Source organism: Rhinolophus ferrumequinum, chromosome 13 (assembly GCF_004115265.2).
Source record: "Rhinolophus ferrumequinum isolate MPI-CBG mRhiFer1 chromosome 13, mRhiFer1_v1.p, whole genome shotgun sequence".
In the NCBI taxonomy this organism is placed as follows: domain Eukaryota; kingdom Metazoa; phylum Chordata; class Mammalia; order Chiroptera; family Rhinolophidae; genus Rhinolophus; species Rhinolophus ferrumequinum.
In genome coordinates, this window is record NC_046296.1 from 18,089,712 (window position 1) to 18,358,811 (window position 269,100).

The following is a 269,100-nucleotide window of genomic DNA, read 5'->3' on the forward strand; positions in this document are numbered from 1 at the left end:
ACATGGGATGGTGGGCTGTGCCCCCTGCAACTAAAGATTGAAAACTGGACTTGGAGCTGAGCTGCGCCCTCCACAGCTGGATTGAAGGACAACGACTTGGAGCTGATGGGTCCTGGGAAAACACACTGTTACCCAATATTCCCCAATTAAAAAAAAAAAAAGCTTGACTCTGTAGGGATACTTTACCCCCCACCTCCCTGTAAATTTGTTAGTGATGTTAGTGATGACATGACCTATCTTTCAAAGCCTAGCTTAAAGTTCTCACCCAGGTGTTACCTCCTCCACCAGGCCATCATCCATATCTCTAAAATCTCCCCCTCCCTTTTGTGTATATTCCTCTTGGATTTCCTTGAAGTGATTCTGTGTGGTCATTGGCTTTTCAGACTTATGACTGAAAGCACTTAGCAGATTCTCCCCAAGCATAAATATGTATGTCAGAGCTAAAATCCATTGTTGATTCTCCTGGATCCCCTACGTGATCCAGGGCACTCTAATAGGTCTTCAAAACTCTCCTTTCTCTACTGTCTCTTTCCCTTCAGAATGTAAACATACTGGATTGAGCCTAAAGAAACTGATGTACTGGGGGGGGGGGCTGGTAATAGGGAGGGCATACAGTGCAGATGGGGTCCTGGCAGGAGCCAACACAGGACAAAAATGAACCCATTTAATCTCTTACTCAGTAAATATTTCTTGAGCATCTACTAGTATGTGCCAGCTTCTATTCTAGCTGATAGGAATACAGCAGTGAACGAATCCAGCAGGTGGATACTATTTTTCTGGTAGTACAGACAGAAGCAGAGCTGGTGGGGTATGGAGCAGAGGGATCTGCTTCCATTGAGCACAGTCTCCAAAAAAGTATCTCTTTTTTGTAATGTTCAACTTCACAAGAGAGTTTACAAATGTGCTGGATGTTAAGGCTGTGATGATAAGGCTTTAAGAAGCTGTGACTTGCGAGCACATAAAAGAGGGACGTGCATGGGCGGCTGGATGGCTCAACTGGTTGGAGCCTGAGCTCTGAGCAGTGGGGTTGCCAGTTGGATTCCCACATGGGCCAGTGGGCTGTGCCCTCTGCAACTAGATTGAAGACAATAACTTGAGCTGGGCTGCCTCTGAGCTCCCAGTGGGCGGCCAGATGGCTCAGTTGGTTAGAGCACATGCTCTTAACAACAAGGTTGCTGGTTCAATTCCCACATGGGATGGTGGGCTGTGACCCTGCAACTAGACTGAAAATGGTGACTGGACTTGGAGCTGAGCTGTGCCCTCCATAACTAAGATTGAAGGACAACAACTTAACTTGGAACTGATGGGTCCTGGGAAAAACAAACTGTTCCCCTCATAAAGTCCTGGAAATACACACTTTTCCCCTTCCCTAATAAAATCTTAAAAAAAAAAAAAAAAAAAAGAGGGATGTGCTTAATCACAAATACAGCAACCACCACACACAGGCTGTCCCTGACTTCAGAAAGTAAATATGCCCAGGTGCTGGCACTTCTTAAATTAATGGGTAAAAGGATATAGGAAGTAGGATCTGGTCCTTTTAGGGAAAAAAAAATTTGTAAATGTTGACCAGAGTTTTTGGCATCTGGGGCAAGTGGTCAGCACTCCTGGCTTTATAGGGACCAGAAACAATAAGCAAGAAAACCCTGGCCAAGGTGAACATCTAACATTCCTCATTACCTGATTAACTAAGAAGGTTGAAAAGTGGATAATTTTGTACATGCAACCAGGAAATTAAGGCTACAAAAATTCTGTTTGTTCTTGGCATAACTGAGAATATTCTACTTACTCCTGCCCCAAAGGTTGGAGGCTAAGCATGGAAGGTATTCTGTCAGCAAATGGTTTCAGCAGTTCACCTGGTGGGCCAAGGCCAGGCTAGGAAGTGAGGTGCTCTTTCCTTCCGGTGCCCACACCTGGCCATGGACACTTTCCCTGAACAGTCGCCACACGATCTCTTGCACACTTCAGTGTCACTGACGCCTGCACTCTTGCATGCTTATTCCTACCTGCCCCTTCCTGGGAAGCAGCAAGAGACTCCTAGAAGATAAAATTTTCGATAGACAGCATCATGGTATACAAAACAGGCCCAGATGAGCTTTCTGGGGGAGCTAAATGTTTCTCTGGTGTGAGTCCAATGAGCCTCTCCAACTGCAGGAAAGGCATATTGAGCTGTCCAAGTGATGAAGGCCTGTCCAGGTCTGGAGTCAAGCACTTGCATTGTGATTCCTTTCTGAAATGGCGCTGGCCCTATGGTGAGTAAATTATCACAGATTAACCCAGTCTTTCCTTCTGCAGAGCCTGGAGGGAAAGGCAGAGGGGAAAGAGCCAGGTCCATACTCCTCCTGCTGGACTTTCGAGGGAAAAGGTGGCAGCCTATGAACTTGACTCGAGTTTGGAATTCTGGGTAATTCCAGTAGGCCTGCCAGATACAGCAAATAAAATACAGGACTCTGAGTTAAATTGAAATATTAGATGAACAAATGTTTTAGTGTAAGTCTTTCCCATGCTATATGAGACATACTTATACTAAAAAACAACAACAACCCCTATTGTTTATGTGAAATTCCAATTTATTGGGGCATCCTTTATTTTGTCTGAGAAACTTAGTCCACAGATACTAGAGGGCAGCCTTTAAGTGGAAGCTGGCAATAACAGGACACATGAAGGGGTGATAGCGGGACAAAACTTTCCAATTGCTGTGTGGGTTAGAGAAATACTGCCAGTGAAAGAGGAGAGACCAGACTGAGAGAATCTCTGCTGATGTCAGGCAGTGACCTCAGGGCAACACAAGGGTGCTAAATGCCTGGGAAGGATTTTGAATCTGTCTCAAGTTATACAGGAGACTTCTTTGGAAAGTCAACCTTAAAGAAGATAGATCTATTAAAGGGCACCAAGGAGATGACTTCAAAGAGAACTGGATGGCAGGAGAAGGTCAGCCTTCACTATGACGTGTCCCTGTCAGCACGACAAAGCAAAAAGCACTATCGTAGAAACAATTTTAAATTAAAGATGCAAATAGACAAAAATCCATGTGATAGTCATTTAGAGTGAAAGGCAATAAGAAATAAGACAAATATTGTATGATTCCATTTATATGAGGTACCTAGAGTAGGCAAATTCATAGACACAGAAAGTAGAATAGAAATTAGGGGCTGGGGGGAGGGGGAACAGGGAGTTATTGTTTAGTGAATACAGAGTTTCTGTTTGGGATGATGGAAATGTTCCAGAAATGAATGGTGATGATGGTCATACAATAATGTGAATATATTGCTATTGAATTGTACAATTAAAAATGATTAAGATGCGAAATTTTATACATGTATATTTTCCACAGTTAAAATATAAATGAAATATAATGAAAGGACTTATCGTGTATAAGAAATAAAAATCACAAATATCATGAAATTTGTAGAATATATAGCTTGGAATTGAAAAGCCTAAATAAAAATATTTAAATCAGGGCCGGCCAGTGGCTCAGGCTGTTGGAGCTCCGTGCTCCTATCTCCAAAGGCTGCGGGTTCGATTCTCACATGGGCCAGCGGGCTCTCAACTACGAGGTTGCCTGTTTGATTCCTTGACTCCCACAAGGGATGGTGGGCGGCGCCCCCTGCAACTAACAACTGGACCTGGAGCTGAGCTGCGCCCTCCACAACTAAGACTGAAAGGACAACAACTTGACTTGGAAAAAGTCCTGGAAGTACACACTGTTCCCCAATAAAGTCCTGTTCCCCTTCCCCAATAAAATCTTAAAAAAAAAAAAAATTTAAATCAAATATATGGTGCTGGAAGGAGAACTGACTCCGGGTGGTGAACACACAATGGGATTTATAGATGATGTAATACAGAATTGTACACCTGAAATCTATGCAATTTTACTAACAATTGTCACCCCAATAAATTTTTAAAAAATTTAAAAAAAATAGAGCAAAAAAAAGTCCCCCCCAAAAAAATATTTAAAATGTCAACAGAAGAGAGATTTTAAAACTTCAAAGGCATGACTTTTCAAAAGTAATAAAAAAAATAATTTTTAAATACATGATTAAACCAGTTTATAAATTAAGGTAGGATAGGTATAAATTAAGGTAGTTTCCTTCTTAAAAGGAAGCTAAAAATGCCAAGTCAGGAAGTCTAAGTGAAGACAGGTTAAGCTAAAACAATTCAAAAGACAAACTACAATCTGTCAACAGTGAGGACAAAATAAACTAAGTCTTCAAAAGGAAAACAGGGTAGCAGTTTGAAAAGTGCGATGAAAAAGAAAATGAAGGTCATGCCGTGTAGAAGAGAGAAGGGGTGGCTTGTGTGATCTCCCCAGACAGACAAGAGTGTGCGTGGCAAGCAGGTTTGTCTTGCTCACCCTTCTGTCTCTCTCCAGGCAGTTCAAGTTCAGAGATCCCCATGTTACCAGCATCATCAAGGCTCCAGCTGCTACTTGGTGCTTCGAAAGAGAAGCTGCTCCCTTATCTCTGGCACCATATGGGAATTCCTCCTGCAGGGTCACCTGATTGGGCCCAGGAGAGCTGGTAGGAGCAGCCGCAGAGGCTAGTCCCCACCTCTTCCCGCCCCCTTCAGGTAGGACAGACTCAAAGCCCCACCATTAAATATGGAAGCCAGAACACAACTTGGGTGGCACAGAAGTTTGATTTAGAACTTGGAAGTGAGAGCACAGTTTCATGAGTGCTTTGGATGGTGGAATGTTCTGCCAAGCTCGAGGGGAAGGCAGCAGACCTGGAGGAGGAAGATGGCCTGGCAGAAGGGACTGCCAGGGGCCCCAAAGCCAGGGAAAAAAGACGGAAATAGAGGAACAGAGTCGAGGCCCAAGTCTTGGGCAAGAAAACATGAATGTTTGGAGCTGTACTATGCACTTGGTGAAAGGTCTCCATTTAGGTGAATTGTGCCTGTTACAATGCCAGGTGGCAGGTGTCATGTGGGGCAGCCTGCGGGGTCCTCCGCTCCCTCTCCCACATAAGAACGCAGGATACGGTGAGGCCAAAAAGGAACCCCCACGGAGCCATAGGTGGGGGAGTCATACCACTATAGTCTCACTGGAGGCTGGATTCACACGACGTGTGACCTGCTGTCCGCTTTTCGGCCAACCAACCAACTCTCCTCGACTCCCCTCGACTCCACTCCTCAGCACAGCCGGGGCAGTTATATTAGTGGCCAATGACTCAAGGGTTACAGCTGACGACCAACTAGCCACAGCTGACGGCCATCTACTACCCGAGCCAGCACCTTTCCACGTGAAGCTGAGAGCCTGGAAAGTGCTCTCTGGGGCTCTGTCCCACAGCAGGATTGGGCCTTGTTTGTGGCCTGCTGACACAAGTTCCTGCAACTTGGCCTCTGGGTTGGGGATACCTGGTGAGAGGCTCCAGACATTGTGGGGACACCCATGCTGGTGATGAGCTAGCTGGCAAGGGTGCATGGGGCTGCATACACCGCAGGGCCTGAGCCCCACCTTCGCCATTGATCAGGGCCTTATACGACGAAGAGGTCAGCCCTGAGGGACCTGTGAGTGTCTGGAGTCTCTGGGATTTGGGGGCAGAGGCCAGGGTCCCCGGAGTGGCAGATCTAGGAAATCTGCCGATCCCATTTCCTCTTCCTGGACATGCATTCCCAGCCTTCATTTAGGCAAGCTGGGATCATGTTTCTGGGTCCTGCCAGTGGGATGTGGGTTTGCATGACCTCTAGGTCCAGGCCCATGTCCCTGGCTGCCTTCTTTCTCTTCAGCGGAGCAACTGGGGGCAGAACAGATTGGATGGCATCAGTGGCTCCAGTCCTAATTACCTGGATTCATCCCACACTTTTCCAAGTCCCTTTGCTATGTGAATGCATCTCCTCTCACTGAAGAGACAGGTCACTTTCTCCTACTGAGTCTGGGATGTTAGCAGACGTGAGATCTGTAGAGGCTTGAAAAAGCATTTACTTGTTTGTTTTACTTTGGCTCATCTGCAGTCACCTTGAAACCATGCCTGAGCAAGCCTGTTGGAACATAAACAGTCACCCTGTCACTTTAGCCATTGCCACACATGTGAACAAGGCCAAGACCAAAAGAGCTGCCCAGTTAAGCCCAGCCCAAACTACTGATCCACAGACTCATGAATAAGTAAATGTTTATTATTTTTTTTGCACTCTTGTGGCACTGTTACCAGACAGTGGGCCCTCCTCGGCGCAGTGTCCAGGTTCTTGGCGTCTCGAGCAAAGAATTGAACGAGATACCGAGGTAAAGTAGTGAAAAAGCAGTTTATTAGAAGAAAAGGTAACGCTTCAAAGAAATAGAAGCAGGCCTGAGCAGAACGCAGTGGCTCAAGGGCCATTATTAAAAGGGACAGTACACTCCAAAGAGTTTGGAGTCGGCTGAGCAAAAGAAGAGGCTCAAAAAAGGCTCAAAGGCCCAAGGGGCTCAAGGTGGCATGATTAGGAGAAAAGGTACACTCCAAAAGGTTTGGATTGGGCCCCGAGCAAAGGCAAGGCTCAGGAGGCTCTAAGGGGCTCAAAAAAGGGAAGGGGTGACTGGCGAGGACTTGGAGTTTTTATCCTTTTTTCTTCAGAATGGGCTGTTCCTTTGCAGGCATGTGACTACTTGATTGACACCTGTGATTGACAAGAGGCTATTACCTCATCTTTTTAGATTGTGCATGTTCTTTCCCAGAATTCAGTCTGTTATAATGAACTTCTGGGCATATGTATGATATTATAATGATGGTATAATAAGGCCCGGGTGAAATGAAGGTCGTTGTGGCCTTTACTGCGCAGGTGTGATTGGTCTAATCTAGTTGGGTATTTTGTACCCATTTGTTCCTCATAGGGATAGATAATTACAATGAAAAGGGTAAGTTTTGGGTGGAAAGGGGAGTCTTTTGGGTGGTAATGCAGAGACCCGATGTCTATCTCTAACTGCCTGCCTTGTTTTTCCCTTGAGAGGCATGATCCCCATAAAATCTCTATGGGAAGTTGAGGGACAGGAGGTTTTTTCTTCTGTATCTGCTTCCTGCTGGGCAGGGGCGTAGAGCTGTCCCTACCTATTGGGGGATTCACGGAACTCTCGCCCTATCTAATCTCAGATGAGAGGAAGGGGTCTCGAGATCCGCCTGGAAGACCACGTTGGACTGGCAATCTTGCCGGGATATCCTCTGTATCCCCAAGGTCTCTAATTGAGGAAAAGTAGATTTTAATTAATAAATCCATTAGCTCTATGGAGCCTGTGGTCATTCAACCAGTCATTTAGGTGGCTTCAATTGTCCAGGAACTGGGCGCAGAATGGGTTGGGAAGAACATTAGGCTTCAATGATTATAATCAACAAGTATACTGGCCTGGGGGGTCTGGAATGGCTTGGGGGATGCTGGGAAGTCACAGGCTTTTAAGTAGTTATCTGAAGCAAGGGTGGGAGACTTTTGGTGATTCAGGCTAGGAGCAATCTTTAGGATTCAGAAACTGATTAGAAGAGTAATCAAAGCCAGGGGGGCTAAGGAGCTAAGAAACTAGGGAAAGGGAGACTTAAAATTTCTTTAGTGAAGGAGGCTTAAAACTTTTGTAGCGAGGGAGGTTTCCCATATCATTTCCCCCCAATCAGTAACAGGGTCTCATATCTTTGAGACCGTTGGGGAATTACGGCCCATTTGGTCTCCATGTGAGAGCTGGAGTACTGAATTAGCTCCAACCACTGAAACTGGCCCAGAGCCCTGTTGAAGTGTCATTTGGAAGTTGAGGAAGAAATAAATTTTGTTAAAAGGTTTAGGATACAAAGCCCAAAAACAAGGGTTAAAATGATCATTAGCAATGGTCTGGCAAGGGGAAGAGAAGCCAGGATGCCAGCTCCAGATCTTGGACCAGGATCCCCAAGATTCACTAAATTGTTGGCGGATCCTGGAGGCTCTATCTTTGAACTCTTGGGACTATGTCAGGCTGATTAACATAGAAACAACAGTCTTCTTCTAAAAATAAGCATAGCCCCCCTTTTCAGCAGTTTTTCAAAGGGAATGGTTAGGGACTGATTACTGGGGGCTATTTTGATCTTTGGAGCCAAGTAGACGAAAGTATAGGTTGCTATCCAATTAGCTGGAAGGCACAGATAAGACCTCGTGAAGCAATAATGAGCAGCTCCAGCAGTTCTGTTTGAAGACAGCTTCAGGTTTTCAATCGGCTTACAGGAACAGGAGTGACAATCTTCTTTTTGGGGGAGTCCTGTGGAGACTTAAATGAAATAAGTTTAATTTGAGGGAAGTGGACTCAGCCACTGACTCTCTGAGGTCCAATAGCCAATGGAGTGCTTGGGAAAATTGCAAAGGGTTCCTTCCATATACTAGGAGCTAAACCGGTCTTCTGTTAGAGACTTCTCCCTTTAAGTTTTTAATAGTACTTGGTTCCCTTTATTTCTTAAGTGACTGTTGAGCCTTTCCCAAGACATTTCAGGTTATTTGAAAATTTCTATAGTGAGGGAGCTTTAAAACTTTTGCAGTGAGCGGGCTCTCCCCTATCAGCACTAGATAAATGAAACAGGAACAACCCCACAAGGCTGACGAGAGCAGAGCCCCCAGCCACCCCATTGAGTTGCGATGTGAAGGAGCAACGCGCTTTTCCCATGCGGTCACAGCGAGAGTTCAGGGTTTGCTTGTTACTGCCACAGCGCTCAACCTCTCCTTTCTAATCAACAAGGAAACAGATCGCAGGCTCCCTCTTTGCCGTGATGCCTAAGAGACCTGAGTGGAGGGGAGCCGGTAGCTGAATTGTACCACAGCGACAGCCATGAGTGCCCAGGTCTTCTTATGGAAGTACTGGCCTATCTTCTGGAAGCCCATGTGCTGGTAGAGGGCCAGGGCGGAGTGCTGCATCATGCTGGTGCTGAGGACAACTTCGCTGTAGCCTTGGTCCCGCGCAAACTGGAGGACAGTCCTGACCAGGGCTTTCGCTATCCCCTCACCCCGGCGCTCCAACGCCACACTTAGGTGAAACAGCTCCAGCCGCTCCTTCCGTAGGCTGGGCTCCTCCACCGGCAGAGCTCCCACTGTGCCCACCACCCGCCCCTCAGACTCGGCCACCCAGAAGCAGGAGCCACGCTCACTCAAGTAGGATTTGGTGATGTCAGACATGTCTGTGTTTAAAGAGGTGACCACGTACTCGGTAAAGCAGTGTTTGACTAAGAACCTCAAGGCAGCAAGGAGGGTGAGGTCGGCTCCAAGGGCCAGGAGCCAGGAGCCGGAGACCAGGAATAGGGCAAGGGGCCCCCCAAGCAAAAGCACGAGGGTTCTCGGCAGTTTCAGGACGTAGCGGAAGGTGGTAGGGATGTGCTCAATTATGCCTTGGGAGAACAAGGCCACAACCTGTTGGTGGTCACTCTCCTGGTATTTGCGGATGTGATAAGGAGCCATGGAAAAGTTCTGTGTCTGAATGTCAAAGTCCACGGGAGAAAGCTGGGCGTCCCTGCACTCTGCTCTGGCAGCCCTGGGGAAGAGAAAGGAAGCCATGTGAGTAACACCGGCTCTTCCACCCCCCAGGAACCCGACAGACCTGCTTAAGGGCGTGTCTTTCTGCTTTTGCCTGAGAAAGCAGACCACAGCCACTGGGAGAAGGTATAGGGTCAGAAAGACCCGCATTTGACCCTGATTCCATTCCTTTCTAGCTGTGTTACCTTGGGCATGTCAGTTAACCTCTTTGAGCCTGTGTTTCTTCATCTATAGAACAAGGTAAAATCAAAACCCGCCTTCTGAGGTTGTTTTGAGGATTTAATAAAATAACATATACAAAGCTCTGGTGTGTAAAGTATCGTCCCCTATACCCTCTTTCCCTCTTTTTCTGGTTCTTCGCTTCTTGGTACCTTGAGGTGACAATGAATCGGGAAGCCAAATGAGTCCAGGGCTCCTGCTGCCTGCGCCGCTCAACCAATAGACCGACACAGGAGTTGGGTCATAGAATAAGCGTTTATTATCAGAGAACCGGTGGTCTGAGACGGCAGCGGGTTAACACCTCCAAAAACTGCCTTAATATTTTCAGACCAGCTTGGGGTATTTAAGGGAAAATCTGGGCATTCCTGCAGAGGTCTATTGTGGAGTCAGCAACCCAAGGACAATGATGGGATTAGCCTGGTAGACCACTGAGATTGCATTCAATAAGCCAAAGGGTATTAATCATAAGTTTCAGGGTAATTTTCTAAAACTGGGAACTGGGTGGGACAGGGGACATTCCGAGCTCGAGCTCAAACCACAGGGGATGACCTATTTTTAAAGTATAGGTAGGTCAAGGAAAGGTGAGGCCAGGGACGTGGAGAGGCCTCTATTATGGGGGTGCCAACCAAGCCCTGTTTCAACAGCACCAGCCAGAGCACATGTCCCATCCTTTGGTCCCTCTCCTGGGGACCATACGTGGCAGGAATCCTGTTTCCAAGAACAGGTTTCAGCAAAGGGTTCTTCCCCCTTGATTGCAAAGTTTTAGGCTGCTGAGGTGGCAGAAGAGCCAAACACAAAAAATGGCCCAGCCTTGAGACCCAGAGGAGGGCGTGGGGCTCTAGGCCACACTCAGAGCGCTGTCCTTCCACCCATGTCCTCTCACCTGCTACCACAAAAGCCTTGAGTGTCCAGTGGCTTCAGCGTGGCCTCTTCCCTCAGCCTCTGAATGGCAACCAGGAAACTGTTCAGGGCGTGCTCCACCTCTGGGGCACCAAACACTGGAGGCATCCTCTTTAGCTGGCTCCTGGACGTGTATTTGTTAATCATAAACCCTGTTGTGGCTGGCTGCTTGCCCACGGGTTGTGAAGGAATTCATGAATCAGGTAGAAATACAGAAGGAAGATTTATTAAAGTAGGAGAAGTGTCAGCAGGGTACACTGCTGGAAACTACTGCCCTGAGTCTGTTTCATCTGAAGCTTTATGTTTTCTAACCAGATGTAAATTGCTTTGGCCTGTAGTGGAATTTTCTGTCAAGTTTGGCTTTGTCCTTTGGGGTGGAGGAAGGTGCAGTTAAACGTTATTGCAACCTTTTCATGTGTTATGTAGATTCAAGTGGGAGCCAGGAGTGGATCCGATACAGATGTCACAGGGCCAGCACGGGCAAAGTTAACAGAAACATTGAAAGTGGTTTGCATAGCAAATGTACATCAAGCAGAGCCAAAGAAAGCTTTCAAAGAGCCCCAAGCCAATTTATACTATTAAATCGAACTATACCAGAGGTCCAAATCTCAAAATAGAAGACTTAATGCCACTGAAGCAGGGCCCAACTGGGCCCCCTGTACTCAGAATGCCTCCGGGATGCCCTGCCCCGCATCCGGGCTCGTTTCATTCTATTTGGTCCTTAAACAGTAAATCTCACCCCTACGCCTCGAGATCAGAATGCTCCTGGGAGGCCTTGCCCTGGTTTGGCTTCTGGCCCCAGAGCCTGTGATGCTTGTTAATTACAAACTTTAACGCTTAGCATTTTCCCAGGTTACTCCCCCACCGTTTCCAGACCAGGGACGCCACAAGAGATACGATGACAGAGGGGGGCATCACGGAAGGAAAACAGACCTCTGAGACGTCTGTCATGCATCCTCTGGGATAATGCCCAGATTTTCCCTTAAATACCCCAAGCTGGTCTGTGAATGTAAGGCAGTTTTTGGAGGTGTTAACCCGCTGCCTTCTCAGACCACCGGTTCTCTGATAATAAATGCTTATTGTATGACCCAACTCCTGTGTTAGACTATTGGCTGAGCGGCGCAGGCAGCATGAGCCCTGGACTCCTTTGGCCTCCGGTTACACTGATGTATGAATATGTGTCTGGGAGTCCCCAAATGATGTAGGGGACTTTGGAGTGAGTGCGGGGATCGTGTCTCGTGAGACCAAAGAATGGAAACATGGACTCAGGAGAGGCAAAGAGTTTTAGAAAGAGGACAGTTTATTGAAAGCAAAGGGTCAGAGCTCCCGAGACATTGTGTCCTGTGACACATTGTGTACTTTTTATTTTTTTCTCTAAATTTCACTATTGATACATTAGCACCAAGGCAATTTATTTAGCCCTATGATGAAACATGATATATGAACGCTGGATAAAAATGTGCAAGGCCTTTAATTATGTTATTTACAAAGGAAAGGAGTGCGCCAATAGCTTTTGTTGCTTGACCTCTGAGGAGCTATTGTAATTGAGGTCAATCATAGTTTCTGAAGGTCTGATGTCTTTCTAGGATACCACCTCGTCTTCTTGGACCCAATACCAGAAGTAAAACCCCTTCCCGCCCCCCCCCCACCCGAGAGGGAAGGGGTCCCAAATGGGGGTGCCCAGTGATGGAGGCAAAAGCTCTTACTTTTATACCTTCCTTTGCCTGCTTGGAGAAGGGGGCTGGAGCCTTCTCATTGGATTCATCTATCAGGTTTGTCCTGTTTGCCCATCCTGACGGGATTAACGAACCAACCCATTCCTATCTATCAGGTCTGCTCCTTTGCCCGGCTAGAGGGGATGTGAGATCATTTATTAACCTTAAGGCGCATTCTCATGTCTCTGTCCTGGAGTGAAGGACATTCCAGGGCCTGGAGTTTCAGGATAGGGCTGCTTTTTGTTTATTCCACCAGAGACGCCCCTGTCCACCTAGCAACATGCTAACTAACCTGTCTCAACACCCCGATTACAATCCCATCTTAATTAACCCTAGTATCAAGAAGCTGGGCTGTGACGAGGTAGGGAGCCTGTTTTTCATTCACCTCTGGGATCACCAGAAATTAGTGGGGAGGTGTGGGGGAGTTGGTAAGCAGGGTCTGGAACAGCTGAAAAAGAAGGCACAGGGTTTATGACCAGTCCCTGTAGTTTTGAATGTGGGAGGTGGATAGTGGATAGGTGATTAAAAAAACCTTCCCATGAGGTGACTCAGCCTCTGCTGCTCTCAAAACTGGGGAGATGACCCAACTCCTGTGTTGGACTATTGGCTGAGTGGCGCAGGCAGCATGATAACACATGATAGTACCCGGGGCAACAGTACCCGGTTGACAGAGCCCCCTTCCCTCACGCTATCCCAGGGCACAGAGGACACAGTCAGCTTTTTGCTTTAATATATAATCCTTGACTAAGGAACCAAGCCCACGTGGCCTACCCAACTGCATCTTTTTCCTTCTAGCACCAAAGACCCTCTAGTAACTTGTTGCGTTTGCTGGTAGAGGATTTAGACTCTGGAGCTACCTGGTTAATGCAAAGGACACTGTTCCTAAATTGGCTCAAAATGACTTTCCCTGAAAGACTTGTGGAGCTTATGTTAAATTCTTCTTTCCCAGGAAATGACATTGCTTTTTCCCCCTTCTTGTCACAAAGAGTTGAAACATTATAGTTACAGAGTTCAACCTTACCAGTAGTCGGACATCTCAAAATGGCAAAAACTGCTTACAAGTTAAGAGGCTGGAGAGCTTGCTGACATCAGCATGCGTGTCCTCTGCTATTGGGAGTGCAAAATGGTACCTTTCTAGGATTAAAAACCTCTTCCCCAATAATCCCACTTCTGGGAAGCTATCCTAAAGAGAAACATGTACCAATATTTACTTGTAAAAGTGAAGCGAAAATTTGAAAGCAACACAAATGTGTAAAAATAAAATTCCATATGTTACATGTTACACGCTGATAAAAAGAATGTGTTTGAGGTGATGGTGCAGGAAGAGGTGCTGTGATGGAATCATCAGCACAGCGTCAGGGGTCACACACAGATGTGAGATTTAACCCTGACTACAGCATTTTGAGTTTTGGGGGAGCTTCAAATCTCTAAGCTTCAAGGGAAAAGCTGCCTTTATAATGGACAGGTCTGGGGGTACCACCTGAACCAAGTGGTTAGGTAGAAGTTAGAAAATGTAGGAGGAGGAGCAGGGGAAGGAAGGGGTCCATAGTGCGTACAGAAAGAGCTCATAACTTGCTTTGATTAACTGCCTCCAGCCACGTATCAGTTTCTACAACAGATGACAAGAGGTGGTCTGGGGCAAGATAAGGATCTGAGTCAACAGACCTCCACCCATCTTAGGATGTCATACCCTCCAGTGGAAGAGCATGCACCACTTTTTCCTGCCAAATCTGTATGTAACTCCCTCCTCCCACCCAGCAAACTACAAGTCCCAGGGACAAGGGCTCTCTCTCCCTCTGGGGTCTAAGCTCCCTTGCCCTTGCTCTCTACCTCTCCCCTTCCCCCCCACCTCAGCTAGGTCCTTCTCTTCCCTGAGAATGTATCACTAATAAACCCTGCTTGCACATTAATCAGCTTGCTGACCTTTGATTCTTCACTGTGTTGGCAAGAAGAACCCAGACTCCTGCAACAAAGTAATCAAACTTTGTATACCAAGGTGTTAAGCCATATTTAGGCCTGGAGCAGAAACCTTATCTTAAAAGCCATTTTGTCTTGATCCTATCTTGCTCAATCTTCTAGGGGCCTGGGCAGTCTGGAGGGAGACGGGGGCCAGGGTGTGGAGCTGGAGGGCTTGGTCCTGCCGGAAACCCTTTGTCATTGAAGGGGAAACAAACTTGTTTACCCCCTCCTATAAAAGTCCATACCCCTTTTGCTCAGAGAGGTTATGATCTTTTCCCTCTGCTCTAGCCTGACTTCCCGCAGCTCAAACACGCCAACTAAATTCTAATAGACCAATCTTGGTCTCCTGCTCCTCTGGCTGTGCCTAACACAATGTGGGTGCCAAATGACATTATGGGCCTCTTGATGACACCCAATGGGGAGGACACAAAAATCTATTATCATTCCCTGAAATATTTAAACTGACTCAAATTGTGAACAAATCCAGATTGTGGAATTCTGAAAGACATCTAGGGTACTCTTTAAAAAAATGTCAACATCATGTATTTTATTTTATTGGGGTGGGGGTAATGACTTAAGGTGTGATTTTTATTTCATATTACAGAAATATGAATCAAACACCCAGTAGTCAGGCCAATGCCAAGCAGTATGACAAACTCTCTAAAGAGGTTAAGAACTGAGTTTCCCAGATTTTTAGTATATTAACTGGGGCCAGCCCTGTGGTTCAGGTGGTTGGAGCGCCGTGCTCCTAATGCCAAGGTCACCAGTTCGATTCCCACCTGGGCCAGTGAGCTGCACCCTCTACAGCTAAGATTGTGAATCATGGCTCTCCCTGGAGCTGGGCTGCCACGGGCAGCCAGTCAGCACGAGCTGCCGTGCTGCCATGGGCTACCATGTGCTGCCATGAGCAGCTGGTGGTCAGTGTTGAGTGGCCGGCAGCCTGTGAGTGGCTGGCAGCTGGTGAGAGCTGCCGTGAGCTGCCCCGAGCCACCGACCGCCAACCGACTGCCTCAGCCAGGGGAAGCGCAAGGCTCATAACACCAGCATGGGCCAGGGAGCTGGGTCCTACACAACTAGACTGAGAACGGCTTGAACTGGAGTGGGGGGTGGAGGCAGAAGGGGAGGAAAAAAAAGAATGAACTGTAGTTTGTTTAAAATGCAGATTTTCAGGCCAAACCCCGGATTTTAATTGAGTAGGCCTGGGACAGAGTCTAGCAATGTGCCAATTGTTGACCACCTCAGGGACTCGAATATGAAATAAAGAGATTACTGTGAAGCACGCCGTTTCTTACTTGACCTGGATAAATGGATGATGGGTGGGACAGAGTGAACAGTATTAGGAGAATCAAGGTAGAGGGAAGAACAAGCCATGGTGTTTTATCCTAGCTTAAGGGGTTCCGATTAGAAAAGCCTTCCACTATCAACCTACAAAACCTGGGGATTAAATCTTGAACCATCTAAGGTTTCAGAATAGGGGAATATGAGTGTGATTTTTACAAGAATGTGATTTGATGGGATGAGTTGTAAAGCTAGAAAGCCAGGAAGGTTTAGAATGAGGTGATAAAAGTAAGCATCAAGGAGGAGGTACTGACAACAGAAAATAAAATGTCAGGAAACATATTGGTAACAATGGTGAACTTCCTTTCAGATGCCTAATGATAGGAAGTTAATATTAAATACATTTAAAATATCCATTATGAACATAACATCAGCAAAAATAAAATAGAATAAATAACAGATTTTTCAGACGTTTATTTGCCTGGTGCTTAAAACTCCATAGGAGCTCAACAGCAGTTTGTATTGCCTTCTTTTAAGAGTTTTGAGGGCAAAATTTTCTTCACTTTCATGAAGAAAAGCCTTTGAAGGATCAAAGTGTTTGATATCCAGAACTGTGTTCTCATGAAACAAGTAGAGTTAACAGGAGCGAGCTTGTGAGCTAGCAGGAACGAGCTTAAAACTGAACTGCTTGGCTCTGTATCCCCTGGCTAGCACTGCCCCTGCAAGCTTTAAAGCACCTTACATCCATCACAGGCAGGACCAGAACAGTTCCCAATCACAATGGCAAGCCCCTGCAAGCTAACAAACACCCATCATAGATGGGAATAGAAGAATTCCCAGAAGCCAGTTGTAACAGCAACCCCCTGCAAGCTGACATCCGTCATAGATGGGAACAAGACAAAATAATTGCAACGGCAGGCCCCTTGCAAGCTGACAAGTACCCTACAACATGCATAGAAAAATATGAAACGGGGTGGCCTGTTGGCTCAGGTGGTTGGAGTGCCATGCTCCTAACGCCGAGGTCGCCGGTTCAATTCCCACATGGGCCAGTGAGCTGCGCCCTCTATAAGTAGATTGAAAACAATGACTTGACATGGAGCTAATGGGTCCTGGAAAAACACAGTTCCCCAATATCCCCACCACCACCCCAAAATGAAACCCCAGCACTCCTCATCGTTGCAGCCATCTTCTCTAGATACTGCCACGGGCATCCTTGCTGCTCGACTTTCAATAAACCTTTTCTTGCTTTCCTACTTTTTCTGAGTCTCGTGAATTCTTTCATGTTCTGCAAATGACCGGGGATACTTATAAACCAATACATGCTCAATTTCTCCTGAAGTTTTCTCTCACTTTGTTTCTTTTTTAGCAAGCTGAGAGTAGAGTTTTGACACTGTAAGGGTGAAATTCAGTAAATCAATAACGTAATTAGATTAGCTAGTTTGCAGTTTGACTTACTGCATAGCTTGCTATCTAGTCACCTGTACTAATAGTTAATACTTAGTGTGCAGTTTGATCCACCCTGATATTCAGGTATTTCCTCTTTGCTTCTCCCCTCACTGATTAACTGAGGAATTGCTTTATTCCCTTTCTCAATGCTACCCATACCTTGTTAACCCATTTAATCAACAGAACCCTAACCTGAAAAGAACAATTTCTTAGTCCTCAGGCACCCAGACACCGGAATACACACAAAGCCCCAGCCCTCAGTGGTCCTGACCGAGTCCAGATAACATTATTGTAAAACAGACCCACCCCAGGAAGGATGTCAGCCCTCGGACCTGCCTGACAGATGCCCCCTATCCTTTGTTCTTCTTGTGTACCTATACAACCTTCTTGTGTACCTATACAACCCGGTCTAAGGACGGGGAGATGGCCTTTGGACAGGAGTTCGCCATCCTCCCAGAATGCCGGCATTCTGAATAAATCCGGCTTTTCTTTCCATCAACCATGTATCTTGATTATTAACTTTTTTAAGCCGCAGGCAGCCGGACCTTAGCACGGTATCAACACCTCCAATTTGAGTTGGTTATTTGCACTTTTCATTTCACATCATGCTTGATTTTTTGCTGTAGATTCTGATAACCCAATAATTTAGCATATGAATCTCTAGTTCATTTAGCTGTTCCTAAGCTGTACCAGCCTGTTTCTCTGCTTCAAATGTAGCTGAAAAAGTTTTATTACATAGTTCTTCATAAAGGACATGCCGCTTATTCATTTCCTCAGTTAATTCTGCCATTGAACTTTCTTCTCTAGTTTTTCTTGTAAATGTTTGCAATTGCTATCCCAATTACATAAAAATAAAATATATTTGAACAGAAATAAAAAACTAGAAGACAGTAACAAATAATAGTAACAGGGATTATCTTTTAAACTATTAAGAGGTAGGAGTAAAAGGTTTTATTCCCCCCTTTGCTGTACCATTCTGTGTTTTAAAATTTTCTATGATGAACAAATATAAATTTTGTAATCAGGAAAAGAAAACCAATGTTTTTTATAAATGCTGAAAATTATTAATATTTCTGTCATTTCACAAAACATCTTTTGTTGACATTCTACAAATGACACCATCCAATAGTGTTCCAATACTTTCTTCTTGTGAAGATAGTTTATATATCTGTAAAAATAAGACAAAGTATGACATGCTGTTATATTCACATACTACTAATTTTCACCATACAAACATGTATAAGTGAAGTTATCATTCAATTATTGGGATAATGGTATGAAATTACAAATGTGATTAAAATATACAAAGTAGATGGCAAGTCATCACTTATGTCAAATTGCAGGTATGGTGGTAACTCTCTAAACATAGAAACCAAAGTTGTACCAGTTTTAAAAGCATACATCTAGACATTGACTTCATACTAAATTAATTTTTTATGTGGGCTTGATATTTAAAGTTATTTATTCTTTCTTAATTAGAGAATCAACTAAGTTTCTAATTTTATTTTACATAAACCTACATCTCCAATCTTTGTATCTATAATTATTTTTCAAGTAATTTTTAGTAATAGTAACCTTTCTTAAAAGTTAAAAAAAAAAATAGAAGCATTGGTGATCAATAGTAAACAGCATCATTATTATTATTCCTCATCGATCACACTCTTTCTACAAATGCAGATTTACGAACCTTTTTGACTTCTGGAATATTTGTTATTTCAGAAAGATTTTCCAGAGAAACTTGATGACCTTCTACCTGAGATATTAGGTTTTCTTGATCTATTTGTTTTTCTCCATCTTCAATGTAAACAATTAGAACTGAAGTGTCATTTACTGACATACCAAATTTTTTCAAAGCCTCTGAAATCTAAGGAAAAATAAAGACAATAAACTAGTAGTTTCTATATCTGAAGCATCTCCCCCTTCACCTTCTTCTCTGCTCGGGTTCTTATTTTCACATCCTAAGGGTTCCGTCTGCCACAGCTTTTCTCTTTAATAATCCCTTCCTAACATTGACAAGTTCTGTCTCTAGAGTGCACCCTGCTCCAAGTTGCACCTCATTCCTGTGGAAGCAAGCCCAGAATTCTTGGCATAGCACAGAAACATCCCTCCCTCTGGCCTCATGTGACCCTAAGCCATGTATTCCTGTCTTCCAGCCAGTCTGGACTTCATGTTTCTTTGCCTGTGCTCATACTTTGTCCTCTGCTGGAAGTGTCCTCATCTTTCAAGGTCCAATTCATATGTCATGCCCCACTGTACCCTCCTCCTTACAGTAAGTTCTTTGCTGCTCCCACAGCTTTGAATTATTATTCCCACTATATCATTTATCTTAGGGCACTTGAACTTCTGTCTTGTTCAAATGCCTTCCTCAGGAACATATTTGTTTCTTCTGCCTCTAGAACTGTAACTGGAACAGGGACAAGCTCAAAGGATGTTTACTGAATTAAATAGTTTCTGGAATTATTTCAAGTGATCTCAAAGAAACAATAATTATCTGGTAATTTTTTCCTCCCGGTACTGGGGAATTCTATTACCATGCATTTTATAAAGTTTTCAAATATCTGTATTTCAAACCATGCCACAGGTTTCCTAATTTTTCTCTTGATGATATTAGTACCTGGTTGTATGATTAATAGTAATACTAATGCTAAAACTTCACCAGCAAAATTTCAGTTTGTTTTTTTTGTATGCCACATGTGGAATGTTGTTAGCTCAGTAACTTTGATCACTATCACCATCTCAAACCACAAACTCCTCTATGCACTGGGTGTGTGAATGAGAATGTGCTAAGGGCTGATCCAGGTACCAGAGAGGCTTTTGGTATATGGAAAAGGACACAAATTCTTCCTCAAGGAGTTTACAGAGAGAATAAAAGATGCTTATAACTCACAAATATCTATGCCTAATGTTTTACCATTTAGTTATCATTTAGAGGGATCTTTATATGATAAAGAGGACAGATAAAACTATCCTCAGTTAGCTAAACTTTTGCTTACTCACATGTGAAGTGACTCCAAAGCTTATTTATCTAGTAAGAGGTAGTGCTAAACCTCCACCCTCTGTCCAAAGCTCTCTTCATTTATTATTTTGGTTTGTTACTAACATTAGGCTTGCAGGAATTTAGCCTCCAACCCAACACTAGGAAACACACAGGTTATCATGACAAGGTCAACAGAAATAAAGTAAAATCCATATTAATTACATTGTTATTTGGAGAAAGGTTGAAAATAATTTCAGTAGATAGAGTTCTCGTTTTCATTTTTCCCAGTTTGCAGAGGTGAACTGCTTTGTTTGCTGCCACAAGTATCTGAAATGGATCAATGATCTACCAAAGAGAACAAAAAGAATTACACACAGAGAATCTGGAGCACTCTGAAGATGCATGCCCTCTCATGGTAACTCCAACGTCAGGCTGTTTTACTTCATCACAATTTCTATGGACTATATTTTCAAATTTCTATCTCAAGGGCCTGCGTGTTCAGAAAATCAGACTTTTAAAGCTTCAAAAACAAACAGTAAAAATTAAAAAAAAACACATTAAGAGCTAATGTTATGGGAAAGGCCATATTCTGAACATTTTATACCTGTATTATTTTCTTTAATTCTTAAAACTATACTATGAAATTGGTATTATTCACATGCAGTAGATGAGGAAACCAAGGCAAAGAATGTGTGGGTTTGAATCTCAGCTCTGTCACTTACTACCCAGGGAACGTGTGCAAATTCCTTAGATTATCTGTTAGATGCAAGTAATCTTACTTCATAGAGTTGTTGTGAAGTGAGTTAGTATATGTAAAGCACTTAGAAGAATGCAAGTATGTGTAAAGCCAGATACAGAGTAAGCACTCTATAAAGGTTGGCTTCTACTTGCTCAAAGTCGTAATAAATGGCAGAGCTTGGATTAAGTCCTGGAAATGTAATTTCACACGTGTGCTCTTCATCACTATGCAATGCTTCCTTTGCAGAGATTCTGTAGTTCAGATGAGATGGAGATCTACTTATCTGCCACTATGTCAGTGCCAGACTACAACCTTTCCTATCTCCTAGAGCAGGGCCTAGCACTTCATCTTCCATTCACTGTTAAATTCAAGGTTGGCCGAATGTGATTCAACTCGACAGCTTAGACAAGAACTTTTTACCTGAAGATGACAATTTTAGGCTAACCTGTAACATCATGGAAAATGAACACATTCTTAAATGCCCTGCAGACCTCACTCATTCTCACTTGTACTTACCACCGCAGGGTTTATTAATGAACCATCAATGGCACCTTCCATGGCCTTTTTTCTCAAGTCTCCAGCATTTTTTACATCTTTAAATAACAGAAGGGTCACCCTGCATTCGGGAAATAAGTCCAGCTGATGTGTTAACTGCATTTCGTAGATAAGCAGGATTCTATTATATAAAACCAAAAAGACCAGAGTCTTTTGTTGAAAAGTGAACATTATAATTCCTTAACAAATATCTTTGCTAACAAATAAATTTTCAAAAATAATAAGATGATAGAACTGATAAACTAGGAAAATCCATCCCCAAAGCACTTTTGGCATCCTCATGAGATGTCTTCTTCCTCACACTGCTGAGCTGTTTCTAGCTTCCTTTATCATTCCTGGGAAAGGATCAAGGTTGTTGCCTGCTCTTCTGGTTGTACAGATGAGGTAAGCTCAGCTGCATGGCTGAGGGGCAGCTTCCCCAATAGACAACTAGGTGCAGAATACCAGGAATTTTTTTTTATTTAATTTTTATTGGGGAATATTGGGGAACAGTGTTTTTTTCCAGGACCCACCAGCTCCATGTCAAGTCATTGTTTTTTCAATCTAGTTGTGGGGTGCACAGCTCAGCTGCAGGGTCAAGTTATTGCTTTCAATCTAGTTGTAGAGGGCATAGCTCATAGTGGCCGATGTGGGTATCGAACCAGCATCCTTGGTGTTATGAGCACCACACTCCAACCACTGAGCCAACTGGCCACCCACTGGCGGCTCAGCTCCAAGCTCAAGCTGTTGCTTCTCACTGGTCCATGTGGGAATCGAATCAGCGACGCTGGGGTTATGAGCACCTCGCTCCAACCACTGAGCCAACCAGCCGTCCATCAGGAATTTTTTAGACCACAGGTTACCTATGGTATTAATGAAACCTCACTAGAACTTAGCCTTTTTAGCTTTCTGATCTCACTGTTTTATTTAAATTTTAGCAGAACCTAGACACACATATTAAGGAAAAAAATAATTCTAGAGAAAAGAAGTATTACACTTGACTCAAAGATATTCAGTTCACACATGCAATTTAACCAGAGGGTACAACTATTAAATAATTAATAAGATTGGCCCTTTCTTAGACATAAGTTTAAGAAGGAAAAGACAGGGTAAGTATAAAGATATAAAAGATGCATGAGACACAACTTAAATAACTAGAAAGACGTAACCATATTTGTTAGGTCCCTGAATGTTAGAGACCTTGACTTAATGCTAGGTCTATGAATGTCAGGTCTCAGAGACCTTGACTTATGGACAAAGCCATGTCTGCAAGAAAACAACAAAATGTCTGTTGACCTGTACCTACAGACAGAGCCGAACTTGTGATACAAGAAAACAAAACAGTATAGCTACTGGCTTACAGGCAGTCAACATTTTCTGTTCAAGCAATGCCACCCTTTCATCAGAGCCCCTATAAAACACTCCTCACCCCCTCTTTCGGGGCTGCAAGTCTCCTTTAGGGGTGTAGTCCAGACTGTAGTGGTCTTTGCTCAGTCTGATATATACTTTTCTCTCTTACCATAAAAACTTCCTTAACTTGCCTGACAATGCACGTTCCTTTACTGGCTGACCTGTCAATATTCTTGAATGGGAAAACAAAGTTTTACAAAAATGTGATCTTTAAAACATTTTAATCAACATCTTAATGAGATATTTGGGTGAGGCAATTTGATAAGCTCATTTTACCCTTTTATCTGGTAGGTTCATATCTAGGACTCTTTCTCCAGAAATAAATTGGAAATCTGAGAATTTAGGTAATAAAAAGTTCCTCTCATCATCCTAATAGTAAAAAGTTGAAAACTTATTTAGCTAACAACGGGACTGGTTGTGACTAAACAACCATTAAAAACTGAAATCTTAAAGACTAGTTAAAGATATGTGAAAATAGCAATAAATAACATGAAGTAAAAATATCTGACAGGAAAACAAAACATAAAATGTGGCATAAATCATGGGGTTTTTAAAAGGTAAAAAAGAAAAAACACTGGAAGGAAAATTCATCAATAAAGTTCTCTCTGACTTGGTGGAATTATATCTGTTTTTTTCTGTTACAATAAGGAGTAAAATATCTGTGAATAATGTCCCGGCACATAGCAGCTCAATCTTTATTGTCATGATAGTGTCCAACGGAAAAACTACAGAAATGTGTAACAAATATATTCCCAATTATACAAAAAGATGAATACAGAAAACAAAAACATGAAGGAAACACACCAAAAGATGGCCATCTTGGTAACTGGATTATAGGTAATTTATATGGTCCTCTATAAAAAATATTTTTGTATGCATGTTCTGAATTTTTTATAGGGAGCACACAAAATATAATGAGCACATATAATCATGGAGGAAAAAAAACCTTTTGTGGTTTTTGTTTTTACACTAGTAAAACGGACCCCTAGCACATGTCAAAATAGTTTGTTTTATATAATTCACTCACCTAGGCCAGAAATTTAGATTAATCTCTAGTCCCATTTCTAATCAATAAAATCGTGCCGATTTTACCTCTTAAATAACATTTTAACCAGTCCACTTCTCTCCCATACCCACCGCCACCACACGAGGCCACCATCTCTCATCCACACCTATGGCCTCTTAGGAGCGGTCGCCTCAAAATTCCCGCTCTCCTATCATCCAACCTCCACCTGGCAAAGTGACCCTTTCAAACTGTAAACCAAACCTTGTCCTTCCGCTACTCTTGTGATAAGGCCACAACTTTATGTCAAAGCGTTCCGGATTCTATGACCTGGGCCCTTCCTCCCTCTTCTGCTTCCAAGCGCATCTCCTCCCTGACTGCGCTCTTGCCGCTACCGCCGCAATGGCCTTCTTAGCTTCAAGTCACCAAGCTTTCTCCCCACCTCTGCCCTCACCGGTAGGGAGTTCCCGACTCAATTCCTCCCTCCCATCAACTCGCCGTTAAAGAGTCTATATACTAGCGAGCCCAGAGCCCCGGAGCTGGGTCCCTATTATACGAGCTCCTTCTTATCCCTCGTCACAACTTCAATGAGTCGGGACCTGATTGGTTTTCTGTACCCTCACTAAGGTGTATAAACCTTGAAGGTAAAGACTGAGTCTATCACTTTGGTGTTAAATTTCCAGGGCCTGGTCTCGGCAGGCGCTTGTTAAACAAGGGCCGAAGGAGCTCCAGGCGTGGACTCAAAATAACTGGGTTACAGCTGCCCGGGATCGGCCCTCCGCTCTCCCACCTCCAACCTTCTCCTCCCAGCCCCGCCCGGAGGACTCACCGCCGCCTGCCCCGTCCGTGTTGGAGTGTCTTCCCCGCGGAAACAAAGCCCACCACTTCCGGAAGCTTGGCCGCAGCATCTGTCTTTCCGGATCCCGGAGGGAGGGAGTTTCCGGTGGGCCGTCCCGCCCACTCTTCCGCGGGTCCTTCTTCCCCGCGTGAGTCCCCTTAGCGGACGCGAAGGAGAGCTCCGTCCGTCACTTCCCGTGAGAGAGGGCTGGAAAGGATGCGTGGGCCGGGGCCGAGGTCTGGGTGCGAGCCTCAACTTTGTCCCTAACTTGTATTGGGCCTTGAACGAGTCGTCTTCACCTTCTTCCTGTGCAAAGCATTGGCCGAGAAGAGCTCTCTACATGTCTCCGATGGTCGAGATTCAAGTTTTTTTCTTGGCACGCGGGACTCGGTTGCCTTTTTGCTCTCGGTGCGGTCATTTAGGGAGGATCTGTTAGAGCGGATGGAGCTAGGCTATTTGCCTTGGATACTTATGAAGAGATTGGTGACTACATTAATGAAACCAACCTTTCCTTCATCTACCAGGCACAGGAATTTGGTTTGTCATCCCTGAATGTACCAGCCTCTAAGAGAGGAGGGAATCCCCTAAACAGGTTGTAGAGTTATTTTCCATGTTCTTTATGGTTGGGGTTCATTCTGGTCAATACTTTACACAGGACAGGTAAACAACAAACACAGCTGTCAGTGAATATGTGCCATGGAGAAAAAAAATGGAGAAAAGGGGGAATGCCAGGTCGTGAGTATTACTATTTTAAATAGGACGGTTAAGAAATATCTCACCAAAAAGGACCATTTGAATAGTGACTGGAGGCGGTCTGGAAGCAAGCTGTGTGTGTATCTGGGAGAGCAGCATTCAAGGCAACAAAGAGACTTCAAAGGCTCTGATCCTGTTTAAGGAATAGCAGGGAGAACTGTGGCTTGAACCAATGGGAATACATATATATTAGTAAAAATTTATTCTGACAAAAGACTTGTATCCAGATTCTATAAAGAAGTACAACTCAAAAATAAAAGAAACAACCTAAGTAACTAAGAATGGGCAACATTTGAACAGACACTCCACAAAAGATACCTGAAAGGTCAACAAACACATAAAAAGATGCTAAACATCATTAGTTATCAGGGAAATGCAAATTAAAAACATAAATACTACTATGCACCCATATGATGGCTAAAATTTAAAAGACTAATAGTATCAAGTGTTGTCCAATATGCAGAATAACTAAAACCCTCATGTATTGCTGGTCTAAATATAACAGTATAACTACTTTAGAAAAGACTGGCAGTTTCTTTAAAAAATATATAATTTAATAAAAAATTACTTATAAAATATACTTATCATACCCAGAAATTTCATTCCTTGGTATTTACCCAGGAAAAATGAAAATGTGTGCACACAAAGGCTCATACATGAATGTTTATAGCAAATTGACTCATAATAGCCATAAACTGTAAACAACCCAATGCCCAACAACACGTCAATGGTTAAGCAAATTGTGGTAAATCTATACAATGAAACACTACTCAGTAATAGAAAGGAATGAATTACTGATACTTGCAACAATACTTGCAACAAGAACAAGGATGAATCTAAAAACGTGATCAGCAATAAAAAAAAGAAACTGAAATTATGTTACTGCATGATCCCATTTCTACAAAATTCTAGAAATTACAAACTTATTCTACAGTGACTAATAGCAAATTAGTGGTTGCTAGGATTGGGAGAATGGGAGACCTTGTCTGGAAAGGACCCCAAAAGAACCTCTGCAATGAAGCCAATGTTCTGTATCTTGATGTGTTAGTTACAAGGAAATATGAATTTGTCAAAATTCATCATATTACACACTTTAAAAGGGTACATTTTATAGACTATAAATTATGCCTAAAGTTGTTTAGAAAATAGGCATTAAAAAAAGTTGTCACCATTCATAGTAGCTTGAAGTTGTCTGTGTTCAGAGCAGCTTGTCTGTAACCACCAAAAGGTAGAAACAACCCAAATGTTCATCAAGTGAGTGAGTGGATAAACAAATTGTATATCCATGCAATGGACTGCAACTTGGGAATAAAAAGAATCAACTATTGCTACATACTATAACAGGGATGAATCTCAAAATAGTTATGCTAAATTTAAAAAGCCAGACATAAAAATACGACATGCTGTATGATTCCATTTATATAAAACTAGTCTAGAGTGACAGAAAGCAGATCAGCAGTTGCTTGGGTAGGGGGCATGGGGTGGCAAAGGGGAATTACAAAGGGGCACGAGCAAATGGGGTAATAGGTATGTTTGATCTTAACTGTGATAATGGTTTCATGAATGTATACATGTCAAACGTATCAAATGGTATACTTTAAAAATGTACAGTATATTGTACATCAATTATATTTCTAAAGCTCATTTTAAAATCACAAGACAACACTATATCTGTATTAGAATAGCTAGAATAAAAGAAAAAAACAGACAATACTGTGCTGGTGAGGATGTAAATAACCAAAACTCTTATACCTTATTGCCAGGATTATAAAACAGTACAGCCATTTTGGAAATGTTTGGTAGTTTCTTATAAAATTAAACTTATAGCTACTTACTCCATAGCAGCAATTCCACTCCAGAGGAAAACATATGTGCTCATAAAAACCTGTACACAAATGTTTACAGCATCTTTGTTCAAAAGTCAAAAATTGGAAACCCAATCCTTCAACTGGCAGATGGGTAAACAAATTAGGGTATATCCGTACAACAGAGTACTAACTCAGCAATAAAAAGGAATGAACTATGGGTCCACTCAGTGACATGGATGAATCTCAAAAGCATGCTAAATGAAAGAAGTCACATTCAAAAGGTTATATACTGTATGATTCCGCTTACACGACATTCTATAAAAGGCAAAACTACAGGGAACTGAAAACAAATCAATGGTTGCCAGGTCTGGGGTTGGTAGGAGCAGTTGGGTTACAAAGTGACATGAGTGAATTTCCAGGGGTGATGAAACTGTTCTTAATTATAGTTACAAAACGGAATGCGTTTGTCAAAACTCATAGAATTGTACACTTAAAAAAGGATGCATTTTACTGTTTTTCAAAAAGGCACCTCAGAGGTAAAGATGATCCTTTTACCTACAGCTGCACAGGAAGAGAGATCATTATGTATCATAAAATTAGTTCAAAAGATCTGATTTGATGAAGTGTTAACTGAGAACTTTCCTAAGTTCTTTCCTAAGAATATCAACCTTGTTCTCGCCTGCAATAATATAGACTTGTATAAATATACGTAAGTGTTATCATCTGTTAAAGTAAATCTAACCTTGGTAGTGTTATCTGAACAAGTGGGTCATAGAAGACACCCAGACTCCAAAAACTATTCCCATGTCCTGAGAAAATAACCCACAAAATGAAAACTGTACTTCTTGAAAAACTGTTATGTTGGATGTAATTGACATTTCTGTATTCCTAAAAGATGAATATGTGTGGGATCTCAATGTCCAATCAGTGGAAGAGCTCTGGTACTTCCTGCTCTCATATGCATAGTTGAACATTAAAAAGTATGACTTTGCCAGATTTATTAACAAATACTAGTGTCTTACCTAGGTCCTACAAAGCAGAGCCTGAGGCAAGGATTAAAGTGCTGCTGTTTTATTTGGGTGGTGAGAGTGAGGATAAAAGGGAAATGAAGCAAGGAGAGATGGAAAGCAATGTGAGGAAATGTATCACCTTCCTGGTAGACTTCACAAGGAACCAGAAGGAAACACAGGTTGTTTGGTATGTGTGTTTGCTCAGCAGGCTGAACTTTCCCTGGGAGACTTGAAAGGAAAAACCATGCCTGAGAGTAGTCCACAGAAGAGAGACAGGAGGGGGAATTTGCCTGTCAGGCTCCTCCTTGTCTCATGTTTCATTATTCAAAGATCTCTACTGTGGGAGCTGTTGTCATTCAGCAGCCTACCTGTCTGTCCCCTCGTACCTACCCCTAAAGAAAGGAGAGTCCGTGAAACTGATCCTTTCAGGGACTTTATCTCACCTTTGTGCTTACACCTTATATCTCCCATTTTGGCCCCAAAGGATGGCTGGTTAGTCAATGATGGGTAAGATTCCTTGAGGGAGGAACACCTAAGAGAGGCACAATCGCATAGGAGCCATCTGGAGAACTTATGGGGTTGATAGAGGTGGGTACAGCCACCCACCTAAGGAGAGCTTCTGCCTCTGTGGCTATATTCCTTCCCACAACCTGCTTGGGAAGAGATTCAATGATGTGATAACATCAGTTCTCCATCTATTCATATGCATAAAGGTTTTGTCCCTTGGGGAGGTACATACATCCTGAGACTTACAGTTCTGACTGCCTGCAGGCAAGGGTGATTGGTTTGAATCAGTTTCCTAGTATAATGTGTGAAATTCACAGATCTTGAGATTAACAAGCTTTACTTTCTCATTTGTTAACCAATAAAAGCTATGCGTTGGCCTGATTCGGGGCTCAGTTCTTGAGGCTGGAGTCCCTTGGCCCCGCTTGGACTCTATTTTTGGCTACAGTCTTTCTTAACCCTGCGCCGCCCTTCTCGCTTCCCACAGTTCTTGTCGTGCAGGATGCGACAGGAGCTGACTCCTCCACACTTCTGATCATCTCACCCTTCAGTGGCAGCTCAGAAAACCAGATCCTGTGGCCCATAGTGTGGCATTTCCTCCGACTCTAAAGTGGAGGGATGTGGTGTGGGGGTTGGAAGGGCCATGCAGGCCCAGTATAACCTGGGCTCTAGTCATCTCAGGGAGCACAATACTGGCAAGGCAATGAAGAAATGTGGTGCAGGTGGCAGATGGCACCTTCATGGAGGAGGAGGGGATTGAAGGAATCTGAGGCCATGCTTAGAGCCTGTGTTTCACAGAACAGGAGATATGAATGAAATAAATGCTAAACAATGACACAAGGTACCATGTAGAAAAAGAAATAAATCAGTAGAGGAGTAGAGTTGTTGGGAGAAGGCTTTAAGAGATGGGGCTTCAAAAATGAGAATGGTTTGCTCACAGAAACCACAAGAGAACCATTATAGCCAAGCAAACAACTTGAAAGACAAAGACACAGTGGTATAAACATGCACAACACAGCGTTCTCAGGAAATGGCCGGCACACTGACAAATGGGAGAGGAGTATCGCAGTGAAACGTCGGCTGGAAGTCAGATCACAGAAGGCCTTGTCAAGGACTTAGAAGTGGCTCCTGAAGGCCATTAGTCATGCAAGATTTCCAAGAGGGGAATAACATGAATGAATTTGTTTCCAGGACATAATTCTGGGCCAGTTATTAAAAGTATGCTAGAAAGGTGGTTCAGACAGGACCCTGGATGGGATCCCCTCCACGGTAGGAATGTTTGTGGTTGACAGTGTAGGACCAGATCATGACTTAGGGTACTCAATGGCCTACACTCCTGGAACATGATGCATCAAAATCAACTTACCAGACTGAGGAGAAACCCAAAACCCACTTTTATTGGCTCATTTATAGTCTCATTACACTGGCCAGACTGAACGCACGCCTATGTCTGTACTCCCTAGCCAAAATGACAATAAGGGAATTTTTACAGATTGAAAACTCACAAGAGAATGGGAGAGATGACAAAATGGTAGATGAGAGAGAGCAATAAAGTTATCAAAGACGGTAGTGGTCAGAAAGGAGAAAAATAAAACCTAAATGTATATAGCATGGGGAAAGGAAACAAAAGGCAAGCTGACCACCTTATTACAAATCTACCACAACACAACCAGGGTGTCCATCAGCTTAAAGTGCCACAATTCTTAGTACAAAGAAATGGGCAAAAGTCACCGGATATTTCAAGAATACCTCCAACATGAGAGGCAGGTATCAATAAACAGGAAAAAAAAAAAAAAAAAAGAAGAACGAAAACAGTAGATGCAGGAAACAGAAGAAACCTAAAAATAACTGATAACTCGAGAGCAAAGATAATACATCCATTAAAAAAAGAATCAATTCACAAATATGTGTTCCTCTAATCTGTACATCATCGGCCTTGTGTATTTGTATGTCTTTCCTCAAGAAAAAGAATTAGTTGAACTTCAAAGAATTTTCAGAATATGCTAAAATTTTGGTAAGGACTTTGATAGAAAATAGAGGTTTTAATGGGTACTTATTATAGTTAGTGGTGATAATCACTTGTCAGAACATATTTTTCTTGCAAAATTAATAAAATTATCTAAGCGTTATTTAAAATGAAGTGCCTGGGGAAAACGTCATTTGGAAAATAAGAGCTAGTTCTTGGAAATTAAAAATGTATATAAAAAAACATAAATAGCAGAAAATGTAAACTATCAATAGAAGAATAGAAAATAAAGCTGAGGAAATTCTCTTGGTTTAAAAAAAGCAAAAAGGTTAAAAATAGAAAATAAGAGAAACAATATATTATTAACCTAGAGGTACATTTCAGAAAATCCAATATTCAACTAACAGAAGTTCCTGGAAAAGAAAATTGGATAAAGTAAAAAAATTTCTCAGATGCACATAAGTTGCCAGACTGAAAAAGCTCACTAAGTATCTAGCATTATGGATAATAGTAATAAAAAAAATACCCACACTAAGGCATATCATGAAATTTCAGGAAATCTGAGATAAAGAAGATCCTAAAGCTTTCAGAAAGAAAAATTGTAGGTCACAGATAAAAGCTCTGGAATCAGAATAGCACAGGGTTTCAACAGCAATAAACATGAAAAACAATGAATAAATGCATTTGAAAGTGTCTACCTGTAATTCTGTAATTTATCAAATTATCAATGCAGTTTAAGAATAAAATAAACCCATTGCAGAAAAGCAAATCTCAAAAAATTTACATCCCATTAACCCTCTTTGGGAAGCTACAGGAGGATATACTCCACCAAACAGGGAAGTAAATCATGAAAGCAGCGGCTATGGGGTCCAGGAAACAGAAGAGGGTATAAGAAATGACCAGGGCAAAGGTGAGGAGAAATCCTAGGGAAAGAGCTATGCCCCAGGTGTAGAGAACCACCAATGTGCCTGTCATGGGCTGAGCTGTGCCTTCCCAAAATTCGTACGTTGAAGCCATCTTAACCCCCAGGACCTTAGAATGTGACTATTATTTGGAGATAGTCTTTAAAGAGGTAAATAAGTTTGTATGAGGTTGTAAAGGTGGGCACTAATCCAATATAGCTGGTGTCCTTATAAGATGGGGAAATCTCGACACAGACACAGAAGGAAGACCATGGAAAGACACAGAGAGAAGATGGCCATCTATAAACAAAGAAGAAAGGCCTCAGAAATCAACCCTGCTGACACCTTGATCTCAGACTTCCAGCCTCTGGAACTGTGAGAAAATAAATTTCTACTGTTTAAGCTACCCAGTCTGTGGTACTTTGTTATGGTAGCCCTAGCAAACTAATACAGCACCCAACCTGGAACAGGTCAAGAAGGTTCCAGGAAAGATTTTAAACAAAAAAGAATCTGATGTGTTCATCTTATCCATAAGAGAAATGTTATAATGATGTTAGAGATTTGAGGATGAATTAGTGATAGGTCCATAGGAAAAGAGGCAAACAAATTAGGCAAAAATGAAGGGGACAAAAGTGGTACAAAAAAGGAAACATAATCATGGTACACTATGGCTCAGAGGTGAATGATATTTACCTAGTAAATAACTTGAACTTAGAATATTGATTTAACCAAAAGCTGGTAAATAACTATACTGAAAAGATGAGGCAACAGAAGTGTGCGTGTGGCTAGACGATGTTTTTAAAAAGCTAAAGCCTCATCTTCCACAGTAGGAAGTCAATAGATAATACCACAAACTGAAAAATCAAGAAGTGGCAATACAAGCATAGTATTTAAATATGGAAGCAAATGCAGAAAATAATACAAAAATCCTTAGTGACTGCCTTTGGGGTTGTGGGTGGTGGTGGCTGGGGACTATTCTTTTTCATGGTAACCTTGGTAGAACTATTTGAACTTTAAACTACTCATATATGCTTTTTTTAAAAAATAAAAATAAAATAAAATTTAAAAGCTTAAACAGAACACTAAAGACCTTTTGAAAAGGAGTTGCTGGTTCTTTCAGCCAGAAAACTTTAAATGGTCCGGTGTGAGCAGAAGCCAGAACTACGCTCTATTGAATAATAAATGAGATACAAGACAGGAAAAGGAGACTAGTTTTTAACACGCCTGTTGATAACTGAAACAAGAGGAAGGGGACAATACTGTCATGAAAGGTTTTTTGAAGGTGGCAGTGCTTATGTGACGACACTTCTGCTGGCAAGGTCCTCCTTAGAAACTGCCTGCCAAGGAACCATTAGAACTAACAGACTAGCAGATTGCCATACCTGCCCTTACTTGTTCTTTTTACCTCATCAGTTGTCTTCCTCCCATTTCTTTTCCAGTGAGCCTTCAGGATGTATCCTGGGGAACAATTTCACAAGAGCAGCCTTTTAGCAAGAACTCTTGTATCTCTGTTAAATGTGGCAGGCAGAGAAAAACTTGATAAGCCATCACTTAGATGAAGGGTAGCAACTTGACTGAGCTACCTAATTAGACACAGACCAGTGCAGTAGTTGAATTACAGGACTTCCTTAGGGTCAGGTTCTATATGTCGTACATATATAGAAGAGCAGAGAGACAATAACTATCACATGAAGAATCAGACATTCTGATACAAATGTTGAAAATCAGAGGCTTTAAAAAAATCAAGCCAAGTTGCTGAAATATTCATCAAATAGCTACCAAAGCTTATGATGTCATGATGGTGAGACACTCCCGCCCCTTTTTCCGCCTCCCCCCCCCCGCCCTGCCGACTCCAGTTCAAGCCGTTGTTTCTCAGTCTAGCTGTGTAGGACACAGCTCCGTAGCCCATGCTGGTATTATGAGGCTTGCACTGAATCGAACCGCTGACCTCGGCATTCGGAGCATGGTGCTCCAACCACCTGAGCCACCGGCCGGCCCAGTGAGACATTTTCTTAAGCAAACAAAGGTTTCTGGCTTCCTTTGCAACTAAAAATAATGAACAACTCTCAAGTGATCCATCTGTGTGTTCTAGAGGTATACAATTAAAACAGACAAGTTAGAAAAAGACAAGGTCAAGGCACCACTCCACTGTGAGAGGCAAGTGGAGAAAGATCCCAGCAAATTATGTTTAATAGAGAAGCAAAAACACAAGGAGCCATGCAAGTCTTCCAGACATCCCAGGCTTTATATATCGTATCCTATTCTGTTCATTAAGAAACCTTTACTGTCTATAAAAGTTTTCAAGTTTTCTGAATTGTTCTACCCAGTTGATCCCAATTGCCCTGTCAGGTAAATTACCCAGCATTCCAGTTTATCAATCAGTCTCTCCCATCCAATTGACAATCAATCCCTAAAAGTTTATCCATTTCTGTGTTAAATGGCACATCTGACAATTCAGTGAAAGGAATTCGGTCAAATCCCACAATAGAATGTCAAAGAAAGAAATGGATAACCACAAAAATACCACAACTGATTACAAATAATGATTAGATTCCAAAGAGATTGTCTCCTAGGTAGATTTTAATAGAAATCTTGAACAGTTAGGGGTTGAAAAAAAGACACCCTTAATGATTGGGTTAAAATTAGAACATGGCAAAATAGAACATGACTAAAAACTTCCGTATACACACATTCGTATCACAAGTCTAGTCAAAAGGAAATACATAGAAAAGATAGAATTTTAAAAAATTATGTAAAAGGGATGATCTTTATTACTTTATCAGTTCTAGAATAACATCTTTTAAAAAAATTTACGACTGGAACAAGATTACTTCTTTCACTGTTGCAAACACTGCAAATTTATCAGCAGAGTTAAGTATCAATATAATTTTTCCATAAGTTTGAACATATAAGGGAGAAGTAAAATAGTTTTTATAAACCTCATTTGACCTGATCTTATAAAAAGTCACTCCAGCTGTCTTCTTCCTGTCTCCAGATAGATTTCCAGGACAGGTCTGTGTCACTCGGTCCACCCACAATAGCTTCGATAGGATAGTCCATAGTAACTGCCAGGATACCATCTTTTATTCTGGACTACATGACTGGCATTTGGCTTTACACTCCATGAATACCTTCTTTGTGAATAGTCCTCCCTGGGAGGACCATGAGGACGGTTATGGCCTCTGTGGTAAACGTTCTGATTCTGTGAAAATTTTCTTAAAACAAAACAAAAAATTATAAACTATTATTAATTTTAATAAAATACATAATAAACTTATAAAATAATACATAGATACTCTGGTTCTACTGTTTTCTACCTGTGTGACCTTAGCAGAAAAATTGCTTAATCTTTGGATTTCTTAGTTCTTCATTTATCTGTTCAAATCCTTGGCAAATTTCTCTACTAGAATTTTACTATTTTCCCTGTAATTTGTATTTACTCTTTAAATAACAACCTTCCTTATTCTGAAAACTATACCACTATTAACGTAGCCAAAGAATGCAAGATGCTTTTTGGAAGTCACATCAAATTATTATTGGCTTAAACTAAATTTATAGTCAATGAAAATTTCTAAGTCCCTTTCCCAATTGTCTCTGAAAAGTAACATATTCCTCATCCTATATATGATTTTCCAGCCCTAAATTCAATCAGTAAGAAAACGTCAATTCTTCACCATTATCCTAACGTGTTTGCACTAATTTATACTACTACTGATTTCTAATGTCAATTTTAGAAAAAGGGAAAGCAGGGATACCTCACTGACTGCTGCCAATCTTGGGTCTGGGTATGGAAATGCCGAGAAGGTGTTGAGTAACGTTGGGTCCAACGTATGTTATTGCTAGGTCCTTGGTTATTAGTGGTGTGGACTGGTTCCATCATATATGTTGAGTAATCACAAGCACTTGGTCTGGATACACTGGAATCCCGATCCCTCAAAAAGAATGTTTTTATACACAGTGTGACTGGTTTCCAAATTTGGTAGCCAATATAGTGTCTACATTTCAGCCCTTGAAACTAACAATCCCATCCTCCCCACCCATTCCTATTTGTTTAGGTTTCCCTGGGCAAATAAACAAGAAGAATGGGTATATGCAACTTAAATGATATAAAAACAGATCACCTTAACCACAAATTTCACATATAAAATGCAACTTACTTTCTGATGGGACCATTCTGAAGGTCTTCAATGTAGTTTTGTCTTTCTAAGCAATGTCCCCGGCACCTATTGAATACTGAGGAATTGAAAAACTGTTAAAAATAACTGTATGAAAAGCAAACAAACCTTTTCCAGAGACAGCAGTTCAAAGGTGAAATCCACTGACTAATTATCCAGGCTGTTAAATCTCACTATTTCCAGATACATCAGTTTATAAACTTTTCGTAAAAGATTATGTCAGAACAATGAACTACAAACTTTTCTTTTCTTTTTCTAAAATGTGACATTCATCTACACTTCCACCTTCAACTTTTATCAAAAGGGAAAAATGGTGACAAGCCTTGTACTTACATTCAATTGCATCATCTGGCCTCATGCCTTCTACATCAATCAAATATCTAACAAAACAACATAATTCGAGTCATTTATATATAAAAAGAAAAAAATCAAGTTTTTTCAGAAAAGGTCCAATTTCATTTATAAATATAAAAATCCTAAGAAAATATCAGTTCATCTAATCCTATAATTATTAAATAACAAAATAACATGACCACAAAAAGTCTTTATGCCAAGAATACAAGAATGACCTAACTTTAGAAAATCTATTAATAAAATTATTTAAATTAACACAACAATTTAATAAAATGAAAGAGAAGAAGAACAGAACCAAATCATCAGGTGTTAAAAAATGTATCTGGGGTGGGTCGGTTGGTTCAGTTGGTTAGAGCAAGGTGCTCATAACACCAACATTGCCAGTTCGATTCCCCAATAAAAATTTTAAAAAATGTATCTGATAAAATACAAGTCATTTTTTTTTAATTGGGTAATATTGGGGAACAGTGAGTTTTTCCAGGACTTATCAGCTCCAAGTCAAGTCGTTGTTTTCAATCTAGTTGTGGAGGACGCAGCTCTCTGGTCCATGTGGGAACTGAACTGGCAATCCTGGTGTTATGAGTACTGTGCTCTAATCAACTGAGTCAACCAGCTGTCCAAAAGTCATGTTTTATTTTTATTGGGGAAGGGGAACAGGATTTTATTGGGGAACAGTGTGTACTTCCAGGACTTTTTTCCAAGTCAAGTTGTTGTCCTTTCAAATTAGTTGTGGAGGGTGCTGCTCAGCTTCAAGTTGTTGTCCTTTCAGTTTTAGTTGTGGAGGGCGCAGCTCAGCTCCAGGTCCAGTTGCCGTTGCTAGTTGCAGGAGGCAGAGCCCACCATCCCTTGCAGGAGTTGAACCAGCAACCTTGTGGTTGAGAGCCCACTGGCCCATGTGGGAATTGAACCGGCAGCCTTTGGAGTTAAGAGCATGGAGCTCCAACCACCGGAGCCACCAGGCCGGCCCCTAAAAGTCATTTTTGACCAAACTGCTTGGTTCACTAAAAACAGGAGACTTACTTACTATGACAAAGTGTTTACCAGTAATCAACAAATAGCAAAGACAAATTGGGAAAAATATTAGTATCATATCTAAAAAATATTATCTAACCTACTGCATGAGCCAGAGACTTGAGTCACCATCACTGTCAGCCATTTCTTCCTTGTCTTCATCTTCAACCCCACCACCGACCTAACAAATTACTTAAATATCTCTAGAATACGTCCACATCTTTCTACCAAAATGACCATCACACCCCGATCCAAGCCACCATTATGCCTCAATTTCTACAAGAGCCTCCTAACTTGTCTAGTTGCTTCCACTCGTTGCCCGAGTGTATTCCCCACTCAGTACCAAAATGATAGGCTGAAACCGCAAACTTCATTATGTTCCACACGCTCACCCTCAGGAGTACTACAGAAACTGTTCTGTAACACAGGAAAAGTTCTATGGCTTTCTATTACTCTTAAAATAAAGTCTAAAACCTTAAACATAGGCCTGCATGATCTAACTCCTACAGATACTTCCAGCTCCACTAAAAAAAAAAAAAATTATTAGTTTCAGGTGTACAAAGCAATGTAATAGTTAGACATTTAAAATTCCTCATAAAAGTTATAACCCACCCTCCAACCAACTACCTCTCTGACATCTTACATAGCTGTTACAATACCATCAACTATCTTCCCTATGTTGTACTCCACATCCCGTGACTATATAAATACTTATATATTTAGTTATAGTTGACATTCACTATTATTCTACTTCAGCTCTTCAGGTGTATAGTGCAGTGGGTCAGGCATCTACCCAGTCTATGACATGATACCCCTGATAAGTCCAGTGCCCATCTGGCACCTTACATGATCTTTACAACATTGTTGATTATATTCCCCATACTGTATTAACTATCAATTTGTATTTCTTAATGCCTTCACCTTTTCCACCCTGACCGCAACCCCATTCACAACTATAACACTGATAAATCTAGTACCTATCCGACACCATACCTAGTTATTACAATATTGCTGACTATATTACTTATGCTATACCCCACATTCCCATGACTACTGTATATAACAACCAACTTGTACTTGTCTTATGGGCGTTCCCTTGTAGGTAACTAACTGCTTTTCTCTTGCTGCTGTTTCGATTCTCTCTTTGTATTTAACCTTTGGCATTTTAATTATGATGTGTCTTGGTGTTGACCTCTTTGGGTTTATCTTGTTTAGGACTCTGTGGTTCCTGGGCTTGTATGTCCATTTCCTTCCCCAGGTTAGGGAAGTTTTCTGTCATTGTTTCTTCAAATAGGTTTTCAATTCCTTGCTTTCTCTTTTCTCCTTCTGGCACCCTTATAATGCGAATGTTGGTATGCTTGATATTGTCCTGGAGGCCCCTTAAACTCTCCTCAATTTTTTGGATTCTTTTTGTTGTTCTGGTTGGCTGCTTTCTGCTACCTTAACTTCTACATTGCTGGTTGGATCCTCTGCTTCATCTAATCTACTCTTGATTCATTGTAATATATTCTTCATTTCCATTATTGTGTCCTTTATTTCTGACTGGTTCTTTTTTTATGGTTTCCATCTCCATTATTATGCTTCCTATCTCTCTGCTGAAGTTCTCCCTGAGATCATTGAGCATTCTTATAACCAGTGTTTGGAACTCTGTGTCTGATAGATTGCTTATCTCCGTTTCACTTAGCTCTTTTTCTGGAGCTTTGTTCTGTTATTTGGGACATGTTTCTTTGTCTCCCCATTTTGGCTGCCTCCGTGTGTTTGTTTCTATGTATTAGGTAGGGCTGCTATGTCTTCCAGTCTTAGTAGTGTGGCCTTATGTGGGGTTCAGTGGTGCAGTCTTTCTGGTCTTGTGCTCCCGGTGTATCCTTTGTGTGGGTTGTGTGTGCCCTCCTCTTATAGTTGAGCCTTGGTTGATAATTGCCCATCAATGTGAGGGACTGACCCTTGGGTTTACTGGTTGTGAGGACTGGCCTTGATTACAGTGGAAGAGTTGTTGTGCAGGGGCTGACCCTACGGAGCAGGACCTGTCTCAGCAGGATTCTGGTGCCTGCCCAATCTGCCCCATGGATGTGTTGTACTTAGAGGTAGCTGAGTGATGCTCCAGCTTGTTTTAAAGCTGGCCATTGGAGGCGCCAGCCCCAGGACCATCTTGGAGGGGATTCGCTGGAGGTTTACTTCAGCCACCGCCCGTGCCCCACCCAGGACTACCCAGTGGGAGCCAGAAAGAAATCCATAGATGGCTGCCGCTGGTGCTGTGCTTGGAAGTGCCTTGAGAGGCCAAGCCACGAACCAAGGCTGGCTGCCACTAGTGCCAGCTTAGGGCTGCTTAGCCAGAGGCACAGGACATACTCAAGCCAAATACTGCTTATCTGGGTTCTGCAAACCTTTGAGAGACCCTAGGAAAGTCTGAAGCTTGAGCCAAGGCAGGTGGTCTGCACGAAAAAGCCACTGAAAGCAGCCTAGGTGTGCCTGAAAGTTGGGCGGGGCTAGATCTCAAAACGCCAGGGCTTGGCGAACTAACAACGGAGACTCAGAAATGGTGGCTGCCTGTGTTCGCATGCAGGGAAAGGGGAGGACTCAACAAAGAAACAATGGCCTCCACCAGCTACCCAGTCCAGGAGAAAGCCACCTCTCCAGCGCGTCCCAAGCCAGACAACTAAATTCCCCACCATTTGTCCCTGTTGCCTCTCCAGCTGCTGCCCCAGCACAAGAGCTCAGAGCGTGTGATTCCATTGGTGGGCAAGTCTGCACACCCTATCCCTTTAAGAGAAGCACCTGTGAGTGCAGCTGCACTCAGTCTCAGTCAGTCACAATCTCCACTGGTTTTCACAGCCAGAAATCATGGGGATTTCTCTCCCTGGCACTGCAATCCTGGGCTGGAATCTCCTGTTCCTCTAGGCGATAGGGAGGGGATCCCCACAGCTAAAATAGCCCTCCCAATCTTTAATAGTCACATGCAGGTGTGGGACCAACCCGTTCTGCATCTCTGACCTTACTATCAGTCTGGAGGTGGCTTCTTCTGCAAGTCCTTAGTTGAAAGGCTTCAGTTCAGCTTGATTTTAGGTGATTCTCAATAATGGTTGTTTTGTAGATTAGTGGTAATTTTGATGTGGTTGTGAGAGAAGGTAAACACAGTGTTTAACTACTGTGCAATCTTGGTTATTCTCCCCCCAGCTCCATTTTGATATCATACTTCCCCCATGGCACAGTCTCCCTGGTCAGTTCCTCCAACACAGTATATGCTTTCCTGTTATGGGGTCTTCACCATTCCTTATGTATAATATATTCCAGAATTGTCTCTCCAATGTCCCTATCTTGTTGATAACCTACTCATCCTTTAGATATCAGCTCAAACATCCCCATGGAAACCTTCTCTAATCTCCATGATGAGGTCAAATCATATTAATATGCTCTCATAGTACCGTGTCCCTCTCTTTCTTGGCACTTGTCAGAGTTGTAATTCTATATGCATTTGTGTGATTCTTGAATAGCTATTACCTCTCTAGACTAGTAGGGTCCAAAAGGACTTGCCAAGTCTCTTTGGGCCCAAAGTCTCACAAGTCTTTTTGCTAGCATCCCGCATAGTGCTTACACATATCAGATGCTAAACAAATATTTTTGGAATGAACAAACATAAATATCCACAAAAAGCATAATGGCATAAACTCTTTGATTGAGAAATTCCATTCTGAATGAAATTATTTTTGAGACAATGGCATATATAGTCAAAGATGTTCACGGAGGAATATTCAATATTTCAATGTTTTATAATATCAAAATCTTCTGATTTTTAAGTTCATCAGTTAGCAAAGGAATAATGCAGCCTTTAAAAAGAATGAGGTCTCCAAATACTTTCATAGGAAGACGTCTACCATATATTGAATTGTAAAACAGAATGTCTAAATATTATACCAATATACAGAGGGTGCCAAAAAAATACATAAACATTTTAAGAAAGGGAAAAAACTGTATTAAAATTGTAATAATCAATATATACCGATAACAAAAGATGAGTACAAGTCATGTGTATGTATTTTTTTGGCACCCCCGGTATACCATATGCTTATATCTGCATTTTTAATGTGTGAAAAAATAGGTACCAAATCATTACTGGTGGTAATCAAGGTGAAAGACTGTTTTCTACTTCACACATTTCTGTACCGATTGCATTTTTTACAACTAGTCGCATTACTGTTTACAAAAAAACCACTTAAACATGGTCTGCCTCTTGGGGTTGGCAACTCACCTGCAGATGAGGTAGCCAGTCCTGTTTAAACCATGGGTACAGTGGACGCCAATAAGTTTATCTACAAAGTAGGGAATACAGAGTTAAATAAATGAAGTAGAAACCCTAAAAGCAAATTACACAATTTTATTTTCTGAAGAGTAACATTTATTAGTTACAACACTAGCGCTGCCCTGAAAATAAATAATTCTAAAGAGAAATGTGTTTTTTTTTTTTTTTTTAGGAACATACTATAAACAATCATGTAATATAAAGTCAAAATTCATTGTCTCTGGGAAATTTTGCATAGTCCCCAATTAGGCACAATAGTGTAAACTGGGAAATGCTTGGTCAGATACTAACAATAAAACTGCATTGAGACAAACCCATTTGTCTTAATATAGAATGCTCATCAATAATTGACTTAATTATAGAAAAAGAGAGTTAAAGAAAAACAGGCTATACGAAAAATGAAATTTGTTTGAGTGAAACAAATGGAATGCCTTAATTTTTAATACTGAATGCTAAAGAGAACATTTTCTATAGTACTCCTGAGTTCCCGAGGCACTTCCAGGCCTCCTCTCATTTGCTGCTTCTTACCCGCTACAGGTCTATGTGCCTGGTGAATGAAGTACTCATACGCACTTGGATAAACATTTTGTAGTTTACAATGAAAAAAGCAAGACTTGGAGATGTAAGACCAGGCTACACAGCAGGCATCAGAACAAAGATGAGAATCAAGTTTAAGATTTTCCCAACTATGCAATAGGATTTCTAAGTCCATCATTTAAAAAAATTATATGAGAAACTAAATGAAAAAACATGTAATAATTCTCTGCAAAATTTATGCCTTTGAGTAGGTGGTGTCTGGTAGGAAGGCACTCGCCATCTCCTGCCTAGATTACTACCTAGTTCTACTCTCTAGTATTTCAACTGATCGTCCATATGGAAGATGTCCTTCCTAAAATATATACTTGGCTGGGTTGCTCCCTTGCTTAAAAATCTTCATTTTGCAAGGAATAAAGCCCAAATGTTTAGCATAGCATTTAAAACTCTTTATAAATGTGTATCAATCTGTCTCACTGAACTGTAAATCCACAATGATCTGAACTGACTTACAAGGACCTACATGATCCACGCCCTCCTGCTCCTTGCCAACCTCTCTGATTCCACTTTCTACTGCTTTAACTTTCCTCACTCTCCCTGCTCCAGCCACACTGCCTCCTCAATATTCCTCAAACATTCTGAGGAATGTTCCTGAGGATAGTCATGCCTCAGGAACTTTGCACCTACCCACTTGCCTCCCCCAGATATCCAATGGCTTGGTTCCTCCTTTCCATGAAGACTCTGCTAAAATGGTATCTTAATAAACAGGACTTCCCTGTCACCCATATTCCCTCATCCCTTTATTCTGTTTTGTTATTCTCCAAAGCACTTACCGCCATCTGACATTCCATATATTCACTTGTTTCTCTCTCTCCCCCACTAGAATGTGAAGTGTACAAGGACAAGAACTTTCTTCTGTTCCTACTTCCTACAACAGTGTCTTCAACTTCGAAGGTGTTATATAAGTATTTGCTGAAAATGAACATATGAATTCTATGCCCTTTCACACTACTGTCTAATGGCACCAGAGACCACCTCTCCATGTCACAAGTTTAAGCCCTGTGCCTTTTTCTACCTGTTCCCAATACCTGAGCTGTCCTTTCCTCATTCTGGAAAAATTTTCTTTCCCCCCCAGCCTGGCTCAAACACTGACTCCTCAGTAAGGCCTTCCGAAATCTCTATATTCCCAATGCACTTAACTTATTCTTTTATTATAATTAACCCACTGTCTTACAGTTACATGTTTATCTTCCTAGATAACTGTAATGTTCTAATGAGCAAAGACTGCTATTCACCTCTGAGTCCCCGTACCCTAACAATAAACCAAAAAGGCTCTCAAGTGTTTACTGAGTAATTTATTTTCCGTGTCTCTACCAGTTCTAGGGAGGGGATTATGTAGGCTCCTCCTCTTCTTCAGTGAGCCTGGTATCTGTGGGAGGGGCTTATAGCAGAGGTAGCCCAGTGGATCATAAGCCAGGTCCCGAGCCCGCTACAGCAGGGAGCACTGAAAGACACAGTGATGTCAGCACAAGGCAAGCAGAAGACGAGTATGGAGGTCAGCCTGTGCAACAGACTACACTCAGTGTAACGTGAACATCAAGGTCACACACATGTTCTCATGCACTCTTTCAGCCCTCACAGAAATAGATGGAACGCTTTATAGTAATTCCACACAAAGGAACCTGGAAGCAGTGAGCAGGCTGGCAGCTGCACCCTAGTATCTTAAAGAGGTAATATTTCTGTGACTACAGTTAATACAAATAAGATAATTTACCTCTGTAGACGTTGTGGTTATCACAGGCAAAGCCCAACCTCTCAAGTTTTAAAGTACAGGGGAGATCTATGATCAGGGCTTAAGATATTTAAGAGCTAGTGCCTACATTAAGAGACCAGGTTATAGTTGGGAAATTTATCTTAAAACCTACTGACCCCCTCTCTCTCACCTCGCACGCCCTATCTTCCCAACTCCATTCTAGTCTTTCTCCCCTACTCTGTTTATATGCATATGCATACACAGATATATGGCATATTTACTACATTAGATTTACTTAATAAAGAATACACCCCTTAAGCTAAATTTAGGAAGAGGGCAAAATGAACACTTTGTCCTGTGGGTGAGTGGCTTCCCAAAGAAAAAAGATGCCTGTCTAAAAATATGGCAAATGCCATGTTCCTTCTGATAGTCAGATGTCAGAAAAAGGCAACTGAATGCTTAAAATTTAGAAGCTATTAAGATCTATTTTCAACAGAGTAAGGTAGATTTTAAAGCAGGAACAAGAAAACACCACCCTCTTTAAGTTCTTCCTGTCTGAAGACTAAGAATAAGAGGTGGCAGTGCCCTTCCTCACTTGCACCTGAAGTGGAAAAACAGCAGAATTATCTTAAATTAAGTACAGATGATGAGGGTGCAGCTCCACTAGTCCACTCCATTTTGTTCTGCTTCTAGGCGTCTGTCTCACTCCAAACCTTTGCCTTTTGTTTACTCCAAGAAGCTGAGATTCTAATCTTTTCTTCCACTCACCTCTTATCCGATAAATAAGACAAATGAACATATTTATTTTAATATATATATTTCCCATTCAATTTTTTTAAAAAAGAGATGAGTTAGCTAGTGCTGTTCACATGTCTCACTAAATCCACTTTCCAAACTAAATTATTTATTTGTAACCATAAAAAGAAAAAATGACTTACTCTATCAGTACCACTTGGTATGTCCACATTATCAAACATAAGGCCTAATTTCAGAACTATTAAAAATATTAAAAATCCCCAATCCCATTCAAAATGCATACCAAAGTTCAGGTAAGAAAAAAATAAACTCACCGTTATCTTTATTTTCTTTCAAAAACCCATTAACAGCACACTTGAATTTAAAAATAGTGTCATCGTCAGGTACCTGATGCCCAACTGTATAAATCTTTAAGTAAGGAACAGTTTCTGGTAAGTCCTATAAGGCAAAACCATGAGAATATATATTACTTCTTTTGTAGGGAAATAATTAAAAATTAATTAGAAGAGCCAGAATATAAACCAAGAGATTATAATAAACTTAGTATGTCAGTAATTCTGATGAGACATTTTTTCCAAAGCTGCTTTAACCAGGAAGTATCACTTGATTTTCATTAAAACTACAGAATCGATAGTCAATAGGTATACAAAACTGAAAGCAAAATTCATGTGAATGAATGCATACATAACTAAAAATTGTATAAATTGTTCTACCTAATATTTTATATTTCAAGGGTCATAAAGCAGCTGTGATTTAAATAGTCAGAAAAACTTGGATTTGAATTGTGAGACAGAGTAAATTCCAGGCACTATTGAGAACTACTATTCTTGGGGTGGGAGAAAGTAGATACTGATAAAAGCCAGAAGTTAAAAAAAATCCTATAGCTCTGAATTTAATCCTGTAGTTCTGAAGTATGAGCCTATGGTGTATTTTATGTTAAAAACAAACATACAAACACATTTCCTAACTGTGATCACTGAAAAAGTGTAGCTACAACTGATGTCATGTTATGTCTAAAGGACTCAGGAATTAAACAGAAGCTCCAACTGGCCAAAGATAGGTCCTCAATTTGTGCCTTAATAAGAATACCTGCAATGAAATCCATAACGATATAAAAAAATAAAAGCTAACTGGTCACTACTGGAGGATGTTAGTGAATCAACTCATTATTTTGAAAACTGATAAAAGGAAAGAATCACACCTCTACAACTGGGCAACCAAATAGTTGATGAGGGAAAGCTTCTCTTGATAGAAATATACCCAGATTATAAAAGAAAAGAACAACAGAAATCATCACTTTTGAAGCCCCAACTGAATTAATGGATGTAGGCATCAATCATTAGTGACTTAGTTACTATTATAGAAAGAGGCCATCACTTGCATGTCTGCATAGAAAAACATGTTATCTATCACCTATAAAAATGTCTTGCAAAAAAAAAAAAATCAAGCCTGAATCTGATCAAGCTTCTAGATCCAACTATCAATTTACAATAAAAGGACTGAAGAATATGTTAACAACTCATGGGGATGCAATCACCAAAATCTACATGGGACAAACTACCTGGTTTCTTCAGAAAATAAAATTCAAGAGAGGAAATAAAAGAAAGTGAGAGAGAGACATGGAGGGAGAACCTATAGATTAAATAAAACTTCAGAGACCTAACAATCAAATGCAAAATGTGGAACTTATTTGGATCTAATTCAAATTCTCAAAAACAAGTTTTTAATGACATTTAGAAGACAACTGTAAATTTGTGTGCTGACTGGATATTTAATATTAAAGAATGATAGTAAGGAATAAAAGTCCTTTATTTTAAACATATATATAAAAAATGTGCAATTGAAATGATAGATCTGGAATCTGCTTCAAAGTAACACGAAATGTGGTGAAACAGGAGTGTAGATGAAACACGGTATCAGTTGATAAATATTAAAGCTGGATGAGTTCATGGGAGTACAACAAGCACTCCACAGTATTATGTCTACTCCTATACATGTTTAAAATTTATATAACTGTTTAAAAACAAGATGACACTGTGGAAAACAGTCTAGCGGTTTTTCAAAGGTTAAACAGAACTGTCATATGATCCAACAACTCCATTCCTACCTATACATCTAAAATAACCGAAAGCAGGGATTTGAACAAGTTATTTGCAAAACCCATGTTCACAGCAGCATGATTCACAATAGCCAAAAAATGGAAACAACCCAAGTGGCCATCAACAGATGAATGGATAAAGAAAATATGGTACATATACATATGGAATATTATTCAGTTATGAAAAGGAGTGTCATTTTATTACATGCTATAACATGGATGAACCTCGAAAACATGTTTAGTGAAATAATCCAGACAAAGGAGAAATAATGTATGATTCTGCTTCTACGAGTACCTAGCATAGGCCAATTCACAGAGACAGAAAATAAGAGTCGAGGGGAGGGGAAATGAGGTTGTTATCGCTTAATGGTTACAGCGCTTTTGTTGAGGAGGATGAAAAAGTTTTGCTTATAAACAGTGGTGGTGGTTACACTGTGAAGTATTTAATGCCACTGAATTGTACACTTGTGGTTCAAATGATAAATGTCATTTATTTTACCACAATAAAAAAAAAAAACTGAGTTCAAGCTTTAATTCTTCCTTTTCTAAGCCTCAGCTTCATCATTTGTAAAATTAATAATTGTGATCATTTATCCTTTGAGCTTAGTGCAGAGCGAGCACTCAGTAGGATATATCAGGACTACTACTACTTCATCAGCAAAGGACTGTTGTGTGGATTAACTAAGTCAAGGTATGTGAAATTACTTTTTAAACGGCAAACTACTACATAAATATTAACAAACATTGGGTGTTATTGTTTTCCAAGGCCATGGAACTGCTCAGGAGAATTCTTCCTCACAGATATGCCATAAAGGCTAACAGAATATATGGGGTTTGTATTACACCAAAAGGTGTTAGGAAAAGCAAGTATACAACTTTGAGAACAACTTGTCTTTTACCGTGATGTTTATACAGGCTCAGACAACTGCTTAAAATAAGTGCTAAAGACATAATGAATAGTCCTTTCTTTCCTTTTAGGCTACTACTATGCTTTCTAAAAGTCTACTTCATTTTCACAATACAAAACACAGAAGCTTATAGAATCTAAGCACATACAGTGCTTACTGCCAAATATCGAGTTCAATTCATGTCTTTAATCTCATTTCGACACAGCAATTAGTTATGTGTAATTAAGGAAACTATTTGGTTCCCTTTTTGAACCCATGAAAGAAGGCCTGGAATCATCTTAGCATAAGGTGATAACTACTGATTACTATGAATTATTATAGAATCAATTTTCAATTGAGGTTTCCATTTACCTCTGGTTTATAATAGCGGTGAGTATACGTTAAATCAATAATCAGTCCAAGTTCTTCATTCTGTTCTTGTATTTTGTTAAAAAGATCCAAGGGAGAAAAACGTTCTTCTGGAACAAGATTCCCTTCAAAACTCTGTCAGAGACAATGAAATAATAAGAAACAGCAAAGGTATACTTAGAATCCTTTATTACATTATCCATTTATTCAAGCCCTGTGATGCTAACATACAATGAGACTCAAAGGCAAGTTCACGTTTCTGAAATTTACAAGCTATGTTACAGTCCTTTCTTCCAGAGAGATTGAAGAAAATAAATTTATATCTATATATTTATTTCTGTGTTTCATGTTGGTCTCCTATCAGACTGTAAACTCCCAGAAGACAGGGACCACATCAATTTTGTACACCACTGCACCTCTAGCTCCAAGGGGAGTGCCTACACATAAGCACTTAAAAATACTTCTTGAATGTCTCTATATATGAAGAATGGCTTTCCCTGCTAAGTATTCTTTATGTACTTGGCTTATTTATGTACTCTGTTTCATTGATCTTATTGGTTATTCAAGTGCCAGCAACACCATGTTTTTTTTTTTTAAATTATAGTTTTTAGAGCACTTTTAGGTTCCCAGTAAAACAGAGCAGAATACTCAGAATTCCCACTTATACCCTCTCTCCTTTACCCCACACAGCCTTCCCCACCATCAACATTCCACACTAGTGTACATTTGTTAAAATCAATGAACCAACACTGACACGTCATTATCAATAGAAGTTCATAGTTTACATTATGAATCATTCTTTGTTTTGTAATTCCATGGGTTTTGACCAATTTATAATGATATGTATTTACCGTTATAGCATTATACAGAATAGTTTCACTGCCCTAAAATTCCTGTGTTCCAGCAACTTTTAATATGGTTTAATATCTGGTAGGGCTACATGACCTCCTTCCACCATTCTTCTTTTTCCGAATTTTCCTGGTTATTTATGTTTATTTTTCTATGTGAGTTTTAGAATCAGCCTATTGGAGATGTTAAACTTACAAATTAACTTAGGAAGATTTAACAGATTCATGATGTTGAGTCTTCCACATACTATTGTAAAAGTTTTGAAGAGTAAATGAATTACAAGGCAGACAAAATAATTTCCAGTTTCTTGAAGACTTGGAGCTGATGGGATCAATGATCATCTCGAGCTATCTGAAAAAATAACTAACTTTAGAAAATGAAATAAGTCAGTCACACCCTTTAGGAAGCCTCCTTGATTAACGCTTATTATTTTCCCCTCCTTTGAATTCCTAGGTGTTTCTTGCCATCATATTTATCTGACACGTAACATATTCTATTTTATATTCCAGTGTGCTTGAGAAGTGACTGTCAAGGATTGAGGCTGCTTTTTCCATGGGTGATTTCCCTAAAACACATGGGAAACCAATGTCACATTTCACTGCCACACGGGTAATTACTTCATCTCCCTCACTCTACTGCATGAATAGGGACTCCACTGGGAGTGGTTACACAGCTTTGTAATCCCCTTTATGGTGCTTTAACCAATCCCAGCACTGAATAAAATCACTTGAGTACACAGAGCTAGAAGAGGCTTTTAATAATGACATCACATAGGGAAGATTTGTGGCTGTGTGGAGGAAAGGCAACTGAAGAGACTGCCTGTTTTCTCTCTTGCTGATATACTTTCAGGCAAGGGACTAAGCAGGGACCCTTATGAAATCTCAGGAATACACATTCAGAGGCTGTGGAGTAGGGACTTGAGGAGTCAGGACAATTGCATAGAGAGGAGGAGGACCATACGAGACAATTCACAGCAACTGCAAATGTGGGTGGGGAGTCCATTCATTGAACAACAGGTTATTAAATATTTCTTATATGTCAAACACCATGCTTTGGTGTTGGTGGACGTGAATGAGAACCACGTTCATCTTTATGAAATGACTAATTTTTAAGCCCAGAAACGCAGAAGAACTGACATAGTAGGTGAAGAAGAAACTATGACCTGAGTCACAAATTAAATTCCCAATACATTCAAAGTGCGCTTTTCCTGATCCTAACCCATGCTATGCTGGGCAGTTTAATGAGACATGGTATCTCTTCTCACCTTTTGTACAATTGGTGAAATGCTTTCCCCACCTATCTCTTTCTTAGTTCAAACGAAAAACACAATTTTCAGAATTTCCATGCCGAAATCCTAACCTTGCTGATCTAGGGCATTTTTTTGGTGGTAATGATGGAAGTGAAGGGATCTCACTGGCATTTACCTGGGTGGGGTCAAGGATGCTAGACACCTTGCCAAATCAGAACAGTTCTACAAATGTGTCGCATACCTGAATGACTCCTGAATGTCCTCAACTGTTCATAATTACCTAAGCCTTAGATACTAACGCTGTTTCACAAATAAACACAATGGGTTTTTGCACAGTTTTAACGTACATTGAATTTTCCTGGATAGTAATCACCTTACTTACCAAGTGAAGACTACACTTTGTTTTATTTGGAAAACTACTAAGAGCTGTTCACTGTCATGGAAACTCCTACCACTAAGGCCATATAACCCATCTAGATCAGTCTGCATTTGCAGTTTCTGCATTCACGGTGCAAGTAACTACTTCTTTATATCTAGTACAGTCATCCTTAAACATTTACATAATGAAATATAAATACATTACTTTATTATAAATTCTTTTACTTATTCCTTATATTAAAGCATTACCCCGATTTTTTTCTTTAAAATTAAGTATGGAAGTAGGTTGTATTTATCTACGACGGGAGCGAAGGGGTCTTACTGGCATTTAGTGGGTGGGGTCAAATTTCATTTCAGGAGAGTAAAGGGTGGATTACGAAGTATTTGCTATAAAAAGAGAAAATGGGAGTATGACAGGTCTGAGAATCAGTGTGCTGCATGGTGAATTCAGATTTCTGAAAGAATATTGAAATAACTTTTGCTTACCTTCTTCAAAGGAACTTTGAAAGCAATGAAACGAGTCCCAGGCATCCGCTGTCCAACTGGGAGATAGTCTTTCCACCTATTGATATATGTTTTGTTAGCCAGATTGTATGTTAGCCTGTCTCCCTGCAGACGGGACGCCTTGAAAATGGAAATCATATCCCACACAGTAAGTCCCCTCTTCTCTCTGCTCTACTGATTCAACCCCGCCTAGTAACAACCTATACTTCCTTCCTTCCTGTTTCCCCATCTTGAAAACAGATACAAGGCAACGAAACCGTGCCAAGTTTTCAACAAAGTAAGGCATACCTAAAAACCACAGATGGGCAGAACTTCTGAAACCCTAATAAAACCGAGCCTAGTCTCAAATACTAACTAAGGTGTCACTAATACATATAGGTAGACTGAAAATAATTTAAATTCAATTCTTTCCCTTCAAAGTTTATTTTTAGTTTTCATATAACTCGTGCCATCAAATTCAATCAGTAGGGAACTTCAAGTTCGTATTTTAAAAGAAAATGAAAAGGGACTGTGAACTTTATTCTTAATAATGCTAGGAGTCACAGTGAAAATATGTGAGCTGACTTCTGTCAGATGCCTTAGAATTCAGTCAAGTTAATTCAGTATAACTGAAGCATAGAAAATGAGGGCAAAAGTGGCACAAGTTGGGGCAGGAGAAGCAGACAAGATTCTAGACCATACAGTCTTAAAGGCCATGGTAGAGTTTGTTTTCATTGTTGAAACAATGCTTTTGAGCGATGTTTAGGAGCTATGTTCCAACTTACCTATTAAAAAGACTTCTTATGTGAAGAATAGATTGGAAGGAAACAAGAGTAAATATATATACACCAGTTAGGACCCAATTGCAATAGATAGGGCAAGTTCTGTATTCGAATGCTGACAAGAGAAGCTGAAGATTCAAAATATTTTCAGGACTTATTGTGGTATGAGATGGAAGAAAAGAAGGTCTCAAGAAATAAAAAAGAGTTCACTGCACATATGACCAAAGTCTCAAAATTAATCATCTGAACCTACAGAAAAAGATATTTCATATGAGACCTGTTAGGAAGCAACAGTATGCCCTCTGTGACTCCGGTAAACAACATAAAGTTCGGCGGCAAAGGTGGGTTTTTTCACTCAGACTTAGTTCTTATTACTCACATTTTCTGTGCCAAAACAACACAGTTCCAGGAACTCAGGGAGATTCCATTTTGGTAACTAATGGGTGTCCCCAACGCGGATGGTTCCAGGTTGAAGAAACAGTCCCTCTGCATTTTACCCGAAGGGCAATGGCCAGAGCCTCCCTTTTAAAAGGGTGGGAGAAATCACAACATCACAGACGGTCCCTTTTAGCTACTGGGGGCGGATCGGCGAAAGGGTCAATGCCTCCTAGAAGTGACGGACGGGCCAAGCGCGCAGCAGCAGTGACAGGCATACACCCTAAAAGACTGGAGCCCAGGCCCAAGAGCAGAGCTGAAAGGGCTACGCCTAGGCGTGGGGGCAAATTACCTTTCGGGGATATGGTTTCCGCCCTTCTTCTTCTTGACTGAGGAACGTCCAGAAAAGACGCGTCCCTGGTCCCAGCTGCCGCGGGCATGACGCCACTGGCTCATGTGGGCCCCCAAATGCCGCCCACCAAACACCAAAAGCGCCAGTCCAACTCCCTCCGTTCCAAAACAAGACGCCGGACCGGAAGAGTCTAGGCAGCTCCCAGGCTCCTTTGCTACTGCAAATACGCCGCCGCCCGTCGTGATGACGTCACTCCGCTGGCTGACTGAGAAACTTGCTTAATAAACAGGGCTCTGGTGGCTGCAGTGCCCTTCTTAGCCGGCGGCCGGTAGCAGAGGTGCACGAGTTCATGTGTGCACCCTTCAGAATTCAAATACTGCAGCATACGGAATGAAAAATCCTACTCCCCTACTTCCTAGTGTGGCTCTTTTAGATATTTCCAAGTGCTTACATTCACCCTCGTTGTATAGTTTATACAAATATTTATTTGTACATATATGGACATCCTCTATTTCATATAAAAGCAGCAGACTATACATATTCTACAATATATCTCGGATTCGGATTTTTCCCAGTCAATTTATGTGTACATTCTATTATTTTTAATGGCTGCATAGTATCCCACTGATCATAAATACCACCATAATTTACATAACCAGTTCAATATCGGTGGACTTTTAGGTGTTTTCAGTTTTTTTGTTCTCCATTACAGAAAGTAAACATCCTTAAACATATATACAACTATATCTAAATTCCAGAAGTAGAATTGCTGGAATGAAGGATATGCAAAACAAATTTTTGAAAGATATTGCCTAATTACGCTCCAAAAATATTGTATCAATCTACACCCCTACTCACAGTGAAATTTTTATTGGGTTCCTATCATATGCCAGGTATCATGCTAGAGGATAACAGCATGTATTTACATTTAGAAAATACAAAAAATAACTGGGAGACAAGAATGGAACTCAAGTCTAAAATGTCCACACAATATCAGGCATGGAGATCTGTACCTGTTAGAAAAAATCTCTGATTTCTGTTACAAGTGAAACAGCAAAGACCTACTATATGTCCTACAGTAGGTCCAAAGGCAGAATAAAATACTAAATTCCAGATTAAACTGTATATAATTATAATAGCAAATGTTTTTTGTGTTTTTGCACTTTTTAGTTTCTAATTTCTGAAAGTATCTTACATACAAAGTTAGTAACATTTACAACCTTTTGAGAGCTAGGTAAATGGAAGGTCAGAAAGGTCAGAGTTATTGAATGAATGAATGGGTAAAAAGGTCACTAGCTTTAACATTTCTGGGACAGTCATATTCTAACCAAGTATAGATCCACAAACATTTACAATTCTGAAGATTTCCACATAATTAAAAATGAATCAGTATTAAAAAATTGCTATTTGGAGGGGCAGTCAGATGGCTCAATTGGTTAGAGCATGAGCTCCTAACAACAAGGTTGCCAGTTCAATTCCTGCATGGGACGGTGGGCTGCGCCCCCCCTGCAACTAAGATTGAAAACGGTGACTGGACTTGGAGCTGAGCTGCTCCCTCCACAACTAGACTGAAGGACAATGACTTGACTTGGAGCTGATGGGCCCTGGAAAAACACTGTTCTCCTATATTCCCCAATAAAAACAAAAATAAATTGCTATCTAGAAAAAGAAAAGACATCAGTTAGCACAGCACATTTTATACACTTACAATTAGGCACATTCAAATTTGGTGCTAAATCATAAAATATTCTTTTGCAATTTATGAAAAAATATCCAATAGGTGTGTAGTCGCCAAAAAGTATGAATAGTACAATAATCATAAAAATTACAAGTTCTGACAATTAAGTTCGCAGACTCATCCTAGAAAAAGTGCTACGTACCTCACTGCTGAATATCACTATGGTCACCTTCGAAGTACTCCCCTTGGGAAGGTATGCACTGAGCGCCAGTGCCTAGTCCACCCTTCAAAGCAATTTTGGAATGCTTTTATGGAATGGCCATCAGAGCTGTCATTGTATTACCCTTGATGTCCTGAATGTCATCAAAATGTCTTCCTTTCAATATTTCCTTTATCTCCAGGGAAAGAAAGAAGTCATTGGGAGCCAGATCAGGTGAGTAGGGAGGGTATTCCAATACAGTTATTCGTTTACTGGCTAAAAACTCCCTCACAGACAGTGCCGTGTGAGCTGGTACATTGTCGTGATGCAAGAGCCATGAATTGTTGGCAAAAAGTTCAGGTCATTTTCGTCTAACCTTTTCATGCAGCCTTTTCAGTACTTCCAAATAGTAAACTTGGTTGACTGTTTGTCCAGTTGGTACAAATTCACAATGAATAATCCCTCTGATAACAAAAAAGGTTAGCAACATCATTTTGACTCTTGATTTGGATTGACAGAACTTTTTTGGTCGTGGAGAATTAGCTGACTTCCATTGTGCACTTTGACGCTTGTGCACAGGGTCATATTGGTCATATTGGTACACCCATGTTTCATCACCAGTGATAACACGGCCCAAAACGTCGTCTTGCCTCTCCAAAAGGTCTTGGCCAATTTCTGCTCTCCTTTGGTTTTGTTCATTGGTTTTGTTTCTCCTTTGGTTTTGTTCATTGAGCTCCTTCGGGACCATTTTGCACACACCTTTCTCATGTCAAGATTCTCAGTTAAGATTTTCCTAACCGCTTGTGTCTTGATGTTTACTTGGTCTGCTATGCTACTCACAGTCAGCTAATGATTTTGATGCACAATTCGATGAATTTTTGTAATGTTTTTGTCAGTTCTGCTTGTTACTGGCCGCCCTGACCTCTCCTCATCAGTGAGGTGTTCTCTCCCCTCAGAAAATTGTTTAATCCATTTGCACACTGTCGTTTTCTTCATGGCATTATCCCCGTAAACTTGGACTAACATGTCCCTGATTTCACTTCCACTCTTGCCAAGTTTAACAAGAAACTTAATGTTTGTTCGTTGTTCTAATTCAAGCTCAGACATTCCTGCGACGGCACACAGAAACACGCAACAACAATAATGAACGCCACTCAGCAAGACACTGCCACATGTTGACATGAACACAGCTGTGAGACACGGATATACCAGGGTTATGAAACCTTACGGAGCTGTTTGTACAGTGCTGCCAATGTAAGTGAATGGGGGCAAGTTCTCGAACGTAATTGTCAGAATTCGTATACAAAATGGGACATAAATCTATCAGAAATTTAAAAAGTTATACTGGTTTTGCATTTCCAATTTGCTAAAAGACACAAGCTTGGGGTGGGAACAAACTCAGTTATAGATGATACAAGAAAAATCCAGACCTATGCATAATAGGATTTCTAGTAAGTATGGGAACTAGCAAAGCCAGACCTAGACATAACAGGGTTTTCAGAAAGTATGGAATGGGAATGGGTCCAACGTGAGGTAAAATAATGTTTTAATAGGTATGTAATAGACTGAAATGGAAAATATAGAAGCAAGGGATATTTGGAGCACCAAACAGCTAAGTAGTTGACATTACAAAATCTACCAGTATCTGGAAGGGCCCCCGGTACCATGTGGGTGTTTGAAGGATTCCAGTCTTTAATTAAATCAAATAGTGACAATGGGGAGAATAAGGAAAAGCCTACAGGTAGATGGACTTGGTATGTTTCACTAAAACAAGTCCCAGTTATCTTGATGGGTACACAATGCAGGAAGTGGTTTTATGGGACAGGACAATACCCTGACTATAAAGATAAGGCTGTAGGTCAGGGTAGGGCTTGATGCTAAGCTTCAGAGTGTTGGACTAAAGTTCTTTAGATTCTTCCTCCTACATTTGAGGTTCTTTTAGAGGTTAAGACGATGCTGAGCCTGCAAGCTAAAGCTAAATGGCTGGAACTATGGAACAAAAATAGTCATAGAGCCTGGGGACCAGGAAAGGCCTAACTAAGGGTTTGCCTAAATAGAATTAAATGTTGGAACTGAGTATTTTAACATGTAAACATTTTACTGTTACCAGAATTTGTCTCACCACACTTCCCCCAGTCTTATACTACCCAGCCTAACCTGCAGTAGCTATGAATTCCCTTTATTTCCATGGGAACATAGAAAAAGGAGAGACTAGTCTGGCTTGCAGATATTTAGCATATGTCGTTAGCCTCACGTTGCATACTATATCATGGAAGTTGGTTATCTGAGGTATGAAGCTTAAGGAAAAAACCTTGAAAAAATTTGTAAGTTTAAGCCATAACTCTACATTGTAACACCCTTCACAGTTTCTTTTCAGATAAGCATCATTCCTCATCATTGAAAAAACTCATATTTCATAATAGGAAACATAGACCTATAAATAAAATATGTCTCTTTGGAGAGCTATCTTCTTCTGGGCTCTTGGTATCTTGTATCACACTTCCTACTCATTGGTACTAGAAAAATCCCCAGACAGGTCGATCTAAGGACCCCTAAATGCTTACCACCAAGGAAAATGACTAGATTAATAGATTTCCTCCCCCAAACCAGCTTACTCCATATAGGAATCATTAGCAACTCAGCCCTAACTGACAGTCACAAGAGTGGTTAGTGAGAAAGGCACTAACCAGGGGCAGAAAACAGAGGCAATCCCGGCCTAGTCCGGCTGACTGCAGACTTCTGTTTCTTGTGCTTCGGTGTACAGTGTAACTCACCACATGCGTTTTTTCATAGACCCCTTTTGAAGTTTCTCCACAAAATCCATAGATCAACTTAGTTCATGATTCTTCAAAATAAAGTCATTGAGAGAAAACCATGTTTTACAATGTTAGAGTTTTAAAAAATACAAGAGGAAAAGAACATGTAGACAAAACCAGAGCATTGATACAGAGCACAGAAACAATCTCTCTCTCTCTCTCTCTCTCTCTCTCTCTCTCTCTCTCTCTATCTATCTATATATATATATATACGTATATATATCAGGGATACACTTGTCAGATGAGCTTTCCACCATGTAAGTTCATGGTGGAAAGTTCGTGAACTTAATTGTCCAAACTTTTCTCGTGTGTAAATAAAACAGGGGTGCCAAAAACATGTATAAAGTGGACACATTGCTCAAGCAATAGTTTGCTGAATCAGAAGTGTCTGGACGCTGACGGTAACCACTTTGAGCACCTTTTGTAATTGTAGAAATCAAACGTGACTTGTATTCATCTTTTGTTATCGGTATATGTTATCACAATTTTAATACAGTTTTCCTGTCTTAAAATGTATATACAGTTTTTGGCACCATATATAAGAATCTGTCTATCTATATATCTATCTACATCTATCTATATATGTCTATATCTATGTATGTATGTATGTATGTATGTATCTATCTATCTATCTACCTGTATGTATTCTGTTAATACAAAAAGAGGCCAAAATATGTCAACTTGTTTCTCACAGAAACCAAAACGTCCACATGAATCTCTGTTTTACTGTACCCTTTCACCTTGCCTGTTCCCTATTTTCCATGAATGTCCTCTTCTTTGTCTAACAATTCTTCTCTTCATTTTGCCTGGCCTTGCACCCAAGCATGAAGAGAGAGAGAATCCTAAACGCCCAAGATTCCATAGTGGCTGTTTGTAAGGGGGGAGGAGACTACAATAACTGACACACTGGATACATTTATGTGAGAAGGAAAAAGGAAAGTATCACAAATGCCTCTAATGTACAAAAGAGAGGGATGGCAGGATGCCTGCATGGCCCAAGGAATCAAAGGTAGTAAAGTATGGGCAAAAGAATCGCACCCAAAGGCTGAAAGAGGAAATGTTTGCAATCAGCTGTATCTCTTAGCTCTCTGGTGTTTGTTTCTAATGAGCAGAGTCCATTTGGGGACGTATCAGGCACTGAAGAGAAGATCCCTGCTGCTGGAAGTTGACAGGAAGTAACATCCATGGGTGTAAGAATGCAAAAACCAAAGCTTGTGTCAGAAACAATGAAGATGGAAAAAAAAAGGAGCGCAGAAGAGAGATGCAAGAACAACCTGGCCCAGTCCAGTCCAGCCCAAGGAAGGTAGGAGTCAAGAAGAAACTGAAAGAGAAGAGCTTTGGCCCACCATCATTCTCCGCAAGGTGCACTCAACAAACTTCACCCTACTCTTTAACCAAGTTACAGAAGGAGCGCCTTAACCCCTTCTTTGTTCCTTAAAAGCTGCAGTATGGGCAGCATATCAGATGGGCTGATATGATTTCAGAACAACTGTAATTGTGCAACCTAAATGTCCCCTTCCTTCCTCTCTAAGGATATTAATTAACAGTATATATAATTATAAATATATGTAATAAAATATAATATGGAGAATATAAGTAACTCCTAGTGAATTATATTAATGAATGTATTTTAAAAACATTGAGATTATTTCCCTATCATAAGAGCCTCGGGAAAGCGAGACTACCACACGTGTCTTGTAGACTATCACATCTGTCCCCAGAGCTCAGCCACTAGGAGTTGGTTTAACTCCCCTACACCTCCCCTCACCCAATCTTATCTTCTTGTTGGGAATCTGACCCCCCTATTGGCTCTCTCATACCTTTAAACTGCCTGCTTTATGACATCATTCTCCCACCAAACCTACCATCACCTGGTGAAATCTTGGTGTTTCCATGGAGTTGTCTGTAAATACATTTGAATCATCACAAGTGACCAGTGACCAGTGTGACTAGTGATCGTCTTACTGGACACATGCGCTCTTTGGCTTCAGCCACTCAGACAACCTCCAGTGTCGTCTCCTCATCCACTGTATCTGCATTGGATGTTTCTTCTCCTCTGACCATGTCAGGTAAGGAAGGAAACTTTCTAAAGTTTTTCATTAGATTTTGTTGGTCCCTAAATTTAGCAGGAGAGTCAAAATCACATAGAATAATGGGGGAAAGTATTGAACTAGAAACTTGGAGACCTAATTTCAGTTTTGATTTTGACATTTACTAGCTGTGTGTCTTTGGACAAGTCATTGACTCACAAAATCTGTTTTTTCCTCATCTGTTACATTAGGATATTAGATTGGTTGTTCTCTCTAATCCCTTTCTTTTGTAATATTGAGTCTTAAAGGAAACCCATATAGAAAATGAAATCAAAGACTTCTTGAGACTGTTTCACCAGAAACAGAGAGGGAACCTAGGTGATGTAGAAAACTAGCAATATATACACGACGTCTCATATGTAATGGTCTCCCACCACTAATATTTCAACTTTAGTATTTTAAATGTAATGCTGTTTAAAAAGTAATATTCACCTGTTTTGAAGTTTTCTATCTAAACTAGGTGAAAAGAGAAACTAGGGAGAGAGGATGGAGAGTACTGGGCTATAGGAAGGCAAGTATTTAAAGATGAGTCGGATTGTCTCCATCAGCACAGGCCAACAGGAACCAAGAGGGAGGAGAAAATATAAGATTGAGGGAGGTATAAACAAAAGAATGAAGAGGGAGAGCGTGGAGGAGCTCTCAAGAATAAAAGAGGTAGTTTGGGATGGAATGTTGAAGGGAACCAAAGATTTCAAATTAAAGCAGAAAGAGCGTAGTGTGAAATCTGCTCACAGCAAGACAAAAGAAAGTAGATTTTACCAAATGCTTACATTAACAGACTACTAGGAAGGAAAGTAAGGCCAGAAATGGGTATCTCTAGGCAATGCAGCTGATCAGAAAAGTTATATTCAGTTGCTTTCCTATTGCCCTTCTGAACACAGATGGCACTTGACTGTTTCGAATATAAACATTTTAGGACTGAAGCTTCCTATAAATAAGAAACTAAGAGAGGTGGTTATCTAGGAGGCTGGAGGAAATAGAATGTTCAGTGTTTAATTTCATTCTGATTTTTAAACTATGTAGATGGTTTGCCTATGAAAAATAAAATTATTATTCTTTAAAAATGATACCTCCTAACTTGAATAAGAAAGATTAATTCCTTTGTGTGTGATAATAGCTTCCAAGTCAAAGATGCTTTTTCATCTTTACAGTTATATTCTCTGTAACACAGAGAGCACACTGATAAACAGCCATCATCTCTTTTTAGATCTTAGCCACCTAAGAAGAAAATAAGTCCCACATCTCTAATATCACATTTATCCAAAAGCAAGTTTTTTCGAATCCTTGGGTTTTCCTACATGAAAATTTTTTAAAAATTGGATTCTAGTGATGATGGTTTTTAAGGGTTTGGGGATGACACTTTCCTGGATGTTGAAGATGATTGTGATTTAGGTTTTAGGATAATATAAAAACTTTCATGATAAATTTAAAGTGTTCTTTTCTGTTTGGTTTGTGGCTATATTAATTGAAATATATATATTTTTACTAGGCTGTTAAGCCTATTACTTGCTGGGTAGTATTCAGAAAAACACTAATGAGCACAATAATGGATTTCTTCACTTTATTTTGCTCTCTGCTTTGCACCAGTTTTTACTGAAATGTTTGTCTACATATATTGTGGCTACCTATGCATTCACCTTTATTACATCTTGCTGCTTGTTATACAATTTTCCTGATATATCTTTTCTGTCTGTATGTATTGGCTAGGAATACATTCAAAATCACCTTCTCTTGTGGGCTGTTTTTTGGTTAATAGGATTCACTAAAATAGAGTAGGCAATATTCGCTTTCATAACATTGCATGTATGATACAGAACTTTATTTATTAGTAAATGTATTATGCTTTGATGCTTGCTACATAACCCAGTTTTCATTACCTATATATTTCTTTTTAGTTCTGTGATATGCTTTCCATGATTTTTCTCTGTCTTTCCAAAACTTATTGTACCTTCTTCCATATAAATCATGTGTAATATATCACTAATTCATGTAGGAATTATTGCTGTTATTATTATAACCACTTTATAGATGAGTAATCTACAGTTCAGAGAGCTTCTCGAAAAGTGGTTTTTGAAATAACATTTTTCTTTCACAAAGCACTTCTTGAGAAACTCACTCTTAGTCATTTTGAGGTAGGATCAGAAACTAGGCTTGAAGAGGGTAAGAATGATCCTTGAAATTTACCACCTGTACTGAACTACATGTGAATTCTAGGGAATAGCATGTGAATTGTACAGGCAAATGAGACACTGAAAATTACAGTGATAATAGCCATACTGTTTTCTAATGGACCCAAAACCACCTATGTTAGAAGTTCTATTGCTTCCAGCTTGGGGCAGTGTAATGCTCAGAGCAGAGTCCTAGCAAGGAAGTCAGGATGCTTAGGTTATATAACCTGGCAACGATACTCACATAATGGGAGAACTTGAACAAGTCTATCTGACCTCTCTGAGCCTCAGTTTCCTCACTTATAAAATGAGAATGTTAGAACAGAGCTTCTCTAAAGACTCCTGGGTCTAAAATGCTTCAATATTAGGAAACAGCATATGAGTCAATACTAGTTGAGGCTGAAGGGAAAGATAAGGCAGGAGTGGTTGCTTCCAGCCTAAAGAACAGTGTCTAAGCAACACCACTTGGGTCTTCTGCACCTTTGTGCCCAAGTTGGGAGCAGAGGCAGTTAATACAGAAGAGCGGGAAACTGCTCCAGCACTTGCAACCATCATAAAGTGGCTTGATTTTTATTATCTCTGTGAATATTGGTATTAGAGGTTTCCGGACAGCAACAACCTTCAGATAATGCTATTTCTCAAATACAGTGAGAGTTTATCAATCTCATTGATTTTTTTCCCATCACCCTCTTGTTCCCTGCAGAGAATTTCCAAAATCCACCTTTACTTGGAACTCCAAATTCTGTGCAGCTCTCTCTTCCTGTAGTGAGCAATGCAGCCTCCCTAACAGGAAGTGCCTGCAATTTCTCCAGTCTCTCTGCTCCAGCCATCAGTTCAGCATGGCTACTACCAACAGCCTCTGGAACATCTTTCCAGCCACTCATGGGTAGTGCCTATCTTTACCAACACTCTAGCACAACTATGCTGTCTGGAGTTACTGGCCAGAGCCAGCTCTCCACTTCTGCTGCTTCCTACCCAGGTGTTTTTGAGTGGGATATGACAAGAGGCACTGAAAAGCAGTCATCGTCACTCAGTGACTGCACTGTGACTGTCATTGACCAGAACACAGCTGGGCCTTCCATGTCTATGGCACCCCAATATGATAAAACTTCAGATGGCTATAACGTGGTCCCTCTGTACCCATCATTTTCTGCCAGCCTTGTTCAGAGGACACCATCTCAGATTCTAAATCCTGGACATAGCCTGTCACTTCCCTACCAGGAAGGAAGTCAGGTATATTACTATAATCAAAGCACACTGGGGCATCTGCTCTCTGGAGAACTTGGCCCCTGCCTGCAATCCTATGGCTCTGTGTCGTACACAGGGAGTGGGGTCTCTGCCTCTCAACCAGAAATGGTCATGGTACTGAAAGAGGTTCAGCCCACAAACGTCCTACCACCGGCCTCCACCTCTGGAATCTACTACCCTGTGTCTGCTCAACCCATCGCAGAGACAGGTTTTCAAGGTGAGTACCAACAACCGTGAGAAGGGAGAGGAAGAAAGTAAGCATTCAAAACTAGGGTCTGTCTGCATCTGGGAAGTGGTGAGTCTACAGATAAGTGGAATTTAAGTCTTGAGACTTTAATAACCACTGCCCTCACTCAGCGCTCTCCATTTTCAGCCTCTGTATCACCTAATAGAGGTGGGACACTGTAATGGCCATGCGCGCTATCTGTATGAGAACCCCAAGGGCATACCAAGGGATACCACACTTTTCACTGCCCTACCGATCAGTCCTCATGTACTACCACACTGTAATGAACCCCCTTCCCTGATCTATCGCTTTAGTCTCTTTGGAAGGTGTTTCAGAACTCTTACTGTCATAGTGCCAGTTTAACTTCCCCTCACTTCTTTATGACCAGGATTTAAGCCCTTGTGTTCCAAGATCTTGCCCAAAGCAAGCAGGCTAAGAATCTCTCCTTGCTTATGTGTTTCATCAGGAAGCGCTCCATTCCCTCTCCTAGTGCATGGTGTGAAGTGTTCTTATTCTCTCAGGAAAGTGAAGAGAATTGAAAGGATTCCATACAAGAATGCCAGGCTTGTAAAACATAAAAAAAAAAAATCACTTTTACTTTTTATTTGACTTATAACAACCCTGTGAAATACAAAGAAAACCAAGAAATGATAACATGAAATGATCACCATAAGAACTAGAACAGTTGCCTCCTATCTCCTAGCACAGGGTGCTGTCCATGATCCTTAGGAAGAACTGGTAGAAATGACTTTTCTATTGTTGGAAGGTGCATAATTGCTGTATTGGTGATAGGAGGAGCTTACTTACTAGGAACTGACTTCTTCCTTGATTCCTTTGTAGTGATGGAGACTTCCCTGGGATTGCAACCTTCAAGCCAAACATTTCGTCTACCACAAACTTCTACCCCCAAGTCCTACAAAAACAGAAATATCCAGATACTTGAGAGTAACCCACCACCTGAGTTTGGGGAAATTTCAATGATCGCTCCGGTCCAGAGTTCTAATAATCTCCTGGCACTGCCTTCAGCTCCAAGCCAGGAACAAAAAGAGAATAATACTTTTGATATTAAAATTAAGCTTTCAAAGTCTCTGGATGCCTACCAGATCCCAATAGAAAACCAAGATCCTCCACTGCTCCCTTTAGAAATCCCTGATATTCACCAGCTCCTGGCCTGCATTGATCCCCTTGGCCAAGGGGAACAACCTGGTTTTGAAAACACTGATCTGGGAAAGAATAGCCTGAGTCTTCAGGACCAAGGGACACTTGAAAAAAATGGGATTGAATCTAGTGGTGGTTTGGCTGACATCTCAATGGTGGAGGACTTTCACCTTCCCCAGCTCTTCAATTCCTTGAGTGACCTTGATCAATCCAAAGGTCCCGAGGTGATCAAAGCCAAAGAGACCACAACCATTAAGGTGAACCAAGTACTGGAAAAGCCAAATGTCATAAAGACTCCCTCTGATCAAGTCAGGAAGCACAAACGTAAAGCCTCTGAGCCTGTCAGTAGCGCTCCGAAAGCCAAAATCCAGTCCAAGAACCCAGGGTGCCCGTTAGAGGAAGAAGTTGTCATTTGCAATACTACAACCAGTGACAGGGCTCCTGTGAACACAGCCAAGCATTCTTCTAACAGCAAACCTAAGAAAGTTGCATCCAGCAGGATTGGCAAAACTAAGAGCCATGGGCAGGAAAAGAGCAGAAAGACCAGAGAAAACAACTCCAAGAAAACTGAAGAGAGTAAGCAGTCAGGAAACAGAGTCAAAGCAGAAGAGAAGCCAATCATTCCCAAGATGAAGCGAAAGAAAAATCAACCTGAGCTGAGCCAAGAGACTTTCATAAAGCCTCGAAGCTGCCTGGGCATGCATATGCTGGAGTCTGTGCAGGTTTTTCACGCACTAGGAAAGAAGAGTGATAAGAAAACTGGACTCTCTTCCTCCCGGGCCCTGGGAAACTCAAGCAACCCCAAAGGCCCCCGGCCATCTCCAGCTCTCAAACGATGGCTGGATACTTCACATGAGGAAAAAGGTCCTGAGAAAACTCAAGTCAAACCCCAGAAACCAGAGGGCAGTGCTGACAAAGAATGTTCATCTCCATCCCAGTATGAGCTGCCACCTCCTGGGAAGGTCAAATTGGTACCTTTGCCTTTTCCAACCTTGGACAAGCCTCAGGCTCGACCTGTCCACCGCAGGCCACAGTCTGTGGCACCACATCGGCGTGCTGTGACCTGCCCTGCCCAGCCTGGTTCTGCTAACTCAGCTCAGCCTATTGCAGTCAATTCAGTTCGGCCAGCTCCTGTGTCTTTGACAGGTCCTGCCAGACCACCTCGGCCAATTTTGACCAACCCAACCCAACCAGGTTTGGCAAACCCTACCCGACCTAGTGGCCCTCAATCTGCTGCTCCGAGGCCTGCACCCTACAAAACATCATCTTGCACTTCTGCCCAGCGGGAGCCCATTCCTACTGCTGTGACCAAGGTTCGGTCCCCACCCAAGCCTCGAAACCAATATCTACTCGAAGACTTCAGCTTCCAACCAATTCCATGGAGAAAACCCAATGTTCCTGAACCTGTAATGTCAAAGCCCATCACAAAAGAGCAAAGGCCAGAGCGGGAGGCAATGAAGAAGAAAGCTCAACAAGAGCGCGAGAATGCTGCCAAATACACCTCTTTGGGGAAACTGCAGTTTTTCATTGAGAGGGAAAAAGATATGGAAATTGCTCGATACTATGGCTATGCAATATAAGAGATGCTAGAATTGTTGTTGCCACTTTGGATACCAGTTGTTTTTCCATAGATAGATATGTTTCTCTATTCTGATATATTAAAAACAATAAAAATGAATAAATAAATGTAATAGAATTAATAGATGAGTAATAAAGAAACCTTTGGAGTTTTGAGATGCTGTTAAGAGTGGTTTTTCTTTGGTGAGTGTGGGGATCAAAGGCTGCCTGAGAAAGAATTCGAAGTTAAGATGGGAGAATGAAGGAAAAAAGATAAAAATTGAGGAAAGAGGAAGAAACTCATTCCAGGACCAGAAAAGCCAAAATGGGGAGAGATTTTTAGGGTTTATAAAAAGAAGCGGGAGTGGGGAAAATGGCAGAAGTAAGAAGCAGGGTCTGAGGTTAGGGTTAAAAGAATAAAATTGGAATAGAGTTCAAGAGGGCAGAGGATGAGTCTAGGTTGACCAGGAGAATTGTAAAAAGTCTCTTGTGGAGGCTGGCCTTGCTCATGACCACCAGATAGGTATTTTAGAAAACAGATTCAGGACACATTTCCAACAGGTTTGGATTGCCTTAGCCATGTATGATCACAGTTGGGGTAGGTGAGTACAAATCAGGGGAACCTACCCAACGAGTGGCAGGGGCTCAGAGTCATCCTGGGGGAGCTGATAACAGGGGCTCAGCTAAGTGAAATGCTGCAGCAGGAGGCCCACCCAGGACAGGGCATGGGATATACATCGCCATTTACTCAACACCGACGCACCAGGCCCACTGATACACTATTTCAGTTGGCCTCCACACCACCACCTAAGGCCAGTATCACTGTGCCACTTTACTAGTGAAGTTCAGCAATGGGCTGAGATCACATTGCACGTGGTGGAGCAAAGCCCCTTCCCGAGGCCTATCTGCCACTGAAGTCCTCAGTATTTGCGGGTGTCCATAGGTGGCCAACCTGGCTTCAGAGCACCGCATCCAGAGGTTACTGGTAAACAAGGTCAAACTTTGGGAGGGGCCTAAATATTAACTTGAGGGGCTGGCCAAGTCCTCCATCAAACCGGTTTCCCGCGAGCCGCCTTGTTTAAACACCGCCATCAACAGAAGCCCACGAGAGCAATCCGCTGGAAGCGTCCATTCCCACCCGTGAGAGCACTGGGCAGGCGTGCACACTGGGTCACCACTTGAACAGCCCGCGGGACGCAGGAGCAAGTTCAAAGATGCTCCTTGGTAGGCCTGTGGGGCAGCTGGAGGAAGTGAGGGTGGGGGAGAGTGGGCGGGTGATCAAAGGGAACAGAATAGGGGAAGGGGAGATACGGGGATCTTCACCACGGGAAAATCAGTAATTTACATAGTTAAAATTACTTTTAAAATATAATTTACAAACCATAAAATTCACCTTTTGAAACTAAATTCAGTAGCATTTAATACATTCACAAGCTTGTGCAACCATCACCATTATCTAACTTGTAACATTTTCATCAGTCCCCAAAGAAACCCCCTTACCCATTTGCAGCGGTTCCTTTGTCGCTCCTCCCTCCAGCTCCTGGCAACCACTAATCTGCTTTCTGTCTGTATGGATGTGCCTTTTCTGGACATTTCACATATGTAATACAATATGTGACCTTTGTGTCTGGCTTATTTCACTTAGCATGTTTTCAGAGTTCATCATGTTGTCACATGTGTCAGTGCTTCATTCTTTTTTATTTTATCATATGGATCTACCACATTTGTTTATCCATTCATCAGTTGATGGACATTGAGTTTTTTTCCACTAGTAATTTATGTTTATTGAGAGTTTATTCTGTGGCAGGCAGCACACGCTAACTTATTCACCCCATTTCACAGATAAGTAGATAGGTTTGGAGTGTGTCAAGTATTTGCTCAAGATTAAGAGCTAGCAATTGGGGGAGCTAGGGTTTGAACTAAAGCAGTCAGACTTCAGAGGTAATACATTCACATAACAAAACATTAGGTACAAAGGGTATTCACCCTCTTGCCCAAGTTCCCCAGCCATTCATTTCCCTCCTCTCTTAGACCCAATACTGTGATCCATCCAATGAAATTATACTCCAACATATACAGAGGGTGCCAAAACAATGTATATACATTTTAAGAAAGGAAAAAAACTATTGAAATTGTAATACTCAATATATACCAATAACAAAAGATGAATATAAGTCATGTGTATACATTTTTTTGGCACGCTGGTATGCATCACCATTAATTGATGAATCTGTCCCACTAATTTGAAATGTCACTTTTACAGTATCCTAAATTCTTAACGTATTTGTATTAATCTGTTCAGAATTATCCTGGATTTTTGGCCTATCTTTTACATTTGCCATTTCTCTAGGTTCTTTTTATCTTGTTTTTGATTTTTAAAAATGTTCTTGTTTGTTTCTCTCAAGGCATTATCCATTTGATTCATTCAGTCTTGTATTATATTTAAGTTAGTTTTCATTTCGGAAAATTTAAAAAAATTTTAATTCTCTGCTGAGTTCTATCATCTCACCTAATTCTGATTTATGTTGTTCTTTTACATTTTTCTATTACAGCAAAATATACATAACACAAAATTTACCATTTTAACCATTTTTAAGTGTACAATTCAATGGCATTAAGCATATTCATGACATTGTGCAACCATTACCACTAACCAAATTTAAAATAATTATGTCAAAAGATTGAGGACTTCAGAAAGATGGAGGCAGCAGGATAGTTTTTAAATCTCCCCACACCCTCTCATGGAAATGGATCAACTCAAACCAAACACCCATGGGTACCATTTACCATTTCCAGAACTTTTTCATCATTCCAAACAGAAATTCTGTCCCCTTTAAATAATAGCTTCCCATTCCCTTCTCCCCCATGTTTTTTCATCTTTTGCATTGTTTTTCCTAATGTCCTTTAGCTCATTTTGAAATAGCAGGTTATGGTTTTGATCTGTTTTGTGGGCCTGTCTTTTCTGACTTGTTTTTATTGTCTGAGGACATGCTATTCTGCTTATTTTCCTTTTTCTTATACTACCTTTGTATGGGATTTGATCTCAAGCCTTTCTGTTATTTATTTTCAGGTGAAATCAGTTTTAATGCACTTAGAAAAGGAGGTGAGGTTAATGATCCCTTTTCTAACTTCACAGAATTTGTGTGCGTGTTTTAATGGAGTATTCAGAAACATGGGGTTTGCTTTCTGATGTTTCCTGGCTCTGTTCCCCTCCCCAACTTTATCAAGACTTTTCCTTTTGTGTCTGTGGTTCTTCCCAGAAGTGTCCCCTCTATGTGGCCTACATCCTGCAAAGGAGCTCTGGTGCTCAAAGTGTAGAGGGGCTAAACTGCTCCAATCCTTCACACTGTGTCCCAGGCCCCTTGTATTAGGTTGGTGCAAAAGTAATTGCAGTTTAAAGGTTAAAAAATTGTAAAAACCATAATTACTTTTGCACCAACCTAATACTTATTTACTTTGTTGTTGGGCAAAATCCCTGCCAGTCTCAGCTGCTGCTCCCCAGTTGGCCCACATTGCTTTCTACCTGCTGCCATTTTAAAGGCCTCATGCCCTCATGCCCTCATGTCGGCCAGATGCTTCCCCCTGTCTGCCATTTACTTGGGTGTAGATGCTGAGACCAGGCAGGTACGTGCCTGGTGGTGGTGGTCTGCTCCACCTTCTTGTTTGGGGGTTTCTAGTTCACGGTAAATGTTACCCAGAAGCATTTGGTTTGGGTTGATCTATTTCCTTCCATGAGTGATTTTGGGGGAAATTCAAAAACCATGCCACTGCCTCTATCTGTCTGAAATTCTGCTCCATCATTGGACATAATTTTTTTGAATTTACGGGCCCTATAAGTTTTAATTCCCCAAAGCAGAGTCCCATTTGCCCTACCCTCATTAGGACTCTGGGTCAGACGGGTCTTTCTGGGTCTCCTCTATCTAACATGGCTCCTCATGTCTGTATTTGCTCAGTACATGTATTGAATAAGAAGTCAAAACCACAACAACCTAAAGGGCTCATGGGTAGAGGTACATTTGGCCACCATGAAAGGTGGAATAAGCCTGTGGTCAGGTGGAGTCTGGAGGCAGGCTCTGGTCAGGAATGTGCAACTTTTCCTTCCCTTTTTATATACTTTTCTAAACATGTACAAAATGAAATCTCCAATCTGCCCTCCTCCCCAGCAAAAAATACTAGTCCATGCAGTTTCTTCATCTCAGTTCATGGTAACACCTTTTCTCCAGTTGCTCTGGCCAGAAACCTTTGAAACCATTTGACTCCTCTCTCTCTCTCCCAACTGCACGTCCAAGACATCCGCAAGTCCCTCTGCCATACCCACAACTTGTATCTAGAACTTGTCCACTTCTGACCACTTTCCTCCATTTCCACTCTAGTCCCAAGTATCCATAATTTCCTGCCTGGATTATTGAAAGCGCCTTCTAACTCAGAGGTTCCCAAACATTCTAGATTCAGAGTTCTTGGTGTGTTATGTCTAGGCTAAAAAAATGACAACGGTCACATTTATTAAGTAGTTAGGTGCCAACAGTGAATCAGTATTTATGCCTGTAGCAGGCTGGATAATGACCACCCAAAGAGATCAGGTCCAAATCCCTGAAACCTGTAAATATTACTATCTTATTCAGGAAAAGGATCTTTGCATAAGTGATGAAGGATCTTGAGATGGGGAGGGTATCCTGGATTATCAGGGGGAGCCATAAATGCAATCATATGTGTCCTTGTAAAATGGAGGAAGGAGATTTGACAGATAGAGAAGTTCATGTGACCGTGGAGGCAAAGACTGACGTGTTGGCAGCCACCAGCCAAGCAATGCCAGCAGCCAGCAGAAGCTGGGAGAGGCAAGGAATGAAATCTCCCCCAACGGCCTCCGGAGGGAGTGTAGCCCTGAGGACACCATTTGTCCCAGTGATACTAATTTCAGACTTCTCGCTTCCAGAACTGTGAAAAAAGAAATTTCTGCTTTTTTTAAGCCATCACCTTGTGGTGATTTGTTAGAGTAGTATCAGGAAAAATCCTCCAATAAAGCAATACATTATACAATAATACAATATTCTGACAACTAAGTAGACATTTGAAGATAATACATGTGAATTAAAAGAATATTTTCATTTCACTCTTAAATAACCATAGTTACTTGCTAAGGGAATGTGTGTGTCTATTGAGCACTGTACAATGTCTCGAACCTTGGAATTAAAATGAACACTGCCAGCCCCATTTTCTGCTCCACGTTGATTTTCAAATATTACTTGCTTTTTATTACAGCTACTGTTAAAAAATCAGCTTAAAAAAAAACAACAACAGAAAAAACCCAAACAACTCAGCTTCACAAAGATATGACAGTATTGAAAAGAATACAGCACGACCTAAGGTTGAACCTGTGGAATACCTGCTAGGTGGAGGCTCAATGGTATCTGGCAGATGCCAAGTATTGCTGTGCATCCTTCAAAAATTTAAAATATCCTGCTACACCCGGTGAATCTGCTGCGGTGTCCTTGGGACACTTGTGTACCACGTGAATCATAGTGCTGACTGGTTTACCTGCTCCCATCCTTGCCGCTCTAAAATTTGTCAGTACAGCCACCATAATGATCCTTTCAAAACGTGAGCCAGATCCTGTCCTTGTGCTCTAACCCTCTCAGGACTCTCCATTTCTCTCAGGTCAAAGCCTGTTGTAGATGGCTTAGAAGACCCCATCTACAACAGGGGTCAGAAAATATTTTCTCTAGAGTCAGATAATATTACTATCTTATTCAGGAAAAGGGTCTTTGCATAAGTGATGAAGGATCTTGAGATGGAGAAGGTATCAATATGTCTTTGTAGGCCAGGTTTTCTCTCTCTACTCCACTCTGCAGATGTAGCATGAAAGCAGCCAGAGAAAATACTATGTAAATGAATGGGCAGTAAAACTTCATTTACAAAGACAGGTCACACTAGTTTGCTGACCCCTACCCTACTTGATCTACCGTGTATGCTCTCGTTCTCTCACTCCACTCACTTCATGCTGAGCCCTTGCTGTTCCTTAAATACACTTGCTGTTCCCTGCCTGGAATGCTCTTCTTACCTCCAAGTCTTGACTCAAATCTTTTCAATGAAGGTGTACCTGGCTGCACTATTTGAAATTGTAGCTGCCTCCCTGCGCTTATCCTTTCCTTCAATCTGATTCCCTTCACCGAGAGCCACTTCTCCCACAGTACATAGAATCTTCTAATATACTATGTAAGTTACTTGTTTATCACAATAATTATTTATAATCCATCACTCCTTTACCCATCACTAGAATGTAAGATCCTTGGGGTAACAGGTTGTTTTGGTCTGCTTTGTTCACTAATATATGTTCAACGTCTTGAACAGTGTTTAGCATATAGTAGGTGCTCAATAAATATTAGTTGATTGACTGAATGAATGTTTTTCAAAGATTAGAAATATACTGGCATGCAATTCTACTTCACATTCAAATTTATAGTGCCTGCTCATATGCCAATATTTTTGCAAAGAAAATACATAAGCCAAATATAAAATGACAATTTCCCTCTACCCAAAGTGTCCAATTCGAATAGCCCTAAAGTTCTTTGTCTCATTTAACTCTTGTTGATAATTGCCAATTTAGAAAATGGCATTTTTACTTAAAACAAAAGGCTTTGAGTTATTAGGACATAGATTATATAACTTGCAGCTAACTGGTAGGTAACAAAGGAAGAAAATATGTCTAAAATAAAATTGACACCCTATGTACACATTTAAGCATTAATTGTAATAATACACACACATTGAAAACCTTTCCAACCATGCATAAGAACTCATTTTCCCAACTAGATTTTTTTTCTTGGTGACAGGACATACCAGTCTTCGAATGAACTACGGATGAAGCCCCAAACCTCAGAGTAATCTTAATGTTACTGGATTTACTGTAGCCTTCTTCTCAAGCAACAGCTTCTTCATCAGGTCATTCCAAATCCAAAACAGGAACATAATTTGCATGCATTTGTAATACACAAGTGTAAAAGAACCCAGTACACTTGCCGTATTTCTTTTTTGTGAATAGCTCATCCCATATATTTTTCTTCCCAAGTACTTACTTTTCAAATCGTATGTGTCATTTTATATTCCCAATGGATTCACAGCAAAAAGTTCAACAATGTGAACAATTTGTCTTTAGTACACATTCCATTTCTGCTTTCAGAATGTTCAAAGTAGGCTGTTTTAGTGTCTCAATGCTTGGAACTCACCTAGCATCCTCTTGAGAAACTTAATCGTCTTTAATAGATTTTTTTTTTCCCTCCTGGTGGCTCTAAGCCCTCTCCAAGAGGGCCTTAAAAAATAGGAACCGAGTTTTTCTTTTTCATTATTGTAGACCCATTGGTTAACATAGGTCCAGGAACATGACAGGTGCTCAATAAATGTTTGCTCAATTAACAAAGGCCTTTAGCCTTGGAGGCTTTCTGTTCCTAGTTCTAACTGCTTTGTAGAAAAGACTGGGTCCCAAGAGCATAAAGGCCACTGGTTTTCATCGTTCATCTCAGTTATCACCATAATTCATTTTGGGACAGTGAAACAACATTTAGTTCAACAACATTTGAACATCCAACAACCTTTATTGTCACCTGAGGTTAGAAGCTATTGTAGGCACTGGAAATAGAGCTGTGAGCAAGTCAGAAAAAGCTCCTGTCTTCCTGTAGATTATATTCTAGAGGGGAATGAAAAACAATTAACAATCCGGACCATAGTGTAAGGAAAGGAATCCTCCCAAACAGGCTTACAAAGGACACTCAGAGCTGACGTTGGGTCCTGATGTTTATGGCAACATTGTTTACAACAGCTAGACATTATGTTTAACTATGTTTGTTCAAACTGCTTATTCTAAGATTAGAAAATATTTGATACATAAAAATAATCTTACATAAATTATAATGCATAACACGAAGACCCATGAACCCAACTAAAGAACTAGAAAGGTGACACAATTTTTTATAAGAAACTATGTCTCTTCCCTGATCCCATCATACTCAAGAGGTATTCACTATTGAGTTTTCCTTAAAAAAAAAAAAAAAATCCATCTTTCTATCCATCTATCTCTCATCTTAAAACATGTCAAAATAGTCATGGGGATATAAAGCATGACATAGAGAATATAGTCAATAATATTGGAATAACTGTATAATGCCAGGGGGGTACTAGACTAGGGTGGGAGGAGAGATCACTTCGTAAATTACATAAATGTCTAAACACTGTGTTGTACATCTGAAATTAATATAAAATATTAAATGTCAACTGTAATTGGACATGTGAAAAAACCGACGTGTCCCTAAACAATGTCAATCTGGATTGTTTTTGAATTTTGTAATGATGATGATGTCATACAATTGTTTTCTGCAGTTTGCCTTTTCTGACTCAACACTATTTCTAAGATTCATCATGGCTGATGTGTGTGGCTGTTGTTCATTAATTTTCTTATCTGTCCAGCATTCTACTGTGTGACCACTTCTTATTTATCCATTCTCTTGTCAAAGAACATTGGACTTGTTTACAGTTCTCTGCTATTATGAAGAATGTTGTTGGGAGCCTTTCTGGGGCTGACAGCTGGTGTGCCTTTTTCCCCAGAACAGACTTAGAATTAATTGCAGGTTGCAGAGTGAATGCAAACCTCCTCAAGCGGCACGTGAATTTCATTTGATCCACATCCAGTGTCAACCCTTCAGTGTCAGACTTGAAAATTTTTGCCAACCCAGTCAGTGTAAAGAGCTATTTTTATTCTAATAATGTGCACTTCCCTAAAGTTGAGCAAATTTTCATGTTTTTACAGGCCAGTTGTGTTTGTTGTCCTGCGCAACTGCCTGCTTGTTTTATTTAGCTTATCTTCCTATAGATTGACTTTTAAAAAATTGACTAATAGGAGTTCTTTATATATTTTGGCTACAACCCTTTGTTGGTTATATATGCTGCAATTATCTTCTCCCATTTGTGCCTTGCAGTTTCACTGACTTTCATGTGTTCTTCGATGAACAAAATTGTTACATTTTATCAATTGAATTTATCAGTATTTTTCTTTATGGTTTAAATTTTTTTGTGTGCCTTGGCATTTTTAAGTTCTTAGAGACACTCTCCTATATTTACTTTTAGTGTTTTAATGTTTTGCCTTTCACATTCAAGTCTTTAATTTTTCAGTATTTTTTTTTCTTTTCAATCTCTGAGTTATATATGTACCTGAGTTATGTATGTACCTATTTTAAAGAGAGTGCTATGGATTTGTGATGTGCAAGAGCAGCCCGACACTTCCCCCTGCGAACATACTGCCACTTCTTAATCGAGCTTGTGTGGCTCCTTCCTGACTGATCAGTCTTGGCCTGTTGCCTAGCCCCCAGGAGGCTGAGGCCATGTCTCCACCGTGCACATGCAACCTTCCTGTTCCACGGCTTCCCAAAGAGGATATGTCCCTGTTTGGGGTCCATCAATATTCTGTGCTTAGGCTAAGCTACATAGTAGTAAAACTACGATTATTTCTCCTCTCGTGCAGGTTTTTGTTTTGTTATTTTTTCCCTTGGAACAGGTAATTATCTTTTATTGGTTATTGTTTAGTTTTCTATGTATTTACCATTTATTCAATCGCCAACTCCATCAGATGTTTCCATGTCTTCATGACATTCAGGGGCCTTCCGTAACCTACCCGTTAGAGCTTCCTAAAGTCTTTCCCAGAGCCTCTCAAATCTGGACTGATCACCTTCTGCACGCCCTTCAACCAATCCTTAATGAGTCACAGTGTTCTAGGCCCTGGCAAAACAAAGGGAACGAGGCAGTTATGACTCCTGCCTTCACGGCGCTTACTATCTAACCGGAGATTCAGGAAATAATGGGTTCTTTCCTAGTATTTGCTGGGGTCTGGAGTTGACGCCTGCCTGTCCTAAGATGGCACTAGGGGTGTGTCTCCTGAGTATGAAGGCTGCTCCCTGGTTTCCTCCCTGGCCAAAGCTCCCAGCCTGTAAGTCGGGGACTGACAGTGGGTCCCTACGAGCACTTTCCCACTTTTTCTCAATGGAACTCTGTGTCATGAAGTTAGAGTAGGAGTATTTTCAGTCCAGCACCATCTGCCCCATAGATTCTGATGGTGCACTGCCTCACGGGGCAGCAATGGTAAGGCTGGGTGGATGCTGCCATGAGGGTGGGTCAGGGATCCGAGGCACATGTGACTCTGGCCACGTCTCCAGGGACATGCTGGGCCTCAAACCCCAGGCAGAAGTCTAGAAAGTGGGGCTCTATTTCCTCTAAGTCCAGAGAACAGCCTCAGATTTCACCTGTGCAACAAGACCTTCCAGAGTAAAGGTACCAGCAGCAGAGGAAAGAGCAAGGAGGACGAGGAAAAGAAGAAACAAAGGGAGAACTTACCCTAGTGTCTAAGGAGGAGTTGCTTTGCACTCTGGGTTTTTTCTGGCCAACTATGGAAAGACACGTAGGACAGGAGCAGACAGGACTAGGGCTGCAGACCAAGAAAACGAAGAACCCGTATCTCTGTGCCTTGTGACTGTAACCCCCTTAAAATGCAGCCCAGTCAGATTTGGAAAATGACCCAGCCTTGGGGGAGGTGCTGGAGTTTCCTTAGATCAGGATCTTTACCTTGGAAAGTTGTGGGTTTGGATTCTAAACAACTCTCACTTTCTGTTTGTATTCTGAGTAATAACTTCCCACAACCTTTCACAACTTTCTGGTCAAGTTAAACTTCATCTTCAATTTTCCTTCCCTGCCCACATCGTTTGGTAGAGCTCTGAGAAAGAATATAGTTTGGTAAAGTGTGTTTTTTGGTTTGCTCCAGTGAAATCCTGTGGTTGTTGGTTTTTTGTCAAGTCACAGCCCTTGAGAGCTGAAAGGGGGCTTACACGTATTAACCCTCTCATTGTACAGGTAAACTGGCCCGCAGTGGTTAATTACCTTGTCCAGTACGACAGGGAAGAACTAGGAGTTCTCATGCACGCACACATGCACCATCAGATCTTTTCTCTGAGCCTTCTTCACCGTCTTCTTCTGAGTTAGGGAGTCTAGGTGGCATCATTTGAAAGCTCTGAGTTGTGCTTGGTGGCAGGGCCTGCTCTTTGATATGTCCTCTCAGGAAGCTTTCTGGGGAGGCAACTGGCCCCTACTGCCCTGCTGGAGCTTCGCTGAACTTAGAATAAGTCTGCTTAGCACCCTGCCCTGCTCGACTTTGGGCCTCAGCTGTAATTCCAGGTGCTTTCTGTGCATTATCACATATATTAACTTCTGCTTTTCAGAAGTGGTTTTCCATGAGCTATGATAAATGGTCTGAGGCTTCAGTCCTGAAAACAAGAGAGTGGGTGGAGGAAAGTTCACCAAAGGCCTTTTGTCCCGACATACAAAGCAGCTGGGATGAGGCTAAGGGGAGGTTCAGGGTCCACGGTGCTGGGAGGCTCTGGGCATGCCCAGCGGGTACCCTAACCAGACACCCACCCCATAAAGCCTACGATAGCGCTCTTGCCACGGTGAGCTGTGTTTCTAGAGAAACGCTGCATTTCATTCTCACGGCCCATTTCCCTTGATTGATGCTTTTAAATGGAGGCTCCCGGGGTGGGTGGAACAATTGCTCCCTGCACATCTCCAGATGCGAAAGAAATGATCCTTTGTTGCTTGGTTTACGATGAGTCAATAAGAAGTCATTTATTTTCTAAAAGTATAAAAACACATACAAAAAAGGGTCTAATTCTTGGCTAGAATTAAGAGATAATATAGTTGTAACAAACATCCCTGTGGGCAAGGCCATTGCAGAAAGTATTGCTCCTAAACCATGAATTCTCTTAATCACCCCTCTGTTCCAGACTCTTTAGAAGGTTACCACTTCTAAATTACACGTGGAAAAAGAGTTAGTTTTATTAAACCATACTCATGAAAGTAAGGATTGTGCTTCTTCAGGTTGATAAAATAAAATTTGAAGGCTCTGAGGAAAATAATCTTGTCAGTCCCAGGGAACTTTTCTCCCCAAGAGTTGATTGGTCACTTTCTGTGGAAGAAAAGAAAGGCAGGAAAGAAGTCAGAAACTATTGCTATGAGAGGCAGACAGGCACTCTTTACCCCAGACATATTGCTGAGGAGACCAGTGTGGCTCTCCCCAAATCTTGTTTATCTTCCCCAGCTACAGAAACTGTGGTAATTATTCAAAAAATGCTTCCTGAAGTGTTTAAGGGAAGACGATCTATACTCAGTATCGATTATTTCTATACAGACACAGATAAATCTGTAATCCTGGTGGACTAATCCATCAGTCAGTTCACAAACACACCAGCACAAGGAGAGGCCTGATGCTTATACACCACACAGGCCATGCAGTGCCTGGGCCTCTCCACTAGAGGGAGCCCGGCCCGAGCTCTGGGGTGCACTCCAGAAACAGTTTCCAATCCCACGTCGGTCTGGTAGGAACTCGCCTTTTGGTTTCTGACTTCAGAGTCTTCTGGAGGGGAAGTGAGGGGGTTGGGAAGGAAACGAGGGCAGTGAAGGATACGGACCTTCAGGCACAGTGGCCTGTCTGGTTTCTCACGGAACTGACTGCTAGCAAGTCCCCTGCCTGTGAGGTTCTGGGCCCCGCACCCCGATCTCCCTGGGGCTGTGGACAGGAAAGGGTAGTGGCAGCTCTGACTTCGTAAGCCGCCAACTCTTAAGCTATCCCCGGATGTTTTCCAGTGTATTTTAAAAGTTCTAGAGGCACCTGATTTACTATCAGGGGCAGAAAGCTACCACCTGGGACTCTGGAATGGAAACCCAAGGATTCTCATAGGTTTGAATGTTACCTCCATGACATACGTCTAAACTGATGCCTAAGGATGAAATTTGGCTTCATTCCAAATGTATGCCTGGAAGGTGCCTGTTTTATATTTGCCTTTTTATTTTTAGATCTGAAATCTATTTTTAGACTTATTTTTAGATTTGAAAACTGCTAGTCACAGGTGCGTTTATCGTCTAAATTTCAGCAGTGGTACAATGCATCAGGAGCTTAAGTTCACGCCCCAAATGTCATTAATCCAAACAGGTCAGATGTGCTTCTCTCAGTTTCTCTTTCCCCTGATAAACTTAATCAATCCGCTCTAAGGCTGACTGACCTTTTTATAGAGCTGGGCTCGCAGCCAGTACGACTTATATTCCAATCTCCTCTTCTCTTCTTCTCTCTTTTTCTGTATTTCTGGAAGCTGCTCATAAATCCTTAGAAATGGCACCAGTGGAAAGACAGAAAGCAATGAGGTTACCAAACTCCAGAGACACACGAGCTCTTCTCACCATATCTCCCTAAGTTCTACTCCTCTTAAGGCCTTCGGGCCTTCACAGACAGGCTCTGGGCCCCTGTTGTGCGCCCATCTGCCTGTTAGACACTGGCCCAGGGAGCTTATGATCAGGAAGGAAGACAGATAAATAAAAACACAATAAAACCCTGCTAATAGTGGTTACTGCTGGGATAGGAGTGGGAGAAAGGGGTGGAGATAAACAGCTTTTCACTCTATATGCAAAAATGTATACTTTCAATAGGAGATAATGAACGTGTATTACTATTCTATTTTTAAACATAAGGGAAATAACGGGACAGAAAAGTACTATAAGGGTCATATCTCCAAAATGCTACACAGAGTTATAGGAAAAGAAGAAACTTATTCTGACTGAAGGAGGTCAGGGAAGACCAGAGAAGAGATTAAGCTTGAGATGGGTCTGGAAAAATAGGAGCAGAAAGGAATAGGAGGCGAAAGGGAGGCCCTGAGAGGAATGAGTGGAGCAGGTGGGAAGCAGATAGGTGAAGGTGAGGTGGGCTGTGGAGGGCCGTTAGCCATGTGAAAACCTTGGGCTCTGTCCTATCTGAGATGGTGCCACTGATTCTACGTAGGGAGGAACATGATTAAACATGCATTTGATAAATATACCCTAAATGGAAATAATCTAAATTTCAAAAAAAAAAAAAACCAGTTAAACAGATTATGGAATCATTACAAAACATTAAAAAAGATGTTTCAAAGAATTTTTAATGATATGGGGACATGTTCACAATATAATGTTGAGCAAAAAAACCAGGCTACAAACCGGGGGCACCAAAAAAATGTATGCAAGTGGACACTTTGGTCAACATTGCTCAAGCAGTACCGTATTTCCCTGAAAATAAGACCTAACCGGAAAATAAGCCCTAGCATAATTTTTCAGGATGCTCGTAATATAAGCCCTACCACCAAAATAAGCCCCAGTTAAGATCGTCAGCCAGATGGATGCATTTAGTACGTCCATTGCAACACATGACGGACATACTGAATTATAAAATAATAATATGAATATATAATTAAATAAATAATATTGACTTAATATTTAAAATAAATGATAATATAAATTATAATTAAGTATTTGTAAATACCCAAGTGGGAGACTTTGGACAAGAGGTAAATGCCTATGTAAACAGATGAACTCGAGACCACTCGGAGTACAGACACAACACATGAGTAACATGCGCACTTGGTAACAACGGCCGTGGTTGTGTCTAACATGAATCTTCATAATTCAATATGTCATGTGTTGCAAGGGGCGTATTTAATGCACTCGTGTGAAATAAACGTTTTCTGAATTTTGGTTGCCTGCAATTTTTCGTTGCTTTTGTGTGGCCCACCATTCTTAACTGTCATCATTTTTTTTGCCACTCCTGTCTCATAAGTCTTCAATTAACAATTGATTTAATGGTAGATTTAAAGGGAATAATATTTTGACCCCCACATGAGTGCAAAAAGAGCTATTCCGTGAGTACAAGAAAGGAATTAAGGAGGACTCCCGGGGCAAGAATCTTACAGCTTTCTGCAAAGAGAAGTTGGATCTCTGAATGGTCCGAAAATGGCGAGCAGAGTACGATAACCTCAGTCAACAGGTGGATGAGGGAAATGCTAAGAAGCGCAAGTGTGGATCAGGTCGGCAACCATTATTTCCTGAGCTGGAAGACATCATCTGTGAATGGATTGCTGACAGGAGAGCAAAGGCTTTGGTTTTGCGCAGCGCTGACAGTCAAGCATTTGCCCTTGCAATGGCACCACAGTTACAAATATCTCCAGAAGAATTCAAAGCATCACAACACTGGCTGGATGGCTTCCTTCAGCCACATGAACTGTCTCTAAAATTGACAACACTGTTCATGCTGGCAGATACTGAAGTTATTAAACGTGCACTTGCATTCAAGTCCTTTGTTGATGGCATCGACTTTTCTAAATACCAACTCTCCAACATGATTGCTATGGATGAAACTGCAGCGTTTATGGGCCATGGATCTCAAACGCCAATTGATCAGAGGGGTGCCTCGTCAATCTACATTCCCTCCACTGGCTATGAAAGTGCATGTGTTACCTGTATTTTGGCAATTCGTCTGGATGGAAAGAAAGCCCCACCTCTAATCATCACTAAGGACAAGAAAGATAAGGTTGAACGTGTTTCAGGCATTTATGTTCTTGAAACCGAAAATGCCTGGTGCACACAAGCAGTTTTAAGGAAGTGGGTCGATTTAATGCTGCCACTTGTTTTGCGAGGTGGCCAAAGAGGTCTGCTGGTCTGGGATTCCACCAGCACTCACCGCACTAAAGACATGAAGAACTTCCCTGCAGAGAGAAGAATAGATCAAATAATGATTCCGGCAGGAATGACTGCCTATCTCCAGACTACTGATATTGCAATAAACAAGCCATTCAAGGACCATTTGTGCATGGAAATCAATGACTACACTGAAAATAGAATGGAGACAAATCAGTGTGGAAACATTGTGAGGCCTAGCCTGCAAGAGGTCGTGACTTGGGTGAAGAATTCATGGGATATAATCACTGGGTGTCCCAAGCAAGCACGGGAGTGGAGAATGGGGTGTCCCATTTTGGCATAGTGAAGATGATCACTAACTGTAACCAAAAAAGTGGAGATCAGGAAAGAGACCAAAGAGGAAAAATGCACATTTTTAAAAGTCACTGTTTGTGAACACTACAATATCACCTCACATCTGTTAGAATGGCTATTATAAAAAAAATAAATAAATGATAGATACTGCTAGTGAGGATGTAGAGAAAAGGGAACCTTGTGCACTATTGGTGATAATGTAAATTGGTGCCGCTATGAAAAACAGTATGGAGGTTCCTCAAAAAACTAAACATAGGACTACCATATGATCCAGCAAGCCTACATCCAGGTGTGTATCTGAAGGAGATGAAATCACCGTCTTAAAGACATATCTGCACCTCCATGTTCATTGCTGCATTATTCACAATAGTGAAAACATTGAAACAATGTAAGTGTCCATCGATGGATGAATGACACACAATGAAATACTGAATTATTCAGCCACAAAAAAGAAGGAAATCCTGCCATTTGCAAAAAACCTAGATGGACCTTGAGGGCAATATGCTAAGTGAAATATGTCAGACAGAGAAATAAGTCAGACAGTGATATCACACTGTTTTTAGAAGTAGAATCTAAAAACATCAAACTCATAGAAACAGAATAGAATGATGCTTGTCAGGGGCTGAGGGATGGGAGAAAGAGGAGATGTTGGTTAAAAAGTACCAACTTTTATAGTAGGAATAAGTTCTAGGAAGCTAATGGACAGCGTCGTGACTCTAGTTAACAATACTCTATTGTATACTTGGAAAGTTGCTATGAGGGTAGAGCTTCAATGTTCTCACCATAATGACAAGAACGCCAAACGGTAATTATGTGAGGTGAACGATTTTTTAATTGACCATACTGTGGTAAACATTTTGCAATATATACTACATGTATCAAATCATCACATTTTATACCTTCAACTTACATAATGTTATATGTCAATTATATCTCAGTAAAGCTGAAAAGAAAAGTCACTGTTAGAGAAGGGATAACAAAAGAAAAGAAGAGTTAAAGAAGAGTTATCACGAGAACGTGTGGTGTGAAGGGAAAATCTGCATGGACCAGGAAAGATTGTATTCCAGGAATGCTGGGAGCCAGAAGAATCAGAGTAACCAGAAACTATGTTTTGGAAATGGCTCCTTGAAAGCACTTATTAAATATTATTGAAACTGTCCATCTGCTCGTGGTCTGGAGTCAGTTATCGTTCACCTCTGGCACCTAGTCCAGTGCCTGGCACATACATTAAGAAATGAATGAAATAATTTCTCTTGAAGGACACACTGGAAGAAATGTGTCCAGTTAAAAGAGTCAAGTTCTCTCTTCTCCAAATCCTTTCTTCTCACCGGAAACCTTTAAACATCTTTGGCAGAGGTAGGCAATGAGTGAAGATGATGAGTAACACAGAGATCCAGAGGTACTGGATGGGGAACTCTCTCCCCTGCTCTGGCTCTGACTTGCTGGGCTATTTCCTCTCTCTGGGTTGCAGTTTCCTAACAATTAAGGGTGGACGAGATGATCTCTAAGATCCCATTCAACTCCATGATTCTCAGATGGAAGTGGATGGCTTCCTTGAAAAGGGGTCATACCACATCAGATGGGTCCTAGACTTATCAGGGTGATCAGTTCATAAGTTAAGTAATTGTCTAATCACTATGTTGTACATCTGAAACTAATATAATATTGTATGTCAACTGTAATTGAAAAAGAAAAAAAAGGGGGGCCATACCAGAAATAAAATTGAATAGAAGCAATCTAATGAAATGGTGTCAATTTAAAACCTGAGTCTCTTCCCAGAGATGGGTACATATCCATTTCTACAACTATGTTTATGTTTTAAAGCACTGACACCTTACAGAAGGTACCTGTCACTCTTCCTGCAGGCAGCCCTCATGGTCCCTCACGGCCAGAGCTCCTTACTGAGGTGAGAGTGTAATCAGCTGCCACAGAGTGAACACTGTAATTTCCCCTAATTCAATTTTGCGACAGAATGAAGAAATGGTTTTCATACTTTTTTGGACTTAGGACCCCTTTATACACCTGAAAACTGAGGCCCATTTTGGTCAATGTGAATTTTATATATCCATACTTACTGTATTAGAAATTAAAACTAAATATTTTAAAAGTCTAAGTATTGGGAGATACTCAAGCTCATAATGGTAAATACGAGTTTCCTAGTGTTCTATTCTTTGCTTGAAAGCTCAAATTTTCTCTTTGGCAACAAATACCCTCAGCTGTTTTCCCTGAAGTGACAGAGTCACTTCTTCATTTTTCAAGAAAATGCCTGTCATATACCCATGTCAGAATAATCAGTTTTATCTGTCATTCTTTCAAGTAAAAGCTATGTACTATGAAAAAGGCCGCTAGTTCAGCTTGCCCCACAAACCCTTGCGGAAGTGCTCTTCCTGGAGCCAAACATCGATTTTGGCACGCAGCAGGAGTGCTGTGTGTACTTCCGGTACAGCATTAGAAGGGGCTCTGAAGAATCCATGGCCTACCAGGCCGCACAGATTGGTGCCACTGTCTCAAACAGTGTTAAGGCACCAGCAGTTTTACCTCTCCCCCCATTACTTCCACACCAGTGCAAATGTCAATACAGTGAAAAAGGCACAGAATACCCTGGTATTATTTTGAGATTCGTTTTGACCTGGCAAATCCCTTGAAAGGGCCCCAGCAACTTCTAGAGGTCCGCGTCCACCCTTGGAGGACCACTTGATTAAAGCATCCCTCTGAATTACATCTAAGGAAAGGGTTTACTAAATGGCAAGTAAAAACAAAATTTCAAGAGGAATTCTTTAATTACCTAAGAGAAACTCTTTTCAAGCCTATGGCTGACTATAAAACTGTTCTTATTTAAGGAGGTAGCTAATGAACCCCTAAAAGGTAACTCTTAACTTAGTTATTCCATGGCATTCTCATGATCAATATATGCATATCTCTAATTAATTAACAGCTAATGGATGCAATGGCATAAAATTCAAAAAGTATAAAAAGGCAAAAAATTAGTCTTTTCTCCTACCTCTGAACCTTAGTCACTCAGTTCTTTTCCCTAAAGGCAACCACTATTTCCAGTTTTTTGTGCTTCCTTCCAGAGATAGTCTATGCATATAAAGTACTGTATTTTGCCATGTATAATGTGCTCCTGTGTATAATGCGCACCCATGTTTTTGGCCCAAACTTTCAAGGAAATGGAATTAATATTACTCATGTATAATGAGCAACCTTATTTTTCCCTCACAAATTTGGGCAAAAAAGTATGCATTATACACGGCAAAATACGGTATTTGCATCTATATAAGCATAAGTACTTCTTTTTAAAGACTATAAATAGTAGCAGTATACACATGCTTCTGAAACCTGATTTTATTTTAAGCTTAACTTAATGTGTCTTAGAGAGTATTCCATTATTTCTCACTGTATTGGATAAATGCCTAGAAATGGGATTGCCTAGAGAAAGGGTAAGGCCCCACATAAATATTTAATTCTAAATATTCTTTGTTTACATTTAGGTTTCTAATAAAGACGAGTCTGACTAAAGCATGAAAATTAGTGGGGATTCTTTTATCTTTTGTACACAAGTCATCCATACCATAACCTGCTGCTTAGTTTTCTTTTCTTTTTTAGAGCCATACGTGAGAAACTACTTTCCCAACTAATTTTCTTATAATGTTTTAACTTGAGCAGAATGCCTTTATTCTGGGGGCAAGCCAGAGCTCTTGGCCACTTGGTGGCCTGTTTTGTGCTTTTGTAATTACTCTTATTCTTTTGGCCTTACCGTTTGGACCTCTGAATCATTTCCTTCTTGCCAATAGGCCTGTCCTTCTGGGCAGCCAGGAAGCCTAAGCAAGAGAAGAGGGGGATTTCAGTGGCTAGTGAGTTAACAAGGAAGGCTGTGGTGTGCAGGCGCTGTGAGCGGGAGTGGCCAGGACTTTGTGCAGCTCCTGGGAGCTGACAGTGATGGGTGGTCAGCGATGGCCAAGGCCAGGGTTAGACCATGGTGACTGTGACAGCAGCCTGCCTCCTGAAGACACAACACTCCATGGCACAGACTCGAGAGTGTAAACTGAAACACCACCAGTTTATAGGTAAGGCAGTGATGGAAGCATTATGTAATACTTTCTAGTTTTCACAGCTTTCATATATTATTTTATTGAGATTTTACACCTAGCATAATTGTTAAGAGCACAGACGCTGGAATCAGCCCACTTGGGTTAAAAATCCCAGTTTATTAGGTGTGTAATCTTGGGCATGGTACTTAATCTCTCTTTGCCTCAGTTTCCTCACCTGTAAAATAGAGATATTAATAGTATCTACCTCAGAGAGGTGTTGTAAGCATTAAACGAGAACAGTACCTGGGTAAAACATAAGGGCTACATAACTATTATTATTATTATTACTACTATTACCACAACTATTAATATTATTATTACTAATATTATTGCTACCCTATGAGGTAGGTAAGCCTGGAATCAGCCCTATCTTTAAAGAAGAAAACATTATACTATTTTTGGAACTAACTTGCTCAGACACAGAGCTGGTTTACAAAAACACCCTTCTCACCGCACATTCTCATATTTAAGATTCGGTGACAGAGCGAGAGTAACTGGGCGTACTTGGATCACAAAAGTGCTGATTGCTAGCTAAGGAGATGTGAATCTCAGCAAGCAAAAAGTCACTTTCTGTCCACATAATGCCCGGCATTGAGCAGTGCTCCCAACCAAGCAGCAGATCTTGCCTTCTCTAACCGGTGAGAAGAAAGTGAACAGTGTACCTGTCTTAGGCAGCGGGCGTATGGGGTGCCGGTAGCCCTGCCATTCTCTCACAGTGTTGAACAGTGCCTCCCGCTCACTCTGTAACATGTTCTGCAGCTTCCTCTCCTGGACTATTAACTTGAGGCGTTTTATCCGCTCCCCAGAGCGGGAGATGAAGTCAGGTCTGTGAAGCTGCAGTGACTCCTGAGAAGGAGAAAAAGTGTACATCCTCACATTGACGATGCTACCTGCTGTCCAAGGGCCTAGAGAAACAGTACTTGACTGACAGATTTGGCGAGTGTGTTTCTAGAGATATTTTCTACTCTCTAGAAAATATCTTGAGTTGAAGAATAATCTAACAACTCTCTGTGGGGAAAAGCGCCATAATGGAAATCACAGGGATCAAAGACACGCCTTTGGAGTAAGCCAAGAACTAAGACTGTGGCAATTACAACTCTCCCAAATGTCAATGGGATTGAGCTTGGTCCATTGTGCCCCTTTAAATATCCCTTCAAACAAATACATTGCTAAATAACATTTCCTTTCCTTTAGCTCCAAGGGACACATAAAGAGACTTGGACCTTTAAACCCTGTGTTAAACAGAAATAGGAGGTACATAAATGAGTAACAATAGAAGGCTGAGGCAAACATGAGGCCTCCAGAGCTCTCCACATGCAGGTGTCTACGAACGCAGGCAGCAGCATCACAACATCCTCCCTCTGTGACCTTGTCCCCAGACACTGAGGGTGCTGCATGATTTAAAATGGTTAACAGAGTACGGCAGCCTTCGGTTAATGACGAGACTGAGGATAGATGAACTACAGAGGTGCTAGAAACGAGGGTCACAGGACAGTACTTCAGAAGACCGTGTCACAGACTTAACTTCTTTCTATCTTGCCCTTTCTTCCCCCTTAAACAGAGGGATAAAAATGAACTCAATGTAACTGTACCTGTAGGGTCACTCTGACAAATGGCTTCAGCGGGCCCTTGCCTGGGCCTGCAGGTGACCCGTGGCTCTCCACGTGCTGGCCCTGCCAGTTCTGTTCCCGTAGTGGCTCCCTCCAGGGCTTCGTGTTGGTTACTGGTGCAAACCAGGAGATACCAGGGCCATAAAGCTTGGGCAGGTTTTCCTTCTTAGGACCAAACTTCACATTTTCCACGGGAACAAACCATGAAACTCCTATAGGAAATATTTTTAAATAAGAAAAAAGAGCTTTCATTTTTCTTATCAGAGACATGTGCATAATATAGGCTCTCAGCAGACTCAGCTGTCAGAGGTCACCATGATGCCCAGGAGTCTGCTTAACTGCAGGTATGACTGTAATCGTAGTGCTAAATACTCTGAAAAAATACACTATATTATATATATATATATATATATATATATATACACACACACACTATAGTATATAATATATATATTGTGTATATATATATAATATATATATTGGCATGATGGTGTTGGGGGAAGGTGGGGGGTGACAACAGAGTCACTTAGAAACAAAGAATCTTAGCATTGCAAGAGGCTTGAAATTCACTATTTTTTCTGCTACAAAACCAAGCATTAGAAACTGACCTTCACAACAACTCTGCTTATTCTTCTTTAACTTTTTGTCCTTAAGGTAACTGGTAAGAAGTCTTTTCTCTTCTATTTTTTCTTCTGACCAAGATGTCACATCACTGTCCTCTTCCACTCTAGTCTCGCTAGAACTTGGAGTTGGGAAAGTCATCCCAACATCTCGAGTGTGTTTTTTAACACCATTTACAATCTCCAAGTTCCCTGAGGGGAAAGATCACAGATGTCTCTGAGAGCAGCCTTGAAAGAAATTTAGTTGGCAGATGTATTCAAGTCAGTACATGAAAATTTTTTAAGTCTTCAAAAACGCAGGTTTCTGCCTTTGCTGGGTGGGTTGGGGGTATGCAAGGGAGAGAGAAGAAGACAGGAAAGGTTGGGGGAGGAAGAGGGTATTTCTAAGTCAGTTTAGATACTAGAGGGAAAGACCTACCAACATAGATTTCAATCGGTAAACGATTTCAGTTCTGATCCCAAGAAAAACAGTAAGTGTTTGTGGTCCTACTGGCAGTTGCCCAGGTATGGAAGAAGTTGACAGATATAAAGACAAGACTTGAGGGGGAAAAAAAATCAAGGGGGAAGTTTATTTTTGTTTTATAAAATCAAAAGCTATAGAAAGGCATAAAATGGAAAGCTTCCCACTCTTGTTCTCCATTCACTCAATTTATAACCCCATGATTCCAGAGAATTTTTTTGCACACATTCAAGCAATGTCTTTCCTTCCTTTATTTTTTAAATACATGTTGCACAGTGTTTTGGACCTTGCTTTTTCTTTCTAATTATATATCTTGGAGATCTTGCCATATCAATAGAGAGACAGAGCTTCATCATTCTATGTAGGATTTCATTATATGGATATACAATAATTTATTTAACCTAAATAAATTCCAAAAGTAAAAGTGCTGGGTGAAAGTAATTTTGATAGAAACTGTTAAATTGCCAGTCCTCTGGGTTGTACTTCCAATTTACACTCATACTAGATAGGTACTTATAGTCCTACTAGATGGTATACTCCCAATAGGTAATCTTATATATATGTAGTACCTATTTTCTTACATTCTTGCCCACAAACTTGCTATTAAACTTAGATTTTTTTTGCCAATCTGATAGGTGAAAAATGGCATTTGAGTATACTTTTAATCTTTGTTTATTATGAGTGAGGTTGAGTATCTTATCATGCTTAAGAGCTACTTCTATTTCAATGGAAAGGTTTAAATTCAAGTAATTTACCTGCTTGCACGCCCTTGTTTAACATATGTACATTCTGGTTGTTGTAAAGGGTAGAGCTCGAGCTCCAGAAACTACTGGTAGAAGATGAAATAGAGTCAGAGGAAATCACATGGTTTGCCACCTAGAAAACACAAGAGACCCTGTTATCATTACCTGCAGTCAATGCACAATTATACACAGGATAAGGAAACATATGAAGTGACCAAGAAGAGCCCTTTCTAATCCACTTCAAATTATTGAGATACAGTTTCCAGGAAGCTTGTGACAAGGTGAACATGGTGCCACATAATTTGTGATAGGAAGGAGAACGCTGCTGTAGTCGGTTAAGGGCCTGAACTATCTCCAGAAGGTAAGACCAAAAACAAACAAACAAATAAAAAGCAACCAAACAAACAAAAACAACCTGGGTATATTCCTAGGACTTGAAAAAGCTCTGAAGAGGATGCTAACCAAAAATTAGCCTGGTGGGTTTTCAGAATGAAATTCTGACGACACCCGCATAAAATTTTGATGAGAGCGAGAGGGCTGGGGCTAATTAAAGAGAGGGACGAGCTGCAGAGTGGTTCCTGATAAGATCAGACTCTGGTACTTACACAGGATAAATGCCAAAGCGCTGAAAGGCCCATGAGAAGTCCTGAATGAGTGGAGTATTGCAAAACCCATTAAAGAGCCTAAAAGGCCTTTTTAGGGAAGTTCAGAGTAAGTAGAGTAATGAATGGGAAGTTCATGAATTGAACTTGATGCTGGAATATTAGTGGAGGACAAAAATATTAACAAAATCTAGTTGAACAAATCCAGTATAAAACAGAATTTCTTAAACTTGTGCATCTTGACAGTCTTCTAGGGGAGGGGCCTGACCTGGAATGGAACCTCCTGGGGCATCTGCATTTTGAATAAATGCCAGGCGCTCACCTCCTTAAGCAAGTTTGGTTGAGGTGAATGGAAGCCCTAGTCAGGAAAGGGAACTGAGAGTATCCGCCCCCCTGAACTAGGCAAACTATATTCTGGGGCCTCTGGGAAACTGCAACAGAATCCTCGAAGAGAGGAGCTATGTTAGATGTCTGGGGACAGGAAATGTTTTAATTTTCAAAAAGATAAACATTGCAAACTGGCGGGTTTCACTTTGATAACCTGAAAATTTCTAGAATGGGTCACCAATCTGATCATTTGAAACACTTGGGGGTCAAATAACAGACTAGCAAATTTCAGCCAGGACTCAGTGAGGAGGTAGAACAAGCCCTGGCAGGCTAGCTTGTTTTTCCTAATAGATATGGTCACTAACCAGCAAACCAAATGTGGAGTAGAGTACTAGATTTTAATAAAATGACCAACTTCTCATGACATCTTTGAGGGCAACATGGAGTTAGATGGGTTGATTGTTAACGTAAGTTGGTAGAACCGTAACTGGCTGAAACACTCTTACCTAAATTTACTGTCAACACAGTGAGAGGCCTTTACTGTGCGTGGCAGCTCGCATTCAACAACCAATATTTACTAAGCGCCTACTGCGTGCCAATCACTTGGTTTGCTCTGGCTATTCCTTCTTAACATACATCTGGGAGGGCCTAAATGGCTGTCAGAGTCCCCAATAATAACAGAAATGATGGGCCAGGTCAAACAAAGGGTAATTGTAAAGTCCCACACATTAGGTGGCAGGAATGGCAGCAACTTTGATGCAGTAGAAAAAGCTCTGGGTCTGGAGTCTGAGACCTAAGCCAGTCTCGGAGCTTCCTCAGATCTTTACTTTCTCTCTCTACTTGAGCAAGCCATAACCTCTCTATGCTACTTTCCCCATCTAGAAAAGGGAATACCAACATTTCTGAAATTACAGAAGTGTTAGAAAGAACAAATGATTTAGACTATGAACAGTAAAAAAGTTAATATGAAACTATGAGTTTAATATTGTTGAAAAAAATAAAAATGTATGAGTACAGAAAGGGTGGTGAAGAAGATGTGACTGACCAGCAATACACTACACTTCTGCAGCTGTTAAAAAAGAAAACAGGGGCGAGGAGGAAGGGAAAAGCACTACAGGTACTGAAATGGGCTGATTTTCAAGATAGGTTGTGAAGTACAAAAAGCAAATATGCTGCCATTTTTGTGAAATGGGGTAGAAAACATATGCAGGTATTTGCTTCTTAACATATAAAATACCTGTGAAAGAAAAGAACTCAGATTGGAAAGGGAGAAGTAAAACTTTTTATTTGCAGATGACATGATCCTACCTGTAGAAAATATGAAGGCATCCATAAAGAGGTACTAGAACTAATAAGTTTAGTCAGCTTGCAGAATATAAGATCAATAAGATAAAAAATCGATTGTGTTTCTACATTGTAGCAATGAGCAATCTGAAATAAAATTCAGGAAACAAGTCCATTCATAATATCATCAAATAAAATATTTAAGAATAAATTTAATAGAAGTGCAAGGCTTGCACTCTGAAAACTACAAAACATTGATGGGAGAAATTAAAGATCTAAATAAATAGTGAGCTATTCCACATATGTAATTTAAAAATGGGTAAGATTTGAATAGACATTTCACCAAAGAGATATGAGTGGCCAATAAGCACATGAAAAGATGTTCAACATCATCAGTCATTAGGCAAATGCAAATTAAAATCTCAATGAGATATTACTTCGTACCTACTAGGGTATCTATCATAAAAAAGATGGAGAATACTAATGTTGACAAGGACGCGGAGAAATTGGACCTTCACATATTGTTAGTGGGAATGGAAAATGGGACAGGCACTTTGGAAAACATTTCGGAATTTCCTTAAAAAGTTAAATATAAACTTAACATATTACCCAGCAATTCCAGTGGTAGGTATAGACTCCAAATAAATGAAAACATGTCCACAGAAAAATATTTACACAAGTGTTCATAGCACATTATATTATCCAAAAGATTAAACAATCCAAATGTCAACTGGTAATTGGATAAAGAAAACGTGGTATAGCCATACAATGGAATACTAATCGCTCATCAAAAGGAACTACTGATGCATGCTACAACATGGAGGAACCTTGAAAATATCACGCTAAGCCAGAGAAGACAGATACCAGAGACTACCTATTATGATTATATTTATATGAAATGTCCAGAAAAGGCAGAAGGCAGGTTAGAGGTTATCTGAGGCTGTCATGCAGATTGATTGTAAATAGGTACAAGGGACTTTTTTGGGATGACAGAAATGTTCTAAAACTGGATTACGGTAATGATTGCACAACTCTGTAAATTTACTAAAAATAATTGTACACTTGAAATGGATGAATTTTAAGTTATGTAATTTAAACTTCAATAAAGCTGTTAAATCTCTGTAAAGTTATACATGAGTGACTCTGGAAAGGAGATCTGGGTACCTGGGGGAACAGGAGTGGGAAGAACACTCTTTATCAAATGCTTTTATACATTTTTAATTTTGTGCCATGTGATACCAAGTGTTTAAGAAGTGAGAATAAACAAAACGAAACTTAAGAGTGTGGCAATAAAGGTCTAATGGCTCTGGTGAGTTACACAGGAATAAGACATGTCAGGCCATGGAAACATGTTCTAGCCACAGGAAGGAACATGATACATCTGCTGTCAACATGCTCTCACCATTTGAAGTACAGCAGGCTGAGTTTAGAGAGACAGGTTTAAAAACAGGATGTTGACAAACTTAAAGGACCCAAGAAAGAGAGGGGAGTAGAAAGCATGACCCGAGAGGAATGGTTCAAAGAGTGAAGACCTGAAAGAAAAAAACACTTAAGGGAAGGAAGTGGAGATCCAAATTGTAGAAGATCAGACCTATTTTCTGGGCCTTCAGAGAGCAGAACTGGGACACAGAGCCAGGAAATCAAATGCTGGCAGATTTTGGATCTTTGTAAGACACAATCTTTGGTAACTGATGTCTTAGACAAATGGCATGGGCTGCCATGAGCAGGGAGTGGTGGAACTGTTGAAGCAAAGGCTGGAACACCCTCTGGTATAGGAGCAGCGCAAGTGTTGATGGTCCTTTCCAAGGCCGAGTCTGCGAAGGTCCTGCACTTCCAGAGTACACACCCAGTAAGGGAGTGCCCCACTGGTGTGAACACACACTATATATCTGATTAAGGGAGGAGCCTTGGTGTGTGCGTTTTCATTTCTAGTTCTAGTCTCTCTCTCTGATTAATTCCTACCTAGAAAAAGGTAAATATTTAAAAATAGAAAATAGTCTAAAAATAAATTCCCTCTCAACAAAATATATTTAGTGAGCCATTTAGAATGGTGAAAATAAAAAGGACATACAAGTGTTTTCAAGTATGTGGAGAGACTGGAACCCTCATACATTGCTGTGGGAATACAAAATGGTGACAATACTTTGGATAACGGTCTAGTAATTTCTCAAATGGTTAAACATAGTTATATATGATCCAGCATATATCCACTTCTAGGTATATGCACAAAAGAAATGAAAACATATGTCCACACAAAAACTTGTACATGAATATTCACAGCAGCTTTGTTAATAATAGCCAAAAAGTGGAAGAAATCCAATTTCCATGAACTAGTGGTTGAATAAATAAAATATGATATATTTATACAATGGAAAAATATTATTTGGTCATAAAAAAGAATGAATACGTTACAATGAACCTTGAAAACATTATGTGAAAGAAGCCAGTCATAAAGGATCACATAATGTATGATTCCATTTCCATGAAATACCCAGAATTAAAAAATCTATAGACAGAAAGCAGATTAGTAACCACGGGCGGGGACAGGGGCAGGGGCAGGAGGTTGGGGGAAATGAGGATTGACTGCTAATGTGTATAGGGTGCTTTTTGGGGGTGTTGAAAGTTTTAAAATTAGTTAGGGATGATGGTTGCACAACTCAGTGCCTATACTAGAACTCACTAAACTATATAAATAGGTGAATTTTATGGTACGTGAAAGATCTTAAGAAAGCTGTAAAAATGTATCTATTCATGTATGCAAACTGAAACATATGTAGATTACGAAGCCTTATTTGGAGGAAAAAGCTTCTCATGCTCTGTGGTCCTGCATCTCCTGGCGTCAGGGATACCAGCACTATGGAGGGTGATCAACAATGTCACTTTCACATAATAAAGAATAAACAGTCCTAACAAAACTGTGGGTACTGGATGTTGTAGGTATGATAAAACACTAAACACACTCTATGGCTAGAGCCAAGTGCACCGTCAGCATCATGCAATCCTGCCATGTTGACCTCCCCAGATTCCCAATAATCACAATGCACAGGCCTGCACTGTGTCTGACCATTTGTGCTGAGAACCGAGCACGGGACAGGACCTCATGTTTGCTGAACTCATTTAGATGCTGTTGGTAAACCACAAAGTCCACTGCCCTTGGTCCATGGGAGAGACTCAGGCATCTCTTCTAACGATCTCATCATCCTTCAGGGCCTTGGTGTGTATCAGCCCACTCAGTTCTCTGCAATGGGGCTTACACATAAAGATTTAAGGGACTACACGTCAACTGACATTATCAGTTACCATGGTTTAAGCTTTCTGTTGTAGAGTGTCTTGGAAGGAGGTGCATGCTGGCTGGCTGCTTCTGCTTTAATTTCTATATTTATGAGAGCAAACTCACCTGCTGATGCCTTATTCCACACTGGGAAAAGATAGTAACTACCACAATCTCAGAGACGCTTCTGGCTTTTTTTACCACTTTTTTAGTTTAACTAAAATCTAGGTGAGACTTATTCCCATATTTATTGATTAGAGACACCATCAGATAGACCCAGAAAAAAAAAGCTTTTCAATTGAAAATTTACTTTTAGGTGGGAATAGGAAAACATATCCAATACAGGAGAAAGGGCACGTTTTCTTAAGTGACCCTATATGGCTATTCTTCACGTCGAGATTGCTATTGCTGACCTGGCAGCCAGGTGCCTGCGGGGAGATGCTTTTCAGTTTTCCCAGAGGAATGGGTTTATGCTAACTCATTTATAGTCACTCAAGTTTAGGACCAGAGACACACATTGATAGGACAGTCAAAATTAGAAAGACAGACTGTGGCATCAAAGACATTCTTTTCTTGTGAAAAGTTTTTAGTTATGTGTAGATCAAACTGGCAACTGTAGTTTCAGTAATAAAACTTACTAACCAGGAAAGGGTGACACAATCACCTGTCTGTCCAATAAATAATATTTTAACTCCTAAAGACAAAAGCAAAGCTTACAAAAACAGGAACTCAGGTGATAACTGTCTTATTACTCACCTTTAGACAATCTGAACTGGTCACTTATTTCTGCAAGTATGGTAGATAATAACAATGAAGAATCCTCCCAGAAAATTAAAAGTGCATTGTGCCTGCATAATAATAGCAGCTCAGAAAATTTCTTTTGTTATGAATTAGTAAAGATTACAGAGATGGAATGATTCTAGATGATTCCAAAATTCAAAGTATGGTCAAAAGACTGGATGTTAAAATGGGAACTGAGGTCAAGAAACTCTAACAAGATAGTCAAGTGTCCCAGATAATGGCAGGACTTGGTTAGAAAGAAAATGAAGAGCCAACGTCCTCAATTAATAGATGGGAAAAACCAGAGGTTAACAAATGATTATGAAAATCCTGTAGAGGGTGGGAGATGACATGGGTTCCAAAGGATTTTCTATCACGTTTGAAAACATCATGGTCTGGAAGCGGGCCCCCCTCTCTTTTTTCTTTCTCTGCATTCTCAAATATCTTTCCTCTTGGCTTTAGTATTTATAAGGATTATGATCACCTTTACATGATGACTCTAAAATCTTTATTTCTCACTCATGAAGTCAGACCTATCTATGTTTGTTAGATATTTTCACTTGGATGTTCTGATCCAACTTCAAGTTTAATATACGAAACTCCTTCATATTTTGGTCAGAATTAGTTTCCTCTTCAGATCTTTCCATTCTGATAAGGTGTTCACATATTATTTCAGTTTTTTTGGTTAGAAATCTCAAAAGAACCATGACTGTTAATTACCAAGTTCAACTGATTAAAGTCCAGCTTAACAAATATTAGATTTTTCTAATGATTTAGGAATATCACTTTATCACCTCTACTGACAATTAGCTAAACATCTGAAAATAAAATCACAGCTACATACACAAAATTCCATGTGGATTAAGGGTTTAAGTGCATTGCACCTACCCTAAAAAACGTATTAAAAGAAAACTAGGAGGAAAAAAAATGTAATCTTGAGGTTGAGAAGATCCTTAGCATGGAATAGAGAAACAAAGGAGTTGAGTAGTAAGAGTACTACAGGCATACCTTGTTTTATTGTGCTTTGCTTTCTTGAACTTTGCAGATATTGCATTTTTTACAAATTGAAGGTTTGTGGCAACCCTGAGTCAAGGAAGTCTATCAGCGCCATTTTTCCAGCAGCATTTGTTCACTTTGTGTCTGTGTAACATTTTGGTTATTCTTGCACTATGTCAAACTTTTCCATTATTATTATGCTTGTTATGGTGCTCTTTTATGAGTTATCTCTGATGTTACTGTTGTTTTGGGGGTGTCACAAACCTCACTCATAAAAGATGACAAGCAATACGTTTTGTGTATATTCTGACCGCGTCACTGACGAGCAGTTCCCCCCAGCTCTCGCCCTGTCCTTGGGCCTCCCTAGTCCTAATACACAACAACATTGAAATTAGGCCGAATAACAACCCTACAATTGCTTCTTAGTATTCAAGTGAAAGAGTTGCAGGTCTCTTACTTTAAACCAAAAGCTAGAAATGATTAAGCTTAGTGAGGAAGCCATGTCAAAAGATGAGATAGGCTGAAAGCTAGGTCTCTTGAGCCAGTCAAATTGTGAATGCAAAGGAAAAGTTCTTGAAGGAAATTATAAGCACTACTTTTGTGAATACACGAATGATAAGAAAGCGATATAACCTTACTGCTGATACGGAAAAGGTTTTCGTGGTCTGGACAGAAGATCAAACCAGCTACGACATTCCCTTAAGCCAAAAACCTAATCCAGAGCAAGGCCCTAACTCTATTATATTCTACGAAGGCAGAGAGAGGTGAGGAAGTTGAAGAAAAGTTTGGAATTAGCAGAGGTTGGTTCATGAGGTTTCATGAAAGAAGCCACCTCCATAAGGTAAAAGTGCAGGGGAGCAGCAAGTGCTGCTGTGGAAGCTGCAGCAAGTCATCCTGAAGATCTCGCTATAATGAATGGTGGTTATGCTGAACAACAGATTTTCAATATAGACCAGAGCATTATATTGGAAGACTATACCACCTAGATCTTCCACAGCTAGAGAGGTCAATACCTGGTTTCAAAGCTTCCAAGGGCGGGCTGACTCTTGTTAGGAGCTAGTGCAGCTGGTGATTTTTAGTTGAAGTCAGCGCTCATTTACCGCTCTGAAAATCCTAGGGCCCTTAAGAATTATGCTAAATCTACTGTGCCTGTGCTCTATAAATGGAACAAAGTCTGGATGACAGCACATCTGTTTACAACATGGTTTACTAAATATTTTTTAAGCCCACTGTTGAAACGTACTGCTCAGAAAATAAGATTCCTTTTAAAATATTATTGCTCACTGACAATGCACCTGGTCATCTAGGAGCTCTGATGGAGATGCACAAGATTAATGTTTTCATGCCTGCTATCACAACATCCACTCTGCAGCCCATGGATCAGGAGGGATTTCGACTTTCACGTCTTATTATTTAAGAAATAACATTTTGTAAGGCTATAGCTACCACACATACTGATTCATCTGATGGATCCGGGCAAAGCAAAACCTTCTGGAAAGAATTCATCATTCTAGATGCCATCAAAAGAATATTTGTGATTCATGGGAAGAAGTCAAAATATCAACATTAATAGTTTGGAAGAAGTTGATTCTAACTCTCATGAATGACTTCGGGGTTCAAGACTTCAATGGAGGAAGTAACTGCAGATGTGGTGGAAATAGCAAGAGAACTAGAATTAGAGCTAGAGCCTGAAGATATAAATGAATTGCTGCAATCTATGATAAAACTTTAATAAATGAAGAGTTGCTTCTTATGGATGAGCAATGAAAGTGGTTTTTTGAGGTGGAATCTGCTACTGGTGAAGACTGTTGAAATGACAACAAAGGATTTAAAATATTACATAAACTTCATTGATAAAGCAGAAGCAGGGTTTATGAGGACTGACTCCAAATCTGAAAAAAGTTCTACTGTGCGTAACATGCTATCAAACAGTAACGCACACTACAGAGAAATCATTTGTGAAAGGAAGAGTCAATAGATGTGGCAAACTTAACTGTTGTCTTATTTTAAGAAATTGCAGGGGTGACCGGTTAGCTCAGTTGGTTAGAGCGCGGTGCTCTTAACAACAAGGCTGCCGGTTTGATCCCCACATGGGCCACTGTGAGCTGTGCCCTCCACAACTAGATTGAGACAACCACTTGACTTGGTGCTGATGGGTCCTGGAAAAACACACATAAATAAGTTTAAAAAAAAAAAAAGAGAAAGAAATTGCCACAGCCACCCCAACTGCCAGCAACCATTACCCTATCAGTCAACAGCCAGCACCATCGAGGCAAGACGCTCCACCAGCAAAAAGATAACTCACTGAGGCTCAGGTGATGGTTAGCATTTTTTAGCAATAAAGTATTTTTAAATTAAGGTATGTACATTGTCTTCATAGACATAATGCCATGGCACACTTAGTAGACTACAGTATAAACATAACTTTTATATTCACTGAGAAACCAAAAAATTCATGTGACTTGCTTTATTAGGATATTTGCTTTATTGCGGTGGTCTGGAACCAAACCTGCAATCTCCCTGAGATATGCCTGTATTACATTATTAATACAATATAATCGTCTTAAGAATAGGGAAAAAAATCTTCAGAGAAAAATGGACAAAGGGTAAAAATGATAATTCTCAAAGTAAGAAATGTAAATGGCAATCTCTGAGAACTAATATTAAAAAAAATACAATTTAAAGCAATGAGTTTTTTCACACATCAGATTAGCAAATATGAAAAAGACTGATACTACCCATAGCTGGCAAGGGAATGAAGAAATACTCTTATACTTTTTGGTGTGAACATATATTTGTAAAAAATTTCTGGAGGACACATTGTCAGGGGTAGGGAGCTACAGATTATTGACGGTTTTTCAATTTCTATTGTTGTGATCTACTTAGGCTTTAAAACTTCTTGCTCAATTTTCCTAATTTATATTTTCCTGGAAAATCATCCATCTAATTTAGATTTTAAGATATCTCAGTCTAAAGCTGCACACAGAAAATTACCTCTTTGTCTGTGGTTATACCCTTCCATATCACTAATGTTGATATCCTTTTTACCATGGTCAGAATAACCAGAGTTTTGGTCTATTATTTTCTTTCAAAGAATCGAATATTGATTATATTGATCAATTTTGGAGACTGATTTATTAATATATATATTTTCCATTTTATTAATTACTTCTTGTTTTCTTTGCTTATTTTGTTAGTCTTTTTCCAGACTAGTATGCTTATTTCAATTATTTCCTAATTGAGCTTGTACAACTAAAATGTCATTTAAGATTATACGTTTCCCTTTAAATATAGATTTAATCACATCTCATAAGTTTTGGATATGTGGTTTTATGTCTTTAATGAAAAAAGTCTATAATTTCAATTTTCAGTTCTTCTATAACCCAGAAGTTTAAATGATGCTTTTAAATTTTTACCTGTTTAATGACAAGAAAATATATAGTTCAATTTCAACTTTACTGTATTGTGGTTAGAGAATAAGAGCTTAGTTATAAATCTTCTACTTTTAGGATTATCAACATTTTGCCTAAATGTACAATTAATTTTTGTAAATATTCTGTGGGCATTTAGAACAACTGTGTATACTATTTTGGGAATGAAATTTTATACAGATATGTCAAATCAAGCTTATTAATATTGCTAGAAAAATAAATCTTCCATCTTTTATCTGTTATATGTCAAAATCTGAGAAAAGCAATTAAAGTATCCCACTCTGATACTGTTGTCACATTCTATATTATAATTACGTCTGGATGAATGAACAAATAAATGAATGTATTCTGGTTGAAAGCACAGCAGTCATTTTGGAAGTCTCTAAAAGACTCTTTCCTCTCTTGAAAATTACAGAGTAGGAGTAGGGTAGATTCTCAAGACAAGTAACATTAAATAAAAAAACAAACAAACCCACAAAAAACCCTACCTTTCCATGGTATAGAAAGTTGTATTTCTAATCTCCCAACAAAAGTAGAAATTATTGGCAGAGATATGGCAATATAGGAATTTTCACACACTGTATGTAGGAATATAGACTGGAAAGCAATTTGGTACTAATGTAGGAAATTAAGCACACATATGGCTTGTGATCCAAGAACTCCACTTCTGGATACATATGCCAAAGATCGTCTCACACAGGTCCATTAGTGTGGTGTTTTGTGGTGCTGGGAGTTGACAGCAACCTGGCTGTCCATTACAGGGAAAGTGGACGGTAAACTGGCAGATACACTCATACACTCAATGGAGTATTATGCCATTAGAAACCTGGATTAGATGTACTTATAGCAATGTAGATGGATCTTAAAAATACAATGATTAGTGAAAATAAGAAAAAGCATGATATACCTTTTTATATAAATTGAAAATACATGCACACATACAAAATGCACATTTTTGTAAGAACTCTTGAAAGCCAAAATATATTTATAGAACAAGACTAGTTGCCTATGGGAGGACAGGAATGAATCTGGGGTATGGGATAAAATTTTGAAAAGAAAGACTATGAACTTAGGAGCACATTTAACTCAACCTTTGGCACCTGCAGTTAAAATTTTTCTTTATCTTTGCATAGAAACTGTATAATACTTCTCTGATCCTATTCTTTTACTCTGCTTCTAAAAGGTTCAAACAGGTATTTATGAGGTTCAAATAGGCCTTTTAGGCAGAAACTAAAAAGCAATGAAAAAGCTTGAGAATTTTCTTTCCAGCTTATAACTAACATTTTGTGTTTGTTTGATCAGTCTGGCTTACCTCACATTTTTATTAATGTTAAACAAAAATAACTTCTATGATTTCTTACTAGAAAACACATGCTTCTTGTTAAAAAAAAAACATAGAAAATTATAAAGAAAAAATTATAATCCCATAATTTTAAGTAATCTGTGAATATTTCATTTTGTTTCAGTCATACATAAATACATGTATATATTATACTTGGGATGATAATATAAATATAGCTTTATACCTTGCTCTTTATCTCTTAATAGATCATAAAATTCATTCCAAGGTACTGCTTCTGACTATTGTTTCTCTTCATATGTGATCATGACTATGAAGTCTGATAGGAAACCAGCCTGTTTTATAAAAATGTAGGAAACACTAGCAAACGTTTGATTTGATATTACTAAAGATCTCATTTTATTCTCTCATGGAGGTCTCTTTGTTTGGTAGTTTGTATTATTCATTTGCCAAACTGCTGGAAACGAAGGTAACTGGCAATAATGAGAGGCCAAAAATACAGAGAAATAATTAATCTCCAGCTTTTTCTCCATTAAAAGAAACTGAAAAACTATAATTTTCTTTCTTTGATACCGAGAGTAGCAAACTATCCCCCTTCTTTAACCCAAATACAGAACCAGACACTGAGAAAAAGAGATGGGGGAGGGAAGGAGAATACACACACACACACACCAGAGACAAACACAGCAAGAACATGAAAGAAAGGGCGGAGGAGAACCAGAACAACAAAGAGACACACGGCAGAGACAGTGAGACAAGAGACAGCACGGTGGTGAGGGGGAGTGCAGTGCAGAGTGTGGGTGCACAGAGGCAGAGAGAAGGAATGGAGAAGCAGACAGAATGAAAAGATACAATATTGAGAGAGAAGCATGAACTGTAGAGGCTGAGGAGAGAGACTGTATAGATACAGCGAGGGAGGCACAGAAAGAGGGAGTCAATGCAAGAGAAGGTGTCATCAAAGGAAGGAAAGAGGCATGAGGCGGCTGCAGTTATTCCCTTATACTGACTCGTATAACCCTCAAATGTACAAAGACTTAAAAGAAAAATGTCCTGGGGACACATGTCAGGACAAAAAAGCATTAGCATATCTAAGGAAATCTTAGATGTTAAAGACAAGACAGGCATTTCAAAAAAGAAGAAACAGAAATGGTCAATAAACACACTGAAGAGAATAAAAATTCAGTGGGTGTGATTTTAAAAATGTGAAATCAGAATAGATACCATATTTATTTCTGGCCCATCTGATTAGCAAATATTAATAAGAATGCTGTTGCCAGAAATTGACCAAAATATTATTATATATTACTGGTAAAAACATAATTGATTCAACATTTCAGGAGGACACTTTAAGAGCGTGGATTAAACATTTTCAATGTGCATACACAGTATCCCAGAAATTCCATGTTTAGAAATGTACCTCAAGGAAATAGAAAAATTCATAAAGATGTAACAAGGTTACTCATCAAAGTGCAGATTATAATAAAAAAATTCAAAACAGTTTAAATTATCTGTATTAGGGAACTAATTAGATAAATACTATATTTATATGGTGATACCCATAAAGGCATTAAAAATGACTACATAAATCTGCATTTGAATAGAAAAATGTCTATGATATATTAAGTGTAGAGCTTCAAAGAAATATACATAGTATGATTTCATTCTTTCCATTGTTTCTTTCCATATATGAATGTGATTGTAAAGACTGATGTGAAACCAGCCTGTTTTATAAAAATGTAAGAAACACTGGTAAACATTTAATTGAACATTAATAAAGCTCTCATTTTATTCTATCATTAAGGTCTCTTCATCTGGTATTTAGCTACATTAGAACATGGACATGATGAAATAGATCCAGCATGAGCAGCAAGTGTGTGAATCATAAAACATAAACCTGGAACCTTATTTATGAAGATGTTAATCATGACTATTTTAGGATGGTGAGAATTATGGGTGACTTCCAAGGTCTTTATATCATCTGAACTCTTTATATTTATTTAACTTTTTACCTTAATACTCAAAAGAAATAGATATCTTTTTTGACAAAATATCTGGTGATAAAGAGAGAAAGATACAAAGTGGTAGAAGCATCAACAGAGTTATCCTGACAGGTAAGTCCCCCCAAGTCTGTGATGAGAAAACACATAAACAGGGTTCTAGTTGAGAGTAAGAAGCCTATAGAAAAGGAAGAAATCCAATATAAAAGAGAAACGCGAAGAAAATAGATGAATGGATTTTAGAAAATAGCAAAAAGACAGGCTTACTGAATCTCTTCTATAATTGAAAGACACAAACAAAAAGCAACAAAAAGTGAAAAGAATAATCAGAATCTAGGGAAAGGTCTCAACTCATACCACAAAATTCCAGAAACATTATCTAGAGAAACAACTGGGACCAAACTTACGAAGCTATCACAGACTTCTGCCTACACAAAGGATTATACCGAAGGGTTAAAGGCTAGTTAATGGAATTCAAAATACCCACCAGTATCTCAGAAAAGGGGCTGAGGTAATAAGTGGCCCAGGAGAAAGGTAAATGTTCCAATTGGACACATATTCCCTGTGGAAAAATACAATGATTTATCATATACTCCCTTTCTGGCCAGGAAGAAGGCAGAAAAAGGTCTAGAAAATAATCTCTTAAGTCTAAATATCTTAGTGGCATTACTAAGATTTGCTAGAAAAAAAGACCTCAGCCATATCACTGCTCACATGACAATGTCATGAAAGCTTCCATCAGCTGACCCTAAAGCAGTACAATAACAAAACCCCCAGGGCGTGTCCCACAGAACCACAAGCTTTCCTTATCTCCACAGTAGGGGATGGTGGCTATCAGTTTATGAATTTTAAAACAATGGCAGAGAAAACTGGCACCGACTGTAGCTGTTCAAAGTCCTAGAATCACCTAGTATCTCCCTGCCTTTCCCAACTCTGAGGGGAAATAAAATACAAGCCATAACATACACAATTAGCCTTTAAGTTCTTGTCCTGGGAAGGGGATTCAAGCAATATCTTGTAAACAGGTAATAAAACAGTCACAGAGAATTCCCCTACATTACTTGTGGGCAAATAGTTTCCACAGAACTGTTCAGAGAAAAAGAGTACTCTGAAAACAAAAGAGAAAAATTTATGTAAATATTTTATAACATTAAAATGGAAGAAAGGGAGGAAAAAAAGAAGGGAACGAGAATTTATTTTGCAAGAAGGTTTACCCATTTTAGTCAATGAATAATTTGTATTCTCACTCTAGTAAAAACATAGATCTAATGAAATAGATCCAAGATAAGTTAAGACAATAGAGGGAGATTAAAAGACAGTTGACAAAATTAACAATTCACCAAAAAATTAATGAATACCTATTATATGTTGGAGACCAAGGCCAGGCACTAAAGAAGAAAACTAAGGAAAAAAATGATAGCATTATATCACTGCAGAACTAATTTATGCAATAGAAAATAAAAAAATTTGATTAAGAAAACAAAGAAAACTTAGCCAGTGGAGATTACAGATCGAGTATCTCCTGAAATGCAGAAAAAAGATACAGAAAATCAAAACAATTAGAATGCTAGGAGAGGAAGACATACAACAGACATCTAATACTTGAATAAGTGGCATTGACCCCATCCCTCACTCCGAAGATAGAAAACAGCTTGAGATGAGAGGAAAAAACATTCGAGGAGGCAGTTAAAGAAAACTTCTGCTGAAATGAAACTAAATCTGAATATACAAGGGATACAGTTACTTGGTACCAGAAAAAAATACCCAAAATACATAAAGCAAAACTGACAGAAATGAAGGGGAAAACAGACAATTCAATAGCAATAATAAGAAACTGCAATATGACATTTTCCAAATGGATAGATCAACTAGACAGACCGATAAGGAAATAGAAGGCTTGAACAACACTATAAATCAACTAAACTTAACACAGATAGAAACTTCAACCAACAAAAGCACAATACAGAGTCTTCTCAAGGGGACATAGAATACACTTCAGGAGAGATAGGCCATAAAAGAAGTCACATTTCATTTGTGAGGACTGAAATCATACCAACTATGTTCTCTGACCACAATGAAATGAAACTGGAAATAAAAAACATAGAGAAATTTGGGAAATTCAAACATACGGGGAAATTAAATGACACACTCTTAACAACCAATGGTCAAAGAAAAAAAATCACAAGGAAAATTAGAAAATATTTTGCGATGAATGAAAATGAAGACAAAACACACCAAAACATATGGGATGCAGTGAAGGCAGAGCTTAAAAGGAAATTTAGGTGTAAATGTCTATATTAAAAAATTTCAAATCTATAACCTCATCTTCTACCTGACAAAACTAGAAAAAGAAAACACAAAGCAAGCAAAAGGAAGGAAAATAAAGAGATTAGAATGAAAATAAATAGGTCAGAGAATAAGAAAAGAGAAAATTTTTTAAAAAATCAAAAGTTGGTTGTTTGAAAAGAACAGTCAAAACTGACAAATCTTTAGTTAGGACCACCACCCCTCCCCTGCTACCTGCATACAAAGAGATAAAACTCAAATCACTGAAATTAAGAATGAATGAGGGGACCTTATTACCAACTAGACATTAATTTTAAACGATTTTAAGGGAATACTACGAACAATCAAATGTCAACAAATTAGATAATCTAGATAAAACTGACAAATTCCAAGAAAAACAAACTATCAAAATTGACATAAGCAAAAATAGAATGCTGTACAAACTTATAACAGAAAAAGAGACTAAGTTAGTAATCAGAAAATTTCACAAAAAGAAAAGCCCAGGACCAGGCTTCACTGGTGAATTCTATAAAACATTTAAAGAAGAATTAACACCAATCATTCAAAAACAAGAAAAAGGATCATTTCCAAATTCATTCTATGCGGCCAGTATTAGCCTGCTATAAAATGGATGAACCTTGAAAATATTGTTAAGTGAAAGAAGCCAGACACAAAAGGGCACATATTGCCTGATTCATTTATAAGAAATGTCCCGAATATGTAAATCCATAGAGATAGAAAGTAGAATAATAGCTGCAGGGGACGACGAGGGAGGCTGGGAAATGACAGTTAATGGGCACAGGGTTTCTTCTTGGTGTGACAAAAATGTTCTGGAATTAGGGGTGATGGTCATGGTGAAGGACTGATACAGGGGCCTGCCCATGTTTTACCTTCTCTGACTATACTGAAAGCCACCAAACTGTATACTTAAAAGAGTAAACTGTATGGCATGTGAATTTTATTTCAATAGTAAAAAATCAATAGATATTGACCAACACTGAGACATACCCTGAGACGTAATCAAATTTAAATTTTGAAAAACAGACAATAATTTGGGAATAAAATACCAGGCACCCATAGGGGGGAAAAAAAAACAGGGTTGCCTCTGACACAGGAACATTAAATGTCGATGCCCAGAAAAAGGGAGCAAAATTAACAGTTTTGAATTAAGGATTATTATCCAAAAATTTTATACCCAACCAAGTTGTTGTTCTTACATAAAGGTAATAGATAGTCTCAAAAATGTTAAGAACTGAAAAGATGTTCATGTCTGAACAATTGTTTTAAAATCTAGCCAAACAATAGAATTATTTAAATTAACAAACTCATAAACAGTTATGTGAGAAGACTCATGGTAAATACTGACCCTATGTTTAAAAACATTAACTAATATAAAATGGAGATTTTGCTTATAACATAGAAAATGTTATAATTCTTGAAAACAAAGCTAGTCAACATAGAAAATGTTATAATTCTTGAAAACAAAGCTAGTCAATGCAATAGTAATACTACCATAACTAAATGAGATGAACTTCACAAAATACAATGAATATTGGTAGGCTGGGAGAAGTATGTGTGTGGGGGCGTGAGTGGGGAGAAGTACGATTAAGTGGAACCAGTTTCTTTATTTTTCATATGACGGAGTCAATAGATACTGTTTCATATCTGAGGGTGGACAGTGAATAGTGGCTTAAACACCTTATTAGATTACATGGATGCTAAGTTATCAGAAAAAACAACTCAAAGAAAATCATACAGCAATGAACAAAAAAGATTGGAAACAGTAAGAAATCATTGAAAATGATAAGAAACCCTGAAGAACCAAGACAATTTTGAAAGGAAGAACAAAGCTGAAGGACTCACATTTCCTGTTTTCAAAACATATTACAATGGTACAGTAATATAACACTGTGGTTCTGGCATAAAGACAGACAAATAGACCAATGGACTAGAATAGAGAGCCCAGAAATAAACCCTTGTGCATATGGTTGGATGATTTATGGTGAAAGAATTTTGACCCGCTGACAAGGTGCAAGACCACTCAGTGAGAAAAGGGCAGTCTCTTCAACAAATGGTGCTGGGAATACTGGATATCCACATGCAGAAGAATGAAGTTGGAGCCTTACCTTAGGCCATATACAAAAATTAACTCGAAATGGAATAAAGACCTAACCTTAACACCTAAAACCATAAAATTTCTTAGAACACAAAACTTCATGGCATTGAACTTGGTAATGATTTCTTGGATATGACACCAAAGCACAGGCAATAAAAGCAAAAGCAGACAATTGGGACATCATTATTAAAAACATCTGTGCAGCAAAGGATAAAATCAACACAACAGAGTGACAAGGCAACACACTAATTGGGGGAAAAAATTTACAAATTATGTATCTGATAAGGGGTTAATATCTAGAACATATAAAGAACTCCTACAACTCAATGACTAAAAATAAATAACCCAATTCAAGAATGAGCAAAGAACTTGAATAGATATTTCTCCAAAGATGATATAATGTATATTAATAAATGGCCACTCTATACTAACAATGAACAATGCAAAAATGAAGAAAACAATTACACTTAAAATGCATCAAAAGGAAAAACAAACTTACTAAAAATCATATGGTATCCCAAGGGAACCCAAATAGCTAAAGTAGTCTTGAAAAAGAAAAAAGTTGGAGGTATTATACTTCCTGATTTCAAACTTTATTTCAAAAGATAAAGTAAACCAAAACAGTATGGCCCTGGCACAAAGACATACATATAGACAATGGAACAGAACAGAGAGCGTACAAATAAACCCTTACATATATGGTCAATGATTTTTGACAAGGGTGCCAAGACTATTTCATGGGGAAAAGACAGTCTTTTTTCAACAAATGATGCTGAGACAACTAGATATCCACATGCAAAAGAATAAAGCTAAAGGCTTACCTTACACCATATACAAAAATTACCTCAAAATGGATTAAAGACCATTTTAAAACTTACTACAAAGCTATAGTAATCAAATTAATGCAGTAATGGTGTACAGATATGAATGCAGATCAAAGGAATAGAGTTGAGAGCCCAGAAATAAACCCTCACATTTACGGTCAACTGATTTTTGACAATGGTGCCAAGACCACTCAAGGAAGAAAGAACAGTCTGTCTTTTCAATAACCAGTGCTGGGACAGTTGGATACCCATGTGGAAAAGAATGATGTCTGACCCTTATCTCATACCATATACAAAAAGTAACTCAATATAAAGATGCAAATGAAAGAGCTATAAGTATAAAATTCTTAAAATAAAATATAGGGACAAAACTTTATGACTTTGGATTTGGCAATGGTTTCTTAGATAAGGCACCAAAAGCAACAACAACAAAAAAAATAGGTATACTGGGACTTCATCAAAAGTAAACTGTTGTGCATCAAACGACAGTAGTTATCAAGTGCAAAGCAACCCAGAGTGGGAGAAAATATTTGCAAATTATACATCTGATAATAGTCTACAATCCAGAATATATAAAGAAATCTTACAACTCAAAAACAAAAAGACAACTTAATTAAAAAGTAGGCGAAGACTTGAACAGACATTTCTCCAAAGAAGATACACAAATATCCAACAAGCACATGAAAAGATGCTTCACACATTATTAGTCATTAGGGAAAGAAAAAGGCAAATCAAAACCACAATGAGTATGGATACCACATCACTCATACTCACTAGAATGGCCAAAAAAAAAAAAGTAAATAAGTCTTGGTGAATGTGGAGACACTGGAACCCTCAAATATTGCTGGTGGAATGTAAAATGGTGCAGCCACTGTGGAAAACAGTCTGGCAGTTCCTCAATAAACTAAACATAGAATTACCACATGACTCAGTTTTTCCACTCCTGGGTATATAACCAAAAGAACTGTTTATAGGTGTTCAAATAAAAACTTGTACACAAATTGTTCATATCAGCTCTATTCACAATAGCCAAAAGTTGGAAGGAACCCAGATGTCCATGAATGGATGAATGGATAAATAAAACATAGTATATACATGCAATGGAATATTATTCACCATCAAAAGCAATGAGGTACTGATACAAGCTAGGACATGGATGAACCCCCAAAACATTAAGCTAAAGCGATAAGAAGCCTGACACAAAGGTCACATATTGTATGATTCCATTTATATGAAATAACCAGAATAGGCAAGTTCATATAAACAGCAAGTTAGGTAAGTGCTTGTCAGGGGCTAGTGGCAACGGGGAATAGAGAGCGCTTAATGGGTATGAGGTTTCCAATGGGGCGATGAAAAAGTTCTCGAACTAAATACTGGTGGTTGTACTGTGCTCAGTGCCACTAAATTGTACACCTTAAAATGGTTAAAATTATTATATAATCTTTATGTTATGTGTACGTATTTTACTACACACACACAAAAACCCTCTACCTGGATCTTTTTCCTCTATCTCCTCTACAGAACAAAAAGCCTTAATCTGTGTCATTCCCAATTCTTTTTTACTTAAAAAAAAGTCATATTGTACTATTTATATATGTAATCACTGTCATTTAATACCTACCAAAACCTCAATTATGAGAAATAATACTTAACATAAACTGTCAAAACGTCTTGTGCCTTCTTTCCTCTAGACTAGTGTTCTCTCAGTTATTTGATCATGTGGTCCTACTGATAAAATATTTTTGAGCATAAATTATCAAAGTAGATATTTATAAGTTATATTTACTATTGCACTCATATACAAAATTATAAATTTTAAAAGGTTGAGAAAAATGAATATAAATCTAAAATTTTTCTTTCTATACGCCACTGAACCATTTTGGATGCATCACTTTTGGAGAGCACTTCTCTAGATACCCTACATTTTATTTTTGGGTTAAAGTAACGGTCTGATTTGCTGACCCCTTGAGATCTGTCTTTCCTGAACTCCCGACTAAGGCTGTATTAGCCTTATAGGATGTTACCGAACCTACTGTAAGGACGCTGCTGAGGCCTCGGACAGATGAGTAAAATTTCTCTTAGGTCTCAGTACTGCAAATATCAGTAATGCTTTTGAAAATTCAGTTTGTTTTTATATTACAGACTAATGTAATTGATCGCAAAATTCTAGCAATACTAACTGGTAGAAAACATAAAGTGAAATTTGTGGCTCTCATCTAGCAACCATATCTACCAGGTATATTTATCTCCCCTTTGGCTTTAACGTATCTTCCTATCACTCACAATTCTTATTTATTAAAAAAAAATTATGTTGTAGCTCACCCCTCTCTGGTTTCCATTGAATTTCCTTTTATTCCAATTTATTTACTGTTAAAAAATCATATTGTGTTACTTGTGTGTGAGTGTGTGTTTAAAAGCAACTCAAAATTTCTTGAAAGACCGAGAGGAATAAATGAAAAAACAAAACAACCCAGGCAACATAGTTCTAAACTCAAAGCTCCCCTGTGCCAGGGGTATACTTTGCAGATTCTGAAGCATTTAGTAGCAAAGCCCTTTATCCAAATGGTAATTTATAAATGATGTAATTTATAAGTGTTGGTAATAAATGGTAATTTATAAGTGTTGATGAAAAGAATGACAACTCACAATAGCACTGTGCTACACTTTCTAACTCTTTTCCAGTTGGTAAGAAATGTTATAGTGAAGAAAGGCAAATGGCTTTTTTTTTTCCACCTGTATGCAAAGCTTAACTAGAAAGTCCATGAAAAAGGCAGTCACAGTGCCAGAGGAAATTTGTAGCCATGTACCTGGATGTGCTTCCTTCTGGTGTGCTCACAAGTCATTTGGGGATAACCTGTGTTCAGTGCTCTCTTCATGTTCTTGCTCCGCTTCTCAATGAATCTCCTCTGATGGTCAGTGATGCTGCTGTATAAGTTAATTCGCCGGGGTGACAGACAAACTCTTTCATGGCCAAAGGCCCGGATCAATCGGGCGGTGTCAATGGTGGAAATAGAGCTGCTCCTCTCATGCAGAGTCACTTCTCTATCTGTTTGGGTCAATATATCTGATTCCACAGCAGAAGTGGTGCTGGAAAGGATGTTGGTGGCCGTATCTGTGAGCAGCTCACTGTCCTCTGAGGGTCTAGAATCTGAAGAAGTGTTGTTTATATAATGAAAACCGGGTTGTTTTCTCAAAATATATTTATCAAATTTAACCTGTTCAATTTTAATATGATTGGACCTCCCAGCCTGATGAGTAGAAAGCACCTTGCTTTTTTTGAGATCTCCTATGTTTTTATGGCATTTCTCTAAACTCTTATACCGCTTCTTTTTATGAAGCTTGTTTTTCTGCTGTTGCTGTCTACCACTCCATTCCTTAGCGTCTCGTTCCCCTCTGCTATCATCATGTGTACTTTCTGAGGGCTGAAGAGAATGTGTGATGGGATTCTGAAGAAGTTTAGCCAAACGATCAAGTCGTTCCACCAAGGACAGTTCTTTCCTGTCACTGAACCCTGGGGGTTTCTGTTGTTTCTGTCGCTCCCGATACTTGTTCCAGAGTTCATTCAAACTTGCAGTGTGCTGAGTTGTTGGCTCTGGAGGGACCTTATCATTCTTTTTTGGTTCATTCATTGGTTTGTCACATTTTGCATTATCTCTAGCCTGAGTTTTAGTAGGATGTATTGTTTCTTTGTTTTCCAAGTTTACGTTGATACTGAGACTCCCTATTCTGGTAAAATCTGTCTTCGTCTTTTCCTCATTTTGATGAGGGGAGGGAAGACAAGTGTATTCTCTCTGTTTGTCTGGATGATGCTGAAATAAATCTTTCCAAGAATGTCTCACGAAAACACTCCTCCCTGAGGATTCATGGCAAATATCTTGATCAGTTGGTAGGTGCACTGGATGATGAAAGTAAAACTTGGCTGACCTGAACACAGAATGAGTAGTATTTTCAAATTGTGAATGACCTCTGGACTCTGAAAAGGAGAAAAGAAAAGATTTTGAAAGACTTTCAAAATATTTTCATTGTCTTTAGTAAAAGTATTCACACTTAATTCTTTAGATATAGAACAAAAAACTGAAGGAAAGAACAGCATATATAGTTTCAGAAAATTCACTGCCTGTGCAAATGATTTATGCCTTGTATCTGGTGGCCTTTCTCAAGGGTACACAGCCAGTCTGTGGCAGAGTTCAGCCTAGAATCCAGGTATTCTGACCCTAAGTCTCAAACATTTACTGTACCAGCTGGCCACCAGTGTTGATAAAACTGAGAGCCAGGTATTGTTAACCCTCTTTCCAGCTAAGAAACATGAGACTTCATTTTCATCATCAGTAATTAAATGAGTGGGATAGAAAGGAATAACTTTTTTTTAAAATTAAAGTTTATTGGGGTGACAATTGTTAGTAAAGTTACATAGACTTCAGGTGTACAATTCTGTATTACATCATCTATAAATCCCATTGTGTGTTCACTACCCAGAGTCAGTTCTCCTTCCATCACCATATACTTGATCTCAGTTACCCTCATCTCCCACCCCCGCCCTTACCCTCTGGTAACACTAAACTATTGTCTGTGTCTATGAGTTTTTATTGTTCATTTGTTTGTCTTGTTCTTTTGTTGTTTTTGGTTTATATACCACATATCAGTGAAATCATGGTTCTCTGCTTTTTCTGTCTGACTTATTTCGCTTAGCATTATAATCTCAAGATCCATCCATGTTGTCACAAATGGTCCTATTTCATCTTTTCTTACCGCCGAATAGTATTCTATAGTGTATAGAAAACTCTTTATATGTCTTAGAGCCTCTGAAAATTCCTTTCTGTCAACCACCTTTACATTTTTCCTCCATTTTTTCTTTACTGTGGTAAAATATACTTAACATAAAATTTACCTTCTTCCACCTTCACTTTTTGACAGTCATTATTCATTGTCAAAACAGGCATTTTTAGATGTAATAACACCTTACAATCATAAACCCTAATTGTAAACACTAATATAGGATCCATACACATTTTTTGTAATTCCAAGGCATAGGTAGAAACAAAGACCTATATATGCAACAAAGTAAAACTTGTAACTATGGGAACCTTTTCACCTATACTTAGATTATTGGCAACGAGGGTTTTCACTAAATCCTCTTGGAATCACTAAAGCAAGTTCTCCAGAATACAGTAAGACACATGGAATCTGCTTTAATGTCTAAAGTTTAAAAAGACTCTCAAACATCCCAATGAACAAAACATCCAGGACCAGATGGCTTTATTGGTGAATTCTACCAAATATTTAAAGAAGAATTAATACAAAACTTTCTCAAATTCTTCCAAAAAACAAGAGGATGGAACTCTTCTTCCAAACTCATTTTTTCAAGGCCAGCACGACCCTGATATGCAGACAAGGACACTACAAGAAGAGAAAATTACAAGCCAAAATTCCTGATGAAGAGAGATGCAAAAATCCTCAATAAACTATTAGCAAACCAATATCAACAATATATTAAAAAGATCATACACCACGATCAAGTAGAATTTATTCCAGAGATACAAGGATGGTTCAACATTTGCAAACCAATGTGATGCACCTCATTAACAAAATGACAGACAAAAATCATGTGATCATCTCAACAGATGCAGAAAAAGCATTTGATAAAACTCAACCTTCATTCATAATAAAAACTCTTAATAAAGTAAGTATAGAGGGAATGTACTTCAACATAATAAAGGCTATAGATGACAACAGCTAACATCATACTCAATGGTAAAAAACTGAAATGTTTCCTCTAAGATCAGGAACAAGATAAGGATACCCATTCTTGCTACTTCTATTCAACATAGTACTGCAAGTCCCAGCCAGAGCAATTAGGAATAAAAAAAGAAACAAAAGGCATCTAAATCAAAACAGAAGAAGCAAACTGTCATTATTCGCAGATGACACATTACATATAGAAAACCCTCAAGACTATCAAAAAACTGTTAGAACTATGAATTAATTCAGTAAAGTTGCAGAATATAAAATCAATATACAAAAATCTGTTGTGTTTCTATACACTAACAACAAACTATCAGAAAGAGAAATTAAGAAAACAATCCCATTTACAACTGCATCAAAAATTATAAATTTAACCAAGGAAAGGAGTAAAAGACCTATATACTGAAAACTGTAAGACACTGATGAAAAAAGTTGAAGAAGACACAAAGAAATGGAAAGATATTTTGTGCTTATAGATTGGAAGAATTAATATTGTTAAAATGTCCGTACTACTCAAAGCAATCTACAGAGTTAATGCAATCCCAATGGCATTTTTCACAGAAATAGCACAATCCTAAAATTTGTATGGAACCACAAAAGACTACAAATAACAAAAGCAAGGTTGAGAATGAAGAACAAAATTGGAGGGATCCTGCTTCCTGATATCAAACTATATTACAAAGCTATCATAATCAAAACAGTAATAGTATTTGAATACAGACAGACATATAGACCAGTGGAAGAGAATAGAGAGCCCAGAAATAAACCCGCGTATATAGATAGAGTCAATTAATTTATGACAAAGGAGCCAAGATTGCACAATGGGGAAAGGACAGTCTCTTCAATAAGTGATGCTGGGAAAACTGGACAGCCACATGCAGAAGAATGAAACTGGGCCACTATCTTACACCAAACACAAAAATCAACTCAAAATGGATTAAAGACTTAAATTTAAGACCTGAAACCATAAAACTCCTAGAAGAAAACAGGGGTGAGCTCCTGTACATTGGTCTTGCCAATGATTTTTTGAATTTGATACCAAAAGCAAAGGCAACAAAAGCAAAATTGAAAAGTAGGACTTGAAACCAAAAAGTTCTGTACAGCAAAGGAAACCATCATCAAAATGAAAAGGCAACCTACTGAATGGGGGGAAGCATTTGGAAATCATGTATCTGATAAGAGGTTAATATCTAAACTAAAGAACTCAGACAGCTCAACAAATAATCCAATTCAAAAATGAGCCGAATATCTGTAGGTAAGCCCTGACAGCTGGCATTTCTTTTTGTAATGCAAGCACTTGACTTAAGCTTTGATTGCCCAGGCATCCTCTTCAAAGAGATATCCACTTTAAGGAAGCCTGTCTCGAATAAACACATTGTCAGCATACAAGTAGATAAAAAAGCCAGGATGTGTCCCCCACCCCACCCATAACATGAGGCAGCTTTATTTCAGATACTGGTTGATTTAGATAACTTGCCTTTTGGGTTGTTGGTTGTTGTTTTCTTTTTTCTCTCTTTCGGTGCTTTAAATTCCTGCTCTTGTGTTTTAAATTTGCCAACAAAGAGTTAGCTCCTGAAACCCTAGATGGCACTCTTTATCCCAATAAAAGCAGAACCTCAGGTCCTTGCTTGTTCTTTCTTTCTCTATCCCCGATCTTGCTGGGTGTTCCTGGCGTGTCTTATACTATGTTCCAGGGCCTGAAGTAATAAACTTTTTTTCTTCAGAGTTTCCTGATGGTTATTGCTGAAGGGTGTCTTGCAACCATAAGAACCACAAGGGTCGGTCCAGTCATAGCATTGGTTTGGAAAGGGGAGATGTCTGCAGATTACTCACAGGCATTTCTAACTGACAACATTACTATCAGTAGGCTGAGACCAGCACAAAACAGGATCTAAATAGACATTTTTCCAAAGAAGGCATTCTATGGTCAACAGATACATGAAAAGGTGTTCAACATTACTAATCATAAGGGAAATGCAAATCAAAACCATAATGAGTTATCAACTCACACCTGTTAGAATGGCTATTATCAAGAAGACAAGAGATAACAAGTGTTGGTCAGGATGTGAAGAAAAGGGTTCGCTTTTCTGTGTAGTGAGGGTGGGAATGTAAATTGGTGCTGCTACTATGAAAAACAGTAAGGATTGTTCCTCAAAAAATTAAAAATGGTGCAGCAATTGCATGTCTGGTATTTATTGAAAGAAGATGAAGTTACTATTTTAAAAAGATATCTGCACCCTCATGTTTTCTGTAGCATTATTTACAATAGCCGATACATGGAAACAACCTAAGTGTCCTCTGCTGGATGAACAAAGAAAATATGGTATACAAACACAATGGATATTTTTCAGCCATAAAAAAAGAAGGAAATTCTGCCATTTGCAACAACATAGATGAAACTTGAGGGCATTATGCTAAGCGAAATAAGTCAGAGAGAGAAAGATGAATACTGTATGATATCACTTATATGTGGAATCTCAAAAACAAAAACAAAGCCAAATTTATAGATAAAGAGAACAGACTGGTAGATACCAGAGGCAAGGAGGGGAAGTGGGAGGTGGGCAAAATGGGTGAAGGCAGTCAAAAGTCACAAACTTCCAGTTACAAGATGAGTAAGTCCTGGGGCTGTAACATACAGCATGGTGACTATAGTTAACAGCACTGTGTTGTATATTTGAAAGTTGCTAACAGAGTGGATCTTAAAAGTTCTCATCACAAGAACAAAAACGTAACTGTGTGGTGATGGATGTTAACTAATTGTGGTAGTCATTTCACAATGCATACATATATCAAATCATGTTGTGGTACACCTAAAACTAATACAATGTTATATGTCAATTATATCTCAATTTTAAAAAAGACTCTACAATTTTAGAATTAGCTAGCAACATTTAAAAACTGAGAGGTTTTGCTTAGTTTCTACAGATATTTGCGACTGCAGCTATATAATTATAAATTGTATTAAGGCTATGAATGATAAAAAAAAAAAGTGATGTAAGAAGGTGAGGAAGGTGAAATGCAAAGTGAAAATGAGAGGAAAACCAAAAACACAGCAGTTGAAGAATATTCTGGGCAGAGAGATCATCATGTAGGCAACACTAATGCCACCACCCTCTGCCAATCCACCTACACCTACAACCTTTCCAGATGCAACAGCAGAACCCATCCTCCTTCTTTACAAGGTGCTCCGGAGCCCAACTCATCTTCCTTTCAAAATCTTGGATCCTATTACTTTAATATCTCTTTCATATCTTCAAGCTTTCTCTATTTATTGGATCATTTCCGACATCTTGAAAGCATCAGTTAGGATGTCATGTTTTTAGAAAACCCTGATATCCTCCCTCAGGGTCTGGCCCATTTCTTTGCTTCTCGTTACAGCCAAGCCTCTAAAGTGGAATATATAATTTTTCCTTTTTTTTTTTTTTTTTTTTTTTTTAGTTTTTTACAAAATCCAATCCCTTTTTTGATGCAAACACACAGCAAACTAGGAATAAAGGAAACTCCCACAATCTGATAAAGGGTATCTATGAAAAACACACAGCTAAAATCATACTCAATGAAAGACAATGTCTGCCCCCTAGACAGGAACATACAAGGATGTCTGCTCTTCTCACTTCCATGCAACACTGTACTTACGGTGTTAGGCAGGGTAATTGGGGAAAAATAAAAAGGTGTGAAGTCTGCAAAGGACGAAGTAAAGCTATATTTACAGATATCAAGATCTTGTAACTAGAAAATCCTAAGAATACATTAAAAATCTATCAGAATTAATAAATGATCCAGCATGGTTGAAAGGTAAAAGATAAATATTAAAAAATCAATTGTATTATACACTTGGAATTAAACTGAAAACAAAATTAAGAAAATCATTCTATTCAGAATAATATCAAAAAATTAAAATATTTAGGAAGAAATTTAACAAAAGACTTCTACTCTGAAAACTACAAAACACTGGAAATAAATTAAAGGTCTAAATAAATGGCAAAAATCCCATGTATTCTGAATTGTCCATTTCTCCTTGAAGGTCCTCTAGGGTTTTCTGATAGTTTGTGGTCTGTTTTGTAATTTTTGCCCCCTCTAGCAAATTTCCCTTCCCACCCAAACATCTTTTGCCTAACAATATATCATGAGTCGTTTTCATATTATTCTATATCTTCATTCTAAGGCAACATAAACTTCCTTACTGATGGTGCTCCCGGTTTTTGTTTTATATATTTTTATGCGATTTCATGTTTAAAGATTTGTGTTACAGCCTCATTGTGAATTGCAAATCTGTAAAAAATATTCCTCCTTAATTCCTGAATTTAATCTCATCTATATTAACATCATGTCTCCAAATTTCTTTTTCATGTCTTGTTTTACTTTTATTTTTAAACTTCCTGAGTCACTTTATTTTCAGTGTGCCTGCTATATAGCATGAGACTGAATTTGTTTTTTAACCTAACCCGAGTTTTTTATATTTTGAGAGTTTTTTTAAATAGGTGAATTTATCCTATATTTACTTATATAGTCTTATTATATACTACCCATTCTCTCATTTTTTATTTTTTTAGACATTATGTTTTATTTTTATTTTTTTAAGGAGGGCGCAGTTCACAGTGGCCCATGTGGGGATCGAACCGGCAACCTTGGTGTTATCAGCACCATGCTCTAACCAACTGAGCTAATCCCATTCTCTCATTTTATGGTCTTTTTTGTTACAAATTTACTTTCTGATTTCTTTTTTCCTTCCTCTATACTCCTGCTGCTCCTACCATTTTTCTAAATATTTTGGATGTTTCATAATTGGATTTTAACACTTTTAGAGGTAACCTTTATAATTTTAAATACTATGCTTACATATATATTTCTTGACTTACCGACTTTAAAGATGAAGTTAGCTCACTTATACTTTAACTTCTCTTTATTCTGTTTGTCTCCTGGCTGCCTTTTCTCCTTGCTTTTTCTGCAATGTCTGTATGATTTTTTTTCTTTTTCTTTGAAGTTCCGTACTATCACCAACAACCATCTGGGTGTTATTATCTATACATTTTTCCTAGGACTTGGTATGTCCTTGTAAATTGCAGGGTTTTACTTACACATTTTATTCTTTTTTTGTTATGTTCTTTAGAGATACCAACAGACATCATTATGGTGGATTTTCACTGTCAGTTCTCAAATAATAATTTTTTTTTCTAATCGCTTTCATCTCCTTTTTCTCTTAATTGGTACATTTTTTTTCCTTCAATTTGTTCTCTGATACCCTAAGTCTTTCTTTACATCTCATTATTATCTTAACTTTTATTTAACACATTTCATGCTTTCTGTAATTATTCAGAGTACGAAAAATTTAGGAAAAATTTTCTTCTCTTCTAGATTAGAGCACGCTTTTACAGATTAGATTTCCATCTTTCTTTTCGAAGCTGTATCTCCTATGCTACCCATTGCAGAGTTGCAGTGTTCTGTTTTCTCATCATATGCAGTCTTATTTTTTTTTTATTGTGGTAAAAAAACACGTAACATTAAACATCGTAACCATTTTAAAAGTGTGCAGTTCAATAGCACTAATGATATTCACATTGTTGTGGAACCGATCTCTACAACATTTTTATTTTGCAATACTGAAACTCTATACCCACTAAACACTAATTCTCCCTCCTCCTCTCTTGGCAGCCACTTTTCTATTTTATGCTTCAATGATTTTGACTACTTTTGATACTGCATATAAGTGGAATATACAGTATTTTTCCTTTTGTGACTGGTTTATTTCACTTAGCACAATATCCCTGAGGTTCACTTATGTTGTGGCATGTGACAGGATTTCTTCTTTTTTAAGGCTGCATAATATTCAATTGTATATATACACTACATTTTCTTTATCCATTTATCTGTTGATGGACATTTGGGCTGTTTTCACATATTGATCAATTTGCAAAATGTTGCAATGGACATGAGTGTGCATATATCTCTGAGTTCCTGCTTTGAATTTTTTTTGATGTATACCCAGAAGTGGAATTGCTGGATAATATGGCAATTCATTTTTAGTTTCTTGAGGAAACTCCATACTATTTTTCATAATAGCTGCACCATTTTATATTTCCACCAACAGTGTACAATGGTTCCAATTTCTCTGCATCCTTGTCATCAATGGTTATTTTCTGTTCTTTTGACAGTGGTCATCCTAATGGGTGTGAAGCAACATGTCACTGTGCTTTTGATTGGCTTGTCTCTGATCATTAGTGATACCGAACATCTTTTCATATGCTTATTGGCCATTCATATGTCTTCTTTGGAGAATTGTTTATTCAAGTCCTTTGCCCATTTTTAAATTGGGTTTTTGTGTTGCTGCTGAGTAATAGAAGTTCCGCATATAACCTTGATATTAATCACTTAAAATGATTTGCAAATACTTTCTCCCATTTCACAGGTTGCCTTTCACTCTATTGATTGTACCTTTTGATACAGTTTTTAATTTTGATGTAGTATAATTATTATTTTTTGCTTTTGTTGCCTGTGCTTTTGGTGTCAGATTCAAGAAATCACTGCCAAATCCAACGTCATGATTTCCCCCTATGTTTTCTTTGAATAGTTTTGTAATTTTGGCTCTTGTGTTTAGATCTTTGATCCATTTTGAGTTAATTTTCATATATGGTAACAAGTAAGGGTCCAAGTTCATTTTTTGCATGTAGATATCCAGTTTTCCAACCCCATTTGTTGAAGAGACTGTTCTTTCCCCACTATGTAGTCTTGGCACCCTTGTGGAAAATCATTTTTCTTATACATTCCTTAATTTTTTTTTTTTTTTTTTGAATTGGGAAATATTGGGGAACAGTGTATTTCTCCAGGGCCCATCAGCTCCTAGTTGTTGTCCTTCAGTCTAGTTCTGGAGGGCACAGCTCAGCTCCAAGTCCAGTCACCGTTTCCAATCTTTAGTTGCAGGGGGTGCAGCCCACCATCCCATGCGGGAATTGAACTGGCGACCTTGTTATTGAGGGCTCGCGCTTTAAACAACTGAGCCATCCAGCCGCCCCTTTCTTATACATTACTGATGTGAGCAGCTTCACCTGTACTATTTCAAAATACAATATGGGTAGATTATAGCTCCTTGACTATTTTCTTTCCTTATTTGGGTACTGTTCTATCTTCCTCAAAGACATAAAGTTTGACAGGTAGGTAGTAATGGCTTGTGTCCTCTGTGCTTTTCTTTTATGTTAGAAAAAGAGCGCCTGAATAAACATAAATAGATATGATCTTGGCTCTTTTTTACTGGAATTATCAAAAAGTTTGTATTGAGGATCTTTCTGTCTTTGTTAGAGTCTTCTGGAATACCTTTAGGTTTTTCTCTCTTTCAGTACTGAGACATGATACCTCACTTCTAATACTATCAGCCTTAGGTATTTATTTATAATCCTGTTTCTAAGTTGCCAGATCTTTTCCCACATGTAACAATTACTTTACAAATTAATATGTACATCTACACAAAGTAGCACTGAAGTCATTTACATAAGAAAAAAAAGAAGAAAAGATAAAATGGAACTCTGCTTAAATCGTGATGCTATATTCTCATCAGAATGAAATGGAAATACACAGACAGAGCCCCGCCTTCTGTTTCTTTCTTTCTTACACACACATACCCCAATCCCATTACCTTCCATATCTATCTGCAAGGATTCTTTATCTTCTGACCAGGCTTCCTTAGGAACTGTACTCTTCCTATGGATCTCCTCTTTCTGTTTAATGGCTTTAGTGTCTGATGGGCTTTCGATCTTTGTGTCTTGTGGCTGAGCCGAGTGCTCTGCAGCGGCAGCATCACTGGAACCTAAGAGAAGGCAATTAACACCCTATCCAGGCAGGAAGTTGAGAAAAAAATATTTTAAAATACCTCTCTGGCATCTACTATGTGAAAGGCACTGTTACTGGTGTTGAAGAAAAAATAAAAAGAGCAATCAGAAATGTGTTTAGAAACTGTTGAACTGTTGATCTAAATTAGAGTTAAAAATATATATATATATACACAGAAATCATACAAAGCAAAAAAAATTATACCAGAAGAGAAAGGCAGATAAGGAATTGTAAGTACTCAAAGTAGGAGAAAGTAATTGCTGCTAGGAGGATCATGCTAGAACTCTGGAGTAAAGTGAACAACTAATTTTGGTGTTAGAAGATAGTTGAGCTGAGATACACACTGGGATGGAAAGAGAAAGGCATTCTAGGCAAACGTGACTACCCAAGAAAAGAATGGAGTCAGAAACTTAACATCTAAGAAACAGAGCAACGATATAGTTGATTTGATTATAGGAATTAAAAAGAAAAGAGGTGAAAATTAGAGTTTTAAAAGTTGTTTTGGAGCTGATTCTACTGTTCTGAAAGACTATGCTAAAAAAGTTAAGATTTTATTCTTAAGGACAAGGAGAACTTTTTGATTAGGAGGTTAACATGATTGAAACTGTTTCTGGAACATTCATTTCCAGCAACAGCAAAAGGTGGGTAAAATTTTGAAGTGTTGCCCAGAATATAACTTTTGGAAAAAAAGTAATATACAAAACAGGAGATGTGGTTAATTATGCTCCAAAATATTTCATTGTGGCAGACGACCAGCTGTCCTCTGAAGTCCATTTTCCTGTTCCTCTAAAATAGAACCCTGATTTAGCTGGGCATATACCGTGTTTCCCTGAAAATAAGACCTAGCCGGACAATCAGCTCTAATGCGTCTTTTGGAGCAATAATTAATATAAGACCCAGTGTTATTTTACTATAAGACCGGGTCTTATATTAATTTTTGCTCTAAAAGACTCATTAGAGCTGATTGTCCGGCTAGGTCTCATTTTTGGGGAAACAAAGTAGTCTCCAGAATGAAGATTATCTTTCCCAGCTTCTGTGGCAACAGCTTAGTGTGACCATGTGACGAAGTCTGTCCAATAGGATGGTACATGTATTTTGAGAAGTATTTTCAAGAAAGAATATGTTTTTTTCTTTCCTTTTCTTTCTTTTTGCTGGCTGGAATATGGACCAGATGGCTACAGCATGAGAATGGAGCCTAAAAATATTGGAGCAAGAGGAGAGAGAGCTTTGTTCCCTGACACTCTGGAGTACCATGTCAATCCTGGATGCCTATTTCTGGATTTTTATGAGAAAGAGAAATAATTTCCTTCCTTCTTTAAGCCAATGTTATTTTGTTTTTGTTTTCATCTCTCAGAGCCAAAACTATTCCTAATTTAAACTCATTTTTACAGGCATTTTTCATCAGCATTGTCCCATTGAAGCAAAATTAACTGGATAAGTAGTTAAGGCACTAAACAAGCTGAATTCCTAAAGCACAAAGGCTTATGTCCAACAATATTAGGAAGTCGGCATCTCATGGCACTGGATTTCTATAATCAGTAGTTTTTAAATGTCCATTATGTGAATTTCTGGAAATGAAATTAATTTGTGCACTATATTCACAGTTCTCCAGAAATGTCTCAAAGACACTTTAAAAATGTTTTATAAAATATTTATACCAGCCAATGTAGACTAAAAATTACAGCTAATATCCTACTTCAGATATTGAGTAAATTAGAGGAGGTTTGAAGAGAGCTAGAAGAGAACAGAGAATACTGTTCTGTTACACTCATTTTAGAAGGCCAGGAGAAAATAACATGCAGATAATCCAGTTAACTACCTGCAGTATCTTTCTGAAAGGATTCTTTTTCTTCAGTTTGGGCAGTGTTAGTCACTGCGTTTTTACTGTAGAGCTCCTTTTTCTGGTTTTTGTCTGAGAGGTTCTCATCTCCAGTGATAAGAACTTGAACTTGGGAACCTGAAATAATGGCATCACCCGATGCCACAGAGAAGGAAAAGATAATAAACACAAAAGGCAAGTAACCCAACCCCAAAAACACACAAAAACAAAACCTAAAACTTCTTTATATATATATTTGGAAAAAAGCACCTCTCAGGCACCCCCACGTAAAAGTTGTGACAGTTATGGTGGATTTATAACATGAATTGGAAAGCTCTCTGTACTTTTCTGCGTACAATGGTTTAAATAAAGTATCACTTTATATAAAATCTGTTCTTTGCTGGTTTGACACAACAGTAAATAAAAACGTCTAGATCAGGTATCTTTTTCCAAGTAGAAAAGTAGATATGAACAACCCTTTCAAGCTCTTTGGCCTACTCAAAGTTTTTGTTACTTTATGGAGCCAATTTTCATATTTCGTATACTCCTAGAAAAGCACTTATGTCATGTACATTATATATATAGTACTCATACAATACAAAATGGAATACTATTCTGCCATAAGAAAAGATGAAATAGTACCATTTGCGACAACATGGATGGATCTTGAGATTATTATGCTTAGCGAAATAAGTCAGACAGAAAAAGTCGAGAACCACATGATTTCACTGACATGTGGTATATAAAATTGAAAACAACCAAAAAACAAGACAAACAAATGAACAAACAAAAACTCATAGACACAGACAATAGTTTAGTGTTTATTGGAGTGTAACGGGGGAGGGGGGTGGTTGATGAGGGTAAAGGGGATCAAATATATGGTGATGGAAGGAGAACTGACTGGGTGTTGAACACACAATGTGATATATAGATCATGTATTACAGAACTATACACCTGAAATCTATGTAACTTTACTAACAATTTCACCCCAATAAGCTTTAATTAAAAAAGAAAACTTAAGTTATATCCTTTTAAACTTATCTAATACTTTCTATTTTCTTTCTGTTTTTCTTGGTCATACTTGCTAGAGATTTATCTATCTTATTGGTCTTTTTAAATCAGCTCTTTTCTTTTTTAATCATATGAGAAAACTCAAGTGTAAAATAATGTTGGCAAATACATTTAAAAAATCACCAATACAATAAACATAACAGTCACCAAACAGTAAATAATGGTTATATGATTTTATAATGGGTTGACAAGAAATTCATTTTCTACCTCTAAGTATATTTTTCAACAAAGAAATCAGAAAGGCAACAGAGAGTACTGAAAACTTAACATAATGAACACCAATGTGTTTACCACAGAGTTTAAGAATCCTGTGTAAAGACTCAATGATGCCTGTCTCTTTTTTTTCAGAAGCAACCTTTATACTGATTTAGAGTTTACCAATCTCAAGGACGTTTTTGAATTTTTAAAACGATACTGCATGAATTAATCAACAATGCACAAAACTGTTTTGCACATCTTTAAATTTTATATAAACAGTATATAATACTCTATGTATCTTTAAGCAACATGCCTTTTTCACTCAATATTATGATTTGGGGATTTACTCACCCTAATATATATGGCTCTCATTAACTATTTCTCTATTGTCTCTTGGAACACCTGTTTTTTGACATTGAACCTTTTAGGCCAATCTTGAATTTTCTTATTTTTTTTTTAAATGTATCTTCTTTTTATGTTCTACTTTCGAAGAGATTTTCTCATTTTTATGCTCCAATCCTTCCACTGAGGTTTTTATTTCTGACATATTTTATGAGCTCACTTAGCTATTATTATACATAGGTCACTATTCAATTTCTTCAGGCAGGCATCTTCCCCTCTATCCTTCTAAATCATTTAAGGTGAGGAGTTCTAAGGCTGGGCTTTTCCCCTGGTGAAATGGCTACATAGGAGTAAGTCAGGAGAAGGCTTTCCCTTAAGATACAAAGTTTAAAAGTAGACCAAGAATAACAGCATCAGGAGACCCCTATAACAGGTGGGAGGTCCCTTAGGTAAAAGAGCCCGACACTTCATTTCAAACACATCATTCTTACAATGCAGCCTATGGATAAGTTATAGCTGGCGAGTTCTTTGTGCAGACTTCTGATGGGAGTTCCCTTAGTCTATCACTTTATTCCCTGCCAATTTTTTCATATCCTCCCCCTCTCAAGTGTCTGTCAGTAGGATCACAGGATTATCTGTGTTTACCAAAGTGTCACTAGTTTGCACCATCTGACAGATAAATTCATCAGACAATTTAATCAAGATTTTCTATGGATTCTAGTCTCTAAAACAGACTTCATTGGATATTGTTCGTTTCAGAAGTTGCAACATATTTTATTTCTCATAGTGAAAATAAAGTTTACAGTTTTCAAAAATCTGTGAAGCATTTTAAAAGATTTTATAAATATTTTACCTTCTTGTATATACCCAGTAAAATCGCTTAGCAAAAAAAGTCTGTGTAACAAAGCAAAAAAGATACAGACTGGACAATATTCTCATTTAGGATGAACACGGGAAAAAAAGAAAGCTACAAAACATGCAAAGCCAATCTACTCACCCGCGTTATCTTTCTGAAAGGACGTTTTCCCTGTTGACGGGGATGCCTTGGTCACCGCCCTCTTACTATAGATGCCCTCCTTATGCTTAATGTTAACAGTAAGTGTCAGCTCATCATCTCTCGTGCCCAGCACCTGAGCTGGGAAATCTGGGGCTATGGCATCATTGGATCCTACAGAAAAATGGGAAAGTAGTACAATGAACACAAATATAGACATGAAGTTCAAGAAAGACAAAAAATTTACATCTTAAACCAGTTTTAAAAAAAAGGCACTACAATGGAGTGGGTAATCAGAAGGAGATGTCAGTCAAACTGAAGCGGTCAGATATGTACAATAAATTGCAACAATACAAGGTGAAAAAGCAAATGATATAAGAGTAGACTAAGTTCAGAAAGGAGACAACTGCCAGCTTAGGAAGGTTTTCAGAGGAGGGAGAAAATAGATTGTACCTTGGAAAATGAATAAGACATTTCAGGCAGAGGTTACAGCATTAGAAGAAAAGGAGGCAGGAAAGCAAAGAGGAGCAGACACATTTGTGGTCAGGCTGGATTACAGAATACATTGAAGACAGTAGTAGGAGATCCTAAGAAATAATTGTTTGGGACAAAATTCAGCAGGGCATAGATCTCAAGGTAACGAGTGTAAATTTTATTGTATATGAAATGCAGCATCATTAAGATTATCAGCTATGTAATCAGTTATGTTTCGGGAAGATTAATCTGACAATCAAGAGACAAAACATTGAAAGGAAACTATATGATTAAAAAATATGAGACTTGAAACTAATTTTATTTAAAAAAAAATACATTTCAGTGTTCCGATATACACTGTTGATAAAGAGTTTATGCCACATATAACAGGCGAAAAAACATCTCTGAACATGAGTTTGTGGTAACTATAGAATTATCTTCAACAAAAATGTTTTTTTCTTTCTAATCTGGGATTCTGTACTTCATGCATTTTCTGAGCACCTGTCATGTATATGCAATAAAAGCTCGGTAAGTATCAGCCTCATCAGTACAGTGCAAATATAAATAAATCCTGAAGGACTTTTCAAGACAGATTGCCAGGATCCCACTGAGCTTTCTGGGTCACATGCACTCATGGTGCCGGATTTCTCAGCTTCTGTGGCATCACTTTCTCTTATTTGCTCCCCACCTCTCTGGCAAGTCCTCTGTATCCTTTCTTCTACCAAATCTCTCATTGTTGGAGTTCCTCAAGGGGTCAGAACTGGGCTCTCTTTTCCTGGGTGAACTCATCAATTACCAAAGTATGGAACACTATCTACATGCTGATGACCAACAAATATGTGTCTCTAGCTGGGACCTTGCTTCTGAGCTTCAGATTCAAGCATTCAAGACAATGTTAGCCCGTACAGCATATTTTTTGAAGAAATTAGAAAAAGATGTCCCTTTCCTAATTACAAAAAATTTAAGTCAGTATATATTATGGTACAACACAACTATACACGGGGTTCCTTCTACTGACAAATATTTCTAGATAAGCAGAGAATACACACTACCAACAGCACACATGTGCACACTCTTCACTACCACCCTTCATTCTTCAAGAAAGGTGACTATGTCAGGTTCAGGTTCAGGTGGTGAACAATACTGAAGTTTCTGAGAGCAGTGGGTGGATGAGCAAGAGAAAAAAACCTCAGGGGAGCTGAGAGGCAGTTGAAAGAGTGTAGTTACACACGTGCGTATGCCAATGAGTGTATGTGTACTTATTTTCCTGCATCTGTGCACAGCTGTAGGATGTGTATGTGTAGTTATGTTTGGGGCAGGAAGAGTTAACACTATTGCTCCAGGTCTCTAACAGGATATCTGGAACCTTCATGCTCACCTGTGTTTTCATAACACAACAGCGTATGTTTATGGTGTGAATTAGCGCCACCTTCTTCGTGGTGCCCTTGCATACTGACTCTGCAAACGGACTCTGTCTACATTCAATTGCAGATTTAACATCTCTATGGTGGATATGGAACAGGAATCTCATTTTTAACATGTCCAAAGGAGATATTTTGATCACCTTCCTCAAATCTGCTTCTTCCTCAGACTTCTCCATTTCAGTAAATGGCATCGCCGTTCACCCCGTTGCTCACTCTAGAACACTAGAAATCATTTTACACCTCCTTCTCCCTCACCTCATTCTATCAAAGTCCAGGAGGAACTATTTCCTAAAAACAAGGTGGCTGTATCCATTTCTCTCCATTTCTATCACCATCACTCATCCTAGATACTATCATCTCTGGCACTGACTACTGCAACAGCCTTCTAACTTGTGTCCTCACTTCTACTTCTTGACTCTCCCTCCCCATGTTGGATCCCCTCCTTCCCGTCTATAAGCCATTGTCCATATAGCAGTCAGAATAAATTTTACAAATGTGAATCACACCACAGTTGCCTACTTGAATAAAACTCAAATTATTAATATGGTTTACAAGACCCCGCATGATCTTGGACCTGCCTATTAACTGTATCTAGCTACCACTCTACTCTACCCACACTGCCTTCTTTGTCAAATGCATCCAACTTCCCTGCTTCAGGAGCATTGCCCATTCCGTTCCCTCTGGCCAGACGACACTCACTCTCTGCTCTGCCGGCCTAACTCACCTTTATCCTCTAGGTCTCAGCTCAAAAGTTTCTTCCTTGGAATAGTGTCGTGAGCTCCTAAAATTAAACTGGGTCCTCTTATTATTTTCTTAAGACCTTATTTTCTTAACATTTATAATTATGAGGTGTGATCAAAAGATACAGTGAATGTTTAAGTTTTTAAAAAATTACAGTAAAAGACACATTGCCGTTAACCCCCCTCAAAATACTCCCTCCCTTGTTCTTTCCACTTTCTGAAGCAGTTCTGAAGTCCTCTTTTGTGAGTGTCCTTACTTCATCCTCCATCATGACAATGCTCGGTGTCACACATTGCTTCTGGTACAGCAATTTCTGTCAAATAAAAACATTACGGTGTGTCCTCATCCACCTTATTCACTAGATCTAGCACTGTGCGACTTCTGGCTCTTCCCCAAAGTCAAAATGACCATGAAAGGGAAAGTTTTGAATCGATTCAGGACATCGAGGCAGCTATGACAGCACAACTAAAGGCACTCACGAAAGAGGACTTCCAGAACTGCTTTAGAAAGTGGCAAAAACAATGTGATAAGTGTGTTCGAAGCGAGGGGGAATATTTTGAGTGTGATTAATGGCAATGTGTCTTTTACTGTAATAATTTTTTTTTTAAATTACAGTTTATTAGGGTGACAATTGTTAGTAAAGTTACATAGGTTTCAGGTGTACAATTCTGTAATACATTATCTATATCTCACATTGTGCGTTCACCACCAGTCAGTTCTCCTTCCATCACCATATATTTGATCCCCTTTACCCTCATCTACCACACCCCTCCCCCCTTAATTTAAACATTCATAGTATTTTTTTTATCACACTTTGTATGCACTTATTTGTCGTCTATTTGTTTAATATCTGTCTCCTCACATGAACATACATTCCATGATTATAGGGGCCATGTTTATTTTCTACACCCTGCAAATGTAACACCTAGCACAGTACCTTCTAGGAACACAGAGTTTTAACACTTTTTGGCAGAAGGAAAAAAATGAACATGAGATGAAAGCTTTCTGTCACCTTAGGAAAAAAAAAAAATCAACCTGGTCATTGCAGAAAATTCAGAAAAGTATGCAGAAAACATCTTTAGAAAAAACCAACCAAACTTTGGTTATATATCCTTCTAAGTGAAGGTATACTGGGATCACAATATATATAGTTTCATATCTTTTTATTCTCTCAAGCAGAGATACATTTTAAATGGAATCTAGAGCTTAAAGTCAGCACATAAGTTGAGAAACCATGCAGGGTTGAAATCACCCTTGAAGGGTCCTAAGAAAGGCACAATGTTGAAATTGACATCCTGTCTGCTCAAATCCACTACAGTCTACTTTTTGCTCATAGCTTGCAACAAATCACTGTGCCTGCATCTGAACACCTGATGAAGTACCTAGCTTGGGTTTAGAGGCCATGTTGTACCAAAAGATATTTTACATTTTAGAATCACACTTAGGGAAGAAAGATAAAGATAAGATGATTACACTATAAAAGGCAAATGAGGACAATGAACTTTGAGAATGGAGGTTTCCCACGTCCCATTTCAAACACCCTAATGGTAATATGCTCATGAAGTGTAGAGTGCACAAAACAGTTGTACTTTAAAATTCTTTACTTCTCTTTTGTTAAATATAAGTAATTGAACTTGCTTAAGTTAAATGCATCTATGAGACAATGTCAATGTATGCTAAAATTTATCATAGCTACAAATCTTTCATTGTAATCCATTCATCTGACCTGTTTACACTATCTTAAAGTTTATTTCCTATTCTTGTTCTATATTATTTTAAGTTTGTATACTCAACAGTAATTTGGAAGACAGATACCTAGTTTTAAAATTCTATTATAGTTTTTCTTGGAAGCTTTTAAAAAGTATTTTTTCTTGTGGTAAAATATACATAAAATTTACCATTTTTAACCATTTTTGAGTATACAGTTCAGAGCATTAAGTAGTATATTTGCATTTGCAACCATCACACCATCCATCTTTAGAATTTATTCATTTTCCCAAACTGAAACCGTACCTATTAAACAGTAATACCATTTTCTTCCTAGCACCCCTTGGTAGTCCCCATTCTACTTTGTCTCTATGAATGTATACATACTTCATATAAGTGGAATCCTACAATATCTGTCCTTTTGTGACTAGCTTATTTCACTTAGGGCAATGTTTTCAAGGTTCACCCACAGTACATCATACGTCAGAATTTCACTCTGTTTTAAGGCAAACAATATTCCATTGTATGTATACATCACATTTTATTTATCTATTCATCAGCTGATAGATATTTGAGTTGTTTCCACCCTTTGCCTATTGTGAATAATGCTGCTATGAACATGGGTATACAAATATTTGTTCAAATACCTGATTTCAATTCTTTTGTGTATATACTCAGAAGTAGAATTGCTGGAGCACATGGTAATTCTGTTTAATTTTTTGAGGAACTATTACACTATTTTCTTTTTTAAATTAAAATTTATTGGGGTGATAATGATTAGTAAAATTACATAGGTTTCAAGTATACAATTCTGTAGTATGTCATCTCTATATAACATTGTGTGTTCACCACCCAGACTCTATACTATTTTCAATAGTGACTGCACCATTTTAAAGTCCAAGCAGCAATACACAAGGATTCCAATTACTCCATACCCTTGCCAACCCCTTGTTATTTTGTTTAATAATAGCTACCCTAATGGGTATGAAGTAAAATCTCTCACTGTAGTTTTGATTTGCATTTCCTTCATGACCTGATGTAGAATATCTTTTCACGTTCTTTTTGGCCAATTGTATATCTTGGAGAAATGGCCAGTGTTCATTTTAAAATTCGATTGTTTTTGTTGTTGATGATGTTAAGTTGTCAGAGTTCCTCCTATATTCTGGATGTTAATCCCTTACCAAATATATAATTTCCAAATGTTTTCTCCAATTCCGTGAGTTACTTTTTTACTCTGTTGATAATATTTCTAGATGCACAAAAACTTTTTAATTTTGATGAAGTCTAATTTATTTTCCCTTTTATTGCCTTGCTTTTGGTGTCATATTACAGTTTAATTCCTATGGTGACTTTTGTCATATATTTTTGAGTTATTTTCTTAGGGGTTGTCCTGGGAATTACCATGCACATCTTAATCGAAATTAACAATCTATTTGGATTAAGGCCAGTTTCACTAGTATACAGAAACTTTTTTCTATAGCTATTGCCTCCCTTTGTACCATTTTATTCCCACAAGCTACATCTTTATACATTTTGTATCCAGTAACATAGATTTATAATTATTGCTTTATGCATGTTAAGTCATATAAGAGAAAAAATGGATTTACAACAAAAACACATTTATACTGCCTTGTATTTTTTTGTGTAGTTACCTTTACTGGTGCTCTTTTGTTCATGTGGATTCAAGTTACTGTCTAGTGTCCATTCATTTCATTCTGAAGAATCTCTTTAGTATGTCCTGTAGGTCAGTTTGAACTAGCAACGAACTCTCAGTTTTTATCTGACAGTGTCTTAATTTCTCCTTCATTTTTGAAGGGTAGTTCTGCTGGATACAGAATTCAACGTAGACAGTTTTTCTTTCAGCTCTTTGAATATGTCATTGCAATGCAATGATCTTCAAAGTCACTGATTCTTCTGCCTCCTCAAATCTGATAGTGAGCTCCTCTAGTGAATTTTTTATCTGAGTTCTTCTACTTTTCAACTCTAGAATTTCTATTTGGTTTCTTTTTGTAATTTATATTTCTTCATTTTATTTATTTGTCTTTTTCTTTATTAATACTCTATTTGGTAAGACACTGTACTCACACTTCCTTTAGTTCTTTAGACATTGTTTCATTTATGAAATATGTTCTCTGAACATATTCTAAATAGCTAAAGTCTTTGTTTAGTAAGTTCAATGTCTGGGATTCCTCAGGAACAGTTTCTATGCTGCTATTTTACTTGTGTATAAATATATATATTTTAAATTTCTATATCTTGTAAATTTTTGTTGAAAAATGGACATCTTAAGTAATATGTAGCAACTCTGGAAATCAAATTCTACTCCCTCCCCAGGGTTTGCTGTTGTTTTTTTTTTTTTAAGTAACTTTTCTAAATTAATTCTGTAAAGTCTATTGAAGTTTCTATTCAACTAGCTTAGTGGTCAGCTAATGCCTAGACAGAGAGATCCTTATACAACTAGAACCAATAAATCTTCCAGTCTTTCCTGAGGGGCTGTGTGTGCATGTCAGGGCATGCCTTCAACACTGAGCCAGGTAGATGTCAACTCTGGCTTAGCCTTTTTCACAGCTTCAAGGGCAGCCATAGGTAACGGGCAGGGCCTTCTGAGGTCTTTCCTGAGCATGCACACAGGCCTATGTATGTATGGGTTTTTCTACAGTCTCAGGAATATGTCAAAGCTTTTCACATTTATGGACAGCTCAATGCAGTTTTTCTTCCTCAGCTTTTGGTTAATCTAATGTCCTCCTCACCTCAGGCATTATGACATTAAAACACTTGCCTGTAAACGTTTTTGACAAGTAGCGCCCCCCCCCACCCCAACACACACACATACACACAGAGGCTTTTCACCACTGGATAACTCTGAGGTTAAATAAAGACAAGCCTTTTGAGTGGTCTTCCAGGGAACTACCAGACAGGTAAAATACCGACAATTCTTTGGGAATGTCAATCCCTTCTCTGTTCTGCTCCCTTCAGCCCTGGGAATGTAGGATGATATCTTTCAAGGTTATCACTGAGCTGAGCAAGAGACCGGGAGTAGGGCAAACTAAAATACTACAAAGCTTACTGTTCTTACTAAGATTCAGCCATTTTTTCTTGAATAAATGCTTTAGTGGATTGTTATAAGACTTTGGTTAATTTCCAGAGTTTTGGAAAAGTTTTCTGAGAAGTTTTGCCAATTTCGTTGTTGCTTTTATTTAGGGGTGAATTCTAGGGAATTATTTACTCCACCAGTTTTCTGCTATAACTCCAAACCACACCACACACACCCCATAAAAAATTCCAGCCAGTTTTCTGCTCTTCTGGCTTTCTGCTACTATTGACAGTGATGATTAATACATAAATATTTGATGTCTTTAATGAACAATGGTATGAGGTATAAAATAGCTTACAAAAAAAGCACATGGTACCTTTCTTCAAAGAGGAGTCTTGTTAGTATACTTACAAATGTTACTGGGTCTAATAAGTAAATTTATAACATCTATGTCTTTCTTTGGGAGGTTGTAACCTTCGCCTTGTTTGTATTTTTTTAAAGGATTTTATGATTTTAACTGCTTTCTCATTCTCAATTAAGGAGAAATGTACTTTGCTGAAATATTTGCTAACAATAATGCATGACTTGCCCCTGACCGCAAACTCTACTTGGATCCTTCTCTTATCTGTAGATGCACAACTTACTAATAGAAAATAGCTATTAGAACAATTCCTAGGCTTTCATCTAGAGTAACTCCACTGGTCTAAGTTGTTAGATCAAGACAATAAGTATTTGTGCCCTAATAACTTATATTTACATACATTCCACATGATTGAAAAAAACCCCACATCACCAAAACACTAAGGGCACACTATGAACAGAGAAAACTTAGAAACCTTGTCCTAGCAGAGTCCTCTAACCCAAACAAACAACTGTCTATACAAATTTTGTCATCAAATATTTATTAACTATTTAAGTGTACATAATATATCTGACCAAATAACTCACCTACCTGAACCAGAGATTGAGGCATGAAAAGCTCCGTATTTCACTGAAGATTAAAAAGCACTGAATTAACCAGTGCTTTTTAGAGATTAAAAAGTCATTCCAGAATTAATCAGCCAATCTACAAACAGATTTCAAAAAATAAAACTTTGAATAATTCTGTACAATACCTGAGTGTGAGCTCTCGATGGTAGTATCTGATTTGGAATCCAGAAATGAAGGAGTCTGACTTAATTGTGGAACATAGTACATCTTTGTACTACCAGAAGGCTTATAAGGCAACAGTGAAGGCTGGGCTAAGGAAATAAAGATCAGAACAATTAATAAGAACACATTTATTAATTCAATGAACAAACACTGAGTGCCTTCAATGTGCCAGGCAGTGTTCAAGTTCTTGGGATATTTCTGCCTTAAGAGGAGAAAGACATGTAGGAAACAATTAACATACTAAATAAGTAAATTACTCAGAATTTTAATAAATCATAAGTGATATGAAGAAAACAATTGGAAAATGCTGAGGGAGATTAGGAGTACTGGGGAAATTGGGGCAGGATGCAGTTTAAATGGAGTGGTAGAGGTAGGTAGGTTTCAATGAGAACATGAGCTTTAGAATCTATTCCATATATACGAGTACGTGGCTCTAACTAAAAAACACTTCACCTTACACTGAACCCAAACTTGTTCATTGTTAACCCCTAGTACTGGTCTTACTCTGGCCCCACAGAGATAGAAAATAAGTCCAATTCTCTTCTATGTGACAGGTCTTCAAAGTCAAGTTTCCATTATAAAAACATAAATTCCAATATTAAGAAAATACATAAAAGTAAAAAAGACAAAGTCCTACCTCTCAAAGATAACTATTATGAACATTTTAATGTATTTCCTACATGTCTTTTCTTTCTGTTTGTTTATATAGTTGTCTGCATATAGTATATATAATTTGGAATTCAGCTTTTTGACTTTACATTGTAATAAAATATTAATTTTATTTCCTCTCTTTACATTTTTAATGATTACACTACAGTTTAAATGTACTTAACTATTCTCCTAATATTTAAAACTTAGGTTGAGCTAAATTTTCAATTATAAAGAATTCTGTGAATAATGATTTTCTTGTTTATAGCATACCCATTCTCCCTTGCTGTCCTATTTCAGGTAAATTCTCTGATTACAGAGTAAAACATTATACCATTTATAAAGTTAAAAAAAAAAACACTAACTGCAAAATGCTTTCTAAAATGTCTGTGCCAAAGTAATAAATTTGATTATTATAGAGGATGAAATCTTTTTCTATATACTTGTTTTTCTTTCAGGATGCGGTAGAATATCAATCTCTCTCTCTCTCTCTCTCTCTGTAACAGTTTCCTGATTTTTGCATGTACTACCCACCCATACACTATATTTTCCAATCTACCTTGCAACTATGTATGGACATATGACAAAGTTTGGGCCCAAGGGAGGGACCCGTATTGAGGATAATGTGCGCAACTTCCAGGCATCTCATTGAAACACCCCACCTCCGAGGGACTGGAGATTATGATGGCTGTAGCAGCCACTTTAGAACCAGAGATGGAAGTAACACTGTTAAGGATGCCAGAGCCATCAGACACGGTACAGAGGTATCTACTCTAGACCACTTACCTTTAATTTGGGAGTTTCTGTGATAAAATAGCTTAATCTGTACCCCAATACATACTTACTAAGTAATCAATTAACTGTAAATCCACTGGAGCTGCAACTTACTACCTTTGTGACCTTGAACACATTACTCTCCTTTTGGCCTCAGTTTCCTTCCCTAAAAAATGAGCATGATAATACCTACTTCTTAGGGTTACTGTGAAAATATAAACAAATTAAAAAGATTTAAAGTGCATCAAACAGTAATTCTGATATGTTTGAAAATGTCAAGTTCTTCAAATCTCCCTCTCCCTGGGTAAGTAACCAACTTACTCTAATAGCACTTATTATATAATCGCTATTTTTCTCCACTGCAATACCTCCTTCCTCACACATTAAACTCAAGTAAAACAATTCATTTTTGTGCTTTCTGTTCTATCCCATCAACACGTTTATAGATGTTTAGGTTAGTACTGCACTTTAAATTTGGCTGCTGCTAAAATACACTCTCTCCATTACTCTTATTTTTTTCAGATTTTCTTTGTTATTCTTCCTGATAAACTTTAAGATCAATTAAACAAGTTCAAGAGAAAAATTCCATTAGAATTTTGAGCATAATTAAGAGTGTAAATTTATTTGGGAATAAATGATATCTTTACAATATGCAGTCTTCTCCAATATTTAGAAACTTCCCATCCCTTCTCTTAATCAACTGTTCTTTTCTGTCCCTACACAAAGGATTAGTATTTCCTTCACATAGGTCCTATAAAATTCTTGTTTCGGTTATTCCTGAGTATTTTCTGGGGTTGTACTGCTATGAATAGAACTTTACAGATAGCTTTCATTTCTTCTGAACACCTCCAGCTCCTTCAATTTTTCCTTCCAGACCATGGTTTCCTCTCTCATCCTGTCACCACCTCTAAATGAACTCCTAGTTGCCCATATATAGTTTATAAAAATCAAAATACAGTAGAACGCGGTCTCCTCCATTCTGGACATAATAATAATCTTTGACTACTCCATCATTCTGATGACCTATTTTGACAATGAATTCCTTATTATTAGGACCCTGCTTCCAACCCACAGTGAAGGAAATGAGAAAACGCGGATGCCTAAAGAGATTCACAAGCCTCATCACCCACAACTATAGTAAATTTTTAAAAAAGGGGAGGGGGAAGTGAGTGATTTACTAATAACTGTTATGGCACAAGCAGGTGGGCATCACTTTCTAAGGCTGGAATGCCAGCTTAGAATATGGCATATGCTCAGAACCACATGTGGTACTTGCTTATCCCACAGAGAGAATGCATACATTCAGGAACAAAGGCAGAGCCTTTTTAGAAACTTTTGTTTTCCATCTCTGTGACTCTGAGCTTTGTTAGATGGAAGATCTTAGAAATAAGAGGGATACTTCTACCAGGACACAGGAGTCACCTGGTCATTTCACATTCGTTATGTCACTGAAACAACTGGAATAAGATGCCAGTGTTGACTGTCACTACGCCTGACCTTAACTGTCAGGGAGATATATATATTTATATATATTTATTTTATTTTATTTTTTTTTAACTTATATTTATTTTAAGTGTGTTTTTTTCAGGACCCATGAGCTCCAAGTCAAGTAGTTGTTTCAATCTAGTTGTGGAGGGTGCAACTCTTGGCCATTGTTTTATGAGTGAGAAATAGTAGACTGGTATTTAGTTTGTACTACTATATATATTTGCATCTATTTACTATAGTATGCAACTTTTACTATAAGACATAATGCCAATAACTCACCTGCCCACCTAAATGAAATCTCTACAGTTTTAAGTTTTTATAAAATAACTTGCATTCTTATTACAGTTATCATGAGATGAAAATATGCCAACCACAAGCCACATGAGTTCCACATGTTGTTCACTCCATTAGAAATTAAGGTAAAACCACAATAAATCATATTTTCCTCATAGCTATGAAATGAAAAGATGGATATGATCATGTGGATCCTAATGCTTACAATTAAAATTAGGTTTTCTGACTAGAAAGACACAATCACAAGTTTCTCAGATAATTACACGTAAAAGTTGGTAATATGACCTAAAATGTAAACGTCTTCTCTTACCTCCCTCTGTGCCACGAGGAACAGTAATCTGCTGGACTGAAGATGAGGCAGCAGACTTGATGGGAACTTTGCCCAGCTTCTGGGTACTGGGCGCTGGAATTTCATGTCCACCATCTTCAGCATTAATAAAAATTTCAGATGAAAACATGGTTTTTTCTGGACTTTCTGTTGTTATCTGAGTAACTGCATCAGATGATAATTTTCCAGAGAATGCAGAAGATGGGGGCTTCATCTCCTCTAGCGATCTGAACAAAGAGAGAAAGGACTCAGCAAGTCATATCCTAAGCTTATAAAATACTATAATCTCTTTCCAAAAGTAGCTTCAAGGAATATTTTGTGGAGACACATCAACCTCAAAGGGGTAAGTTATTTCTGCAGTACCCTTCGCTTTCTTGTATACTTATTACAATGCCATCATGTCTGAGTTTACTTTTATTTATTTTAAAATCTACATCTGGTTTTAATTTAGAATGCTATTATATAATTTAGCTGAGAAAAGAGTACTTTTCAGTTCAAGTGAAAATACATTCATTTAAAACAAACTATTAGAAGTGCACCATAAATTGGGGGCCTGTGCTAAATGCACAGAGTGTACAAAGAAAGATAAATAAGAAACAAAGCCGTCCCTCAAGGAGTTTATATGTCAGTGGGGGAAAGAGAGGTTTTCAAGGTTGTAATTATATATTCAGATTACAGAGAATTCATATTAAAACAGAACGGAATAAATAAATGATTGAATGAATAAATAATAAGGGAGAGGAGTCAAATCTTGCTCATAGAAGAATTCCAAATAATGTACGTAGATATCACCGCCATCCGCACCCAAGGAGATGAATGTCCTCTCTCCCTCTCCCCTTGAGTATGGGCTGAACTCAGTGACTGGATTCCAAAGAACAGAATATAAAAAGGGAGAGACAGTAACTTTATAGTGGAGAAACCTGGCGAATACCATGTTATCCAAGTGAGAGAAATTCATAGCACCAGTGATGTCATGTGGACGCCACATACTCTGCTATGATGTGATGAGAAGGGTATTTCTCTTTTGTGGTATTCTTTGACAAACCCTTAACTTTAGTCTAATCATGAGAAACACACCAGTCAAACCCACACTGAGGGAAACCCTGCAAAGTATCTGACCAGTATTCCTCAATATTGTGGAATACAAGCAATGAGATCTCCAGAAAGACAAACAAGTTGGGTCCTAGAGCAAATTAAGCCTGAAACATTGTTGGGAGTAACAAATGATAAAACTGAAGCTGTCCTACTTCGGGCACATCATAAGAAGGCAGGGTTCTTGTAAAAGACAACGCTGGGAAAAAGAGAAGGTAGCAGGAAAATAGGAGGACCACATATGAGATGGATTGATTCCATAAAAGCCATAGGCATGAGTCTACAGGAGCTGAGCAGGGCTATTGAGGACAGGACATTGTAGATCATTGTGGATGTCACTCACTGAATTCAAAACCAACTCAATGGCACATAACACACACACACACACACACACACACACACAATATACCATCACACACTAAAAATGTACCAAATCATACAGCAATTTAAAAAAATTTAAATATAATGAAATCATAATCTCAATTACCATGATGGAATTAAATAGAAACAAACAATAAATAGAAACAAACAATAATTCCCATATAACTGGCAATTAAGAAACACTTCTCTACATAAGCCCCTGGAACAAAACAGAAATGAGAAAATATTTTCAAGATGATGAGGAAAAATTACATAAAAATTTGTGTATATTAGAAAAGGCTACAAATTAATTAAAATTAATATATTAAAAAATTAAGTATTCTCAGAAAGGTAGAAAAAGACCATCAAGTCAAAACCCCAAACAGAAGGGAAGAAATGAAGATAAAAGCAGAAATTAATGAAATAGAAAAAACACACTAGAGGATCAACAAAACCCAAACTGTTAAACCCCTAGCAAGAGTGACCAACAAAAAAAAAAAAGGGAAAACACAAATCACCAATATCAGACATAAAAAGCTTGTGTTATCACTAAAGATTCAGAAAATCAAAGGATAAGAAGATATTATGAAAATAACTCATGTCAAAATTACTCAGCATGAAGAACCAGAAAAATCTCAACTCACATGGGAAAAGACAATCAACCGACATCAATGTTGGAATGAAAGAGATATTAGCACTATCTGACAAAAAACTTTAAAGAAGTTATTATAGAATGCTCCAACAACTAAGGGTGCATACCCTTGAAACAAATGTAAAAACAGAGAACAGAGGGAAAAAAACATTGAAAAAAATCACCAGAGCTTCAGGATAATACCAAAAGGTCAAGCATTTGTGTCATGAGAGATAAAGAACAGATATATAACTTTGTACCACACTCTCTTTTCCGTCTACATATATAATAGATATGTAACACATATGAATATATGTATTTGATGAAATAAGGGTTTGAAAACTCCCTAAATATGATGAAAGATAGCTCAAACCCCAAAGAAATCCATGCCTAGAAACATTGTAATCAACCTAAAACAAAATAAAAATAAAGCTATCAGAGAAAAATGACAGATTGCTTCTTACTTATAGGGGAATAATGATTTAAACAACCATAGATTTCTCATTAGAAACAATGGAACGCAGAATTGAATATTTTTAAGTGCAGGAAAAAAGGACTGCTGACCCAACTGCATGAGCCATAAAAAAAAAAAAAAATCACTTAATTGGACTTCATCAAAATTAAAAACCTTTGTTCTGCGAGAGACCCTATTAAGAGAATGAAAAGACAAGTCACATACTATGAGAAAATGTTTGCAAATAACATATCCAGCAAAGGCCTGGTATCCAAAACATATTAAAGAACTCTCAAAACTCAACAGTAAGAAAAAAAACAAGCCTATTAAAAAGTCACTTCACCAAAGAGGATGGTAAAAAAGAACATGAAAAGAAGCCATTGGGGAAATACAAATGAAAACTATGTTGAAATACCACTACACACCTATAAACAGGGCTAAAATATACTGACAATACCACATGTTGACGAGGATGTAGAGTAAACTGGAACGCTCACTCATTGCTAGTGGGAATGCAAGACAGAGCTACTCTGGAAAAACAGTTTAGCAAAGTTTAGTTCTGAACAGTTCTTATGAAGTTAAATATGCATATATACCATATGACTCAGCTACCCCACTTCTGAGTATTTACTCTACAGAAACAAAAACTGGTACATACGTGTAAATGATTCTAGTAGTTCAACTGTAACTGTCTCACACTGGAAACAACCCAAATATCCTTCAAAAAGTGAATGCCTGATAAAGAAAGTGTGGTAATCTATACAATGGAATTGTAATATAAAGGAATAATAAAAGCAATATTAGTGCTTTTAATAAAGCAATACAAAGTAAAATAATACTGATTCACAAAACAAGATAGGTCTTTTTTTCTTTTTTTTTTTAGACCATGCAAAAATTTTATGCATGCAATTTTATCAAATTATATCCCTACTTGATCTGTCTATATACAAAATCATGCATACATGATAAAACAGTAGCAACAGAGTAGTCTTTAAAATCAATTTATCATAAAAGTATTGCTATATTAACATGTCTATAATCAGCGTGTAACAGGGTTAAGAGACATCAAGGCAAGAATACTTGGAGTTACAAAAGAAACCATGTGTAATACTTTTTCCTAAGTGTAGTATATGGCAGATAGATGGTCCCAGCAAAAAATACTAATGTAATAATCTACCCTGCTGTTAGTCCCACATTTTTAAGATGGATTACAGTAAATCTGGGTTTCAGTGGCCCTTGAATTTTCCAGTATTATTTAAAGTGTCTTTAGCTCCCTGAATCATTACTATTCTCAAAGTAGATCTCTTGGTCCTTTGGGTTTTCCACAGCAATTACCAAAACCAGTGTCTGTGGCTTCTGTTGGACTTTCTGGTATTTGATCTTTCTTGCTTCTGAAAGTAGGTGGACAGTCTACACAAAGACCGGTTGGATGATCCCATTTTTCACTGCCAGACGTTATCAAGCCTTCAGATTTGTTTTGATCAGACTCTTTCTGACTTTGAAGCTCACTCCACTCAGATCTTACAGGTGTATTATGTTAGGTCTTTTTTTTTAATTAAAGTTTATTGAGGTGACAATAGTTAGATGGGTGAATCTTAAATGTGATTTGCAAAGTAAAAGAAGCCAAACCCAAAAGTCTGTTACATAGTTTACAATTTCATTTATATGACATGCTGGAAAGGCAAAACTAGAGGGAAGAAAATAGAGCAGGAATTGCCAGGGGTCAGGAGAGAAATTGCCTATAAAAGGATGACTTGTGGGAATCTTTGGATTGGTAGAAATGCTTTGTACAGAACTGTGATGGTTGGATTTATGAAAACTGATAGAACTGTACACCACAAAAAGTGTACTTTACAGTATATAAATTAAAAAAACTAAAACAAGATGTGGGGGCAAAGGTGGAATGCAGGATGTGACAAATGAATCTAACTGTTTTATAAATGAATTACACACTGACACCGAGGGGTAGAGGGAATAAAGAAGTTGACTTAGAAAATGTCAGCAAACAAGTGTTTTGACTGGATATTGTAATGCTAAATTAAAAAGAAACTATACATAAAAATCTATACTTTAGTTGGAGAATTTCTCACCTGGGTCTGGGTTATGAATTCTGAAACTACTTTATTTATATACTAGGGTAAATATAATAAATATATTGTAAATAATGACGGCCAGGTTTACCACCACTGGAGACAGAAGTTACTACAAATAAAGGAGAAAGCCTAGAATCAACCCTGTAGCTCTGGATTAAGGCATCAGCATTGTCTTGTGGTTTCACACACACACACACACACACGTACGCTCATTACTAGTGATGGAAAATACAAATGCAGGCATATGCATGAGTTAATACACATGCCTGTAATTCTTGGCTTTATTCACTGAGAGGGGCTAGAATCAGTGACGTCATCTCAGTAGGAATGCGCAAACCCAGTTCTTACATCTTGGTTTCCAAATATTATCCTCCATTGTTGAAAGTGGGCTATTAAAACCCACTATTATTGTACTGTTCACTCTCCCTTCAGATATGTTAGTATTTGCTTAATGTATTTAGTTGGCCTGATATCGGGCCTGTACAAATTTACAATTCTTATACAGGCATACCGAGTTTTACTGTGCTTCACTCTTTATTGCACTTTACAGCTTTTTTTCTTCCTTTTTTTTTTACAAATTGAAAGTAAGACCCTCTATCAGGAAAAAGATTGAGTCGCTGAAGGCTCAGATGATGGTTAGTATTTTTTAGCAATAAAGTTATTTTTTAATTAAGATATATATATATACACACACACACGTATATATATTAAACAAAATATTATTGTACACTTCATAGACTACAGTACACTATAAACATAACTTTATATATATACTGGGAAACCAAAAACCCTGTGTGACACTTGACTGCAATATTTGCTTTACTGCAGTGGTCTGGAACTGAACTTGCCATGTCTCCAAGGTATGCCTGTATCTTCTTGATGAACTGACCCTTCTATTATTATATAACGACCTTCTCTGTCTGTTACTGTTTTTGTCTACAAAATCTATTTTGTCTGAGATAAGCAGAGCCACCCCTGTTCTCTTGGTTTCCACCTGTAGGGAATATCTTTTTCTCCATTCCCTCACTTTGAGCCTGTGTGTCCTTTAAGCTGAAGTGAGTCTCTCGTAGGCAGCATAGAAATTCAATGCAATCTCGATCAAAATTTCAATGGTATTTTTTTACAGAAAAACAACCCTAAAATTTGTATGTAACCACAAAAGACCCAAATAGCCAAAGCAATTCTGAGAAAGAAAAGAACAAAACTGGAAGCATCACACTTCCCAATTTCAAACTATACTACAAAGCTATAGTAATCAAAATAGTGTTATTAGCATAAAAATAGACACATACACCAATGGAACAGAATAGAGAGCCCAGAAATAAACACCTGCATACACAGTTAACTAATACTTGACAATGAAGCCAAGAATATGCAATAGGGAAAGGACAGTCTCTTCAATAAATGGTCTGGGAAAACTGGATAACCACTGCAGAAAACTGAAATTGGACTCACATCTTACACCACTAGGAATTAAACTCAAAATGGATTAAAGACCTAAACATAAGACCTGAAACTATAAAACTCGTAGAGGAAACAGGGAAAAAAACTCCTAGACATTGGTCTTGGCAACAAGTTTTTGGATGTGACACCAAGAGCACAAGTAACAAAAGCAAAATTCAGTAAATGTGACTACATCAAACCAAAAATCTTCTGTACAGCAAACTAAACAATCAAAAAAATGAAAGGGTAACCTTCAACTGAATGGGAGAAAACATTTGCAAATCATACATCTGATAAGGGCTGATTATCTAAAATATATATAGAACTCATACAACTAAATAATAAAAAAATAAATTTTCCAATTAAAAAAGGGCAGAGGAACTGAAGAGCTAATTTTCAAAGAAGATATACAAATGAAAAGGTGCTCGACGTCACTAATCATCAGAGAAATGCAAATCAAAACCACAATGACATATCACCTTCCACCTGTAAGAAAGACTATCATCAAAAAGACAAAAGATAACAAGTGTTGGTGAGAATATGGAGAAAAGGGAACACTTGCACACTGTCGGTGGGAATGTAAACTGGTGTAGCCACTATGGAAAAACGTGTGGAGGTTCTTCACAAAATTAAAAATAGAATAACCTCATAATCCAGCAATCTCACTTCTGGGTATACGGAAAAGGAAATGAAAACAGAATATCTGCACTCTCATGTTTACTGCAGCATTATTTACAATAGCCGAGATACGTAAACAACCTAAGCGTGCATCAATGGATGAATGGAAAATAAGATGTGATACACACACACACACACAGGAATATTATTCAGTCACAGGAAATCCTGTCATTTGTAACAACATAAAATGACCTTGAGGGAAGACAAGTACTATATCATACCACATAACGTGAAATCTAAAACAGCTGAATTTGTGCCAACAGAGTAGAATGGTGATTACCAGGGGCTGGGCGGTGGGGGAAATGGGGAAATATTGGTACAAACTTCCAATTGGAAGGTGAATAAATACTGGGGACCTATGTATAGATTTGTGATGATAGTTAACAATAATGTAATATATACTTGAAAGCTAAGAGAGTAGTTCTTACATGTTTTCACCACAAAGAAGTAATGGTAATTATGTGATGTAATGGAGGTGTTAGCTAATGCTATGGAGGCAATTACTTTGCAATTTCTAAGTGTCTCAAGTCAACCATGTTGTAAACCTTAAACTTACACAATATTATGTCAATTATATCTTAATAAAGATAGAGAAAAAATCCTATTCTTCAAAAAAAAAAAAAGAAACAAGGATTCTTTGGAGAAATGGTTGATTTCAGGGCTAGGGCACAGTATAGGAGCCAATATGAAAGTGTCCTCAATAGGTAAAACTGAACAACTTGAGTTAAGTATTGAATTATAATCCAAAAATGAAATAAATGCCCGAGTCCATACTAATGTACATAAATAACTACAGGAATAAATGGGGAAGGAATAACCATTCTTGCTTACAGAAGGATTACAATTAAATGTAGAAGGAATGAAAGAATATAAAAACGCTATTAGAATATGAGAGTAATAATTGCTACCAGTAAGATCCACTGATGGATGCTAAAAGTCCTGATCAAAGCTTATGCAGAACAGGATGTTTGCATAGTCTATCAGTCTCTCCCTCAAATACGTAGTATTTACAAAGGTAAACCAGTAACTTGACAGTTGAGAGTCTTGGTAGACACCACTTTAGCCAAGTGATCACGGTTAACATCACCAGTGATGCATATCAGTATAACGTGCTCCCTAATGAGACAGCCTAAAAATGCATAAACTCAATCTAATCTTGAGACATCAAACAAAGCCAAATTGAAAGACTTTCTCCAAAAAAATCCATTCTCTTCAAAGTGTCATGGTCATGAAAAACAAGGCAAGACTGAGTAACTGCCACGGATTGAAGGAAACTAACTCTAGTATTTCCCCAACTCCTCTTTAAGTAAAAAATTATCTCAAAATAAAAGTTTAAATACGAGTATATGTTCTTGCACGTTTTATGCATACATACACACACACAATCATTCGTTGCTTAATGTTGGGGATACATTCTACAAAATTCATCATTGGGCGATTTCGTCATTGTGGGAACATCACCGAGTGCACTTACACACACCGAGGTGGTATAGCCTACTACACACCTAGGCTATGTCGTATATAGCCGATTGCTCCTGAGCTAAAAGCCTGCACAACATGTTACTGTATTGAATACTGTAGGCAATTGTAACACAATGGTATTTGTGTGTCTAAACATGCCTAAATATAGGAAAGGTACAATAAAAATACAGTATAAAAGATAAAAAATGGTACACCTGTATACGACACTTACCATGAGTGGAGCTTGCAGGACTGGGAGTTGCTATGGGTGAGTCAGTGAGTGAGTGCTGAGTGACTGTGAAGGTCTAGAACATTACTGTACACTACTGTAGACTTTAGATACACTGTACACTTAACCTACACTAAATAAAATATTTTTTCTTCAATAAAACACAAATATTATACAGCTATACAAAAATATTTTCTTTCTTTATATATCCTATTCTACAAGATTTTTCTATTAAAAATTATTTTCTTAACTTTTTTGTTAAAAACTAAGACACAAATACACACATTAGCCTCGGCCTACACAATATTACTGTCTTCCGCCTCCACATCTTCTTGTACCACTGGAAGGTTTTCAGGGACAGTAACACACATGGAGCTGCCATTTCCCATGATAACGATGCCTTCTTCTGTAATACTTCCTGAAGGACCTGCCTGAGGCTCTTCTTGAGGAGGTGTCATTCTTTTCGGAAATACGAGGTGTGATCAAAAAATATGGTGAATATTTAAATTTAAAAAAATTTATTACAGTAAAAGACACATTGCCATTAACTCCCCTCAAAATATTCCTCCTCGCTTCAAACACACTTATCCCATCATTCTTGCCACTTTCTGAAGCAATTCTGGAAGTCCTCTTTCGTGTCTTTAGTTGTGCTGTTGTGGCTGCCTCAATGTCCTCAATTGATTCAAAACATTTACCTTTAATGCTCATTTTGACTTTGGGGAAGAGCCAGAAGACTCACAGTGCCAGATCTGTTGAATAAGGTGGATGAGGACACACCGTAATTTTTTATTAGACAGAAATTGCCCCATACCAGAAGTGATGTGTGACACGAAATGTTGTTATCATGGAGGATTTACAGCACACTTTAAAACACACATTCTCTTAACCATAGCTCACACCCAACTGACTGCACTGAACAAGTTGAAACTTGTCACACACTGTTACTAGCTTTGACACTCCCCTTCCCGTACTGAAGATCCAGGCCTTTCCGTTCACACTAGGATGCCGCGTTCACCAAATTTTTTGATCACACCTCGTTGTCTGTCCCTAGTGATTTGCTTGTTTCTTTATTTCAACATATATTTGCTGGTAAGCAAATAATGTGCCATAAACATTCCTCTCTCTTAATAAAAACCTTTCAGTGTTAAGGTCCATGCTTCCAAAAATTTTAAGGAGCTTGTTGAGGTCTGCAAAACCTTCTACTAAATCCTTCACTGTGAATTTTCTTGGAGGTTCCTCTTCTTTTTCTTCTCCTGCATTTCCTTTTTTCTTGCCTCTTCTTCAGCGTCCCTGTTCCAGTTCCAACAACCCCTCATTAGGCAATTATTAAGAAGCACCTCTAGGAGCTTCTCCATGTCACCCTCATCCACGCCCAGGTTCAAGTTGTTTGCCATCTCAATCCTAACCTTGATTTTGCAACCTCCTATCCTTGGCCAATCCTCTGGAGTCACAGATATCACTGGGCAATAGGAATTTTTCAGCTCCATTATAATCTTATGGGACCACCATTATACACACGGTCCGTCATTGACCGAAACGTGGTAATGTGGCACATGACTGTACATACTCACAGATAAGTGTGTATGTGTATGTACAGTTTGAATTATTTATAGACTCGAGTTAGACAAACCTAGGTTCAAATGCTACCTCCAACACTCAATGGCCATGTGATATTGGGCAAAACATTTAATTTCTCTAAGTATTAGGTTTCCTAAATCTGTAAACTTAGGTAATACCATCTATCTCTGATTATACTGAGTATAAAATGATATAAGCAACCACTATAATGACTGGCATTTAGCATATTCTGAACAAGTGGCATTATTAGTTCATATTTATAAGCATCTATAATTTTCTTCTCATTCAAGCAACTCAGCTCCAATAACTAGGCATTTTATGACTTTCATGAGTTTAAGTACTGTATAGGAACTTGTTAATCTTTTAATTTCTAAATGTTTTTCAAAAAAAATTATTAGTACTAATCTCTACAGCACCCTACTACTTATAACACTAAAACCAGAGACTGACCCCTGTTTGTTTGTTTTGCCCCAATTCAATTCTCAAGTCATTAACTTGTAGCACTACAAGGGACCTTCCAGATTTCCACCCCTCAGACTTCCCCCATCATCCACACGAGTGCCAAAGACATTAAATGACTTGTCCAAGGAGACAGCTGGTAGAAGAACTGGAAGTGGGGTTCAAGATTCGGAGAGACAGTATCATGTGGTGAACAAACTCTTGCTTTGATTAAACATACTGTATTTGAATACTCAATCTGCTACTTACAAACAGCAATATCTAAGACATGACAAAGTAGCAATGTCATGTCTCTATTTCACAGAGGGTAAACACAGATAGCACCATCTACCTCATATAGTTTATCATGAGTATTAAACGAGATAACATATGTAAGTCCCTCATTGCCATGACTACCACATGTGGATGTTGTTTTTTTCCCTTCCTCCTTTCCAAGCCCAGTGCTCTCCACTATGACATGCTCCCTTCTCAACTGTTGGAGGTTTGAACTGTAAGATGGAAATATTAAACACACAGGGTAGTTCTGTTTAGCCAAAATAGAATGTTATGAGTCTCTCGTAAGAGGCTCATCAATGTAAAACTGAATTTAATGACAGTCTTAAAATTAGGCTGAATAATATAAACCTAATGCCTTTATCTCTGACCTGGGTTTCCTTTCCTATAATACATTGTGAAGTAGGGCATATCATTCAGGGAGTACATTATGTTGATATGCATTACTGGTGATATTAACCTTGATAGCTTGGCTAAAATGATGTCTACCAGAATTCTCTACTGAAAATTTACTTTTTTTTTTCATTGTAAATACTAAATATTCAAGAGAAATCAAGAAATGGAAACAAAGAGAGAGGGAGAGAAAAAGAGAAAGAGCACGTGCAGGAGAGCAAGCATGGGCGTGCATCCCCTCCCAAAGCCTGGTCTTCAGCATATCTCCAACACAATAAACAAGGAACGAGTAAATTGTACCATTAGATGATCAAAGATTCTTCTCAAAGTAATGCAATTTAAAATACTTGATGCCAAGTCTTGTCACAAGCCCTTTGAAAGTATAAATATATTACTTTCAGATATTCTCTTTGGTACTTATCCCTTGCAAGACTTCTAGCAGACTAGTCAGGTACAATCTCCCCTAAGAAAATCATACTACTTTTCACCCAAGAACTTACATTTGCTTAAGTTATTTAAAATCCTTTATTACAAATTTCATCAGCTTGCTTGTCATCACAATGAGACTCACCGATCTGCAGATACTGGAGTCCCTTCTGGATTGGGATATCCTTCCAAATCTGAAAAGTTCACTTGTGTTTGCCTTGAGGTTACTACTATCTGGCTATTCTGAAAACGTATGGTTTTCAAGTCCTGAGTAATAGTATTACTATCTGGAAGAGGAGACTGTACAACTTGAAAGTCCGATGAAGATTTAGGTCCTAGAAAATCTAAATATTCTTGATCCTGTACTACAGGTTTAGTGGTCAGTAATTTGGAGGTTGGTTTCAGTGATCTTGAAGATATAGCTTGTAGGTCAGAGTTAAACTCACTATTCATCCTTGTTTTAGAAGCAGGATCCAATGAAACAAATCTTTCATCTAAGGTTCCACTATCCAACTTGGAAGGAGTCTTGGGAGCAAGAGTAATATGGACAAAAGAAAGTGCTTTTCTATTTGAAGGTGGAGTAGGTGGAGATGTTGCTAATGTACTTTGATTTGGGGCCGATTGGGAGACCATCTTATTTAACTTGGGTTCAACATCTATCATATTAGAAATGTGTGATTTAGGCTTATGTTGATCATTGTTTTCTACTACACAAGCCTGACCTTGAGGAAGGGGGGAATATTGTTTTCTCATGTGGTGATCTACATCTGGGGCTTTGCTTTGTTCAAAGAGCTGACGTTGTTCAAGAAAAATGGAAGAAGGAAGGTCTGGAGCTATATAATTCTGACCTTGAGGAAGTGGGGAGTGGTTTTCTCTCATCTGGTGATCTACATCTGGGGCTTTGCTTTGTTCAAAGAGTTCTCGTTTTTCAAGAAAAATGCCATCAGGAAGGTTTGAAGCTACATAATCCTGATATTGAGGAGGTGGAGACTGGTGTTTTCTCACATGGTGATCTGCATGTGGGGCTTTGCTTTGTTCAAAGAGCTCTTGCTGTTCAAGAAGTATGTGTGAAGGAGGATTTGGAGTTATACTTACATTCTTCCCTTTTATTCCTAATGTGGAACTCGGCCTGTCCATGTTAAGGAGGGTATGGTTCTCACAAAAATGAATGTCCTTAAATTTGCTACAATTTGTACTGGTGCTGGGCACAGAATGACTGCCTTTAAAATCTGGTCTTTCTAAGAGTTTTTCTTCTTGGTGAGAATGTTCAGCAGATAATTTTTGACCTTGCCTACTGCTTTCTGCTAAAATAGTCACAGCTTTATCTGGTGAATGACTAATGATTTTAAATGATGAAGGGGAAGAGGTTTTCTGTTTTAGATCTCTAGGAGGATTTTGCTCTTCAGTGAAATGAGAATTAAATACCCCTACAGATGCTCCAGTACACGGGGTATCTTCAGTAACACCAACCTTAAGAACAGAGGAATCTGAAAAGCACTTAGAATGTCGGTGAGATGAAAAAGTGATGGAGGTAGTAAACTTTTTCATGGATTCTGGGGGCAGCATTTGTGATGAAGAATGACAATCCATTTCTTCAGGTTGCACACAAACAGGTTCTACTAATTCTGACAGCCAAGGGTCCATCTTTTCACGGAATGGCATTCGAAAACCCTTGCTAATTTTGAAGTCATCAGCAGTAAAGTTTTGAAATGGGGAATGACTTTGTAACTGCAAGGAATTCCAAACTTCGAAATGGGGGTTGCTCTGGTCTAGTGATTTGGGAAGGTTGATGTGCCTGGTTCTCCATGATGATGGGCTCTGTTGTTCTCTGAGCATGTCTAAGGGTTCAGCAGATCTGAAAACACAGGGATGGCTGTCCAACTGTGGTTGTTCAGCAGTTAGAGTCCTAAAACATCCTTTTTCATGGCTCTCAATAATTATGTGACTACATACAGCTTCTGGCTTGCATCCTATTTCCTGTGGACTCTGTAAACCCTAGAAAATACAAAGAAGTTCTTACTTGAAGTAAATAGTTATATAAAAATTAGTTTCTTGATCTTTTATAATAAAACAGGTAAGAACACAACAAGAATAAGAGGATTAACTACAGAATAAAATGGCTCATGATAAATAAGACCACACAGTTAATTTCTTCTAAAAATTTTTCACTGAAGTAACTAATGAAAGCAAACTACTGTTGTCCCCCAGTAATCTCCCCTTTTTTCTTTCAGTAACAGAGATCTCTTACCCTAACATTTGGTGGTCACTTGGACACCACGCTGGAGATATTTCCAATTTCTTTTGCAGTTAGGTGTGACCATATGGCTAGGCTTAGGCCAATAGGATATGAGCAAAAGCAGTAAGTACAACTTCTGCTTCCTGTCCTTAAAAAATCAGGTTCTTGGCCTCCATGTTCCCCTCCCACTACCATCACTACTATCAGCGTTACTATTACCAGCTGAAAACAATGATGTCTACAACCTCCCAGGAAGCCATGTAAAAAGATGGTTCACTGCCCACCCAGCTTGGGTCCTTGGATGACCTCAAGGGGCTTGCTCCTGTTCCTACCCTAGGCTGTCACATGAAAGAAAACACTCTTACCTTACTTGTTTTTTGGGTCTCTTTGTTGCAGAGATTTAGCCTATACCCTAATATTTTACCACAAAGAATAGGAAAAAGAACTAGTACCTCTTTCCTGGGGTTGAAGATCAGTGCCTAAAGTTACCATAAATACAAAATTTCTCTGAGATTTCCATGTTGACCTATAAAGTTGTAACTTGGCACTCTATCTGATGATATAGACACATTTGATTTCATATAAAAATATTTAAAAATATGCTGCCACTTCCAACGTAATGGAGTAGATGTGATTTTCCTATTCCACCTGCTAAGTCCACCTAGAAATCCTGAACATTATACATAAAACAAACTTAAGAAGAATCTGAAAGACGTAGACAAGAAGGCAAACTGGCGGGGGACTTTGGAACCTGAGGAATGGCATGGTAGTGAGATCCCTGGGTTTTCTTTTTACCTCATATATCCCAGGGCTGGATCTGAAGAAGCCAGCAACCCAGGAAGAAGGGGCACAGACAAAAGCTCTAATAAAAACCTACTCTCATTAGCTAAAAAAAAGCAGTAGAGGTGAAGTCCAATAAGACAGTAAACTTTTAGACAAAAATTGCTCTATTTCAGCCAAACACCACAGGTGTATGTGTGGGGGGGGAGGGAGTGGCCTCACCCACTGTCATGCAGGGTGTCATGCGGGGTCTCTGGTCCCACTCCCCTCTTAAGAACGCAGGACATGGTGAGGCCAAAAAGGAACACCCACGGAGCCATACATAGGGGAGTCATACCGCTATAGTCTCGCTGGTGGCTGGGTTGGAGACACAGGAAGCAGGAGCCACATGATCCGCAACCCGCCCTCCACTTCTCTGCAATCCGCAATCCATTCTCCGCACTCCGCACTTACTAGCTTAGCCACGGCAGTTATATCAGTGGCCAATGGCTCACTGGTTACAGCTGACGGCCAACTAGCCACAGCTGATGGCCATCCAATCACAGCTGATGGCCATTTACTACCTGAGCCAGCACCTTTACACGTGAGGCCAAGAGCCTGGAAACTGCATTCCTGGCTCTGCCTGCCCCCACACACTCATACCAGCAAAGGCTAAGTGAGGTGCATATACTTCAATCCTTGCAAAACTATAAGGAGGCCCAACAACCAGGCCAAGGTGATACTGGAGATGGCCAAGTAGGAGCTTCTGATTTATTTTCACCCCTGCAGGAGATAATGAGCCACCTCTCCCTGTGGTGTCATTAGAGACATCTGGGGAGACACTGGACTTTCATTCCCATTCAGCAGTAATGAGGTGCCCCTCTCTCTTCCAGCTACAGACTGGAAGAAAATATTTGCAAATCTCATATGCAATAAAGGACTTGAATTTAATGTATGTAAAGAACTCTCAAAACTCAACAGTTAAACCACAATGCAATCAGAAAAATGGGCCAAAAAAAACCATATGCATTTCATTGAAGAGGATAGAGAGGAGAAATAAGGCCATGAAAAGATGTCCAACACTGTTAATCATTAAGGAAATGCAAATTAAAACCACAATGAAATATCACTACACACCTATCCAAATGGCTAAAATAAAACAGTGACAGCACCGAATGCCGATGGAGTAATACAATCACTCACACATTACTGGTGGGGATGCAAAATGGTGCAATCACCCTAGAACAGGGTGTGGCAGTTTCTCAAAAAACTAAACATACAACTACCATATGACAGTAATAGTACTTTTAGGCATTTATCCCACAAAAACAAAGGCTTATGTCCACCAAAAACCTGCACATGATGTTTATTGCAGCTTTATCTGTAAGAGCCCCAAACTGGAAAACAACCCAGATGACATTCAATAGGTAAATATTTATTTAAACTGGTATTTCCATACCATGGAACACTACACAGCAATAAGAAAAAGGCACAGGTGACTGACATACACCACAACCTGGATATTCCCCAGAGAATTATGCTGAGTGAAAAAAGCCAATATCGAAAGGTTACATACTGTATGATTTCATTTATATGACATTCTTGAAATGACAGAATTATAGAAACAGACCAGATGCATGATTACCAGGGGTTCAGAAAGGGGTGGGGGCAGGAGAGAAGTGGATGAGCTATTACAGGGCAACATGAAAGATACCTGTGCTGATAAATGTAAAGTATCTGGACTATATCAGTACCAATATCGTGGTTGTGATATATTATCACAGATTTGCAACATGTTAGTTACCATTGGTAGAAACTAGCTAAATGGTAAAAATGATCTTTCTATATGATTTCTTACTATTGCATGCGAATCTACAGTTATTTCCAAATAAAATGTTGAATTTTTAAAAAAGCAAATCAATTAATTAAACACCACTGGACAAAACTAACACTTTAAAACTGCCATTTTTATTCCATGGCTTCTTATAACCCTGAAATGGCCTGACATATTACTGGGAAATAAACATTTCAATCTGAGAAGCAATCTGACCATTTCCCACCCAGGGGAGGCACTCTTGGGGCCAGAGTCTAAGGACTTGTTCTTAAATGGCACCCTCCCCACCACAACTATAAGGCCATGCTGTTACAGCTCACAGAAATCAGATACAGAACAACATGCATTAGACCACATTGATGCTGTAGCTACCACATGAAAAGAAACTTTCCTAAAGCCCAAATCTTGTCTGGCAAATGGGCCCCATTGCCCCCTCAGCCAGGAACCCAAAGGAGGAGCCCTAAGGGATATGGGGGCTTCCTTATCACTCTCCAGCAAGGGCTGGTGCCTCAACCCAGCTCCCTCTCAAGAAAGGACCAATGGGTTTCTCTGTATTAGCAGGTCCTTAGATCAGCGGTCCCTAATGACAATCTCAGGTCAGCCTGAACACAAGTTAGAAACCTTTGCTCAAGCACTGCAGGCTCTTCAAGAGACCACTGACCCTGCTGAGAGCAAATGCCATCACCTTCCAGAACTCCCCAGCCCCAGAAGCGGGATCCGGAATCCAAAACTCTGACTTCTGAGAGTGACAGCCACCAAGGCCCCTGCCCTAGGGACCTATCAGTTCTCCATATCTTGTCCCTTCTCTAGGAGACAATAATCTGTGTACTTCTTTAATTATCTAGTGGGACACCCATAACAAAACAACATTTTATGGCTCTCACTTTCACTGGAGCCCAAATTACAGTGCCCCAGAAACCCCTCCAAACGCAAGCGAGGAGTAGCCTTTAAATTACAAGGCACAACAGGTAGGATGGCAGAAAGTGTTCAACTTCTACTGGACGTCACTATTGGAACAATTTTTATTCAAAATCTTTTAGTGGTGGTGGCCGCTTCGGGCCCTCCACTTTCCTGTTATAGGTATGAAGGCCTTGATGTGCCACTTGGAACAAACCCAATTCCTGGCATTCCTGGTAGGAGCTGCACATTGGGAGCCTGTACAACTGCTACCCCCGATTAAAATGCTAAATACCCTCCCCCTCAATATCGTTTGTGACAGAGGACTGAGGGACTGTAGCCCATAATTCAAGATTAAAGGAAAAAGTCATTAAAAGCACCATTTCTGCTTTTAGTTCTCCCATTTGGCCTGTATCACAGCCCACTACTAACGAGCGACACCTTACAGTCGACTATCAAAATGTAAATGCTCAGGTGCCCCCAATTAAGGCTCGCATTACCAAGACTGTCGTTAATTGAGGACATCCAAAGGGCTCCAGGGAACTACTTTGCCATGATCAATGTAGCTAATACATTCTATTTAGTACCAATCGCTAAGGAGTCTCAGCTGCAATTTGCTTTCACATTTGAAGGCATCCAATATACCTTTACCCAACCGCCTATGAGCTATTTTAACAACCCGCCACTGACCACAATCTTTGCTGAGAAAACCTAGATGCCCTTACAGTATATCCCCTTGCACCACATACTGATGACAACGTTCTAATCTGGGGCCCCTCAGAGGATGCAATGTTTGAGGCCCTAACTCAGCTGGTGACCCACCTACAACATAGAGGTTGGTTTATTGCTCCACATAAAATTGAAGGGCCAGCCACAACTGTTAACAATGTCTGGGCATTAACTGGTGCTCTGAAGACATTCTGCTTGCAGTTAAACATAAATTGTTAACTATTTAGCCTCCTACCACACTATAGAAAGCCTAAAACATCTTGGGTCTCCACATTTTGCAGGCAACACATACCGTATTTACCCATCATCCTCAGACCCATTTATGCAGTCACACACAACTCCTCCACATTTCATTGGTGAGAAGTTCAACGACAAGCTTTACGGTGGCACAAAGTCCTCCCCCTGGCTCCCCCTTCTGGGCTGAGACACCTGCCACCATGGACTATGTACTACCAGCTTCGGGACCGGAAAGCTGCTCTCCACAGCCCCCTGCTGCACTCCCGTAGGGCATCAATTCCTGGATGCGTAGTGGGCTTTGTTAGAAAGCGGCCCTCACAGGATGGAGTCTACTTTCCTGCATACCCACATTCCGATGACACCATGTTTCCCAACAGCAGCTCGGCATGGCTGTAGTGCAGGGGATCCTGCCGACTACGCCAAGTGTCATGCAGGGGTCCGGCGGGGTCTCATGAGGGGTCTCTGGTCCCGCTCCCCACACAAGAACGCAGGACATGGCTAGGCCAAACAGGAACACCCACAGAGCCGTAGGTAGGGGAGTCATACCACTATACTCTCACTGGCGGCTAGACTGAAGACACAGGAACCAGGAGCAACACAATTGTCAACCCTCACTGCGCCGCTTGCAGACTCAGCCACCATCTTCTTGCTAGCTCCCCCTTTTTTCTTTTTTGCTACTAGCCTAGCCACGGCCATTATATTCATGGCTAATGGCTCACTGGTTACAGCTGACGGCCAACTAGCCACAGCTGCTGGCCATTTGATCACAGTCGATGGCCATTTACTACCTGAGCCAGCACCTTTCCATGTGAGGCCGAGAGCCTGGAAACTGCTTTTTGGGGCTCTGTCCCCACAATGGCCACCAATGCTTCTTTGCTAAAATGAAAATATGAGGTTGGAGCAAAAGTAATTGCGGTTTTTGCAATTACTTTTAACCTTTTAAACCACAATTACTTTTGCACCAACCTAACAGTACCTTCAAGCAATGGACTAAACCTGACATGACAGGTCATTCCAAATTACAGGAGGATGTAATTCCCCAATCCTTAGCCCCCTGGACCTTGAGGAACTGTGCCCGTTGCCTAAGCCTCTGGGGACTTGGGGTAGCCCCTGGGAAGAGCTGACAGTGAGAAAGGGAGTCTGTGTACTTCACAGATGGCAGCGCCACCACCACACACGGTGGAGCCTGATGGAGAGCAGCAGTGGACCATCCTGCCAGTGGCAGCACACTTGTCAAAGATGGCAAGTAGGGCAAGGCTCAGCTTGCTGAGCTTGCGGCAGAACAATAGCTGTGCAGAACGCCGTTATCCTTGACAAGCCTTTGTCCATATTTTTACTGATTCATGCGTGGCTGCTAACTGGTTAGCAGTTTGGTCAGGCCAATGACAGCAGGACAATTTTCACATTCAAGGCTGTACCATTTGCGGTGCCCCAATTTAGAAGGGCAATGCCTAAGCACCAACCACAATTAAGGTTACCCATGTTTCACCACGTACAAAAACTAGCACACCAGAGTCTATCTTTAAATGTGAGGCAAATGCTCTTGCCCAAATCCACGTTACCAACATTCAGGGCTCTCAACCAATGATTCTTTACCAACAACTCTATTCATCCCACTACCACAAAACCACAGGTCCCCTCCACCTCTCATCAATCCACCATTCCAGCCTTTTTTAGTCACCACTTCCATGCTCCTTATTCCCTGGACGAATGGTCCCATCTCTTCAGGTCACAGGGAAACTGCTGCCACACAGGCCGAGGCCACCGCAGGGGCCTTTTGCTTAAGGAAGCCCTTGCAAACTGAGCGGTTCTGAATTGCAAATTCTGCTTCCAAACACTGGAAACTTCCCTGTCATGCTTCACTTCCAAAGACTGTCCTATTAGCTTCGGCAGGTTAATTTCACAGAGCATCTTCCTCCGACTAAAGGCGTTATCTGCTTCCCTATATCAACGCGCAGAGCAGGGAATCTCTTTTCTAAGTATATCACATTTGGCCCTCCTGATATCACTGACTCAGATGAAGGATCTCATTTTACTGCCCATCTAACACAGCACTGGGTTCTCCAACAGGGCAACCAACGGAACGTTCACCTCTCACAGGCATAGGTCTCTGGCATTACTGAATACCACAATGGCCTTTTAAAATCCTTGCTCCTTAAGTTACAGTGTAGTAGATGGACTTCCTTGCCGCGAGGGGCACTTACCGCTTTGAACTCTAGGCCGTATGGCCACCATTCTCCTCACACCAACTGGACTTGTCTGGTCATGCTGCTAATGATTGTGATCACAGGGGAATAAGATGCCATCATCTTACAGGACAATATTATTTCTATTTTTCCCGACGATACTGAGTCCCCTTACAGATTTCAAATGATCATCTCATCTTCCAGTATTTATTGGCAACCCGATCAGAGATGAGTGGTTAGCTGTGACCTCCTGGTCACAGTCCTGGCCCATTAGAAGAACACAGACCCACTATGCTGCTGCTGGATCACACTCACCTGCTGGATATGCACATTCCAGCTGAAGTTCCAGTGTACAACGGCTTCAGTAGAGGGTTCATTTCTCCTACTCATACCTCCCCACAAGAAGTAGAAATAACTGCACCTGGACCCAACCAAAGAACGGTGTGCAATTATACAAGGGGGGAGAGGCACTCAGGTTGGTTGACACCAGCAACATTAGAAGATGACACCATGGTGATACGATCACAACACTTGACCCTACCCCACCACTTTGGAGGAGGCCACCAATGAGCTGCTGACCCACAGCTGCCCCTATCATAATAAATCGTCACATAATTATCGGATAGGTACGACACTATGAAATGCACATGCTTGCTACTGTTGGCCTTACACTGTGACTTTTGTGCCATCTGGGTCATGGGGCTTCCCCTCGACCCCACAGAGACAACGCTGGAAAGTAGCTGGAAGCACACAACTCTTGCCCAAAATTGTACCCCAGGACAGCACGTGTTGGAAGTCAGCCCTAGAAGGGTGAGGCCCGAAATGCTACCAGGTGTGAATAATAGTCAGGCAATTGAAGCCCTCTATCTTAAATGGAACCAATGCCACAAACGCTCAAAGGCCACCAGCCATTATACTACCCTAATTTCAACCCTAATTGGCTAATAGGCTTATTCACTTCAGACCCATCTCTGGTAATACAAGGCCAAACATTAAATTGTTGGGAGCATTTAACTAAATTTCCTTTCAGCCAAAGCTACACATGTGCCTCCAACCTTTACTATTATGAATGGTCTCCACCTCCTATAACTTGGAGGAAAGCACCTCCCAATCATTTGTGAGGTGCATCCCTGAGGACCCCCAAAATCTGCTGAGAATTTGTGAGACCAGTAGATGCTCCCAATGATGTAAGCAAACCCCAATCAGGGCATCCCAAATCTATGTGATCCTGTTAGGCCCCTTGGGCCCTCAGGTCCCCTCCTTGGTGGCTACGTTGGGGAGACATCCCCAGAGGATGTCTCCCTCCACCTGCAACAACACAGGTGATGACGCCGCAGGAAACAACTTCAACCCGAATGCTGCCTCCGCAACCTTCCACTACAGCATAGATGACGCCCAGGAAGGCACAGCAGCTGATGATGGCAAGGATTCCGTGGGACTTGCTGAACTGAACGCCTGTTTGTCTAAATTCCCTGCTGACAAACCTGTAAATGGCATTTTTGAGAGTTAATTATGTGTTTACCTTAAGGCCCCCTTGCTTATTACCGTGTTTCCTCAAAAAATAAGACCTACCCCGAAAATAAGCCATTAAGATCGTCAGGCAGACGGACGCATTTAGTACGTTATGACGATGTGCCAGAAGATGACATGACTGTATTTGAATAAATGTAGACTTTTGTACATGAAAAAATAAGACACCCCCTAGAAAATACATCCTAATACATCTTTTGGAGCAAAAATTAAGAACCAGTCTTATTTTTGGGGGAAAACGGTATAAGACCCAGTCTTACTTTCGGGGAAACAAGGTACAATGCTTGCTGCAGTACTATGACTGCTATGCTGCTCCCTGCTGCATCTTTGAGCTTTAGAAGACAAAAGTATACGCTGAGTCTCATAACCTTATGGGGCCCCTTCAAACACTTCACTTAGTTGTTTGCCCTAATCACACCCATTAAATTGGTCCACATTCTGCATCTTACTGGGGATTAGTGAATTGAATTTCTTTTGGGAGGACCCTTCCCTGACTGTGGATGCTACCAACACCACAGCACCCCACACACGCACCCTCCAGGACCACAGCCACAGTCATCCGCCTACACCACCCCGAGAGGACCCTTTCCCACTGTCACCACTCAGGGCCCCAGAATCCTCCCATTCAAATCCTCCAACAGTCCTAATTCTATTTCCTTTTTTGGTTTTTTGGTTTTTTTGTTTGTTTGTTGTCTCTTCAAACTCTTGTGTCAAGGGCTGAATTTCAGTAGTTCACAGCAAGCCTAATATTTTATACAATGCGCAGAAAACAGAACTTATTTTTCAGGCTGCGCAATTGCTGAGCATGTTACAGAGCTCAACAAAAATACTTTCTTGAGTTAGTGGTCTACCCAGCTGATTTATTGACACCGCCCCCATTTGCCCAACGGAAGGCACCCCATGCATCCCTGCAGTTTGCCCGGCCACTCTCTCTGGTGCTCAACTGCTCCTAGGTAGAACACTTTCCATAAAGTATGTGGCACCTGGCAGGAGCGCCCACATGCCCTTTATAATCCTTCCTATCTACCTACTTGGCACCAATACCACATGAAGAATATGACCTACACCTGGTCCCAAGGAGCACAATTCCCACCATATTGGGCCTCGCAGCTCAGTTGCCCAGGGGGAACCCGAAATTACATCAGCTTCCCCAATAAAACAGTTAGTGTCCACTGTGAGTCCAGTGCTCTAGGCCATCACACATTCATGGTTTTCCACATGTGCACTTCTCTTCCCCTCAACCTTTTTGCCAGCCCCTGGGGAGTCCTATGTGTCATACCATGTACTTTAGTCTCCTTGGGACTACCCTTATACAAATCACTAAACAGGAACCCCAATCTACCTCTCTTTCTGCCCCTCATGTCAAGAGCGTGTGGTATTCATCCCCATTATGTCAGAAGTAGGTGAGCGACTATCCCTCACAGGAAGGGGTTAGGTACCACAGTAGGCACACAAGAACAAAGCATTAGGGCAAACACCAACCTGTCACCCACACTGGCTAAACATATCAGGCTGGTACACCAAAGCAGGTCCTAATGCAACAACATGAATCTTTAGTGCAGGTGGTTTTGGATAACTGTTTCGTTTTAGATTACTTATTGGTCAAGGAAAAAGGTGTATGCATTGTAAAGGGCACCAGGTGCTGCATGCGTATTAATAACACTGGACAAAATCAGACAAATTTACAAAAGATGGCCCAACAGGCACCAGTATTCCATAACCTGACCCAAGTTTTTAATCAAATACCTACCTTAAACTTATCCATGGGCTTTATTTTCTTGACAAATGGGGGGAATAATTATGGACAGGTTTTCAAACTATCGTTTATCCACTGATGTTCTTGATTGGCATTTTGCTTCGCTCATGCTTCATAGGCTAGGTGACCAAAACCCTGCCAGTGGCTTTTAAAATCTCCACCATCCTGACAGTGCCCATGGTTTTCCCTAAAGACTAATGCCTAGGCATCACAGGGTCAATTGTGATGAGGAAACAGCTATTTTGAGTTGCTGCCTAGGCATTTTACAGTATGACAACCCTGCTCACACCCAGAGTCTGGACAATTAGGTACGGACCTGAGTTTAGGATTCCCACAAGTTCCCTCTTTGTTTCTTCCAGGGCACCTTTTAAAATAATCTCTTAGAGTTGAGCCTATGAAAATGACTTCTGTCTCAACCACCTTCTAAGTAAGAGGTGCTTGCTACCCTGCTTTCTATCTCCTTGACAGAGGTCTGCCCTTCAGTCAGTTCAGTGCACCCTACCACTCACACTACTGGATCTGAAAGTAATAAATCTTGTGACTTTACGTCCTTTGTGTGAGTATATTCAACTTGTGTCTTCAATCAAAACGACCCTGGGGTTTTCATTTCCCCAAAGTGGGAGCTCAGATGCTGAGAAAGCTACCTGCTGACCCCACGTAGGTGGCTTGTGTCTCCTCATTCAAGAGGTCATAATCTGCATATTATTAATTTAATATACCAGCTCCAGGCACCACAACACAGCATACTACAATGCAAAAATTTTTCTTGAAGAAACAGAGCAAGCATTAAACCAGACATGGCAGGAATGTTGGAATTATCAGACCAGGAATTTAAAAAAACTACGATTAATATGCTAAGGGCTCTAATGCATGAAGGGTACAGCATGCAAGAAAACAAAAACAATGTAAGCAGAGAGATGAAAATCCCAAGAATGAATGAAAAAGAAATGCTAGAGATCAAAAACACTGTAATAGAAATGAAGAATGCCTTTAATGGGTTCATTAGTAGACAGGACATGGCCAAGATAAGAATCTTGAGCTTCAAGATATCTCAATAGAAACCTCCAAAACTGAAAAGCAAAGAGAACAAAGAATGAAAAAAGAAAAAAGATAAATAACACAACAGAGAACATCAAAGAACTCTGAGACAACGACAAAAGATGTGGCATATAAGCAATGGGAATACCAGAAAGAGATGAAACAAACAAAAGAAATATCTGAAACAACAATAACTAAGAATTTCTCCCAAATTAATGTCAGACACCAAAATACAGATCCAGGAAGTTCAGAGAACACCAAGCAGGATAAATGCTAAGAAAACTACACCTAGGCACGACATTTTCAAAGTACAGAAAAATCAAACATAAAGAAAAAATCCTGAAAGAAGCTAAAGGGCAAAATGCCTTATTTACAGAAAAAGAATTACATGCAACTTCCCCTCAGAAACCATACAAGCAGGAAGAGAATACAGTGAAATATTTAAAGTGTTCAGAGAAAAAAACCACCAACTTAGAATTATACTTCAATCTGAAGGAGAATTAACACTTTCTCTGACAAACAAAAACTGAGGAAATTTGTACCAGTAGATCTGCCATGCAACAAATGTTAACAGAAATACTTTACAGAAGAGAAAAATATAGGTCAAAAACTCAGACCTACACAGAGACAGAGCATCGAAGAAGTAATAAGTGAAGGTAAAAAAATAAAAATTTTTTCTTATTCTTAATTAATCTAACATAAGTTTGTTCAAAATACTGCTTATATATGTATGCGTGTGTGTGTGTGTGTGTGTGTGTGTGTGTGTGTGTGTAAAATGATGACAGGAATGACAGAAGGAACAAGAGGGAAAAATCAGGATTATTTTATTAGAAGGTACTCACACTACTCGTGAAGTGGTATTTAAAACTGAATTAGTTGTAAGTATATGTTATAAACTGGGGCAACCACTAAAAATACATTTTTTAAATTATATATATGTGCTAAGAAATGAGAGAAAATGTAATCATATAAAATGTTCAACTGAAACTACAAAAGGCTGAAAAGACTGGAAGACAAAAACAGGGACAAAGAACAAGGGCAACAAATAGAAAACAGTATGAATATAGTAGATATTAACCCAAGTATATCGACAACTGCTTTAAATAAAAGTCAATAGTCTAAGTGCAGTAATTAAAAACAGATTGTCAGAATGGATCAAAAAACAAGGCCCAACTCTATGCTGTCTACAAGAAAGCCACCTGAAATATGAAGACAAATATAATTTAAAACTAAATGGAGAAAAATACATCATGTTACACTAATCAAAAGAAAGTAGGAGTACTATTATTGATTTCAGACAGAACAGACTTTAAAGCACGAAAAGTTATCAGGAATAAAGAAGGGCATTACATTATGATAAAGGGGTCATTTTCTAAGAAAACATAACAATCCTTAATGTATATGTGCCTAACCACAGAGTGTCAAACTACATAAGGCAAAAGCTGATAGAATTATAAGAAGAAATAGATGAATCCACTATTATAGGTGGAAGCTTCAACACCTCTCTATCAGAAATGAACAGAACCATCAGGCAGCAAATCAGTAAGGACATGACTAAGTTCAACACCACCATCAATCAACTGAATATATTGGACATCTATAAACTACTTCAGCCCAAAACAGCAGATTACACATTCTTCTCAAGCTCACATAGAACACTCACCAAGACAGGCCACAAGACACCTTAACAAATTTGAAAGAATAGAAATGTCTACTGTTAGACCGCAGTGGAATTAAACTAGAAATCAAACAAGGAAAGATAACTGAAAAATGTGTGGAGATTAAGCAGCATATTTCTAAATAAAACAGGAATCAAAAAAGAAATCTGAAGAGAAATTTAAAGATATACTAACCTAAACCAACTTAGGAAAATTTGTGGGATGCAATGAAAGTAGTGCATAGAAGGTAATTTATTGCATTGAATGTATATCTTAGAAAAAAAAGATCTAAAATAAAAAACCCAAGTTTCCACCATAAGAAACTAGGAAAATAAGAACAAATTAAGTCCAAAGTAAGGAGAAAAGTAAAAAGAATCAGAGCAGAAACTAATGAAACTGAAAATGGGAAATCAATAAAGAAAATACACAAAACCAAAAGACGTTTCTTCAAAAAGATCAATGAAATCGATAAGCATCTAGTCAGGCAAACTAAGAAACAAAAAAAAAGAGAGAAGGCACAAATTACTAATATCATAAATGAAAGAGGGGACCTCACTCCAGATCCCATGGACATTAAAAGGATAATAAAGGTATACCACAAACAACCAGATTCCCACACATTTTATAACCTAGATAGAACGGGGCCAATTCCTTGAAAGTGATACAATGTGACCAAACTCATATAAAAAGAAAAAGACATTGTGAATAGGCATCTATTTATTAAATAAATTGAAGCAATAATTAATAATCTTCCAAACAGAAAGTACTAGGGCCAGTTGGGTTCACTGGTGCATTCTATATTTAAGAAATTCAATCAATAATTAATTACCTTACAAAACAGAAAGCACTGGGCTCAGCTGGCTTCACTGGTGAATCCTACCAAACATGTAAGAAGAAATTATACCACTTCCCTACACTCTCTTTCCGAGGATAGAAGCAGAAGCAGCATTTTCTAATTCATTGTATGAGGTCAGCATTACCCTAATACTACAATAAGACAAAGACATTTTAAGGAAAAACAACAATTACTACTACCACAGACCAGTATCTCTCATGAATATAGATGCAAAAAAATCCTAAATATTAATAAATTGAATCCAACAAAGTATGAAAAGAATTATATACCAAGACCAAGTGGGATTTATCCAGGGTGTGTAAGTGTGGTTCATCATTTGAAAATCAATTAATGTAATCCATCACATCAATAGGTTATAAAAGAAAAAAATCACATGACTATATCAATAGATGCAGAAAAGGAATTTGACAAAATGCAACACACACTTATAACAAAAACTATCAGTAAACTAGGAATAAAGGGAAACGTCCTCAACTTAATAAAGAATATCTACTAAAAAAAAATACAGTTAACATTATACTTCATGGTGAGAAACTATAAGCTTTTCTACAAAGATCAGGAACGAGTTAAGGATGTCCCATCTCATCACTCCTTTTCAACGTCATACCGGAATTTTTAACTAATGCAATAAAACAAGTAAAGGAAATAAAAAGTATACAGACTGGAAAGGAAAAAATAAAACTGTCTTTGCTTACAGATGATATGAATGTCTATGTAGAAAATCTGGAATAATTAACAAAAAAATCTCCTGGAACTCATAAGCAATTTTAGCAAGTTGCAGGATACAAAAGTCAATTACTTTCCTATAGACCAGCAATCAACAACTGAAATTTGATATTAAAAACACAAAACCATTTACATTAGCAGTCCCCCAAAAATGAAATCCTACAAAATCCTAATGAAAAAAATTCAAAAGAAGAATAAATGGAGAGATGGTCTATGTTTATTAATACAAGACTCAATATTGTTAAGACCCTCAGTTCCTCCCAACTTGATCTACAGATTGGTAATGCAATTCAATCACAATCACAGCAAGTTATTTTGTGGATATTGACAAACTGATTCTAAAGTTTATATAGAGAGGCAAAAGACCCAGAATAATAAACACAATATTAAAGAAGAACAAAGTTGGAGGACTGACACAACCCAACTTCGAGACTTACTATAAAGCTACAGTAATCAAGACTGTGGTATTGGTGAAACAATAGAGAAACAGATCACTGAAACAGAACAAAGCCCAGAAAGAGAACCACTGAATATAGTCAACTGATCTTTGACAAACGAACAAAGGCAATATAATGGAACAAAAATAGTCTTTTTGACAAATGGTGATGAAACTGGCCAGCCACGTGCAAAATATGAATCTAGACAAAGACCTTAAACCCTTCACAAAAATTAACTCAAAATGCATCATAGACTTAAATGTAAAATGCAAAATTATAAAACTCCTACACAATAACATAGGAGAAAACCTTGGATATAATGATGAATTTTTAGACACAACGTGAAAGGCACAATCCTTGAAAAAAATAACTGATAAGCTGGACTCATTAAAACGAAAACTTCTGCACAACACAATGTCAAAACAACAACAAGACAAGCCACAGACTGGGAGAAAATATTTGCAAAAGACACATCTGATAAAGAACTTTTATCTAAAATATACAAAGAACTCTTGGGGTGACCGGATGGCTCAGCTGGTTAGAGCACGAGCTCTCAACAACAAGGTTGCTGGTTCAATTCCCGCATGGGATGGTGGGCTGTGCCCCCTGCAACTAAGATTGAAAATGGCAACTGGAGTTGGAGCTGAGCTGCGCCTCCACAACTAGATTGAAGGACAATGACTGGCAGCCGATGGGCCCTGGAGAAACACACTGTTCCCCAATAAAATTTAAAATAAATAAATAAATAAATAAATCAAACATACAAAGAACTCTTAAAACTCAACCATATAAAACAAACTAAATTACAAATTGGGCAATAGAAATAAAAGGCATCCAAATTGCGAATGATGAAGTAAAACTGTCACTATTTGCAGAGGATGTGATTTTACATATAGAAAGATTCCACCCAAAACAAACTCACAGACACAGGACAATAGAATGGTGATTACCAAGGAGAAAGGGGTTGGGGAAGAGTGAAATAGACAAAGCAGGTCAAATATATGGTGACAGGTGGAAACTAGACTTTTGGTAGTGAGCACCTATCATGTATAGAGAGATCGAATTATAATGATGTACATCTGAAACTTATATAATGTTATTAACCAATCTTACCTCAATGAAAAAATTTAATCAAAAAAAAATATTGTACCAATTTACCCTTCTATCAGAATTACATTCCTATTTCATTTGCTGTACAACTTCCCCAATATTTAGTATTGTTCTCCTTTTAACTTTAGTCATCTCTGGCATGAATTAGCATCTCATTGTATTTTTAATTTGCATTATTCTAGTAGGCAATTACATTCAGCATCTTTTCAAATGTTTATTGGCCACTTGGATATCTTTATTTGTGAGGCAGCCACTGAAGTCTTTAGGAAGGGAGAAGTGATTTGTCGGAATTGTTTATATATTCTGGATTTAAGTTGTTTGTTAAATATATGTATTACAAATACATATATCTTCCACTCTTTTGCTTGACTTTTCACTCATTTGGTGCCTTTTGATGACCAAATGTTTTTAATTTTCATGAAGAACAATTTACCAATCCTTGCTTTTATGGTTAGCGTCTTTTTGTATCCTATTTAAGAAGTCTTTGTCTACCTCAACATTAACAGATTTTCTTCAAGGAGCTTTATTTTACCTTTCACATTAAGAGCCATGATCCATTTCAAATTAAGTTTGAGAAGGATATAGGAGACACAATTATCTTTGTCTACCTCAACATTAACAGATTTTCTTCAAGGAGCTTTGTTATTTTACCTTTCACATTAAAAGCCATGATCCATCTCAAATTAAGTTTGAGAATGATATAGGAGACACAATTAGAAATTATCAATCTAAAGTAAATAATATGCCTACCTTCCTCTTGAACAGTTAAGGAACTTACAACAATTTAACTCCATCTACACAGCTTTCAATCTAAAAGATGTTGTCATATAATTTAAATTTATACCATGTTTTATCTCAGCCCTGAAGACCCTATTATATTTGTTTTATACAGTTAGTTTTTGGTTACAGTTATCTGCATATTTGTATAACAGCTTTGCTCTTTAATCCTTCCTACATCACAAAATTTCCAGCGGTTATAATTTTCTTACAGTCTGACTGAGGTACGCCATTTAGAATTGCATTAAATGATGAAAAACTGTTTTTATTTAAAATCATTTTTATTTTGCCTCTTTCTTGAATTTTCACTATGCATAGAATTCTAGGTAGATAGTTATTTTCTTTCTATTGAAAATATGCATATACTTTGGAAGATGTAATGAAAATTTTAAAATATTTGATATGGTATAATAATGGTATTACACATAAAACTTATGGGTTAGGAGTGGGACTTGTAACTGTGAAAGAGACTCGACCTGTTGCAGCCACCATGATCACTGAGGCCAAGGGAGAAACATACAGGGAAGTTTTAGCAAATAAGTAAATACATTAAGGATAATGGGGGCCAGGTTTCACCATCCGGGAAGTGAATTACAAATATAGAAAGGGGAAAGGCCAGACTAACTCTATGGTACTGGAATGAGAATGGATGTATCAGTGTAAAGTCATAGTTCTCATGTTTTTATTAATATTGATAAATAATAAAACTGACAGAGAGAGAGAGAGAGTGTGTGTGTGTAATTATGTATATACAAACTAACTGCTGAGAAGGCCTAAAAGCAATAGCATCATAATATCAATAAGCACACCTAGCATACAGATCTTGGTTTCTAAATACCAATCTCTGCTAAAAGGAATCAGGAGAAATGGCTGACTCCAGGGCTGGTGACGAGAAAATACAAGATTTGTTTGGAATATCTTCTTTCACCAGAAACTAAGTCAGTGCTCCAAAAATAATGGGGACGTATCAAAAAACAAAACCAGGAACCAGTTAAAAAGGCTCTCACTGGCAGTGTGGGATAATTCAGGTATCAAAATAAACAATAACAGCAATAGGCTATACCCTTTGAGTAAAAGAAAAATCCAAGTCCATACTGATATAAATATATGGAAAGAATAGAAACCTTTAGCTTAGAATTCCAAGTAATGTTAAAGGAATGGTGAAATTCTTAAAAACTCTTAAGTTGCAGCTATCTTATTAATAAATGATTCAGTTCAAATCATCAATAGATGCTAAATTAGATAGGTAAAAGTTTAATAACAAGATATTTACATAGTTTCAAAGTATCTCTCCCTCATACTTGTTAATTATTTATTGATATAAAAGACAAACTTATAAGTTAACTTTAAAGTGGAGAAACTTACCATATTAAGATACCACCTTAACTAAATGGTACAAACTAACATTAGTATTGGGGCAAATGAACATAATATGCCTCCTAATATGAACACCTAGGAAAGCGCATCATCTTTTCTGTGGTGTTCCTACAGAAAATCAAACTTAAATCTAATCATGACAAAACATCAGACAAATTCAATCTGAAGGACATTCTACAAAGTAACTGGGCTATACTCTTCAAAAATGTTAAAGTGTTGAAAAACAAGGAAAAACAGAGGAAATGTTCTATACTGAAAGAACCTAAAGAAATATGACAATGAAAAGAAACATGACTAAAATAATTATAACAGGTTTTCCACAGACATGAATATTTAGAGGGACGTTCAAAAGTTGTATGTGACAAGGGACAATTCTCCACTGTGTAAGACTACCCTATGTATTGCAAAACTTCTAATATCTCCGACACCTATCTACTACAGAAGCAACCCTCCATTACAGTGATAACAAAACAACCCACAAAAATTTCCAAAATATTTCTTTGGGAGGCATTTACTGCCCCTGATAAGAACTACTGCCCTCCACGACCTGGTCTTCTCTTTCTGTCTCTCTCTTCAACCACATTGGCTCCTTCCTATCCTTTAACACATCAGGCACACTCTAAGCTCAGGGATATTGTCCATGCTATTTCTGTGTGGAATGTTCTTGACACTGATACCCAGATGACTCACACCTTCTTTAGATATTTGATCCAATATTTCCTTATCAGGGCATTCTTTAACTATTCTGCTTTACTTCCCTGGCATCCCACCAACTGACATATGTTTTACTTATTTGCTTGCTATCTGTACCCTCCCACTTGAATGGAAGTTTCAAGAAGGAATTTTTGTCTTTCTTTCAGTTAATATGTCCTCAGCATATAGACTAGCATATATTAGGCATCTACAAAGCGTTTTTGGAATAAATTAACAAATATCCAACAGTAGGGGAATGATTAAAGTGTTATATTCGTACATAAAATTATGATTTTAGAGTAGTTTTAAGAGGAAATGATCATATACTTAAGTTAAAAAAGAAGCATCCAAAAATATATACACTGTTGTGACCAATATGAGTTCACTATATTGAGTTCAATATAATTCATAGTGAATTATGAATTCACTATATTCATAATTCAGATAACAGACTGAAGGAAGTCAAACATAAGATGGTGAATTGTGGATTGAATGATAGCTTGAAGTACTTACCCACGTTGTTAGAAGAATCTTATTCAAAAAGTTTTAGTTTTCCCTGATAACCCTGTCTTAGTAAATATTTTTATCAAATATTTGGACAAAACAGTTACTAAATACATAAATGGCACAAAGCTGGAGGGATATTTAATATAATAGATGATGCAAATGAAATTCAAAATCATTCCAACAAGCTTCAACATTGATATGAAACCAGTAAGACGAAATACAGCCAAGTTAAAAAGAATTGTATGAACAAGAAATGAAAATAGAAATCTGGACAGTAAGTAGTTCATGTTTTTTTTAAAAAAAAACGCCATAGGCTGATATGACCATTAGAAATCATAAAATATGATTTCTAAATATACTTCAATGAGAATACGAAACATACTTCATGCTGGTCAGATCACATGTGAAATTCTATGTTTAATTTAGTTCAAGACACCATATTTTAAGAGGAATACAAACTATAATCTACCTGAGAAAAGGTAATTCGCTGAGGGGTCTGAAAACATCAACATACGAAGATTAAAGAAATAAGGAAATATAGATTACTGGGGAGAATATATATTTTTAAACAAAGGGTGCTAGGGTAACTAATTACCCATTTTATTATTTGTTACTTTTGTTTCTCACAAGCATATATGTAAACCTAAAATCCAATCTAATTTATACTTTTAAAACACTTTTCCAAAATTGATAAGCCAGTAATTACGCTATATCACCGATGAACAATTTTCTAAGGAACTGAGAATTAACCTATGAAGTCTATGCATATGACACCTATATCAATTTTTATAGGATTAATAATTACAGCAGTTGAAAATTACTGAGCATTAACTCGATATTATATATTCTACTAAGCATTTGATAGGCATTATCTCATGAAAGCCATATCAAAACCCTGTAAAGCAGATATTATTATAATACCCGTTATTATACATAATAGAAGACCAAACTCCCTATCTATCCACAAGAGAATAAACTAATAATATATTCATACACTGAATACTTAAATAAAAAGGAATAAACTAAAACTATGTACATCTACATAGAAGAATCTCAACAACCTACAACTATATGGAAAACACAATTACATATACCATGTCAATGACGTCTATCATAGAGTTGAAAACCATACTAAACAGGAAGAAAATCAATACATGTCAGGATAGGAAGTAGAAGAGTTATGACTGGGGAAGGGGACACAGGACTTCAAGTGTTTTTGCTAACATTCTATTTCTCAAGCTGAATGGTGATATACAGGAATTAATTTTAATCTATTCTTTATATACATGTTTTATATATATTCTTTTCTATGCATGAAACAGTTCACAACAGAAGGAAAATAAGTACTATTAAAAGAAAGTCATTTATACATAGGCCATTATAGCTCTGTGTTCCTAAGCAGAGAATATACATCTGAAAATAGCTGGACTTCATTTGCATCTCAAGATACCACCCTCAAGAGGAAATAAGAGTGATGACAATATATTGATAAAACAAATCTATCTTATTTTTCAAAGGAGGTAAATGTTTTTCAATAGATGAATTTGGAATTAATCAAAACCTACAGAATCTAATCTAATCCTTGATCTTAATTTTTGAAGAATTAAGGCTAATTCTTTAAGCCAAAGACTACCAGTGATTCAGCTAGAGTCATCAAGGCCTGGCCAGGTAAGAGGTCCAAATTCTATTATACTACCCTTTCTTTCACATTTTCTCTCTTCATTTCCAGATTTCTTTTCTTTTCTTTTTTTTTTCAATTACAGTGGACATTCCATACTATTTTATGTTAGTTTCAGGTGTACAGCATAGTGGTTAGATTCTAGATTTATTTTATACCTTGGACAAGTCAGCTGTTCTTCCATGACCAAACAACTTTGCTTTGATCTCTTCTACTTTTCTCCGGTCATCCTCATTTAATTCTGAAATGGAGTAGCCACACTCACGAGCCATATTAAACTTCAGATTCCAGGCTAAAGAGAAAGCATAAAAACACTTGAGATAATACAGTGCAGACACGGGAATTTGTCAGTGACAAGAGCACAGATCATCAATATATCCAGTTTCTATCACATGCTTAGCAAAAAGTGTCTGCTCTCAATTATGTGACAAACTCTTCGAAGTTCCTGAGATTATTTCACTGAAAAGTCTGATTTTTTTACACCGCATTTTACAGATCTTTCTTCAAAGAGACCCCTTTAAATATAGTATTCATTTTTATCTTCATCTTCCTTCTAATCAGGATAATCCCTTTGCCTTCCCCATTAGCTCCTACTACAGTTACTGTCACTTCCATGAGAGCTGATATTTAAAAATAATAAATAAAAGTTGGAGTTTTTTGGAGAACAAAATATGCATAAATGATGGAAGGAATGGTATAGGTAATTATTCTCAAGGAAAGATTTCCAGGTAGGCCTGAATTGCTTATAAGTTGCCCTCCAAAATATACTCCCTGTATTGTCAAGATTTCTTTCTTTTTTAATGGAATTCTCTTATTAGTGATTCATGGGATTAGTAAATATTCTCTTTTAAACTTCTGACTCAAGTTTTAGTGTGAAATACCTTGTAGTTTTTTCTAATGTCTAACATCTGCTCCAAGAATTTCATTAACAAAGAGAATGAGAAAGTATATAGAGTGATTTATAGAGTTTTATAATACAGAGTTTTACAATATAGAGTGATTTAGAGCAAAGCAAATGGGTTTCGTTTTTGTTTTGTTTTTTCTGCCTCCAAAATAAGGATATTATAATGGGATTAGGAAAACATGACAGCTTTAGGAGTCTGGAAACCCAAGCTATCTCCTTACTCTCCTTCAGACATCAGAACCAAATTTTCCTAAGACCCTATTATAAAATCAAACTAGCACTATTAATACTGTGATTTACCTATACTATTGGTTAAATGGACTTATTCTGGATTGCGGGTGGGAAAATGTAATCATCCTAACAGTTCTACAAGAAAATAATTTAGAACTCCAAACACTTAACTTTAAACAAATGATTAAACGAATGTTTATAAGCTTCACATTATCAGTGCCTACCTCGTGCTCGTACCCGACATTCCTCTTCCTCTGCATTTCTGAGTATCTGTTTAGCGTGATTCAATGAGGATTCACACTGCAGAAGGTTTTTCACATGTGCAGCCAATGAATCTACACTACTACCACCCCCATCATCACTCTCTGACGTACCCTCGTCCTCTCTGCTATCTGTCATGCTTGTCTTGGGTGAAGCGCATGGAAAAAAGTTTAGAAGAATATCAGAAACTGACTCTAAAGAATTACTGTCCCATGAGCAGGAACTTGCATCACTACTTGAATCACTTTTTATGATAGTCATCATAGGGATAAGAATTTTATTCCTAATGGTTCCACTACACCCTTCAGGTTCAGATCTCATTACAGATTTGGCTGCTTTATATTGCCTAAGGGTTTCGTCTAATGCCACTCTAGCTTGGCTTTCTGCTTCCTGTAGAGGACTTCTAACTGTAGTTGAAGGAATAAACTCCAAATTTTCAATGCTTCTCTGGCATTTTAGGTTTGTCTGTGTGCTGATATCCTTCTGTATGCACTTGTTGCTCGGACTTTCCTCTGTGAATGGCTGTCTCTGAAGCAAATCAACATGAGATTCATCAGCTGTAGGGGGTTCTTTGAAGCAAACTACCTTCTTAGCTTGAATAAATGAAACATCACTAACATCTCTGAAAGGGACAAGGGGAGCAGGAAAATTGCGTCGTTTCAGTGCTATATTTTCTGCCTCCATTAAAAGTGTTCGAATCTCTTTAAGAGTTTTAGAATCATTGTCTGTATCCTGGAATTCTTCCGAGCCAACATTGTCAAAATCTGAAGGCTCTGGCTTATTTATTACAACTCTACGATCAGCCTGAGAATTTAAAGGCATATTGTTCAAGATAATACTAGAGTTAGAAGAATCCAAATTATCTGTTAGCTTTTGGACATGACCTGAAACAAGTTTGTGCTTCTCACTGTGTGAGTAAGCAGCAGGGGGAGCTGTGGATAACCCAGTAATCTGCTCAGCTTGCCCAAGACCACTTGAGAACTTCAGGGCATCTTCAGTTAGATGTCTATCTGGCAAATCCTGTTGATAGAATGTATCTGGTTTCTCTATGTGTGAAAAAACAGTAGGAGGAGCTGTTGGTAACACAGTTGTCTGGTCAGCTGGTCCAGAAATCTTTGAAACCTTTAGTGCATCTTCAGTTAGATGTTTGTCTGGTAATTCCTGTGAAAATTTCTCTCTGTGGGAATAGGAACTAGAAAGAGGAATTGGTATACCAGAATTCATTGCAGTTGGTTCAGGGACAGATGAAGTCTTCAGAATATCTTCATTATAATGTCTACCTGGCAAATGCTGTTTAAAGAAAATACTGGGCTTTACTCTCTGAGAATAAGAATTAGGCAAAACTGTCAGTAATGGCATCTTCTGGTCATCTGATCCAATCACAGTTGAAATTTTGGGTTTCTCTTTATGTGAGTAAAAACTAGAAGATGCTGCTGGTATCCCAGTCTTCTGGTCAGCTGGTCCAGGAATAGCTGAAATTTTCAAAGTTTCTTCAGTAATATCTGACAATTCCTTCTGGTAAGAAGAGATGGTGCTCTCTCTATGTGAATAGGAAGAAGAGGGCACAATTCGTATACCAGTCTTCTGGTCAACTGGTCTAGGAACTACTAAAACTTTTAAAGCATCCTCATTAGGATCTGGCAACTCTTGCTGGTAAGAAATGATGGGCTTTTCTCCGGGTGAGTAAGAAGTAGAGGTTACTACTGGTATCCCAGTCTTCTGTTCAGCTGGTTTAGGAACACCTAAAACTTTTAAAGTCCCTTGAGTAAGATCTGGTAACTCTTGCTGGTAAGAAATGGTGGGCTTCTCTCTAAATGAATAGGAACTAGATGGTACTGTAGGTGTCCCAGTCTTCTGGTCAGCTGGTCCAGGAACAGCCGAAACTTTCAGAGCCTTTTCAGTTAGCTGACTGTCTGGCAAGGCTTGTGGGTAGGAAATAAAGGGCTGCTCTCTATGAGAGTAGGAAGTAGAGGATATTGTAGGTATCCCAGTCTTCTGCTCAGCTGGTCCAGAAGCTGAAACATTCAGGGCCTCTTCAGTGGGCTGTCTATCTGTTAAGGCCTGATGGTAGAAAATAATGGGCTTCCCTCCAAGTGAGTAGGAACTTGAAGGTAATGTTGGTATCCCAGTCTTCTGATTGCCTGTTCCAGCTGAAACTTTCAGAATCTCTTCAGTTAGATGACTATCTGGCAACTCTTGTTGGTAGAAAATACTGGGCTCCTCTCGATGTGAGTAGGAACTAGAAGGTTTTGATGGTAACTCAGTCTTCTGGTCAGCTGGTCCACGAACACCAGAAGTTTTCAGAGCCTCTTCAGGTACATGACTCTCTGTCAAGCCCTGTGGGTAGAAAATAATGGGCTTCTCTCTATGAGCGTAGGAACTAGAAGGTTCTGATGGCAATCCAGTCTTCTGGTCAGTGGGTCCATGAACACCAAAAGTTTTCAGAGCCTCTTCAGGTGCATGACTCTCTGTCAAGCCCTGTGGGTAGAAAATAATGGGCTTCTCTCTATGAGCGTAGGAATTAGAAGGTTCTGATGGCAATCCAGTCTTCTGGTCAGCGGGTCCACGAACACCAGAAGTTTTCAGAGCCTCTTCAGGTACATGACTCTCTGTCAAGCCCTGTGGGTAGAAAATAATGGGCTTCTCTCTATGAGCGTAGGAACTAGAAGGTTCTGATGGCAATCCAGTCTTCTGGTCAGTGGGTCCATGAACACCAAAAGTTTTCAGAGCCTCTTCAGGTGCATGACTCTCTGTCAAGCCCTGTGGGTAGAAAATAATGGGCTTCTCTCTATGAGCGTAGGAATTAGAAGGTTCTGATGGCAATCCAGTCTTCTGGTCAGCGGGTCCACGAACACCAGAAGTTTTCAGAGCCTCTTCAGGTACATGACTCTCTGTCAAGACCTGTGGGTAGAAAATAATAGGCTTCTCTCTATGAGCGTAGGAACTAGAAGGTTCTGATGGCAACCCAGTCTTCTCTTCAGCTGGTTCAGGAACAGCTGTAACTTTTGGAGCCTCTTCAAGTAGATGACTGTCTGGCGAGGCCTGTGGTGAGACAGTAATGTGCTTCTCTCTCTGTGGGTAGGAAGTAGAGGGTATTGTTGGTATCCCAGTCTTCTGGTCAGCTGGTCCAGAAATGGTGGAAACTTTCGGAACCTCTTCAGTGAGCTGAACGTCTGGTAAGGCCTGTGGATAGAAAATAATAGGCTTCTCTCTATGAGTGTAGAAACCAGAAGGTTCTGATGGAAACCCAGTCTTCTGGTCAGCTGGTCCAGGAACAGTTGTAACTCTCAGAACCTCTTCAGGGAGGTGACTGTCTGGCAAGCCCTGTGGGTAGAAAAGAAAGGGCTTCTCTCTATATGAGTAAGAAGCAGAGGTTACGGTGGGTATTCCAGTCTTCGGCTCAGCTGATCCAGGAACAGCTGAAACCTTCTGAGCCTGTTCAGTTAAACGACTATCTGGCAACTCCTGTTGGTAGAAAACATTGGGCTTCTCTTTATGTGAGTTGAAACTAGAGGGTACTCTTAGTATACTAGTCGTCTGGTCAGCTGGTCTAGGAGCAGATGAAACTCTCAGAGCCTCTTCAGCTAGATGACTATCTAATAATGTCTGCTGGTTGAAATTACTGGGCTTCTCTTCAAATGAGTAGGACCCAGAGGACCCTGTTGGTATCCCAGTGTTCTGCTCAGCTGGTCCTGGAACAGCTGAAACTTGTAGAGCCTCTTCAGTTAGATGACTGTCTGGAAACTCCTGCTGGTAAAAAATAATGGGTTTCTCTCTATGTGAGTAGGAAGTAGGGGGTGCTATTGATATCCCAGTCTTTTGGTGAGCTGGTCCAGGAACAGCTGTGACTTTCTCAGACTGTTCAGTTGGATGACTGTCTGGTAACTCTTGCTGGTAGAAAATACTAGGCTGCTCTCTATGTGAGAAAGAAGCAGAAGTTTCTGTAGGTATCCCAGTCTTCTGGTGAGCTGGTGCAGAAACAGCTAAAACTTGCTGAGACTGGTCAGTTAGCTGACCGTCTGGTAATTCTTGTTGATAGAAAACACTAGGCTGCTCTCCATGTAAGAAAGAAGCAGAGGTTACTGTAGGTATCCCCGTCTTCTGGTGAGCTGGTCCAGGAACAGCTGTGCCTTTCTCAGACTGTTCAGTTGGATGACTGTCTGGTAACTGTTGCTGGTAGAAAATACTGGGCTTCTCTCTATGTGAGTAAGGAGTAGGGGTCACTGTAGGTATCCCAGTCTTCCGGTCAGTGAATCCAGGAGCAGCTGAAACCTTCAGAGCCTCTTCAGTGAGATGACTTTCTGGCACTGTCTGTAGATAGAAACTATGGGGCTTTTCTCCATGTAAGTAAGAAGCAGAGGATACTGTTGGTATCCCAGTCGTTTGATCAGCTGGTCCAGAAACACTTGAAACTTTCAAAGCCTGTTCAGTTAGATGACTACCTGGCAGCCGTTGCTGGGATAAAACAATGTGCTTCTCTCTATATGAACTAGAAGGTACTGTTGTTTTCTCAGTCTTTTGGTCTGCAGGTCCAGGAACAGCTAAAACTCTTAGAGCCTCTTCAGTTTGATGTCTGTTTCCCAAGGCCTGTGGGTAGAAAATATTGGGCTTCTCTCTTTGTGAGTAGGAACTTGGAGGGATTGTAGCTATGCCAATATTCTGGTCAGCTAGTTCAGGAACAGCTAAAACATTTAGTGTCTCTTTAGTTACATGACCATCTGTCAATATCTGTTGGTTGAGAGTATCAGTATGTTGACCAATAGTACTCTCCACAGAAGACCTTACTACCAATTGAGGCAAGTCCTCAGGGGACGAGGGTAAATGAGGCCTAACATCAGAATCTCTAGGAGTGGTAGTGATGCCTGGTTTCAAGTTGGATTGAGTAATTTCAGTTCTGCCTCCTTTAGAAGTATCTCCTAAAGAAAACGAGATTTGTTAATACTGTTAATATTATATATTTTTTGAATTAAAAACATTTCTTTTATTCACTAAAAGAAATAAAGCAAGCTTTCCGTCATTAGGACTTTACACTTCTAGAACGGAATCCTAATGAAATAGTCATCAAAGGATACAAATATGTACACTCAAAGATATTTATTACAAAGCCATTTAAAGCAGCAATCTAATGTGTAAAAAATTTAAATACTCAACAATCATGCAATAAATTAAAAATAGCAGTATTTTTTATGGCTATATGCAGATCTGAAAATTTGGATTTTTAAAGAATTTTCAGTGTGGTGGGAAAATGGTCTCTACTCTGGAATTTGATTTCACCCTACTTATAAGCCAACAAGTTAGCCTGTTATTGGGTCATATATTGCTGGCAGAAGATATAAGACTCCTCAATCGAGACAAAATACTTTATTCCATAACATAGCAAAGGTTCATCAGCTTATTTTCATGGGTTTCCCCTTTCCGCCAAGACCTACAAGGGCTGCACAATATGGCCCAGATGAATGTTATGCATGATTCTCCTAATAAATGCATCCATAATAAGATACATGTTTTTAACTATGAGAAACTCTAAATACTCTAAAGGTTACACTAAGAAGTGTGAACTTAATTCTATATGGCATGGAGAGTTGTTGACAGATATGATCAGAACTATACTGCAGAAATACAGACTTCAAGATGAGTGGGAAAGGAATACAAAAGTGTAATCAGCACTGTCTAACAGAACCTTTGGCAACAATGGAAATATTCTATATTTGTACTGTCAAATACAGTAATTCTAAATAAAAGTAGTTCTAAATGGCAGTGGAAAGTAAATGACTGCAATATAAATGGCAAGATTTGACAAGTAATGCATTTACTCATTTATTCATTAAAAAAATGACTATTAATATGGCCCAGTCACTATTCTAGATATAGGAAATAGAAGCAACAAATAAACAGACAAAGCAAATTTTGCCTCACAAAGCTTACATTCTAATAGGAGGAAACAGACCATAAGTAAATTGGTAAAATGTATAGTATGTCAGATGTTAGTAAGATGAATGATATATGTAGCAAGTATTATCTGTAATTTACAAATAGGGAAATTAAGTTTCAAAGATAACAATGTAAGAATACTGCTCAATGTGAAGAGCTTGTTAAATTCTGGTTCAGTAGGTCTGGGGTGAGACCTCACATTCTGCATTTCTAACAACCTCCCTGGTGATACCCAATACTACTGTTCTCAGGCCATATCTTGAGTAATAAAGGTATATTTTTCTAGAGTTGTACAACGAGTGAATGACAAAAACAGGTACTTTAGCCTTCTAATTCTAACTAAAATTTCTGAACTCTTCCCTACAACTTGCTGCCATTCTAAACTCACTGGTGAGCTTCCAAAAAGGAACTGAACATAGAATGAAATGGGATGAGGATTGAATTTTAAGGTAAAAAGGTAGAAATAGCAAGTGTTAACTCTTCAAGAAAACTAAAAGGCTAGATGGGAAGGAGGTGGGGGAATGAGTGAAAAAGATAAAGGGATTAAGAAGTACAAATTGGTAGTTACAAAATAGTCACTAGGATATAAAATACAGTATGGGGAATATAGCCAATGTATTATAAAAACTATGTATGGTGTCAGATGCATACTAGATATACCAGGGGAATCACTTTATAAATTCTGTAAACATCCAACCATTACGCTGCACACCTGAAACTAACATAAAATAATATTGAAACGTCAGCTATAATTAAAAAGTATATAGTCACGTGATGTAAAGTACAGCATAGGGAATATGGTCAATGGTATTTAATAGCTATGCACCATGTCAGATAGAGAGTATAGACTTGTTGGGGTTATCGTTATCACTTTGTGAGGTGTATATGTCTAATCATTATGTTGTTTTATACACCTGAAACTAACAATAAAAATACAATAACATAAAAATACTTCAATAAATGACAAAAAAGCATGAGGATTGAAATAGTTGTTGAAAGTTGAAAATATCTTTTCTATTTTCCAGTACTCTACTACTAATAATGCATTTTCCGAAATACTTGCTTTCATCCTATAGGTATAATTATATTGAATTATATTGACAGTAAAAAAAGAAAACAAGGAAAAGAAAGAAAACTAAAGAGAAGGAAAGAATGGGTGATAAATCAAAACAGATTTAAAAACCGAATAACCAATGAGTCAAAGAAGAAACCAAAAGAGAAATTAGAAAATATCTTGAGACAAATAGAAACACAACATACCAAAATTTATGGGATGTGACAAAAGCAGTTCTAAGTGGGAAGTTTATAGGAATAAATGCCTATATGAAGAAGCAAGGAAAATCTCACATAACCTAAAAGAACTGGAAAAAGAAGAGCAAATAAAACCCAATGTTAGCAGAAGGAAGGAAATAAAGGTCAGAGCAGAAATAAATGCTAACATAGAGAATGAAGAGACAACAGAAGAGGTCAATGAAACTAAGAGCTGCTTCTTGAAAGATAAACAAGATTGACAACCCTTTGGTTGGACTCACCAAGAAACAGAGAGACAGGACTCAGAATCAGAAACGAAAGAGAAGACATTATAACTAATACCAGAGAAATACAAAAGATAGTAAGAGATTGCTATGAGGAATTAAAAACCAACAAACTTGACATCCTAGAAGAAATGGATAAATTCCCACAAACATACAACCTACCAAGACTGAATCATGAAGAAAAGAGAAAAATCTAAACAGATCGATCACTAGTAAGGAAATTGAATCAGTAACTGAATACCTCCCAACAAACAAATATCCAGGACCAGATGAACTCATTAGTGAATTCTACCAAACATTCAAGGAATTAATACCAATCCTTCTCAAATTCTTCCACAAAAAAAAAAAAAAAACCAGAGGAGAACACTTCCTGACTCATTTTACAAAGCCAGAAGTACCCTGATACCAAAACCAGACAAGAATGCCACAAGAAAAGAAAATTACAGGCCCATATCCCTGATATAGATGCAAAAATCCTCAACAAAATAGCAGCAAACCAAATTGAACAATAAAGGATCATATACCATGACTAAAGTGAGATTTATTCCAGGAATGAAAGGATGGATCAACATCTGCAAATCAATCAATGTAATACAACACATTAACAAAATGAATGATAAAAACCAAGATATCACCTCAATAGATGCAGAAAAAGCATTTGACAAAATTTAACGTCCATTTATAATAAAAACATTCAACAAAGGAGGCATAAAAGAGACAAACCTCAATATAATAAAGGCCATATGAAAAGCCAACAATATTATATTCAATCATGAAAAGCTGAAAGCTTTTCTTCTGAGATCAGGAACAAAACAAGGATGCCCACTCTCCCCACTTTTATTCAACATAGTACTGGAAACCCTAGCCAAAGCAATCAAGCAAAAAAAAGAAATAAAAGATATCCAAATCAGAAAGGAAGAAGTGTGTCAATATTTGCATATGACCTATTATATATAGAAAGCCCTAAATTCTCTGCCAAAAAACTGTTACAATAAATGAATTTCGTCAAGTTGCGGATACAATATCAATACACAAAAATCAGTTGTGTCTCTACACACTAATAATGTACTATCAGAAAAAGAAATTAAGAAAAGAATCCTATTTACAATTATATCAATTAGAATAAAATACCTAGGAATAAATTTAACCAAGGAATAAAAGACCTGTACAGACATTAAAAGACCTGTATAAGACATTGATGAAAAAAGTTGAAGAAAACACAAAGAAATAGAAAGATATTCTGTGCTCATGGATTGGAAGAATAAATATTGTTAAAATGTCCATACTACTCAAAGCAATCTACAGATTCAATGCAATCCTTATCAAAATTCCAAAGGCATTTTTCACAGAAGTAGAACAAAAAAATCCCTAAATTTGTATGGAACCACAAAAGACCCCAAACTGCCAAATTAATATTGAGAAAGAAGAACAAAGCTGGAGGAATCATGTTCCCTAACTTCAAACTATAAAACTATACTAATCAAACCAGTATGGTATTGGCATGAAAACAGACTCATAGATCAATGGAACAAAACGGAGCCCAGAAGTAAACCCAGGCATATATGAAACAAGAAAGCCAAGGATACAGAATGTGAGGAAAGGACAGAATCAGTGAATTGAGGACAAATCAATACAATTAATAAATCTGAACAACAGAGAAAAAGGATTTAAAAAAAAAACAAACCAGGAGCTCTTGGATTATAACAAAAGATCTAACAGTCATACAAGAACTGACAATTAAGTTTGCAAACTTGTTGCTAACCTTTTTTGATATTAGAGGAATTATTTATTATGAATTTGTACCAACTGGACAAACAGTTAACCAAGTTTACTATTTGGAAGTGCTGAAAAGGCTGTGTGAAAGTTAGACGATCTGAACTTTTCCCCAACAATTCATGGCTCTTGCATCAAGACAACGCAGCAGCTCCCACAGCACTGTCTGTGAAGGAGTTTTTAGCCAGTAAACAAATAACTATATTGGAACACCCTCCCTACTCACCTGATCTGGCCCCCAATGACTACTTTCTTTACCCGAAGATAAAGGAAATACTGAAAGGAAGACATTTTCATGACATTCAGGACATCAAGGGTAATACAACGATAGCTCTGATGGCCATTCCAGAAAAAGAGTCCCAAAATTGCTTTGAAGGGTGGACTAGGCACTGGCATCAGTGCATAGCTTCCGAAGGACAGTACTTCGAAGGTAACCGTAGTGATATTCAGCAATGAGGTATGTAGCACTTTTTCTAGGATTAAGTTCAAGAACTTAATTGACCTCATAGTATCAACAGAGTGCCAGAAGTAGAGAAGAAAGGTGGGGGTTAAATAAAAATATTCACAGAAATAATGGCTGAAAATTCCCCAAATTTGGTGAAACATACGCCTACAGTTTCGAGAAGCTGATTGAATCCCAAATAGGAAAAATCCCAAAGAAATCCATACCAAGAAACAACATAATTAAATTTCAAAAAACTAAAGACAAAAATCTTGAAAGCAGTCAGAGGCAAAGATGCATGACTTATATGGGAACACCAATTTGACTGATAGCAATTTCTCATCTGAAAATATTGAGGCCAGTGGGAAGCGGCACACCATTTTCCAAGTGGTGAAAGAAAAAACTATAAAACTAAACTAATTCTATATCTCGTTCAATTACCCTTCAAGAATAAATGGGGAATAAAGACATTTTCAGGTAAAGAAAACTAATAGAATCTGTCACTAATAGACCCACCCCCAAAGAAAGGCTGAATAGTTCTTCAAACAGGAAGGAAAAACAGGAAACACCATGAAAGTTCACAAAGGAAAGACCAACAGAATAGATAAAAATAAAGGTGAATATAACAGACTAGCATTCTTTTCAAAAGTTTCTTAAATCATATTTGATGATTGAAGCAAAAATTTTAACACCATGTGCTGTGGTGCTCAGTATATGTAAAGGAAATACTAAAACAGGAGTATTTTAAAAGTGGGAAGGATAAAGGGAACTAATTATACTTCATTCCCACAGGGAGAAGTTGAAACCAGCAGGACAGTTATAAATTATGCATGTATATTGTAATACCTAGAACAAACTACAGAAACTACAAAGCAATATACTCAAAATACTGTAGATAGATCAAAATGTCCATGTAACCATAGTAAGGCAAGAAAAGAGAAATAGAGGAACAGAGATAAAACAAATAAAACGGCAGAATTTAAGGCCTAGTATGTCAATAATTACCTTAATGCAAACGGTCTAAGTACACCAACTAAAATACAGGTATTAGCAATGTTTTTTAAAAATACAGTGATAGGCTATCTACAAGAAATTTACTTCAAACACAAAGACATAAAAAAGTAAAACGATTGAGACAGAAATACTGTACAAACATTAATATTTTTAAAAGTAGGAGTGGTTATATCAGATAAACTTCAGAATGAAAAAAAAATCACTCGAGACAAAGAGCATTATTATATAATGATGAAAAGATCAATTCACCAAGAAAATGTAGCAATCCCACACATGTATGCAATAAAATCCAGTCTGACATTGTGAAGGCAGTAAGAAATGGGAATGGAAACTTAATGGGCAAGAACTAAAATCTGAATATTAATTTAAATAAAATAGCTGTTTCTTTTCTGTATTCTCTATTGGCTCCCCTTTCTCCTACTGTGTTCTATAAGATTCTGTCCTTGGAATTCTGCTTTTCTCTATACTCATGGTCCCTCTAAAAAGCTTAACTATTCTTGTAGCATAATTAAATCATTGATTATTGAGGTCTTCCAAATTTACATTTCCCAGTTTTTCAACTGGTCCTGAGGATATTCTAAATTTAATAATTTCCTGAAAATCAAATTCAATATGTCCAAAACTAAATTCAATTCCCTACTTGCTAATGGTGTCAACAATTCTCAATAATTCAGACTCCAGTTTGTCATTCTACTTCCAATCTCTCCTGTACTCTGAACTACTCAAATGTATTATGGTAGCTAGCATTAGTTGAGGCTAACAGCTGATACCAATAGTGGAATACAAGCAAAAGCTTAACAAGGAGAAGAAAAAAGAGAGAGTAAAAGAGAACTAAGCTAAAACCATACTCAAGGGGGGGGGTGGGGTACGGGAAGGGTGCAGGTCAGCAAGGCTGTACACATGCCAAAGGTTATACTTTCAGGTGAGGAAATTCAGAAGCTGGAAATAGTGCAGGGGAAACTGACTTCAAAATGACTGAGAGACATAGCAGATCTACCTAATACACAGAAACAAACAGGGAGGCAGCCAATATGGGGAGACAAAAAAACATGTCCCAAATGAACAGTCAGAATAATGCTCCAGAAAAAGAACTAAACAAAATGGAGACAAGCAATCTACCAGACATGAGTTCAAAACGCTGGTTATAAGGAGGCTCAATGAACTTAGGGGAAGAATAGATGAACCCAGTGAGAACTTTTACAAAGAGATAGAAAACAAAAAAGAACCAGTCAGAAATGAAGAACTGTCGTGCAGGAGACCATGCTCACTGCGCCATTTGTCGTGCGAGGCGGCCTGAGGGGTCTCAGCTCCCGCTCCCCACATAAGAACGCAGGATGTGGGTAGGCCAAAAAGGAACACCCAGGGAGCCATAGGTAGGGGAGTCATACCACAATAGTCTCACTGGAGGCTGGAGCCACAAGACCTGCAACCTGCTGTCCGCTTTTCTGCCTGCCAACCGACCAACTGACCAACCAACACAGCCGCAGCAGTTATATCAGTAGCTGACGGCCAACTAGCCACAGCTGACGGCCAGCTACTACCCGAGCCAGCACCCCTCCATGTGAGGCCGAGAGCCTAGAAACTGCTCTCTGGGACTCTGTCCCCACAAGAATACAATAACTGAAATAAAGAATATAGGACAGCCAGTTAGCTCAGTTGGTTAGAGTACGGTGCTCATAGCACCAAGGTTGCTGGTTCGATTCCCACATGGGCCAGTGAGCTATGCCCTCTACAACTAGACTGAAAAACAAGTACTTGACTTGGACTGATCGGTCCTGGAATAAACACACTTAAAATAAAAGTTTAAAACAAAAAGAATACATTAGAGGGAATCAACAGTAGATTAGATGAAGCAGAGTACTAAATCATCCATTTAGAAGATAAGGTAGCAGAAAACACCCAACCAGAACAGCAAAAATTATTTTTAAAAAGAGGATAGCTTAAGGGGCATCTGGGACAAAATCAAGCATACAAACATTCGCATCATAAGTGTGCCAGAAGAGAGAGCGCAAGGAATTGAAAACCGGTTTGAAGAAATAATGACAGAAAACTTCCCTATCCTGGGGAAGAAAACAGACACACAAGCCCAGGGAGCACAGAGAATACCAAACAAAATGAACCCAAAGAGGCCCACACCAACATATCATAATTAAAATGCCAGAGGTTAAAGACAAAGAAGAATCTTAAAAGCAGCAAGAGAAAAGCACTTAGTTACCTACAAGAAAGCTCCCATACAGCTAATTTCTCAACAGAAACTTTACAGGCCAGAAGGGATCAGCACAAAATATACAAAATGATGAAAAGCAAAGCCCTACAACCAAGATTACTTGAACCAGCATAAGGCTGCATTTAGAATTGAAGAACAGATAAAGAGCTTCTCAGACATGAAAAAGCTAAAGGAGTTCATCACCATCTAACCAGTATTACAAAAAATTTTAAAGAGACTTCTTTAAAAAGAATAAAAGATCAAAACTATGAATAATAAAATGGCAATAACTACATAACTATCAACAATTGCTTTAAATGTAAGTGGATTAAGTCCTCCAATCAAAAGACAAGGTGGTTGCATGGGTAAGAAAACAAAACCCCTTACATATGCTGCCACTTCAGATCAAAAGACACACAGACTGAAAGGAATGGAAAAAGATATTTCATGCAAATGGAAATGAAGAAAAAAAAGCTAGGGTAGAATACTTATATCAGACAAAATAGACTTTAAAACAAAGGATGTAACAAGAAACAAAGACAGACCCAGCAATTCCACTTCTGGATATTTATGTGAAGAATTTAAAAAGAAATATAGACCCCTATGCTCATTGCAGCATTATTTACAATAGCCAAGATATGGAAGCAACCTAAGCGTTCACCAATAGACAGACAGATGGATAAAGATGACTGGGTATATACAATTACTCAGCCTTAAAAAAAGAATGAAATCCTGCCATCTGTAACAACATGGATTGACCTAGAGGGTATTATGCTGAGAGAAGTACCGTGTTTCTCCAAAAATAAGACCTAACCAGAAAATAAACCCTAGCATGGTTTTTCAGTATGACATCCCCTGAACATAAACCCTAATGCGTCTTTTGGAGCAAAAATTAATATAAGACCTGGTCTTATTTTCGGGGAAACGCGGTAAGTCGGGCAGAGAAAGACAAATGCCATATGATTTCACTTATGTGTGGAATTTAAAGAACAAAACAAACAAACAAAACAGAAACAAACAGATACAGAGAACATTTCAATGGTTTCAAAATTGGAGGGGAGTTAGTGGGATAGGTGAAAAAGGAGACGGGATTAAGAAGTACAAATTGGTAGCTACAAAACAATCATGGTGATGTAAAGTACAGCATAGGAAATATATTGTAACAACTATGTATAGTGTCAGATGAGTCCAAATTTATCAAGGTGATCACTTCGTAAGTCATATTAAATGTCTAATCACTATGGTGAATGCCTGAAGCTAACATAATGTTGTATGTCAACTGTAACTGAAAACTAATAAATTATTCTAAAACATTTTTTATATAAATATTTGCTCTTCTTACTTCTCTCAGTTCCTTTAAAATATGTGAAATTATATAAATAATTATAACAATGTATTCTTGGGTTTGTAACACATACAGGTGTAGTATATATAAAAACAATAGCATAAAAAAGGAAGAGGGAATAGAGCTATACCAGAGTAATGTCTCTGCATCATACTAAAATAAAGTCAGGAGTATATTACAATATGATAAATCTTCTAAGCCCTAGAGCAACTACAAAGAATATAACTTTAAAAATAACTAGAAAGTCATTAAAGAACCTAAAATGTCACACTAGAAAATATTCACTTAATGCAATAAAAAAGTAAAGTAGAACAGAAGAACACAAAAGACATGAGACGTATGGAAACTAAAAGGTAAACCAGAAAATGTAAACCCAATCTCATTCACAATGACACTAAATGTGAATGGATTAAACAATCGCGTCAAAAGGCAAAGATTATCGGTCTGCATTTCTCTTTTTGATTTTTGGTTCTTCTTTCTTGTTTTTTATTTTTTTCATCAGTCTGCATTTAAAAAAAAAAGAAATCCAGCTATAAGCTGTTTTTAAGAAATGCACTTTAGGGCAGCCAGTTGGCTAAATTTGTTAGGGCACAGTGCTCATAACACCCAGGTCACCGGTTCGATTCCCACATGGGCCAGTGAGTTGCGCCCTTCACAACTAGATTAAAAACAAAGACTTGATTTGAGCTGATGGGTCCTGGAAAAACACACTGTTCCCCAATATTCCCCAATTAAAAACAAAAAAAAGATGCACTTTAGATTCAAAATACAAATAGACCGAAAGTAAAGGGATGAAAAACATATGCCATAAGCAACCATAAGAGCTAGAGTGAGTAGCTATACTGATATAAGACAAAAGTTTAAAACAAAAATGTTACTAGAGTTAAAGGACAATTTATATCCACAAAACGTCAATTCATCAGGAATGTAACATATTATAAATTATTATAAACATAAATGCACTTAATGTAACATCTCAAAATATATGAAACAAATCTGAAAAGAAGGGAGAAGGAGACAATTAAACAGTAATAGTGGGAGATTTCAATACCCTACTTTCAAAAATGGAGAAAACAAGTAGGCAGAGATCAACGAGGATGGAGAAGACTGGAACACTGTAAATTCACTAAAACTAACAGATATGTATAGAACTCAACACCTAACAACAGCAGAATGCACATTCTTCTCAAACACAAACTGTACATTCTACAGGATAAACTATATGCTAGGACATAAAACAAGCCTCAATAAATTTAGAAACTGAAATCATACATACAAAGTATATGTACTCCCAAAAAAACAGAATCAAAATGAGATCTCAATAACAAAAGGAAATTCATGAATATGTGGAAATTAAACAACACAATCCCAGGTAACCAAGCGGTCAAACAAGAAAAATTACAATGGAAATTTGGCAATATTTCAGATGAACTAAAACAAAATACAACCAAAACTCAGCATGAAGCTAAAACAGTGCTTAGAAATGTATCGATGTAAACACCTGTATTAAAAAGAAAGATCTCAAATCAATAACCTAACCTTTCACCTTAAGAAACAGTAAAAAGCACAAACTAAAACTGAAGCAACTGAAAGCAAAAAAAATAATAAAGACTAAAACGGATATAAATGACATAGAGGTATAAACGGTAGAGAAAAAAATTAGAAAAACTAGAGAAACAAAAGTTTGTGTCTTTGAAAAATCAACAAAAAATAAAAGGTATCTTCCTTAACCTGATAAGGAGCATCTGTAAAAATTCCACAGCTAACATCATATTTAAAGTCAAAAGACTTGATACTGTCCCACAAAGACCAGGACAAGACAAAGATGTCAGCTCTTGCCACTTCTATGCAACACTGTACTGGAGGTTCTATCAGAACAATTGGGGAAATGAAATGTATAAAAGACATCCATATTGGAAAGGAAGAAGTAAGGCTGTATTTGCAGATGACTTGGTCTTATGTAGAAAAATTATTAAGAAATCAACACAAAATTATTAGAAATAATAAACAAGTAGTTCAGGTTGCAGGCTACAAAATTAACATACAAAAGTCAACTATATTTCTATACACTGTCAATGAATATTCCCAAGTAATATTTAAAAAAACAATTCATTTTACAGTAACACCAAAAGATTAAAATACTTGGAATTAATTTAACAAAGTGCAAGACTTGTACACTGAAAACTACAAAATATTGTTGAACAAAATGGCTAAAAAAACAGAAAGACATCCCATGTCTATAGGTCAAAATATTTAATATTGTTAAGATGGCAATACACCCAAAACTAATCTATAGATTCAATGCATCCTAACACCTGCTACAACATGGATAAACCTTGACAACATTATGCTAAGTGAAATAAGCCAGTCACAAAAGACAAATACTGTATGATTCCACCTATATGAGGTTCCCAGAGTAGCCAAATTCATAGAGATAAAAAGTAGAATGGTAGTTGACTGGGGCTAAGGAGGAAAGGGAGTTACTGTTTAGTAGGTAGAGTTTCAGTTTTAGAAGATGAAAGATGGATGTCTGTGACATTTGCACAACAATGTAAATGTATTTCATACTGAATGTATATTTAAAAATGGTTAAGATGGTAAATTTTATGTGTATTTTACCCCTATTTAAAATATTAAGTATTTAAAAACAAGAGAAACAGATAAAGTGGATTTCATCAAAATTTAAAACTTTTGTGTTGTAATCGATACAACTAAGTGAACAGACAACCCATAAAATGGGAGAAAAATTTTTGCCAATAATACATCCGATAAGGGACTTGTATTCAGAATATATAAAGAACTCTTACAAGTCAATAAAATGATAAATAACCCAATTAAAGTGTGAGTGAGGATCTGAATAGACATTTCTCCAAAAAAGATAAACAAATGACCAATATACATAAGAAAAGATGCTCAAGGTCATAAGCCATAAGGGAAATGTAATCAAAACTACAAGATACCACTTTACACTCACCAGAATGGCTATAATCAAAAAGACAGAAAATAAAAAGTGCTGTTGAGGATGTGAAGAAATTGGAACCCTCATATTGTTGGTGGGAATGTAATATGGTACACACTCTTTGGAAAACAGTGTAGCTGTTCTTCAAAATGTCAAATGTTGCAACCATGAACTAGCAATTCCACTCCTAGATAAACACCAAAGAGAAATGAAAATATACACATACATTAAAACATGCACATAGATGTTCATAGCAGCATTATTCACACGAGCCAAAAGGTGGAAACAACCCAAATGGACATCAACTGATAAATGAACAAACAAAATGTGACAGATCCATACAATGGACTATTATTTAGCAATGAAAAGGAATGAGTACTGATATATGCTATAACAACATGGATAAACCTTAAAAATGCACTCAGTCAAAAAAGCCAGTCACAGAAGAACACATGTTGTATGATTTTATTTATACAAAAGTGTCCAAAATAGGCAAATTTATAGACACAGTGGGTTAGTGTTGCTTAGGGTTGGGAGTGCTCAGGGAGGTACAGAGTAAGTAGGGCGTGACTGCTTAAAAGGTACGGGGTTTCCCTGGGGACACGAAATGTTCTAAAATTAGAGTGTAGTGATGTTTGCACAACTCAGTGAATTGTACACTTTAAGTGAGTGAATTGTACGGTATGTGAATTACACCTCAAAAACGCTGTTTTTACAAAAAGCTAATGGTTTAAATTTTCATTCTAAATATATTATTTTCCTTCCAAAGTTCTAGCTTAGTTGCTTTTATTATATATCTGAACACTTTTTAAAACAGAGATTTTTCTTGTCCAACATGTAAATAGCTTAGAAGTCACTCCCATATCACAAGAGCTGAACAAACTGAAAATCAACAACTCTTCTTAGACCCATCAGAGAACTGAGTTTACAAGGTAGACCAACATCCTGAAAACTGTACAGACAGGCAAATACAGAAAATCACAGATTATGGGTAGCAGAACCCTCTGAAACTAGAAATTGGTAGAAAAAATTAAACTGTAATTGGCAAACTGCTAGAGGCTAAGTACGGACTCTCTTGAGAGATAAAAACTCCTGGGAACCAGCCTTAGAGGGGACCCCACATTTTCATGAGTTTTACTTCCCAGAACCCCAAGGCTCACAGGATGATGACGTGACAAAAATGCCCTCACATTTATAGCAAGGGGAGGGGGAAAGTAACCATTTTAGAAGCCTAGAGCCCTCTGGTCTCCATAACAGTAGGACAACCTCAAGGGAAACTAAATTACCAGAGCATGATTTGGTTTTATCAGAGACTAACCAACCTAAGAGAAGGGAAACACCCAATTCCAGCCCCCTTTGGCCTTCCTGTTTCACCTACGGAAGGGAAAATGCTGAGAGGCACCTGTAAAAGCAATAGCCCCGGGAAACGGGGGCTAAAAGACTGAGACCTAATCATAGGGCTATTATAATGCAGCCTCTCCCCTCCACATATTACCACCACATCAACAGGGCTCCGGTATAAGTAGCTTACAGATGAAAGAATGCAAACAAGCCTCAGATCCTGTGTAAGAAGGAGTCTCAAGGGGAGCCAAAAGACAACATGGGAGAAAAAACAAGGACACCACAGGAAATTTTAGTGTCTTGACACCACAGTTACAGCTAACAGTAAGATAGCCTAACTTCTAGCCAGATAAACTGAAAACTTCACAACAAAGGCCCATTTACTTCAGTCTTTTTACCTAATATATTATGTCCAATGGTCAACAAAGAACAAGGCATGTTAAAAGGCAAAAACCAGTCTGAAGACAGAAAGCAAGAAATAGGACCTGACTCAGACATGGCAGAGATTTTGGGATTATCAGACCAGGAATTTTAAGTAACTATGATTAATATGCTGAGAGCTCTAATGGAAAAAGTGGACAACATGCAAGAACAGATGAGTAACGTAAGCAAAGAGATGAAAACTTTAAGAAAGAATCAAAACAAAATGTTAGATATCAAAAACGCTGTTAACCGAAATGAAGGATGCCTTTGATGGGTTCATCCATAGTCTGGACAAGCTGAGGAATGAATCAGTGAGCCTTGAAGGAGGTCAACAGAAACTTCCCAACCTGAAATGCCAAGAGAAAAAAAACAAAACAGAACACCCAAGAACTTGAGGACAACTTCAAAGGATGTTAGGGGGGATAGACTGCAACTTGAGAATTCTTTACCAAGGCATGCTATGATTTGTTAAAGAAAGCCACAAAAAGACATTTTTAGACACGATGCCCTTCTCAAGTCCTATGGCAGTCCTCATTTCATCTCTAGGACCAGACCAGATACGAATTAGAACCCTCAGATTGTTCCGGTATCAAAATTACCTCTGGTAATTACTATTTTTGAGGCCACTCATTTCAACTATACTCATCACTGAAATACCTGGTCTACACAAAAGTAAATATTACCAGTCTCCTGTCCCCACATTCTGTTTCTGCTCTGTTTTCTTACCTTGGTTCCTCCCACTATTTATTTTTTCCCTCCCTTCTTTCCTCTGTGGCCTTAGAAACCATTCTATTTAATAAACAACCTTTCTCAAAACTTTCTCCAACTTTTTGCTTTAAAAAAAAACACCTTGATTTTCCTTTTGATTACCTTGAGGGTAATCAAGAGGAAACCTTGATTACCCTCTTCCATAGACCATGACTCTGGAAACAAGGGGATATGAAAGTTGGCATTTGCCGCTCACAATCATGTCCTTACCCTTGTTTTCTATCTTCCTCAAGTAAACAAATAAACAAACAAAACCATACAAATAAAATCTCCTTTTGGAGGCTCAGACCACAAACAGTTTCAATATCACCCTCAATTACGTTCTCCTTGTGACTTCCAACTGCTTCCATTCATTTTTTGAAGACTTCAAGGTCTGAGACACAGGCTTTCCATAAATCCCAAATCCCACATAATCCGAAAATATTTAAACATAGTTCACCAATCCAATAAACTAGCCTCAAAAATCTCAATTTGCTTTATCCCAGTGATTTTTATATTCAACTTCTATCCAATCCCAGGGCCAAGCAATGGATCTTATCACCCTTCAAACCGATCCCCACCTAAATGAACTAAATCACTCTGACCAAAATTACCCATTCTTTTAGCTCTCTCAGTAACTCACACCCACCTCATCTATTAAACTTCATAAATAAATCTCTGTTCCTTCTATTTTCTCCCAGACTAACACTCTCCTGACTTCTTTTTTCCCCCTATGCTGGCTGAAACCAATAGCTGACCAACTTTTCTCTCACTGACGCCCTTCCACTGCTATCCTTCCACCACGCCCATCCACTCAACAAATCCCTCAACCAAGGATCAAGCCTGTAATTCATCTCCTCCATTTCTGAGTTTTAGTGGAGAAAAATCAGAGATGCTATATAGACTGACAACGTTATAAAATCATCTTTAACCTCAGCTGACTTCTCAGAACTACCTGCCAATCCTTTTGCTTGGCCTTGGTCAGCTTCATCCCCTATCACTTCAACCTAAATTCTGAGCCTTCACCAAGCCACTCTCCTTTAACCTCCTAATACCTCCACCAGTCCTCACCTCCTGCAGCAGATAGATAATCTTGCTTTCTACCTCAAAACTAAGCTCTCAGTTTCCTCTCTACAAACTTATTTGCATCTACTATTGTCCTCTTGTGCTCAATTATTTTTCCCTTCAAGTCACAGGAAGGAATATAGTAACAAACTGACTCTACTATCAGACCCCTCCACGTAATTCAGTTCTCAACAGTGTCATGAAGAATGCAATGAAAAATCAAATGGCTCATCTAATAAAAGACCTGGGCATTTATAAATGCACCTAATCCAAAGTTAACATTACCGCAGGAGTTCAAAATAAAAAATTAGCTAGCCATAGCAAAATTTTTAACCAGTTAGTCAAAAGGACTCTTAATATTTCCTTTTCTACGTACCTGATAAATGTTTGAGAGTCTTTGGCACAATCTCAGGAGATATCCTCAACATTCTGAGATCTGCGGTGTGATACTCCAACTCTCCGGTTGGCTCATGAGGAACAAATGGAGGCAATACTGATGAAAAAGACTTATTAATGTCCATATTAGAATGACCTACCTATGAAAAGAGATAAAAAAATGAAGCAAATATGATTAATTTTAGACTTCAACTGCTAAAAACAAACCTCATTTTTATAAAGGTTTATAAATTATACTAGTTATACTAGTTCCTTAAGATTATATTCTTAGTCCTCTTGAATTCATATACAGGTCATATCTTGTTTGGTCAATTCCGAGAAGTCTCTAAAAATCATTCTGAGGGTCTGGAAGTCTGCCTGTGTAGAATATTACAGATAGGAGGCCTAGAAATGTTCTATTACTCAGAGTTTGCTCCTTATAATAATGTGATCATTGCAGGATTTGAACTATGGTACAAGGATTTTTTTTTTTTAAAGGAGACGTGTGTGTGGAAAGGTAAAAGGAAAGGAGGGAAGAGAGAACAAGAATATTTTCAAGAAATCCACAAATGTTTAGAAGAAAAATAAAAGCATCAAAAACTGTATCTGTGATCAGTTACCAAAAAAACAAAAGTCCTCAAATTTCTTGAAACTAAAGTAGTGGGAAGCATGAACTGACAGTGAAGTAAAGGTTAAATGCTGAAAAAGTTCCTAAAGTTTCATCAGATCCCAACATGTCCTTGCTAGAAAAGAAATTAGAAACCATTATTGGTGATGTTAGTATATAAACGTATACAACTGTTCACCAAATTCACAGTATGCTCTAACACGAAAACAATATACCACTTTTAGGTTTCTTTATTTTCCTAAAAAAAATTATTGCAGTGATGCCCTCTCAGGAGGGAGTATAAAAATGTATATAAGCATGAATTTTTCTATTCTCTTTTATCAAGGTTTTTTATTGTGTAGTAATGAATATTCTTAGGAAGCTGGCAGGGTGTAGAAACATATTCTACTTCTACTGCCTGTATAGGTTTCTCTGGACTAGCGGTTCTTAATTGGAGATTTTTGCACTCACCCACCTATTCCCTACAGAGAAACATTTGGCAAGGCCTGGACACATTTTTCATTTCATAACTTTAGGGATGGATGCTACTGACATCTAGTGAGTAGAGGCCAGAGATGTTGCTAAACATCCTAAAATGATGAACAGCCACAGAACAGCCACACGACAAAGAATTTATTCAACCCAAAATGACAATAATGCAGAGAAACCCTACTGTAAACATAGCACAAACTTTAACTTAGTTTCCAATTCTTCCACTCCTGAAGGAGATTTTTTTGAAGTGCAGCTCATTTCATTAACATACATATTACACATATGATCTATACTCATGTGTGTGTGCGAGCATGCGTGTTTAACAGGAAGCAAATGATTCTATTCCAATCTTGACTTCAATAAAACTTCATTATATCAAAGTTTCAAAATACATACCAGACATTAGCGTAGGTACTATAAAAGAAAATGTAGACTGCAAAGGATAAGAAGTATTTATTTAAGAGATCAGATCTTCATTACTAATTGAAAATGGGAGGAATCAGGAGGAAGAAATATCAACATTGATTTATCTCCCAGTTTTTAATCAATAATGAAGAAAGAATCAAAGGCAACATTTTTGAAACCAAGAAATACTAACACCTCTATAAGAACAGAGAAAAATCTACCACTCAGTATGATTTTAGGAAAAAGATGTTTGATATAGACAGGTTGAATTTGAGGTGATGGGAATGGAATGTTCACAAAAAAATTTCATGCAAGATAACATATTACGGTCTAAAAACAGAGGTGATAACCGTCCACACAGAGAAAAGCATTTAAATCTTGAAAGGAATCTAGGTCTTTTGGAGGAGGTAGGGGCAACAAAACAAAGAGAAAAGTAATCTAAGGAGTAAACCTTAAATAATATTTAGAGTTACATGGCCAAAATAATGGATTCTAAAACAGTATTTTAGCAGAGGCTAAAAGAATGTTAAGTTGCTGCTACCAGGAACCAGGAGAAAGAAAGAAGAAAATAACAATAAAGAGTAGGAAAACACTGGTGAGAGTCCATAGTCTGGTTTCAGTGAAGTGGAGAACTAACAGCCAGGCGCTGTGTAAGTGCTATATACCTTACGGCATGTAATCTAACGATATATGAGGTTGATTATTACTATTCCTTCTCTTTATGCGGATGACGAGCCATCTGCCCAAGGCACAAGGTAACAAAGTAACTGAACAGTTTTGACTCCAAATAGTCATGTTCTTTTTATAGCCCCAAGCTACATCCATTATACATAAGTGGACACCCAAATAATGATTTAGAGAATGACAAGTAGGTGTCCAAGTCAGGCAAACAAGCATGAATGATTCTTCAGAGACACAGATGAGAATAAAGAAGAAACCAAGCCTCCTGAGAGGAAGCTGAGCCACATGGGAAGGTTACTGCCATCTCTGACTCCTTGCACCCCTAAAACTGGCATTCTGTAACTCCAAGACCACTGAATGGAGCTAAGAGTAAAGGACACACAGGGAACAGCATCCTCCCTAGACTGAAAAAATATACTTAAGGCTATAGTTAAGGGCAAATAAAATTTGTAACGTGGTCTCAACACTTCACTATTAACTGAATATATATCTTTATTTCTTTAAATATATTTTAACTACTGAAAAAGTTGATACAAGTTACAAAAGTAGTACTATCAAAAATATTAGAAATTCTAAGTTTAAAATTGATCAAATTTTGCTTTTCATTCTTATTGAAACTGACTTCAAAGCCTTCACTCTTGCCAAATAACGCAAAATCTTGGCTTGGTTTCACTGAAGAATAGCTAAATAGGGAGGAGGTTTATGCATTCTGGTTAAGTATACAGATAAAGTTAGTTTCAAATACTAGTTCCCCTTCTTGTTAAATGATCCTAAGCAAGTTCCTTAACCCTCTAAGTGTCAATTGTAAAATGGGGATGATAATAATCCCAACAATCCTACCTGATAGGATTAATGAAAGGACTAAACAAATTTTAGTTAGTATATAACTAAAAGTTAGCATGGTACTTGAGCACAGTGTTAGCTTTCATTTCTATCCCCACGGTTATTAGATTGAAAATTAGAATGAAACAATGCCTATTTTAAAATGCTGAAGCAAATAAAACTAACCTAACAGTTCTCTACATTAAAATTCTTTTCAAATTCAACAAATTATAAATAAAAAGTTCATCACACTATCTTCGTTCATACCTCCTATCAATTGTGTGAACCTAAGGGTCTAAATACGAGTATGACTGCAACCTAAATTAGTATCTTTCCAATTAACATACTAACCTTATACATGGGAGAACAGGAAAAGGAAAGTAACATTAAATATGCCACGTATATTATCTAACTGTATTTAAAGACTAACAGCATATAAAAATATATTCTAAGGAAGTGGGATCCAGGTGGGTGCTTACAGTATCAGACAGAAGAGGATGGGACTGGGACCAGAGGAACATTAAAGCCACAGGATCCAGGAAAATAAAGCCTTGTGTAAAAGGAAGGTTGACACAAAATTTTTATAACACCCCAAAGTTATAATTTTCTAGTACACATACACACACAATGATGATGATGATTTAAACAGAGAGGAAGGGAATGTAATAATATATGAGTACATTGCTCATTTGGGAAAGGGGGTAGTTTCCTTTGGGGACACTGACCAGTTTGGACATTAATCACCTCAGTATCCTTCCTGGGGAAACACAGGTTCTTATGATTTTCAAGGTACCTCTGAACTCAAATCTTTCACGAGCTTCTAAAAAGAAATACTTGAATATACGGGAATACTTCCAAGGTCTATTCCACTATTCCAAGGCTTGTACGTTGAGGGTCGGGGGGGGCGGGAAGCACAAATCAGTGTTTCCATGAATGAGTCTAATCTTAACACTGTCCCAAAGGTTCCTCCTGGCACAACTTAAAAGAGTTAGGATGCCTCCAGATGAAAGGCCCGGGAGCTCCAAAGGATGGCCTTTTCCAAGAAACCACGAAACTCACTAAGTCTTACAGTCAGTCTACAAAACAAACGCATTTCTTTCATGCCAACCACTAACAAATTAATGGATCTTATTTCTGCATATCAGATAAAGTCACAGATTACAAGTCACAAACTGGTATTAGAAGACAGAAATGGGCACTTTTATCCCCATTTTCAACTACAGTATACAATATTTCTTTCCCTACCCCATAAGAAGTCTAATGGAAAAACTTACAGGCTCTTCAAAACAGCTATCGTCCTTGGATGGTAGTTGTAAAGCAGACTGCCAGTGCAGGGAGCTGTCACAAATCTCTAGATCATCAAGCAAATTTTCTAAGCCTGCTAGCTCAATGCACTCACCAGTCAAATCACTTTGGTCACATATCTGGGAAATAGTAAAAAGTAAAATAAAAACAAGTAGCAATACCATTTCCGGAAACAATAATGGAAAAGACTATGTTTCTCCCAGCTATCATTGTATTGTGTCTCACCTCTCTTTGTAGTTCACTGCATATAACAGCATTTTCATCTAGGCCACAGCATTCAGCATCGTCACCCAGGGTACAGGTGTCAGATTCAGCCTTCCCCTGCAGGCCCTCTACAAAAAAGGAGTCATTTTGCATAATTGTATGTATCATTAAAACAGACTTGGCTCCCATAGGCCGAGGAATTTCACCTAGGCCTCTATCCGCTTTCAGCAATGTCTCTTGGCCGACTGCAATTAATGATGCACCTTTGGTCACTGGTAAAGCACCTTGTGACTTTGCATCATATGCCACCAAGTTTGCTGAAAAGCTAGTTCCTATAGTTGCAAATGGACCATCAATGACATACCTAGAATTTACATTCTTACCCGAAATACAGCTTGAGGAATCTGCAACTTCTTCAAAGGTCTGCTGCTTTAAATCTTGTAAAAACAATGAATCTGAAGTTGACGTTTTCAGTGGACAAATGTTTGAAGATCCTACCTTCTCTGCAAGGTCAAGAGCAGGAACAGACTCTGTCTTCCCAACTGGAAGAAATGGTTCATTGTCTGTATCACATTGAATTAAAGCTGGCGGTGTTTTGCAAGGACCAACAACCTGTCTGTGAGATTTTTGACTTAAAGCAGCACATGAATTAAGCTCTGGAATAAAAGAAGGTGGCTTAATAAACATTTCCTGAGGAGTACTGGGGAGTGATTTTAAATTAGGACGCCAGTACAAGGAGCTAACATAATCATCTTTTTTATGCAACAATGGTTTTGAAGCTGCTGGTTCAAACACCCCAGGAGTAGACTGACATAGTGGCTGACTAAGTTTATCAAAGAGAGAGTTTTTATCATTATAACTGAATAGAGAAAACTCTGAATTTTGGGGTTCACTTTCTTGGCTGTCGTTTGTTAAAGATTTATTGACGTCAGCTTGGATTTCATTTCCTGTACTCTCTTTCTTGGAAGGCTCAATAGAAGCAATAACTGCCTCAAAGGCTACATTTTCAGTAGCATTAACATTTTTCCCACCAAAAGCAGAACTTGCCTTTTGGTTTCTTTCCCCTTGAAAATACAGTTGTTCTGATGTCTCATCCAAGTTGGATGTAATAGTCTGAAGAGGACAATCAGAAGCCTCTACCTTAGCGATATCATGTCCCCTGGAGAGTATACGTGTTTCTGAAACTTCTATAAAATTATCAGGAACTACAACATTCTCAATATACTGTATTTCTGAAGATCTGGGATGCACCTCTGAAAATGCCAAAGTATTGCTATTCTCCTTTAGTTCAAAACAATGAGGTAAGTCTTTCCCCAGACCTTCTTCATTTCTTTCATAACCCTCCAAAGAATCCATCGTTTGTTTCACCTCATTCTCAGGTGGAGCCCTTAAACAAATACTCTGAAAATAACTATCAGACATCAAGGGAACACTTTTTCCTCTTTTTTCCAACAAGCAATGCAAGAAAGAATATGACATTTTATTATTACAATGAGGAGCAGCTTCATGTGCAAAAGAAACATGTTCCTCATTGATTAGACATGTTTCTGGATGGTATGAAACTCCTTGTTTGCTCCATGACATATATGAAAAAGGGGCACTGAAATTGTCACTTCCCTCATGAATTTTATTTTTATCAATTGTATCAGATGAATCTGAACAAAAATCAAGGTCCTTACTGGTTAAATATTTTTCTGACTGCTGTATAACTTCCTGTTTCCAATATTGCACATATGAACAAGCAGCATCAAAACTGTCACGTTCTTTAGGAGTTACATATTCATCACTTGTATCAGATGAAGTTGAAAAAGAAACTTGATCTTTACCAGCTAAATTGGTTTCTGGTTCCTGTGTAACTTCTTGTGTCTTCCACGACATATATGAACAAAGAGCACCATAACTATCAGAGTCTTTGGGAGTTTTCAGTTTATCAGCTGTATCAGATGAAATAGTCTCTTCTTTGGTTCCTTGTTCGCGAGGTGAAAAAGAGTCCTGAGACTCAATAGCTGTACTACCTATAAGTGGATGCTGAGATACACTAAAGCGGCTGTTACCAAAGTCTGAAGCTACTTCTGAGGTTGCCTGGAATAAAGCTTCACTAACTTCCGATGGTCGAGAAAACCATTCAATGTCTTCAGACTTCCCAGGAATTCCTCTGAAAATTCACAGTTAAAAATACACATTAAGAACATTTATTTTTTTAAATACTAACATGAAAAAATACAAAACTTGTATGTCACTGATATTGAGGTTATTTGAAAAGTGTGTTGAAAAACAAAGTTCTAATTTCAAATTCCTTTAAGGTGGCTAATGACGAAGTAAGGCAAATTTTCTAAAAAACTAAGGTGAACTACCATCCAATGACCCTGATATTTTCTCAGGCTTCTCCTAAAACAATATTGCCAAAAAATATAAATACTTTCATAGTGACAAAAAAAAAAAAAGACTCTAAATAAAAAATTCAAACTTTACTATTTAAAATGTTTATCACCTACCATAATTTAAAATTCACTTAATCTGTATTAATTCTTTTACTATTAAGCTTACTATTAAGCTCTTTTTTTTATTTATTATGGTCTTGAAAACCACTTAAGTAGAGATCTACTCCCAAAAATACAACAGTAACCTCATCATTGACTATTATATACAAAACACTTCTCATAAAAGAAATTTTAAAGTACTACAAAGTAATGTAAAGCAGAGGGTGGAGGTTTTTACTAGGTAAACATCTATAGTTTTTAATTTAAGGGGTTTTTTTAATTTTTTTTTTTTAGTTCTAAAAGAAGAAAACATATTCTTGGATAATTTCAAATGTTTTGGAGAATTCCAGACTTGTCTTCCATTATGACTATTCTAAAGGGCATTAATTTGGAGTAATTGTTAATTTGGACGTGTGTCTGTTAGAATAATCTTATTACTTCATATTCACACCTCCTCTAACATAAAGAAAGATAATTAGGCTGATTCAATATCAGCTGATCAAAATGAGTGTGTCAAACAAGTTACTGACCATGAAATAAATGCTTTTTACAAAGTGGAGTTGGCCTGATGGGAAACAAAAGGGGAGATTTATAAAAAGAAAAATCCAGTGTGCCCTCTAAATTAAAATACAACTGAAATGCTAGAATACATTAGAAATATTTTAAAATAAACTACAGTAACCTGGCTCATTTTTACACGTTACTAGGCTAAATTGATACACATCATGTCTTAACTTAGGGTCTTTTACCTTCAGAGTATTTGCTAAGAATATCTAACCCCCTCCCCCAAAGTCTCACCTTTAGGCTGAAGTCATTAATATTTATTAGTAACAACTCAGAACAAGAAAAGAAAGAGTAGAAAGGTTACATGCAAATTTAAAAAAAATCATCTTACCTCAGAGGTGCAAAATCAAGTTCACTTTGGTGAAATAAGGAGTCAGGACCAAACTCTTGATCTTCTGTCATACATGTCAGCAAAGGCAAATCAGGAGAAGCAAAGCTGTCTTGTATGACTGCAAAGTTTCAAATACGAAAATACTGGGAATGCTGAAAATTAACTATTTAGCTTACTCACATACTTTAAAGAACCTAAATACGCTGCCATCTGGAAGTTTCTACAAGCTTTAGTATGATAACACACCAACAGCAGCAGCAACTACTATTTATTGATAGCCGGACAAGGTCCAGGCACTAAACATGCAATATTTCACTTAATCCTCATGATAATCTTAAACGATGGGTATCATTATATCCATCTTACAGGTGAAGAAAAATGATTATAAAACTTAAGAAATATTAAATAATTTGTCTACATTCAATAGCCTAAGAGCCAGAATAAGATCTGAACCTAAACACTAATTTTTTAGCAAGTATTCTTAATCGTTATGAGTGTTTCTTTCTATTTTATATCAAAGTGTGGTCCACAGGCTCCTGGCCATCCCTAAGACAGTCTCAGAAGGTGCCTCGGGTCAAAATTATATTCAAAATAATGTTAAAATATCACTTGCTTATTCTCTGTCATTCTCTCAAAAGGGTACAGTGAAATTTTCCAGAAGCGACATCATGTATGATATTGAACGCAGAAGCAAATATCTGAAACTACCTGTTTTCTAGTAAGTCAGACATTACAGAAATTTTTTTTTTTTTAAGTACTCTTCTAAAAATTTTTGTTTTGGAATACAGTTACTTTTCTAAAAAACTATGTAATTTATATTAAATGCAACGAAGTTGTTTTTAATGAGTTAATAATCTTTGCAACTGGTGAGTTTTAATTTTTAATATGGGGAAATATCAAGAACCCACATTAAACAAAAGGTCTCTGACATCCTCAGTAACTTTAAAGTGTGCAAAGTAGTCCTACAACCAAAAAGTTTGAGAACTACTGATTTAAAGGAAAAAAATCTTGTGAATTCCTGAGTGCCAACTTAAATAATTCCTATTATAATGCCCTTAAATATGTAGACCAGGTATAAACTCCTTATTACTGAAAACATTTATATAACTACAAAACAAAAAATTCAACACTAATAGAAACAAATCTATACAACCAACAGCATCCTGTTTAATATTAATTTAACTGGATAGGTGATGTTTTGCTAAAACTAGATGGTTCTTCCCAATATGCATGTAAAACTTGCTACAGTTTACTTTCCTGATTTCGGAATACCTATACTACTGCACCCCTTCCCTATTACAACTGTTACACTCGTTTTAATCTTTGGTTTGTCTGCTTTCAGCCTAGATTGGAAACTCCATGTCTGCTTTATTCACAGGTGTATGTTAGTGCCTAACAAAGTAACTGCTACACTTAGTGGGCACTCTGAATAGATTTATTATTTATTTACAGAAGGAATGAATGAAAAACGAGAAACCTTTTCCACAGAGGACCAATGGGTATGGTTCCTCTTTGGCCCTGGCTTAGAGATGGTCTTAACCTTCCTAATCTTCATGTTATCACCTTCACAAGTCCTTCACCCCTCGAAGAATCATTAAGGTTTTTTAACAAAGACCCCACATTTCCTCACATTTGGACGCTACTGATAGTTTGGATCACTCTTTTTTAGAATCTGTTCCAGCACGAGCCTAATGTAACCCACAACGACTGTATTCTTGCATAACAAAACAGCAATGATGAAATTTCCGGAGCCATCAACATCTGCTCTAATAATTTAAAATGTTCTACCTTATCTATAGTAAATGGAAAACTGGAGTTATAAAACTTTACAGTAGAAAACATTTTAGAAGCCACACACACAATCTCCCACACAATGCTGAAATTCTTCTGTTAGAGAATTTTGCCTAACATTCTGCCGTGACATAAGCTCACTTTTATGTTGTTATATAGCCTTCCCCTATTAAATGACCCTATTAGAAAGCTCTTTCTTATATCAAGCTTCAAATAGCCTCTCTATTAAGTTATGTATAATCATTTTAACCTCTAGACTAGGAATTAGCAAATATTTTTATAGAAGTCCAGGCAGTAAATATTTTAGACTTTGTTGGTCACATATGGTCTCCATAGCATATTATTTTTTGTTTTTACAATCAATCCTTTATAAATGCAAAAATCATTCTTAGCTGATGCAAAAGCAGGCCTTGGCTTGCAGCCTGTAGTTTGCACATCCTGGTATAGACCATTAAAATCCTCATCCATGATACTGGTATTTTCTGTTTACTGGACTGTCTTCCCAGAAGAGGAGGTAGCTCTGATCTATATGTCCCTAGCATCAAACACACACAGGACTTAGATATTTGTTAAAGAAATGAATGAATGAAAATAAGTTGCTTCCTCTTCAGCATGACAGCCCTTTCAATACCTGATCACAGCGGTCTTCTCTTCCATCTACTCTCACAGTCATCTCCTCCCACAAAGGAACACTAATGTTGTCAACATCTTTCTTAAAATGTGAAACTAAAATTGAATTTAATGATCTACACCACAGAATACACTGGCACTAATGTTTTGATTTGGATAGCATTAGCTTATGTTTGAAAAGAACTTGAATTAACTCCTATTCATGCTCCTCTAAAAACCTTTTGACAACTTCATGGTTGAATCCCATTCCTCAGACAAAGGCTAATTCTAAAAATGTGGTGGTTGTATTTTTTTCAATATTCATAAAACAAAATCTGAAAAAAGAAAGAACAAAGTAATATTTGTCTGAATTATGATTTAGGCATGAAAAACATTACATTACCACATTGGCTTAGTATTCTTACATATCCGCAATGATCCAAAGTAGTAACAGTACAATCCCATCTCCTATTTTGATGACCTGAAAGGTACTTAAAAGTTTACCTTTTGTACACAGCTAATAAATGAGTTCCATATTAAGCAGAGGAAAGCAGTCAAGATCGACCTCAGACAAATCATTTAACCTCTTTATCTCAATTTTTCGGTCTGAAAACTGAGAACGTCTGTTTTAACTAATTCTAAGTCTAATGAGGTAAGTATCAACATTTGTTTTTTGTTTGTATAAGGATCATGGAGTCACCACTGCTGAGGAGTAAAAGGATAATATATGATTTACCCCAAGAATAACCCCCACAAATTCAGGAATGAGGAGGTATACCCACTAGAGAGGAAGTTATCAGCTTTCTGCTTTCTGTGAACAATAGAGCATGATAAAATGAGAGGCAACTGCATATTTAACATAACTACACCAGCTGGCCTGTGTGGAAAACTAGAAATAAGCTGATAACTTTGAGTATGGACCTACAGAGCTCCTCAACTAAAGAAAGGATTTAGCTGCAAGACTTGATGTCTCCCAAAAGTATTTTATAAATGTGAGGTATTACTACAAGTTTTTCTTTTTTTTAAAAAAAGAAGAGGCATTACCTAGCAACGGAGAACAAAAGAGACCTCTGCTGGGTTCCTTGACTCGATTTTCTGCTTGGGTCAATATACCTTCCTCCACAGAGGGGAAATCTGTCACTTCCATTCCTTCCTCTCTCATATTAATCCTGGTCTGGGTTGTGTCCGAGGTGTGGGAAGAGTCGATTTCTTGAGGAAGAAAATGCCAAAATTCTATTCTCTAAAACAATAAATGTAAAGGAAAAATATGCTAAGTTATTAACTGAATTAACATACATTAACATTTTGATCAAAATGTCCACTCAGGTAGCATATGGCTTCCTATTTGATGGCATTCTCCTCAAAGTTTTGAAAAAGTAAAGCCGCTCTATGTTTTTCACAATATTGACTATATTTTAGACCTCCTTCACATTACTACCCATCTCTCAATGAGTTGAATCACTGGCACTTGTGCCAGCAATTCTTTAACAATTAATTCTCATCATTAAAACAAATTTGGTTCTATATGATAAAGTCTTACAATTATAAAACTGAAAAAAATTTTCCAAACCTAAAGCTACAATATTCTCTACATGTGACCACTACACTGAATTCTTATTAGCTATACTAGTTTCTAGTGGACTAGTCACTCCTCTCAATATATAACATTATCATGTCATCCATGAATAGTGATACATTTGTCTCTTTCAAATGTTTACTCTTACATTAGTGGCATGACTCACAGCAATGCTTCTAAAAACATCTATGAGAAGGATCAGTTTTTCCCACTTCTAATTCATCACAGAAACACATTTTATTAAAATACTAATAAAAATTAATAAGTAAATAAAAATAAACTAATAAAAAACTAGTACAAATAGCTAGAAAAATGAAATTTGATGTACAGAGTGTGCCCCAAAATGTACTGTTTCCCCAAAAATACGACCTAGCTGGACAATCAGGTCTAATGCATCTTTCGCAGCAAAAATTAATATAAGACCCAGTATTATATTATATTGTATTAATTAATTATACCCAGTCTTACATTATAGTAAAATAAGACCGAGTCTTATATTAATTTTTGCTCCAAAAGACGCAATCAGCTCTCATGCAGCTGGGTCTTATTTTCGGGGAAACAGGATATATACAATTTTAAGAAAGGAAAACTGTACTAAAATTGTAATACTCAATATATACCGAAAATAAAAGATGAATACAAGTCATGTTTGACTTCTGCAATTAGAAGAGGTGCTCAAAGTGGTTACCATCAGCGTCCAGACACTTCTGATTACGGTGAACTACTGCTTGAGCAACGCTGACCAAAGTGACCACCTGAATACATTTTTTTGGCATCCCTAGTATAAACCCAAGTACAGAATATAAACCCGAATGTCTCATTACTAATTCTAAAAAATATAAAATCACTGTCAAAATGCTAATGCAAAAGTCTCTAAATACTTCCTCTCAATTCTCATACTTATTTCTTAAGAGACCAGTAACAAGAAATTCATGGACTAGCACTAATCCAGACCATATTAAGTAACAATGTTGAATTAAAGTTGAATTAAATACTAATGATAACCAGTTTTATAAGGCACCTTCCCTCTGAATTTGGTATTGGTTAATAATTAAGAATATTCTATCATGCTATGAAAGTATTCTTTCATTTCACATTGAATTAATTTGATTAGGAATGAGCACTAAATTTGATCAAACTACATTACTGCATCTTTGTATAGCAACAATAAATTTCTTTATATTGTAACATCTTCACATTTCTTATTTGGTAGTGGTAGATTAGACTTTTAATCATATTTGCCAGCACATCTTTAACATTTTCAGCCATATACAGTCAGCATTTTTCCTTCATAAAAATTTTTATTCAACTTATTTAAACTTAAAAAAAAAAAACAGTTCACCCATTTCTCCCACCCTCTAGAATCAGCAATCCATTCTCTGCATCTAGGGCTTAGTTTTTGTTGTTCTTGTTCTTTTAGATTCCACAAAAAGAGAGATTATAAAGTATTTGTCTTTCCCTGTCCCACTTATTTCACTTAGCAGAATGCCCTCAAGGTCTATCCATGTTGTCGCTAACAGCAAGATTTTGTTTTTTTATGGGTGAATAATATTCCATTGTATACATATACAATGTTCTTTATCCATCGATGAACACTTAGGCTGTTTGCGTATCTTGGCTACTGTAAACAATACTGCAGTGAATATGGGGGTGCATATTATATTTTTGAGTGTTTTCATTTTCTTTGAATAAATTCCCAGAGAGGAATTGCTAGCTTATATTATAGCTCTATTTTTAATTTTTGAGGAACTTCCATACTGTTTTCCATAGTAACTATATCAATTTACATGCCTGCCAACAGTGCACAAGGGTTTCCTTTTTCTCCACATCCTTACCAACACTTGTTATTTTTTTGTCTTTTTGGTAACAGTTATTCTAACAGTTGTGAGATGCTATCTCAAGGTTTTGGGTTGCATTTCCCTGATAATTAATGATGTTGCACATCTCTTCATGTACTTGTTGGCCATCTACATGTCTTCTTTGGAAAAATGTCTATTCAGGTCTTCCACCCATTTTTTAAGTGGATTGTTTGTTTTTTGCTATTGAGTTATATAAGCTATTTATATATATTTTTTTGCCTATTAACCGCTTTTCAGATATATGACTTGCAAATATTTTCTCATTGGTTTCCTTTGCTGTACAGAAAGTTTCTAGTTTAATATATTCCCACTTGTTTATTTTTGGTTTTGTTGTTTTTGCTTTTGGTGTCAGATTCAAAAATCATAGCCAACGCCTATGTAACAAGCCTTACTGTCTATGCTTTCTTCTATGAGTTATATGGTTTTAGGTCTTACCTTCAAGTCTTGAACCCATTTTGAGTTAATTTTTATATATAGTGTAAGATAGTGGTCCAATTTCCCCACCACCATTTATTGAAGAGACTGTCCTTTCCCCATTGTATATGCTAGGCTACTTTGTTGTAAATTAATTGGCCATATATGCATGGTTTTATTTCTGGGCTCTCTGTTCTGTTCCATTGATCAATGAGTCTGTTTTTACACCAGCACCATACTGGTTTAATTACTATAGTTTTGTAACATAGCTTGAAATTAGGGAGTGTGATGCTTCCAGCTTTGTTCTTTCTCAAGACTGCTTTTGCTATTCGGGGTCTTTTGTGGTTCCATGCATATTTGGGGATTTTTTTGTTCATTTCTGTGAAAGATGCCATTGGAATTGCGATAGGGATTGCACTCAATCTGTAGCTTTGAGTAGTATGGACACTTCAACAATATTAATTCTTTGAATCCATGAGCACAGAATATCTTTCCATCTCTTTGCATCTTCTTCAACTTTTTCATCAATGTTTTACAGCTTTCAGTATACAGATCTTCCACCTAATGTGTTTCCCTGAAAATAAGACCTAGACAGACCATCAGTTCTAATGCATCTTTTGGAGCAAAAATTAATATAAGACCTGGTCTTATTTTAATATAAGACTGGGTATAATATGATATGATATATAATACGATATGATATGATATAATATAATACTGGGTATAATATCATATAATATATAATACTAGGTATAATATAATACTGGGTCTTATATAATGTAAGACCTAGTCTTATATTAATTTTTGCTCCAAAAGATGCATTAGAGCGGATGGTCCAGCTAGGTCTTATTTTCAGAGAAACTTGGTAGAGCACATGGGAATTTTAGTGTAGGGAGACTATTCTGTAGGATACTATAATAGGAGCTATATGTCATTACACATTTGTCAAAACCCATAGGATGTACAAAGAGCAAACCCTAATGTAAACTATGGTCTGTGATTAATAAAAATGTATCAATATTAGCTTACAACTTATAGTGTAAGCTAGTGAGGAAATGTACCTCACTATTGCAAGACGTTAATAACAAGGAAAATAGGGGAGGGGAAAGTGCTATATGGAAATTTTGTACTTTCTGCTCAATGTTCCTGTAAACATAAATTGCTCCCAAAAGTCTGTTAAAAAAAAAAATAGTCATCATGACAGAAGACCAACAAAATATAAGATCTGAACACCACTATAAACAAATTAGATCTAAAGACACTATAGAATACTCCACCTTAGAGGAGCAGAATACACATTCTTCTCAACATCTCAAGCACAAATGTAACATTCTCCAGGACAGACCAGATGTTAGGCCATAAAACAAGCCTCAAAAAGTTTACATAACTGAAATCACAGAAAGTATATTCTTCAGCCAAAATGGAATGAAATTAGACATCATCAACAGAAGGAAATTTAGGAAATTCACAAAAATATGGAATCAAGCAACACACTCCTAAATAACTAATGGATCAAAAAAGTAATCACAAAAAGAATTTTCAAATACTTTGAGATAATAAAAATACTACATACTGAAACATATGGGATGCAGCTAAAGCAGTGCTCAGAGGAAAATTTATATCTGTAAACACATATATTACAAATAGAACAAAGATGTAGATCAATAGCCTACACTTGCACCTTAAACTAGAAAAGAGAAAATTAAACCCAAAGAAAACAGAAGGAAGGAAATAAGACTAAAATAAATGAAATAGAGAATAGTGAAAATCAATGAAACTAAAAGTTGGGTCTTTGAAAAATATCACCAAAATTGAAAAACCTTTAGCTAGACTCACCAAGAAACAGAGTATTCAAATTACTAAAATCAGAAATTAAAGAGGGAACTTGACTACAGATCTATTTATGATGGTTTAGCTTACAATTTTTTTACTTTACAATGATAGAAAGTTATATACAGTCAGCAGAAACCACACTTCAAATTTTAAATTTTGATCTTTTCCTGGGCAAGTGGTATATATACAGTATAATACTCTCTCGTGATACTGGACAGCAGCAGCAAGCCTCAGTTCCCAGTCAGCCACAGATCACGAGGGTAAATAACTGATACTCTACAGAATACTATGTTGCCAGCATTTTTTGGATATTGTTTTGTTTTCGTATCCCATCAAGCCTACAAAATGCCCATCAGGGTCTCCTACTTCTGGTGAGACAGAGGAAAGCAATTACAGGTGCTCTTCGATTTATGCTGGGGCTACATCCCAATAATGTAAGCGTTCAGGGTACATTTAAGGCTACACCAAGCTATGGTGTTCAGTAAGTTAGATGTATTAAATGCATTTTCAACTTACAATATATTCAACTTGCAATGGTTTTATTGGGACTTACCTGCATCATAAGTCAAGAAGCATCTGTACTACGAAAAACTGTATATTAAAAAATTTGATAACTTAAAGGAAATGGACAAACACCTAGAAAATAACAAATTAGTGAAACTGACTCAAGAAGGAATAGACAAGAAAGTTCCGGTCAAGATGGTAGAGTAAAGGCTGTGCTTACTTTCTCTGACAACCACATCAAAATTACAACTAAACTATAATACAACCATCACTGAGAATCACCTGAAATCTTGCTGAATGGAAGCCCTACAACTAAGGACATACAGAAGAAGCTACCTTGAGACTGGCAGGAGAGGAAAAGACACAGAACAGGCTCGTCCCACACCTGCATATGATCATTAAAAATTGGGAGCGATATCGCGGCTGTGGAGGTCTACTCCGAAGGAGCAAGGGGTCCCAGACCAGGATTCCAGGCTCCCCAGCCCAGGATTCCAGTGCCAGGGAGAGAAGTTCTGATAATTTCTGGTTGTGAAAACAAGCGGAGATTCTGGGTGATTGAGACAAACAGCGGCTGGAGTCCCAACAGCTCTTCTTAAAGGGACCATGCACAGACTTACTCAACAATGGAATCACTGGCTCTGAGCGCCAGTGCTGGGGCAGCAGTTAGAGAGGCAACAGGGACAGACGGGGGTAGGGGGAATTGAGTTGTCTGGCTTCAGGACAAGGGCTGAAAGGGTAGCTTTCTCCTGGACAGAGGAGTTGGTGGAGGCCATTGTTGCTTTGTTGAGCCCTCCCCGTTCCTGCATACTGACACAGGCAGCTGCCATATCTCAGTCTCCATCAAGTTGGCTGACACAATTCATTTGCTATGCCCTGGTGATTCTGGTACCCCACCCCACCCAACTTTCAGGCACACCCGAGCTGCTTCCAGTGGCTTTTTCCTACAAACCGCCTGCCTTCGCTCATGCTGCAGACTTTCCTAGGGTCTCCCAAAGGTTCGTGGAACCCAGACAAGCAGCATCGGGCATGATCATGTCCCAAACCTCTGATACAGCAGCCATAAGGCTGGCATTAGTGCCAGCCAGCTGTTGTTCACAGGTTGTCCTCTCAAAGCACTTCCAAGCAAGGCGCAAGCGGCAGCCATCTGCAGATTGCTCTGTGGCTCCTGCCACGTGGACCTGGGTGGGGCACGGGCTGCGGCTGAACCTGAACTGAAGCGGGTACCTCACAGGTGGCCCTGGGGCTGGCACGCCCAGTGGCCAGCTTCAAAACAAGCTGGATTATCACCCAAGAATGACACACCCAAGGGGCAGCCTGGGCAGGGACCAGAGCCCTGCTGAGGCAGACCTTGTTCTGTAGGGTCAGCCCCTGTACCACAACTCCTTCACTATAGTCACGGCCAGTCCTCACAACCAATGAGCCAAGTGTCAATCCCTCCCACTGTCATGCAAACAGTAACCAAGAGTCCACTACAAGAGGAAAGCACAGTCAACCCACACAAGGGACACACCTGGAGTCTGCGGCTCAGGTGACCATTGAGACTGTGCCACTGGGCCCCACAGCACATCTACAACATAAGGCCACTCTATTAAGACTGGGAGACATAGCAGCCCTACCTAATACATAGAAACAAACACAGGGAGGCAGCCAAAATGGGGCGACAAAGAAACATGTCATAATAAAAGAATTGAACAAAGCTCGAGAAAAAGAACTAAACAAAATGGAGACAGGCAATCTACTCAATACATGGTTCCAAATACTGGTTATAAGGATGCTCAGTGATCTCAGGGAGAACTTCAAAAAGGAGCTAGGAAACATAAAAATGGAGATAGAAAACAAAAAAAGAACCTGTCATAAATAAATAATACAATAACAGAAATGAAGTATACATTACAGGGAATCAACAGTAGATTCGATGAAGCAAAGGACTGAATCAGCAATTTAGAAGGTAAGTTAATAGAAAACTCCCAATCAGAACAGCAAAAAGAAAAAAGAATCCAAAAAAATGAGGAGAATTTAAGGAGCCTCTGGGACAACATCAATCTTACCAACATTTGCATTATAGGGGTACCAGAAGGAGAAGAGAGAGAGCAAGGAGTTGAAAAACTATTTGAAGAAATAATGATGGAAAACTTGCTTAACCTGATGAAGGAAGTAGATAGACAAGCCCAGGAAGCACAGAGAGTCCCAAACAAGATGAACTCAAAGAAGCCAACACCAAGACACATCATAATTAAATGTCAAAAGTTAAAGACAAAGAGAGAATCTTAAAAGCATTAAGAGAAAAGCAGTTACCTACAAGGGAGCTCCCATAAGACTGTCAGCTGATTTCTCAACAGAAACTTTGCAGGCCAGAAGGGAGTGGCAGGAAATATTCAAAGTGATGAAAAGCAAGGACCTAAAACCAATATTACTCTACCCAGGAAATCTATCATTTAGAATTAAAGGAAAGATTAAGAGCTTCCCAGACAAGAAAAAGGATCACCACCAAACCAGTATTACAAGGAATCTTAGACGGACTTCTCTAAGATGAAGAAAACAATCAAAACTATAAATAATAAAATGGCAATAACTACATATCTATTAACAATTACTTTCAATATAAATGGAGTAAATGGTTCAATCAAAAGATGGGGGGTTGAATTGATAAGAAAACAAGACCTTTATATATGTTGCCTTCAAGAGACTCACCTCAGCTCGAAAGACACACACAGACTGAAAGTAAAGGGATGGAAAAAGATATTTCATCCAAATGGAAACAAACAAACAAAAAGATGGGGTAGCAATACTTAAACCAGACAAAATAGACTTTAAAACAAGAGACAAAGGACCTAGTAATCCCACTTCTGGGTATTTATCCAAAGAAACCCAAAATGCTACTTCAAGGGAATGTGCTCATCCATATGTTCATTGCAGCATTATTTACAATAGTCAAGATATAAAGGCAACCTGGGTGTCCTTGAACGAATGAATGGATAAAAAGGTGGTACATATATACAATGGAATATTACTCAACCGTAAAAAAAAAAAGAACGAAATCTTGCCATCTGAGACAACATGGATGGAGCTAGAGAGTACTGTCCTTAATGTAGTAAGTCAGACAGCCAAAGTCAACTGTCATATGATTTATATTTATTATATATATTATATTATATATAATAATATATATATCTTAAATTATATTATATTATATAAGATATATATATTATATATATATAATTAAAATACTTCCCAAAAAGAAAAACCCAAATCCATATGGTGAAATCTATCAGTCAGTCAAAGAATTGTTAGTGCCAAGATCTTCCAAAAACAGAAGGAACACTTGCAACTCACTTTATGAGGCCAGTATTACCCTGATACTAAACCAGACAAAAACACACAAGAAACTACATACCAGTATCTTGGGAATATAGATGCAAAAATTATAAAAAAGAAAGGAAACTAGCAAATTGGTGTATTAATGTTCCAGCAACATATAAAATATTCATACACCATAATGAAGTAAATTATTCCCAGAATGCACATTGGCTTAACAATCCAATATCAATTAATGTAATACACCAATTAATAGAATAATTTGACAAAATGAATATCCCTTTCATGGTAAAACACTCAAGAAACCAGGATAGAAGAAAACTTCATCGATCCGACAAGGGCATCTACGAAAAACCCACAACTAACACCATACTTTTGGTGAAAGACTGGATGCTTTCTCCCTAAGATCAGGAATAAGACAAAGATATCCACTCTTAACACTTCTGTTCAACATTATACTGGAGGTACTATCCAGGAAAATTAGGGAAGAAAAAAATAAATAAAAGGCATCCAGATTGGAAAAGAAGAATAAAACTGTATGTACTTGCATGTGACATAGTCTTCTTTTTAAAAAAAATCCTAGCACATCCACTAAAAAATCTCTTAGAACTCATAACAAGTTTAGCGAAGTTGCAGAATACAAATATACAAAAAAATCACCTGTCTTTTTATACACTTGCAATGAATAATCCAAAAATGGGGGGGGGGGTTCCACTTACAATAACACCAAAAAGAATTTTAAAATATTTAGAATTTAAGAAAAGTTAAAACTTATACTCTGAAAACTACAAAACACAGTTGAACAGATTCACAGAAGATCTAAATAAATAGAAAGATACCCCATGATCATGGACCAGAAGACCTAACACTGTTAACAGGGCAGTACTTCCAAATTGATCTATAAATTCAATGTAATTCACACAAAAATACCAGCTGGCTTCTTTGTAGAAATTGAAAAGCTGATCCTAAAATTCATATAGAATTACAAGGAACCCAGAAGAGCTAAAAAATCTTGAAAAAAAAAGAATGAGGTTGGAGGACTCACACATCTTCATTTCAAAACTTACTACAAAGCAACGGTATTCAAAAAAGTGTGGCATAGCATAAAGTTGGACATATAAAATAATGGAATAGAATTAAGAATCCAGAAATAAACCCATACATCTATGATCAACTGATTTTCAACAAGGATGCTGAGACTTATCAATTAGGAAAGAACAGCCTCTTCAGCAAACGATGCTGAGACAACTAGACAGTCACATACAAAAGAATGAAGTTGAACCCTTTCCTCACACTACATACAAAAATTAACTCAAAATTGATCAAAAACCTCAATGCAATAACAAAAACTATAAAATTTTCAAGAAAAAAACACAGGGTAAACAACTTCACATTTGGCAATGGGTTCTAAGATATGGTACCAAAAGTATGAACAAAAGAAAAAGAAGATAAATAAGACTTCACATTCTTGAACATTTTCAAGGATGTGAAACAACAACCCACAGACTGGGAGAAAATATTGCAAATCATCCACCTCATAAGGGAATCTGAAGATTCACATTGTGGAAAATATGAGAAATATATAAGGAATTTGTACAACTCAATAGTAAATAGACAAATGACCCAATTAAAAATGGACAAAGGATCTGAATGGACATTTTGCCAAAGAAGATATACAAATAGCCAATATGTACATAAAGAAATACTCAATATCATGAGCCATCAGGGAAACGCAAATCAAAATCACGAGATACCACTTCACACCCACTAGGATGGCTATAATCAAAAAGTCAGATAATAAGTGCTGGAGAGGATGTGGAGAAACTAGAACTTTCATATACTGCTGGTGGGTTGTCAAATGGTGCAGCCACTTTGAAAATCAGTCTAGCAGTTCCTCAAAAGGTTAGAGTTACCGTGTATCCCAGAAATTCCACTCCTAAATATACACCCAAAAGAAATGAAAACATGTCCATACAAAAACATGTATACAAATGTTTACAGCAGCATTGTTCATAATACCCAAAAGGGAAAGAAAGAAAAAGTCCATCAACTGATGAATGGATAAACAAACTGTATCCATGCCATGGACTGTTATTCAGCCATAAAAAGGAATGATGTACCGATGCATGCTATACACATGGATGTTTCCCGAAAACATTATACAAAGTAAAAGAAGCCAGTCACAAAGGACTACATAATATATGACTCCATTTATATTAAGTGCCCAGAATAGGCAAGTCTACAAAGAAAGATTAATGATTACTTAGAGGAATGGAAGATAGGTGACTGATAGCTGAAGTGTACAGGGTTTCTTTTTGAGGTGATAAAAATATTCAAAATTGACTGTGATGATGGCTGCACATAGCTATGAATACACTGAAAACTAGTGAATTGCACACCTCTTTTTAAAATTTTTGTAAGTTTATTTGAGCCAAACTGATGACAATGGCCAGAAAGCAAAATCTCAAATGCTTTTGAACTGTGCACTTTAAAGTAAGGGTAAATTGTATGGTATATGAATAATGTCTCAATAAAGCTGTTAAAAATGTTTTAAATAAGCCAATTAAGAATTTAGTACATTAAATAAATCAAAATAAATCTAGGGAAATAGTAAAAGATGAAAACTGAATTAATGAATTGTTATAAAAAGAAATAGAACTAAACTTAAATCCAAGAGCTGTTGCCTTGAATGAAACAAGTAAAATAAATAAACCCCTCGCTAGTCAGATCAAGAGAAAAATAAAACACAATTACATAAAAATAGGAATGAGAAATGGAAATGACCACAGATGCAGTTGAAAAAATAAACAATACTATATAGCACTCTACTATAACTAACTAGAAAACCTTGCTGAAATGATTTTCTAGAAAAATCATAAATTACCAGAATTACTGAAGAAAAGTGAATCTATATAGACTATAACCCTGAAAGGAATACTGATTCAAAGTAGTTTCACTCATGATTATTTTTCAAACATGCAAGAAAAATTCATGTATTACTTAAACTGTTTTATTAGAAAAATAAAAATCCTCCCAATACTCATGAGGCAAAAAAGGGTTAATAAAAGTGAGCCCAAAGAGGGACTGCCCAGACCTGCAACCACTCCCCAGGAACTACCCAGGCTCATCCCTAGAGATCACTGGAGCTGTCCAAACATCCCTAAAATTAAGGGGAGATAAGACCCAGTTGGAATTAGCTGGTTTCTAACACATGTGCAAACTGCTGGAGCCTGGCTGCTATCTGAACTCTAGCCTCATTATAATACAATTAAAATGAAATAAACATTAAGGCCTGCCCCCCACCACCATGGGTTTTTCTGTATGCATTATGGGTAAGAGCAAGCACAGAAAGAAACTAGTTATATAACCTGCGCATGTCAATCAAATGATTCAGAGGGATGTCACATCTCCTGCTGTAAGAAAATTTACCTACCCATTTCTATATAAGAAAAAACTAGCCTAGAGTACAGGGCAGGAGTCTTCCTTAGACCCTGCCACTAGCTTCTTTCCTCCTGACTTTAATAAAACCTCTCCTTGTTTTCTCACTTTTCTAAGTCTGGTGAATTCTTTCACTCTGCGAATGACCAGGGGTATCAAAAGACAATACAAATACCTTGCATGAAAATGGCGTAATACTGATGTTAAATCTGACAAAAACAAGTCAAGGAAACAATTTATTTTAAAACTTAAAATGGGTATCACTTATAAAATGCCTGCAAATAAAATCCAGCAGTTCCTAAAGAGAACTACACACTACGACTAACAGTTTTTAGCCAAGGAGCAAAGAAAGGATTAATATTAAAAATAAAATACGTATTAAAAGGTGAAAAAAGATTAAGAATTGTGCAGTGTAGATAAATTTGGAGATGGGGAGCTGGAAATCGAAGGGATTCAGGCCTGTGTTCTCTCCTTCTACGAAATGATAACCTGCTGATGGGAGGATGTTGAACACTGGATGAGGGCTACAGGGCTAGCTAGCTAAGAGTGAAGAAGTAAAAAGAAGCGAGGAAATGTAAAAAGATTTCCAAGCACTGTTGATGACCCATCCAGTTAAAAGTTGAAGACCAAGAATTGCTAGAGATAGCAATACACGGAACTGAATTATTTTCCCTAGCACAGCTCAGAAATTTAGGTTTAGGAATTATAAGGAGAGATGTTTGAAATGATCCATGTTGAACGGTCTGTAGGACCAGCATAAGACCAACACAAGGGCTTCAAAGACGTGGTTGCAAGGCTGATCACATTTCACTCTGAATTTAAACAGTTCCATGCCTTAGCAGAAGTACAAACTTAATCACTACCTTATAAATCACCACTACATCTTTATATGTAGTAAGGGATGCATGAGAGAGCGAATCAAATATTACAATTTTGTCATTTAACTTGAGACTAAACAAATAAATTAATGTTTCCTATTATTTGGTCTCATCCTTTTAAAAGGCGAAAGATTTATGCGATCTGAAGAGAAACCAGAGTATTGGTCTCATCCTTTTAACACACTGCATTAAATACTATACAACAAACTCATCTTCAAAAAATTATAGTTCATAAATTTCTAGCAAGAAACATTAGTTTCTCCTTTAAACATTTTCCAACTTAATGCCAGTAAGTTTTAATATGTCAACAAACTAAAAGAAAAATTATCTTAATACTCTTCATATTATCTTAAAACTACCTTTAATACATCTATAACTTCATATACTCTCTAAGGTAAGTAAGAGAATATCTTTGATTTCTCTTAAAACACACACACACATTCTGGGCTCTAAGAAGCAAGATTTTCTATTACACATAGATAAAGCACTGTTAAACAGGATAATAATTTTTCCACGTTGGCTGTAATAAGAGTTCAAGTGGTTTAATTAAAACATTCCTCCTTAGGCTTGAAGATATAAATTTAAGTATTAACAGTTATTCAAACAAGAAGTCATAAAACAAAATAAAAGGAGACCTTGTCCACAAGTGTGGCTTTAATTATAGTCTAGATGTAGGTAACTTACAACTTTAAATCTCCAGCCTAGACCTGTCCTCTAATCTCCAAAACCAAAATCATAACCTTAACAACCATGCCAACCAATCCTATCATCTAACCCCATGACCACCTCCCACACCACAAGCCTAGCCAAATCTTCATATTCAGCACAACCGTTCATCTAATAACCTAACAACCGGATCCCTTCTTGCCCTCATGTTCCACATCTAATCCATTATTACTGTAATAATAAAGTCAAATTAGTGTATAAGTGTGATGATTTTGCCTCTTAAATCTCTCTGAATCAGTCTACTTTGTTCTCTATCCACCAACACTTCCCGCTTCCCAAATACCTGGCAATACTGCCATGGCCTCCTAATTAGCATCCCTGAGCTTATTGTTACTCCCCACTCCACCTTGCTGTCAAAGCTGTTTTCCACTCTGCTACAAAGTGATCTTTCAAAAATACAAATTTATCATATACCACCCTCTGTTGAAACCATTTTCAATGACTTCCCAAACCCTCCAAATCCTTGGCATTGCACACAAAGCCTTGAAGTCTCTGTTCAACCCACACTGGCCTCTCATTCCTTGATAAAGCCATGCTCTCTCTAACCAACAGTACCTTTCCATGTGCTTTCTCTCAACTAAGAAGGCTCTTTCCCTTCCCTTTGCCCAGTTAACCTTAATCTGTCTTCAGATCTCAGCTCTATTATAACTTCCTAGGGAAGCTTTCTCCAGCTTCAACTGACAAAGTCAGATTTCTTACTGTATGTTTTCAAAGCGTGTTAACACGTATCAGTTTTACTTTTATTTATGGCACCATCTACATGTTGTCTGCCTGCCTCTCTAGATTGTGAACACTAGAAAGGCAGAGATAAAAAAACGTGTGAGTTCACCAAGGTTCCTTAGCATCCAGCACAATGCATGGGCCACGGTGAATGCTCAATAATATATGCTCAATGAATTAAGGGATATTTACCAGGCAAAACAACTATTGTTCTTTAATGATCAACAGTCCATAGCATCACTGACCAAGAGAACTTTCTGTGATGATGGAACTCTTTTATATCTGCATTGTCCAATAGGGTGGCCACTGGTCAAGTGTGGCTACTGAGCACTTGAAAAGTGGTTAGTACAACACAGGCACTGAATTTTTATTTTTACTTATTTTTAACTAATTAATATGTAAAGAGTCATATGTGGCTAGTGACTATTGTATCGAACAGCATAGGTCTATACAGTCTTTTTTCTGTCTTTTCAATTGTACTTTTGTTGCTTCACTCTGCAGTTTACATCTTGTCTAAGGGGCAGTCCTAGACAACAAACCCTACGCTTCTTTTTGTCCCCACAATGTAGAATAGAAACTGAATAACTGTCTGAGGACTTGATATCCGAATTGTATGGCAAATCTATTTTTCCTCCCTTAAAAGCAATCGGTTAAATGCAATTATTTTCAAACTCATCTTTAAGAGCCAATCATTAAAAAGGCTTTTTCTCCACTGCGTATTACCTTGTACTTTCTAGTTTTCCAGGCTGTTTGGAGCTACGGCATAAGTCTCTCCTGCATTTCTAAGCCCCTCCTACCGGCTGGGGACCCCTTTATTGCTACAAATGAGGGTCCTGAGAAGAAGAGTCTTCGAGGAGCGTTTTGAGACTAACTACTCATGCAGTATACTTAACCCACACAACTCCCTGCGGGGAACCCTGCACTCAGGCATCAAACTAATCTCCTAATTGTCTTCCCAACAAGATAGTCCCTGGGTAACCACTCTCTCCATCTCTCCATGCGGACCCCGCCTTTTCCCCCTCCTTCGCGACACGCTAGACCCCACCTCCTCCCAAAAGCGGTTTTTAACTACACAAGCAGGGAATACTGGCTTGTCTGAACATCTGGTGTAATTCTAAAGGCCCAGGACCCAGCGAGGGGGAGAAACAAGAGGTCTTTGCCAGGAAGAACTGGGAGATTGGAGTAATCAGCCAGAACCTGGATAAGAGTAGAGATGGTCCTTACAAGCCTTTAAGCGCATTTATAGTATCGGTCAGGCATCGTGACAGGCGGAGAGCAGGAGGCAGCCCCGGCAGTCACCCTGCCCCGACGGCGTGCCACACCGCTCCCCGGCCAGGCTCACCTTCTCCGGGCCGGTGCGCTCGCCCTCGGAGTAGCGGTACTGCGGGAACGAGGGCAGAAGCAAAGGCCTGCCGGGGTGTGCCTGCAGCCAGGCCTCGGCCTCCTCGTCCTCCTCGTCGTCTGTACTCTCCCGAGGCTGGCTCTCGTAGTTTAAGTCCGCGTCCAGGTCCCGACCCTCGTCGTCCTCCACCTCCTCCACCATCACCACCTCATCCTCGTCCAAGCTCTCCGCCTGCTTGGCCACCTCGGCCTCCTCCGTCTCCTCCGCCACCTCCGCCACCTCCGCCTCCTCCGCCTCCTCCTCGAGCTCGCTGGGCCACGGCAGGTCCTCAGGCTCCATATTGATGTCTCGCTCTCGGAGGCTGAGGAGGAGGAGGGGGGAGGAGGAGGGGAGGGAGGGACTGGGAAGAAAGCTGACTGGCGGTTGAGGCCAAGCGCAGGCGCAAAGACGGCCCGCCTCGCGCCGCGCGGACGGGGCGGGGCAGGGAGGGAGCGCGCGTGTTGCTAAGGACGCTCGCGGGGGCCGACGGGAAGGCCTGAAGTAGGGGAGTGGCAACAGGCGACGCTGCTTCCTTGTCACCGTCACTGGCTAGAAGCTTGATCACGCTGTAAGCTCACAATACACCCGGACTGGCTCCTCCCGCGGGAGCGAAGAATTTAGTCCTCCGCTGGGCGGGGCCGCTGGCCCTGCACCGAGGGAACATCAGCCCCTAGGACAAACCCTGATAATCAAACTTGCACATTATGAATTTTTAAAGGTTAAGGGTCTACGGTGTGACAAGCTGTATGGTGGGCACTTGAACCTAACAATGGAAAAGTGTCAAGGGCGATCGAGGGGTTAATTAAGAAATGGGCGCTGGTATAAGATGGGCGTTTGAAACCTGGCATTGCCACTTACAGTGGTGTGACTGAGCCTCTATAAAATGATAATAGGCCATTGAATAGGATGGTTGTGATAATTAAAGGAGATAACCAATGTGAAGGACTTACTGGTAGGTATTATTCGTTGACTATTGTACAGTAACTCATTAAATGCTTACAGTTCTGTAAGACATTTCATATTTGAGGAATCTGAGGCTCAGAAAAATAACGCCCAAAGTCTCTAGTAAGTGGCTGGCTGAGTCAATGCCATCTTTTTTACTGGTCTTTTGTAAGTCCAGTAATTGCCCTGGCCCAGACCTATCAACTAATTAAGGATAAAAGAGCAAATACTTATTCAGATAGTACATATGTTTTTGAGTTAGTCAATGACTTTGAAAGACTTTAGAAATAAAGATTTTCTGACCACTTCAGGAACCCCTATAAAATGAATGGCAAATTAAAGAATCATGAGGTGCTTTGCTATTACCTAAGGAGATAGCCATAACTAAAGTGGAGGCCAGCAAATATTCTTCATGGTATTGCCCACAATGGCAGAGATAAACTGGCAATGATATTGAAACAACACTGGTGGGGTAATTTTAGGGGTATTGCCAATGATGTATGTTCCATCTGCCAATGATTCTATCCTGGCAAGACTATAAAGGCACAATGTGGACCAGAGCCCAAAGCTGCAGGGCTCCTTTGAACACCTCTCAATGGACTATGAATACAGTCGAACCTTGAACAACATGGATTTGAACTGTGCTGGTCCACTTTATGCATAGATTTTTTTTCAGTAAATATTATTGTGGGGACAGAGCCGCAGAAAGCAGTTTCCAGGCTCTCGGCCTCATGTGGAAAGGTGCTGGCTCAGGTAGTAAATGGCCATCAGCTGTGGCTGGTTGGCCGTCAGCTGTAGCCATTGAGCCATTGGCCACTAATATAACTGCTGCGGCTATGGAGGGAAGTTGAGGAGAGAGGAGGAGAGAGGAGGAGGGAGGAGGAGAGAGGAGGAGACTGAAGGAGAGTGGAGGAGAGTGGAGGAGAGTCGGTCGGTTGGCAGCAAAGTGGACAGCAGGTCGCACGTCGTGTAAACCCAGTGAGACCATAGTGGTATGACTTCCCTACCTATGGCTCCGTGGGTGTTCCTTTTTGGCCTAGCCATATCCTGCGTTCTTGTGTGGGGAGCGGGACCAGAGACCCCGCCGGACACCCCGCGTGACACTTGGCGTAGTCAGCAGGATACCCCGCCTGACACCCCGCAGGCCGCCCCGCACGACACCCCGCATGACACCCCGCATGACAATTATAAATGTATTTTCTCTTCCTATGATTTTCTTAATAACATTTTCTTTTCTCTAGCTTACTTTATTGTAAGAATACAATATATAATACATATAACACAAAAAATATGTGTTAATCCTCTGTTTATGTTGTTGATAAGGCTTTTGGTCAACAGTAGACCTGCCCACTCATGGGGCAAAGATTGACCCAAAGGAAGGAAAGACATTGAAGCTAGAAAACAGAACAAAAAGAGAATTGATGAAAGCAGAGAAGATGCTGAATGATTCAGGTGAAGGGATTACCCTCAGACAGGAGAAGTATATGGCTTTCTCATAGAGCAGAGAAAAGACAGCTGTCAATAAAGATCCTTTACTCAGGTTAGTGGGGCAACAATTGATTGAATTCATGTTTACTGGCTTTTATTCATGTTAATCAAAGTGTGGTCCACAGACCACCTTCATCAGAATTACCTGAGGTATATTTTTTGAAGAATCCCAGCTCCTATCACCCAGAGAATAAGATTCAGGAAGTCCAGGTTGGCATCCAGGATCTGATCTCTAATACCATACCACCCCCAAACAATGCTGGTACACAGTAATAGTTGAGAACCACTCCTTTTCTCTGTGAAATATAAAGGATATTACAGTTCTTCCCCACCTACAACAGAAAGTCATCCCTTTCCCTGCCACCTAGCAGCCAGGGCACGGACGTGTAACCTACAGTCACACATTTGGATGTTCCTCTCTGTGACTTTGACTCTTAAGGGAAAAACAGGAACAGTTCAGAATTTTACTACTCATAGCATAATCTGGGAACCAGTAGCATCACCCCCGAGTTTGTTAGGAATTCAGAATCTTAGGCCCTACCCAGACGTACTGAATCTGCATGTTTTAACAAGATCTTCAAGTGATTCATTAAAGTTTGAAAAGCACTGGCTTAGAACATAGTCATAGTGATGGAGTTCAGAATTGAACAGTAGCAATAGCCAATGGCACAAGCAGGAGATATCCTCACCAGCTGGTTCTTGTGGCATGACCTTAGTCATGGGTCCTGCTCCCCTTGGTTCTTGCCTTTCTTGGTCAGCTATTCACATTTAATACTACTAGGTAACAAGCAATCTCAAAATCTCAGTGACCAATAATAAAAAGCACTGTGTCTTGCTTATGCACCACCTGGAGATATTTGTTTCAGGCTGCAGTGTATGAGTTGGCTGGGGTGATTTTACTCTATCCTGTCTTTCATTATTCTGGGACCAGCAAGTTACCTACCCAAAGAATGCTCTTTCCATGACAAAGGTAGGAAGCTCCAGAGGTGAGTAGATGTCTCTTAAGGTCACAGGCACACTATCACTTCCTCCCACACTTCATTGGTCAGAACAAATCACATGGCCCAATCCAACATCAGGTTTCTCCCATGCAGGTTGATAGAGGAAAGGGAATAAATATTTACTGAATGACAAGCCTAACATATGATTCCACCCTTTTTTCATGCTTGGTTTCCAGCTTTTCCCCTGGTTCTGGGAGCCCTACAATATCTGTCAAGTAGGTTCCTTTTCTGCTGAAGGTAGCCCGAGTCAGCTTCTGTTGCCTGAAGCCAAAAACCCTCACTGATCCACAGGAGGAAGTATAAGCTAATTGGGGGAGAAGGTGGAGCCCTGGAATGCAGCTGTAAGACTTGGAGAAGAAGCACTCAGATACTAAGTGCATGAGATGGTGAAATGGCATAAAGGAATGAATGGAGAAACAAGAGGTTTTATTTGACTGGAGTCCAAAATATTGGAGTTTAAAAGACTTGAGGTGCAGCTACAGAAATGAGTTCCTGAAACAGGTTTCCCAGTGTCGTTATTAAAAACCCCGAGGATAGAGACAGAAGCTGAATTAGAAGGTGGGTCAGATGACACATTCTCCCTGCACACTATCCAGATAAGTGACAAGGAGGACCATATGGACACCAAAGGGACAGGAGGGAAGGGAAGACAGATTTTTTTGAGTGCCAGGCACTATGATGGGTATTTTACAGTCATTGCCTCTAATTTTCACAACAATTTGGTAAAGCATTTTACAGATGAGGAAACCAAGGCTCAGATAAGTAATTTGCCCAATATAACCCAGCCAGCAAGAGGGGATACAATATGGCTTCAAGCCCAGTCTGTCTGAGTATACAGTCTATGCTTCTTTCCGTTGAACCATAATGTGTACAATTGGAGGACAGGATTGGAGGAAGGAGGTCAGCAGTAGAGGATAAACCAAAGATGACTTGTAAAAATATGCAAATGAAAGCCCTGCCGGGACAAGAAATGGGAGGAGCTTGCATTTTTGGACATGGCTGAAAATGAAGAAACTTAGAGGTACTGAACTAGTTTCCATCATAAACTAGTCTCTACAGGGGAACAAGAATGATCCAGTTAAATAATTAATCTGAGCATTTCACGTCTCTACTCAAAACCCTTCAAGGGCTTTCACAGAATGAAATCCAAAGTCCTAACCAAGGCCTATAAGAACCTACATAATCTGGTTTCTACCTGATACCTCCAGATCAAAAATCCTGCCCATCCTTCTTGCTTACTCCACTCCAGTTACTCTGGCCTCCTCACAGTTCCACAATATGCAAAGCCCAATCCCACCTAGGGCCCTGGCACCTGCTGTTCCCACTTCCTGGAACATACTTTCAGAGTCTGCTCATTTTATCAGAGTGGCCTTCTCTGATAACCCAATACACCCACACCCTTACCATGCTTTATTTTTCTTCTTAGCACTTAGCACACAATATTTATCTGTTTATTGTCTGTCTCCCCCCAACTAGGATACAAGCTCCATGAGAGAAGGGATTTTGTCTCTTTTGCATACGACTACATGCCCAGCGCCTGAAACAGTATCAGGCATTTAAGGAGGTGCTTGGTAAACGTTGAATGAAATAAATGGAGATTAAATTGAATTGGCTGGGCAAAACATTCTGAATAGAACTTGAAAATTAATTTGGTTTATTTTGGGGATGATAAGGTTGTCTGCCTACTGGGGAACCTTTAATTTCTTTTTCCAGCTGGCTCCTGGGGGCATTAGGTGGGCAGAAAGTGAAGTGCACTCCAGGTGCTTGAGTGGGTAGAGGGGAAGCTGATTGCAGCCTGCAGTTCAATCCTGGTGGCAAACTCTCCCTTAGGATGAGTCATTTCCACTGATGGTGAGGTAATCCATTAGTAGCTTCATTTTTATAATGCTTTTATAATCAGAAAAAGAAATTATAAAAGTTAACATGTGGCATATGTAGAAAGAAATTTTGTTTTATATATGTATCTGTATGTGTATAATAAATGTAGTACATGATAAACCAGTGAGGACAACATGAAATATGCAATAAGTTTCTATTCCTGTGAGTACAAAATTAGTGTCTCAACTCACTGATCCGCGTAAGGGTTGCTGCCACATTACTGGTGCACAGCTGTACGCTATTGTCAGCACTCGGGTACTTAAAAGTGTTGGTAGCCCGGTCAAATTTAGTGAAGGGAAATCCATATTGTTGAGTTCATGCATAGTCCCCATCCCTGCCACTAGGACCACTTTGTTCAGCTACCCAGCATGCTCTGGTGTGTATTCTAGGCACTACTACCCAATTCCATAGAACTTAGCTGTTTCTCCACTGAGTTCCATGAGCTATTAGTTTCCTCTCCCAAAATATTAATTGGAGTCTCCTGCCTTTTGCTTTATCTTGGCCTGATGATCAATTCCAAATACTCCGTATTTCTTCAAGGGCCTTGACTTGGGATACATTCTCAGGTACCAATTTCTGTTCCAATTGGTATTCTTTGGTTATAAGCAATAGAAATGACTCTGGTCAACTTATTTTAAAAAGAAATTTACTGAAAAAAATATAGTCTATCTCCAGACTATGTGAATCAGTCAACTCACAGAATTGTGAAAGGTCATGAATTGTGGTTGTTTTAAGCCATTAAATTTTGAGGTGATTTATTATACAGCTTCAGATAACTAAAACATCCACCTTAAATAGAATAATAGAAGAAAGATACAAGGAAAATTAAAATGTATAGCTCCAAATAAATATTTAATTCTATACACATATGCATAATGTGAGGAACAATAAGGTGGCTCCTGGAGTTCTCATTTCTGCAACTGCGCACAAGTACACAACACTACTGGAAACACTACTGTTCCTTTCCAGCCTGCATCTCAGCCAGCATCTCAGCATCTCTTCTATTAACTTTTATTACCAGGTATGTCATTCTTAAGAAGTATTCCAGAGATCACTTGTGTTCCAGACATATTCTTCTCACTGAGTTTTGTACAAGTGTTTCTATTTCCCTTTGATGATAATATTTCCCTTGGATAATCCCCAGCCAAACAGTAACCACCTTTTTGTCTTATTAACCCAGGTGCATAAGGAGCACAAAATGGCCAGGTGACAGTTTCAACTTTCACTTCAGTGGAACCCTTGTTTTGTCCAATGGTGGAAACATGAATTCCTTGGGTACTAATATTTCTAAAACAATAGAACCAAAAATTGAAAGAACAAGGAGCAAACATTTTGCAAGTGAATCATTAGATGTAATATTGAAAAGTAATAGTACCACTGACACCCCTTTGGTTCTCAGATCCATGTATTCTGACTATAGGAGAAAGAGCACTGTTTATTGATTACTAGTTCACAGCATGTATAGCACCCACATCCCTCCCCTGACTTCCCCAGTTGTCTCCCAACCTGTTCAATAACTGAGTCTTAATTGGCCACTTAACCATTCTATAAGCTCAGCTGTTGCTGGGTGATGAGGTATATGGTAAGACCGCTAATTTCTGTATGTACTAGCCAATTACCTTCTTTCTTAGCCAGAAACAATGTTGTGCAGAATACCATGACCAGGAGGAACGTATCCAGTAATTTCAAGGATGGTGTTTGTAGCAGAAATATGATGAGTAAGAAAGACTGTCATGCATGGTGTCATGCGGGGTCTCTGGTCCTGCTCCCCACATAAGAACACAGGACACGGTGAGGCCAAAAAGGAACACCCACGGAGCCATAGGTAGGGGAGTCATACCACTATAGTCTCACTGGAGGCTGGATTCACACGACGCGCAACTTGCTGTCCGCTTTTCTGCCTACCGACCGACTCTCCATTTGCTAGCTGCAATCAGCTTCTCTGCGATCCGCAATCCACACTCCGCCACTTGCTAGTTCAGCCACCATCTTCTGGCTAGCCCCCATTTTTCTGCTAGTGTAGCCACAGCAGTTATATTAGTGGCCAATGGGTCACTGGTTACAGCTGACGGCCAACTAGCCACAGCTGATGGCCATCCAATCACAATTGATGGCCATTTACTACCTAAGCCAGCACCTTTCCACGTGAGGGCGAGAGCCTGGAACCTGCACTCCAGGTTCTGTCCCCACAAAGACAAATCCATTATTTAGAATAAATGTGTATTCTACTGTGTCTCTTCTATTCTGGCAGGGATCCAATAAAAACAATCTGCCACCAGGTGGCTGGCTGGTCTTCTCAGGTTATGTTACCATATTTGCTGCTCACCATTGTTTGTTGATTTGTTTTTCCCCAGCTTTACTGGGATATAATTGACATATAACATGATGATTTGATGCACATATATATTATAAAATGATTATCACAATAAGATTATTTATCACCTCAATTACGTGTGTGTGTGTGTGTGTGTGTGTGTGTGTATAACATTTTCTTTATTCACTGATCCATTAGTGATCACTTAGGTTATTTCCATGTCTTGGCTATTGTGAATAATGCTGCAATGAACATGGTGGTACTGCTATCTCTTCAAGATGATTGCATCTCTCTCAGATATATACATCCAGAAGTGGAATTATTGGATCATATGGCGGTTCTATCTTTAATTTTTCCATAGTGACTGTAGCTACATTCCCACCAATAGTGCCCAGGGTTTCTCTTTTCTCCTCACCAGAACTTGCTATCTGACCATTGGTTATTGCTCCTGAAAGACTAGGCACTCAGCACTGGTGAAAGCTAGGTTGGCCTTGATGGTGACAGCCCATACCATTGAGCCCATACATAGCCTCCATCCCTGCTGCCACGGCCACATAGTTTCAAGCTGGGTACTGAGGCTGATTGAAATCCAGAGGAGATTAGCTTATCATCCTGGTTATTTAGGAGCCTCGTCCATTGTGGAGATCTTCTGGTGAGCATTATATGGCACACAAATATCCTCACGTTCTGAGTCCAGACCTCCTTGTCCCCCATCTTCCTGTCCTGATTCTCTCAAGTCTATCATTTGCCTGCCAGGCAATTAATCCCTGCTTATTAAGTGATGTACATTCATACTTCTCCCATGCAAAGAGGAACCAGAATGTACCAATATAAGTTCTGTCCACTGGGCAGATTTCTCTTCACCACTGGTCCTGAGGGGCCACCCTGAGTGGGGCTATAATGCTGCTGTGTTCATGTCTAGTTACTGAAAGTATATTGTCTGGTACCAGCTATAAACTAGGCTCAGGATTTTCCTCTTCAGTCAACTTGTCACAAGCTACTGCCTAAGAGGCTGATGGTGTGGGTTGTGGGATAGTTGGATGTGCAATGCAAGTAGAGAGCTAGGTGAACTACTTTGAAACACATTTTTTAAAAAAAGATGAATTGGTGTATACATAGAGAAATAGATAAATAACGTGCAATGTTAATCGTAGAATCTATGTGGTAGGTATATAGATGCTCACTGTACAAGTATTTCAATTTTTCTGTATGTTTGAACATTTTTATAAATGTGGAAAACAGATAGGTTCACTGAGACTATTGACCCCTGTTCGTCCAACTAAATTGTGCTTCCCAGAGCTGTTGGAGCCCAATTTTGTACACATTATTCCTGCTGGATGATGAAGTGTTGCTAGGCACACCCTACGTCAGCGCATGGAGGATCGGATAACACCCCGTTCACGATGATAATTCAGCTCTCATGGTCATTTGTTTTGTACAGTCAGGTATTTCATTTCTATCAGCCTCAAGCAAGCTACAGTCTCAAGAGGAAAATACTAGTAATTTTCCCAGCAGGATTTTGTTTTGTTCCAAAATCCCAAAGGGCTACACTGTGACTCTTCTATCTAGACTTCACAGAAGTTTATACAGCATCTCAGTCTGCCACAAATATCTCAAGCACCATATGGACTACATGCCAGAGCAGCTTAGACAAACTGAAGTTTTCTTACTCTGGACTTGACTCAAATCAAGGGATGAGTGAGTGATAAATCCACTCCAAAATTCCAAAATACCAAAGTCTTAGTCATTGGGTTACTTAGTCATTGAGTTGAAGTACAGGTTACTCATTAAATGTGGTGTATGTTGCCTCAAAAATCCAGAATGATCTGCTATATATTTTACCTTTTGCTTAAAAATAGGAATGCAACGTGCTTTTTATTTTGCAACTTATTTTTCATTTTGAAGGTGACATCGCAACATTTCTCAGGCCTCTGGATTCCCAGATACTTCCTTGAGGTGACACCTTGGAATTTAGAGGGATTTCCAACATGTAATATCTTATCAGAGAATTGGAGGTACCTGCTACTTCCTGCTTTCTTGTCCTATCGGAATGAATGTTATCAATGTATTGCACTGAAGCAATAGTCAGTAGGATGGTGAGAAGGTCATGACCACAATGACCAAATTATGATCCAACGCCGAACTGAAGTAGCACTGATTCGAGAAAATAAAGTTATACAACTGACCTCTCAGGTGAAAGCAGTTGCCTCTCTTGCTCCGTTTATTGGGAGATAAAAAAAAAAAAAAAAGGCAATTTCAAGATCAACAGCAGATTACCAGGTCCCAAGGGTTTTGATTTTTTTTCTAATAAAGAGATCATATTCAAATCAGGAGCTATAAATGAAGTTACCATCTAACTAAGCTTATGGTAATCTAATAAAATTCTCCAAGACACACATCAAACAGATGAGTGAAATGGAGATTTGATAATCACCACTTATAAATATTTCAAGTTTTTGATGGTGCCTAGCCATCGAAATTTCCCCAAGGGACATGATATTGTCTTTAGTTCATAGTTTTGGTAAGGAGGGAAACCTCCAAGAACTTCCATTTGGTCCTTTCTACCATAATAGACATAAGCTCATGGGTCAGAGAGCAGTGCATATTTTTTCTATCAGTAGCTAAATATCTCTACTCCAACTATCAACTCAAGAGCTAGGAAAATAAACACAGGATGGATTTGATGACCCATTGGGCCACCATGAAAAGAAGAGTAACCAAAACTTCATCACGTAGCTCTCATAAGCCCCACCCTGACTGGTGGACCACAGTGGAATTCAGGTTCCTTAGGAATTAACTTTGGCTCAGAGCCAATAACTAATAATTCTTCTGAGGTCTGGGTATTTCTCCTTCCCCAGAGTCAGTTACCATGGTAAATAGGCATAAGTCCCTTCGGGGAAGACTAGGAAGAAGAGTGACTATATGTATCTAAGTTATCACAGGGTCCTTTCTCAAGGATTCCTAATTTCTCCTTTATTCAAGGGGTCCTGGGATATCGAACTGACTCAGAAATGGAAAAAGGGGTACAAGGCGATGACTCTTCATTGTGATGGCTTATGTCAGGACTCTTTGTACACCTAAAGGTGTTTTTTCCCCGAGTTATACAGTTTAAGTAGAACCTTAGTGGGCTGTTCTGGCCCTGAGTAACCCATGTTAGGCACTATCAAAGTTTCCTATGGGTCAAAGTATTCTGATAACCACTCTAGTCCTGCTGCCTATTATGGTAGCGATGCTCATCGTTCTCCGTTGGTTAAGTGACGCTCTATGGCCTCTGCCACTCTGGGATATGATTATCTCCATTGAAATCAAGGAATGCACTGCAGCAACAGAATATCTCACCTCTTCCCCAACCTTCAGAGGACAGTTACTATGGTTCCTTTTAAAGATATAAGGATCTCCTCATCAGTGCATTTTTCTATGCCATAATGAAGGGAATGCCCTCTGGTCTTTCCTGAGTGACTTCATTAGGAAAGGATGAGTAAGTGATAAATCCACTCCAAAATTCCAAAATACCAAAGTCTCTGGATTTCTCTATGTCATACCAAAGAGTTTCTGGTATCTCAGCTTCTTATAGCATAAGCCACACCAGTTTTTAATCAACCAACCAAGCAGTTAGATCCTCTAAAATTAAATTAATTTAGGCCAATGTAAAATTGCATCCCTAATCTCTTGAACTCCATGTTCATATTATCCATGCCTTGAAATAAATTAGCAAAATCTTGCAATTCTTTTGCTTTGTAGTTGGTCCCCTGGGACATGGGACTATGACTCTACTTATATGCCTGGATGTAATAAGAGGAGCTAGAAGGGGTATGAATAGAATTGGCATTCACTTGTAAGGAAACTATCTCAGCTGGTGAGGTCATGAGAAAGGCTTCACCCAGGGCAGTAACAGGCATATCAGACAGAGGAAGGGAGGAGGATTTCTTCTCCTATCAGAAGAGGCTCAGTGGGATTTGAGGTACTTGGTATCAGCCAGATACTCCCCATTTTCCCAATTGATGTCCTAACTTTCACTTAAAAAATCAGACAGAACTATGAGTTCAACTATGTTAATCTAGCAACCCACTCAGCCATGTGGGACTACATGAAGAGATGTTTTTAGGGCAGTCATAGGAACTCCCTGATTCTCTAACCATGCCTTGAGGCAAGAATTTAAAACCCAAACACTTTCATTTCCTTTCTTTAAGCACAGTTAGAAACAGCCAGCCCAAACCACAGCCTTTATATTCCTTATGCCCTTCACGTGGTCTATTACAGCAGCCACTTTGATCACTAAGGCATTGTCTTCAATATGTACTTTACTCCAGGGAACCACAGATGACAGTTGAAGTAATTATTCACCACTGTGTCTCATACACCACACCAGCAACCCATTTTATTTATTTATTCATTTATTTGTTTGTTTGTTTGTTTGTTTGTTTGTTTGTTTGTTTGTTTGTTTTTAGGAGGGCGCAGCTCACAGTGGCCCAACAACCTTGGTGCCACCAGCACCACGCTCTAATCAACTGAGCTAACCGGCCATCCCCCAGCAACCCATTCTTGATGTTAAACAGCTTGTCACAGCTTTCCACTGCAACCAGGTCAGATAACCAACTCCACCTTTTCATTTCACTGAGGTAGTATTGCCTGCAATCACCGCTGGTTTTAGCCAACAGAATCTACTCTAGCATGTTTTCGTGGAAAGAGATTTATGATAGAAAATTGTCTTAAGAATTTCCAGGAAATTTGGGGTGATAATGCAGCAAGAAGAAACACCTCACCATGGAAGGTCCCAAAGGAAACCCCACTGCTACCAATACCTTTTATAGGCCTATATGAGGCTGGGACAAGACAGTAGAAGGAACTCCAACACAGCTTCCCCCAAAAGAATCAAATGCTTTCACCACATGATATGTACTCGTATGGCCACTTCTCACATAGCTCACGTGTAGCATCTAATCCTGCACAGGTATATTTACTTGGATGAACTAACTGAAATCTGGGATTTTGTTTTAGTTTTCCATCCCTGCTTCTATGGGAAATCATGCTAGAAGGAGGAGACAATGGATATTGAATGACCCAATCTTCATTCCTGCAACAATCAAATGCTTTTTCCCCCAGTAAATATACTCCTTAGAGTCTGCCAAAAGCACTCACAGGTTAGGATCTTGGTAAGGGTGTCTATTACAAATGTTTCTGTAGCAACGAAAATCTAAGTGAAGGCCCAACACTAAGAACATGGTTGAATTAATTACAGTCCATGGACATCTCTGAAGGCTATTATTAAAAATAGAGTTCTGTGAGGTGACTTAGAGAGATTTCCTCAGGATGTTGTTGACTGAGAAAAGCAGGATGAAGAAAAATATATATATCATCTTCTTTTTGTGAAACAAAAGAAAATCATTTATAATGCATATATGTATATTATTACATACACACAATAAAAACTGTAGAAAATGACACACTAGGTTTAGAACATGGATTATCTGAGGGGATGTGGGGTGATACATGTGTGAGGCAAGGGAGGAGTATATCAAAGGGGAAAGAAAAAACAAATAAGACTACATTTGAAAATTATGTGATAGATTCTGGGAAGGTGGCAGTAACAGCATCAGCATAGTTTTTCAGTCTCTACAAATCTCCACGTAAGAACAGCAGAACAATTAGATAGCAAAACCAAAGGATATGGAACATATTTACAACACTGGTGGCCAGATTTACCAAATAAAAATACAGGATGCCCAGTTAAATTTTAATTTCAGATAAACAATGAATAATTTTTTAGTATAAATGTATCCCAAATCACGCATGGAAATAGAAAGATTAGTCCTAAATGTGAAAGGGGAATAGTTCCAGAAAAGCCCAGAAAGCAAACCACCATCTTTTTTAACACTACATAAAAGCAACAGAAGAGGGAGCTCTATGAAATTAGAAAAGCTTTCCTGAACTCCATCTTATTTCTATTTAAGTCCAGAAAACTAGTTTCACACAAAAATAAGAAACAGAATCGTATCAAGGTCAAATCTTACACACGATTATTACAAGAAAAAATAAAGAGAAGAATAACATTCCAAAAGACAATGAAAGCATACCAAAAATACGTGCCCATACAACAGGTGAAAATTGTAACCTGCTCTTTCAAAATGAATATCATTAAGAAAATGATAGGAAACACAAAAAACTATGTAAATCAGAATAAGTAAAACTCAGAAATGAGATAACAGGCTCAATAAAGAATCAGAATCAAAAGGAAGAAATCATTTCATAAATGATGGCTAAATTAGAAAGAGTACAAGAGCAAGTAAACGCAACAGATAATAGCTAAAGAGAAATAGAAAGAGAAAAAGAGGAAAGTTTTTTAAATCAAAAAGAAATGAAGAGAGAGAAAGATAAAGTAGTTCAAACATGCAGATAATAAGAATTCCTGAAGGAGAAAACCAAATCAAGGGCATGGAACAAATGTTATGTTCTATAAATTTAGAAAATGAAACAAAACAAACACCACCACAAAATTTCCCTGAAAATCGAAAAGATTTGAAACTGCATACTGAAAGAGCATACCACATAGCTGAGATTATTGACCCAGATCAACCAATACCACCACATATTCTACTAAAATTATTGGACTCTAAAGAAAAAGAAAAATTCTTTGTATATCTAGAAAAAAAAGAGCATGTGACTTTTAAGGAAAAAATAGAGTACCATTAGAATTTTTGACAACAATGCTTTATGCCAGAAAAAAAGAAAAAAGGAGTAACATTAAACACCCAAAATAAGAAGATGTGAAACAAAGATTTTTATATCCCTCAAAAATAACTTTCAGTTATAAAGGACATGGACAGACTATTATTTAGAGGCATTAGCACCTTCAGAGATAATGGGGAACAAAACTGCAGAATGATATTCTCATGAAATTAGAAACTCCTGGAAAATCTAACAGAGAAGAAGCTTCAGGCCACCAAATAGTTAGCCATTGATACAAGGACAGGTGTTGGGCATTCGATATATAATTACCCATAGAACTACAAATAAATGAGAGCTAAGAGATAGAGTATTACAGGTAATGGATATGTGCTCTGACAATGTAAATATGGTACCACTATCTTCTTTATTTTTACTTTTTAAAAACAACTTAATTGAGATACAATTCACAGGCCATCTACTTCACCCATTTAAACTGTAAAATTTAATGGCTCTTAGAATATTCACCGAGTTGTGTATCCATCACCACAAGTAAATTTAGAAGGCAACCCTAATACACAAATGGTTAAGTACAAGTTCCAAAGTCTTTAATTGGAATTATAAATATCCATATAAACTCATGAATTATCCTTCCACTGAAAAAGCCTAAAGACAATGAGCAACTATGCAGCAATGAACATCCCTTAGCAACCAGACTGGGGTCTTGAAATACATTTCTAACTAAAGGAAATCAGGCCTTCTGAAGAAAGGGCTGCCCCCAAGTCTGGGGCAAGAAATGTCTAAGACGGACCTGGAGCATCTTGTAATACCAGATTGCAAGGCAGCTACTAACAACTACTAGGTTTATGGCAAAAGTACTCAGGAGCCAACTTGAGGAGGCTTCCACTGGCCATGGGACATTTGGAACTTCAATAATGATAACAATTGCAATGGTTTGAAACTCATCAAATATGTCTGAATCTATGAGTTCATAATGATACATTTAAAAATAGGAATTGGTCATCTTCAGAGCACGATAGGGAACCAATTTATTATGTTAATAAAAGGAATAAAAGGAATAAATATAACAGTTATCCTGCTTTTCTCTATGAACTTGACTACCATATAACAAAACAGTGGATGAGGGTAAGTGTTTTTATAAAAGTATTCCAACTAAAAAAAATGAAACAGAAATGATAGTATCAGAATATCAACATTTGGCAACCCCCCAGTGAATAATAGATCTAAGCATTATGCATGTGTTAAGATCACAAAAAAATGACAACCAGACAATGTGTGCCTCCTGCAGTCTTGCCATATAAAACGTATAGTTTTGCCAAAGAGATAGAAGCTGTATCAGATTCATCCTCAGCTGTCTATTTGCAGGAAATACAGAGGAACACACTGAACTGCACCAAGCGTATTCAAATAAAATCCAGATTGTGGGAGATTTTACAGGTCAAAAGGCCTGGAAGCCAAAGACAGGATGGAGGAAGAACCTACAGATGAAAAGATACTTACATGATACATTTTTTTTAATGTGACAGAGTAAACTATAGCATCTGGGAATGAATATTTGGATGATAAAACTATTTTTTTTTTACTTGAAGGACACAGTTACTATAAAAGTCAGGATGGTGGTTACTTATGGGAGAAGGGTGTATGTGAATGGGATGGAGTGCCTGGAAGTCTTCTGGAATGGCTGCCAGAATTCTATATTTTTATCTGGATGGTGCTAACCTTAAAATAATTCATTAAGCCATATGTTTTATTTGTGTGGTATTCTACAATGGTGTTTTGTTTTATAATAAAAATATTTTTCTTAAAACTTTCAATGCCTTAGTTGCACTCCAGACCAATTAAATCAAGTTCTCTGGACATCAGAATTCTTTAAAACTCCCTGGTGATTCCAAAGTGCAGACAAGTTTGAAAACCAGTGTGTAAAAGGCATAGCATTTCACTGGCTCAGTATCAGGGGCCTGGGTTCAAGTCTTCATATAGCTGTGTGGCCTGGAGCAAGAGTTTTACCCTCTCTGGACCACAGTGGCCCATATGTTACATGGTGAAACAGTTTACTTACCAAAATTGGGATTGGACAGGTTGGTTTTTAAAATCCCTCTGAGTTCTAGACCCTGATCATCTAAATAAAAACAAACAGAACTTGCATTAGAATGATTTAATTGTATAAAACTTTTAACAGTTGTATATGATCTGAATATATTTACGCATTCATAGGAAGAATTTGTGTGTGTATGTATGTCATTCAGAGTCTGACATGAAAAAGAATTCACCACGTATGGTTTAAGGAAGAGATTTAATGGAGGAGCTATATACAGAGGTATGGGCGGGGTTACTGCACTCACAGACTCACAATGATGAAAAGCTATTTCCCTCACCCCCAAGCCTGAAGAACAAGAGGAATAAATGTGTTACTGGAGCCCAGCAAGAGCTGGAGCTATGGAGGAGCCAACCGACAGGAGCTGTGGTTGAGGACACAGCCACTCACCCTGGATCCATTCATTGTATGGCCGTGTAGATGACTATCCCACAATGCACTTGTGCATTCTACTACTGGTGGGACAACTGAGTTATTTCCAGATTTTTGTCCTCATAAACAATGTTGCTAAAACATTCTTGGACATGCTTCTTGGTGAACATATACTCACATTTCTATTGAGTATATACGTAGCAGTGGAATTGCTGGGTCATAGCATGTATGAATCTTCAGCATGGACTGCCAAGGTGTTTTTCAAAGTGCATGTACCAATTTACATTCTCACTAATAGTATGTAAGAATTCCTCTTGCCCTATAGTCTCATCAACACTTGATAAAGAAGAAAAACAAAATGGGAGGACCTACATAATCAGATGTAAACATTTATGATAAAACAATAGTAACTGAGACAGTGTGGTCTGGGTGAAAAGATAGATAAATAAACCAATGGAGAAGAACAGAGCATGCAGAAACATACACCCCATGCATATACAGAGGGTGCCAAAAGAATGTATACACATTTTAAGCAAGGAAAAAAACTATTAAAATTGTAATACTCGATATATACCGATAACAAGAGGTGAATACAAGTCACGTTTGACTTCTGCAGTTACAAGAGGTATTCAAAAGTGGTTACCATCAGCGTAATTTTAATACAGTTTTTTCTTTTCTTAAAATGTGTATACATTTTTTTTGGCACCCTCTGTATATGGATACTGAATCACAAAGGTAGCATTACAGAGCAATAGAAAAAAGATAGTCTTTTCAGTAGATAGTATTGAGTCAATTGAATATACCTACCCCCAAAAAGAAAACTGACTCCACCTCACGCCATCCCCAAGAATCATTTCCAGGTGGACTGAAGATCTAAATGTGAAAGGTGAAACAAGATTAAGAAGAAAGCATGGGAGAATATCTTCATGACCTTGGGATAGGGTAAACACTTCTTAGACAAGACACAAAAAGCACTTAGTTAAGAAGGAAAAGATTAATAAATTGGATTCCACATTAGGATTAGGGACTATCATTCATCAAAGGACACCATAAAAAGTATAATAGTATAAGCCACATACTAGCAAAGATATTTGTAACACATTGTCTCAGTTCAGAGTGTTATGACAAAGGTACCACAGACTGGGTGGCTTAAAAACAATCAGCATTTATTTCCCACAGTTCTGGAGAGTGGGAAGTCCAAGAGCAAATTACCTGCAGATTCAGTATCTGGTGAGAGTCCACTTACTGGTTCACACACGGCCATTTTCTCACTGTGTCCTCACACGACAGAAGGGGAGAGAGAGCTCTCTGGGGTCTCGTTTAATACGGGCAGTAATCCCATTCACGAGGGCTCCCCTCTCATGACCTAATCGCCTCTTGAAGTCCCTACCTGCTAATACCATCATAGTGAGGGTTAGGATTTCAACATAAGAATTTGAAGGGGACAGAGGCCATAACACACATATAACTGACAAAGGACTATTATCCAGATTACAGAAAGAACTCTTAGAATGTAAAAGATAGCAACCCCATGGAAAAATGATCAAGAGACTTGAATAAGCATTTCACAAAAGAGAATATCCAAATAGTCAATAAACACATTTAAAAGGGCATAACCTCATGCAAAATACAATAATGAGATATTACCTCACACTCACTGGCATGGCTAAAATTAAAATGACTGACAATAATGTAGTGTTGAAGCGAATATCAACTCTATATGTTGTTAAATATAGCATTGAAGAGCAATGAGAACTCTCACACATATAAATTGGTAGAATCTCTTTGAAAGTGAAAATAAATTGAAAGTTGAAAATATACTACGACTCAGCAGTTCTAATCCTACTCTTATACTCCAGAAATGTATACATATGTGCTCCAAAAGACATATAGGAGAATGTTCATGAACAATATTTTTCTTAATAGACAAGAATGGAAACCCAAATGTCCATTAATAAGATCAGGCAATAAATGAGTATGGTATACTTGTGCAATGGAATAGTATACAGCAATGAATATGAACAAACCAATGCTACAACAACATAAATCAATCTCATACTTATAATGTTGAGCAAAAGAAGCCGTACACAAAATAATACATATTATAGGATTCCATATATATAAAGTGCAAAAGCAGGAAATAATAATCCGTCGTGCTGGATATCAGAATACTGGTTAAGACTTGGGAAGAGGGAAAGGGTAGTGATGGGGAGGGACCAGGGGAACTTCTAGAAGGCTGGTGTTGTTCTATTTCTTGGCTGGGAGGTGTTCTGTCATGCCGGGTGTCAGGCACTCTTCTGGGGTCTCTAGTCCTGCTCCCCACATAAGAACACAGGACACGGTGAGGCCAAAAAGGAACACTGTCGTGCAGAGCCATAGGTAGGGGGTCATATCACTATAGTCTCGCTGGCGGCTGGGTTGGAGATTTAGGAAGCAGGAGCCACACGATACGCAACCGGCTGTCTGCTTCTCTGCCTGCCAACCGGCCTCATTTGCTACCTGCACTCCGTGGTGCTAACTGCAATCCGCTCTTGCTAGCTCAGCCACCATCTTCTTGCTAGCCCCACATTTTCTGCTTGCATGGCCACGGCAGTTATATTAGTGGCCAATAGCTCCCTGGTTACAGCTGACGGCCAACTAGCCACAGCTGATGGCCATCCAATCACATTTGCTGGCCATTTACTACCTGAGCCAACACCTTTCTACATGAGGCCGAGAGCCTGGAAACTGCACTCCTGGCTCTGTCCCCACATATTCCCTGGGTATATTTCTTTTTTGACGGTTGATCAAGCTATGCACTTTCTAGATTTTTAATGTATGTTATACCTCAATGACAACTTTATTAATGAAAAATATGTATATACAACAATGTTCATAATTGCAATGTCCATAACATCATGGATTCCTCTGTTATGGTATTACTGAAATACATTGGAGTACATTTGTGAAATTAAATACTTTATTGTCATTTAAAATAATGTCTAGGGAAAACTTTCAGAACATTTTGCTAAGTGGAAAAAGCAGGTTATAAAATAGTATATTCAAGTATATTTTTAAAAAATATGTGTAGTATGTGTGTATGTGTTTCTGTGTGTGTGTGCGTGTGTGTGTGTGTGTGTGTGTTCAGATAAATTAACTGGAAGAATTCACTCCAAAATATTAATAATGGCTGTTTCTGAGTGGTGTGATTATGGGTTTTGTTTTGCTTTTTGCCTTTTTGAATTCTTTGATATTAAATATTCTTTTATATTCCCTTATTCTAGCAAAGTAATTTTTATTCTCCCCATGGTATCTGAATTAGGCAGAATAGAAAAATCCATCTGCTAAGTAAAGCATTAAACTAAAAATCTGAAATGGCTTCAGCTCAAGTGTTCCTGGAGTGTGATCTTGTTTCTCCCATCTGATCACTCTGAACCTAATATTCCCTTTGCTGTGTCCTGCTGGAACTTGGATTTAAATCATTCTGTTTCTCTGCATATTTTCTGTGTTTGGCAGTTTTTGTTTGTTGGTTTTGTTTTATTGTCTACAAGATACACAGCTACAAAATCTCCAGACATAAACCAGGGTAGGTAGTTTATTTTCAAAAAGTAATAGTAATCATACCAGCTGTCATGTATGAAGTGCCTACTATTTGTCAGACACAGTGCTACATGCTCCATATTAATTAATCCTCATAACCCTAAGAAGTAGGTGTCTTTATATCTATTTTACAGGTGAAGAAACTGAAACTCAAATAGGTTAAGCAAGGTCACCTGGTTAGTAAGTGGTAAACCCGAGATTCAAAAGCCGGGAAGGGCCATGGATGAGGGCAGACTTGTAAAACTGTCCAGGATAGAGACGTGTGTAATAAGCACTTGAGCTATACAAATCTCCAGCATCCAAGGATCGCTTCCTATGGAAATCCAATATTGGGCCAATGGGAGTGAAAACGTCAGGAATGAATCATCAGGGGAATCTGGCCATCTACCGGAGTCTCTGGTTGTCTTTGACACTGAAGACGCCACTCCACATCAGGGCCTCTTTTTTGGTAGGTGTGCCTACCTCTTGGCTGGACAGAACGAGACCTGGCAACTCTCCCTTGAATTACCAGGCCTCCACTGCTGCTGGTAGGTCCAGAGGAAGCACTTAGCCAGCTATGAGGCCTGCCTAGAATACAAGACTACTGAGGACCACTACCAGAGTACCACAACATTCAAGATGCTGACCATTAAGTGCCAGAAAATGTCCAAGGCTTTGCCTACACATGTTGGCATCATGGAAAAGCCAAAATGGTGAAGGTCATCTTTAGTCATTGCTTTCCCAGCTGTGAGTTAGAAGACGCCCAAGAGATGTAAGCACATAAATGAAGACATTTTAATTGGAAGTGAAGACCTAGAAAGTGGAGGCCTAAAGTAGTGGTTCTTAAACTTGAGCTTGCATCAGAGCACATGAAGGGCTTGCTAAAACAGTTTGCTAGACTCCATCCCCAGAACTTCTGATGAAGGAGATCTGGAGTGGGGCCCAATATGCAATTTGCATTTTAACAATTCCCAGGTGATGCTGAAGCAGCTGGTCCAGGACCACACTTTAAGGATCACTGGCCTAAGGAATTGGTCCAATAGATCACAGCTATATAGATATTTTTAGACTGTAATGTCCGTCCTTTCCTTCATGGCCAGAGAGAAGAGGGAGATTTTAGGGGCACTAGGCTGGAACAGATGTGGCAGAGAAAAGCCAGGACAGTGTGGTACCACAGAAATCAAGTAACAAGAGAATTTCAAGGTGAAATAAAGTGGTAAGTCACATAAGATAAGAAAAGGCAATGGTCTCTTGGGTTTGGCATCCTGGAGGTCATCGGTGACCTCAGAGAGAAGAGTTTCACTGTAACAGTGGAACAGAAGCCTGGCTGCCATGGTTTTTGAGTGAAGCAACTGGCAACCGTACTTGTAGATGACTCTTTCAAGTAGCCTAGCTCTGGAATAATGGAGAATTACCAGAGAGTAACCAGAGAGGATTTGACTTGAGCAAGTGCTGAAGGAAAAGTACTGTGAATGAAGAAGAGGCTGAAGATACAAGGGAGAGAGGAGCTGGTCAATGAACAAGTTCCTAAGAAAATAAGAGGATTCCAAGTCTGCTGGAAGGAGAAACCCCTTTCACTGAGGCAGGAGGGAAGGAGACGGAGAAGGTCAAGAGATGGTGTAGTTTATAGGTGGTTGAGAAAGAAGAGAGTTCTTGCCTGATGGCCTCAATTTTCACAGTGGAATAGGTAAGAGGGAGAAAATGGGGGCAGGGAGTTGAGGAAAAAGCAAAGATTAATGGCTGGAGAGAAGGGAAAAGGCATAACTTCTGACATACGGAAGGATTAATGAGCAGGTATGGGGTCCCAGATAAAACTGGAGACTATGATTGGAAATCAATAGGAAAAAAGTGATGGTATGACGATGCTGATTTCATTGGGAGAAAATGGAGAGGACAAGTGGACCCAAGGTCAGATCGAGCCAAGATGGGAATACAGGGGAGTCACATCACAGGAGAGACCAGATTCTAAAGCCAGCACCTGAGGCAAAAATTTCATGAGGTGAAATTTACCTTTAGAAAGGCTTTAATTTAAATCATCCTTAAAATGTAGTTTGCACTGACATGCTGTCTTTCAGTAAGAACTACATAGCCAGCATTTGCCTAGAACTCTGTCTTGGGTTGAGCAGCATATGAACTGGTTGGCAGGTATGTAGAGGCCACATTGACAAAAAGAGGGCAGGCTTGCGACTCAAATACCAGAATCACAGCGAGGGCAGTGAGATGCTCCCACCCCAAAAGGTACCAGGGAACTGAGATCAACCTATGAGCAGCAGAGTCATGGCTCCCAGCTCATCCTCACTCCTGGGCACACAGCTCATTGAAAGGAAAGGCAGTGAAGCAACTGTGCTATTTAAATTGTTCTTTGCTTTTTCTCATCCCCCCACCACCACCCCAGCCTGTAGAACCAAATTTAAATTAGTTAAAAACATGAACGATGTGATTCCACTATTTTGGGAATAAGAGAATGACTGTGCTTAAATAATTACAAGCTGTGGTCTGTGTGAATCATGACAGTTTAAGATATCAAGGGTTCAGATGGTTCATAAAGCCAAAGAACAAGTATCCAAATAGCCATCAGAATCAATCAATGGGCTGCCTCCGAAAATCTCAATTTCAAGCATGTCTCCCTCTGCCCATCACCCATCCTTCCAGTCTGCTAATTCTAGTACTTCCACTTTAGGTAATTCTTTGACCTGTTGAGACCTCCAATCCAGTGATTCTGCTCCACTCTCATTCTCCCTCTCCCTCTCCCTACTATCCTCTGTACCCGAATTTCTTCTAATGGTCCTTCACTACACAGACTCCTTTGCAAGCATCCTTAATTCCTTGACCCTCTCTTCTTCCACTGCACTCGCCTGATCAAGCTCAACTATCTGCCTATCCATGTACCTGAGGACTTGAACACTATTGTTCAACCTGTTTCTCCCCAGCGTTTCCTATCTTACTATTTGAACTGGTTTCATTTGAAATTCATGACTGCAAATCTAAAGTGGGATTGCAAATCCATAAACCTGGCAATCCTATGTTTCTCTACTGAGATGGATGTGCTTCTCCCAGACAAGTCTGTTTTAAAGCTTCGCCTGTCTCCTCAAACTTCCAACACTCTTTCTCCCCCCTTTCTCAGCTGAAGACCTCACATCAAAAGCCACTAATCACTGTGACAGTCAGATTAGAACATTCTCACCTTTCCACCACCAGATCTACTGCCTCCTATCTATATCCATGCACTGTCTTCCCTCCTCTCACAGTGGATGGATCCCCAACCCCATCTAAGTTCAACCCTTCCAATGATGCTTTGAATTCCATTACCTTTTGCCTTAAAATGTTGTTTCTAAAACGATTCCCTTCTTCTCTTCTATCATTACCTCTCCTTCTCTCCTGAATTATTCCCATCAGTTTACAAACATGTCCTAGGATCTCCAATGATTGAAAAACCCACCCTTGTCCCTACATCTTTCTCCAGGGATTGTCCCATTTCTCTGTCTCTGTTTGTAGCAAAACTTCTCAATTTGCCTGTACCCCCCCTTACTAGCCCCTCGCCTCCTACTCCTTCCTTATCACTCTTACATCTGGCTCTCACTTCATTCCTCCATCCACTGAAACTGGTTTTTATTAAGGTCACCAGTGACCTCCATGTGGCCATATCCAGTGGCTACTTCTGTATCTTCATTGTACTCGGCATTCAACATGTATAATCATTCCTTCCTTCTGGATTATTGGATACTACTGTCTCTTGATTTCCCCTCTACTTCTCTGGCTACCTTTTCTCTGTCCTCTGATTCTTCCTCCTCCTCTGCTCAACAGCTAAATATTGGTATACTCTAGTGTTCAGTATGGGCCCTTTTCTCTTTTCTCTCTTCACATTCTCTGTAGAGAGCTCATCCAGTTTCATGACCTTAAATGTCATATTCTCATGATTCCCCAAATTATATTATGTTTCTGGCTTTCCTTTCAGCTCTAGGCTTATATATCTAATTACCAGCTTGACATATTACTCAGTTATCTATAGGAAGCTTAAAATTTAACATGGCTAAAACAGCACTTTTTATTCCATACCATGTCCCCAGTCTACTTCCCCCAGTATTTCCTGTCTCCAGAAATGCTATTGCCATCCAGGATGTATTCGTTTTCTATTGCTACCTATTACCACAAAGTTAGTAGCTTAAAACAACTCATTTATTACCACACAGTTTCTGTAGCTCAGATTCTGGGCAAAATTTAGCTAAATTCTCTTCCTCAGGGCCTCATCAGGCTGCAATCCAGATGTCAGCTGAGGCTGTGGTCTTATTGGAAGCTTGACTGGGGAAGGATCCACTGGCAAGCTCTCTTAGGTTGTTGGAAGGATTTATTTCCTTGCAGCTGCAGAACTGAGGACTTCAGTTGCTGCTGAAGGCTGCTCTCAAATCCAAGAAATTACCCACACTTCCTTGCCATGTGGGCTTCTCCAATACAACTGCTAATTTCTTGGCAGCTTGCTTCTTCAAAGCCAGTGAGGGGAGTCTTTTCATGTAAGTCTGCTAATAAGATGGAATTTTGGAAATAGAATGTAATCATGAGTGTAATATCCCATCATCTGCCATTTTCTATTGGTTAGAAGCAAGTCACACGTCCCACCCACATTCAAGGGAGGGGATTACAGAAAGTGTGGACATCAGGACCCAACTTAAAGTCTTGTCCACCACATGGAGTGAGTTGTAGCTATTCCTTTTTGTCTTCCTGATGTCCAATAGGTAATTATTGATCAAATACACACACACACGCGCACACACACACACACACACACTCACAATAACATGTATTTCCCAAGGACAAATACTAATTTCTTGAAGGCAGCACAGTCTAAATTGATATTGTAGAAAAAGCTTTTCCTTAGCACCACATAAATTTAATGACAGCCCTTAGCCACAAGGAACAGAGTTCCTGACATTACAGACAAAAAGTGTGAGTTCCTCTTGCTCCTCTTACTCCCTCAACCTTTCTCCGCTCTCTTTAAACCCAAATCAGGGTGCTTTGGGCCCAAATCAGGGCCCATAATTAAACTACATCCCTCTTAATAACTTAGTTAAACAAACTAACTTAGTTAAACAAACAACTGTCTTTGGCATTGCCCTCTCCCTTAATCCTCAGCCAAATTAAATTATTAGTAGCTAAGGCCTGTATTCTCTGACAGTGAAAGAGAGGATGAGAAAGGGTGTTTCCTCTTCAAATTACGTAACCAATCCTCTCTTGATTGACATCTTAAATCATTTTTATTTCCTTTTCTAAATCTGTACTCTGTTCTGTCGTAAGTGTTTTGCTATTTCAATCCATCTCAAACTGGTTTTGGAAGTAGGTGAATTGTAAGAAATTAATGAAAAATAAACAAATGTCTAGATTCATTACTTCCCTAAGTCTTAGAGGTTCAAGCTGTAAGAACCGAAGTGAGATCATGAAGGGGTTGATCAATAGTGAAAATCAATGGATTGAGATCTCAGTGTGATTAAGAATGGATGGAAAGGGTTACTAGAGCAAGCACCCTGGAAGGATAAGAGGTGGTAGTCAAAGAAAGGAATGCATGAAATTAAGGTATTGGAGGTGTGCAGAAACCAATGGTGACAGAGGTTTAGACGCTTGACCTTTGACCTGTCATTCGTTACTAACCTTTTATCATTCTCACAACAAAGGAAGTTTCCCAAACTTTTGGTTTTACTGTTTATTTCATCTTGCTCTTACTCTGGTGACCAAGGCAAACTTTCTCTGGGACAGGTGCTTCAAACGAGTGTCTTCAAAGAAAGAGTTTATGGGGGATCTGTGGGTCTTCCCCGCTAACTTTTCCAAGAGGGAGGAATCTGGATGCAAGCCAAAGAGTCATGCAGTTGCCTTTCTCCTACAGCACCATGCAATTTCCCACTTCCCACACATCAGCTCGGTAGTAGTGCTGGCACTCAAAATGTTTAGAACCATTATCATGGTTTTATGGGCACCTCTTATTGGGTCCCTTGGACAATTGAAGAGAAAGTGCCTGGAGGAAAATCAGAGCTCTAATTATGGATTGGCCTGCTGAGATAATGTTTGCAAGCACACTTTCCATGATTAAATCCAAGGCACACCATGGAAAGGAGAGATTTCTATTCCTGCCTCTTTGAAAGTGGCTTCCTTGTCAGTAAATTATCTGTCCCAACAGATCCTCTTTGAGTTCAGTAGAACTGCATCAGGAGAAGTGTTTTATTTGAAAATTATTCAGTTTAAGAGAACATAAAAATGAAAGTATGGTACTAATTGTAATCGTGCTAATGAAGGTTCATTTCTTCAGCAAGCATAAGCACAGCAGATGACAGCCACTGAAAACAAGATTTTTCTCTCCAAAATCTACTCCTCTTACCACTCTCCTTAATTTTGTTCCGAGACCTCTACAGTCTGGATTCACTTGCCCCATTACTTCTTTGAAAGCCATGACTTATTTTTATAAAAATGAATAAACGTTCCTTATTTTTCAATCCAAGTGATATACAAAAACAAGAAATCACCCCAAATTGCACACATTTGGTGAACGTCCTTCTAGATATATTTCTATGCATATATACAGGCTTTTAATGACAGTTTTATGAAATATAATTCACAGGCCATACAGTTCACCCTTTCAAACTATGTATACAAATTCAGTCATTTTTAGAATTTTCACCGAATTGTGCAATCATCACCACTATCAAATTTGAGAACATTTTCATCACCCCCAAAAGAAACACAATAGCCATTAGCAGTCACTTCCCCTTTCCCTCCATCCTTAGCCCTTGGTAATCATTAATCGACTTTCTAGCTCCATGGATTTGCCTATTCTGACATATTATATCAAAGGAATCATACAATATGTGATCTTTTGTGACTTGCTCCTTTTCACTTAGCACGTTTTCAAAGTTCATCCATGCCACAGCATGCATCGATACTTCATTTCTTTTTGTTGCCAAGCAGTATTCTAATGTATAAATACACTCAATTTTGTTTACCCATTCATTGGTTGATGGGCATTAAGACTGTCTCTACTTTTTGGTCATCATGAATATCGCTGCTATAAATACTCATGTACAGGTTTTTGTGTGGACATGTTTTCAGTTTTCTTGGGTCGAACCTACAAGTGAAATTACTAAGTCATATGGTAACTCTATGTTTGACATTTTTAAATTGTGGTAAAATTATGCATAATATGTATCATTTTAATCATTTTTAAGTGTACAGTTAAGAGTTAACCTTATACCACTTCATATAAAATATAGAAACCTTGCAGTGATATAGGTCCGTTTAGTACCCCCATCACCACTGATCTACATGATATAGTTACTATACTCATATGTATAACATCTACATCTATTGATGCTTTCAGTGTGTCTCATGTACATAGCCTATTGTTGGATCTTGTTTTATTTTATTTTTTATCCTAGTTGAGAGTTTCTAGATTTTAATTGATAAATTTTACCCATTTATATTTATTGAACTGTCTGGGACTTATTTTATATATTCTATGTACTGTACTTTGTTTCATTTTTTCCTACTTTCATGTTTTCCACTGGATAGATAAAACTGAATGCTTTTTATTTTTGTTAGATGATTGCCCTTAAGTTCGATACTATGTTTACTTACTCATATTATTTAATTTATTGATATATCACGCTTAAAAAAGTGATAACTTTAACATGCTTTTATGTCTCTCATTACTATTACAAATTTGGTATTGTCTAGAAAATTTGTTTCAGGTTATTATATACTTTTTCTCTTTCTCTTCCTTTGGTCCTTCAGATTTTAGACAATGATAACATTTACTAAGTTATTTAATCACGCTTACATGTCCCATATATCTGGCAGCATCCTCTTGGTTTATTTCTCTTCCTATTTGAACACTTCCGCTAAGAGCATTTCCAAATTCCTTTTGTAGTAATCTTCTAAGGCCTTTGTGCCTGAAAATATCTTTATTATAATCTCACATTTAGAGTATAACATGGAGACATAAAAAATTCGGGAATTGAAGTTATTTCTCTTTAATACTCTAAAATTATTTTTCTATTGACTTCATGGATCCACTTTTTCTGTGGGGAAAAAAAAATGATGTCTATATTGTTCTTGTACCTTTACAGGTCATCCACTCTGGAGATTCTGTCTTTGATGTTTTTGGAAGATTTTAGAATTTTCTATTTCTCTTTGATGATCTTAAATTTCACTATGAAGTATATAAATGTGATTTTTTTTCTTACCTACCCAGCTTGACATGTAATGAGACTTTTCAATTCTGGGAACCTTATCATCATTCATTATTATTTCAAACATAACTTTCCAATAATTTTATTATTCTCTTGTTCTGAGACTCCTGCTGTCTAGATGTTAACATTTATACTTCTATTCTTTATATCTCTTAGCTTTTATTTTATATGTTACATTCCCTGCTACCTTCTGTAAGAATTTCTTAATGTCATCTTCTGACTCACTAATTTATTCTTTGTATGAATCCATCCTGCCATTTATCCCATCTATTATTTCAACTATTAATGTTTTTTATACCTAATATTTTCATTTTATTCTTTTCAATGGCTTATTTTTCTTTATTCATATTATTTAATAGCCTCTCTTATTTTTCTGTCTTTCTTTCCTCACCTCTTCTCCCTCTTCCCATGAGAATAATGACTTTATTGTCATTAAAAATAATGACTCCACTGCAACTTTTTAAATGCTGTAAGACAGTGAAGAAAGAATCATAAAAGCCTCAAGGAAAATAAGCATGATCTTTTATCCCAAGCCAAACTGTCATTCAAGTACATAGGCAAGAGATAAACGGCTTCAAACATAAAAGAATTCTGAGAATTTTTATGAGTTCAAATGGAGGATTCTATTAAAGAATAAACTTAGGCCTACCAAAAGATGACTAGAAAAGCTGCGACAAAAGAACTGGCAAAGAACATTGGATTTATATTACTATAGACCAAGAGAAAATACATGTAGTAACTATGGAGGAAGAACAGATCATAAATGAAACAGAAATGACATAACTGACAAAAGTTCCGATGTGAAGGGGGCACAAAGGTGGGACAAGGTATAAGTACATTGTGGTACAAATGTGTTTCTTCATCTCTCATAGCTTGGACTATAACGCTGCCAAATCAAATGAGAGAAGCGTATTTAACAGTACAAAGTTTAGCTCTAAGAAAATACGATTATCAATTAAAATTGAGTGGGGGAAGAAGAGGAGTAGAGAGAGAAAAGGGAAGAAAGTAGAAATATTCTAATTTCACTATTACTCATAGTTAGGAATTAATAGAGTCTATCTTATGAAATACAAGATTAAGATAGCTATATAAATATCAAAAGGATAAGAAAAAAGTATTGGCAAGGACGTGGGGAAAAGGGAACCCTTGTGCACTCATGATGGGAATGTAAATTGGTGTAGCTGCTAAGAAAAACAGTACGGAAGTTCCTCAAAAAATTAAATATAGACCCACCATATGATCCAGCAGTCCCACTTATGGGAATATAGCCAAAGGAAATGAAATCACTATCTCAAAGTGATATCTGCAGTCCCATGCTCGTTGCAGCATTGTTTACAATAGCCAAGACGGAAACAACCTAAGTGTCTATTGATGGATGAATGGATAAAGAAAATAAATGGAAAGAAGATACATATAACAGAGAATGACAAAAAAAATGTATACACATTTTAAGAAAGGAAAATGTATTAAAATTGTAATACTCAATATGTACTGATAACAAAAGATAAATGGAAATCACGTTTGACTTCAGCAATTACAAGAGATGCTCAAAGTGGTTACCATCAGCGTCCAGAGACTTCTGATTACGGCGAACTACTGCTTGAGCCACGTTGACCAAAGTGTCCACTTGTATATGCGTTTTTGGCACTTTCGGTGTATGTAACAGAATATTATTCTGCCATAAAAAAGGAGAAATTCTGCCATTTGTAACAACATAGATGGACCTTGAGGACATTACGTTAAATGAAGTAAATCTGACAGAGAAGAACAAATGCTATATGATCTCATTTATATGTGGAATCTTAAAAAAAAAAAAAAAAAAAAAAAAAAAAAAAACTGAACTCCCAGACACAAAGGACAGATTGGTGGTTACCAAAGGCAGGGGCGTGGGGGATGGGTGAAGGTGGTCAAAAGGTAAAAACTACCAGTCATAAGATAAATAAATCCTGGGGGATATAATGTACAGCATGGTGGCTATAGTTAACAACAATGCATGGTATATTTGAAAGTTGCTAAGAGAGTAGATCTTAAAAGTTCTCACCACAAGAAAAAAAAATTGTAATTTTGGTGATGGATGTTAACTAAACTTATTCTGGTAATTATTTTGAAATAGATACATATATCAAATCATTATGTTGTATACCTAAAACTAATATGGTGTTATATGTCAACATGTCTCAATTTCGAAAAAAGATAGTTATACAAAATTACAAAGCTAAAAACTAGAATAAAAAACAGAAAATTTCTAAATTATTAAAAGAAACACTCAAAAAAACACAAACAACTGGAAAACTCTGAATAAGATTGGTGGTTGTATCAATATCTTTGTTGTGATATTGTACTAGAGTTTTGCAAAACGTTACCATCCAGGAAAACCGGGTAAAGGGTACAGGAGATTTCTCTGTATTTTTTCTTACGAGAGCATGTGAATCTGTAATTATCTCAATGAAATTGCAATGAGAAAGAAAACAAAGCAAACACAGAGCAAAATATTTTTAAGGTTAAAAAGCAGACAGTATAAAACAAAATATTATAGAAACAAAGCCGAACACATCATATTAATTAATGTAAATGAGCAAAATTCAGGTATTAAGACAAAAAGACTTTCAGATTGGTTCCCAAAGTAAAAGTCAACTGTATGCTACATTCTAGAGACACACCTAAAACAAATTAGCACTCATCCTGTTTCCCATTCCTTGACTTTTAGTACATGTTATGTAATTTTTCATTTTCCAGGTTTATAACACATACATTTTGTTCTATAACCTTGGTTTCTTTAGTGTTTATTCCTAGCTCTCTGTTTAAATTGGTATTACACATAACACTACCAAACATCATTTGTTGTTCTTTGTTATGGTTCTCTTCTTGACTCTGTTTCTATCATTAGCATTTTTTTTTCCAAGAAAGGCTTATATAACAAGTCACAACAAGAATGACAGCAGGGCAAAACATTTTAACATTGGTTCAGCCTTCGCTGTGTGCTGAGGCCTGGGCCCAGATACTTTAAATTATCTCGTTTAGCCCTCAAAACAATCCTATGTCTTTAAATGATTATTGTCTCTATTTTATACTTCCTTATTCCTTAAACACAGTAATTTTGCTCTCTTCTAGCTTCTGTATCTAAAATTACATATCTACAGCTCCCTTCCCCACCCCAGCATTTAAATTCTATCCTCAAGAATGTAGGTTATTATACCAAAGACAATGGCTTCATTTGAACTTAGCGAGACCCCACCATCCTTAGAGGGCAGTGTGAGATTTAAAATAATAGCAAAATTTGTTCTATCACATTTGGGAGTTCCACAAAATAAACCCTGAAAATGTGACTTTGGGGACCCTCCACTTACTGAATAGTGAAAGGAGAGGCTGGGGAGGAGCTCAGGACGGAGAGCTAGGTGTGTTCTTACATGGATAGGATGTAAGTGCAGCCAAAGGAAGAATCCTATCAGAATTTTAAAGTACTCAGGGTTGTGTGAGAGATGAGCAGGAAGGACTGCTTTATCTGAAGTTATAATCATGAAGGAAAATGCAGAAAAAAATATTGTTTTAAAAGTTGCTGGTTACTGAAATCATCCTCAAATCCTGGAGGTTATATACATCCTCAGTTGTGGTTGTGATGAAAAGGGGACAAAATTCATATGTGTGAATTACCAAAGTCTTAATTACTTGCATATTTCTGTATTGCTTCTAATGAATTTGAAGACTGAATAATTACCTTCTCCTTTTCCTTTTCTTTAAAACACTGGTTATGGCAAATTTCTTCCTCTTACTCATCCCCACCTCTCACTGTTGTAAGTGGGTGTGTAGGCGGTATTTAAATTTACCATTCACTCCATAGGTCAAACAGTACCGGAATTATGATAGACTAGCTGAGGAACGGACATCACAAGGAAGTCATAATCTCCAAGATGAACCAACATCTGAAAATGAAAGCAGTGAAGCACGGTGACTAAGAACAAAGGACTTGGGAGTGACATGCTTGGGTTCAAATGCTAGCTCTGTGTGCCCTTGTGAGGAATAAATCAGTTAATCCATACAATCTAGTACTTAGAAAAATGCGTGGCATACAGCACGTGCCCAAGAAAAAAATTAATGATCCCATGGTTTCACCTCAACATGCTGAACGTTACTATGTATTGGTTCCCAGGGAGGATTTTGCGTTATCCAATTAGTGGTGTGGAGCACATACTTAAATATGTAACCATGCTGCTTCCAACATTCAAGGGTGTCCTTGAAACATTGGTCTTCTTCTTCGTGCTGAGGCACAGAGTGAAGCAACGTGCTTTTCATTTATTTGGATGAAATATCTCAACATATGCCAGATCTCTGCATACTCCATCCATCCAAAAATTTCTCTAAAGTAGAGGATTCCTGTATTTTCCCAGCATTATCCCTTTGCTTTGCCCCTTCATTCAAGTCTGAACAAAATACCCAGTGTACTTGTGGCTTTTGGTTCTCCAGAGCCTTTGGTATGACGCCACCATTCTAGCAAAGCAGCACGCTCTCCTTTGGGTTGAAGATGGAGTCAGAGACGTTGTAGAGTGCCAGTGCCCCATTTGGTTGTGGCAGTTTCCAGGCTCTGTTCCTGACTCATCAGCCACCTGACCTTTCAGCCTCTGCTTTAGTTTGTTAAATTGAGCAAGGTTGGTAGGTGGAAGGATGGGGAAAGACCTGGAATGAGTGGAGAGTCAAAACCATATGGGATCTCCAGTGGTGGCAAACAATGACAGAATTCTTGAATGACAGCTGCAGCACTAACAGGGTCTGCACTGTACTTAAAAACCTGTGTTCCCAGCAGATTGTATCTTTTTTCATTCCATTTTAAAAAGTGACGGTGGGGGTGGGGGTGGTAAGGAACACCAGACTAAAAAAGAAACCATTTTATTTCCTTTTGTACGCAGCTTCTGGAACCCATTCAAGTGGTAAGACATCCTATTTCAAGGAAGAGACATGCTTTTTATTACTTGGCAATAAGCTGGATTGGCAGTTTATTAGCATCTATTTTCAACATCCCAGGCATACCATGTAATGACAGGAGAGGCTGATCAACATTTATGGAGAAACATTTAAGAACTTCTATAAATTTGTGTTTCCTGTACAGAGCACTGACAATCCGGAGACGTAATGACGATTCTGAAATCTGGGTTTAGGAATTCCTTTGAAATCGGTCCAGGCTTGTCAGTGCCTTTGAAAAGCATATGGCTAAAGGCAGTGATGATAATAAAAACCCAAGGAGGCACAGCTCAATCGCTTGGTTGCTTTTTCTTTCCCTTGCTGCCTTTGCTATCTGTCCATTATGCGCTCTCCGGGCGATTGGCAGGAAATCTCTAAATGTCAATGTGAGGAGTTTCTAGTGCATTATTATAGCAGGCAACATTATTGTTTTTTTCTCCTTTAAAAAATATTTTGGCAAGATACCTGAGGCTCTCAAATGGGCCGCCAAATTTCAGTAGGATTCCAGATGGTTGAGATTCCGGCTCCTGATGCCCTGATGTCTCCCCCACCCGCCTCTCTTAGATATTTTCATTTGTGTTCTCCTCAGAAATAAATATTTTTATGTCAACCAGCCTCAATAGTGGTCATTACTGGACATTTCTGGATTAACCTTGAGGGGAATGAGCTCAATCCTACACAATTTATGAGGTTCAGCCTTCATGTCACCCCTTTCCACATTCCTCTTGCCCCTTTCAGCATCCTCCTTCCCCCCCCTCTCCCACCGAGGTGTCCTGTGCAGACCTGACCTACTAATGCTCCCTCTTTTCTTCCCCCATTTAACTGGCTGGTCCCTACTAGGTGCTCAGGCATTTGCAGAGTGATGTGTGAGCTTCTCTGTGATCCTCCCCTGATCTCTGCAATCTGGGTGACGACGCCTCTCTGGGCTCCTGTCGCACTCTGTGTCCTCTACTGTAGGAATATAATGTCATGGTGATACACGGAGACGTTAGTCAGAACTGGGTGCAACTCCGGCTCTGCCTCTTGCTACCTGTGTGACTCTGGGCAAACTACTTCACCTCCCGAATCCTTGGCTCCCTCAGCTGAGAACTGGGAATACGACAATTCCCTCAGGAGGATTGTTCTGAGGACTAAACACAATGAAGCACATGACATGATCGGGATATTACCTGTACACAGTAATTGTTTCATGGACATTGTAACAGTTGCCAGACTTTATTTCCACTACGAGGGGGGTGTCTGTCTCCCCTTCGGGTTTGTAAGCTCCTTGAGAGCAGGGACTACATCTGTGTCATCTCTGGTCCCCAATTTCTAACACAGGCGGTACCAACAGATTCTGCTCACTGGGTATTTGTTTGCTTAAGTGGGGCTGTTGGAAGGATTGTGCCCTAAATACACGGTGTCGCTTTAATAGGGGAAACTTCAGTTATGTGTAAGGCAGTAACGCAGCACTCACATGTCCATTTTTGCCCCGAAGGAAGGGAATACCACATTATTAGTCCTTCACGAGGGAGGAAGAGCTACTCAAAGCTGAGGACAATCCTGGGCCATGTTTCGCTGGGGAGGAGAGTGACTGTCTTTTATAACAGGGAAGAGTTTGAGCTCCACTCTTTGTTCCACTTCCTGCCTCCATGCAGTGAGCGGCATAGGCCTGGCTGTCCTTCTGGTCAACCCCCCCTGTTCTACCTGCTCCGCCTGGACCTGTGGGCAGGAGGGGAGTACGTAGGCTCTCCAGGCTCAATGATTCTCAGTTCAGAAGAGTGGGCATAGGAATCCCCTCCTAGACTTTCAGAACGAAGCCTTATGCTCCAGCCCAGAGAAGCCCTGCTTCTGGCAGGTGACATCTACTTGTGTTCTATTAATAACATTATACTGTGTTTCCCACTTCCATGCATAGCCGAAGGAAGCCTGAAATGGATAAGGGACATGTGCTTATATACAGACACCAAAATCCCACACCAAATCGAAATAGGGACTATGTGGGATAGACCTGGCCATCCTCATAAGCATTTCGAGAGTACATGACTCATGCCAGGGACCACAGAAAGGATGGCAGCGCGAATCCAGACAGTTGTGAGACATTCTGAGAGGGCTCTTAAGATGGGCCAAAGCAGAGGAGTTTTTGAGGTTACTTTCTACTCTTTTGTTCTGATTAAATCATTTATCATGAGCCCATATGGCTTCTACAGAAAGCCAGTATGGCTTTCTTTCGATCAAAAAGGCAGTGATTGAAAGAAAACAGAGGCATTCGCCAGGCTTGGCAGCAGTGAAGAGGAGCCAGGCAGGGAAACCACTCTGTTTTTCCTTCTCCTTTGAATCCTACTTCAAGTCTTCTTCCTTCCACCTTCTGCTTCCCCCCATTGAGCCACGCTACCCTCCCAAGTACCCTCTCCATTTGTAAGTAAATAGCTCTTGGCTTCTTGCCCAGTTGTGCCCCTAAGTCCCAGCTTTGGGACCTTGAATCCTTAACTTCTCTAAGAGTCAATTTCTCATTTGGAAAGTGGATATAAATACTTAGCTCTGAAGAGACTGTCAGGTTCTGGCCAGATAATATATATAAAAGCTCTTTCCAAAGTACACAGTGCTATAAACAAGGTGCTCACAGGTTTGGGAAAATCTTGCTTTGGGAAATCTTCAAGGTTTGGGAAAATCTTGAAACCCTCAGCCCAACCCCTAATCCCACGTAGTCCAACACCTACATAGGCCAACCCCAAAGCGTCAAGAGGAGAACAGAGCTACAACTTAAAGACAACAAGCACATTCGCGTCTCAGTCGGTAAGACCAGGATCTCAGCCTGGGGACAGGGAAAAGCAGGTGTAGTCATCAACTACTTCATGCCATCACCCCAAGTTAGTCTCAAAATCTAGAATTCCATGATTTAGAGTGAGAAGAAGTCTCGAAGTTTACTTATTCCTGTCTCCTATTCTCTCAATGCAGAAATTAAGGCTCAGAAGGTCTAGCAACTTCTCCTGGTTCTCATCCTCATGCTACATACACCTCTCTGCAAAACGGCCCTCCATTCTCAGCTTCTGTGATCTGACAGAATTGTGACTCAAAGAAACAAAGTCCATTTCCCAGGAGCAGAGACCTCAGTGCCTATGGACCCAGAGGAGGAGCCTGTGTTTCTGCTGCCCGGTCCACGGACAATGCTCCTGGTTCTCAGTGGGACAGAAATGGGAACTCCAAATTCCACTCCCCACATCCCTAGCTGCGCTCTGCCTACAAAGCTGTTTAGACTTGTAGGAGAGCTTTCACTAAAATCCATGACTTTTGAGTACACCATTTCTGTGGGGAGATCCACCTACATATAGCCCTTTAATGTCCATTTCCCTTTTCAGCCCTTTCTTAGCCCAGGTTCTCTAGCAAAAAGAACCAGAGGAAGAGCATATGTGCTAGTGTTTTACTGAGAGGAACAAGCCCAGGGCGGGAAAAGGGAAGAGAAATGGGAAGGGACGGAGGGAAAGCAAATCCAAGTTGGTGTACCACCAACCTGGCCACAGCCTCACAAGGAAACACTGCTGCTTGCTCAGCCACACAGGGCATCTTCCAGGTGGGCCACGTGGAAAAACCCTGCCTCAGATGAGTCCCTTGGGGGGGAAGAGAAGAAAGAGGTGGGGGTCCAGAAATCTGTGTTTTAACAAGCCCTTCAGGTGCTTCTACCCACCTTTGAGTTTGAGAACCACGGCTGTAGACAGTCATTCATCTGTGAACAAAACCTCCACAAGCAATAGTCACATTAAGAGCTAAATTCCATACAGGCAGCTGAAAGGCTGTCACCTGGGTCATAGAATTAAAAACCAGTGCAGGAGAAGTGCTTCCTCCTAAACAAACCACCGCAACAACAGGACAAGACAATGAGCCACACCTCCCGGCCCAACAAAAGCTTTCCCATATGAATCTTTTGTTTCTCCACATCCACTCTTGGGTTATCTGGCCAGTGTCCCAAATGCTTAAGTTTCTGAGACTCCACATTCCCAAACTGGAGGCCCATCCAAGGGGTAAGGCCCCTTCCCGTCTAAAACTTATGTCACGAGGGAGGATTGAAGAGCACATGACCTTTCTCCCGGCAGATGAGTCCCAAGAGGAAAAAAGCTAAGACAAGTACATTCAGATTATTCCACACAGCTTTACTGATGAGCGAAGTCATCTCATTTTCCTTGGAGAAAGGACAGGAATTGCACTAATTGGTATCTCTGTCCAGGGAAGGAAAAAGCAGGAATGGAGAAGTATCCCCCAAAAGCGAAGGACGGTGAAGAAAGACAAAAGGAGCCTATGTCTTTGAAGGCATCACACAGTTGCCATACCAGCCCTGAGATTGCCTGGGGTCAGACTTCTTGATATGCAAGCATGTGTTTTGTTGAATTGTGTACTCCAGAAAAAGGTATATTGGAAGCCTAACCTCTGGTACCTCAGATTGTGAGCTTTTTGGGGTCTTTATAGGGCTAATCGAGTTAAAATGAGGTCATCATGGTGAGCCTTAATCCAATACACTGCTGTCCTTCTAAAAAGGGAAAATTTGGACACAGAGACAGATACACGCAGAGAAGGAAGACAATGTGAAGAGACACAGGGAGAAGCGAAGGAATGCCTGAGGCTACCAGACCTAGGAGAGAGGCCTGAACAGACCCTTACCTGGTACCTTCAGAGGGACTGTGGCCACTGTGGCCCTGCTGACACCTCTGTTTCAGACTTCTGCCTCCAGAACTATGAGACATACATTTCTGTTGTTTTGAGCCTAGGGATGTTGTGGCATATCTTGGAAACTAATACAGCATTAAATGTTCCCAAGACTTAATACTGTGGCCATGTATTCTGTTACTTGCTGCCAAAGAAACATTCCTGATACACCTTCAGTGTATATACATTTCTGTGTTATTTTTTGCTATATAACAAAACACCCCAAAACTTAGCAGCTTAAAACAGTAAAAAAAAAACAAAAACCACATTTATTATTTCACACAACTTCTATGGGTCAGAAATTCAGGAGCAGCTTAAGTGGGTGGTTCTGGCTCTGGGGAAAGTCTCATGAACTTCAAGTCACGATATTGGCCTGAACGCCTGACTGAGGCTAGAGGATCCACTTCCCGCTAGAATCTCACCATTGATGCGACTCCCCTCTAGGAACTCCCCGTCTGTGTATGTCTTGGTTCCATATTCTATTCTAGATCCTCCCAGAAGGTAAGATACAATTGGCCCAATCTGGACCAATTACCTGCCTCAGGGAAGATTTAACAAACACAGATCTGGTTGCTGGGCCACACTGCTATGATTTGGGGGTAGCCCTCAGGCAAGGAGCAAGTGTGGACTGGGCACCATCCAGAGAGAGCCCTAGCACAGGGCCCATAAGCCTTGGCGTACTATCCACTTAGAGCTCTGACCTGCAGGAGGCCAACCCAAATATATGCTTAAGCTTTTGATCTTCCTTACGTTACCCAGTTCTTATGTCCTGCAACATCTAGACCAGAAAGAAAATCTTTCCAAGCCAGCCATGATGACACCCCAGCGCCCAGAGGATAATGTTAAACAAGTCCTTACTTTTGGCTTAATACGAAAGCTTTCAGTTTCCCCGAAAATAAGACCTAGCTGGCCTATCAGCTCTAATGCGTCTTTTGGAGCAAAAATTAATATAAGACCCGGTATTATTATATTATATTATATTATATTATATTATATTATATTATATTATATTATATTATACCCGGTCTTATATTATAGTAAAATAAAACCGGGTCTTATATTAATTTTTGCTCCAAAAGATGCTTTAGAGCTGCTGGTCCGGCTAGGTCTTATTTTCAGGGAAACACTGGATAGCCCTTCAGTGCTATCAGCCTGTATCAGCCTTAGGTGGGAACTCCCAAGTCCCTTCTTCTTCTCTTTCTACTCCTCTGCTCCCACCTACCCCCCTCCCTGTCCTTACTCTACCCCTAGGCTTCAGACTCGGGGCTCCATTCTAATAGAGCCCCTTGTGGTCAAGGTCTTAGACGCTGCATTCTCTTGGTGGCAGATGGATCCTCCTTATGGCACTTCAAATCTAGATAACTTTAAGTCTTGTAGACTCTTCAGAGTAAAACATCTATAAGACAAACAGGCCTCTGTCCTGCTAATTCAAATTATCTCCCAGAATTCCTTTCTATTCTGAAAGATCCTCTCCCCAATAAGGGTGAAGATGAACTAAGGGGGTTCCACAACATGTATCATTCTTTTTATCCCTTCTTCAAGTCTGAGTATGTCTTATGACTCCTACTTGCTGTCTGTAACTGCAAAACACAGATACAAACTCGGTGCTGGAGGAGTGACTAATGGCAGTGTGTGTCACTCCATGCAGCAGCCTCGAAATTACGAGCGGAGAAGGAGAATGTCACTCAGCAGCCATTCCACCCCATGGCAGAGGCTGAGGGTAAGACACTAATCAGTAGTGGGGAGGAGGTGGGCAGGGAGAGTGGGGTGGGGATCTCTTAGTCAGCTGCCCTGGTCCTATCCTAGAAGAAAGAATTTCTGGAATGTGACAAAATAAGTTATATCCAAACTGATGGGTGATGGCTTCGAGATGAATAATATCTCAGCTATATTTGAGCTCCTCTTAAACATAGAAATGATGCTACAAGAAGCAGTATTTATTCTCTGCCAAGTGAGGCCCACTGTGGACAATAAAATCCCCTCCCTCTTGGAACTGTGATGAGCAGGAAATGAGTTGACAAACATGAAGTGCTAGCACATAGTCAGTGGTCATCAATGTGAGCTAAGATTATTCTCTAGTCATTTGACATGAGTGCTCACGCTCTCTCTCTATCCCCACTGATTTTTTTTAAAAAAATCCATTCCATTTTAATCCAGGGCCAATTCACTCAGTTGGTCAAAACATGGACTACGGAGGCCGGTGAGTTGGGGCTCAGTCTATGGATCCATTCATGCTTCTTACTTCTACATCAAAGATGAAGTACAGCCCCAGCACAGACTCCACCCTGGTGGGGGCACAGCCATTGGAAAGCAGGTGCCTTTGGTCATGAGGGGACCCTGCAGGAAAGCAGGAGTGGGCGGGGACCTCATCCCCCATTGAACAATCAGTTCAAACCCCACCACTCCCATCATTCTTCAATTTTCTAACATATGGGGAGAGACTAAATACTTTCCATCACAAGCTCAGTCCCTCTTCTTCCTACCTACCTTGCAATCTCCTCCAGGGCCTCCCACAAAGCTAACACCCCAAAGAAGGGAGTCTTGACAACCTGCAGTTCTGGAGAAAGGCTCAGCCTCTGATAACACAGAGCATGAGGCCCTTGAAGGCGGCAGAACCTCCAGGCAGCTGGGAGCTCTAAGGCAAAGGTGCTGGCAGCAGGCAGCCTGCCGCCTATATAAGGAGCTGCCAGGAAAGTGACTGTTTCCAGGGTGAGCCAACACAGCCATTCAGGAAACGAGCAACTCAGAACTTAGCAACGTAATTGAAGCCTGCCAGGCTCACCTCTCACACCTCCACCCCCAGCTCAGCTCCTGCTCCACCAGAGGTGGGGGGCTGCTGCTTGGGAGGATTCACTGCTGGAGCCCAACAGCTGGGTGATTTCTGCTCACATGTGTTTCCCAAACAGTCTTGGGGGTACTCTGGGTCTTCCTCGGTGGTGGGGGTTTGGGGCTCAACAGCAGTGCTCCAGTAGCGGACATAACGACGACCGAGGAAGAGAAGGACAACAGCGCTGTCCAGGGAAGGGAATCAGCCCAGACTCTCCCATTTGGAAATGGACAGTGTGTGCTTGGAACGATGACTGATTCTTCCCTTAATCGCTGTCATTAAAAGAAAACAACCATAAGGGCACTCGCAGATTAAACTAGAGAAATTAAGGCATCCATGCACTGACAGGATGCATTTATGCAGACACAGCGGGTTCCTGGGTCCTCACAACAATGTGTCCACAGCGATTCCCAGACCACTTCCTACCTTAACCTGCAGGGTGGCAAAATGGCCTCCATAAGAAGTAGCTCAATGGACTCTGTTCTCTCCTCACCAGGATGATGACCCAGTTTGATGACCAAAGGACCAGGAAAGACCAGGATATAGTCAGCAAAGCCCAGGGAGATTTGCTTCGGCAGAAGTCTGAAATCAGCATGGAGAAGAAAATGGTAGGGAGGGAGGGAGGAAGGGAGGGAGGGAGAGAGTTTGACTAGCCAAAGAGATGGGACCCCCAAAGGCAGGATGTGCAAGGGTACTGGTGGCAGCCCTGCAAGGTAATCCTGGTCACACAGGGATTCTGAAAAGGGTTCCCTTCTGTCTAGGACCAGAATCCACCTTGAACTGACCTCCACTCACTTTTTCCCCTTATTTTAATAAAGATGTATTTGCTTTAATCGACTTTTGTCTCAATGCTATTTGAACATATTTTGTTGTCTTGATGTGGGCTATTTTAATTGTTCTTTTTCTATCCTTATCTTTGTTTTATTGCTTCTCGAATTTTCAAGCTTTTAGCTCTACCTTCTCTCTGTTATTTTCCCTTACCTTCACATCCTATGTATTAAGTTTTATTCTTTAGAAAACTGTTTGCTCCTATAATTTAGCCTTTCTATTTAAAATTTAATCTTTTAAAAATCTGCCTTTTCTTTTCTTGTCTATTCCTTTAAATGTTACTTGTTTAGCTATTTACAGATTTAACGCCTTCTGTTGCACTTAGTTTTAGCTAAGCCTTTTATTCTTAAGGTTTTAAAAAAACAAAAACAAAAAAACCGTGTTATTAACTACATCAGTCTTGTTTCAGAGCAGGATTGTGGCCAACTGAACTTCCTAAAAATGGCCACAATAGTTCCATCCCATGTGCTCTTCCAGAACTTTGCCACACTTCCATCAAGAGGTGGTATCTAAGGCCTCTCCCCTTAAACCTGAGTGAAACTTTGTGACTCTCTCAACTACTAGAATATGGCTTGTGGGGACAGAGCCAGGAGTGCAGTTTCCAGGCTCTCAACCTCACATGGAAAGGTGCTGGCTCAGGTAGTAAATGGCCAGCAACTGTGATTGGATGGCCATCAGTTGTGGCTAGTTGGCCCTCAGCTATAACCAGCGAGCTGTTGGCCACTAATATAACTGCCGTGGCTAGGCTAGCAGCAAATGGGGGCTAGCAAGGGCGGATTGTGGATTGCGGACTTCAGAGAGGCGGATACCACTAGTGAGACTATAGTGGTATGACTCCCCTGTCTATGGCTCCGTGGGTGTTCCTTTTTGGCCTCACCATATCCTGCGTTCTTATGTGGGGAGCGGGACCAGAGACCCCGCAGGCCGCCCCGCAAGACACCAGATTTGTAAGCAAAATAAATGATTGCTGCTGTTTTAAACCACTAAGTTTTGGGTGATTTGTTATGTAGCGTTAAGATAACTGAAACAAGGAAATAGAAACTACCATAGATATCTTAAAGAAGCAGAGGTTTATTAGAGGGTATCAGGTACTTACGAAATCTTTGGAAGAGCTGGAATGAATCTCAGACTGTAAAAGTATTGAGTTAAAAAACTCATTATAGTACACGTAATCCAGGGACTAGGAAGTCCCTACTGGCCAACACGACCACATTTCAACACCTAAGCCAGGGAGTGGAACCTGGAGCCCTGCTGTAGGAAAACCTCATGTCTCCTTGACAAGGCTTGACAGCAGAAAAACAACCCAAAGAGGCAGGAAGATGACTTCGGCCCCATGCCTGCCTTCCAACTCGCACACAACCCATCTACTTGGTATTACTTAATTTGCATTCAGCGTTCTACAGTAGCTGCCAACGGGTCTGAGAACTGTAGTTTTCAGCTCCCCAGCCTCTGCGACACATGGTGGCCCTTAGAAGCAACGTGAAATAGAGACCAAGCAAATCAGCCCAAAGTATCCACACCTATCTTCTGCCCAATTGATTGCGTCAACTTTTATGTTTTTCAGACTCTGTTTTTATCTCATTTTCATCTCCTTTTCTTCTCTCCTCTATTTTTATTACCCAGATTTATTTGTATACCGACTAGCAGAACCAGTGAATGTAATAAGGTTTGCACTCTGGAAACTGCTCACTACAAACAGGAGATCAAAACCCTCTGCGGCCAGGTGCACCTGCAGCACCCGTCTGGCCTCTCCTAATGGGCATCCAACCCTCAGCAACGTCTTACTCTCACTCCTCAATCCCACTCTCCCAAGGTTAGCACTGCTACCGTGTTTCCCCGAAAAGCAGACCTAGCCGGGCCATCAGCTCTAATGTGTCTTTTGGAGCAAAAATTAATATAAGACCCAGTCTTATTTTACTATAAGACCGGGTATAACATAATATAATATAATACTGGGTCTTAAATTAATTTTTGTTCCAAAAGACACATTAGAGCTGATGGTCCGGCTAGGTCTGCTTTTCAGGGAAATACGGTATTAGTCTGAAGTGTATCCATCCAGTCATTTTTCTATACATCAATATTTTTATACTCATAACAATTTAAGGACTCAAAATATATGCTGTTTTGCAACTAGTTTTTGTTATGTTACAATGTATCAAAACAACTTTCTAACATATATGTGGATCTATCTCGTTTTTAACAGCTACAAGCTGTACAATGGCATGAGTTACTGTAATTATTTAACCAGTCTTCTCTTGATGGATATGTAGTTTGTTTCCAGAGTTTTTCTATTACAATCAGTCCTATAAGGAAACTTATTTTCATGTTCATTTACTTTTTTATTTTTCAATTACAGTATGACATTTAATATTATTCTATATTAGTTTCAGGTGTACAGCATAGTGGTTAGACATTTATATAATTTATGAAGTAATCCCCTTGATAAGTCTAGTACCCACCTGGCACCATATATAGCTATTATAATATGTATTATTGACTATATTCCCTATGCTATACTTTACATCCCCATGACTATTTTGTAACCACCAACTGTATTTCTTAATCCCTTCAAAAGGAATTTTCACACACATCTACTTTGCAGGAAGTTTTGTTTGGAATAGATTTCTAGAAGTGTAGCAGTTGAATCAAAGGGAATTCTTATTATTTTTCTTTATTGTTAAATGCACTCTTATTGTTTAAATTTTTTAAACAAGGAGTTATATAAAGTAAAATGCAGAAATCCCTCCACACGCATTTCCCCAGAGTTAAAACACTCTTTTAATGGTTTAATACATGTCCTTCAAGGCCTTTCTCTACACCTATCCCAACAACACACACAAACCAGAAACACATACACAGAAATTGTTTGCTTTTCAGAAATGAAATCATTTTACTTATATTGTTCTGTGCTGCTTTTAAACTTAACAATATAATCAAATATAATATATAATAGTACGTATTATCATAAATAACTCTCTTTAGATACGCCTCATTGTTTTTTAATGTGAATGCTAAATATTATTAACCATTTAAACGTTTGCCTCTCTGAAGGATAAAATTCTTTATCTCACATCTCACTGCTGTTTAATTTGTATTTATCTTATTAGCAATGAAGTTGAACATCTTTTTATCACTTTATCATTTGTACAGTTCCTTCTTTAAGTTGCCTGTCATAGTCTCTGGCTTTTTTTCTATTGGTTTGCTTGTCTCTTTAAATTTATTTGTAGGCACTCTTTCACTATTAAGCCATGTCTATGACCTATGTAAAGGTATTTTTTTCTCCAAGACTGTCCTTTGTTTTAAATTTTGTATATGATGCCTATTGTCACACAACATTTAAATTTTTCTCATAGAAAAACTTGCCAGTCTTTCCTATAATATGGCTTCTGAGTTTTATTTCATGCTTGCAAAAACCTTCCTCATGCCAAGATTATAAATATACTCTCCTATACTCTCCATTTTTTGCTATTTTATAGTTTTAGGCTTTTAGTTATATTTTTATACACCTGTAATTTACTTTTGAATATCTTTCTCTAAAGTTTTTATTTAAAATATAGCTAATATACAATAGTATATTAGTGTCAGGGGTACATCATACTAATCCAACATGATTAATTCTCTATGACCGGATAGGCCATGTGTCCCTTATTTGGCCCTTATGGGAACGGGTATTTAGAAGTCCCGCTGAAGTTCCTTCCATTCCCTACCTACCCTGTACCAGACACCCGCAGTACAGTACTAATAAAGCCAGTTTTCTTCTGCGCCCCTACTTGACGCTGCCTGGGTGGAGGACCCCTGGAGTCCTCCCCCTCACTTTCTGACTGAGTAAAAGCGCCTGTGGGAGTCTTCACATGGCACACTGCATGAACCTGTGGGACCCACTGGTTGCCAAGCTGAATATGGCTCCAGATTATTCTAGGAAACAAATACATTGCTTTGCTCTGGATTGCAGGAATTGCTAATTAGGGGTTTTTATTTTGGGCAGTGTTCCTTGGAGCTAGCAGACAGATGGAGTAGGCAACTTGCTCCAGGGGCATTGTTTAGCAGAGGGAACTATCCATTTCTGCCCCTGTTATGAGAACATGCCAGGGACCGTTGCTGCCTGGCTCCTGCCCTCAGGGCCCTAGACAGAGGCCTCTTGGAAGGCTTCCTGGCTCCCAGTAGTTTCCTCTTCTCTGGGAGTGACCCTCAAAACACAAGTGAAAGCCCTAGTGGTCTTATCAGCTGTATAGTACCCTGCCCCCTAGCCAGATAATTGTCCTAGGGAGGATAGCAAAGGTCTTTCTTAACTGGAACGGAGAATGAGAATCCATTTATCACAGCAGGCTGACATAAAGAACACAGAATCTGCTAGTGGCTAGGTTTTCAGTCATCAGTGGAGAAAAAAGGAAGAGCTGAGAGCATTGGAAAACACTTAGCCCTTGGTTCCACTAGCTCCTGAGCCAGCTGTGTCCCTACCCCCTTGCAGGTTGGTTTTTTGACACTCCCTTGGATTCTGTGAGCTGAGGGATTAATTTTTCTTTGGGGGAGGGGTGTCTAAACTAACTGAGGTTGCATTTCTGTCACTTGCAAACAGAAGCCTAGACTAATGGTGGTGGACAGAGTTCAGGGACACATAGAGGATTCAGGCTATGGCTCAACGGCCCAACGGTGGATAAACTGCCTGGTATTGTGGAGTTACGTTGTCAGATCCCAGTACACCGACCAATCTATTTCAGAAGAGCTTAAGGAGGGCGGCCGGATGGCTAAGTTGGTTACAGCGCGAGCTCTGAACAACAGGGTTGCCAGTTCAATGCCCACATGGGCCAGTGAGCTGCGCCCTCACAACTAGACTGAAGACAACGAGCTGCCGCTGAGCTGCCAGAGGGGTGGCCGGATGGCTCAGTTGGTTAGAGCGTGAGCACTCAACAACAAGGTTGCCGGTTCAATTCCCACATGGGATGGTGGGTTGTGCCCCCTGCAACTAAAGATTGAAAATGGCAACTGGACTTGGAGCTGAGCTGCGCCCTCCACAACTAGACTGAAGGACAATGACTTGGAGCTGATGGGCCCTGGAGAAACACACTGTCCTCCAATATTCCCCAACAAAATTAAAATTTAAAAAAAAGAGTTTAAAGAAAACTACCAAAGTGAGGAGGAGAACAGGTAAAAGACAGGGAAATTAGCTCAGGTAAGAGGAAGTAGGAGGAGGCCAGGAAGAAGAGAAACATGCCAGGTAAGTTTAGCAGGCTTATTTTTGATTCTAGTTCTGTTCTAGAGCAATAGGC

The 269,100-nt window shown here is 38.8% G+C and overlaps 5 protein-coding genes across 8 annotated transcripts; 1 reads left to right on the top strand and 4 right to left on the bottom strand.

Moving 5' to 3' along the window:
* Positions 1–6,700: 6,700 nt before the first annotated feature.
* NAT8 (N-acetyltransferase 8 (putative)) lies at positions 6,701–24,531 on the bottom strand. 3 transcript variants are annotated; one of them, XM_033124360.1, is made up of 3 exons: positions 24,448–24,503; positions 10,541–10,722; positions 6,701–9,436 (listed from the first exon to the last, which is right to left on the bottom strand). In XM_033124360.1, exons 2-3 carry the CDS (start codon positions 10,702–10,704, stop codon positions 8,686–8,688), a joined length of 915 nt encoding a protein of 304 aa, XP_032980251.1. In that variant the 5' UTR covers positions 10,705–10,722; positions 24,448–24,503; the 3' UTR covers positions 6,701–8,685. The 3 variants fall into 3 exon arrangements, with proteins under 3 accessions (XP_032980251.1, XP_032980252.1, XP_032980253.1); XM_033124361.1 differs by lacking the exon at positions 10,541–10,722 and having other exon boundaries at positions 24,448–24,531; XM_033124362.1 differs by lacking the exon at positions 24,448–24,503 and having other exon boundaries at positions 10,548–10,626.
* Positions 14,134–24,559, bottom strand: TPRKB (TP53RK binding protein). 2 transcript variants are annotated; one of them, XM_033124364.1, is made up of 5 exons: positions 24,448–24,521; positions 21,188–21,287; positions 20,155–20,277; positions 18,643–18,819; positions 14,134–18,123 (listed from the first exon to the last, which is right to left on the bottom strand). In XM_033124364.1, exons 2-5 carry the CDS (start codon positions 21,227–21,229, stop codon positions 18,037–18,039), a joined length of 429 nt encoding a protein of 142 aa, XP_032980255.1. In that variant the 5' UTR covers positions 21,230–21,287; positions 24,448–24,521; the 3' UTR covers positions 14,134–18,036. The 2 variants fall into 2 exon arrangements, with proteins under 2 accessions (XP_032980255.1, XP_032980254.1); XM_033124363.1 differs by having other exon boundaries at positions 17,988–18,123; positions 21,188–21,347; positions 24,448–24,559.
* A 9,099-nt stretch (positions 24,560–33,658) lies between these two features.
* Positions 33,659–52,314, bottom strand: DUSP11 (dual specificity phosphatase 11). The gene is made up of 9 exons (XM_033125265.1): positions 52,102–52,314; positions 50,596–50,671; positions 47,637–47,768; positions 44,594–44,717; positions 41,186–41,246; positions 35,908–35,954; positions 35,557–35,632; positions 35,155–35,331; positions 33,659–34,614 (listed from the first exon to the last, which is right to left on the bottom strand). Exons 1-9 carry the CDS (start codon positions 52,203–52,205, stop codon positions 34,419–34,421), a joined length of 993 nt encoding a protein of 330 aa, XP_032981156.1. The 5' UTR covers positions 52,206–52,314; the 3' UTR covers positions 33,659–34,418.
* A 6,372-nt stretch (positions 52,315–58,686) lies between these two features.
* On the top strand, positions 58,687–65,264 carry C13H2orf78 (chromosome 13 C2orf78 homolog). Its single transcript, XM_033124310.1, has 3 exons — positions 58,687–58,863; positions 61,756–62,517; positions 63,367–65,264. The coding sequence occupies exons 1-3, from the start codon at positions 58,767–58,769 to the stop codon at positions 65,262–65,264; spliced, it is 2,757 nt and encodes a 918-aa protein (XP_032980201.1). The 5' UTR covers positions 58,687–58,766.
* Positions 65,265–72,866: 7,602 nt separating this feature from the next.
* On the bottom strand, positions 72,867–222,321 carry ALMS1 (ALMS1 centrosome and basal body associated protein). The gene is made up of 26 exons (XM_033124877.1): positions 221,950–222,321; positions 206,389–206,584; positions 202,945–203,062; positions 201,396–201,724; positions 199,953–200,225; positions 199,591–199,697; positions 199,335–199,484; positions 195,055–195,214; positions 173,861–178,813; positions 172,660–172,793; positions 149,626–151,475; positions 137,893–138,137; positions 134,342–134,467; positions 125,850–126,020; positions 123,241–123,378; positions 121,228–121,398; positions 110,666–111,831; positions 88,657–88,777; positions 87,430–87,633; positions 86,804–87,033; positions 85,874–86,057; positions 84,878–84,941; positions 78,330–78,429; positions 76,156–77,236; positions 74,828–75,003; positions 72,867–72,922 (listed from the first exon to the last, which is right to left on the bottom strand). The coding sequence occupies exons 1-24, from the start codon at positions 222,286–222,288 to the stop codon at positions 77,192–77,194; spliced, it is 11,574 nt and encodes a 3,857-aa protein (XP_032980768.1). The 5' UTR covers positions 222,289–222,321; the 3' UTR covers positions 72,867–72,922; positions 74,828–75,003; positions 76,156–77,191.
* Between the last annotated feature and the right edge of the window lie 46,779 nt (positions 222,322–269,100).

Coding starts and splice junctions, on each gene's coding strand:
- NAT8 (XM_033124360.1), bottom strand. CDS start 10,704: ATGATTAACAAATACACGTCCAGGAGCCAGCTAAAGAGGATGCCTCCA. Junction 9,437..10,540: donor CAAGGCTTTTGTGGTAGCAG/GTGAGAGGACAT, acceptor TCTCTTCCCCAG/GGCTGCCAGAGCAGAGTGCA.
- TPRKB (XM_033124363.1), bottom strand. CDS start 21,328: ATGCAGTTAACACATCAGCTGGACTTATTTCCCGAATGCAGGGTGACC. Junction 20,278..21,187: donor CATTAATAAACCCTGCGGTG/GTAAGTACAAGT, acceptor TCTCTTTGGTAG/ATCATTGATCCATTTCAGAT. Junction 18,124..18,642: donor ATATTCCAGAAGTCAAAAAG/GTTCGTAAATCT, acceptor TTATTTTTACAG/ATATATAAACTATCTTCACA.
- DUSP11 (XM_033125265.1), bottom strand. CDS start 52,205: ATGAGCCAGTGGCGTCATGCCCGCGGCAGCTGGGACCAGGGACGCGTC. Junction 35,955..41,185: donor ACTGGCTACCTCATCTGCAG/GTGAGTTGCCAA, acceptor TTGTTTTGTTAG/ATATTTGATTGATGTAGAAG. Junction 35,633..35,907: donor GCCAGATGATGCAATTGAAT/GTAAGTACAAGG, acceptor TCAATTCCTCAG/TATTCAATAGGTGCCGGGGA.
- C13H2orf78 (XM_033124310.1), top strand. CDS start 58,767: ATGCGCTCTTTGGCTTCAGCCACTCAGACAACCTCCAGTGTCGTCTCC. Junction 58,864..61,755: donor TTCTCCTCTGACCATGTCAG/GTAAGGAAGGAA, acceptor TGTTCCCTGCAG/AGAATTTCCAAAATCCACCT. Junction 62,518..63,366: donor CGCAGAGACAGGTTTTCAAG/GTGAGTACCAAC, acceptor ATTCCTTTGTAG/TGATGGAGACTTCCCTGGGA.
- ALMS1 (XM_033124877.1), bottom strand. CDS start 222,288: ATGGAGCCTGAGGACCTGCCGTGGCCCAGCGAGCTCGAGGAGGAGGCG. Junction 195,215..199,334: donor ATAGCTGTTTTGAAGAGCCT/GTAAGTTTTTCC, acceptor CTCTTTTCATAG/GTAGGTCATTCTAATATGGA. Junction 172,794..173,860: donor ATGTCGGGTACGAGCACGAG/GTAGGCACTGAT, acceptor CTTTCTCTTTAG/CCTGGAATCTGAAGTTTAAT.